Source organism: Dendrobates tinctorius, unplaced genomic scaffold (genome assembly GCF_039654945.1).
Source record: "Dendrobates tinctorius isolate UK_male_01 unplaced genomic scaffold, ASM3965494v1 ptg000049l, whole genome shotgun sequence".
Lineage (NCBI taxonomy): Eukaryota > Metazoa > Chordata > Amphibia > Anura > Dendrobatidae > Dendrobates > Dendrobates tinctorius.
This window is the reverse complement of record NW_027361717.1, coordinates 7,151,034-7,439,391: the sequence shown is the minus strand read 5'-3', so window position 1 is coordinate 7,439,391 and position 288,358 is coordinate 7,151,034. Positions and strand designations below refer to the sequence as shown.

General features: G+C 45.7%; 1 long non-coding RNA gene across 1 annotated transcript; it reads left to right on the top strand.

Annotated features, from left to right (window-relative positions):
- Positions 1-117,877: 117,877 nt before the first annotated feature.
- LOC141091212 (uncharacterized) lies at positions 117,878-259,240 on the top strand. The gene is made up of 3 exons (XR_012232456.1): positions 117,878-117,979; positions 256,472-256,580; positions 258,929-259,240. It is a non-coding gene; the product is annotated as an uncharacterized lncRNA (long non-coding RNA).
- The last annotated feature ends 29,118 nt before the right edge of the window (positions 259,241-288,358 follow it).

Sequence of the window (288,358 nt, the reverse complement as noted above, 5' to 3'; positions counted from 1 at the left end):
GAGATATACTACAGGAGAGGGGGTGAAAGGAGCAACATATTGCAGAAGGGTGCTCAAATTTTTCATGTCGAAATGGACACAGTAATAGTGGCCTCGGAACAGAATGAAACTTTTTTTTATTTCACGCTTTCATTGCAAAGATATTAGAAAAGTATTTGGTACCTAATGAGTTAGCTTTTGTTAAGTCCAAATGGGTGATATCAGGGAGTTATAACTCATACAGGGAGAAGGAGTACACTCCCCCAGTGAAAACACCCACTTGGACTTAACTAAAGTTAACTCCTTGGCTGCAAATATTTGATTGCTAATATTTCCGTAATGGAGAGGCAAAATTCAAAACAAACAAAAATGTTTATTCCACTATACAGCCACTATTACATTGTGTACCCAGTTAAACAAGAAAAACTTGGTGAAAGGTCCTCTTTAACTTCTTCACCAACCGCCAACATAAATAAATTTAGATGGAACCCCAGAAGCAAGTGCTCAGGATAGAGCACAAGATAAATGTGATACAAAATCTATCTATATATATATATATATAAATGAGTGTGTGTGTGTATCAAGCCTCGCCCCACATTATGATGTCATAATGGTTGCCATGGTGATGCTGATGTCATAATAGGTTGCAATGGCGAAGATGATGTCATAATGGTTGCATGGTGACGATGTCATAATAGGTTGCAATGGTGACAGTTATGTCATAATGGTTGCCATGGTGACGATTATGTCACAATACGTAGCCATGGTGACGATGAGGTCATAATGGTTACCATGGCGAAGATGATGTCATAATGGATATATGGGCACGGAACTATGGGATGGAGGATATGTATGATGGGAATATGGGCACTGAACTATGGGATGGAGGATATATATAATGGGTATATGGGCACGGGACTATGGGATGGTGGATAATCATTATAATTTGTTAAAACTAAACACAGTTAGTTACTATGCCCGGGCAGCGCCGGGCTCTTCAGCTAGTATTATATAAAATGTTCCCAATAAAATCATCAACTCAATCCAAACAAAAAATAACACAGCAGCACAAAGGCTCTAGCCCCACACCCCAAAAAAAAATTTTGTCAAGAAAATTCTGCATTTCCAAATCCAAATGATTCCCTCCTTCTGAGCACCACAGTGTGCCTAAACCACATTTTAGTCTACATGTTTGGTATTTCTGTAGTGATGAGACCCCACTTAATTTGCAGAGTGCATGTCTCCAGAAACAAGAGCTGGGCACAATGTATGGACACTACAATGTTACAGGACACAACTGTCCTGTCCTGGCTCCCAGCCCAACTAACTCCAGGAAGCTCCATAACTTAAGGGGGTTTTACACATAGAGATATCGCTAACAATATCGCTAAAGCATCACCGATTTGGTGACGCAGCAGCGATATCGCTATGTGTGATACTTACCTCCGACCGGCTCCCCCGCTGTCCATCGCTGATCGCACGAGATCACGCAGCTCCATTTCTCGTTGGGCGCTTCCTGCTGGCGCCGACGAGCGACGCGTGGACGCGGACGAAGGACGTCAGGATCGCCGCATCTAAAAGGTAAGTATCGTCCGCTGTATCGCTGCTGCATCGCTGTGAGATCTTCCTGTGTGGCAGCTCACTAGCGGTCATTTAGCGATGCACCAGCAATCCTGACTGGGTCATATCGCTGGTCGAGATTGCTGGTGCATTGCTAAATGTAAAGGGGCCTTTACTCTCAGTTGGCCCCTCCTAATTAACTAAATCCTACTTACTCTATTGTCTTACTCTATCGTGCCTAAATCTAGTTGGCTAAATCTATATCCTACGCTTTCCCTACATCTATACAATACAGGAATATATATATATATATATATATATATATGGCATTCCACAATATAGTGACATAATGTACACTATAAGACATATATGAGGTATATCAATTGTACGGAGACATAGGCGAACAGGCCATAAACTAGCCTCTGTACCCCCTTACACACCTCCGTCCTTAAAACATGGTGATTCTTAACTATACTTTGCTGGCAGAATATAACTTTTAATTTAACAGTGGATTTCACAGTTCAAATACAAAGGGTATACGGCAAAATTAAAACGCAAGTTTACCTTCTATAAACTTCTTTCATTTGGAGAAAGTCCTTTGGCTCTACATAAGAGTCCATAAAACACACATTTAATTTTATATAAAACCTATTTATACCCAGGCAAAGTCTTTTGGGCTCCATGTAAGTGTCCGTTTCCTAGAACAGGTGACGGGATACAGTCCTCGAGCTAGCACCACAAGTCTAAATAAGAGTCTCTTTGCTCTACCAGAGTTCATGTTTTTTTTAAAATAAACCTATAATGGTAAGTTCTTCCTCCTCCCTCCTTTGCAGAGCGTATGGTCCTTTATTGCACATGGGATGTGTGGGGAGGAGGACCCCCATATAGTGTTTGGGCCGGAACCAAGGGGACCGCCATCAGAGTTATTGAAGGAAGCACAACAGGGGAATTACAAAGGGAGACATGCGACTGAGGTTGTCAGGGCAACAGGGGGAGGGGCTAGGGTAAAAGGAGCAGGGGACTCGCTGAAGTCGCAGTTGGGGAAGAGAGGGAGTGAAGGCAAGACGCAGGGTGACTTGCAGGGGCACCAAGAGGAGCCTGCGAGGAGAAAGCGATCGATTTACCAACAAGAGAGACGTGAGAGACTGTGCCCAGAGACTGCTCCCCGCTTCCGTTCTGAGAGAATTATCCCCGCTAACCCCCGCCTTGAAGGGAGAGGAACTATACCTCCGGTTGTGGCCGTGACTACCGGTAACCAGGCCTCAGAGACCTGGGCCCTTCCCCCCAGCCTTCCCCCATCACACCGACCCAGCCATCATCGGCCTCAAGATACGCCACATTGTCACAGGCGGGATAAAAGGCTCGCTACCCTGACTTAGGAAGAGACTCCTTGGTAAAGGACGGCTACAGGCCGTGCGCCACCTCCATCATTTACTTCAGGGCCCGTTGAGCCCCAACGGCATTGTTTTCTTCAGGGCCTGTTGCGCCCCAGCGGCAGTGTTTTCTTCAGGGCCTGTTGCGCCTCAGTGGCAGCGTTTTCTTCAGGGCCTGTTGCGCCCCAGCGGCAGCGTTTCCTTCAGGGCCTGTTGCGCCCCAGCGGCAAAGTTACCTACAGGGCCTGTTGCGCCCCAACGTCGCCGTTTCCTTCAGGTCCTGTTGCGCCCCAGTGGCAGTGTTTCCTTCAGGGCCTGTTGCGCCCCAACGGCAGCGTTACCTTCAGGGCCTGTTGCGCCCCAACGCCCCCGTTTCCTTCAGGGCCTGTTGCGCCCCAACATCCTCATTTTCTTCAGGGCTTGTTGCGCCCCAATGGTATTATTTTCTTCAGGGCCTGTTGCCCTCACCGACGTCACTTTCCTCAGGACAGCCACCTCAGCGACCTCAACGCGGCCACGCTACTGAACCTCGCAGTCCCTGGAAGGCTAAGTGAACCTAGATTTGGTTAAGTTTGTTGAGTCCCTGCGTGGACTGTTGGTGCTGTTTCTTTATCCTTGTTTTTTTCAGCCTAGCCCATCGGCTAGAGTTATATAAACGTGATTTCGAAAACCACCATTCGTCTAGTGTCTCGTCACTGCATCCTGCGAACCTGTCAGACCCTACATTTGGCGTAGTCGGCAGGATGCAGTCTCCGAGCATAGACGGTGGTGGCGCAGGTCAGGGGGAAGCTGTAGAATCTGTAAATAATGAGGGCCCCTGTACTAGCATTTCATTGGGGGCCATGCTGAACAACCTGCCTAGATTTTCCGGCTCCAATACTATGCTATGGAGCTGGACAGAACGAATGCGGGGGCTCTTTCGGATGCACCCAATGACCCCTGACCTGGAAGCTGAAGTGGCACTCATGGCCCTAGACGGGGAGATGCGGAGGTCAGTGATGTTGAAACCTCCGGGGCACCGCAACACTTTTGAAAAAGTGTTGCAGATAGTGGAACAGACCCACGGAGATCCCACTGATGTGGGAGAGTTAAGGACCCGTCTGTTTAGTCGGATGCAGGCAGAGGGGAAGACGATTACTCAGTATATGAATGTGCTCCAAGAATTGCATACAGCTATTGAAAGAAAAGATGGGGTCGGGGTAGGACCTGTTGACATTACCCTACGTGACCTACTGGTGACTGGACTGCGAGATCCACTGATAAAACAGACATTACGGGAACAGATCAGAATGAATCCCCAAATAGATTTTTCAGAAGTGGGAAGTCAGGCACGGGTTCGGGAGCAAGAGCAGGGGATGGCGGTCCCCGTGGGGAAGGTCCGAGGTGTGGAGGCCTCCTCGAACACAGTTGAGGAACCCCAGTGGGTGGAGGAGATGAAGCGAGAATTGAAAAATATTAAGAGCGAGTTGGCTGAAGTAAAGAGAAGAACCGAACCAGAGACTGGACGACCCAGTGTTAATCCCGGTCCCTGGGGGGTCACATTCTCCGCGGGGTGGTCAACCTATACCGGCCCGGTGTTATGAGTGTGGAGAACCAGGCCACTTCGCCCGAGAGTGTCCGCGGCGTGGGAGATACCCACCCCGGTGGCCATTAAACTAAAGGGCTCCGGGCTGGGGGGACGCCGCTCGGAGCCGAAAACCACAACTAGGAGTGGTAGAAGTCCCGAAGATTTGATAGCGAAGTGTCCGGTAGTTTGGGCAGAAGTAGAGGGCCAGGCCGTCCGGTGTCTGGTGGACACAGGGTCACAAGTAACCACTATGCCCGCAGCGTACTTTCAACGAAACTTTCCAGAGGCAGCAAGGCCTCAGTGGGGACCCATGATTAGACTAGTAGCTGCTAACCAACTGCCGGTCCCGGTTGCCGGGGTAGTGTGGGTGCAGATGACGTTGTGCGGTAAACCCCTTGGCCGCAGAGGGGTGGTGCTGACTCAAGGAGAAGCTGATCAACGACACCCCGTCACCCTAGGCATGAATATTTTAAAAGAGTTTGGTAAACTGTTGCTTAATGATCCCACACAAAGGACACTGAAGCTGTGGGGTTCTCGCACAGCTCAGGGACAGGTATTCCAGCAGCTGGTGCGAGGTGCGCGGGTGGATCGGGACTGCCAGGAGGGTGAAGCTCTGGGTAAGGTCATCGCGTCAGCGGCACCCCTGCTTGTGCTGCCTCCTGGACAGACAATGGTGGCCCTGCCAATTCGGGCCCCGATACCTTTGGAGGGCGTAGAGGTGCAGGTGGAGCCGTGTTACTCAGAGCACTTACCTCCTGGCATACTCGTGGCTCGTTCCCTCGCTACGGTGCAAAAAGGAACCGTCCTGGTCCGCTGCATTAACCTTGAAGACCGAGATACCATTCTGAAAGCCCGGACTGTACTGGCCAAACTAGTAAAGCCTTTAGAAGAAGTGCTGCCCGCTCCTGCGGTTCAATTACGAGTACACCCCGAGGATCCTTGGGAGGTAACAATATGAACCTTACAGGCCCACGAAGTCTCGACACAAGAGAAGGGCCGAAATATTTTGGAGCAGATGCGGGCCGAGCTTTCTGGACTAACTGCGGCCCAACTTTCACAAGTAAAAGCATTGCTGGGACAGTACCACAAAGTATTTGCTAGCCATGAGGATGACTTTGGGTGTACCACCGCCATCACTCATGAGATCCCCACAGCAGAAGCGGCCCCTATCCGAGAACGATATCGACAGATCCCACCACAACTCTATCAAGAGGTGAAAGCTTTGCTGGCTCAGATGCTGCAAAAAGGGGTGATACGGGAAAGTCAAAGCCCTTGGGCGGCCCCCATCGTGTTGGTCCGGAAGAAAGATGGTACACTACGATTCTGTGTGGATTATCGTAAATTGAATGCTTGCACTATTAAAGACTCACACCCACTGCCCCGCATAGAAGAATCTCTGTCTGCATTGGGCAAAGCAACATATTTTTCGACCCTGGACTTGGCCAGTGGGTACTGGCAGGTGCCCATGTCAGAAGAGGACAGAGCTAAGACGGCGTTCATAATGCCCATGGGACTGTTTGAGTTTAATCGTATGCCATTCAGGCTGGCCAATGCCCCCGGGACCTTTCAGCGATTGATGGAGCGATGTCTAGGAGATCTCAATTTTGAGGCCACGTTGATCTACCTGGACGACATCATTGTCTATGCCGCCTCCTTCGAGGACCACCTGAAGCGGTTGGGACAGGTACTCAGCTGGCTGCAAAAGTACGGGTTGAAGGTGAAGCCTCAGAAATGCCACCTATTTCGCTCTCAGATTGAGTATCTGGGTCATGTCGTTTCGGCAGAGGGTGTGAGGCCGTCCCGGGAGAAGGTTGCTGCTATCCAGGAATGGCCTACCCCCGAGACGGTGAAAGACGTGCGGGCTTTTCTGGGGTTAGCTGGATATTACTGTCGTTTCGTAAAGAATTTTGCATGTCGAGCTCGAGCCCTGCATGACCTGCTGAAGGGGGCTCCCGCTGGGGCCAATGGGTGAAAAATCCAGTGGCAACACCCTCAGGAAGAGGCCTTCCGAGATTTTAAGGCTGCACTCTCGGATGCCCCAGTGTTGGCTTATGCGGATTTCTCTCAGCCGTTCATCTTGCACACTGATGGGAGTCTTCACGGGCTAGGGGCTGTGTTGTCACAGGTTCAGGATGGCCGGGAGAGGGTGATCGCTTATGGAAGCCGTTCACTCCATGAACTCTGAGCGTAACTCTGACAATTACAGCTCTTTTAAGCTAGAGCTCCTCGCAGTGGTGTGGGCTATGACGGAGAGATTCGCAGAGTACCTAGAGGGCTCCGAGGTGGTAGTGCGAACTGACAACAACCCACTGGCTCATTTGGAAAATGCCAAGTTGGGGGCTTTGGAGCAGCGATGGGTGGCCCGAATGGCGAAGTACAATTACAAGATTATTTACAAAAGAGGGGCCGAGAATGTTCATGCAGATGCTCTCTCCAGGATTCGACATACAACTCCCGGACGGACTCGAGATGAAGAATTAGAAGGAGAGGAAATACCGTTCGCTCTTACCGCTGCCGTGCTCACCAATGTGGATGCAAAAGTATCTTCCCCAGAGGCCCACAGGGGCATCCTGGAACAATCTCGGGATAAGTGGATACAACAGCAACAAGAAGATGAAGAAGTTGGACTTCTCCGGACATGGGTCGCCGCTGGTCAATTACCCACTGATACTCAACGACAAACTTTGACCCAAGACCTGTCGCTGATGCTGCGACAATGGGAGAGGCTGATTATCCGAAAGGGACTACTGTACCGTAAAATCACTTCGCAAACAACCTCAACGACTGTTTGGCAGGTGGTTACACCCGGAGCTCAACTACACGAGCTGGCTCAAGAGGCTCACGAAAAAGGGGCCCACTTTGGAGTCAAAAAGACTTTGCAATGGTTACAACAGAAAGTTTATCACCCACGCTTGTCGGCTGTTGTGGAAGAAGTTTGCCGTACCTGCCGCTTATGTGAATTGGCCAAACCGCCTGCTCAGAGGGCCACAACACAGACGATTGTGACTTCAGCACCCTTTGAGCTCCTGACGGTGGATTATCTGCACATTGGGCCCGCATTCCAGGGATACGAACACTGCCTCGTCATGGTGGATCATTTCACCAAGTTCACTGTGGTCACCCCTACTCGAGACCAGACCGCGGAGTCAGCCGCCTCCGCAATTTACAGAAACTTTATACAAGTGTACAGCTGTCCTCAACGTATACATTCCGACCAGGGAGCATGTTTTTTGGGGAAAGTTATGGAGGAACTACATCATCTTTATGGGATTGATAAATCCCGGACCACACCATATCACCCGCAAGGGAATGGGGCTTGTGAGCGATTTAATAGGACATTGATTCAAATGCTACACACTCTGGAGAGTGACAAGAAAGCTCGTTGGCCTGAATATGTTTCTGAATTAGTATGGGTTTATAATAATCGGGTACATCGAGTTACGGGCTATACTCCTTATTTCCTGCTGTTCGGACGAGAGGGTAAAGGGATCACGGAGGTAGAGTTGGACCCCGAAGAGCCTCGGCCCTGGACCTTGAGTGTCATCTTGGGTCCGAAATCATCGCCACAGGCTGCAAACTCTTCACCGAATTGTACATACCAAACTTCAAGACTGGGAACACCCAGGGAAGAATACAAACTCCCCTCCCCATCTCCAAAGCGGGGACCGTGTGCTTGTACTAGATCAGAATAAACTGGAGTCACGTTGGGAAGAGAGTCCTTACCGGGTACTACGCCGTATCCATCCAGAAGGACCTGTGTACGAAATACGGCCCGAGCAGGATGAAGCACTGCCCACCCGCATTGTGCATCGTAATATGCTGCGCCCGTGTATTTCCACCGACCCGAAGCAACTGGAACCTGTCCCGAAGACATCCAAACCGGAGTCCATATGCTGGGACTTGGAAGATGAGGATTTCCCTCCAGTTCCCAAGGGCCCTCCACCCAATAATGAGCCAGTTGACACAATTAACCCACCAGCACCATGCAGCCCACCGACGTCCACCACCCCAGAAGATTCCACCCCAGTCGAACTTAGACGCTCCGAGCGGTCAACAGCCGGCAAACCCCCCGAACGGTATGAACAAGATCAGTTCGTATGGCAACAAATATTAACACCTTTACAGGCCAATCTTAATAGACTAACTCCCTCGCCCGAGGACTGGCGAGCTTACAGGGTGGGGGAATGTGGGGAGGAGGACCCCCATATAGTGTTTGGGCCGGAACCAAGGGGACCGCCATCAGAGTTATTGAAGGAAGCACAACAGGGGAATTACAAAGGGAGACATGCGACTGAGGTTGTCAGGGCAACAGGGGGAGGGGCTAGGGTAAAAGGAGCAGAGGACGCGCTGAAGTCGCAGTTGGGGAAGAGAGGGAGTGAAGGCAAGACGCAGGGTGACTTGCAGGGGCACCGAGAGGAGCCTGCGAGGAGAAAGCGATCGATTTACCGACAAGAGAGACGTGAGAGACTGTGCCCAGAGACTGCTCCCCGCTCCCGTTCTGAGAGAATTATCCCTGCTAACCCCCGCCTTGAAGGGAGAGGAACTATACCTCCGGTTGTGGCCGTGACTACCGGTAACCAGGCCTCAGAGACCTGGGCCCTTCACCCCAGCCTTCCCTCATCACGCCGACCCGGCCATCATCAGCCTCAAGATACGCCACATTGTCACAGGCGGGATAAAAGGCTCGCTACCCTGGCTTAGGAAGAGACTCCTTGGTAAAGGACGGCTACAGGCCTTTCTGGGGAACTGCGTCATCACCGCGTGCCACCTCCATCATTTACTTCAGGGCCCGTTGAGCCCCAATGGCATTGTTTTCTTCAGGGCCTGTTGCGCCCCAGCGGCAGTGTTTTCTTCAGGGCCTGTTGCGCCCCAGCGGCAGTGTTTTCTTCAGGGCCTGTTGCGCCCCAGCGGCAGCGTTTTCTTCAGGGCCTGTTGCGCCCCAGCGGCAGCGTTACCTACAGGGCCTGTTGCGCCCCAACTTCCCCGTTTCCTTCAGGGCCTGTTGCGCCCCAGCGGCAGTGTTTCCTTCAGGGCCTGTTGCGCCCCAGCGGCAGCGTTACCTTCAGGGCCTGTTGCGCCCCAACGCCCCCGTTTCCTTCAGGGCCTGTTGCGCCCCAACATCCTCGTTTTCTTCAGGGCTTGTTGCTCCCCAACGGTATTATTTTCTTCAGGGCCTGTTGCCCCCACCGACGTCACTTTCCTCAGGACAGTCGCCTCAGCGACCTCAACGCGGCCACGCTACTGAACCTCGCAGTCCCTGGAAGGCTAAGTGAACCTATATTTGGTTAAGTTTGTTGAGTCCCTGCGTGGACTGTTGGTGTTGTTTCTTTATCCTTGTTTTGTTCAGCCTAGCCCATCGGCTAGAGTTATATAAACGTGATTTCGAAAACCACCATTCGTCTAGTGTCTCGTCACTGCATCCTGCGAACCTGTCAGACCCTACAGCTGCTCTTACCTAGGGATAAAGTTCAGGTTAACCCCTTAGTGACGGAGCCAATTTGCAGCTTAATGACAGGCCAATTTTTACAATTCTGACCACTGTCACTTTATGAGGTTATAACTCTGGAACGCTTTAACGGATTCCGCTGATTCTGAGAAGGTTTTATCCTGACATATTGTACTTCATGTTAGTGATAAAATTTCTTCGATATGACTTGCATTTATTTATGAAAAAAGGAAATATCGCAAAAATTTTTAAAATTTTGCAATTTTCAAACTTTTAATTTTTATGCCCTTAACTTAGAGAGATATGTCACAAAAAATACTTAATAAATAACATTTCCCACATGTCTGCTTTATATCAGCACAATTTTGGAACCAACATTTTTTTTTGTTAGGAAGTTATAAGGGTTAAAAGTTGACCAGCGATGTCTCATTTTTACAACAAAACAATTTTTTTTAAACAAACAATTTTTTTTAAGGGACCACCTCACATTTGAAGTCACTTTGAAAGGTCAATATCACAGAAAATACCCAAAGTGAAGCGATTCTAAAAACTGCACCCCCTCATGGTGCTCAAAACCACATTCAAGTAGTTTATTAACCCTTTAAGTGCTTCACAGGAACTGAAGCAATGTGGAAGGAAAAAATTAACATTTAACTTTTTTTAAAAACATTTTACTTCAGAACCAATTTTTTTTATTTTCACAAGTGTAGAAAGAGAAAATGAGCCACAACATTTGTTGTGCAATTTCTCATGAATACGCTGATACCCCATATGTGGGGGTAAACCACTGTTTGGGCGCACAGTAGGGCTTGAAACGGAAGGAGCACAGTTTGACTTTTTCAATGCAGAATTGGCTGGAATTGAGATCAGATGCCATGTTGCATTTGGAGAGCCCCTGATGTGCCTAAACAGTGGAAACCCCCAACAAGTGACCACATTTTGGAAACTAGACCCCTTAAGGAACTTATCTCGATGTGTGTGGTGAGCACTTTGAACCGACAAAAATTATCTTTTTGATCCCAAATTTTTATTTTTACAAGGGTAACAGGAGAAATTAACCACCAAAGTTGTTGTGCAATTTGTCCTGAGTATGCACATACCCCATATGTGGGGATAAACCACTGTTTGGGCGCATGGCTGAGCTCAGAAGGGAAGGAGCACCGTTTGACTTTTTCAATGCAGAATTGGCTGGAATTGACATTGGACGCCATGTCACGTTTGGACAGCCCCTGATGTGCCCTTACAGTGAAAAACCCACACAAGTGACACCATTTTGGAAACTCGACCCCTTAAGGAACATTTGTGGTCCAATTTCTCCTGTTAGCCCCGTGAAAATAAAAAATAGCGAGGTAAAAAATCATTTTCGTGGAAAAAAAAATTATGCTACCGACCCCACTGTAAACCACTGCCGAATGAATGACTTTACTGATGCCAGTGAGGCTGCGCAGAGTCTCTGGCTGACCTGAGGTGAACTCAGGAGCGTGGGAAAAAGTTCATAAACTTTCCCACGCTTATTAGTTCATCTCCGGTCAGTCAGGGAGGCCAAAAACAATGGTCCCTCTCTAGGCTATTAATATATGCCCTCACTCACTGGCTTTCCCTCTCTGGTGGGGGAAATTACCGCAGGAACCTACACAATTTTTTTCAACGAATTTACCCGTTAATTTAACACCTACATGTCCAAAATTTTACACACATACCCTAATCTAATTATTAGTCAAAGACATATAAAAAACTCAATGAAATGAAATTGTTTACTGTATGTAAACCACGTGTCATTTCATGTTGGGTTTTGTAATAATTTTACAGAAGCCAGCAATGGGTTTTGCGGTTATTATGCTATGTAGAACTCTTTGAAATATAAATATATATGTGTGTCTCAATGACATGTATATACATATATGTATTCTATGTGTATATCTATTCTTTCTATTCTTTATTAAACATGTCAGTGTGATTTTACTGTATCGCAAAATGAATTGCCGGCTTTTGTTAAAGGACACCGGTGCGTATTTCTCGCAAGTCACACTTGTGGTCCGTGTGTAATCTGATTTTTTTCTCGCATCCATAGACTTGCATTTAAAACGGGGGAGAAAAAATCGGATGATGGGAGCTGCCCCATAGATTAACATTGGGACGAGAGCAATGTGATTTTTTATCGCATAGCACTCTTCCATTTCTCTCACTAGTTTCTCGCCTAATAACGGCAATCGCAAAAGCAGGGTCAGTAAAAACTGACCCGATTCATGTTCTTTGGGGTCTCGGTTCTTTAGTGCTCGGAGATTTAGTTTTCGTCGTCTCATCTGCATGATTTGTGACTGCTAGACAGCTTGAATACATGTGTGGAATGCCTGTTTGTTAGGGAATTCCCACATGTATTCAGCCTGTCTACAAGTCGCAAATCATGCAGATTAGACGACGAAAACTAAATCTCCGAGCACGCCAAAATACACGGAGGACACCCAAGAATGCTTGGGAAAACCCGAGCAACGAGTATACTCACTCATCACTACAGATAACCCCTCAGGGTTAGGATCCTGCAATCCAGCAGGGGAGGCGCAACAAGCTCAACAAAACTTGCAGGGGGAGAAAAACAATGCACAACAGAATTGCTCAATGTTAAACCGTGGCCTGTACCGGTCACTCTGCACCCGACTCCGGTGCTACAGGGCTCCTCTGCCCACAGGGATGCAGAACAGTCCCATTCCTTTTTGCTCTGGTGCAATAAGCACAACTTTTCAAAGGGGACAATATCAGTTATTGTCCTAGCGGCACACGTCCCGTGCCACTCTATCCTACATAAGGCTACGTGCCCGTACTCCAGCTGATGATGGCAGCTCCGCCACCGCAGGTGTCATATTCCCCAGCCGCAGTGACAGGGGATGGGCAGGCCTTGGTCGTTTTGCGACCCGTGAGCAGGGGGCCGACTGTGCCTGCTCCGGGCCCACATACAGCTCTAAATCGTCCTCCTGGAGTAAGTCAACCACCATGGCTAAGTACCCCCAAGGGCCATCCTCTTTGAAGAAAGTGACCAAGTCTCCTTCCCTCAGGGGTCTTTGAAATTTCACCCAACTGGCGTTGACATACACCTTATCATTGGTGTCCAACTCGCGGATGAAGCCGTAACTGTACGTTGGGTTGGTATGCACCAAAGGCCGCTGGTCCGTCATCCAGCCATTGCGCTCCTCCTGGTCAGCACAGCTCCGCCCAGATCTCCTTTTCCTACTGTTTCTTTCTCTCAATCACCAACGTAATCTCATGCCACCTGCCCAGGGGACGGGAAGGGACCCTCTCCTAAGTATCAGTGTGATGGACCAAGTGATGGGGTGCTGTTGAAGATAGGCCTACACTGCGGGGTCTGGGACCAAAGGTCACTCACCGCTCCGTGACCGTCTGGTTCCTCTGCCACAGCTGCTGCGCTCTCCGGCTCAGGTTCCTGCACAGCTGGTTCTTTTGGTTCAGGCTCCAACTCTTCGAGGTCAGGTTCCTCCAACACAGGCTCTTCCTGTTCAGGCCTCCCACTGACAAGCTCCAGCAGGGTGGTCTCTCCATCTGGTTGACCGACCTCCTCCAGCTTGCGATGATGCTTCTCTGGTTCTGGCAGCCACCAGCACTGCTTCTCCGCAAGTACGGGGAACCCGGTGGGCCAATACCTGTCGGTAACTCCCCACAGCCTTCCGGGTCGGGTCTTCTCCTCCGTCTGCTGCCATTTCCATTCAATGCGACTCAACTCGTCCAGTTTAGTCACAGAAACAGAACAAGGTTTTTCACAAAACTTCACCATTCTGTTCCCGCTACTGTCCCTCACTTCTCTAGGAATATCTCAGGGTCGTACCATCATCTTCGGTACCGCAGCTTCTTGTCTGGTCAGCCCAACCTGCTTCAGGATTTCCCTGTTCGTTTCACCCTGGATGTTTAGGGTTGTTCCCACAAAGTTAGCCGCTACCATGTTGATGCTGTCCTGTATTCCTCCACCACCTTGTGACTATCAGCCCATAGGCCCTGGACGGCTGGGTTCCCAGCTTTAACGTTACAAGACACAACTGTCCTGTCCTGGCTCCCAGCCCTATCTAACCAACTCCAGGAAGCTCCCTTATCTTACTCCAAGTTGGCCCCTCCTAACTAACTAAATCCTATTGGCTTGGCCTACTTCTATCTTACTCCATTGTGCCCCCCTAGTGGGCTAAATCTATATCATACACATTCCCTATATCTATACAATACTGAAGTATATATATACAAGGCATTACACAATATAATGGCATACACTCTAAGACATATGAGGTACATCAATTGTACAGAGACATAGGGGCGTGTGCAAGGCAAGCATGTTATAAACTAGCCTCTGTACCCCCTTACACACCCCTAGATAAATTAATTGAGAAGACTAGTTTGCAAAATAGGGTAACTTTTGGGGGTTTCTGCTGTTCTGAAAACTCAGGGGCTCTTGCAATGTGACAAGGCAACCGCAAACCATAACAGCAAAATTCTTCACTCCAATTCATATCACTCCAACGGTGCTCTTTCCCTTCTAAGCTTTACTCTGTGCCTAAAAAGTAGCTTTTGACCACTTATGGGATATTGGCGTACTCAGGAGAAATTGCGGAACAAATTTTACTATCCGTTTTCTCCTATTACTAGTAATGGACGAGCATGCTTGCCACTGCTCGATACTCAATTGAGCATCAGAGTTCTCAGACGTGCTCAACAGCGCCATGCTCTAGTGCCCACACCACATATTTCTCTGCTGTTCGACAGCCAATAAACATGGGGGGATTGTATTCCATACACGGTAATGCTGTAGCCATATTTTGATTGACAGCCACATTGTGTCAAAGAGTTTTATATAATAGGAGGAGAGGAGATGCTTGGCACACTGTCCTCTGAAAGCAGTTCAGGAAGAGTTGATCGAAAAGGAAAGGGAGATTAGAGCAAGCGTATAGGCAGTGTTTACTTGATATAGCATTACTTGTATATCACTATTAAAACAAAAGTCCTTTCAGGGCTATATACTATCCTTTCTCTGGTAAAATTGCTGTTCCACCTCTTGTTCCTGTGGTGGATAGGGATAGTAAAATGGTGCAATACCAAAAGGCCCTAGTTGAACAATTATTACAAATGTTCCCATATGACAATGCTGGCAGTAGAGGTCATAGTTCATTGGGCAAACAAGGAGGAGAGAGGAGACACACACCAGGTCCAACAGAGGCACCGAACACTATCAAAGGTCTGGAACAGTTTCATTAGCAGCTCCCAGTGCCCAGACCCAGAGGTATGCGGTTGCTTGACAAATAAGGAAAAGATTTTGAAGATGGCGAAGGAGTACCTTGCTGATTCTACCAGCGTCCTCCATAATTCCTCTGTGATGTACAACTATTGGGTATCCAAGCGGGACATGTGGCCTAAACTGTCCTTCTATGTCTCGTAGGTTATGGCCTGTCCTGCCACTAGTGTTTTTTGTGGGTTTTTAGTGCCACAAGGGGCAGATAAACTGATAGATGCATCCACCTGTCAACTGAAAATGCTGATAGGCTGACTCTCATCAAAATGAACAAGGCCTGGATTGGCACAGACTCTTCAACCTCAGCAGTGTTACACAAAGCCAATTCAAATGTTCCTTTTTTTCTGTTGTATTTCCATGTACCCCTTCCCATCCAAAAAGGGTATCATAGTTTCTATTTTAAATTGTCCTCCTCTTCCTCCTCCACCATATCAAAAGGGTTATCATGCCTCCTTCTCTCTAAATTTTTAGAGTGTCATCAGGAAGCCCACACTCATAATTTTTGGAAGGTTATCATTCTGCCCTTGCTTCAAATGTTTAGAGGGCTATCATATGGCCCTCGAGCATAATTTTTAGAGGTCATCTTGCGGCCCTTGCTTCAATTTTTAGAGTGTCATCATGCAGCCCTCAGTCATAATTTTTAGAGGGTCATCAGGCGGCCCTCATTCAAAATTTTTAGTTGGTCAACATGCGGCCCTCGTTCCAAATTTTTAGAGGGTCATGATGCAGCTCTTACTCAAAATTTTTAGAGAGTCATCATGCATCACTCACTCCAGATTTTTAGAGGGACATCAGGCAGCCCTCACCCATATTTCTTTAGATAGTCATCAGGCAGATCTCACTAAAACTTTTTAGAGAGTCCTTATGCGGCTCTTGATCCAAATTTTTAGAGGGCTGTCTGGAGGCCCTCGGTCATAATTTTTAGAGGAGAAAAAACACCGTGAGCACAACTAGGGGGTGGTACTAAAGGTTAGGTTCCCAAACCATATAAACAGTAGTTATAAACCTAGCACTCAGCTTAATGTAATCAAAAGGAGATTTATTTGTAGTGCGCAAACAAAAACGTTTCGGTCAGTTGTGACCTTCTTCAGTTACATGCTGTACTAGTTATGTAGCAATAGGTTATATACCTATTGTATAGCTTGGTGTGCTCATAATTAATGCAATCTGTCCAGCACCATGTGTAATTTACTTAATGTAGCAAGTAGAGGGGGCAAAACGTGCCTCCAGACAGCATGTGTAATTAACTCCAGACATGGTATCCACCGCTGGTCTGGATACAGTGTCTGGAGGCACGTTTTGCCCCAACTTCTACATTAAGTAAATTACACATGCTGTCTAGTACCCAGCAACTGTGCGTGAATAGCAGTAAAGTTACTTACTTATAACTAGTCTACCCACACGATGCATAGGAACCTTTTGAACCACTTCCGGCCCCAGAGATCAAGTGCACACGCAACTTTCACATACACTACAATTGCGCCTTTATTTCTATGCTAATTCACTTATTAGTTGAATTACTATGGCATCGACAGACTGGGCGGACATCGGTCATTTTTCAACTACTCATTAAATGATTACTTGATTTAAGATAATAACTGAGATGTAACCGTCAGCTTCCTTATTTTGCGGGTGTAAAAGCTGTTTCCTTGTAAGGTCGCAGTAAGACGGCAGTATAAATTGGACCGCAATGCACAGACAGGTCGGCGGCTCTGTCGATCCGAGTGTGACACCTGCATTGAAATATATGCAGCCCTGACGCTCAGGTCGGGGGACCCAGTGGCCAGTCCGTGCACTGCTGTCTGTTCTTCTGATTTATACGGACTTCTGACTGAGCCCTAAAATCAAGTCAGTGTGTATTGAAAAATTTCACCACTGCACCTATTACCAGATGCTGCAGTTATTAGCCATCACGATGATGCTCAATAGCCAGCTTTCTCCACGTCTTGCCGCCTCGTCTTACCCTTAAGGCATGATCTGGGATTGTCAGTGCCTGACATTTTTAAGGGTAAAACTAAATAACAACGTAGAAAACAAAATAATAACTTATACATGCGCTTCTAAACAGGGTTAAGATTAGTTCTACTCCACATGGTAGAAAGTAATGAAAGGCGGAAGATAATTTGTTCTCTTTTAATTAATCTGGTTGTTAGCACAAGCAGTGACCATGATCCTTCCTTTCTTCATTATATGGCTGTAACGTATCGGACACATGAGCAGATGATTTACACTTTATACCAAACTCTGCCGGCAAATACATAATTCAAAATTTTGCAGTGAGGACGCTTTAATGTGAATTTCATGCTTTAAATAATTATCACATTGCATCTGCTAAAGACTTCTAATTTATCCTGTATTCGCAGTGTAGACACATCCGTAGCCCTCTAGGGATTTTCAAGTCATTCTTTTTATTTTTGTATTGTAAATAGAAGTAAATCATGTCCACATGTCTACAAAGTGCTGCAAAGAATACTAGAAGAATAATAAAAAAATGGTATATTCTGCTGCCATAGTACAAGGTATCGGACAGCCTCATCTTTTACTTGCCACATAGTTAGGCCGGGGTTACTCTTGCAAGAAACTTACACGAGTCTTGCATCTCAATACCCGGGCATTGCCACCGGCCCTTGGATCGGAGCGCTCAGCTGCATAGAAATACATGCAGCGGCACACTCCGGTCCCGAGTGCCGGTGGAAGTGCCGGGGAATTGAGACTCGAGACTCGTGCGAGATTCTTGCAAGTGTGACCCTGGCCTTATACAGAAAAACATGCCAATACCTCCGGGTGACTTGGTTCACAGGGTCAGATGCAGGTTGAGAGTCTTGAGCAAACAATTTGATAGGGGCTCCCATTTATAGGACCAGTGCTGTTTGAAATTAGAAAAGTAGGTTTGCTTTAATTTTTAGAAACAAAGCCACTCTTGTCTCCATTCACATGCTCAGTTACAATTAGGGTTGTGCTTATCTTCCAGAATTCATTTTCATCAGATTTAGTTCGATTTAGTCAGCTGATTTGATTTGGTACCAATATAATCAGCCTTAAGGCTCATGCACACATCAGTGATTTAATTGTATGAAAGAATCGGTCCTGGTTTCATTAGTCTTTTTGACCATAGTTTCATCAGTTTTTCAATGATGAGAAAAAAAAAATATTTTTCACTTTTTTCTATCAATCAAGATGAGTGCTGGCATCCGAATGCATTCCGATTTTTGTTCACAGACCTACAGACTTTCATTGGTGAGTTTGATCTCACTCTCAAATTGACATCAGACATGCCTCTTCAATTTTGTGCAGACCACTCAGTCTGCAAATAATCACAGAAATGTGAACGTTCCCATTGACCATCACAGAGATGAGTGCTATCCATGATAGCAGTGACAGCACTCTTACATAAAACACTGAAATGTGAATTAGCCCTTAATCAAAAGTACTCCATAAAGACCTTTATTATGCTCTGAAGTTTCTCCACACCCCAGAGCTTAATTAAAGATGAGGTGAACAGTTTATAAAATAATAAAAGATTTTTCCCACTTTTCCTAGGACTGCTCTCATTTGTCCTGGCTCTAACTTGTCCTTATGATGCAGCACCTTCCAAGACCTCCTCTACCACTCCGTATCTTTCAGCATGATCCAACTTGTGATTGGCCACACGTGGCACATGACGACTATGATTGACATCAGATATGGCAATTTTGCTGCATGATAGTGAATCAAATCCTAAATTTTTTCAGAATTACTAGTGTTCAAAATACGGAAATTTGTAATGAATTCGATTAGTTACTAATTGATTTTCACCTATTAAGTTAGAATGTCAGACACAATCTACAAACAGTGGTGGCATTATTTCGGTAAACAAAAAAAGCAGAATTACTTTTATCTTTTTTCTACAACCCCTTTAAATCTTACCATGATCTTGGTTTGAAATTCCTTTTAGTTTCTCTATTGCACTTGCTTATGTTTTTGTTATTAAACGGGTCCACCACTCCGGACAGTCCCTACTTGATGGGAAGTTTTCTCCACAATAAACTGTTCATAGTTACCCATCAATCAGCTGTAGTCTGTTAGGAATCCTGGCACAAAGTATTCACTCTCTCCACAGTGTCACCACTAGGGAAATGAGGTTGTCTTTGTATTATCAATGGTATCAGGTATCAGAATCAGGTATCAGTATTTCTGATGTTTGATTTTGATATATGATCATGTCCTAAAATGGACACTGTAATTATAGCATGTGTCAGGTCCTCCAGAGTGAGAGTCGCTCTTTGCAACTACTTTAAACTTTGAAAATCAAAGAAATGAGCATATGTTGGTATAATTGCATTGTAAGTGGTATAATGAGGTACGATTAGGTTCACCTTGTCATGGTGGGATGGCTTTTTTATCAAAACAGTGTCAACTAAGTACCATATGTTATTTATATGTACTATTCTAACTAGTGATGAGCGAGTATGCTCATTACTCGAGTTTTCCCGAGCATGCTCGGGTGTTCTCCGAGTAGTTTTGGCATGCTCAGAGATTTAGTTTCTGTCACCATATCTGCATGATTTGCAGCTGTTGGACAGCCTGAATACATGTGGGGATTTCAAAACAAACAGGCATTCCCCACATGTATTCAGGCTAGCTAGCAGCCACAAATCATGCAGATATGGTGACAGAAACTAAATCTCCGAGCACATCCAAATACACGGAGATCACCCGAGCATGCTCGGAAATCTCGAGTAATGAGCATACTCGCTCATCACTAACTATTACTATTTACTTACTGCGGGGTTTTTGCTCATTTTCATTTTATCTTTGGTTTTGCATTTTAAACTGTTGTCAATATGTGTGGGTCCAAAGCATGGTATCCTCTGTAATAAAGAGGTTGTCCACTACTTTTTCATTGATCACCTATCCCTAGAGTAGGTCACCACCAATATCTGATTGACCAGGGTCTGACACTCATCACCACTGCCGATCAGCTGTTATTGGCGGCGGCCGCGTGATGGAAGTATTCACTTGTGGAGCTGGCCGTCTTCTGATAGAGTACTACACATCCACCTCCTATTGAGGCAGATGTGTAGTACCAAGCCTTGGCCACTACCAGAAGATGGCCAGCTCCACAGGTGAAAATTTCATCACGTGATCGCCGCCGATAACAGCTGATCAGCAGGGATGAGTACTCTTGTCCGGTAGCCACCACCGATGAAACCGGTAACAGCTGATTGGTGGAGGAAACAAGTGTTGGATCCCAGCAGATAAGACATTGATGACCTATCCTAAGGATAGATCATCAATCAAAAATTAGTGGGCAATCTCTTTAGCTTAGTCTTGCAATAGTATATATGCTGATGGGTTTAACAGAAAAAAAAAAGATAAACGGTATAACAAATCATGATATGAAAAAACGGCACCAAACGGATCAATACTTTTTACCGTATTAAAGTGGAATGAAACCTGATATTTCCAATGCGGTTCTAGAATGAGCAAATATTCAAACCAAAGTGGAAAGCAAAAGTGATGGCAGCATGGCCTGAAATATTGGAGGTTACATTCATGTTTTCCACGCCGCGCCTGTCCTGAAATGATTGAGCACTTGTGTGATAATTTGTGGCTAATTCATTGATTTTCCGCAGGTTCATGGGTTTGGTAGTAAAGAATTTAAATGGCTTTACTGATACGTTTTGTGTTTACGCTGAGCTTTTACACAGTCTAATAGCCGGACATTATTTCAAAAGCTGACACCTGGCGCTACATAAACAAGTATTAATGCTGAGATATCTTGCTTGCTGAAAAACATCCATATATTACAGATGCACTTACATAATTCAAAAGAAAGCGCTGCCAGTGTAGGATGAGTCCTAGCTCCAACGAGTATTAGAATGAAAAATTAAATAATGCAGAATGAACAGCAATGCCCAAACCTTTTTAAAAAAAGTCAGACATTTTTTATTGTCTACCAAAACATGAAAATACAGTTGTACTAGTATATTAACATACCTACCAATTGGACATTATAATCATGCTACTGGAAAATGTACTGGAAAACAGAAAAAATGCAATTCTGGCATTGTATTTTGGGTGTTGTTTTTACAGTAATCATTGTGCTGTAAAAAGGACCTGGTAACATTTATGTAAGTGTGGTTACCAGTTATGGAGATTTGAAGTATAGTTTTTTTATTTTAGTAGTGAAAAATAAATTGGTAATTTGTAAAAAGAAAATTGTTCATGGAGCTACTTTAGAATTTGTTTTGACTAGGGAGCTGATACTTTTACTAATACAACTTTTTGGTACATATGATGTTTGGATTACTTTTTATTGCACTTTTTTGTGTCAAATGCCACCAACAAAAATGTCAATTCTGGTGTTTTTACTTTTTTGTGGATTTTTACAGACATCATTATACTGAATATGATTATTATTATTGTTTTATATTGTTATTTTTGGAAGGATATGGGAGTTGATTAAAACTTTTATGTTTTATTTAGCAAAAACTCACTCTCTTTACTTATGTTTTAGTCCTTTTAGAGGACTTGATCCTATGATCATCTGATTTGTTATTCTAAATGTCCCAATATAACAGGATTGCAGCATATACATAAGGTCATGGTCTCCTATTCACAGTAGTACCATCATGGCAGCCGTGGGGACTTTTAGCAGGCCCGTGACTGCCTTAGCAATCCATTCTGTTGCACCTTAAATGTCACTTTCAGAGATTGACAGCAGTAATTAAAAAGTAAAAAACAGCGATTGGTGCCTAACTCTGATCAGCCATTACATACTGATCCCAGTTGTGTAAGGCTGTTGGAATTTAAAGGGTAAGGTGTTGTGTCAGCATCCACCTCATTTACTTGCAGCAGTTGCATTAATGCATTTCCATCCCCCAACATAGATGGCCAGAAGATGAAATCGCAAAGGTGTCAATAAAGACACTCAAGTCTGCTAAGTACAGAGCAACTTGTAATCCCTCTTCTGCCAGATCAGGCTGCCTGTCACTTTATGCTTCACACAGGGGAAAGCCTTTCTAAGCTTTAGTGGGAGTGTGTTCTTTTTCCCCTGAGTGTAGCTGCATGCATATGATTGGTCAATGTCATACAGTGGGAAGAAGTTCATGCCCCCAGTGAAAACTCTCTGAAAAAGCTCACATGAACTTAATGAAAATTAACTTATTAGGTGCCAAATACCTTTATTGCTAATAACTCTGCTGTGTTCTTTAAAAAATAAAACAAAACAAAAAATTCCGAAAAGAGGGAAGAATAGGAAGCATTTAAGGAAACCAGGATGGATGAACACAGAACTTAAGCACATGCTAAAAAGGAAGAAAAAAATGTTTATAAAATGGAAAGAGGGAGGCATAGCTAAAGAAGAATATAATGCTGTCTGCAGAACCTGCAGGGCACAAATCAGATTAGCTAAAGCTGACAATGAATTGAGGCTTGCAAGAGATGTCAAAAGCAATAATAAAGGATTTTGGGGATATGTCAAAAGCAAAAGAAAAGTCAAAGATGCTATAGGATTTTTACAGGATGAAAATGATGAAATGGTAAGACAGGATGTTGAGAAGGCTGAACTTTTAAATTCCTATTTTGCATCTGTTTTCTCTCAGAAAGGAAATGTAACATCAACTGTTCTTCACTGTCCTATTAAGGGAGTAGAAGAATCCAGGATATCTATAAACAGAAAGATAGTGAGGAAACACTTAGCTAACGTAAATGAATTCAAGTCTCCAGGTCCAGATGAATTACACCCCAGAGTACTGAAGGAGATAGCAGAAGAAATTTTTGAACCCCTCTCCATAATCTTTGAAAATTCTTGGAGAACAGGAGAAGTGCCAGAAGACTGGAGAAGAGCAAATGTTATTCCTATCTTCAAAAAGGAGAAGAAGGTGAACCCAGGCAACTATAGGCCGGTGAGTCTGACTTCGATACCAGGAAAGATCTTTGAACAAATTATTAAACAACATGTATTTCAGTACCTGGATAAGAATGAAGTGATTAAACAGAGTCAGCATGGGTTTGTAACTAATTAGTCATGTCAGACTAACTTAATTTCCTTCTATGATGGAATCACTGATTGGGTGGATCAAGGAAATACTGTAGCTATAGTATATCTTGACTTCAGCAAAGCATTTGACAAAGTATCTCATACAATACTTATTGAAAAAATGACTAAGTATGGAATGGACAAGGCAACTGTTAGGTGGATTCATAACTGGCTTAGTGATCGGATCCAAAGAGTGGTCGTAAATGGCTGCACATCCAGTTGGAAGAATGTCTCAAGTGGGGTACCACAGGGCTCTGTCCTGGGCCCTGTATTGTTCAACATCTTTATCAACAATTTAGATTAAGGAATTGAGGGTAAACTGATTAAATTTGCTGATGACACAAAGCTAGGAGGGATAGCTAATACTAGAGAAGAGAGAGAGAGGATTCAAAAAGATATAAATAAACTGGATCAGTGGGCAGCAACTAACGGAATGGTTTTTAACAGGGAAGAATGCAAAGTACTACATCTGGGCAATAAAAATGAAAAAAAGCATATACAGAATGGGAGGAATAGGGCTAAGCAACAGCACATGTGAAAAAGACTTGGGTATACTAATAGATCACAGACTGAATATGAGTCAACAGTGTGATGCAGCAGCAAAAAAGGCAAATGCAATTCTAGGATGTATTAACAGAAGCATACAGTCTAGATCACGTGAAGTCATTATTTCCCTCTACTCCTCTTTGGTCAGACCTCATCTGGAATTTTGTGTCCAGTTTTTGGCACCACAATTTAAAAAAGACATCAACAAACTGGAGCAAGTTCAGAAAAGAGCGACCAGAATGGTGACCGGTCTGCAAACCCTGTCTTATGAGGAAAGGTTGCAGGATTTGGGAATGTTTAGTTTGCAAAAGAGAAGACTGAGAGGAGACTTAATAGCTGTGTACAAATATCTAAAGGGCTGTCACATTGTAGAAGGATCATCTTTATTCTCATTTGCACAAGGAAAGACTAGAAGCAATGGGATGAAAGTGAATGGGAGGAGACAAAGATTAGATATTAGAAAAAAACTTTTTGACAGTTAGAGTGATCAATGAGTGGAACAGGCTGCCACGAGAAGTGGTGAGTTCTCCTTCAATGGAAGTCTTCAAACAGAGGCTGGACAGACATCTGACTGGGATGATTTAGCGAATCCTGCTTTGAGCAGGGGGTTGGACCAGATGCCCCATGAGGTCCCTTCCAACTCTACGATTCTATGAAAAAGTTTCACCCCACTCTGCAGTCAGTATTGTCTAGTTCCTCATCAAAAATGTGGTGAAATTCACTTTTTCTTTGTTTTCTTTTATTCATTTACATTTTTGCACAACATTCTTCAACATAATGCACATTGTTCATCCCTTTTGGGTAAAATAAAGAATGCTCTTGTTTTGAACAAAAAATTCAAACATACTTAAAATCCCTTGGGGGGAGGGAAGGAAATACTGTAGTACATTTTCTCTATCATTCTGCAACTTTTTAGAAAGTCTCAATTGTAAATTCAGCCATATATATCTGGTAAATTCAATCCCTGCCCACAATGGTGAACATAAAAAAAAGCGTGAACACGAATAGAAGAGACTTTAAAACCAGGACAAAGAGAAGACGCAAATAAGAAAAAGCAACAAAAACCAGACAAAAAAGGCTCAAATTCAATAATAAATTGGGCCTATCTGACACTGTAGTGCACTAATCAAAGCAATAAATTGTGGTTTGTCGGCACCTTGAGACTCTGAGGAGGGGTTTCCGAAACAGTGATATACCGTACACAGTTCAGACAATAATCAACCATGAAAAAGAAACCAAAGAGATTTCCAATGTTCAAATTAAGAGAAAATTTATAGTGAATAGAGTTGAGCGATACCAGCCGATACTTGAAAATATCGGATCGGAATGGATCGGCCGATCTTAAAAAAAAGTATCGGTATCGCCGATTCCGATACCGGGAACCAATGCAAGTCAATGGGGCCAAAATATCGGAATTAAAAAAAAACCTTTCTTTCCTTGTAGGTTAATTCTACATGAAGAAAAACAACTAAGAATAATGTAGAATGTATTGTGGGAGGTGGAGGAGACATTAAAGCCATAGAGGTTTAGCCCAATCAAATGGAATAGCAGGAATTAAACTTTTTTTTTTAAAGATGTTAGGAGTTACAAAGATATTGACTATGTTAGCCTCATTTATATTTTGCCAGACATGTATGTCTTCTTCTTCTACTTCCTTTTTTTACATTCTTCTTCTTCTTCTTCTACTTCCTTTTTTTACATTCTTCTTCTTCTTCTTCTACTTCCTTTTTTTACATTCTTCTTCTTATTCCTTTTTTTACATTCTTCTTCTTCTTCTTCTACTTCCTTTTTTTACATTCTTCTTCTTCTTCTTCTTCTTCTTCTTCTTCTTCTTCTTCTTCTTCTTCTTCTTCTTCTTCCTTTTCTTACATTCTTCATATTCTTCTTATTCAACAATTATTATTCTACATATTCAGCTTCTTCATCTTCTTCCTATTCTTCTTCATCATATTCTTGTTTGTGTCAGGCATTCCTGTAGTTGTTATCTAGAAAAGTTAGAAGTTTACACCTTCCGTTCTGCCTGTCACAAAAGATTTACAACAGGATTTGTCCGCGTTCAGTTTGGCCTGCAGAAGCAGGCCTTTTCCAGGGGCACCACGAGGAGGAACGGACTCACCCCCATACACTGCTTAGTCTTCTTCTGCTTATAAATAAGATAATATCATTTGCTCAGAGTATTAGTCTTATGCTTAATGTTCTTCTGCTTTGTTTTTTTTATGCTTCTTTGTCTTCTCTCTCTTGTTGTTCTGCATCTTGGTGGTTGTCTTCCTGTTCTTTGTCCTCTTGAACCAGCTGACGGTACTGGCACCCGGAGGGGCAGCAGAAGGAACAAGAGCCAATGGCACTACCGAGGACCAGCTGACGGTGCTGGAACCCGGTTACTAAGCAGGAGGTACCTGTGCTACAAAGCACTACCAAGGACCAGCAGACGTTGCCGGAACTCGGATACCGAGATGGAGGCACCTAGGCCAAACGCTCTGACGAGAACCAGCTGACGGTGCTGGAACCCGGAGGGGTAGCATAAGCTGCAAGAGCAAATGGAAATAGCGAGGACCAGCTGACAGTGCTGGCACCCGGAGGGGCAGCAGAAGGAATAAGAGCCAATGGCACAACCGAGGACCAGCTGACGGTGCTGGAACCCGGTTACTAAGCAGGAGGTACCTGTGCTACAAAGCACTACCAAGGACCAGCAGACGTTGCCGGAACTCGGATACCGAGATGGAGGCACCTAGGCCAAAGGCTCTGACGAGAACCAGCTGACGGTGCTGGAACCCGGAGGGGTAGCATAAGCTGCAAGAGCAAATGGAAATAGCGAGGACCAGCTGACAGTGCTGGCACCCGGAGGGGCAGCAGAAGGAATAAGAGCCAATGGCACAACCGAGGACCAGCTGACGGTGCTGGAACCCGGTTACTAAGCAGGAGGTACCTGTGCTACAAAGCACTACCAAGGACCAGCAGACGTTGCTGGAACTCGGATACCGAGATGGAGGCACCTAGGCCAAAGGCTCTGATGAGAACCAGCTGACGGTGCTGGAACCCGGAGGGGTATCAGAAGTTACCCCTGAAAAGCAAAGTTGGCATGCCGCAAGCTGGCCGCAGTTACCGAATCACACAGTCCTACAGGGGGTGCTTGTCCTACTGGCACTATGGAACAAACCTTTCTTACCAGAACCCGCAGTCCACATAGGAAGCACCTAAACTGCTGGCACCCTAGCCTCGGCTAACCCAACCGCAACACGACATGGCAACTTGGGGTGGCAAACTGACATTGACACTTCCCGGAAACAGCAGGCAGGGCTGGAACCAAGCTGGGCAGGAGGGAGTACCCGTGCCAAAGTCAGTTATGAGCAGCAACTGGCGATGTTGGAGCCCAGGACAAGCACTTAGCAGGCTGAGGCCTGATGTGCTGTCAATTGGGAGGCAGCAGGACAGATTGCCATCAAAACAGCAGGGGAACAGCTGACGTTACTGAACCCCACAAACACAGGAGCTAGTGTTTTACTCTGTGAAGACGGCACTTCCGAGCAACAACTGGCTGTGTTGAAGCCCAGGGACAAGCACGGAGCAGGCTTAGGCTGCATTGAAGAAATTTTAAGATCGGTTGTAGACTACTAATTTGAACCAAGCTCCACTTAGGCCTGTGGATTCACTGATTTTCGTATTTCCCCTGTCCTCCAACCCCGCCAGTTACAGCTCCGAAGTGGCGTCTGCACAATCCACACTTGTTCCTGTGTTACAGGTGTTCAGTCCGGTCAGTTAATCCCCTGATGTGTGTCCGGCAATGTCGCCTGCTCTGTCCACATTCCGATAATGGGAATGTGGACAGAGCAGGCGACATTGCCGGACACACATCAGGGGATTAACTGATCGGACTGAACACCTGTAACACAGGAACAAGTGTGGATTGTGCAGACGCCACTTCGGAGCTGTAACTGGCAGGGTTGGAGGACAGGGGAAATACGTGAGACAGTGGAGCCACAGGCCTAATTGGAGCACGGTTAAAAATCAGTAGTGGTACGACTGTGTAGGCAGCAGGAGACTTTGCCATCCACACAGCAGGGGATCAGCTGACATTACTGAACCCCACTGAGACACGGGAGCAAGTATCTCTTTCCGTGTGGACGGCACTTCCGAACTACAACTAGCTGTGTTGAAGCCCAGGAAATAGGAGGGTGTAGGCAGAGGCCTACTGTATTTTGAATGAGTTTACAGCAGGAGAGACTGCCATCCACAAAGCAGGGGATCAGCTGACGTTACTGAACCCCACTGAGACACGGGAGCAAGTATCTCTTTCCGTGTGGACGGCACTTCCGAACTACAACTGGCTGTGTTGAAGCCCAGGAAATAGGAGGGTGTAGGCAGAGGCCTACTGTATTTTGAATGAGTTTACAGCAGGAGAGACTGCCATCCACACAGCAGGGGATCAGCTGACGTTACTGAACCCCACTGAGACACGGGAGCAAGTATCTCTTTCCGTGTGGACGGCACTTCCGAACTACAACTGGCTGTGTTGAAGCCCAGGAAATAGGAGGGTGTAGGCAGAGGCCTACTGAATTTTGAATGAGGTGACAGCAGGAGAGACTGCCATCCACACAGCAGGGGATCAGCTGACGTTACTGAACCCCACTGAGACACGGGAGCAAGTGTCTCTTTCCGTGTGGACGGCACTTCCGAACTACAACTGGCTGTGTTGAAGCCCAGGAAATAGGAGGGTGTAGGCAGAGGCCTACTGAATTTTGAATGAGGTGACAGCAGGAGAGACTGCCATCCACACAGCAGGGGATCAGCTGACGTTACTGAACCCCACTGAGACACGGGAGCAAGTATCTCTTTCCGTGTGGACGGCACTTCCGAACTACAACTGGCTGTGTTGAAGCCCAGGAAATAGGAGGGTGTAGGCAGAGGCCTACTGAATTTTGAATGAGGTGACAGCAGGAGAGACTGCCATCCACACAGCAGGGGATCAGCTGACGTTACTGAACCCCACTGAGACACGGGAGCAAGTATCTCTTTCCGTGTGGACGGCACTTCCGAACTACAACTGGCTGTGTTGAAGCCCAGGAAATAGGAGGGTGTAGGCAGAGGCCTACTGTATTTTGAATGAGTTTACAGCAGGAGAGACTGCCATCCACACAGCAGGGGATCAGCTGACGTTACTGAACCCCACTGAGACACGGGAGCAAGTGTCTCTTTCCGTGTGGACGGCACTTCCGAACTACAACTGGCTGTGTTGAAGCCCAGGAAATAGGAGGGTGTAGGCAGAGGCCTACTGTATTTTGAATGAGTTTACAGCAGGAGAGACTGCCATCCACACAGCAGGGGATCAGCTGACGTTACTGAACCCCACTGAGACACGGGAGCAAGTATCTCTTTCCGTGTGGACGGCACTTCCGAACTACAACTGGCTGTGTTGAAGCCCAGGAAATAGGAGGGTGTAGGCAGAGGCCTACTGAATTTTGAATGAGGTGACAGCAGGAGAGACTGCCATCCACACAGCAGGGGATCAGCTGACGTTACTGAACCCCACTGAGACACGGGAGCAAGTATCTCTTTCCGTGTGGACGGCACTTCCGAACTACAACTGGCTGTGTTGAAGCCCAGGAAATAGGAGGGTGTAGGCAGAGGCCTACTGTATTTTGAATGAGTTTACAGCAGGAGAGACTGCCATCCACACAGCAGGGGATCAGCTGACGTTACTGAACCCCACTGAGACACGGGAGCAAGTGTCTCTTTCCGTGTGGACGGCACTTCCGAACTACAACTGGCTGTGTTGAAGCCCAGGAAATAGGAGGGTGTAGGCAGAGGCCTACTGTATTTTGAATGAGTTTACAGCAGGAGAGACTGCCATCCACACAGCAGGGGATCAGCTGACGTTACTGAACCCCACTGAGACACGGGAGCAAGTATCTCTTTCCGTGTGGACGGCACTTCCGAACTACAACTGGCTGTGTTGAAGCCCAGGAAATAGGAGGGTGTAGGCAGAGGCCTACTGAATTTTGAATGAGGTGACAGCAGGAGAGACTGCCATCCACACAGCAGGGGATCAGCTGACGTTACTGAACCCCACTGAGACACGGGAGCAAGTATCTCTTTCCGTGTGGACGGCACTTCCGAACTACAACTGGCTGTGTTGAAGCCCAGGAAATAGGAGGGTGTAGGCAGAGGCCTACTGTATTTTGAATGAGTTTACAGCAGGAGAGACTGCCATCCACACAGCAGGGGATCAGCTGACGTTACTGAACCCCACTGAGACACGGGAGCAAGTATCTCTTTCCGTGTGGACGGCACTTCCGAACTACAACTGGCTGTGTTGAAGCCCAGGAAATAGGAGGGTGTAGGCAGAGGCCTACTGAATTTTGAATGAGGTGACAGCAGGAGAGACTGCCATCCACACAGCAGGGGATCAGCTGACGTTACTGAACCCCACTGAGACACGGGAGCAAGTGTCTCTTTCCGTGTGGACGGCACTTCCGAACTACAACTGGCTGTGTTGAAGCCCAGGAAATAGGAGGGTGTAGGCAGAGGCCTACTGAATTTTGAATGAGGTGACAGCAGGAGAGACTGCCATCCACACAGCAGGGGATCAGCTGACGTTACTGAACCCCACTGAGACACGGGAGCAAGTATCTCTTTCCGTGTGGACGGCACTTCCGAACTACAACTGGCTGTGTTGAAGCCCAGGAAATAGGAGGGTGTAGGCAGAGGCCTACTGAATTTTGAATGAGGTGACAGCAGGAGAGACTGCCATCCACACAGCAGGGGATCAGCTGACGTTACTGAACCCCACTGAGACACGGGAGCAAGTGTCTCTTTCCGTGTGGACGGCACTTCCGAACTACAACTGGCTGTGTTGAAGCCCAGGAAATAGGAGGGTGTAGGCAGAGGCCTACTGTATTTTGAATGAGTTTACAGCAGGAGAGACTGCCATCCACACAGCAGGGGATCAGCTGACGTTACTGAACCCCACTGAGACACGGGAGCAAGTGTCTCTTTCCGTGTGGACGGCACTTCCGAACTACAACTGGCTGTGTTGAAGCCCAGGAAATAGGAGGGTGTAGGCAGAGGCCTACTGTATTTTGAATGAGTTTACAGCAGGAGAGACTGCCATCCACACAGCAGGGGATCAGCTGACGTTACTGAACCCCACTGAGACACGGGAGCAAGTGTCTCTTTCCGTGTGGACGGCACTTCCGAACTACAACTGGCTGTGTTGAAGCCCAGGAAATAGGAGGGTGTAGGCAGAGGCCTACTGTATTTTGAATGAGTTTACAGCAGGAGAGACTGCCATCCACACAGCAGGGGATCAGCTGACGTTACTGAACCCCACTGAGACACGGGAGCAAGTATCTCTTTCCGTGTGGACGGCACTTCCGAACTACAACTGGCTGTGTTGAAGCCCAGGAAATAGGAGGGTGTAGGCAGAGGCCTACTGTCTTTGTAATGCGGAGACAGCAGGAGAGACTGCCATCTCCACAGCAGGGGAACAGCTGGCAGTGCTGAACCCCACTAACACTTGAACGAATGTGTTTGGCTCTGTGGAGACGACACTTCTGAACACCAACTGACGCTGTTGGAGCCCAGGATTAGGCGAGGAGCAGGCTGGGGCCTACTGGATTTTGGCAGGTGAAGGCAGCAGGAGACTTGCCATCTCCACAGCAGGGGAACAGCTGGCAGTGCTGAACCCCACTAACACTTGAACGAATGTGTTTGGTTCTGTGGAGACGACACTTCTGAACACCAACTGACGCTGTTGGAGCCCAGGATTAGGCGAGGAGCAGGCTGGGGCCTACTGGATTTTGGCAGGTGAAGGCAGCAGGAGACTTGCCATCTCCACAGCAGGGGAACAGCTGGCAGTGCTGAACCCCACTAACACTTGAACGAATGTGTTTGGCTCTGTGGAGACGACACTTCTGAACACCAACTGACGCTGTTGGAGCCCAGGATTAGGCGAGGAGCAGGCTGGGGCCTACTGGATTTTGGCAGGTGAATGCAGCAGGAGACTTGCCATCTCCACAGCAGGGGAACAGCTGGCAGTGCTGAACCCCACTAACACTTGAACGAATGTGTTTGGCTCTGTGGAGACGACACTTCTGAACACCAACTGACGCTGTTGGAGCCCAGGATTAGGCGAGGAGCAGGCTGGGGCCTACTGGATTTGGGCAGGTGAAGGCAGCAGGAGACTTGCCATCTCCACAGCAGGGGAACAGCTGGCAGTGCTGAACCCCACTAACACTTGAACGAATGTGTTTGGCTCTGTGGAGACGACACTTCTGAACACCAACTGACGCTGTTGGTGCCCAGGATTACGCATGCCGCATGCAGAGGCCAATGGGCAGCGGTTTTTATGGAGGTTGTGGACTACTACTGATTCTAACCATGCTCCACTTAGGCCTCTGGCTCCACTGTCTCTACTATTTACCCTGGCCTCCAACCCCGCCAGCTACATCTCTGAAGTGGCGTCAGCACAATCTACACTTGTTCCTGTGTTACTGGTGCTCAGTCCCATCAGTTGATCCCCTGATGTTTGTCCGGCAAGTTCGCCAGCTCTGTCCTCATTCCCACTACTGGTTATGGGAATGTGGACAGAGCAGGAGACCTTGCCGGACACACATCAGGGGATAAACTGATGGGACTGAGCCACAGGAACACAGGAACAAGTGTAGATTGTGCTGACGCCACTTCAGAGATGTAGATGGCGGGGTTGGAGGTCAGGGGAAATAGTAGAGACAGTGGAGCCAGAGACCTAAGTTGGGCACGGTTAAAAATCAGTAGTGGTTTGAATGTTGATGGAGCTGGTGACTCTGCCGTCCACACAGCAGGGGATCAGCTGGCATTACTGAACCCCAGTAACACAGGAGCTAGTGTGTTTCTCTGTGCAGACGACACATCTGAGCGACAACTGGCTGTGTTGAAGCACAGGGATTATAGTTCAGGTGGTAGAAAAATGAACACACCAGCAGACCTGGATACAGTTGCCAACCACTAATTTAGTCTGTAAGAGGAATGGCAAAGTCTTTGGAGATCCAGGCCTTGTTCATTTTCAGAAAAGTCAGCCGGTCAACATTATCGGAAGATAGTCGCGTGCGACGGTCTGTTAGTACACCACCTGCGGCACTAAAGACACGTTCCGATAATACACTGGCAGCAGGGCAAGCCAGCACCTCCAATGCATACTGGCTAAGCTCTGGCCATGTATCCAGCTTAGAGACCCAAAACTTGAAGGGGGAAGAGCCATCTGGGAGTACAGCGACAGGGCAAGACATGTAGTCTGACACCATCTGACGGAAGCGTTGCCTCCTGCTGACTCGAGGCGTCGCTGATGGTGTAGACAATTGTGGTGGACACACAAAACTTTGCCACATTTGGGCCATAGTGGTCTTGCCTTGTGCTGCGGCACTGCCTCTGCTCCCTCTTTGTGCAGAGTTTCCTCCACTGCCTCGACGCACAGAGCTGCTTTGTAAAGCACTTGCAACAATGCTGTCGGGTGGAATGGAAAACATTATGGACTGCACCAGTGACTCTTCGTACTCCCGCATTTTACGCTCCCGGTTCAACGTTGGTATGAGCCTTTGTACGCTGTCCCGGTAGCGAGGATCTAGGAGGGTGTACACCCAATAATCAGCCGAGACGAGAATGTGGGCGATGCGGCGGTCGTTTCTCAGGCACTGCAGCATGAAATCAACCATGTGCTGCAGACTCCCAACTGCCAAAGAACCGCTGTCCCCTGTTTGAGGCGTGACCTCGACCTGCTCTGCATCACCCCACCCTCGCTGTACATACTGAGTAGAGGTTTGTGTACCTCCCTCCTCTGGAGAGATGTCTTCCTCCTCCATCGACTCCTCCTCATCCTCCTCACAAAGTGTCCCCTGCCTAGGCCTTTGTGAGGAAACACGTAGCGCAGACTGTCCAGAAGCAGATGGCATTTGGGACTCCTCATCCTCCACCTCTTCTGAAACCTCATCCCTTAGTGCTTGCAGTGTTTGTTGAAGCAGGCAGATAAGGGGGACAGTCATGCTGACTAGTGCATCATCTGCACTCGCCATCCGCGTGGATTCATCGAAGGCACGCAAAACGAGGCAGATGTCCTTCATAGAGGCCCACTCAATGGTGCTGAAGTGTGAACGGCGCACAGTGCGACTTGTTTGCGCCTGATGCAGCTGGTACTCCATGACTGCTGCCTGCTGCTCACACAACCGCTCCAACATATGTAACGTTGAATTCCACCGGGTGGGTAGGTCACATATGATGCGATGTTCTGGAAGGCCAAATCGTCGCTGCAGAGCAGCGAGGCGCGATCTTGCCGTGCTGGAACGTCGCAAGTGAGCGCACTCTATGCGGACCTTGTGCAACAGTGCATCAAGATCCGGATAGTCCCTCAGAAAGCTCTGCACGACCAAGTTAAGAACATGTGCCAGACATGGGATGTGTGTGAGGTTGCCTAGGCCAAGAGCTGCCACCAGATTTCGGCCATTGTCACACACTACCAAGCCCGGCTGGAGATTCGCTGGCCCAAACCACACATCGCTCTCCAGCTTGATAGCATTCCAGAGCTCCTGCGCTGTGTGGCTTCGATTCCCCAAAGAAATTAATTTGAGTACAGCCTGTTGACGTTTGGCCACGGCTGTGCTCATATCGGTCGTAACAGGCTCCTGCTCTGCTGTTTCTGAGGAACTTGAGTAGGAGGAGGAGTCTATGTGTACAGACTGGAGTCCTGCAATCCGTGGCGTTGGAAGAACACGTACAGCGCCACTCTCCAGATCCGTACCCGGCTCCACAACATTGACCCAGTGGGCAGTGAGGGAAAGGTATCGTCCCTGTCCATGGTTACTGGTCCACGCATCGGTGGTCAGGTGGACCTTGCTACTAACGGCGTTTAGTAGCGCATGTTTTATTTTGCCCTCAACATGTTTCTGCAGGGCAGGGACGGCTCGCCTGCTGAAATAAAAGCGGCTGGGCACGTTGTATTGGGGGACTGCCAATGCCATTAAGTCCCGGAAGGTGTCAGTGTCCACCAGCCTGAATGACAGCATTTCAACTGCCAGAAGTTTGGCAATGCCAGCATTCAGAGACTGTGCTCGGGGATGGTTTGCCGAGTAAGGGCGCCTTTTATCCCATGCCTGTGCTACCGATGGCTGTGATGGATGGGAACGTGCTGTTATGGGTGGAATCTGACAGGGTCTCCGGACAACAGTGGCAGAGGTTCTTCCTTGGCGATCCTGTGAGGAAGCCGAACCAGCAGTGTGTGAGCTGGAGGAAGAGGGCCCAACACGAACTGAAGAGGTGGTAGGTGGTGCTGTACGTTGGCCTACGTCTTGAGGGTGTCTATGCAACTCCAACTCGTGCTTGGTGCGCACATGTTTCCACATATTTGTGGTATTGAGGTTGCTGACATTTCTCCCTCTTTTGACTCTCTGATGACACAGCTTGCATTTGACAAAGCAAATGTCATCTGCAACTGTGTCAAAAAAGGACCACGCACTGCAACTCTTGTGAGCGCCCGGTTTGCCTTTGGAAGGAGGAATGCTCCTAACGGGTGCCGAAGTGGAGGGTACAGGCAACCAAGTCTTCCCCCTCCCTCTGCCTCCTGTTTTGGCCGGTAGGGGAATCTCTTCCTCCGAGCTGCTCCCACCACCTTCCTGTTGCTCACGCCATGATGGGTCAAGGACCTCATCATCTTCCCTCCCCTCTTCAAACAGCTGCTTCTCCGGGGTTGTCTCGCCAGCACCGTACGCACCAGAAAGTGGCAACTGAGTCTCGTCATCATCTGATGCGTACTGAGGTGTGCTGACCATAGGCACTGGCCCACTCGCCTCTTCAGATTCAGAGGGACAAAGAAGTTGCGCATCACTGCATACTCCCTCTTCTTCACATTCAGGAATGCTGCTTGGCTGGCCCCTCTTTCCAAGCCAACAGATTCCGAGAACAGAAGTAGAGATTGTGATGGCTCCTGTCCATGTCTCTCTGACTGCCTGGGCACTTTGGCAGGTGGTGAAGAGACAGATGATTGCTCTTCGGTGCTCTGACCCTGAGAGGATGCGGAAGTAATTGAAGTCGATGCGTTAGCTGCCATCCATCCGACAACGGCTTCAATTTGTTCCTCCCGCAGCAGTGGGGTACGTTGAGGTCCTACAAAGCTGCGCATAAAGGACTGTTGCCTGCTAAAACTGGGGGATGCTGATCCACTGGTGCCCGCAGCAGGCCCAGAATCCCCACGTCCTCTACCTGTAGAATCCCCACGTCCTCTCCCTGCAGAATCCCCACGTCCTCTCCCTGCTGAAACTCCACGCCCACGCCCACGCCCCCGCGCCTTACTCCCTGCCTTCTTCATCTTGCAAGACTGCTTAAGATAGGCAAAAAAGGACAAAGGGGGGCCTTAGTGTGCTTATTCCTGAACAGCTGGTTACAGGTACAAGAAACACTAATTTTATGAAGTGTGTGTGTGTGGACTAGACTTTAATAGGAGCTGATGTGGCCTACACAAGTTCAAAATGTAGTGTTTGGTGAACTTTTTATGTGGTTTCTTTGTTTGAAACAAACTCAAAGTATGAGAACAAAGAATTGAAACTGATAGTATCACCAACTTTTTGGAGCTATTACAATGCAGGCAGGTAACCTACAATGCAAAAGATGAGGCTCCAAAAAAATTGGGTAATACTAATCTGGCTGCGCCGGCAGGGCACAAGCCAGAAAAAAAGGCTCCTCTATCTACTCCTATATAGTGTTTGCAACCAACCAATGTTGATGGATACGGATGGATGCACACTAATAGGAGAAGAAAAAATGAGCTGCACTCAGAGACAAATATGTGTGAGGCAGTGACGCACGTTGAGCGTCCTACAACCAGACGTAGCTGCAGGACACTCTACTCAGCGTGAGCTGCACTCACACACAGTCAGAGACCTCTCAGACAGCCGTCAACAGTGCAGCTAAGTGGGCACTGGCACTGACAGGCTGCAGAAAGGCTCCGCTGTGTACTCCTATATAGTGTTTGCAACCACCGTAGATGGAGACGGATGGATGCACACTAATAGAAGAAAAAATGAGCTGCACTCAAATAAAAATATGTGTGAGGCAGTGACGCACGCTGAGCGTCCTACAGCCAGACGTAGCTGCAGGACACACTACTCAGCATGAGCTGCACTCACACACAGTCAGAGACCTCTCAGACAGCCGTGAACAGTGCAGCAAAGTGGACACTAGCACTGAAAGGCTGCAGAAAGGCTCCGCTGTCTACTACTAGTGTTTGCAACCAACGTATATGGATACGGATGGAAGCACACTAGATTGAAATTATTTAAAAAATGCAGCTCAAAAAATAAAAGATGTATGAGGCAGCAGTGATCACACTGGGTGGCCTACAGCCTGACGTGGCTGCAGGACCCACTCCACAGCGTGAGCTGCACTCACACAGCCCTTGCAGACAGCTGTGAAAACAGCGCTGCTAGGGAAAAGCAAGCTACAGTGGTGGTTTATGTAGCCTGGATAAAGCACAATATTGTTTTTAGAATCGCTATTTCTAACTGTCCCTCACAGTCTTCTACAGCAGCCTGTCCCTAACTGAATTCACAGCAGAGTGACCAGAAATGGCGGCTGCGGTGGCTTTTATAGTGCATCATGACATCATTTCGGCAGCCAATCACAGCCATGCCAATAGTTAACATGCCTACATGCCTAACAGGATGTGCCCACACTTCGGAGGATTCCCATTGGCTTAATCAAAGCAAGCAGGCTCATAGCATGATGGGAACTTCCTATTCCGATTCCGATCCCGGAATCCGATATGAAAAAAGTATCGGAATTAAGTATCGGAATTCCGATACCGCTGATATCGGCCGATACCCGATACTTGCGGTATCGGAATGCTCAACACTAATAGTGAACAAAGAAAACCATAAGGAGGGGTGGCAACAAAATACCAAAAAAGGGGCAGCACAGGGGACAACAATTGCACAGATGTTTTACAAGAAAATATAATGTGGCCAAATAGTATTAAAATATAGTATAGTTGCAATTCTTAAAGTACAGTACCAAAAACAAAACAATCAGTATGCCACAAAAATAAAGTGCTAATGTGCAAATATGTATAGGCATATGGTAATTAAGTGTAAAGTGCAAATGCAATATACAATCCAGAGAAGTGGGCTGGAGTAAATAGCAGCACTTATAAAGAAGATAGCAGGACATATACCAATGTCCATAGAAAATATAATAATAAGTCTGCTTAATGGCAAGTAACAAGGTATACAATATTTATGTGTCCATAAGAAAGAATTACACTTCAATAGGTCTGCTCAACAAAATCACTCAGCCATTAGCTTATGCCTGTGTATGAGGTGTCCCCAGATGTGTCCAACCCCGACGCGTGTTTCGGCGTCAGCCTTCGTCAGTCTTATTATTTATTCTGTGGACATTGGTATATGTCCTGCTATCTTCAGATTGTAATATATGTGTCCAATTTCAATCACATGTTATGAAGTAGAAGTGGTGTGTTCGATCACCGTACATTGTATACACTAAGGGCTCACGCAGACCTCCTATTTTTGTGTAGGAGTGCTATCCGTTGTTTTCATGGATAACATTCATACCTGTGATAGTTTATGTGGCAATTCAGATTTTTCAAGGATCATGTGGTCTGTGGACAATCGTGGATAAATGTCCTATTTTGATCCAAAGGTCAGATCAAAATCGGCAATAGAAGTCTATGGGTCTGTGAGAAAATGGGACTCGGATGACATCTAAGTTTTGTCCGATTTTGGACAAGGTGAGAAATCTTTTTTTCCCCTCCACATATGAGAAAAACTGATGACACTCAGACCACACTTTGTTCAAGGTGTCATGATCAAGGATGTAATTTCGCTTTGGCCCGTCCTGGTTAGACTATGGGTTAATTGTGCTGTCTCTCTCTGGCAGAAGGAGGCTATTTAATGCTCACTGGACCTAGGTCCGGTGTCAGTTATACTCCTGCCCTCGGCTGAGTTAAGTGACCTCTTGTATACGTGTGCCTTGTGCCTGATAACTTGTTGCTTGTTTGGTTGTGATCTGGTTCTGTCCCTGTTGCGAGTTCTGCCTGACCCTCTTGTACTGCACTGTCCTCTCGTGTATGACCCTCTGCTTGTGACTCGACTGCTCTCTGCTCGTCCCTTTGGTACCGCACCGCCCTCTTGTGTATGACCTTTGGCTTCGTCTGACCTCCCATCTGCTTGTCCCTCCTGTACCTTGTTCGCCTGTATTGTGTATGATCTCTGGTTTACCCGACTCTGAGTGTTCTTGCATCTCAGTAAGCAGGATGCTAAGCCCCGCCCCCTTGTGGTCACATGACCGTAGGTCCCGTGCCTGCTTGCTAATACTTCAGCGTTCAGGTCCTGTGCGTCTGTACTTTCCAGCTGTTACTGTTCCCGGGACCCCTACAGCACTGGTGAGTCCCTGCTCAGCGAAGGCTGCATGCCGGCGCTGTCAGGAACCTGATATTATAACTGACCCATACCATTTTTTTTTCTCTGCTCCCATTCACCTGTGTGTGTGATGGATCCTATGCACGCTTTTTCTGAGCAGGTTAAGCACCTGATGCAGATGTCTCAGAAACTCCTTGGAGAACAACGAGTCCTGGCTCAGTCTCAGCAGCTGATCGCCGACACTGTGCAGGGGATTTTTCCATCGGGGGCTCGGGATGTTATATTAATTTCCCCGGAGTCTCCGGTTAAATTACTGGATACCTTTTCTGGAGATAAAAATGAATTTCAGACTTTTCAAGGAGGGATGTAAGCTTTTTTTTTCCTTAAGACCCCACTCTTCTGGGGATGAAAGTCAGAGAGTGGGGGTCATTATGTCTCTGTTAAGGGGAGCCCCCCAAGCTTGGGCTTTCTCCCTTCCTACCACGGCCCCTGAGCGTATGACTGTGGCTGCATTTTTTGAGGTCCTGGGGCATATTTATGATGAACCTGATCGGATGCGTATGGCTGAGGACATGCTGATGCGTGTTTGCCAGGGGAAGCACTCAGCCGAGTGGTTTTCTTCCGAGTTCAGACTCTGGGCTGCTGAGGTCTGCTGGAATGATGCCGCCCTCCGGGGGTTGTTCCGTAGAGGCCTGTCTGAGCATCTGAAAGACTTGGCTCTCCACCCCCCGCCTGATTCCCTGGAGGAGGCTATGACACAGGCCGTCCAAATGGATCGCAGGTTATGGGCGAGGGGAGTGATGCAAACAGAGACATCATTATTCTCCCAAGGAAGGGGAGCCAGTCCTACATTGGAAACCATGGAGATGGGAACCATCGACCTCAAAAAGAATGAAATGAGACAACGGTGCATGGGAAAATGCTGTTTTCACAGTGGCGATTCTGGACATTGGAAAAAGGATTGCCCCTCCCGTCCACTAACCAACACGCAACTGAGCCCGGGTGATTATCGTGGAGGTCACCCAGGCTCTCAGGTACCCTTTTCTGCCTTCTCTAAAATGTTGTTGCAAGTGGAACTTTGTTGTGGGAGTGTCTCCACATCCACTTCTGCCTTCGTGGATTGCGGATCGTCATTGAACTTTATTGACTGGGACTTGGTGGCCAGGTGTAAGTTAGGGACAGTTAGGTTGGAGACTCCTATTCACTTTGTTGCCATTGACAAAACACCACTGGTTAAGAATGACATTATGTTTCGTACTGAAGAGTTTCTCCTTAAAGTGAGTTCCTTGCACCAGGAACGTATTTCATGTTTTGTAATGAACAACCTGCCTGTGGGACTGGTGTTGGGGTTCCCCTGGTTACATTTGCATAATCCTGTGATTAATTGGGAATCTCGGGACATTGTTAAATGGGGTCCTTATTGCTCTGAGAAATGTCTTGTTTCTGTGTCTGTGTCATCCGTGGGTCTGGAAGGTATTCCGGAGTGCCTGATAGACTATACGGACGTTTTCTCCGAAAGAGAGGCTGAGGTTTTACCACCACACCGCCCATTTGATTGTGCCATTGACCTAGTTCCTGATGCTAAATTGCCCAAAGCTGACTTGTATAACCTCTCGGGTCCGGAACGGGCTGCGATTAAGGAATATATTTCCGAGAGTCTCCGTAAGGGTCATATTCGTCCTTCTGTTTCTCCTGTGACGGCAGGGTTCTTTTTTGTAAAGAAAAAAGATGGTGGTTTACGCCCATGCCTCGATTTTTGTGAGTTAAATAAAATAACTGTGAGGAATACGTATCCCCTTCCACTTATTCCTGATTTATACAATCAGCTGTCCGGAGCTAAGTGGTTTTCGAAATTAGATCCGGGATGGAGATGAGTGAAAAACCGCTTTTCTCACTACTGAAGGGTTGTTTGAAAATGTGGTCAAGCCTTTTGGCCTGACCAATGCTCCAGCGGTCTTCCAAAATTTCATAAATCATGTGTTCTCTGATTTGATTGGACGTTTTATGGTGGTGTATTTGGATGACATTTTAATCTACTCTCCTGATAAACAGGCTCATATTGGTCATGTTCGGGCAGTTCTCCAAAGGCTCCGGGAGAACTGTCTTTTTGCTAAACTTGAAAAATGTTTATTTTTTGTTCAGGAACTGTCCTTTCTGGGGTTCATCGTGTCTGCTGAAGGGTATCGCATGGATCCTAATAAGGTGCAGGCCATTGTCGAGTGGGTTCAACCTTGTGATTTGAAGGCCCTGCAGCGTTTCCCAGGATTCGCCAATTACTATCGTAAATTTATAAAGGGGTTCTCACAGGTGGTTAAACCCCTCACAGACATGACTCAAAAGGGGGCTGATATCAAGAATTGGTCAACCGCAGCGGTAGCAGCATTTCAGTTTTTGAAAAAAATGTTTCATGTCTGCCCCGGTTCTTATTCAACCGGACCCGTCTGAACCATTTATTGTTGAGGTAGACGCTTCAGAGGTGAGGGTGGGGGCGGTATTGTCCCAGGGTCCCGCCACTTTGACCAATTTAAGACCTTGCGCCTTTTTCTCAAAGAAATTCTCCCCTGCGAAGAGAAACTATGATGTGGGGAATCGGGAACTTCTGGCCGTGAAGTTGGCCTTTGAAGAATGGAGGAATTTTTTGGAGGTGGCTGTCCATCCTATAACTGTATTCACGGACCACAAAAACCTAGCTTACATTGAGTCAGCTAAAAGGTTGACTTCTAGACAGGCTAGATGGTCACTTTTTTTTCCCGATTCAACTTCTCGATCACTTTTCGGCCAGGATCCAAGAATGTCAGAGCGGATGCGTTGTCATAGAATCATAGAATCATAGAATCGTAGAGTTGGAAGGGACCTCCTGGGCCATCTGGTCCAACCCCCTGCTCGAAGCAGGATTCGCTAAATCATCCCAGTCAGATGTCTGTCCAGCCTCTGTTTGAAGACTTCCATTGAAGGAGAACTCACCACTTCTCGTGGCAGCCTGTTCCACTCATTGATCACTCTAACTGTCAAAAAAAATTTTCTAATATCTAATCTGTGTCTCCTCCCATTCAGTTTCATCCCATTGCTTCTAGTCTTTCCTTGTGCAAATGAGAATAAAGTTGATCCTTCTACAATGTGACAGCCCTTTAGATATTTGTAGACAGCTATTAAGTCTCCTCTCAGTCTTCTCTTTTGCAAACTAAACATTCCCAAATCCTGCAACCTTTCCTCATAAGACAGGGTTTGCAGACCGGTCACCATTCTGGTCGCTCTTTTCTGAACTTGCTCCAGTTTGTTGATGTCTTTTTTAAAATGTGGTGCCCAAAACTGGACACAATATTCCAGATGAGGTCTGACCAAAGAGGAGTAGAGGGAAATAATGACTTCACGTGATCTAGACTGTATGCTTCTCTTAATACATCCTAGAATTGCATTTGCCGTTTTTGCTGCTGCATCACACTGTTGACTCATATTCAGTCTGTGATCTATTAGTATACCCAAGTCTTTTTCACATGTGCTGTCACTTAGCCCTATTCCTCCCATTCTGTATATGCTTTTTTCATTTTTATTGCCCAGATGTAGTACTTTGCATTTCTCCCTGTTAAAAACCATTCTGTTAGTTGCTGCCCACTTCTCCACTTTATTTATATCTTTTTGAATCCTCTCTCTCATCTCTAGTATTAGCTATCCCTCCTAGCTTTGTGTCATCAGCAAATTTAATCAGTTTACCCTCAATTCCTTAATCTAAGTCGTTGATAAAGATGTTGAACAATACAGGGCCCAGGACAGAGCCCTGTGGTACCCCACTTGAGACATTCTTCCAACTGGATGTGCAGCCATTTACGACCACTCTTTGGATCCGATCACTAAGCCAGTTATGAATCCACCTAACAGTTGCCTTGTCCATTCCATACTTAGTCATTTTTTCAATAAGAATTGTATGAGAGACTTTGTCAAATGCTTTGCTGAAGTCAAGATATACTATATCTACAGCATTTCCTTGATCCACCCAATCAGTAATTCCGTCATAGAAGGAAATTAAGTTAGTCTGACATGACGTATTAGTTACAAACCCATGCTGACTCTGTTTAATCACTTCATTCGTATCCAGGTACTGACATACATGTTGTTTAATAATTTGTTCAAAGATCTTTCCTGGTATAGAAGTCAGACTCACCGGCCTATAGTTGCCTGGGTCCACCTTCTTCCCCTTTTTGAAGATAGGAACAAAATTTGCTCTTCTCCAGTCTTCTGGCACTTCTCCTGTTCTCCAAGAATTTTCAAAGATTATGGAGAGGGGTTCAAAAATTTCTTCTGCTATCTCCTTCAGTACTCTGGGGTGTAATTCATCTGGACCTGGAGACTTGAATTCATTTACGTTAGCTAAGTGTTTCCTCACTATCTTTCTGTTTATAGATATCCTGGATTCTTCTATTCCCTTAATAGAACAGTGAAGAACAGATGATGTTACATTTCCTTTCTGAGAGAAAACAGATGCAAAATAGGAATTTAAAAGTTCAGCCTTCTCAACATCCTGTCTTACCATTTCATCATATTCATCCTGTAAAAATCCTATAGCATCTTTGACTTTTCTTTTACTTTTGACATATCCCCAAAATCCTTTATTATTGCTTTTGACATCTCCTGCAAGCCTCAATTCATTTTCAGCTTTAGATAATCTGATTTGAGCCCTACAGGTTCTGCAGACAGCATTATATTCTTCTTTAGATATGCCTCCCTCTTTCCATTTTCTAAACATTTTTTCTTCCTTTTTAGCATGTGCTTAAGTTCTGTGTTCATCCATCCTGGTTTCCTTAAATGCTGCCTATTCTTCCCTCTTTTCGGAATTGTTAACAACTGTGCTTTGAGAATTTCATTTTTGAAGATTTCCCATCCTTCCTGGACATTTTTGTCTTTAAGGATATCCAGCCATTGGATCCCTCCAATTCTCTTTCTGAATCCCTTAAAATCTGCCTTTCTGAAATCTAACCTTGACGTCTGAGTCTTCACAGGTCTTCCGCCTCTAGTTATCCAAAATTCTAAAATAGCATGGTCGCTACCTCCTAGGGTCCCAGCCACTTTTACCTCCTCAACCATTTCCTCCCTGTTTAAAAGGATTAGATCCAAGGTAGCAGTTCCCCTTGTTTTCTCTCCTGTCACGCAGTCTAGATCGGTGTCCCCCCCGGAACCTCCATCCTCCATTCTTCAGCCTGGGGTGGTGGTGGCAGGTGTTTATAATGTGTTGGAACGGGAGATTCGGGAAGCCCTGTCTCTTGCACCTCCAGCTAAGCCGGTGGATAAACTTTTTGTGCCAGCTCAGTTTCGTCTCAAGGTCCTCCAGGAGTTCCATGACTTAGTTCTGGGTGGACATCCAGGGATCTCGGCCACCCGGAAGGCCATTGCTAGAATATTCTGGTGGTCTTCTTTAGCCTCTGATGTTGGGGAGTATGTGTCTGCGTGTGAGGTTTGTGCCCATGCTAAAACTCGCCATAACCGGCCGGCCGGGGAATTGGTACCACTGCCAATTCCTGAGAGACCATGGACTCATCTGTCCATGGATTTCATCACCAACCTTCCCCCCTCCAAGGGTAATACCGTTGTCTGGGTTGTAGTGGACAGGTTTAGTAAGCAGGCACATTTTGTACCTTTGGCAGCTGTACCTAATGCGGAAACATTGTCCAGATTGTTTGTTGAGCATGTGGTGCGGTTGCATGGGGTACCCTTGAATGTGGTGTCTGATAGGGGAGTGCAATTTGTTTCCAGATTTTGGAGAGCTTTTTGTAAGAGGTTGGGTATTGATCTGTCCTTTTCATCCGCCTACCATCCAGAAACTAATGGGCAGACCGAGCCGACCAATCAGTCTCTGGTGCGAATTCTGCTTTGCTTGACCTCAGCCCGACAGGATGATTGGTGTTCTGTGTTACCGTTGGCTGAATTTGCATTTAACAATCGCATTAACCAGTCTATGGGTACATCTCCATTTTTCTGCAATTGTGGGTTTCATCCTCATTCTGGAGAATTTTCCCGTTTGAATTCTGGGTGTCCTGAGGCAGATGAGACGATCCAGCAGTTGGGGGAGGTATGGCGGGAGGTCCAGAATAACATTACGAAGGCCAAGGACAAATGTAAATTTTATGCGGACAAAAAACGATCCGTGGGTCCAGTGTTTCAGATCGGGGATAAGGTATGGTTATCCACCAAGAATACAAGGCTCAAGGTCCCCTCTGCGAAGCTTGGACCCAAGTTTATAGGTCCCTATGAAATTACCGAAGCAGTTGACCCGGTGTCTTTTCGGTTGAGTCTCCCGCCATCTCTACGGATCCCTAATGTTTTCCATAAGGCCCTTTTGAAACCTGTGAGGTCCGGTGGGGAGGGATCATCAGCTTCCACGCAACCAGTTTTGGTAGACGGGCAGTCCGAGTACGAGGTGGAACAAATTGTCGACTCCAGGTTGGTCCGTCGTGCCCTTCAATATCTGATACATTGGAAGGGCTATGGTCCTGAAGAACGCTCGTGGGTTCCTGCTCGATCGGTTCATGTGGATCGGTTGATCCCAGCCTTTCACGCCAAGTACCCTGAGAGACCTGGGGGTCCAGTGGCCCCCCATTGAGAGGAGGGTACTGTCATGATCCAGGACGGGATTTCGCTTTGGCCTGTCCTGGTTAGACAATGGGTTAATTGTGCTGTCTCTCTCTGGCAGAAGGAGGCTATTTAATGCTCACTGGACCTAGGTCCGGTGTCAGTTATACTCCTGCCCTCGGCTGAGTTAAGTGACCTCTTGTATACGTGTGCCTTGTGCCTGATAACTTGTTGCTTGTTTGGTTGTGATCTGGTTCTGTCCCTGTTATGAGTTCTGCCTGACCCTCTTGTACCGCACTGTCCTCTCGTGTATGACCTTCTGCTTGTGACTCGACTGCTCTCTGCTCGTCCCTTTGATACCGCACCGCCCTCTTGTGTATGACCTTTGGCTTCGTCTGACCTCCCATCTGCTTGTCCCTCCTGTACCTTGTTCGCCTGTATTGTGTATGATCTCTGGTTTCCCCAACTCTGAGTGTTCTTGCATCTCAGTAAGCAGGATGCTAAGCCCCGCCCCTTGTGGTCACATGACCATAGGTCCCGTGCCTGCTTGCTAATACTTCAGCGTTCAGGTCCTGTGCATCTGTACTTTCCAGCTATTACTGTTCCCGGGACCCCTACAGCACTGGCGAGTCCCTGCTCAGCAGAGGCTGTATGCCGGCACTGTCAGGAACCTGATACAAGGTGTGATCCAAAAACATTGGTCTGTTTTATACGTACCTGGAAAAATCGGATGTTTGAATTTGCCCTAACTCATAAAACAAGTGTAACAATATATGAACCTAACAATCCCATGCAGGGAATATACTATCGTGTCATTTTTCTTCATGTGGAGGGCATAATGCTTAGAGCATCTTTCACGTAAGACAAATAAAATCTCAGTGATTTTTACTACCTGGCATATTGATATTATAATATAACGCTCCACATTAATGGAATAAAACCCATCGCCGTGATTAATCCAAACCGCGGGTGTAGGGCAGGTAGCAGGTATGGTGGTGTTAGACAAATGCCCCAAATAATTTAGCCTTCTTATTAACCCCTTCTCTCCGTCTGTTTACACAATCCTTTGTATTGTCTTCCTTTGTTGTGCCTCTCATCATGTTCCTCATTCTACATAAACAAGTCTCATCCGCCTGCACCTGAGAGACCAGGAGCTACATTTCCAATTAATATTTCATGAGCGGAAAGATTTATTCCCAGTCAATCCGGGGCAGGTTAGGGCATGAGAGAAGTTACGGCTAGAAGTCCTGGCAGTGTAAACATGATGGAAACGTGGATGAGATCAGCGCTAGTTTGGAATGTAAATGTGATGAGTTTCTATGAACGTTATGCCGTTCCCTTACACCTTCCTCCGAGTTGTAAATGACTAATTACTCCTTGACAAAGTGCTACCTTTTTAATTAGATTTAGGCACTGTATTGTAGATTCAGCTCCATTCATTAGGCTCGCTCGCGTATTTTCAACTCTCTTTAAATCTCAGCACCCAGCATACTGAATAGTACAGTAGTCATTATTATACATTCAGCGGCTTATACTATTGCTGAGGTTGCAATTTACGGTATACGGTCCGAACATGCTCACATAGAAAAGGGCATGCATACTTATAGCGACACTTTAATTGCTGCAATATATACATAGCATATAATGCATGCTTATATTTGTTACTCTGGATTTTTTTTCTGGTTAATCTAGTTTATTTGTAAAGGCATGCAGTTTTCCAGTATTGGATAGCCATTTCCCTACTTTCTAAGGCCTCCTTCACATGTCCGTGTTTGTAGTACGTGTGGTATCTGTTTTGTTCCCGGATGCCACACATACCCATTATAACCTACAATGGTGGCCAAAAGTATTGGCACCCCTGCAATTCTGTCACATAATACTCATTTTCTTCCTGAAAATGATTGCAATCACAAATTCTTTGGTATTATTATCTTCATTTAATTTGCTTGCAATGAAAAAACACAAAAGAGAATGAAGTAAAAAATCAAATCATTGAACATTTCACACAAAACTCCAAAAATGGGCCAGACAAAAGTATTGGCACCCTCAGCCTAATACTTGGTTGCACAACCTTTAGCCAAAATAACTGCCAACAACCGCTTCCGGTAACCATCAATGAGTTTCTTACAATGCTCTGCTGGAATTTTAGCCCATCATTCTTTGGCAAACTGCTCCAGGTCCCTGATATTTGAAGGGTGCCTTCTCCAAACTGCCATTTTTAGATCTCTCCACAGGTGTTCTATGGGATTCAGGTCTGGACTCATTGCTGGCCACCTTAGAAGTCTCCAGTGCTTTCTCTCAAACCATTTTCTAGTGTTTTTTGAAGTGTGTTTTGGGTCATTGTCCTGCTGGAAGACCCATGACCTCTGAGGGAGACCCAGCTTTCTCACACTGGGCTCTACATTATGCTGCAAAATTTGTTGGTAGTCTTCAGACTTCATAATGCCATGCATACGGTCAAGCAGTCCAGTGCCAGAGGCAGCAAGGCAACCCCAAAACATCAGGGAACCTCCGCCATGTTTGACTGTAGGGACCGTGCTCTTTTCTTTGAATGTCTCTTTTTTTTCCTGTAAACTCTATGTTGATGCCTTTTCCCAAAAAGCTCTACTTTTGTCTCATCTGACCAGAGAACATTCTTCCAAAACGTTTTAGGCTTTCTCAGGTAAGTTTTGGCAAACTCCAGCCTGGCTTTTTTATGTCTCAGGGTAAGAAGTGAGGTCTTCCTGGATATCCTACCATACAGTCCCTTTTCATTCAGACGCCGATAGATAGTAAGGGTCGACACTGTTGTACCCTCGGACTGCAGGGCAGCTTGAACTTGTTTGGATGTTAGTCGAGGTTCTTTATCCAAGATCTGCACAATCTTGCGTTGAAATCTCTCATCAATTTTTCTTTTCCGTGCACATCTAGCGAGGTTAGCCACAGTGCCATGGGCTTTAAACTTCTTGATGACACTGCGGACGGTAGACACAGGAACATTCTGGTCTTTGGAGATGGACTTGTAGCCTTGAGATTGCTCATGCTTCCTCACAATTTGGTTTCTCAAGTCCTCAGACAGTTCTTTGCTCTTCTTTCTTTTCTCCATGCTCAATGTGGTACACACAAGGACACAGGACAGAGGTTGAGTCAACTTTAATCCATGTCAACTGGCTGCAAGTGTGATTTAGTTATTGCCAACGCCTGTTAGGTGCCACAGGTAAGTTACAGGTGCTGTTAATTACACAAATTAGAGAAGCATCACATGATTTTTCAAACAGTGCCAATACTTTTGTCCACCCCCTTTTTTATGTTTGGTGTGGAATTATATCCAATTTGGCTTTAGGACAATTATTTTTTTGTTTTTTCATTTAAGACAAATTAAATGAAGATAATAATACCAAAGAATTTGTGTTTGCAATCATTTTCAGGAAGAAACTGAGTATTATCTGACAGAATTGCAAGGGTGCCAATACTTTTGGCCACCACTGTATGCCAATGTGCACATGTCGTTACACGAATCATGCGTTCCTGCAGATCACATGGAGACGCGTCAGGTTTTTCCGGCAGCATGGATGACAAAAGCCAATACAAGTCTATGGGTTTGTGCAAGACCTTTTTTTACACATCCTGATGATACCGGTACTGGAAAACCAGTACCAGTGCTATCAGTGTTGCGTGTCCAGATGACATACTTGTGTACGTGTGCGTCATCCGTGTGCCATCCACAAGCACATTAGGGTGATGGTACGTTCTATAGAAAAAAATAAAAATGTGTTTTATTCAAATCCTCACCCCTTATAATTGTTACACAGAATGATCTGTAATATCGTTAGCTTTTAAATTATGATTTGGGTATTTTTAATATAGAGCAATAATAAGGGCCCCACTGAGCCTTGAAACTTTCTCCAATTTACTTCTTTGTAATTTGGAAAGAATATTTAATATTATTAATATTAATTTATATTTCCTGTTTGAAAGTAAACTTGCCAGACTCTGGACAATTTTCATTAATATTCATTGTTTTAGGTAAGTCTAATCTCTAAATATTTACGTAGCAGCCTACACCACTCCAATGTGTCTTTTACTGTCTAATTAAGTTTTTGAATGACATTCACTTACTTTAATTTATAATAATAATTTTAAAGTGTTGATGAGCGATATGTATGTGATTTTCAGTCACTAGGGATGAGTGAATCCCTGTGTGTTCGGCTTTGGCCGCTGTCCAGCACGCAATGGAAGCGAATGGCGCGGAGGGCGAGCATGCGCAGTAGCGTGCACTCACGTTTTATTCACTGTCCCATCTTCTGTCCTGGACAATAATATTTGCTTAAAGGATGAGTGCAAGGAAATCAATCAACAAACGTTGCGGCTGTAGTCCCTCCCTCAATCATTAGCATGATTGTGATGATTAGCATTAGACAATGCATTGAAGCTGATGTTCCTCTCTTCTCTTCTTCACACAGGTATTTCATTCCATCATCCATGTATGCTGTCTGACAAGTGTGAACTGCATCATATATTGCCAGATATTTTTATGGTATTTCATTCCATCATCCATGTGTGCTGTCTGACAAGTGTGAACTGCATCATATAGTGCCAGATATTTTTATGGTATTTCATTCCATCATCCATGTGTGCTGTCTGACAAGTGTGAACTGCATCATATAGTGCCAGATATTTTTATGGTATTTCATTCCATCACTCCTGTGGTATTTCATTCCATCATCCATGTGTGCTGTCTGACAAGTGTGAACTGCATCATATAGTGCCAGATATTTTTATGGTATTTCATTCCATCACTCCTGTGGTATTTCATTCCATCATCCATGTGTGCTGTCTGACAAGTGTGAACTGCATCATATAGTGCCAGATATTTTTATGGTATTTCATTCCATCACTCCTGTGGTGGGTCTTTATTTTTTATCTATTTGGTTTCTGCTTTGAAGTGTAGAAAGGTGTGTTTTTTTTTTTTTTTTTTTCCCTTTCTCAGTTTGATGGCCTTGTCCAGCGTTAGTTATTTACCCTGCATAGTAATGCCTGCTCTGGCCTTGTGCTAATTGGTTAATTACTGATTGTGGCCTTTTGGTGGCTGAAGCTAGCAGACATTTCATATATATTTAGCTCTGGCTGGGATAGCACGCGTGCGGGCTTACGCGTGCAACAGATTAAGTGCAACAGGATAAAGTGTTTTGCAGTTAGACAATGCAGTTGGACAGGGCAGGAGACGGGTAAGGTGCATAAGTTTTTCATGCACGCTTGCTTCTTGGTCAGTTGTACTAAATATGCATTGATCATATCAACCTGCTGCTTATTTGTCTTCACTTCTGCTTTTTAACAACTCGCCTGCCCTTTTACACATTCTGTGCACTCTCTGCATATCCACCCCTCCCTTTTCCCCTCTCCCATGTTTAACTCTGAGGCTCTATTGACATTTCTTACCCACACCAAACCATCCAAAACCTCCATGCAGCACTCAAAACGTTCATACAAATCATCCCACCACCTGCTTTTTCTGTTTTTTCTCCTTTTAATAGTTGCAGGTGACATCTCCCCCAACCCTGGGCCTCCCTCCACCAGCATACATTACTCTCCTCCAGCTGCATATAGAAACCCTGCTAATCTTATTAACATTCAGTGCATGCCTTCTCCTCTCACTTTCCAATGTGCTCTCTGGAATGCACGGTCTGTGTGTAACAAACTGACTTACATTCACGATCTTTTTCTCTCTAATTCCCTTAACCTTTTGGCTATTACAGAAACCTGGATCCAGCATTCAGACACCACCGCTGCTGCCGCTCTCTCGTTTGGTGGGCTGAAATTTTCACATACCCCCAGACCTGAGAACAGACAGGGTGGAGGTGTTGGTTTGCTCCTTTCATCACAATGTGCTTTCCAGGTCATCCCCCCGGTTCCATCACTTACATTTCCTTCCTTTGAAGTCCACGCCGTCAGACTCTTTAAGCCCTTCTCCTTACGAGTGGCGGTCGTTTATCGCCCTCCAGGCTCCTCCCGCCAGTTTCTAGACCACTTCACCACCTAGCTTACTCACTTTCTGTCCTGTGACATCCCCACCCTCATCATGGGAGACTTTAACATCCCCATCAATGATCCGCTCTCCCAGTCTGCCTCTCATCTTCTTTCTCTAACTTCTTCATTCGGCCTCTCACAGTTTACTAATTCTCCTACACATGAGGACGGGAATACTCTGGACCTGGTTTTCTCCCGTCCCGGCTCGCTGCACAACTTTACTAATTCACCTCTCACCGCTCTCGGACCACAACCGTCTTTCCTTCTCTGTCAAGAATTGTCTCCTCACCCGGGACACCCCCACTTACCACACTTATCGGAATACACGTACCATTAATACCCAACAGCTTAGGGACAATCTCCACACATCTTTAGCCCCCATCTCCACCCTCTCCTGTCCAGACATAGCATTGTCACACTTCAATAATACACTGAAGAATGCCCTAGATGAAGCAGCACCTTCTATACGCAGAAAGACCCGACACAGACAAAAGCAGCCCTGGCACACAACACAAACACGCTCTCTTCAGCGCTGCTCGAGGTGTGCAGAGCGGCAGTGGAGAAAATCTCTCTTAGCAGAAGACTTCATCCACTATAAGTTCATGCTCAAAACCTATAACTCTGCCCTTCATCTGGCCAAACAATCCTACTTCACCACCCTCATCACCTCACTATCCAACAACCCAAGACGACTTTTTGAAACCTTAAACTCCCTCCTGAAACCTAAAGTACAGGCCCCCATCACCAACCTCAGCGGTGAGGATCTGGCCACTTATTTCCTAGAAAAAATCAACCACATCCATCAGGATATCTCAGCCTTATCTCCTCAGTGCCTGGATCCCCTTCCCTGCCGCACCTCAAGCTCACTAGACATCTTTGAGCCTGTTTCAGAAGAAGAAGTTTCCAAGCTCCTCGCTTCTGCTCGGCCTACAACCTGCAACAGTGACCCTATTCCTTCACAGCTCCTGCAGTCTCTCTCACCAGTGGTCACCACTCACCTGACTAAAATATTTAACCTCTCTCTTTCTTCAGGTATATTTCCCTCCTCATTTAAACATGCCATCATAACCCCTTTACTTAAAAAGCCATCCCTGGACCAGAACTGCACTGCTAACTACAGACCTGTCTCTAACCTTCCCTTCATCTCTAAACTCCTGGAACGCCTGGTCCACTCCCGTCTAATCCGCTATCTCTCGGATAACTCTCTTCTCGACCCCTTACAATCTGGTTTCCGCTCTTTACACTCTACTGAAACTGCCCTCACTAAAGTCTCTAATGATTTAATAACAGCTAAATCGAAAGGTCATTGCTCCCTGCTGATTCTCCTGGATCTCTCTGCCGCATTTGACACTGTGGATCACCAGCTCCTCCTCACTATGCTCCGCTCTATAGGCCTCAAGGACACAGCCCTCTCCTGGTTCTCCTCCTACCTCTCTGACCGCTCCTTCACTGTATCTTTTTCCGGCTCCTCTTCCTCTTCTCGTCCCCTTACTATCGGGGTCCCGCAGGGCTCAGTCCTAGGCCCCCTCCTCTTCTCTTTATACACTGCCCCTATTGGACAAACAATCAGCAGATTTGGGTTCCAGTATCATCTCTATGCTGATGACACCCAATTATACACTTCTTCCCCTGACATCACCCCTACCCTAATTCAAAATACCAAGGATTGTCTGTCTGCTGTCTCTAGCATCATGTCCTCCCTCTATCTGAAACTAAATCTCTCTAAAACTGAACTTCTTGTGTTTCTCCCCTCTACTAACCTCACTCTACCTAACATCGAAATAACCCTGGAGGGTTCAACCATAACTCCCAAGCAGCATGCCCGCTGTCTTGGGGTCATATTCGACACTGAACTTTCCTTTACTCCGTACATCCGATCACTCAGTCGCTCTTGTCACCTGCATCTTAAAAACATCTCCAGAATCCGACCTTTTCTCACCTTTGAAACTGCTAAGACTCTTACTGTCGCTCTTATTCATTCTCGTCTGGACTACTGCAACTCTCTTCTGATCGGTCTCCCTCTTACCAAACTTTCTCCTCTCCAATCCATCTTGAATGCGGCAGCCAGGGTCATATTTCTGTCCAGCCGCTTCACCGATGCCTCCATCTTGTGCCAGTCATTACACTGGCTACCTATTCGCTACAGGGTCCAGTATAAACTCATCTCTCTCACCCACAAAGCTCTCCACTGTTCTGCACCGCCTTATATCTCCTCTCTCATCTCTGTCTATCGCCCTACACGTGCCCTCCGTTCTACAAATGACCTAAGACTAACATCCCCCGTAATCCGAACCTCGCACCTCCGTCTCCAAGACTTCTCTCGTGCTGCTCCAGCTCTCTGGAATGCACTTCCCCAGACGATCAGACTGATACCTAGCCCTGACCTATTCAAGCGCGCTTTGAAAACCCATCTCTTCAAAGAAGCCTATCACATCAACTACTCAGCAAGCTAACTTTGCCCTGTTCCCTCCTTCCAAATATTATTCTGAATCTGCACCCTACTATTCATCTGTCTCCACACCCTTCATGCACATGATAACTGCACTTGATACTTGTCTATTGCGCTTAAACACACGGGCTGATGACCGGATCATGCAGCTTTATATGAAAATCCCTATTATAATTGCCAGACCTGAATTAACAAGCATTTCTCACCTACTGTGTCCCCCCAATTCCTTGTAGATTGTAAGCTTGCGAGCAGGGACCTCACTCCTAATGTCATTGTTTGAATTGTCTTAACTTGTATTGAATTTATTGTCTGTACATGTCCCCGCTTAATTGTAAAGTGCTGCGGAATATGTTGGCGCTATATAAATAAAAATTATTATTATTATTATTATTATGGGTCCCAGAGATACCTAACAGCACAGGAGCAGAGCAGCACAAGCTAAGGCTGTATTCAAGGTTCTTCAGGATTGGCAGCTCTTGGATAAAGTATACTTTATGTCATTCGACATGACTAGTAGTAACCTGGTGCTTGTGTCCTCTTGAAAAAGAAACTGCAGTAAGAACTACTGAGTTTGCCATGTAGGCACCACTTTCACGAGCTAATTATTGCAAGCGTGTTTGATAAATTGTGCCCGGGCATCTACAGGTCTAAATATAAAGTTGTTGGAGAGATTATCAGCTGCCTGGAATCAACTGGGAAAAACAAAGTTTTCCACTGGAATGGAAGATGCAATATTGTAGTTTCAACTGAGCTAGGTCCACTTAAGGAGTTACTAGTTGAATTTTGCACCAACGAGCTTGCACAATGCCATCCAAGAGATGATTACAAGGAATTAACTCTGGCACTCCTGTTCCTTGGACCACCGGCAAACTCAGATGTACACATCAATACTCCAGGCACCTACCATCGGGCCTTATGGATGGCCAAAGTGATATATGCTCTGAAGACCTTCATGTTTTGTCACCAAATTCATTTACGTTTGACAGGGTTAAAAAAAATCTCAGTAAATTTTGCACATTTAATGTCCACTTATGCTTGAAGGCTTGATATCTCTGTTAGATCCCAGCCACATCACCGCAAAATGACTTGACATTACTGCAATAACTCGTAGACACATGTGGTACCTCAGTGACATTATGGTGGGTCTGGCTTTTCTTGACTATGAGGTTCCAACCGCAGAAAAGCTTGATGGTACTGCTTCCGCTGAAGGAAGGCAGCGATGTCTGCTCAACTCACATGCATCTTACCAAAGACCTTGTGTCACATAAGAAGCTTCATCACGTCATGCCGCCCAACACAAAAAAACTGTTCTTTGCACTGGAAATAAACCAAGATTTTATTCATCAAGATCCAGGTCTGTGTCACACCAATGCTAGTTACGTCGATGCACCATAAAAGTCTCTGGATTGAAAATGAATGAATGATGCCGCCAAATGCTCCATTGCACTCATGAGTACATTCAGTTTGTCACTGAGCATTCAACAAGACCAGAAACAGTTTATTCTCCAGTGTGTGGAGAAGTATCAGCATAACTATCCTGAACCAAATAAAATGTGTTTTGTTAAAAAAAAGATAAACCATGAAACTACTGTAAAATTGTACATTTACTGTACTTAGCTGCAAGACATTTATTACAAATTGATAGTTTTGTGATGACTGTGCCACCAGTAAGCAATGTTGCAATGTTACAAAATTGTGTGTATGCTACAATCTCACCAAAGGGAATAATTGCCAGGGGTGAGACCTAAAAATTTGGACAAACCAGTTTTGACTGTCTTCCTAGTGCACGCGTGCATGATCAATGTGCCAGCTCATGCTGTGCTCTCCGAGACATGGCGACTGTAAAGAACAGTAACCTCACTGATGTCACCGATCATCAGTGTTGCCGTGTTGCCAGGTCACTCTGCATTTGGAGAGACCAAGCGACTGAAGAGCAGTAATGTTACTGACTTCTTAGCGCTTCACAACTGCAAAGTTTCACAAAGCTCAGTGCGAGCCGGGAGTGGCTCTATTGGCTTTGGACAACGGATGCGTAGAACATTGTGGGAAGTGCTGGACTACGTTCCACCTGCGTATGAACTTTTTTTATAATAAATTAATGACAGTGTCTTGTTTGTATTTCTCTCTTTTTGTGATTTTTTAGGTTTCCATTTGTGAACTACATTGAACCTGTTTGGGATTTTTTACATTTATATTTAATAATTGTTGAACCAGGGAAAGAGTTTGGGAGTGTGTTTTTAAATGAAGTATTTTTGTGTGTGTGCTTTTTTCTTTTTAGTGCTGGGTTAGTAATGGGGGTGGGTTAATATCAACGGTGTTTCTCACAGCTGTCTGCTTTACCTTTGCTGGTTACAAAAAATGGGGGGGACCCTACTTCATTTTCTTCTTTGATTTATTTGTTTAATTATTTCTTTTTTAGGTTAATGGCTGTAAAATTAAGCCAACATACATTGCACTACAGGGTGCCTTTTTTATTATGTGTCTAGTATGTGTTTTATATGCGTTTAGTATGGAATGTTGTGAAATTATCTATCTATCTATCTATCTATCTATCTATCATCTTTGCAAAGTTTGCAAACCTTCAACACATAAAAATCTTTAGTTTCTGCAAAGCATTTTACTCCAGTATGTGTCACATGAACGATACATGGACGGCACACGGATGATGCACACATACACATGTCCCACAGACACGCAACACTGATAACAACGGTACTGTTTTTTCCAGTACTGGTATCAACAGGATGTGTGAAGGGTGCCTATAGCTGTTTTCCATATAATGGGAATATCAAATAACGTTATGGCATATTGCTGGGCTGTGACAACACTTTATGATCAGTGAGGGTCTAATTTGTAGGAACCTCACTGATCCTGGGAATGAAGTGCAATCACTTTCACAGCCTTTTTGCTGCATAGTGGTGCTTGTGGACAACTTTCTGTGCAATGAATTGTAGCTGGCCCTACTCACTTCCATTGGACTGTGCTGCAGTTTCCCTACATAGTGGGTGGTTGAGGCAATGATAAGCAGGAAAAAGACTACAAAGTGGACTGCAGCATTGAATCAGTGCTACAACCCCTTAGTTCTAATTATCTGTGAGGGTCCAAGAGATTAGACACTCACAGATCAAAAATTGATGGCATATTCTAGTGATTAAGATAGGAATAAGGCCTCTTTCACACTTTAGTTTTTTGCATCAGTTCAAATCCGCCAAAAAGGCAGACAAGCGGATCCGTTCTCAACTGATGTGAACGGATGGCAAAGGATCCGTTTTCAGACGGATCCTGAAAAATGAGGAAATTTAAAGGGACCGCTGGCCGGGAAGAGGAGAGAGAGAGAGAGAGAGAGAGAATTTTTTTTTTTGTCCGGCACCCAGAAAGAATTTCGGGTTAAATGAGTGTCTGGAGGATCCGCCAGAGAAAACAACGTTGCAAGCTCCGTTTTGAAATCTTTGAGGATGGTGACGGACAGCAGCTTTTGGCGGATCCGCAAAAAAAACGGATGCAACGGACGGCAATCCGTCACAATCCGCCAATAATGGAAGTCAATGGGGAAAAAAAACGGATCCTCAAAGGAAAATTGAGGATCCGTTTTTTTCAAAACCTGGCGGATTGTGACTGATTGTAAAAAACTGAAGTGTGAAAGAAGCCTAGAATCATAGAATCATAGAATCATAGAATCGTAGAGTTGGAAGGGACCTCCTGGGCCATCTGGTCCAACCCCCTGCTCAAAGCAGGATTCGCTAAATCATCCCAGTCAGATGTCTGTCCAGCCTCTGTTTGAAGACTTCCATTGAAGGAGAACTCACCACTTCTCGTGGCAGCCTGTTCCACTCATTGATCACTCTAACTGTCAAAAAGTTTTTTCTAATATCTAATCTGTGTCTCCTCCCATTCAGTTTCATCCCATTGCTTCTAGTCTTTCCTTGTGCAAATGAGAATAAAGTTGATCCTTCTACAATGTGACAGCCCTTTAGATATTTGTAGACAGCTATTAAGTCTCCTCTCAGTCTCCACTTTTGCAAACTAAACATTCCCAAATCCTGCAACCTTTCCTCATAAGACAGGGTTTGCAGACCGGTCACCATTCTGGTCGCTCTTTTCTGAACTTGCTCCAGTTTGTTGATGTCTTTTTTAAAATGTGGTGCCTAACACTCTAAGGCCTCACTCACTGCATCCATGTGCCCTCAGAACTGCATTAAAACCATCATATGGCTACAAGTAGGGATGGGCGAATCCTGAAATATTCGGAATCGCTAGACTCTAACGAGTCCAACTCGGAAACTCGCTACTCGTTGCGAGTCTAGCGAGTCCAATGTTAATGAATGGGGATGCGAGTATTGCAGCGATTCCTGTGCTGCCATTTTTTTTGTTCCGCTTACTTCCCGCATGTGGCTGTGCACACCATGCTGAAAGTAAGCAGAACAATTGCGGATGGTACCCACGGTCCGGAGGAGAGGAGACTGTCCTCCGGGCTTTGGGCACCATATCCCTGTAAAAAATAGAATTTAAAAATAAAAAATATTGTTATTCTTACCCTCCGACGTCCTGCGCAGCCTTCCCGCCTCTCCACGCATCCGTTCCCAGTAGTCCTTTGCGAAAATGCCCGTGATGGCATCCGTTCTCGCGGGATCGCGAAGTCTCGCGGTCATTCGCGCGACGTCATCGTGAATAACCGCGAGACATCGCGATCCCGCGAGAACAGACGTCATCGCGGGCATTTTCGCAAAGGACTACTGGGAACGGATGCGTGGAGAGGCGGGAAGGCTGCGCGGGACGTCGGAGGGTAAGAATAACAATATTTTTTATTTTTTTTTACATTTTATCTTTTACTACTGAGGCTGCGTAGTAAAAAGTTGGTCACACTTGTCAAACACTATGTTTGACGAGTGTGACCAACCTGTCAATCAGTTCTCCAAGCGATCCTACAGATCGCTTGGAAAACGCTAGCATTTGCATTGGACTCGTTACTGTGCGAGTAATCGCTTGGAAACTCGCAGAGTACCGACTCCTGCGAGTCCCCTACTACTCGCAGAGTAACGAGTCCTAACGAGTAGATTCGCCCATCCCTAGCTACAAGAGATTTCCAATTAAGGCCTCTTTCACACATCAGGTTTTCGCCGTCAGGCGCGATCCGGCGCTTTTGACAAAAACCGGATCCGGCGAAATGCAATGCCGGATCCGGTTTCCCCCCCATTGACTTGCATTTGCGCCGGATCGCTACGGATGGCCATGCGTTTCATCCGGTTTTCGCCGGATCCGGCATTGTGTCTCAATCCGGCGTCTGGAAAAAACGGCTACTGTAATGTTTTTTGTCTCTGGCGAAAAAACCGGACACGCCGGATCCGGCGTGTCCGGCTTTTTCACACAATGAAAGCCTATGAGCGCCGCAATGCGCTGGATTCGGCGAAAGCCGGATCCGGCGGCCGGATCCGGTATTTTTGGTCTGAGCATGCTCAGTAGCTCTGCCCACAAGACACATATATAAAAGCAAGACAGTGGGACCCTCAGCCACACCCAACATGGCACCCAAGACAGCAACCAGGCGCAGGACAAGGCAGGAGACATCTGCAGCAGCACCATCAGCACCACCACCACCCCAAATGGAGCAGCATGCTGAGCAACGGGAGGGGAGTCCAGCAGCAGATGAGAGACGGTAATTATCAAATCCCCCATTCCTCCAAATTAGGGCCATGGAATATCAAGATATTCATTGCCCCTTTGTTTCTCTTTATTCAACAGCCGCCCAAGAGATGCAGCAGCAGCAGCAGCAGCAGCACTGGAAGCACTGGCAGCAGCAGTACCACCACCCACAGGCATGGAGTCTGGCCAGCAGGAAGACAGCACATCTTCTTCTGGGAGCCCTCCCTCGCATCGTCAGCGTTTGACGGTAAGTTTTTATTTCCAAAATCCATCATCTCTGTAATATATGTCTATTCATTGCCTTTTATTTCAAAACAGGAATCACAAGATGAAGCGGAGCTCCCAGAAGAAGAAGAAAGGGGTGGACAGACACCTGGAGTGGGCTCACAACTGGTAAGTTTTTGGCATCAAACGCAGAAACACAACATCACACTACACACAACACATAGAAAACAATGTTCTGCAGACCACACACAGCAAACAAATGCCTACATCCAAAGACATAACATTTTTTGTTTTCTTCTCTAGTCTTCCCAATCTGGTGCTCGGCCAAGAGGTCCTCGCAGTGCCTCCCAGGGTCGTCGGCGACAGAAACGCGGCGGTCACCAGCGTGAAAGTATAAATATTTTTGCTTTGACCACCATCTCCTACTCTCTAGGCTCCAGTCACTAGGCATTAAGGACACTGCACTCTCCTGGTTCTCTTCCTATCACTCTGACCGCTCCTTCAGTGTTTTGTTCTCTGGCTCCACGTCATCTCCTCTTCCTCTTGCTGTCGGGGTACCTCAGGGCTCAGTCCTTGGCCCCCTTCTTTTCTCTCTCTACACGGCCCCATTTGGACAGACCATCAGCAGATTTGGCTTTCAGTACCATCTTTATGCTGATGACACACAACTATACACGTCTTCCCCCGACCTTACCCCCGCTGTACTACAGAACGCCAGTGACTGTCTGTCCGCAGTCTCCAATATCATGTCCGCTCTCTATCTGAAACTCAACCTCTCCAAAACTGAACTTCTTCTGCTCCCGCCGTCTACTAACCTCCCTAAATCTGACATTTCCTTCTCCGTGGGTGGTACCACAATAACGCCCCGGCAGCAGGTGCGCTGTCTGGGTGTTATGTTTGACACCAATCTCTCCTTTACATCCCATATACAATCCCTTGCCCGCTCTTGCCGCTTACACCTAAAGAACATCTCTAGAATCCGCCCTTTTCTCACTATGGAAACAACAAAAACCCTCACTGTTGCATTGATCCACTCTCGCCTGGATTACTGCAACGCTCTATTAATTGGCCTCCCCGTCACTCGACTATCCCCTCTCCAGTCCATACTCAATGCAGCAGCCAGGATCGTCCATCTGGGTAATCGGTACTCGGACGCGTCCGCTCTTCGCCAGTCCTTACATTGGCTGCCCATTCATTATAGGATCCAATTCAAAGTACTTGTTCTCACCCACAAAGCTCTCCACAGTGCGGCACCCCCTTACATCTCTTCTCTCATTTCTGTCTATCGGCCTAGCCGATCGCTGCGCTCTGCAAACGACTTTCGACTAACCTCTGCACTAATCTGTACCTCCCACTCCCGACTCCAAGACTTCTCCCGTGCTGCTCCTATCCTCTGGAATGCTCTACCCCAAGAAATCAGGACTATCCACAATTTGCATAGTTTTAGGCGCTCCCTCAAAACACACCTGTTCAGAGCGGCCTATCACATTCACTAATCAAAGTCATTCTCTGTGTAAGTGTGCGTGCGTAGCCCATTCACTATCTCCATCCATCCTTCACTCCTGCAAGATGGCTGGACCTTCATTGTAAATACACCATTGTAAATACACACCTGTACTCTGTATCTCCCTCACCTCATTGTAGATTGTACGCTCTCACGAGCAGGGTCGTCTTATTTCGTCTTATTTTGCTTTAATTATTGTATTGTTAGCGTTGTTACTTATGACTTGTGTTTTGAAACTGTTAAACTGTAAAGCGCTGCGGAATATGTTGGCGCTATATAAATAAAGATTATTATTATTATTATTATTGCTTTGTTTTTTTGCACTTTTTATTTCATTTCTTTTGTGGAGGCTAATTATGTTATTGTTGTCTTTTTCTTTAACAGCCTTCACAGCGTGCTCCCGACTCTGACGGTGAGGATGGAGGAATCGATGTGGACCACCTCATCGATCTCGTCAGAGAAAGGGAGCCGCTCTGGAATATGGCTGACCGCCGCCACGCTGACCTGATTGTTACCCGGCGACTCTGGGAGGAAATCTGTTCGCTCCTTGTGGACCGCTGGGAGGACCTCGATGCTCGGGCCCAGATTAAAGAGCGTAAGTATATACAGTACCGGTTGCTTGATGTAAACCAGTGTTTCCCAAACAACAGTCCTCGTGGTCCCCACGGATCATGTGTTCAGGATTTCTATTTACTATGGAAATCCTGAAAACATGACCCCTGGGGACCATGAGGACTGGAGTTTGGGAAACACTGATGTTGTATACTAACCACTCCTTTCTCGTTTCAGGGAACAGAATTGTGAAGCGGTGGCGGTCTGTGAGGGATCGTTTCAAGAAGGAGTTCAATAAAGAGATGCGGACCCCGAGCGGATCTGGAGGACGCAGGAGCAAGTACAAGTACGCACAAGCCCTGTCGTTCCTCCGGGAAACAATGGTCACTAGAAGGTAAATATTACACACCACATGTGAAAAAAAATGTTAGATGTAACTTTTTTTTTTCAGCCAGGGCCATACCATGTCACTATTTTTATTGTTTTTTTTTCTCTTTATTCCACAGCACGGTGAGCAGCACTCGGGAGCCTGCACGATTGGACCCTTCTGAGGCGATCCCTGAGGAGACCGGCACCGAGGGACACTTCGACCGCCCCGGTACATCTGCACCTTCCCAGCCTTCCCACACATTCGACCCATCTGTCCCATCCACCAGCACAGGAGCATCGTGGCCGCCTACATTACATGAAGCTGCTGGTGAGGAGATCGATTTCCCTTTACCCCACCCTTCTGCCCCTGCCACCTCTAGTACACCAGCGGGTACTGGGCGGCAGCGGCAGAGGGGTCAGGAAAAGACTTATGCGCCAGAGTTCTTGCATCTGAATGCATCTTTCCAGAACTGTCTAAAAGTCTTGTCAGAGCAAATCTCCGCAGGCTTTCAGCAGATCAACTCCAGCATTCTGGAGGTGAAGACACTTCTGCAAACCATGCATTCAGAAGCAAGATCTTCGCCAAACCACACCTTTTTCAGGTCTGTTGTGGAGCGCATGGAAACGCTATCTCCTACCCAGCAGATGCATGTAATGCATTCATGCCACGGTGCTCTCCAGCACGTTACCTCCCAACCTCCTCCTCCCACCACAGTAGTTCCTCCACCTGCACCCCCTCCAGCCACTTTCCATCCTCCCCCTCCTATTACATACCATCCACCTCCCCAGCAACAGCCACCTCCCCAGTACCAGCAACCTCCCCAGTACCAGCAACCTCCCCAGTACCAGACATCTCCCCACTTCCAGCAACCTGCCCCGTATCAAACTCCTTCCCCGTACCAAACTCCTTCCCCATACAACTTGCCATCAACATCATCTGCTCCTACAGTCCCTGCCCAACCCTCCACTCCACCGCCCACCACCTCTTCTGCCTCCCACATGTCCACCCATTCTGTAGCTTTTTCCACACCATCACCTCTAACTGTTCCTTCCCCACCACGATCCCAATCCTCTCTCCACACTCCCAGTGTCGAAGTGTCCCGCAGCCCCTCCAGCAGTATTTCCACCCCACACTACACAGATTTATGATGTGTTTTGTAATAAAAATGCCCTGTTGGTTTCAAACCTTTATTAAAAAAGTTTTTTTAACTTCAAAAACAGTTTACAAAAAAAAAATATTTTAAATAAAAGTTAAATTATTGTTTACACTGGTTGTCTGTCATTTCTTTCTGCGGCGAAATATGTTTAAAAAAAAGGTTAAATACAGGGTATTTAAAAGGTAAAAAGTTATTCAAAACCAGGTATATAACTGTGGGTAAATTTTAGCTTTTTGCCACAGTTGTGTTCCTGGTAGTGTTTGAAGCAAAGTATTTCACCTAAAAAGTTGTGTTTATTGTTGGTGATTTCCTAACAATGTACACAACTTTTGTTAAAAGGTGAAATACTTTGCATAAAACACAACCAGGTACAGACCTGTGGCCTAAAGCTAAAAATAGAGACCATGACAAGATAGCCAACTTTGGTTGGCAAAGGTATATACTGTTGGTACAGAAGGTACACAAGTTTGGTTAGGCACAAATCTTTCACACTCTGTCATCCTGCCAGTGTACTCTGCCTTGAGGTGACATAAAGTATAGTGGAAAATTGTCCCTCATTACTGAAACCGTCACAGAACTTCTAGTGGTAATGTCATGGTAATCTTGCAAGGTGGTTTCTTCAGAGGTGTCCTCAATGGAAATGGGTTCCTTGCAGATAACAAAATTGTGGAGTAGCATGCAAGCTTTGATCACCTCGTTCACAGTTTCTGTCTTGAATTTGATCGCAGTCAATAGGACCCACCATTTGGCTGTCAGAATACCAAAGGTACATTCAACCATTCTTCTTGCTCTTGTGAGGCGGTAATTAAAAATGCGTTTTGTTCTTGTCAATCCTCTGCTAGAGTACGGTTTCAAAAGGTGTTCTGACAGCTGGAAGGCTTCATCCCCTACACAGACAAATGGCATAGGTGGACCAGATGTTTGCGGCAGCGGTCTAGGGGGTGGGAACTGGAAGGTGTTTCCATACAGTTTACGCCCCATGGCAGACAGTTTGAAAACTTGAGAGTCATTGGAGCGGCCATAGGCCCCAATATGAACAGCAATAAATTTGTATTCCGCGTCAGCGATGGCCATGAGGACAATTGAAAAATATTTCTTGTAATTGAAATATTCCGATCCCGATCCGGCTGGCTTTACAATGCGGATATGTTTCCCGTCCACAGCGCCCAAGCAGTTGGGAAACTGACATATCTGTTGAAACATTTCTGAAATTTCAATCCACCTCTCTGTTGTGGGCTCTGGTAAAAACTCTTCAGCTAAGGAGTCCCACAGTGCACGGCATGTGTACTTCACTATTCCAGATATGGTGGAAATCCCGAGTCTGTACTGGAAATGCAGTGATGAAAGGGATTCTCCAGTTGCAAGAAATCTGTGGGGAATTAAAAAACAATCAATTAGTTTTAAATCACAGCATTACATACCAAAACTCAGCTATAACACTTGGAGATACAAACTACCACCAACAAGATTGCAGTGAAAGTGTGCTCTGATGCGAGCACATCCAATAAATGTGGCTTACCTTAAAGTCACCATCAGACGCTCTGCGGGTGAAACAGAGAAGCGGCAATAGGTGTCCGCTTTTCTTATGAGGTGTGCAATGCGCTCCACCAAGTAATCAAAATTCTCCATTTTCATCCGAACATATCCAAAAAATTTATCCGGGTTTTGTCGAAGGTCCATGCAGAGTGTAGAATAGACCCCACGCGTCATTCTCTTGGCTGTGATGGGGTGGATCCACAAACGTCGTCTACGATGCCCGATGCGCTGCTGTCTCGCTCTCTCCTTCTCCAGAACAATCACCCTCAAACGATTCGCCTCCGCTGTAAAATCCGCCAAATTCTTCAAAATATTTCCAATGACAACATCCATCTTCGCCAGTAACTTGCTCTTCTCTCCAACCTGCACTTTCTCCTCTACAACCTGTCAAAGAAGGGCTGTAGGAACACGCTATATATAGTTTTCCAGTAGCCAATCCCGTTCGGAAGGCCACAAGGGGTGTTTTTAAAAACCGGATCCGGTGTAATGCGTCGAAAAACGGATAGAAAAACGAATGAACCGGATGAGACGGATCCGGTTTTGTCTGTCAAGAACAAGACGGATCCGGCAGAAAACCGGATCCGTCACATCCGGTTTTACAAAACATTTGCCGGATCCGGCGTTCCGGCACGACGCCGGATCGCGCCTGACGCCGAAAACCTGATGTGTGAAAGTAGCCTTATTGTGTTCTTGTTTTCTTTACATTTTACATAACGGCCCACCTTTTTGGGAATTGGGATTTTAATATTTATCCCCTATTCTTTGGATGATGTAATCTATTTATTCAGTGAGAAGACCCATTTATACAGGGAAGTGATGCATCCACTGAATACTACACAATATTTTTCATGACTGTAAACAACCAAGCTTTAAGTCATGTCTTTTCCTCATAAACTAGAGATTTATCAGTATTTTTTTTTATTCTTTTACCAGATTATACTTTACAATTTCATTTACGGATGCTACTTTAATGTTAATGAGACTGGAGATGGGGGAATGTTTTGGAAAATGTTAATTAATTCCTCTGTCACATTGACCTTTAAAGGTCAATAGCGTTGTCCCTCTTGTGCAGTAAAGCTAGTTTCTGAAATACTTGTCAATGATAGGTCAATATCACTGAATGAGAGCCTGTCCATTCTCTGTGAGAGCCTGATTTCACAGTGCGAGATCTTCAACTCCCAGCTTAATATCTATCTTCATTGATAATGATGATGATTATGCGTCTCCATTCTTGTTGATGCCTAAGGCTGGTTTCACATTTGCGTTTTTTAGCGCTGGAAAAAAACGCATATGTGCGCATGCGTTTTTTCCCCTATATTTAACATGGGTGCGCATACCTGCGCGCTTGTAAGCGCATGTATGCGATTTTCATGCGCTGCGTTTTTTTGGGGTGTGCGTTGGTATTTTCCAGACGCAGCATGTTGCATTTTTTGGCCCTGCAAAAAAGCGCATGCGCACATATGCGCATGTTTTGCGCTAAAAATGGCCATTATAGCCTATGGATGCGCATATGTGCGCACTGGCATGCTCATGTATGCGTTTTTTTGCATATGCGTTTTTTTTTTTTAACCATGGAATTTAGGGGTTTGGGTTAGAGTTAGGGTTAGTTAAGGGGGTTTAGGGTTAGGGTTAGGGTCAGGGTCAGGGTTAGGGTTGGGGTTTGGGTCAGGGTTAGGGTTAAGTATGGTTTGGTTAAGGGTTAGGGTCAGGGTTAGGGTCAGGATTAGGGTTAAGTATGGTTTGGTTAAGGGTTAGGGTCAGGGTTAGGGTTAGGGTTAGGGTTAGGGTCAGGGTTAGGGTTAGGGTTAGGGTTAGGGTCAGGGTTAGGGTTAAGTATGGTTTTGTTAAGGGTTAGGGTCAGGGTTAGGGTCAGGATTAGGGTTAAGTATGGTTTGGTTAAGGGTTAGGGTCAGGGTTAGGGTTAGGGTTAGGGTTAGGGTCAGGGTTAGGGTTAGGGTTAGGGTTAGGGTCAGGGTTAGGGTTAAGTATGGTTTGGTTAAGGGTTAGGGTCAGGGTTAGGGTTAGGGTTAGGGTTAGGGTCAGGATTAAGGTTAAGTATGGTTTGGTTAAGGGTTAGGGTCAGGGTTAGGGTTAGGGTTAGGGTTAGGGTCAGGGTTAGGGTTAAGTATGGTTTTGTTAAGGGTTAGGGTCAGGGTTAGGGTTAGGGTTAGGGTCAGGGTTAGGGTTAGGGTTAGGGTTAGGGTCAGGGTTAGGGTTAGGGTTAGGGTCAGGGTTAGGGTTAGGGTTAGGGTTAGTTAGGGTTTAGGGTTTGGGTTAGGGTTAAGTATGATTTGGTTAAGGGTTAGGGTCAGGGTTAGGGTTAGGGTTAGGGTCAGGGTTAGGGTTAGGGTTAGGGTCAGGGTTAGGGTTAGTAAAGTCATGGTTTGGGTTAGTGTGAGGGGACATCCAATGTTGGAAAAAAACGCAAACGCGGTAAAAACGCACTAAAAACGCATACAAACGCTTAAAAACGCTGCGTTTTTTTCATGCATGCTCATAAAAATGCTTGAAAAAAACGCAGCAGTTGTATGCTTTTGTATGCGTTTTTTCAATGCGTTTTTTTGCGGGAAAAACGCGCTGCAAAAAAAAGCAAGTGTGAAACTAGCCTAAGACATAAGAATACAAAGTAAATATGAGCAAGACATCAGGCAGGTGGATGATGTAAAATTCACATTACTAACAGTGATAACTTAATAATAATAATAATAATAATAATAATAATAATAATAGTAGTAATCTTTATTTATATAGCACCAACATATTCCGTAGCGCTTTACAGTTTAACAGTTTAAAATCACAAGTCATAAGTAACAGTGGTAACAATACAATAATTACAGCACAATTAGACGACCCTGCTCGTGAGAGCTTGCAATCTACAATGAGGTGGGGGAGATGCAAAGTACAGGTGTGTATTTACAATGGTGTATTTACAATGATGGTCCAGCCATCATGAGGGAGTGAGGGATGGATGGAGATAGTGAATGGGCTATATATCCACATTTACACATAGAATGACTTTGATTAGTGAACGTGATAGGCTGCTCTGAACAAATGTGTTTTGAGGGAGCGCCTGAAACTATGCAAATTGTGGATAGTCCTAATTTCTTGGGGTAGAGCATTCCAGAGGATAGGAGCAGCACGGGAGAAGTCTTGGAGTCAGGAGTGGGAGGTACGGATTTGTGCAGAGGTTAGTCGAAAGTCGTTTGCAGAGCGCAGCGGTCGGTTAGGCCGATAGACAGAAATGAGGGAGGAATGTAGTGTGGTGCTGCACTGTGGAGAGCTTTGAGGGTGAGAACAAGTACTTTGAATTGGATCCTATAATGAATATAACTTCATATGTCAACCAGTCATAGATATTTGCAGCTGACCCATTAGATCAGTGTGTCTGGGCTTCTAATAATTTTAAGCCACTTGCCATCTTATTTAATCTCTATTTCTTTCAATTGTGGAAGCAGAAATGGAGAATAATTTCTACAATTATGGGGGGGGGGGGCTGCAAAAAAGTACCAAAGCTATCTCCAGTGAGAGTTTTGAGCTGATATTTTACCTGAAATGGTGGCTAATGTTTGGTAGTCACATTATGCCACTTTTATGGAGATGACACACATTTATGACACAGAATTATACCTGCTAATTAGTGTTGAGCGATACCGTTTGATACCCAAAAATATCGTATCGGATGGTATCGCCCGATACGAAAAAAATATCGGGTATCGCCGATTCCGATACCGGAAGTCCCATTCAAGTCAATGGGACTTCCGGTATCGGAATTAAAAAAAAGCCCTTTATTTCCTTGTTGGCTAATTCTACATAATTGAAAACAAATAAAAATCATGTAGAATGTATTGTGGGAGGTGGAGGATACATTAAAAGCATAGTGGTTTATTCAAATCACATGGCATAGCATTAATTCCAATTTTTTTTTTCAATACGTTCGGAATTAAAAAGATATTGACTATGTTAACCTTTTTTATATTTTGTCAGATATGTACTGTATGTTTCACAACTTCCATGCTCTTCACCTTCTTTTGTACTTCTCCCACACTTTCTCCTTCATGATCCGCAGCAGTAGCATTTTTTTCATCAACTTTTTCTTCACCTTATTCATCTTCTTCTTCTTCATCTTCTCCCCATTAATTTTTTTTTCCATTCTTCATATTCTTCTTATTCAGCTATTATTAATTTTAATATGCTATTTCTTCATCTTCTTCCTATTCTTCTTTGTCTTCATTTTCTTATGGTGACAGGCATTCCTGTAGTACTTATCTATAAAAGTTATAAGATTACACCTTACGTTCTGCCTGTCACAAAAGATTTACAACAGGATTTGTCCGCGTTCAGTTTGGCCTGCGGCAGCAGGCATTTTCCAGGGGCACCACGAGGAGGAACGGACTCACCCCCATTTACTGCTTAGTCTTCTTCTGCTTATAATTTTGATTTCTTCTATGCTGATTTTTAGTCTTATGCTTAATGTTCTTCTGCTTTCTGTTCTTCTGCTTTAGCTTCTTCTGCTTCTTGTTCTTCTGTCTTTTGTTCTGTATCTTGGTGGTTGTCTTCATGTTCTTTGTCCTCTTGGTCTTATTATTTAGGGTCATATTTCTGGTCTTCTTTGGTGTGGTCTTCAGGGTCGTCATCATCAGGGTCGTCGTCATGGAGATCAATAAGGATTACCAAAGACAATTTCAAAAAGCTTGATCTTGGAAATGTAGCAGAAGGTACAAGAAGGCTGAGAAACTGGCGAGAACCAGCAGACAGTGCTGGCACCCGGATGGGTAGCAGAAGGAACAAGAGCCAATGGCACTACCGAGGACCAACTGACGGTGCTGGACCACGGTTACTAAGCAGAAGGTACCTGTGCTAAAAAGCACTACCAAGGACCAGCTGACGGTGCTGGACCTCGGATACCGAGATGGAGGCACCTAGGCCTAAGGCTGTGGCGAGAACCAGCAGACGGTGCTGGCACCCGGATGGGTAGCAGAAGGAACAAGAGCCAATGGCACTACCGAGGACCAACTGACGGTGCTGGACCACGGTTACTAAGCAGAAGGTTCCTGTGCTAAAAAGCACTACCAAGGACCAGCTGATGGTGCTGGACCTCGGATACCGAGATGGAGGCACCTAGGCCAAAGGCTCTGGCGAGAACCAGCAGACAGTGCTGGCACCCGGATGGGTAGCAGAAGGAACAAGAGCCAATGGCACTACCGAGGACCAACTGACGGTGCTGGATCATGGTTACTAAGCAGAAGGTACCTGTGCTAAAAAGCACTACCAAGGACCAGCTGACGGTGCTGGACCTCGGATACCGAGATGGAGGCACCTAGGCCAAAGGCTCTGGCGAGAACCAGCAGGCAGTGCTGGAACCCAGGTGGGTAGCAGAAGGTACCCATTCAAAGCAAAGTAGCCAGGCCGCAAGACGGCCGCAGTTACCGAAACCCACAGTCCTACAGGGGGTCCATGTCCCATTGGCACTACGGATCCAGCCTTCAGTGCCAGTTCCCTCAGCCCACATAGGAGTCACCTAAACTGCAGGCACCGTAGAGTCGGCTAACCCGGCCGCAAGACGACAGGACAACGGATTGGTGGCATAGTGACCTTGACACTACCCGGAAACAGCAGGCGTGCTGGAACCAGGCTGGGCAACAGGGAGTTCCCGTGCCAAAGACACTGCCGAGAACCAGCTGATGGTGCTGGAACCCAGATGGGTAGCAAAAGCTACAAGAGCCAATGGCACTACCGACGACCAACTGACGGTGCTGGACCACGGTTGCTAAGCAGAAGGTACCTGTGCTAAAAAGCACTACCAAGGACCAGCTGACGGTGCTGGACTTCGGATACCGAGATGGAGGCACCTAGGCCAAAGGCTCTGGCGAGAACCAGAAGGCAGTGCTGGAACCCGGGTGGGTAGCAGAAGGTACCCATTCAAAGCAAAGTAGACAGGCCGCAAGCTGGCCGCAGTTACCGAAACCCACAGTCCTACAGGGGGTCCATGTCCCATTGGCACTATGGATCCAGCCTTCATTGCCAGTTCCCGCAGCCCACATAGGAGTCACCTAAACTGCAGGCACCGTAGAGTCGGCTAACCCGGCCGCAAGACGACAGGACAATGGATTGGTGGCATAGTGACCTTGACACTACCCGGAAACAGCAGGCGTGCTGGAACCAGGCTGGGCAACAGGGAGTCCCCGTGCCAAAGACACTGCCGAGCACCAACTGGCGTTGTTGGAGCCCAGGGACAATCATGGTGTAGGCCGAGGCCTACTTGGTGGTAGTTTTAGATTGTTTGTAGGCTACAACAGACTGTCAACGTGCTCCAATTAGGCATCTGTCTCCACTCTGTTTCCAGGATTTCACGTGACCACCAACACCGCCAGTTTATGCGTACAGTAGCCGTCTGCCCAATCCACACGTGTTCCTGTGTTACTGGTGTTCTGTAATGTCAGCAGATCCCCTGATGTTTGTCTGCCAATGTCTCCTGCTCTGTCCACATTCCCACCACTTGCAGTGGGAAGGTGGACAGCGCAGGAGACAGTGCCGGACACACATTGGGGGATCAGCTCACGTTACAGAACACCAGGAACACAGGAACAAGTGTTGAATGCGTGGACGGCACCTGTGAGCAGGAACTGGCGGTGTTGGAGGTCAGGGGAAATACTAGAGACAGAGTGGAGACAGAGGCCAAATCAGAGAATGTTTAAATCTGAAGTAGTTACAATTTGGAGGCAGCAGCAGTTGGCTCTCCACACAGCAGGGGATCAGCTGACGTTACCGACCCCCACTTTCACATGAACGAGTGTGTTTTTCTGTGTGGACAGCACTTTCGAGCACCACCTAGCGTTGTTGGAACCCAGGGACAATCATGGTGCAGGCCGAAGCGTACTAGGAGCCAGGTGTAAAGCTGAGGTATTTTGACTTTGGAGGGAGCAGGACACTTTGCCCTCCACACAGCAGGGGATCAGCCGACGTTACCTACCCCCACTTTCACATGAACAAGTGTTTTTTTCTGTGTGGACAGCACTTCCGAGCAACAACTGACGATGTTGGAGCCCAGGGATAGTCATTTGGTAGGCTGAGGCCAACTTGGAGGCAGTTTAAGATAAGACGTTGTTTGAATTTGGAGGGAGCAGGACACTTTGCCATACACACAGCAGGGGATCAGCTGACGTTACCGAACCCCACTTACACATGAGCGATTGTTTTGTCTGTGCGGACAGCACTTCTGAGCCCAACTGGCGGTGTCGGAGCCCAGGGAAAATCAGGTAGTAGGCCGAGGCCTACTTGGTGGCAGTTTGCGGTTGTTTCTAGACTACTACTAACTGTCAACGTACTCCAATTAGGCCTCTGTCTTCACTCTGTTTCGAGTATTTCCTCTGGCTTCCAACCACGCCAGTTGCTGCTCTGAAATGCCGTCTGCACAACCCACACTTGTTCCTGTGTTACTGGGGTTCTGTGACACCAGCTTCTCCCAAGAGGTGAGTCAGGCAATGTCTCCTGCTCTGTCCACATTTCCACTACAAGTAGTGGGAATGTAGACAAAGCAGGAGACATTGCCATGCTCACCTCTGGAGATGAGCAGATGTTACAGGACCCAGGTAACACAGGAACAAGTGTGGATTGTGCAGACGGCACTTGAGAGCAGAAACAGGCGGTGTTGTAGGCCGGAGGAAATACTCAAAACAGAGTGGAGACAGGGCAAATCAGAGAACTTATTAAATCAGAGGTAGTCAGAAGTTGTAGGCAGCAGGAGAGTTTGCCGTACACACAGCAGGGGATCAGCTGACGTTACCGAACCCCACTAACACATGAGCGAGTGTTTTGTCTGTGCGCATAGCACTTCTGAGCAACAACTGGCGGTGTCGGAGCCCAGGGAAAATCAGGTAGTAGGCCGAGGCCTAGTTGGAGCCAGGTGTAAATCTGAGGTTGTTTGACTGTGGAGGGAGCAGGACACTTTGCCATACACACAGCAGGGGATCAGCTGACGTTACCGAACCCCACTTACACATGAGCGAGTGTTTTGTCTGTGCGGACAGCACTTCTGAGCCCAACTGGCGGTGTCGGAGCCCAGGGAAAATCAGGTAGTAGGCCGAGGCCTACTTGGTGGCAGTTTGCGATTGTTTCTAGACTACTACTAACTGTCAACGTACTCCAATTAGGCCTCTGTCTTCACTCTGTTTCGAGTATTTCCTCTGGCTTCCAACCACGCCAGTTGCTGCTCTGAAATGCCGTCTGCACAACCCACACTTGTTCCTGTGTTACTGGGGTTCTGTAACACCAGCTTCTCCCTAGAGGTGAGTCAGGCAATGTCTCCTGCTCTGTCCACATTTCCACTACAAGTAGTGGGAATGTAGACAAAGCGAGAGACATTGCCGTGCTCATCTCTGGAGATAAGCAGATGTTACAGGACCCAGGTAACACAGGAACAAGTGTGGATTGTGCAGACGGCACTTGAGAGCAGAAACAGGCGGTGTTGTAGGTGGGAGGAAATACTCAAAACAGAGTGGAGACAGAGGGCAAATCAGGGAACAGATTAAATCAGAGATAGTCAGAAGTTGTAGGCAGCAGGAGAGTTTGCCGTACACACAGCAGGGGATCAGCTGACGTTACCGAACCCCACTTACACATGAGCGAGTGTTTTGTCTGTGCGCACAGCACTTCTGAGCAACAACTGGTGGTGTCGGAGCCCAGGGAAAATCAGGTAGTAGGCCGAGGCCTACTTGGTGGCAGTTTGCGATTGTTTCTAGACTACTACTAACTGTCAACGTACTCCAATTAGGCCTCTGTCTTCACTCTGTTTCGAGTATTTCCTCTGGCTTCCAACCACGCCAGTTGCTGCTCTGAAATGCCGTCTGCACAACCCACACTTGTTCCTGTGTTACTGGGGTTCTGTAACACCAGCTTCTCCCTAGAGGTGAGTCAGGCAATGTCTCCTGCTCTGTCCACATTTCCACTACAAGTAGTGGGAATGTAGACAAAGCAGGAGACATTGCCGTGCTCACCTCTGGAGATGAGCAGATGTTACAGGACCCAGGTAACACAGGAACAAGTGTGGATTGTGCAGACGGCACTTGAGAGCAGAAACAGGCGGTGTTGTAGGCCGGAGGAAATACTCAAAACAGAGTGGAGACAGAGGGCAAATCAGAGAACATATTAAATCAGAGGTAGTCAGAAGTTGTAGGCAGCAGGAGAGTTTGCCGTACACACAGCAGGGGATCAGCTGACGTTACCGAACCCCACTAACACATGAGCGAGTGTTTTGTCTGTGCGCATAGCACTTCTGAGCAACAACTGGCGGTGTCGGAGCCCAGGGAAAATCAGGTAGTAGGCCGAGGCCTAGTTGGAGCCAGGTGTAAATCTGAGGTTGTTTGACTGTGGAGGGAGCAGGACACTTTGCCATACACACAGCAGGGGATCAGCTGACGTTACCGAACCCCACTTACACATGAGCGAGTGTTTTGTCTGTGCGGACAGCACTTCTGAGCCCAACTGGCGGTGTCGGAGCCCAGGGAAAATCAGGTAGTAGGCCGAGGCCTACTTGGTGGCAGTTTGCGATTGTTTCTAGACTACTACTAACTGTCAACGTACTCCAATTAGGCCTCTGTCTTCACTCTGTTTCGAGTATTTCCTCTGGCTTCCAACCACGCCAGTTGCTGCTCTGAAATGCCGTCTGCACAACCCACACTTGTTCCTGTGTTACTGGGGTTCTGTAACACCAGCTTCTCCCTAGAGGTGAGTCAGGCAATGTCTCCTGCTCTGTCCACATTTCCACTACAAGTAGTGGGAATGTAGACAAAGCAAGAGACATTGCCGTGCTCACCTCTGGAGATAAGCAGATGTTACAGGACCCAGGTAACACAGGAACAAGTGTGGATTGTGCAGACGGCACTTGAGAGCAGAAACAGGCGGTGTTGTAGGCGGGAGGAAATACTCAAAACAGAGTGGAGACAGAGGGCAAATCAGGGAACAGATTAAATCAGAGGTAGTCAGAAGTTGTAGGCAGCAGGTGAGTTTGCCGTACACACAGCAGGGGATCAGCTGACGTTACCGAACCCCACTTACACATGAGCGAGTGTTTTGTCTGTGCGCACAGCACTTCTGAGCAACAACTGGTGGTGTCGGAGCCCAGGGAAAATCAGGTAGTAGGCCGAGGCCTACTTGGTGGCAGTTTGCGATTGTTTCTAGACTACTACTAACTGTCAACGTACTCCAATTAGGCCTCTGTCTTCACTCTGTTTCGAGTATTTCCTCTGGCTTCCAACCACGCCAGTTGCTGCTCTGAAATGCCGTCTGCACAACCAACACTTGTTCCTGTGTTACTGGGGTTCTGTAACACCAGCTTCTCCCTAGAGGTGAGTCAGGCAATGTCTCCTGCTCTGTCCACATTTCCACTACAAGTAGTGGGAATGTAGACAAAGCAGGAGACATTGCCGTGCTCACCTCTGGAGATGAGCAGATGTTACAGGACCCAGGTAACACAGGAACAAGTGTGGATTGTGCAGACGGCACTTGAGAGCAGAAACAGGCGGTGTTGTAGGCCGGAGGAAATACTCAAAACAGAGTGGAGACAGAGGGCAAATCAGAGAACATATTAAATCAGAGGTAGTCAGAAGTTGTAGGCAGCAGGAGAGTTTGCCGTACACACAGCAGGGGATCAGCTGGCATTACCGAGCACCACTTACACATGAGCGAGTGTTTTGTCTGTGCGCACAGCACTTCTGAGCAACAACGGGCGTTGCTGTTGCCCAGGAAATAAAGTTCAGGTCATAGAAACATGAACACAACAGGAGACCTGGATCCTGTTGCCAGCCAATTATTTATTCTGGAAGAGGACTGGCAAATTTAGGTGAGATCCAGGCCTTGTTCATTTTCACAAAAGTAAGCCGGTCAACATTATCGGCGGATAGTCGCGTGCGACAGTCTATTACCACACCACCTGCAGCACTAAAGACACGTTCCGATAATACACTGTCAGCAGGGCAAGCCAACACCTCCAATGCATACTGGCTAAGCTCTGGCCATGTATCCAACTTAGAGACCCAATACTTGAATGGGGGAGAGCCGTCTGGGAGTACACTAACAGGGCAAGACAAGTAGTCTGTCACCATCTGACGGAAACGTTGCCTCCTGCTGACTGGAGCCGTCTGTGATGGTGTAGCCGTTTGTGGCAGTCCCACAAAACTTTTCCACATTTGGGCCATACTGGCCTTGCCTTGTCCTGCGGCACTGCCTCTGCTACCTCTTTGTGCAGAGCTTCCTCCACTGCCTCTACCCACATAGCTGCTTTGAAAAGCACTACCAGCAACACTTGCGGGGGGAATGGAGAACATGATGGCCTGCACAAGTGTTTCTTGGTACTCCCGCATTTTTCGCTCCCGGTTCAACTGTGGTATGAGGCTTTGTAAGTTGTCCCGGTAGCGAGGATCTAGGAGGGTGTACACCCAATAATCAGCTGTGTGGAGAATGTTGGCGATGCGGCGGTCATTTAACAAGCGCTGCAGCATGAAATCAACCATGTGCTGCAGACTGCCAACTGGACCGGAAACGCTGTCCCCAGCTTCAGGCAGCATCTCTGCCTGCTCAGCATCACCCCACCCTCGCTGTACACACTGACTACTAGAGCCTTGTGTACCTCCCTCCTCTGGAGAGATGTGTTCCTCCTCCTCCATTGACTCCTCGTCATCCTCCTCACTAAGTGTCCCCTGCCTGGGCCTTTGTGTGGAAGCACGTTGCGCAGATTTGCCAGAAGCAGATGGCATTTCTGACTGCTCATCCTCGACCTCTTCAAAAACCTCCTCACTTAGTGCTTGTAAGGTTTTTTGAAGCAGACAGATGAGGGGGGACAGTCATGCTGATTAGTGCATCATCTGCACTGGCCATCCGCGTGGAGTCATCGAAGGCACGCAAAACTTGGCAGATGTCCCTCATAGTGGCCCACTCAGTGGTGGTGAAGTGTGTCCGGCGCACAGTGCGACTTGTTTGCGCCTGATGCAGCTGGTACTCCATTACTGCTGCCTGCTGCTCACACAACCGCTCCCACATATGTAACGTTGAATTCCACCTGGTGGGGAGGTCACATATGATGCGATGTTCTGGCAGGCGGAATCGTCGTTGCAGAGATGCAATGCGCGATCTTGCCATGCTGGAACGCCGCAAGTGAGCACACTCTAGGCGAACCTTGTGCAGCAGTGCATCAAGATCCGGATAGTCCCTCAGAAAGCTCTGCACGACCAAATTTAGCACGTGTGCCAGACATGGTATGTGAGTGAGGTTGCCTAGGCCCAGAGCTGCCACTAGATTTCGGCCATTGTCACTCACTACCAAACCTGGCTGAAGATTCGCTGGCACAAACCACACATCGCTCTCCTGCTTGATGGCATTCCAGAGCTCCTGTGCTGTGTGGCTCCGATTCCACAAAGAAATTAATTTAAGGACGGCCTGTTGATGTTTGGCCACAACTGTGCTCATATCTGGCCTAACAGGCTCACGCAGTGCTGATTCCGAGGAACTAGAGTAGGAGGAGGACTCAATATGTACAGACTACATTCCTGCAATCCTTGGAGTTGGCAGAATACGTACAGAGCCACTCTCCAGATCTGTACCCGGCTCCACAACATTGACCCAATGGGCAGTGAGGGAAAGGTATCGTCCTTGTCCATGGCTACTAGTCCACGCATCGTTGGTCAGGTGGACCTTGCTACTGACGGCATTTAGTAGCGCATTTTTAATTTTTCTCTCCACATGCTTTTGCAGGGCAGGGACGGCTTGCCTGCTGAAATAAAAGCGGCTGGGCACATTGTATTGTGGAACTGCCAATGACATAAAGTTCCAGAAGGTGTCAGTCTCCACCAGCCTGAATGACAGCATCTCAAGGGCCAGTAGTTTGGCAATGCCGGCATTCAGAGCCAGTGCTCGGGGATGGTTTGCTGAGTATGGCCGCTTTTTCTCACATGCCTGTGCTACCGATTGCTGGTGAGTGGCCTGGGAGTGTGCTGATGACTGCGAACGTGGTTCAGTGGATGGAATTTCACTGGGTCTCTGGACAACAGTGGCAGTGGTTCTTCCATGGCGTTCCAGTGAGGAAGCCGAACAAGCTGTGTGTGAGCTGGAGGAAGAGGCCCCAACACGAGCTGAAGCGGTGGTAGGTGCTGCTGAAGGTTGGCCTACATCTTCAGTGTGTCTGTGTAACTTCACCTCGTGCTTGGTACGCACATGTTTCCACATATTTGTGGTATTGAGGTTGGTCACATTTTTCCCTCGTTTCACTTTCTGATGACACAGCTTGCATTTGACAAAGCAAATGTCATCTGCAACTGTGTCAAAAAAAGACCACGCACTGCAAGTCCTGGGAGCGCCCGTTTTGTGTTTTGGAAGAGGATTGCTCCTCACGGGTGCCAAAGTGGAGGCTACAGGCAACCAAGTCTGCCCCCGCCCTCTCCCTCCTCTTTTGGCCGTTCGGGGAATCTCTTCCTCAGAGCTGCTCCCACCACCTTCCTGTGGCTGACGCCATGATGGGTCAAGGACCTCATCATCTCCACTCCCCTCTTCAAGCACCGGCTGGTCCTGGGTTGTCTCGCCAGCACCGTACGCACCAGAAATTGGCAACTGAGTCTCATCATCATCAGTTGAGCACTGAAGAGTGCTGACAATAGGCACTGGCCCACCCGCCTCTTCAGATTCAGAGGGACAAAGCAGTTGCGCATCACTGCATACTCCCTCTTCTTCACGCTCTAGAATGCTGCTTGGCTGGCCACCTCTTTCCAAGCCAACAGATTCTGAGAACAGAAGTAAAGATTGAGATAGCTCCTGTCCAGGGCTCTCAGACTGCCTGGGCAATTTGGCAGGTGGTGAAGAGACAGATGGTTGCTCTTCAGTGCTCTGGCCTTGGGAGGATGCGGAAGTCATTGAAGTGGATGCGTTAGCTGCCATCCATCCGACAACGGCTTCAATTTGTTCGTCACGCAGCAGTGGGGTACGGCGAGGTCCTACAAAGCTGCGCATGAAGGACTGTTGCCTGGTAAAAGTGGGGGATGCCGGGTCACTGGTGGCCGCAGCAGACACCGAATCCCCACGTCCTCTCCCTGCTGAATCCCCCCGTCCTCTCCCTGCTGAAATTCCACGGCCACGACCACGTGCCTTACTCCCTGCCTTCTTCATCTTGGTAGACTGATAAAGATAGGCAGTAAAGTAAAAAAGGGGTGGCTTAGTGTTCTTATTCCTGAACACCTGCTAACCAGTATAAGAAACACTAATTTGGCTAAGAGTGTGTGTACTACACTTTAATATGATCTAATGTGGCCTAGACAACTGTAAAGTGGAGTGTTTGGTGAACTTTATTTCCTTTTTTTTTGGGGGGGGGAAAGAAAAGGATGTGACCAAAGTTTGAAAGCTATAGTATCACAAACTTTTTGGAGCGATTACAATGCAGGAAGCTAACCTACAATGCAATTGATGAGGCTCCAAAAAATAGGGTGATACTAGTCTGGCTGGCCCTGAAGGGCACAAGCCAGCAAAAAGGCTCCTCTATCTAATCCTATATAGTGTTTGCAACCAACCAATGACAATGGATGCGGTTGGAATCACACTAATATAGGAGCAAAAATCTGGCTAAATTAGCTGCAAAAAAAGGACTATGTATGAGGCAGTGACGCACGCTGAGCGGACTACAGCTAGCGGTGGCTGTAGAACACACTGCAACGTGAGCTGCACTCACACACAGAGAGACCTATCAGACAGCCAAAAACAGTGCAGAGAAATTGGCTATAGCACTGAAAGGCTGCTGAAAGGCTCCGCTGTCCACTCCTTTAGTGTTTGCAACCAACGTATATGGATACGTATGGAAGCACACTATACAGGAGAAAAAAAAAGCAGCAATAAAAGAAAAATGTGTATGAGACAGAGACACACGCTGGCCGGCCTACAAGCAGACGTGCCTGCAGGACACACTACACAGCGTGGGTCTGCACTCACACAGCCCTTGCAGACAGCTGTGAACACTGCTGCTAGGCAAAAGAAAGCTACAGTGGTGGTTTATGTAGCCTGGATAAAGCACAATATTGTTTTTAGAATCGCTATTTCTAACTGTCCCTCACAGTCTTCAACAGCAGCCTGTCCCTAACTGAATTCACAGCAGAGTGACCAGAAATGGCGGCTGCAGCGCTTTTTATAGTGCATCATGACATCATTTCAGCAGCCAATCACAGCCATGCCAGTAGTTAACATGCCTACATGCCTAACAGGATGTGCCCACACTTCTGAGGATCCCCATTGGCTGAATCAAATCGAGCGGGCTCCTAGCATTATGGGAACTTCCGATTCCGGTATTCGATATGAAAAAAGTATCGGAACTAAGTATCGGAATTCCGATACAGCTAATATCGGCCGATACCCGATACTTGCGGTATCGGAATGCTCAACACTAGAGTTGAGCGAAACGGGTCGAAAAAATTCAAAAGTCGCCGACTTTTGGCAAAGTCGGGTTTCATGAAACGAAACCCGACCCTAGGATGAGGTCGGCCACGAGGTCGGCGACTTACGCGCCAAAGTCGCGTTTCAAAAGTTTGTTTTGCGCTCTTTTTCAGCCAATCAGGATCCACTGACACTGTGGGCAACGTGATGACATAGGCACGGGTCACCACCATCTTTCAGAAGGGCATGCAAGTGATTGGCTTGCTTTGGTGGGCGTCACAGGGGGTATAAAAGGGCGTGCACGCCGACCGCCATCTTACTTCTGCCGATCTTAGTATAGGGAGAGGTTGCTGCTGATTCTGTAGGGAGAGCGTTAGGCAGGGAAGAAGACAAAAAAACTGCTTCTGCTGCTAGCGATTTGGCCTGCACAACACACCAGTCACTGTGTGTGCAGTGCAAGGGGAGGCTATATAGTGGTGTATCAGTGGTGTTGGTTGTTGGGCTGCCTTCTAAGGCTTCCTGACATTCCTGCATTGCTGTTTACCCACTGCTCCGCAAACTGCTTTTTTAAAAGCAATCCCAATTTTTTTTTTTTGTCCTGCTGAGAAGAAAAAAAAACTGCTTCTGCTGCTAGCAATTTGGCCTGCACAACACACCAGTCACTGTGTGTGCAGTGCAAGGGGAGGCTATATAGTGGTGTATAAGTGGTGTTGGTTGTTCGGCTGCCTTCTAAGGCTTCCTGACATTCCTGCATTGCTGTTTACCCACTGCTCCGCAAACTGCTTTTTTAAAAGCAATCCAATCTCCCTTATCCTCTAGTCACTTTTGTCACAGCTGTGCCATCGAGCCTGTCACATAGCGCTCAGATATTCATTGGGCCTCACACAATCCAAAAGTGACCAGTGTCCAAAAGTGTGTGCAGAGATTCAAAGTCTCCCTTTTCCTCTAGTCACTTTGGTCACAGCTGTGCCATCGAGCCTGTCACATAGCGCTCAGATATCAGTGGGCCTCACACAATCCAAAAGTGTCCATCCAGTGTCCAAAAGAGTGTGCAGAGATTCAAAATCTCCCTTATCCTCTAGTCACTTTGGTCACAGCTGTGCCATCGAGCCTGTCACATAGCGCTCAGATATCAGTGGGCCTCACACAATCCAAAAGTGTCCAGTGTCCAAAAGTGTGTGCAGAGATTCAAAATCTCCCTTATCCTCTAGTCACTTTGGTCACAGCTGTGCCATCGAGCCTGTCACATAGCGCTCAGATATCAGTGGGCCTCACACAATCCAAAAGTGTCCAGTGTCCAAAAGTGTGTGCAGAGATTCAAAATCTCCCTTATCCTCTAGTCACTTTGGTCACAGCTGTGCCATCGAGCCTGTCACATAGCGCTCAGATATCAGTGGGCCTCACACAATCCAAAAGTGTCCAGTGTCCAAAAGTGTGTGCAGAGATTCAAAATCTCCCTTATCCTTTAGTCACTTTGGTCACAGCTGTGCCATCGAGCCTGTCACATAGCGCTCAGATATCAGTGGGCCTCACACAATCCAAAAGTGTCCATCCAGTGTCCAAAAGTGTGAGCAGAGATTCAAAATCTCCCTTATCCTCTAGTCACTTTGGTCACAGCTGTGCCATCGAGCCTGTCACATAGCGCTCAGATATCAGTGGGCCTCACACAATCCAAAAGTGTCCATCCAGTGTCCAAAAGTGTGTGCAGAGATTCAAAATCTCCCTTATCCTCTAGTCACTTTGGTCACAGCTGTGCCATCGAGCCTGTCACATAGCGCTCAGATATCAGTGGGCCTCACACAATCCAAAAGTGTCCAGTGTCCAAAAGTGTGTGCAGAGATTCAAAATCTCCCTTATCCTCTAGTCACTTTGGTCACAGCTGTGCCATCGAGCCTGTCACATAGCGCTCAGATATCAGTGGGCCTCACACAATCCAAAAGTGTCCATCCAGTGTCCAAAAGTGTGTGCAGAGATTCAAAATCTCCCTTATCCTCTAGTCATTTTGGTCACAGCTGTGCCATCGAGCCTGTCACATAGCGCTCAGATATCAGTGGGCCTCACACAATCCAAAAGTGTCCAGTGTCCAAAAGTGTGTGCAGAGATTCAAAATCTCCCTTATCCTTTAGTCACTTTGGTCACAGCTGTGCCATCAAGCCTGTCACATAGCGCTCAGATATCAGTGGGCCTCACACAATCCAAAAGTGTCCAGTGTCCAAAAGTGTGTGCAGAGATTCAAAATCTCCCTTATCCTCTAGTCACTTTGGTCACAGCTGTGCCATCGAGCCTGTCACATAGCGCTCAGATATCAGTGGGCCTCACACAATCCAAAAGTGTCCATCCAGTGTCAAAAGTGTGTGCAGAGATTCAAAATCTCCCTTATCCTCTAGTCACTTTGGTCACAGCTGTGCCATCGAGCCTGTCACATAGCGCTCAGATATCAGTGGGCCTCACACAATCCAAAAGTGTCCAGTGTCCAAAAGTGTGTGCAGAGATTCAAAATCTCCCTTATCCTCTAGTCACTTTGGTCACAGCTGTGCCATCGAGCCTGTCACATAGCGCTCAGATATCAGTGGGCCTCACACAATCCAAAAGTGTCCATCCAGTGTCCAAAAGTGTGTGCAGAGATTCAAAATCTCCCTTATCCTCTAGTCACTTTGGTCACAGCTGTGCCATCGAGCCTGTCACATAGCACTCAGATATCAGTGGGCCTCACACAATCCAAAAGTGTCCAGTGTCCAAAAGTGTGTGCAGAGATTCAAAATCTCCCTTATCCTCTAGTCACTTTGGTCACAGCTGTGCCATCGAGCCTGTCACATAGCGCTCAGATATCAGTGGGCCTCACACAATCCAAAAGTGTCCAGTGTCCACAAGTGTCTGCAGAAATTCAAAATCTCCCCTGTCCTATAGAAACCTTGTACCTTGTTTTACATTACTATATAGTTTGTTGGATTTTGTCTACATTTCTACCAAAAATGAGGAAGGCTGGTGGAAGAGGCCATGGAATTGGGCGGGGGTTGGCAGCTGGTAATGTTGGTGTTGGTGGTGGATCTGATGGTAGTGGCAAGAGCAAAATAGGACCGAATGCAGGAGCTGCTGACCCTGCGTCATCGTTTGGCTACATAAGGCCTCGAACGCTTAGTTTTCTAGGAGTTGGCAAACCGCTTTTAAAGCCAGAGCATCAGGAAAAAGTTTTGTCTTACATTGCTGACTCAGCCTCCAGCTCTATCGCCTCCTCTTCTTCAGTTGTAAAAAGTAAAAGCACTGAGTCGTCATTGGAGGCTCATGTTCATGAACCACACCTTTCCTTGAGTCCTTCACCCCAACCAAGATTGAAGAATGACGCAGGCCATACTACTGATTACTCCATGGAGCTGTTTTCACATACCATGCCTGGATTATCAAGTGAAATAGTGAATTACCCAGGCCAAGATGAATCTGACATGGAGTGCACTGATGCACAGCCGCTGATGGATGATTCTGCTGGTACATTCACTCAGAGCACTACATTGTCCTCGCAGTGTACAGAGCCAGATTCTGACCCTGATGAGACTCAGGTGCCCCTTCCCGCACACTATACCACCATACACGGTGACACAGAGGAAGGTGCACATGACATAGAAGAGGAGGTGATGGATGACCCAGTTGTTGACCCAGATTGGCATCCATTGGGGGAAGAGGGTGCTGCTTCCAATAGCACAGATGAGGAGCATCCACAGCAGATATCGACATCGCAACAGCTGTTATCTGGCAGGCCCGGAGCACTCCAAAGACAGGTTCCAAACATCAAAAGAGTTGCTGGACAGCTTGTCCAGAGGGTCAAAAGATCACAGTGTGCTAGGCCGCAAAATGTCTGCCAAAGTAGGAAGAGTGCAGTGTGGCACTTTTTTTAACAAAATCCTCATGATCAGGCCAAGGTTATCTGTAAGAAGTGCGCAAAGACCTTTAGCCGAGGGAAAAATCTGAAAAATTTGAATACCAGTTGCAAGCTTAGACATTTAACCAGCATGCACTTGCAAGCGTGGACACAACACCAAACCTCAAGTGCCACATGTGCAACTGATCACAACGAAGGTAGTCAGCAACGCTACATTGTTTCCCCACTGTAAGCCCACCGGTTAGCACAGCAGCAAATGTTGAGGTGTCGTTGCAAGACCACAGCAGTCAGGGAATCCCACTGTTATATTAACGAAAGACTGATTCTAGGCCATCAGAAAGAACACCAACTCCATCACCATCATCAACCCTCTCTCAGTCCGCCCTGTCCACCGCTACTTCCACCATATGCAGCTCTCAAGTCCAGCTCACCCTCCCAGACACTATGAGTAGGTCAAGAAAGTACTCAGTCTCTCATCCGCGTACACTGGGTTTGAACGCCCACATTGCCAAACTAATCTCGTTTGAAATGACGCCCTTTCGGTTGGTGGAAAGCACAGCTTTCCGCGAACTCATGGCCTATGCAGTACCACGCTATGACCTACCCAGTCGCCACTTCTTCTCTCGCAAAGCCATCCCAGCCCTCCACCATCATGTGAAAGACCGCATTGTCCATGCACTCAAGCAGTCAGTGAGCGGAAAGGTGCACCTCACAACTGATGCATGGTCCAGTCGGCATGGCCAGGGCCGTTACGTGTCCATCACTGCGCACTGGGTTAATGTGGTGGATGCAGGGTCCACAGGGGACAGCGGTGGTGGGACAGTGCTGCCTAGCCCACGGTATAGGAAACAGTTGACTGTAGGCGTTCGACCCTCCTCCTCCTCCTCCTCCTCCAGAAGCGAAAGCTCGTCCACAGAGTGCAGTCGTACGAGCACTCCATCTGCAGCTGCCAATGTTGCACACGATGTGTCCCCCTATCGAGCAGCTAGTGGAAAGCGTCAGCAGGCTGTGTTGCAAATGATGTGTTTTTTTGGGCGACAGACACACCGCCGAGGTGCTGGCCGAGTACTTGAAGCGACAAACTGAGTCATGGCTGGGCAGTGTAAATCTTGAGGCAGGCAAGGTAGTTAGTGATAACGGCCGTAATTTTGTGGCAGCCATAGCCCTTTCAAAACTCAGCCACATACCTTGCTTGGCTCACACCTTGAACCTGGTGGTGCAGTGCTTCCTCAAAAATTATCCGGAGTTAACAGCCCTGCTCCAGAAGGTGCGAAGACTGTGCGCGCACATCCGCCGGTCGCCTGTACACTCCGTTCATATGCAGAAGCTGCAGCGATTGCTCCACCTTCCCAACCACCGCCTCATTATCGACATTGCAACAAGGTGGAACTCCACCCTGCACATGGTGGAGCGGCTGTGCGAGCAGAGGCAGGCCATAATGCATTTGTGGGAGGATACACGGCCAGGCACTTTGAGAGCAGACATGGAGTTGACAGGTGTGCAGTGGTCGAAGCTGAAAGACCTTTGTAAAGTCCTTCAGTGTTTTGAGGAATGCACACGGCTGGTAAGCGCAGACGACGCCATCCTAAGCATGAGCATCCCACTTATGCGTCTGCTCATGCAAACTTTGACGCACCTTAAGGAGCAGGCGTCTGCAGCCAATGTTGATGAGGAGGAAGAGGAGGAGGGAATCCTTGATGACATTCAGCCATTGTCTGCTCAGGGACCTCTCCTGGACGAGGTGGAGGAAGAAGAGGAGGAGGAGGATGATGATGGGGATGATTACTTAGGGGAGGAGGATGCATCTCATGGGGCAAGTGAAAATGTTGGCGTGGCAAGGTCTGGTACAGGGTTTGTGCGTGACTGGAGGGATGTGGATTTGCCAGAAAGTGCTCCTCCACCCAGCACTCGCAGTGCATCATTGACACCGGGAACATTGGCCCACATGTCAGATTATGCCTTGCGGATCCTAAAAAGGGACCCCCGCATTGCCAAAATGATGAACGATGACGACTACTGGTTGGCCAGCATCCTGGATCCATGCTATAAAGGCAAATTACAAAACATCATGCCACAGGAGATCCTTGACCAAATATTGGCTAATAAACAAGCAACTCTGGTAAATCGGTTGCTTGAGGCATTCCCAGCACACAGCAGCGGTGATGGTTCTCACACGAGCCGTACGGGCCAGGGGCAGCTTGGCAGAGGTGTTCGTGGTGCACACAGCAGAAGTGGCGTTGGAGACAGGGGTTTCATGACAATGTTGTGGACTCATTTTTCAAATACCGCTCACACAACTGGTAATACTGCATCGATGGAAAGTGACAGGAGACAGCAGTTGTCAACTATGGTTACAAACTACTTTTCCTCCCATATCGATGTTCTCCCACACAGGTCATTCCCCTTTGACTATTGGGCCGCTAAACTGGACACCTGGCCTGAATTGGCCCAATATGCCTTGCAGGAGCTCGCTTGCCCAGCTGCAAGTGTGCTATCGGAAAGAGTCTTCAGTGGAGCTGGATCAATCCTGACAGAAAAAAGGACCCGTCTGTCAACCCAAAATGTGGATGATCTAACCTTCATTAAAATGAACCACGCATGGGTTTCCAAGGATTTTGTCCCACCTTCCCCTGATGACACATAGGGTGAAAGAAAAATGGCTTGCTTTGGTCCACCTCTTCCTGGTACTTCACCTATTTCGCCTTTTGCATCAGCTGAATGTCCAACATCAACATATGCCACTTTCTAAAACTCCCTAACTGTGCTGCCTCCCCCCCCATGGCCGGGGTCACCACCTAGCGCACGACACCGTGCGAGTGCCGTTGCCCTGGACAGGTGGGTAGGCCGACTCTTGGGCGCGGGCACTGGCACAGGGTCCCTCATAGTGCAATCAAGTGTCTCTGACGGTGGTGGTGCACACCCGCCGTCAGACACACCGCTGTACTATGAGGGGCCCAGTGCCAGTACCGACGCCCACGAGTGGGCCCCCCTTGCTTGGGCAGGGCCCCAGCATTTGCAATCTTTACCTCTCCCTGCTCCTCCGCTGTGTAATCTGGGCCGTCAAATCCATACTGTGCCTGACACCGTCTGAGCCTGCCTCCTGATGTATAGACATATATTTTGAATGTGTACGCTATCCATAAGAGAGAAGGAAGATCCGGCACTGGAGACTTGATAAAATCCACGATAAGTTTTATTCACATAATTTCATGATAAAACCATAAAGGGGAAAACAGACCCCCCACGCCTGGCTTGTCCAAACATTTCCTTGAAATACACAAGGGTAATTTATGCAGTCTTAAAGTTAAGGGAATAGAACGGGTATTGAAACCCCCCAGAGGGGGTGACTGGGAACATTTACTACACTGTCGGGAAGCCTTCTGGATACTTGCGCTTGATGCACGATATCCGCAAGGTCTAAATTATAGAAATGATCTTATGTATTTCTATTGAGTGCTGAGATTTTTGGTGTTTTTTATTTATTTATTTTTTTTTTTATTTTTGTTTGTCATTTGATAGTTGCTATGCATTTATGCATTTATACGTGTGTATTGCACATGTTTTTCTTTATTCTATGTCTTGTCCATTGTTGTATAAGTCTTTTCCTTTTTTTTTTCTTTCTTCTTGCAAGGGAGTGACTCCACCAGTGATTTGAGGGCTTAGTTGTCTGCCTCTTTGATTATACACATGTGTGGAGTCCCTCTGCTGATTAGGAATGTTTATAATCATTTTGTGAACTGTTTTGTTTCATGTCTCTGAGGAAGAACCTGGTGTAAGGTTCAAAACGCGTCAGGCGTGGGGGGTCTGTTTTCCCCTTTATGGTTTTATCATGAAATTATGTGAATAAAACTTATCGTGGATTTTATCAAGTCTCCAGTGCCGGATCTTCCTTCTCTCTTCATGTTTGCAACACATGGTGGTCAGCCATTTGATCCCTAGGCACGACCGGCTTACAGGACTATTTTGGTGAGCACAAATTTCCCTTTCCCCTTCCTAATTTTCTAAATTACGCTATCCATACATGTTATGCGGGAAAACGGTACCCTTTCTAACCTTTGTGCAATCACGTGCAATCCATACTGGGCCTAACACCGTCTGAGCCTGCCTCCTGAGACATATATTTTGAATGTGTACGCTATCCATACATGTTATCTGGGGATACGGTACCCTTTCTAACCTTTGTGCAATCACGTGCAATCCATACTGGGCCTAACACCGTCTGAGCCTGCCTCCTGAGACATATATTTTGAATGTGTACGCTATCCATACATGTTATCCGGGGATACGGTACCCTTTCTAACCTTTGTGCAATCACGCGCAATCCATACTGGGCCTAACACCGTCTGAGCCTGCCTCCTGAGACATATATTTTGAATGTGAATGTGTACGCTATCCATACATGTTATCCGGGGATACGGTACCCTTTCTAACCTTTGTGCAATCACGTGCAATCCATACTGGGCCTAACACCGTCTGAGCCTGCCTCCTGAGACATATATTTTGAATGTGTACGCTATCCATACATGTTATCTGGGGATACATTACCCTTTATAACCTTTGTGCAATCACGTGCAATCCATACTGGGCCTAACACCGTCTTAGCCTGCCTCCTGAGACATATATTTTGAATGTGTACGCTATCCATACATGTTATCCAGGGATACGGTACCCTTTCTAAACTTTGTGCGATCACGTGCAATCCATACTGGGCCTAACACCGTCTGAGCCTGCCTCCTGAGACATATATTTTGAATGTGTACGCTATCCATACATGTTATCCGGGGATACGGTACCCTTTCTAACCTTTGTGCAATCACGTGCAATCCATACTGGGCCTAACACCGTCTGAGCCTGCCTCCTGAGACATATATTTTGAATGTGTACGCTATCCATACATGTTATCCGGGGATACGGTACCCTTTCTAACCTTTGTGCAATCACGTGCAATCCATACTGGGCCTAACACCGTCTGAGCCTGCCTCCTGAGACATATATTTTGAATGTGTACGCTATCCATACATGTTATCCGGGGATACGGTACCCTTTCTAACCTTTGTGCAATCACGTGCAATCCATACTGGGCCTAACACCGTCTGAGCCTGCCTCCTGAGACATATATTTTGAATGTGTACGCTATCCATACATGTTATCCGGGGATACGGTACCCTTTCTAACCTTTGTGCAATCACGTGCAATCCATACTGGGCCTAACACCGTCTGAGCCTGCCTCCTGAGACATATATTTTGAATGTGTACGCTATCCATACATGTTATCTGGGGATACGTTACCCTTTCTAACCTTTGTGCAATCACGTGCAATCCATACTGGGCCTAACACCGTCTTAGCCTGCCTCCTGAGACATATATTTTGAATGTGTACGCTATCCATACATGTTATCCAGGGATACGGTACCCTTTCTAAACTTTGTGCGATCACGTGCAATCCATACTAGCTTACACCGTCTGAGCCTGCCTCCTGAGACATATATTTTGAATGTGTACGCTATCCATACATGTTATCTGGGGATACGGTACCCTTTCTAACCTTTGTGCAATCATGTGCAATCCATACTGGGCCTAACACCGTCTGAGCCTGCCTCCTGAGACATATATTTTGAATGTGTACGCTATCCATACATGTTATCTGGGGATACGGTACCCTTTCTAACCTTTGTGCAATCACGTGCAATCCATACTGGGCCTAACACCGTCTGAGCCTGCCTCCTGAGACATATATTTTGAATGTGTACGCTATCCATACATGTTATCTGGGGATACGGTACCCTTTATAACCTTTGTGCAATCACGTGCAATCCATACTGGGCCTAACACCGTCTGAGCCTGCCTCCTGAGACATATATTTTGAATGTGTACGCTATCCATACATGTTATCTGGGGATACGGTACCCTTTCTAACCTTTGTGCAATCACGTGCAATCCATACTGGGCCTAACACCGTCTGAGCCTGCCTCCTGAGACATATATTTTGAATGTGTACGCTATCCATACATGTTATCTGGGGATACGGTACCCTTTCTAACCTTTGTGCAATCACGTGCAATCCATACTGGGCCTAACACTGTCTGAGCCTGCCTCCTGAGACATATATTTTGAATGTGTATGCTATCCATACATGTTATCTGGGGATACGGTACCCTTTCTAACCTTTGTGCAATCACGTGCAATCCATACTGGGCCTAACACCGTCTGAGCCTGCCTCCTGAGACATATATTTTGAATGTGTACGCTATCCATACATGTTATCTGGGGATACGGTACCCTTTCTAACCTTTGTGCAATCACGTGCAATCCATACTGGGCCTAACACCGTCTGAGCCTGCCTCCTGAGACATATATTTTGAATGTGTACGCTATCCATACATGTTATCCGGGTATATGGTAGCCTTTCTAACCTTTGTGCAATCACGTGCAATCCATACTGGGCCTAACACCGTCTGAGCCTGCCTCCTGAGACATATATTTTGAATGTGTATGCTATCCATACATGTTATCCGGGGATACGGTACCCTTTCTAACCTTTGTGCAATCACGTGTAATCCATACTGGGCGTGAGAACGGCTGGCGAGCTGTTAAGCAAGCTACAGCACCTGTGGTTTGCACACGTAAGTTTTTCATTTTTTCAGGAATGACGGTTAGGCCTAATTCCGGAACTGCGGTTGACCTGCACTTACTGGGAAATCATTGTTCGCGGGTAATAATTGTAATCAGTGATCCCCATCACTAACGTTGTTCAGTGGGTTATCTGCACCTGTAAGCGACAAACGCTGGCCTTTTCAGTGTAGCGCACATGCAGCCACGGACATGTAAGGGCATGACACACCAGTTATTGGCCAATCTCATGTGCCAGAGCCTCACGTGTCCCTCTAGTAAGCCGGACTCGGACCGCGGGGCAAGACGGAGTCTTGTTCGTTAACGGAATTAAGCTTGCAATGTGTGCATCTGTTCTGTAGCTGGCATGGTTGAGGTTTCCCAGGTGGAGTCGAATTTAACCGTAGGCTCCACTCCTGGTGGTGCCCTTCTGGACATTCATTCCTTTAAGGTTCAGCTTTGCAACCATACTGCCCACGTAAAACAAACACTTTGCCTTCATGAACACTGTTTGGAGGGTCATGACTCGTGGGAATAACGCAGCCCAATCAGTTAACCTGCTAGAGAGATCCTTCGTTGCTCCCAAGCATGACATCACACTCCCTAGGAAGAAGGTAATGCCACTGTGGCGAACGTACTCCTGGGGGCGACACAAGTGCACTGATGCCCAGCCACTGCTCGATGAATCTGCTGGTACATTGACCCAGACCACTACATTCCCCTCGCACGCTACCCGGCCTGAATCTGACCCTGATGAAACTCAGGTTACCCTTCCCATATACAGTTCCATCTTACACGGTGACAAAGAGGAAGCTGCAGATGAAAGTGCAGGTTCGGCCCACCCGCCATCAGACACACCACCGTACTATCAGGGGCCCTGTGCCAGTGCTGTCGCCAACGAGTGGGCCCCCCCTGCTTGCCCAGGATCACAGCACTTGCAAAGTTGAAATACTGTGCAGTGAGATGGAAGATGGGGACGACGAGGAGTCCAGATAAGTACAGGGATTCCCTAGCAAGGAGACTTATTTGATTGTTTTCAATGTTGGGACAGCAATTTTTGGGGAGCACTATACTCTGGAGAATGATATATGGGGCCCACCATACACTGGAACATTCCAAAGGTGGACATCAGACACTGGAGCAACATTTACAGGGCCCATTATACACTAGAGCATTAGAAATGGGGCCCATTATGTTTGGAGCATTATTTGGGCCCATAAGACAGTGGAGCTTCATCCATGGGGACCAACATATACTGTAGCATTATGTGGAGCTCATCATATACTGTTTCAAACATTATATGGGACCAATGATTCTGTATGGAGAAATAGATGGGCCTCGTCATGAGATGTAAAAAGTGAGGTATTTTTCATTGTACTATACTGCTATTTCTCTGCCGTATCGGAGCATGATGAGTTGTGGTATGTGTTAAAGGGGCGCTCTTTCGCCCAGGGCACATGAAAACCTGGAGCCAGCCCTCCCCACCCACAGTCTGTAGCCAAATAACCCCCATTTTTCAGTGCGTAACTTGTATTATGAAGTTAATTAAGGTTGACAAGCTTAAGTAAGAAGAATTGATGCTTTTGGCATTCAAATGGGCACTGTTGGTGTGTTTCCTGTCCTCTTCTCACTGCCGACTTTTATTCCCCATTGACTTACATTGGGTTTCGTGTTTCGGGACGACCCCGACTTTTCCCTATAATCGGACGATCTTGCTCGACCCGACTTTTGGAAAAGTCGGGTTTCACGAAACGAAACGCGACCCTAAAAACCAAAAGTCGCTCAACTCTACTCAACACTACTGCTAATAGCTTGCATGGACTTGTTCTTATTCCTGAGTAAAGGTGTATGCCTTTTAATGCATTTTACGCAAATTGCTCCAACCACCTCAATTGTTTGTAGAGACATTAAAAAGTCTCAGTAAATGTGGGTCATTAAGTTTACCATGACCAAACAATAAAATTGTGAATTAAATAGAAAAACTGTCTTATTATGATCAGTAGGGTGGATCTATGAATAGTGCAAAGAAGCATGAATTCATTTTACTGTGTTGGATATTAATAGTACTTGTAGACTCTAATTTGGTTAAACTTTTTAGCCATGTTGCAAGGCCTGGTAAAAACTCTGATCTTGATTTCTAGGGTAGCTTACTCCATTTGATGACATTAGATGGTACTTTCTCCCAGAAGAGAGCTAAATAGCATACCTTTTCCCTGAGAGCATTGTTTGACCCATAAGACTCTGTAAGCAGTTCACAGCCTCAAGAAGATTAAGTACCCACCTCAATGCTCATTTGAGATTTAAAATAAAGACAAAGGTCTTGGGACACCTACTAATTACACATACATGTAACATTACACCTTTATGACATCCCATTCTAAAGCCGTAGGTATTAATATGACTTTGTCTCCCTTCTAGAGCTATTATAGCTTCCATGGGAAGGTCTTCTACAAGATTTTGGAGACATTTTTGCCTATTCACCCAGAATTACATTTGCGAGGGCAGATCTTTGATGTTAGATGAGAGGGTCTGGTTCATATCTTCCATTCTGGTTCATCCCAAAGATTTGATGGCATTAAGGTTAGGGATCTGGGTAGGGTTCATCTTCTTCTACACAAAAATCACACAACCATGGCGTTATAGGCCTTGCTTCATGCACTTGGGCACAGTCGTGGGGAACTGAAAAAAAGGCCTTTACCAAGTTGTGTCCAACAAAGTTGTAAGCTACATTTTTTCAAAATGTCTTGTTATGTTGAAGGATTAAGATGTCACTCCTTTTGAACTAAGCAGCCAAAACCAACCCCTGAAAAACAGCCCCATAGTTTTATCCCTCCTCCACCAAACTTTACAGTTGGCAGGTAAGGTTCTCCTGGTATTTGTGAAACCCAGACTTAACAACCATATTTCCAGATAGAGAAATGTGATTTCTTACTGCATGGAACTGGTTTCCACGGCTACACAGTCCGGGGGCTTTATGCCATTCCATCCGACGTTTGACATTGTGTTTGGTGATGAAAAGCTTGAATGCAGTTCCTTGACCATACAAACCAATGCTCTTGACACACACACTTTTTCTGTGCTGATGTTAAAATGTCTTCTCTACTCTTTTTATCTCCTACTTTCATCTCTGGCAGGAACCTTTACAACTGATTCCCAGCTAAAAGATCTGTTTTATACAGTATTAATATTGTAGGATTCTCTTAAAACTGTCTGTAATATAAAATAGTGTTAAAAAATCCCTAAGAGGCAGGAAATAAACTTTACTTGTATATATGTAATAAAGTTTAGCTAAAGGATGGAGGTCTTTGAGAGCATTGTGTTGTGTATTGGATGTGTGAGGCAGTGACCGCTGTTACATGTAGGGGTCACTGTGTGAAACAGACTACAGATAGCAGTGGTGCAGTCCATTTCATTCCCGCCTCGGGTTTTCCATGCGGCCCATGGCCACAGATTCCAGTTAAAAACCCTGCAGTAAAGGGTTTAGGTATGTCAGAGTCAGGGTCAGTGTCAGTTTTGTGTTTGCAAGAGTGCAGAGCAGAAGGGTCTGCAGAGCTCCACCTGTGTGAGGCAACACAGGCAAGTGAAACCAAACAGCCAAGGTAGCTGAAAGGCCTGGCACCCACAGCATACACAGCGGTGCAGTCACTCATGGTAACTGGTCTCGGAGGTGGACTGGCGTGTTTATTGGCTGCAATCTGACAATCTTGTTTCCCGGCTGTGATCCGGAGGATATCCTTTTGCTTTCTACTTTGGGAGTACGCTCAGAAGCGTATCCAGGGGGGCAGTCGGGTCATTTGCCCTGGGCGCAGCCGGCAGGGGGGCGCAGTCAGGCCGCCTAATGTGGCGGTGCCCAGTGTCACCCCCCCGCGGCTGCATTCTGCCGCCCCCCTGCCTGCGAGTCTGTGATTCTCTGTGCCGGCTGTCAAGCTGACAGCAGGCTGTCGAGAAGCTGCTGCACACTGACTCCCAGGGGCAACTGAACTGGCATCTATTTAGATGCCAGTACAATTGAAGCTCTGACCGCCAGGTGCTGCTGCTTTCATCTTGCTGAGCCTTGAGAGATGGCAGCACTGGCAGGAAGTGGGTGTTGTTGTGCTGCTGGAGCAGTGTGCGTTGAGCTGCCGACTGTGATCTGCTCCTCTCCTTCTATCCTCTGCTGATAGTAGATTAATAACCCTGCCTCGAGCCATGGACCCTGCAGCCCCAGGACTGGTTGTCGTTAACCCCTTCCACGCTGTGCGGCTGTGACTCGAGGCTCAATGACACGATTCTGGCACTTTCCTTGAGGCTCTGCTCCAGCTTCTTCATTTAGTCCTGCAGAGTCCGAGATGCTCCAGAGCTCAGTCCATGGAGCCCGTCTCCAGGGTGCAGTGTCTTCTTAGAGGTATGTGCTCTGTGCTCCTCTCTCCTGGTTGTCTGACAGCTCTCCATCTGGGGAGAAACTACAAGTCTCTGGCAGGCTGAGCATGCTGAGGGTTGTAGTTCTTCCAGACAGTGTGAGTGAAAGAGGAACACTGGTGGTAATCATGCTCCACTGTGGAGCTGAAGAAAACACTGAAGATTAAGGGGGGTTTAGAGTAGGGATGGGGGGTACTTTATGTGTGTGGGAGGGGATTTGGAGTGGGGATGAGGGGGTACTTTATGTGTGTGGGAGGGGATTTGGAGTGGGGATGAGGGAGTACTTTATGTGTGTGGGAGGGGATTTGAAGTGGGGATGAGGGAGTACTCTATGTGTGTGGGATTTGGAGTGGGGATGAGGGAGTACTTTATGTGTGTGGGAGGGGATTTGGAGTGGGGATGAGGGAGTACTTTATGTGTGTGGGATTTGGAGTGGGGATGGGGGAGTACTTTATGTGTGTGTGGGATTTGGAGTGGGGATGGGGGGTACTTTATGTGTGGGGGGATTTGGAGTGGGGATGGGGTTACTTTATGTGTGTGGGGATTTGGAGTGGTGATGGGGCGTACTTTATGTGTGTGGGAATTTGGAGTGGGGATGAGGGGGTACTTTGTGTGTGGGGGGATTTGGAGTGGGGATGGGGGATGCTTAATGTGTGTGGGAGATTTGGCATGGGGGTGGGGGGATTTAATGTGTGTGGGGAGGGATTTGGAGTGGGGGTGGGGGGATTTACTGTGTGGGGGGATTTGGAGAGGGGATGGGGGGATTTAATGTGTGGGTAGATTTGAGGACACAATGAAGAGTATGTATGTATGAGGGCATGGGGGATGGGTGCAGACAGTATGGGGAGCGAATGGGTAAATGTATGTGGACACAGTATGAGTAGCGATGGGGAAAAATGTATGTGGACATGGTATGGGGAGTGAGGGTGATGGGATGTGTGCAGACACAGTATGGGGAGTCAGGGGTATGTGTGAGCAGACAGTATAGAGAGTTAATATATGAGGAGACTGTATGGTGAACAGGTGGGATGTTAGAGGAGACAGTATGAGGAGGGAGGGGAATAGTGTGAGGCAACAGTATATTGCAGATATCTTTATTCAGAATCAGGAGCATTATAATGACACTTTAAGGGCATCGTGTGGAGATTTGCTGCAGAAGACCGGAGAAGATGGAAGTCTGCAGAGACGAGATGTGGATGAGAAAACTCATCATGGGGTCTGGACAAGAAGAAGAAAAGAAGAACGACTTCAGAGACGATGTCATCTATAAGGTACATGGATGTAAATATTATTTGTGATACTGACTTATTCTCATGTTTTTATTTATGTTAGGAACATTAAAGGGGTTGTCCAGGTTTGTGCTGAGTCTGCAGACATTCTATGTGACTGCAGACTTCTGAATTCTCACAGTGCTCACTGGACGCTGTGGGGATTCTCTTGTGCTGGTAATTTACATACATGCGGTCACGTGCTGACTAGACATGTGTGGCCTCACTCAACGAAAATGAACAGAGCGAGGCCGGGCACGTCTAGTGGGAATGTTGCCAGAAGAATATAAATCACATGCTTGTGCTGACATGACCGTGTACTCTTGCCACCAGTACGAGAGAATCCTAAAAGTGTGCAGTGCATTCGTTGTGAGAATTCAGAAACCTGCAATGTCAATATTCAGCTCTGCAGGTTCCAGTAGTCGTCATCACATAGACACTTCAATCATATGCGATTTTCATACTTATGGTCCTGTGACATCAAGTTTCTCTTCCTGCTTCTCTCTGTTTTCCACTGAACATTGGGAGCATTTGGAAGAGCAGCTCGTCGGTACATGACTAAGGCCTCTTTCACACATCAGGTTTTCGCCGTCAGGCGCGATCCGGCGCTTTTGACAGAAACCGGATCCGGCGAAATGCAATGCCGGATCCGGTTTCACCCCCATTGACTTGCATTTGCGCCGGATCGCGCCGGATGGCCATGCGTTTCATCCGGTTTTCGCCGGATCCGGCAATGTGTCGCAATGTGTCGCGATCCGGCGTCTGGAAAAAACGTCTACTGTAACGTTTTTTGTCTCCGGCGAAAAAGCCGGACACGCCGGATCCGGCGCGTCCGGCTTTTTCACACAATGAAAGCCTATGAGCGCCGCAATGCGCCGGATCGGCCGGATCCGGTTTTTTGGTCTGAGCATGCTCAGTAGCTCTGCCCACAAGACATATATAAAAGCAAGACAGTGGGACCCACAGCCACACCCAACATGCCACCCAAGAAAGCAACCAAGCGAAGCAGGAGAAGGCAGGAGACCACTGCAGCACCATCAGCACCACCACCACCCCAAATGGAGCAGCAAATAGAACATGCTGAGGAGGGGAGGCCAGCAGCAGATGAGAGACGGTAATTATCAAATCCCCCATTCCTCCAAACTAGGGCCATGGAATATCAAGATATTCATTGGCCCTTTGTTTCTCTTTATTCAACAGCCGCCAAAGAGATGCAGCAGCAGCACCATCAGCACCACCCCAAATGGAGCAGCATGCTGAACGGGAGGGGAGTCCAGAAGCAGATGAGAGATGGTAATTATCAAATCCCCCATTCCTCCAAACTAGGGCCATGGAATATCAAGATATTCATTGGCCCTTTGTTTCTCTTTATTCAACAGCCGCCAAAGAGATGCAGCAGCAGCAGCAGCAGAAATGGCATCACTGGCAGCAGCAATACCCACAGCCATGGAGTCTGGCCATCAACAGGACAGCACATCTTCTTCTGGGAGCCCTCCCTCGCATCGTCAGCGTTTGACGTAAAGTTTTTATTTCCAAAATCCATCATCTCTGTAATATATGTCTATTCATTGCCTTTTATTTCAAAACAGGAATCACAAGATGAAGAGGAGCTCCCAGAAGAAGAAGGAAGGGGTGGACAGACGCTTGGAGTGGGCTCACAATTCGTAAGTTTTTTGCATCAAACGCAGAAACACAACATCACACTACACACAACACATAGAAAACAATGTTCTGCAGACCACACACAGCAAACAAATGCCTACATCCAAACTCATAACATTTTTTGTTTTCTTCTCTAGTCTTCCCAATCTGGTGCTCGGCCAAGAGGTCCTCGCAGTGCCTCCCAGGGTCGTCGGCGACAGCAACGCGGCGGTCACCAGCGTGTAAGTATAAATATTTTTGCTTTGTTTTTTTGCACTTTTTATTTCATTTCTTTTGTGGAGGCTAATTATGTTATTTTTGTCTTTTTCTTTAACAGCCTTCACAGCGTGCTCCCGACTCTGACGGTGAGGATGGAGGGATTGATGTGGACCGCCTCATCGATCTCGTCAGAGAAAGGGAGCCGCTCTGGAATATGGCTGACCGCCGCCACGCTGACCTGATCATTACCCGACGACTCTGGGAGGAAATCTGTTCTCTCCTTGTGGGCCGCTGGGAGGACCTCGAAGCTCGGGACCAGATTAAAGAGCGCAAGTATATACAGTAACGGTTGCTTGATGTAAACCAGTGTTTCCCGAACTCCAGTCCTCGTGGTCCCCACGGATCATGTGTTCAGGATTTCTATTTACTATTGAAATCCTGAAAACATGACCCCTGGGGACCATGAGGACTGGAGTTTGTGAAACACTGATGTTGTATACTAACCACTCCTTTCTCGTTTCAGGGAACAGAATTGTGAATCGGTGGCGGTCTGTGAGGGATCGTTTCAAGAAGGAGTTCAATAAAGAGATGCGGGCCCCGAGTGGATCTGGAGGACGCAGGAGCAAGTACAAGTACGCACAAGCCCTGTCGTTCCTCCGGGAAACAATGCTCACCAAAAGGTAAATATTACACACCACATGTGAAAAAAATGTTAGATGTAACTTTTTTTTTCAGCCAGGGCCATACCATGTCAGTATTTTAATTGTTTTTTTTTCTCTTTATTCCACAGCACGGTGAGCAGCACTCGGGAGCCTGCACGATTGGACCCTTCTGAGGCGATCCCTGAGGAGACCGGCACCGAGCGACACTTCGACCGCCCCGGTACATCTGCACCTTCCCTGCCTTCCCACACATTCGACCCATCTGTCCCATCCACCAGCACAGGAGCATCGTGGCCGCCTACATTACATGAAGCTGCTGGTGAGGAGATCGCTTTCCCTTTACCCCACCCTTCTGCCCCTGCCGCCTCTAGTACACCTGCGGGTACTGGGCGACAGCGGCAGAGGGGTCAGGAAAAGAGTTATGCTCAAGAGATATTGCATCTGAATGCATCTTTCCAGAACTGTCTCACAGTCTTGTCAGAGTAAATCTCCGCAGGCTTTCAGCAGATCAACTCCAGCATTCTGGAGGTGAAGACACTTCTGCAAACCATGCATTCAGAAGCAAGATCTTCGCCAAACCACACCTTTTTCAGGTCTGTTGTGGAGCGCATGGAAACGCTCTCTCCTGCCCAGCAGATGCATGTAATGCATTCGTGCCACGGTGCTCTACAGCAGGTTACCTCCCAACCTCCACCTCCCACCACTGTAGTTCCTCCACCTGCACCCCCTCCAGCCACTTTCCATCCTCCCCCTCCTATTACATCTGCACCCCCTCCAGCCACTTTTCATCCTCCCCCTCCTACTACATACCAGCAACCTGCCCAGTACCAGCAACCTCCCCAGTACCAGCAACCTCCCCAGTACCAGTCATCTCCCCACTTCCAGCAACCTGCCCCGTACCAAACTCCTTCCCCGTACCAAACTCCTTCCCCGTACCAAACTCCTTCCCCATACAACTTTCCATCAACATCATCTGCTCCTACAGTCCCTGCCCAACCCTCCACTCCACCACCCACCACCTCTTCTGCTTCCCACATGTCCACCCATTCTGTAGTTTTTTCCACACCTTCACCTCTAACTGTTCCTTCCCCACCAAGATCCCAGTCCTCTCTCCACACACCCAGTGTCGAAGTGTCCCGCAGCCCCTCCAGCAGTATTTCCACCCCACAGTACACAGAATTGTAATGTGTGTTTTTTGTAATAAAAATGCCCATTGGGTTTAAAACCTTTCTAAAAAAGTTTTTTTGCACTTTAAAAACATTTTACAAAAAAAAAAAAAAATTAAATAAAAGTTAAATTATCGTTTCACAATGGTTGTCTGTCATTTCTTTCTGCGGCGAACTATGTTTTAAAAAAAGGTTAAATACAGGGTATTTCAAAGGTAAAAAGGTATTCAAAACCAGGTATAACTGTGGGTAAATTTTAGCTTTTTGCCACAGTTGTGTTCCTGGTTGTGTTTGAAGCAAAGTATTTCACTTAAAAAGTTGTGTTTATTGTTGGTGATTTCCTACCAATGTACACAACTTTTGTTAAAAGGTGAAATACTTTGCATAAAACACAACCAGGTACACACCTGTGGCCTAAAGGTAAAAATAGTAAGACCATGACAAGATAGCCAACTTTGGTTGGCAAAGGTATATACTGTTGGTCCAGAAGGTACACAAGTTTAGGGCAAAAATCTCTCACACTCTGTCATCCCAGTGTACTCTGCCTTGAGGTGACATAAAGTATAGTGGAAAATTGTCCCTGAAACCGTCACAGAACTTCTAGTGGTAATATTTCCAATGACAACATCCATCTTCGCCAGTAACTTGCTCTTCTCTCCAACCTGCACTTTCTTCTCTACAACCTGTCAAAGAAGGGCTGTAGGAACATGCTATATCTAGTTTTCCAGTAGCCAATCCCGTTCGGAAGGCCACAAGGGTCAATTTTAAAAACCGGATCCGGCGTAATCCGTCGAAAAACGGATAGAAAAACGGATGAACCGGATGAGACGGATCCGGTTTTGTCTGTCAAGAAAAAGACGGATCCGGCAGAAAACCGGATCCGTCACATCCGGTTTTACTAAACATTTGCCGGATCCGGCGTTCCGGCACGACGCCGGATCGCGCCTGACGCCGAAAACCTGATGTGTGAAAGTAGCCTTAGTGTGCAAATCGCATGTGTGCATTGGGGGGGGCACCGAACCGAATTCTTGCCCGGGGTGCCAGAAAGCCTAGATACACCTCTGAGTATGCTGAACAGACTTTTGTTTTGGAACTTTACTGTGGTCACTGCCTGTCTATCACGCTGCATCAAACCCGCTGCACTACAGATGCCAGGTGTAAACTGTTCATTACCAGGCCACTTTACCTTCTGGATTGAGATAAAGGGCTACAGCAATCATACAAGCTTTTTGGGATAATGAGATAATTTATTATTATTTTTAGTAAAAATAGATTAGCAATAGCTTTCAAACATTCAGATGTATCTGACAATGACTTATTACCATCACCATATAGAGAAAGCTTGCTCATTGTGGGTCTGGAGGAATAACTGTCAGACAAATGAGCATTTGGCCAACAGCTAATTAATACATTTGGGTACTATTAAAGGACCTATCCAGGACTGATATTAAATTTGCGCATCTGGCCAAAAACAAACAGGCAGGTAGTTACTAATTACATGCCTGTTCTGCATGGTGACTATCTCTGCCACCACAGCAGATGATTCCCGTGCTTCAGTTCAACTGTCTTCTACAAGGCAACTCTTCCTCGTCTGTTCTGTTCTGCTGATGGGATGTCACTGCATATAACATGCTGATTGACAGCCGGCTCCCTCAGTTAGTTATCAGGGAGCTGGCTGTAAATTAGCATGACATTGACAGAGATGCCCCGCCAATAGAACAGAGCATGCAAAAATATAAGCCGCGGAGACACCATCACATGTTTCTCAACGCAAGCAATGACTAGCCAGGTCTTTCACCGGGAAGGAACAACCACGGGAAGGGCAGTCTCCAATGAAGGAAACCACCTATGCCAAAACATGGTATCCATCCACAGACAGCTGTTTCGGGGTATTGCCCCTCATCAGTGTGGAGTAGGAAACTGGCTAGTAGGAGCAATGCCTAGTAGAAGACTATGAAAAAATGAGGATGATTGACCTCATGGAGATCAACATCCGACACTGCGGAGACACCTAGTCATTGCTTGCGTTGAGAAACATGTGATGGTGTCTCCGCGGCTTATATTTTTGCATGTTTTACATATTTCCCATAAGGGATGGGGGCAGTGCTCTAGAATCACTGCGTTGAGAAACACGTGATGTTGTCTCCGCAGTGTCGGATGTTGATCTCCATGAGGTCAATCATCCTCATTTTTTCTAGCGTTAAAAGACTTACATCTCTTCTCGCGAAAACTCTTGTTGCAAAAACTACATCATAAAAATGAAAATAAAGAGATGATGAGTGAGAGCGAGAGAGAGGCACTTCGCGCCCTTGAGGATCTTCTTGGTGAACAAGAGCCACCCACTCGGGGTAAGTTCCCTTCGAATATTCTGCCCAGATCCACAAGATTTCCGCCCTTATCACTTTGTCCCGCCATTGATATCTTTACTAAATTAGTAACTGAGGATTTTAAAAAACTTTCCTCTCGGCGGAAATTTGACAACTTGACTTACAAGCAACGGCAGGCCAATAAAGAACTACAGTCAATTCCAGGTATACTATTTAAGCCTGCTGATAAGGGCGGAAATATTGTGGTGTGGCCTATAGGTCTTTATGAGCGCGAGGTGTACAGACAACTGAGAAATCCTCATACATATGAGAAGTTGTCATATAACCCTACTACCTCTTTCTCGCTCTCACTCCAGCGTATTTTGGTCCGTGCCTTAGATGAGAATATCATTTCTAAGACAGTTTTCGAGGGATTAATGGTCAAATACCCTAAGACACCAACCTTTTACCTTTTGCCTAAAATCCACAAGAACGCCCTCAACCCTCCGGGCCGTCCGATCGTGTCGGGTATGGAAAGCCTTTGTGATCCAGTATGTAAATTTCTGGACTACTATTTGAAACCATTGGTGGAATCACTACCTTCCTATATCAAAGACACGACGGATGTCCTGACCAGGGTCGATGGCGTTCTTGTGGATTCTCATACTCTTCTCGTCACGGCTGACGTCGAATCCCTTTATACCTGTATTGATCATAGTCTGGGGGTGGATGCAGTCCGCCTGTTCTTGGGAATGTCCGACCTGGACGGCTCCTTGTGCGAGTTGATCCTAGAGCTGTTGCGTTTTGTCCTCACCCACAATTTCTTCGTCTTCAAGGATCAATTCTATCTTCAGCGGTGCGGCACGGCCATGGGCACGGCCTGTGCGCCTTCGTATGCCAATCTTTTCCTCGGTTCGTGGGAAAGATTCATTTTTGGCGACTAGGGCGCAACGGCCGCCTCCCATGTGCTGAGCTGGCACCGCTATATTGATGACATACTATTCTTTTGGGATGGGACGGCGCAGCAGCTCGGGGATTTTATGGCGTGGCTTAATGTGAACAATTTTAACATTAAGCTTACTTATAAATATGATTTGAGGTCTATTGACTTCTTGGACGTCATCCTGGAAGTAGACCATAGACGCTGCATTCAGACCGATGTATATAGAAAGCCTACCTCGGTGAATGCTTTGTTACACGCCACATCCGCACATAATCAGTCTACCATTAGGGCCGTCCCTGTCGGGCAGTTCCTACGAATGAGGCGGATTTGTTCCACAGAAGCCAAATTTGAGGAACAAGCCCGCGACCTGAGAACACGATTTCAGGATCGCGGGTATAGTAACAGATGTATAGGGAGGGGTTACAATCGGGCGAGGAGAACTGCACGAGGGGATTTATTATACCCTCATGGAAAAATCGGCAGAGAGAGGTTTGGGAGGAATGGGACCTCTCGATCCTTTGGCCCTTCTCGCTTTATCTCTACTCATAATCATGAGTGGGGACATATGCGAGACATTCTTATGAAGCACTGGGCCATTCTGAAGTCTGAACCAGTATTGAATCAGGCTGTTGGTGACCATCCCTTGATGACGGCAAGAAGATCTAAGAATTTAAGGGATCTTCTGGTTAAGAGCCATTATGTCCCCAATGCAATCAACCCGTTTGGCACTAGAGGCCCTGTGGCCGCCTCGGTCCCGTGCGGTCACTGTCTTTCTTGCCGCAATGTTTCACGATGCTCAACGTTCTATAACTCGAATAGGTCGAAAGAATTTCAAATTACTGAACGGATATCATGCGGCAGTACTAATGTCGTGTATTATGCCGTGTGCGGATGTTCTCTTATATATGTGGGTTTAACCTCTAGAGAACTCCGTGTGAGGATCCGGGAGCATGTTCGTGACATTCTGGCGGCCAAGACAGTGACCGACCTTTCTACTTTAAAGACGATCCCTCGTCACTTTAAGTTGATGCACAATTGTGACCCACAGACATTTATGGTGAGGGGGATTGATAGGGTTCATCTAGGGATCAGAGCTGGCAATTACAAGAAAATTTTGGCGCAAAGAGAATCTAAGTGGATTGTTATGCTGGATACGATTACCCCGAAAGGTCTTAATGAGTCTCTGAGCTTTGCCTCTTTCCTGTAAAATGAATTACCCTTTTGGGTTGACCATGCCCACTACTGCTCATTATTCTCCCCGTTTGTGTTCTTATTGTTTTTAATTTTTAATTGTTTCTCATTTTTTATTCTTTAGTTTTATTGTTCCTGTTGCTGTTCTGGTATCCATGGATCCACTGCTTCTTTCTTCACCGGTTCCTGCCATTTAGGTGCCATTGATTGGATACTGCATTCGAATCTCCTCCTGTTTTATATATTCAACAACCATTTTGGCTGTCGTCTCCCTACTCTTCTTTTCTGGCCATATTTGTTATTGGAGATGGGAATTTAGAGATTTGTCTGTGCAGTTTATATCTTTGACTCCACTGGCATTTTGTGTGGGGTGGGACTTGTGTGGACATGACTGTTATTTGATTTGTGTTTTGTTGATACCTCTATGTACTGTATATAGCCGCATTAATAGTTGTAATGTTTGTACCGTTATTCTGCGGTTGTGCGCATGCGTTGTTGCCTTCCCGTGCTCCCTTCCATGGGGGCGGTGCCCTTCAAGCCTGTGACGTGAGCGCTGATTTTGAGCGCGCGTCCAGTGCTGGGCGCCTGTCTCTATGTTAGAGGACTGGGTTGTGCCACAGCGCATGCGCCGCTATAACCGCTTTTGATTGGTCCATTTACATCACATGGTTAGACATGTGACGGTTGTTATGGTTACATAAGGTCCTGCGCCAGTATCAGCGGCATCTCCTTGAGAAAGCGCTAGTTGCAAGCGCGAAACGCGCGTTGGAGATTTTCTTTCACTACTGGGGGTTAGCAGGCACCATTTGGTAAGCGTTCGCATGGAATATTTTTTATACCATCTCGGTGTAATTATGTACTGGTGAACTCTTACCGCTATGTCTATCTTTATTATGTCATGCCCGTCGTGGGAGCTTGCTGCCACCTTAGATATACTTTGGTCATGATAGGATTTTTTACATAGGCAGCAGCAAGTTATTTATATCCCATAAGGGCTGTTATATTTGAGGCATTTTAGCTGAATGGTGCTTTCTATTACTTCCACGCATCTCCTTTCCTGTTTTTTTGGCGTCATATTCTATGTATAATTGTACCATGATTATTGTGTTTTTCTATATATATATTAATTATAATAAATTTTCATATTTTTATATTAAAAAAATTGTTGGATTCAGTTACTCCGTTGTCTCCTTGTGTGTATATATATTCTAATGGAGTAGAACCATTTATTATGGCAGACCATATACTCAGGTCACTGCCATTTATGTTCTGTAAAGTATTGGGCTATTGTGTTTTACTGTTGATTCCTATGCCTATTTTTCCTTTCTGGGTTTGTTTCTCTTCAGGTGTTTACCATTGTTCCGTTTTAGTTGTCCTATCACAGTCTGGGTTGGGCTATATATATGATCCCTTCACTGCCCTTCCTTGCTGACTATTCTTCTCAGTGGATTATTGCTCAGTAGCTCCAGCTCATCAGCAAGGGATTTTTTCCTGCTATGCAAACACCGTTTGTTTTGTCTTCCTTCCCAGCACCTTTCCTTTCTTAGGTTGGTGGTAGATTCTTGTCTTTTGAATTATTCTCCTTATTTCACCTTTGTGAACTTGCTTTAAGTTTCCTCACTCTGGTACCTTGTATCCTTCTGCACACTTTCGCTCTCCTTGGTTGATGTGCGCAGTGGCCTCCTCTCTGATTCCTCAGGAGGTATGAGAAACCCCTTGATGGCCTTTTAGGGAGCCAGGTCCGAGGTGGTAGTATTCATTGTGCGGTTAGGGATTGTCTAGTCTGTACAGGGACCAGTAACAAAAGGAGACCCAATGGCATATTAATTGTGAACAAAGAAGCACTACATCAGGTTCCAATATTCACAGGCAAAAAACTCCTCCTACTAAATTAAGAAAAAGGAGAAATTGGAGTATAATTGATTAAAAATAGTACATTTTATTAACACACTCAGTAATTATATTTTAAAATACATGAAAATAGACAAACAGACAGAAAACACACTGATTATCCAAGAAAGTATTTAGAAGATCACCGCAAGTGTCTGTGTACATAGATAAATCAGATTATAGACTTGATTCCATTAACAAAACATGAAGGTATATCATGCCAAATTGGCATAATTGAAGTAAAATGTATCAGGAATCATCTTACCACACAAATAAGAATTCAGATTGTCATCAGAGAATAAATATAAACACAGCCTCAATGTGTATTTGGCCTCACTTTCTCAAGGGGAATCATAGGTCCTGGCAGGTCAACACTATATTCAGAGGCGCGGCTCGGTCATGGGTGCAGCCTGCGTGCCCTCGTATTCTAAACTCTTCCTGGGGTCCTGGGAGAGATTCATTTTTTGCGACAGGGAGAGCGTGAGTCACTTACCATGTGCTTTCCTGGCTCAGATACATTGACGATGTCTTTACGCTGTGGCGTGGGACTATGCCGTAGCTTGAAACATTTATAAACAAACTAAAACTCAAACTATTTAACCAATTTAGTTTGACATATCTTCATGTTGTGTTATTGGAATCTAGTCTGTAATCAGATTTATCAATGCACACAGACTCTAAAGGGCCTGTCACACTAAGCGATATCGCTAGCAATATCGCTATAACTTGTGACGTTATAGCGATATTGCTAGCGATATCGCTGTGTCTGATACTTACCTACGACCGGCTCCCCCGCTGGTTATCGCTGATCGCGCGAGAACGTCCTGGACCGTTTCTCGTCGTCAGCTTCCTGCGGTGCTTCCTGTGGAGAGACGAGCGTGGAGCCGTGCGGGAGGACGTCAGGATCGCCTAGTGTGACAGGTAAGTAGCGACCCCCGTCCCCAGCGATGTCGCTGGTGAGATCTGCCTGTGTGGCAGCTCACTAGCAACCACTTAGCGATGCACCAGCGATCCTGACTGCGTCATATCGCTGGTTGGGATCGCTGGTGCATCGCTAAGTGTGACAGTACCTTTACGGTGATCTTCTAAATACTTTCTTGGATAATTAGTGTGTTATCTGTCTGTCTTTTTTCACTTCATGTTTTGGTCAGAGTTCCTATAAAAAGCTGTACTTTTCTTGCACAATAGAAGAGCCCCCCATATATACCAAATGAAAGTTGGCCAGACCTCCTGATTTGGGCAGGACCAGACGACCATCTGATGTGAAGTAAAGAAAGCTGATCCTTTTGTTTTGATGAAGTCTGGCAGCAACTTTCGCCACTCTGCCCATCGAAAACACATGAACACTCAGATGCCAAGTAAATGTTCAGCCAATAAGGTTTCTCATGTGTATGGCCAGCTTTAGGCACCAGGGCCTTCATCCAATTGCTACTTTTGTACCTCTTAAGACTAAAGAAAAAAGGCAGGTGCCAAAAAAATGCTGTAAGGTAAGAAAGCACAGAAAATATTGACTCAAAATTCTCCTTTATTCATTCACTTTTCATTTTGCTAATTGATAAAAATAAACTGGTACTTCTATTTTTGAAAGCATTTTTACAGCATTTTTTCCACACCTGATTTACATTTTTGCACAGTACTGAATGTCACTTGCCAATAATCACTTGCTTAAGTCTTTTCTGCATTTTCGTATTTCATGGATGAGTCACAGATTCTTATATGAACATATTAACATTGTACTGTAAATAATATAATGGATCATTCATCCCCGAGAATGATTTATCCACATTAGTATGAAACAATCAGCTATTCCATTGTTTAGCAGCGCCCTGACCTGGCGGAGATAACGTCCAATGCCAGGAGCTATTATTGAAATATATGAAATACCTGTTGCAACATGGGATTGAATTGATTTCCTCTCACCGTATAATATATGAAATAACTCGATCTTTCAGCACATTAGGACTTCACATTACTGATAATTTGGTTACTGTTGCAATAATTACTACATTTTCTCCTTTGTGTCTTTGGAATAAGACCTTTTCAGTGGATTTCTATATGGCTCTTATAGAAAAGAAGCCTTGTGCAAGGGTCATTCCCAGAATATCTCATTGTGATGTATACAAATAAGAAAACAGCTCATTGCTATCATTTCATACCATAAAAGCAGGATAGATTTATTGCACATTCTCGTCACTAACATTTTCTATTGATTTTACGAAAAAATAAATGCATTTACCAGAATGAAAAAAGAAACATTTTCAGATTTTCCCTAAAGAGACTGATGCACAGGGAATGTACTCATGTTAATCTAATGGAAGCAACTTTTACAGAAAAACACATCTCTGCAAATAGAGGTTACAATGGTAATAGCAGGCAGTACATTACAAAATTGGATGAGGGATATAAAATGAATATCCTTCTATGAGTTGAATTTCACTTGGATAGATGTGCCTTATTTTCCTGTATTTCAATGCTATGGGATAGATTAACTATTGTGGGTAGAGATGAGCAGATTGATCCATGGAGGATCATGTTCGAGACAAATTTCCTGAAATTCACAGTTTCACATGAATTTAAACATTTAGAGATTCGATTTGCGGTTCACAAAAAAAGAAACTTGCCTGCCACAATTTCCCACATCAGAAAGCAGGCTGTAATTTTTCATTGCCACACTGGCTTCACCCATAGTGTCCTACAGCTAAAACATCTAACAGATTATCATACTTTGTACAGTGGTGGTCAGTACCGGGACCATCACAGATCAGTGGTTTCCAGTGAAGCACAGTTTGTATGGCAGAGTCATTTTCTATTTCTAGAGTCACTGGGTATGTCTCTCTGCTGTAAAGTGTAAATTCTCACGGTTAGTAGGGCGCTCTCTCTTTCTTTCCTGTAGAGTGTAAGCTCCCATGGCTTAAGGGGTCCTCTCTCTCGTTCTCTCTCCTGCAGAGTATAAGCTCTTCTAGTCAGAGTCATGTTTCTGTTCTGTAGATTGTATGATCTTATGGACAGTGGGGTCTTCTCTCTCTCTTTTCTGTAAAGTGTAAGCTCTTCTGGTCAGCAGTGTCCTCTCTGTCTCTCTCCTGTACAGTGTAAGCTCTTGTGGTCAGCAGTGTCCTCTCTGTCTCTCTCCTGTAGAGTGTAAGCTCTTATGGACAGCAGGGTCCACTCTCTCCTGTAGAGTGTAAGCTCCTATGCAGTGGCGTAACTACAAAGTTATGGGCCCCGGTGCGAAGTTTCAAATGGGCCCCCCAATGCCAAAATACACGCACATCTCTGCTCTCTACACCTTGCACACACATGGCTCCACTCTGCACACCTCGTACACATGCGGCTCTGCTCTGTACACCCTGTAACGCCTCACTCCGCTTCGTACACCTAGTACATGTGCAACTTCGCTCCGTACACCTCATACACGCTCCGCGCCGTACACGTCGTATAAACGTGGATCCGCTCCACACACCTAGTACACGCTCCGCTCCATACACCTCGTTCACGCTCTGCTCCATACATATCGTACACTCGCGGCTCCGCTCCGTACACAAACGGCTCCTCTCCGTCCACCTCATACACATGCGGCTCCGCTCCGTACACTTTGTACGCACATGGCTCCGCTCCATACACTTCGTACACACGCGGCTTCTCTACGTACACCTCGTACAAGCGCGTCTCCGCTCCGTACACACACGGCTCCTCTCCGTCCACCTCATACACATGCGGCTCCACTCCGTACACTTCGTACACACACGGCTCAGCTCCGTACACTTCGTACACACATGGCTCTGCTCCGTACGCACGCGGCTTCTCTCCGTACACCTCATACACACGTTTCTCCGCTTCGTACACACACGGCTCCGCTTACCTCATACACACACAGCTGTGCTCCAAACGCTTTTTACACATGGCTCTGCAATGTACACCTCGTACACACATGGCTCTGCTCCGTACACCTCGTGCACACCCGGCTGTGCTCCATACACCTCATACACACACAGCTCCACTCACCTCGTAGACACACGGCTGCACTCCATACACTTCGTAAACACGGCTCTGCTCCATACACCTCATACACGCATGGCCCCGCTCCGTACACCTCGTACACACACGGCTCCGCTCCGTACACCTTGCACACACGGCTCTGCTCCACTCCGTATACCTCGTACACACACAGTTCTGCTACATCCACATTGTAAACCCCTCCTGACCCCACACATAAATTTTACCTCATCCAGCACCTTGACAACCCGTACAGCAGAGTCCAGCAGACTCCCAAGCCCCTGATACTGTGACACCTGACTCCTCCCCTCCTGTGACCTCATCACAGGTCCTGTGAGCACATTGGAGAAAACAGCCTAGCGACAGGCTGCTGTCAGTGAGGTGGGTCTCTGCAGGGGGGGCGAGGATGGGGTGCATGGGGGGGTGGCGGCTCAGTGCAGTGAGGGACGCGAGTGGGGGGGGTCAAAAATGAGACTGTCCCGTGAGAATCGGAACGATTGGGAGATATGCATGCCGGGCCCCTGACTCCCCCCCGGGCCCGGTCGCAGTGGCGACTCCTGCAACCGTGGTAGTTACACCCCTGCTCCTATGTACAGCATGTACAGGTGGGAACTCCTTACCACGCTCCACACCTGCATTCCACACACAGGATATTTCAGTGGGGCCACCTAACAGCTTCATGCTGGGGTTTAGCATGGTTCCCCTCGTGGAACCCTGCTTTGTAACACGAGATGTGCTGGGAGGCGGGTGGAGTGTGATGATACAAAAGAGAGGGAAAGTGTAGGATTTCAGGTCAGTCTGGTGGGAGACCCAGAAGAGGTCAGTCTGACAGGAAGTCAGCAGACGAGGGTCTGAGAGAGAGCAGGCTGACGGCAGGTCAGCCTGAGAGGAGCTCAAGGCGGAGGAAGGCAGTCAGTCAGGAGAGGCTGAGGACTGGTCTTAGTGGAACAAGCTTCTCAGGAAAGGAAGAGAAGGAGAAAGAGATGTAGACTGGAGACTACAGATTACATCAGAGAGAGATAGAACAGATGGGAACGAAGGAGAATATAAGGACGGTAGGAAGCTGGTTGAGAAAGAGAGAGAACCCTTCAAGTCCAGAAAGCGCAAAGGCCGGGCCCGGTCCCCGAGGTTGATTGGATCTTTATATCCGGCAACAGACACCGGAGGAGTATTGAGCCGCTAACGCCTTGCTCCCACCATAGAGTTGGTGTTGTGAGCTCATCTTCGGGTTTGCCTCTGGCTTCTGGTGAGGGTTATGGAGCTGGCTGTGCTGACAGAGGAGTAGTGAGTTCTCTATCTGTACTCCCTCTGTTGGTGATGGGAGGTAATGAAGCTGATCTAAATGGCAGAAACCGGCCACCTGAGGAAGAGGACTGTGATTGGACATCAGGAGTTTCTGAGTGGATATAAGGCAGCCAACGCCCTGTAGGGTTGCTGGTGATTTCTCCTGCTCTGAGGTCTGGCCTCCAGTTCAGTTCCTGTCTTCTAAAGCTAAGTTTTGCTCTGCTATTGTTCCATGAGATTTTATCTGATTTACTTAGTTTTGTGTTCAGCCAGTCCCGGCTGGGGCTGTGCTGAATTTCCATTTTTGTCCCTGATCGGTTTAATCTCTTCTGCTCTGTCCTCAGAAAATATCAGAGTGCTGATACAGCGATTTTGAAGTCTAGTGACATCAGGGCCGTTTTTCCTATCAGACGTGTTTGGACATTTTTGGTAGAGTTTTTGTGGATTGCAGCCAGCATCTTTTCTGTCCTGTCCTGTCCTATCTAGTTAGTTGGGCCCCATCGTTTGCTCTGCCTGTCTTTCTGTCTGTGTTTGTGTTTTCATCTTTTTTCACCGTCAATACATGTTGGGGGCTGTCTATTGCTTTGGGGTCTGCTCTGGGGCAGTTTAGATTTCCCCTTTCTTTCTTTAGGCTTATTTAGCTCTCCGGCTGTGACGAGGCATCTAGGACCACCGTAGGCACGCTCCACGGCTACTGCTAGTTGTTGTGAATAGGATCAGGGGTCTGCAATCCGCTAGTTACCAACCTCTCCGGTTTTCTGGGCTTAGCTTGCCTTTTTGTTTTTTCCTCCTCGGTGACTCATTCATAACACTTGGGACACAACAGCGAAACGGATAGAGTGCCGGGACTCTGGAGCTAGAGTTCCCCGAAGCAGGCTACAGCTGTCTGTCTTACAAGTAGAGACTAGGAACACCTAGAGAGAGGCATTCCAGGGTAACTAAGTACTGGAGTGCTTCGCACCTAAAGGCGCGTTTGAGGAGTCATTCAGTGAAGGTACATATTGGCGGAGTGTGGAAGGGAGAATCCTATCCTGCCTGGAGGTTGGCTGGAGCCCTGACCTGGAGAACACAGTACGGAGGCAGGCAGTTGTGTGAACTGCAAACAGTGAGTAAAGCTTTGGAACCGCATACTCTGGTGTCCTCCAGTTATTCCCACCCCGCTATACCTGGGTAACAACATCTACACCATCCTGCGCCTCTCCTCATCCATTGCACCTACACTGCCCTGGGACTACAGCTCCACCTGTGGGGAGCTATACCATCTCTGCTGCACCACACCATCAGTCCCAGTGGATCTGTATGCAGTGTTGGCCTAACACCATACTTGCCAAATACCATGGGTGGCGTCACGAACTATTCAAATAAACTCTAAACACCATTAACACCACCGCCATTGATATTGGGGCCCAGGGCCACGGACTGGGTCACTGCTGCTGTGACACACCATCCTCCGTGCACCGGCCCGGTACCGAGTACCCCACTGCCCTGGGCGAGCCGCGGGGCGACCCAAATTCTGGCGTCACGAACAGGATGACGAAGCCCGATGCCATCGGGTTCTGTGTGCCTTGGATTTGCAATTTTTGAAAATGTGCAGAAGACCAAATTTAATAGACTGTAAAATGGACATTAGAAATGGCTGCTTGCATGGAGAAGAAGGGCGTGAAGAGATGGGAGGTCCTAAGAAAAGACCGCGAAGAGTCTTGGGCCGTCCCTGCCTAAATTACTATGTGACAGATGCATGGTCCACCCCCCCGAGGGGTTCGTATACTGGCTTGGTATGGAGGTGCGGGAAGAAGATGCCGCCCCCGGAAGGAGGGGCAAAGAAAGCCAGTGGCGAGCAGAAGGGCAGAGCAAGGAGAAGAACGCGAGAACACCATTTTGGAGAGTAAGGGAAGGAGCACGTGGAAGTGCATACCCCCGGCGCCATGGCTGACGGCTCCAACCCGAACTCCGGCATGAACCGCCAGCAACTAGAAGCTGAAATAGCTGAAGAAATAGTCACGCTGACCACCCGGCTGTGGCTGAGGCAGGAGGCCTTGGGAAGACTGAGCCGGCAGCGTGCCCAGGAGAAGCCTACATATGCCGTGCCCGCGACACCGGTACCCACTGCTACCGCACTGGATCTGTTCCTGGCAGACCTTGCGGAGCTGGGAGCTGCTGCCATGCCATCGGCAGTGTATGTTATACCCTCTTTGACGCTGATACCGGAGGAGTTGTATGCAGCCGAGGGAGGTGAAGCAGAGGAAGAGGAACTCCTGCCCGGACCTGGCGCGGCTGCGCAGGTCTCGCCGGCGACTCCCGCGGAACCGGAGTTGTCATGGGCTACACCGCTGTCACCCGCCACCACCACGTCCACACCGGAGCAGAGATCGCACCCCTGGGAACTCCCGGGCATATATTCTGGCCTTCCTAATGGATTGATGAAGAGAAGGACCCTGCTGGTGGGGGTACGGCTGGAGCCAGCGTGCCAGATTCGACATCTACAGACCAGAAGGGGATCTGGATCGTTTTGGTATGGTGATTTCGGGATCCCTTCACTGCTAAATCCCCAGGAAGTTGCTCATCAGCACCAGCACACTGCAGAGGCCCTAGGAACTAGACCACGCACCAGAACTGTGGAACCACCTATTGAGGAGGATACTACATCAGGTAACAGTTCCAGTGCAGCTATCAGAACCCCAGGAGGGGATCAGCACTAAAGAACAATTTACAAAATTTCTCGTTACCCAGGAGGGTTTTGTTTGCACCAGTTGTGCTTTTCTATTTTTGCTATCATGTTTTCCGGTAGCACTTTTGTTGCCCTGTTTTTGCAGCATTTTCTATAATGGAACTGTGGAGATCATGAATGCTGTAAGATCCAAAAACTTTAATTGTAAATAGTTTGCACCTCTTTAGGTGCCCTTTCTTGGTTTTACATTTGTAGCCTCTTTGTGAAGATAATGGTTACACAAAGACTCTTTGCGAAGATAAAGAATGATGTCTACCTCAAGGGACACTGCAAGAAATCCCGGCTGGGAGCAGTGTTCAGCACCTTACAAGAATTTGTGAATGTTTTATTGATAACGTATTTGATAATGTTATGCCTTATGAAAAGTAAATGTCTTTTATAGAATATTTTGATACAGAGAATTAGAAACATTTTGAGATAGAATGTGAGAATTGAATAAAGATTGAAGAATTGCAAGTGACAGGTAACAGGCCAAGAGTAGATGGTCAGTGTCTTGCGTCCAGCAGTAGTAGTGGTAGAGAGAAAGAAACAGAGAATAACTGATAGAAAATGTAATAAAGAAAATGTGTTGAGTATAGCACTTTGAATTGAGAATTGCACTTAAAGTAACATTTTGATATTAAGATAGGAAGTTAGCCTGTTTGTAAAGTTTAAGAAATGTGCATCCTATACTAAAAAGATTAGATAAGTATTGTTGACAGCATTTAAAAATCTTTGTGTGTTCCTGTATTGTACTTTTGTTGTTCTGCAGCCCGCGGACGTGCTGTGTTTAACGGGGGGGGGGGGGGGGTGGCGCCCCTGAGGCTTCAGTCGCCACAGAGGTACTGCACCTTCTCCTAAGGTGTAGTGCCCCACCATCCAGGCAAGGTGGGAACTCCTGACCATGCTCCACACCTGCATTCCACACACAGGATAGTTCAGATGTGCCACCTAACAGCTTCAGGCTGGGGGTTGGCAGAGCACCCCTCGTGGAACCCTGCTTCATAACAAGAGATGTGCAGGGAGGTGGGTGTAGTGTGATGATACAAAAGAGAGGGACAGTGTAGGATTTCAGGTCAGTCTGGTGGGAGACCCAGAAGAGGTCAGTCTGACAGGAAGTCAGCAGACGAGGGTCTGAGAGAGAGCAGGCTGACGGCAGGTCAGCCTGAGAGGAGCTCAAGGCGGAGGAAGGCAGTCAGTCAGGAGAGGCTGAGGACTGGTCTTAGTGGAACGAGCTTCTCAGGAAAGGAAGAGAAGGAGAAAGAGACGTAGACTGGAGACTACAGATTCCATCAGAGAGAGATAGAACAGATCGGAACGAAGGAGAATAGAAGGACGGTGGGAAGCTGGTTGAGAAAGAGAGAGAACCCTTCAAGTCCAGAAAGCGCAAAGGCCGGGGCCCGGTCCCTGAGGTTGATTAGATCTTTATATCCGGCAACAGATACCGGAGGAGTAGTGAGCCGCTAACGCCTTGCTCCCACCATAGACTTGGGACACAACAGCGAAATGGATAGAGAGCCGGAACTCTGGAGCTAGACTTCCCCGAAGCAGGCTACAGCTGTCTGTCATACAAGTAGAGACTAGGAACACCTAGAGAGGCATTCCAGGGTAACTAAGTACTGGAGTGCTTCTCACCTAAAGGCGCATTTGAGGAGTCATTCAGTGAAGGTACATATTGGCGGAGTGTGGAAGGGAGAATCCTATCCTGCCTGGAGGTTGGCTGGAGCCCTGACCTGGAGAACACAGTACGGAGGCAGGCAGTTGTGTGAACTGCAAACAGTGAGTAAAGCTTTGGAACCGCATACTCTGGTGTCCTCCAGTTATTCTCGCACCACTATACCTGGGTAACAACATCTACACCATCCTGTGCCTCTCCTCATCCATTGCACCTACACTGCCCTGGGACTACAGCTCCACCTGTGGGGAGCTATACCATCTCTGCTGCACCACACCATCAGTCCCAGTGGATCTGTATGCAGCGTTGGCCTAACACCATACTTGACAAATACCACGGGTGGCATCACGAACTATTCTAATAAACTCTAAACACCATTAACACCACCGCCATTGAGATTGGGGCCCAGGGCCACGGACCGGGTCACCGCTGCTGTGACACACCATCCCCCACGCACCGGCCCGGTACTGAGTACCCCACTTCCCTGGGCAAGCCGCGGGGCGACCCATAAGCTCCTATGGACAGAAGGGTTCTTTCTTTCCTGTAGAGTGCAAGCTCTTATGTACAGCAGTGCTCTCTCCTGTAGAGTGTAAGCTCTTATGGACAGCAGGGTTCTCTCCTGTAGAGTGTAAGCTCTTTTGGACAGCAGGGTTCTCTCTCTCCTGTAGAGTGCAAGCTCTTATGGACAGCAGAGTCCTCTCTCTCCTGTAGAGTGTAAGCTCTTATGGACAGCATGGCACTCTCTCTCCTGTAGAGTATAAGCTCTTATGGTCAGCAGGGTCCTCTCTCCTGTAGAGTGTAAGCTCCTATGTACAGCAGGGTTCTCTCACTCCTGTAGAATATAAGCTCTTATGGACTGTAGGGTTATCTCTCTCCTGTAGAGTGTAAGCTCCTATATACAGCAGGGTTCTCTCTCTCCTGTAGAGTGTAAGCTCTTATGGACAGCAGGGTTCTCTCCTATAGAGTGTAAGCTCTTTTGGACAGCAGGGTTCTCTCTCTCCTGTAGAGTGCAAGCTCTTATGTAGAGCAGGGTTCTCTCTCTCATGTAGAGTGTAAGCTCTTATGGACAGCAGGGTTCTCTCCTTTAGAGTGTAATCTCTTTTGGACAGCAGGGTTCTCTCTCTCCTGTAGAATGTAAGCTCTTATGGACAACATGGCGCTCTCTCTCCTGTAGAGTATAAGCTCTTATGGTCAGCAGGGTACTCTCTCCTGTAGAGTGTAAGCTCTTATAGTCAGAGGAGTCCTCTTTTGTAGAGTATAAGCTCATATGGTCAGCAGGGTTTTCTGTCTCTAATCTGTGAAGCATAAGCTATTATTGTTTGCTATGTTCTCTCTCTCCTTTCTTCCACGTGTATTTTGCAAGCAATTAGAAGTTTCCTTGTATTGAGATTCACACAAATTTATTAGCTGCAAATTGAATTTTTGTGGAAAATCCTCATCCAGCACCATGACATGCAGCACAGCAGAGTCCTGCAGACTCCCAAGCCGCTGATACTGTGACACCTGACTCCTCCCCTCCTGTGACCTCATCACAGGTCCTGTGCGCACTTTGGAGAAAACAACCTAGCGACAGGCTGCTGTCAGTGAGGTGGGTCTCTGCGGGGGGCGAGGACGGGGTGCATGGGGGTGTGGCGGCTCAGTGCAGTGCAGGACGCGAGTGGGGGGGTCAAAAATGAGACTGTCCCGTGAGAATCGGAACGATTGGGAGATATGCATGCCGGGCCCCTGACTCCCCCCGCGCCCGGTCGCAGTGGCGACTCCTGCAACCGTGGTAGTTACGCCCCTGCTCCTATGTAGAGCAGGGTTCACTCTTCTGTAGAGTGTAAGCTCTTATGGACAGCAGGGTTCTCTCTCCTGTAGAGTGAATGCTCCTATGTACAGCAGGGTCCTCTCTTTCCTGTAGAGAGTAAGCTCCTTTGTACAGCAGGGTTCTCTCTCTCCTGTAGAGTGTAAGCTCTTATGGACAGCAGGGTTCTCTCCTGTAGAGTGTAAGCTCTTTTGGACAGAAGGGTTCTCTCCTGTAGAGTGTAAGCTCTTTTGGACAGCAGGGTTCTCTCTCTCCTGTAGAATGTAAGCTCTTATGTACAGCTGGGTTCTCTCTCTCTCCTGTAGAGTGTAAGCTCCTATGTCCAGCAGGGTTCTCTCTCTCCTGTAGAATGTAAGCTCTTATGGACAGCAGGGTCCACTCTCTCCTGTAGAGTGTAAGCTCCTATGTACAGCAGGTTTATCTCTCTCCTGTAGAGTGTAAGCTCCTATGTCCAGCAGGGTTCTCTCTCTCCTGTAGAGTGTAAGCTCTTATGGACAGCAGGGTTCTCTCTCCTGTAGAGTGAATGCTCCTATGTACAGCAGGGTCCTCTCTTTCCTGTAGAGAGTAAGCTCCTTTGTACAGCAGGGTTCTCTCTCTCCTGTAGAGTGTAAGCTCTAATGTACAGCAGGGTTCTCTCCTGTAGAGTTTAAGTTCTTATGGACAGCAGGGTCCTCTCTCTCCTGTAGAGTGTAAGCTCTTATGGACAGCAGGGTTCTCTCCTGTAGAGTGTAAGCTCTTTTGGACAGAAGGGTTCTCTCCTGTAGAGTGTAAGCTCTTTTGGACAGCAGGGTTCTCTCTCTCCTGTAGAATGTAAGCTCTTATGTACAGCTGGGTTCTCTCTTTCTCCTGTAGAGTGTAAGCTCCTATGTCCAGCAGGGTTCTCTCTCTCCTGTAGAATGTAAGCTCTTATGGACAGCAGGGTCCACTCTCTCCTGTAGAGTGTAAGCTCCTATGTACAGCAGGTTTATCTCTCTCCTGTAGAGTGTAAGCTCCTATGTCCAGCAGGGTTCTCTCTCTCCTGTAGAGTGTAAGCTCTTATGGACAGCAGGGTTCTCTCCTGTAGAGTGTAAGATCTTTTGGACAGCAGGCTTCTCTCTCTCCTGTAGAGTGTAAGCTCTAATGGACAGCAGGGTTCTCTCCTGTAGAGTGTAAGATCTTTTGGACAGCAGGCTTCTCTCTCTCCTGTAGAGTGTAAGCTCTTATGGACAGCAGGGCTCTCTCCTGTAGAGTGTAAGATCTTTTGGACAGCAGGCTTCTCTCTCTCCTGTAGAGTGTAAGCTCTTATGGACAGCAGGGCTCTCTCCTGTAGAGTGTAAGATCTTTTGGACAGCAGGCTTCTCTCTCTCCTGTAGAGTGTAAGCTCTTATGGACAGCAGGGTCCTCTCTCTGTCAAAGTCAGTAAGTGCACAAAGTGGGCAGTGTAAAGTTATGCAAAAGCGATGCTTCTAATTTATCATTCAGCATGCGATAAATTTGGCCGATTTTTAGCCTATTTCTGTTGATCTTTGACAAGATTGGTAAATCATCCCCTACATCTTTACATTTACAGACTGTACCTTCTCATGTTATTATATGTGTTTTGTGTAATGCATGATGTAATTGAGTGGAATGGATAACATAGTGGGATTTTGCATTGCTAATCTACAGGCTAAAGGTGCCATTACACAGAGTAAAGGCCCCTCTTTACATTTAGCGATGCACCAGCGATTCGACCAGCGATCCGACCCGGTCAGGATCGCTGGTGCATCGCTTAATAGTCACTAGTCAGCTGCCAAACAGGCAGATCTCACTAGCGATGCAGCAGCGATCGGCGGTTGTCACTTACCTTTTAGACGCGGCGAGTGTGTCCGTCTTCCGCCTGTGTCCATGGCTCGCTCGTCGGCGCCAGCAGGAAGCCGACAACGAGAAATGGACCAGGACGTTCTCGCGCGATCAGCGATAGCCAGTGGGGAGGCCGGTCGGAGGTGAGTGTCACATGTAGCGATATCGCTAGCAATATCGCTGCTGCGTTACAAAATCGGTGACGCTTTAGCGATATTGCTAGCGATATCGCTATGTGTAAAGCCTCCTTAAAGCTAGCCAATTTCAGCCAACTATCAATCTAATCTTTACAGAGACCTCTGATTATTGTGAATGAATGTTGTTAAAAATGCTTGTTTCACAGTTTTCTTGCCTTCTAAACAGGCTGCCTATCACTGATTGCACAAGCAAAACTCTTGTTCATTGGGTGAAATGATCATTTGCGCAACACAAAAGAAATCATCATTCTTAGCGGTGCATCACCTTGTGTAAATAGGACTAATACTGCAAAACTATGGCACCCTGTGCGCACTGAGTGATTTAGTCTCCTTCACTATGTGTGCATTGTTTACGTTTGTCTGTCTGTGTCAACAGGAATTTAAGTGACTGCTGATTGGTCAAAGTTTATCGATCGATTGTCAAATCGTCCCACTGGTTGGTCCTTTTATCAAATATTGTTAGTGCTGTGTGTACAAACACAAGAGCAGAGATTGCATAAGATTAAATGATGTTCTATATATGAGGGATCTTTGGAATCATTACAAATTTAAACATTCTAAAATGTTTACTTAGCAAAACAGTTTTTAAAAAATTTGAATTCCGCAACACTATTACCAGTTCTTTATAGGACAAGACTTTAGGAGTTAAGTAGGTGGGCACAAGTGACCTCTAATTGACCAGGTCCTCCAGATTCCCTCAGGTGATTTTAGGGTGTAGCTATTCCCTTGATGCAAGCTTATAAGCTTGTATAACTACCACTGACTATCAGTGCCAAGGTTTTCGGATTTAACTGGTAGATAAGGGTGCCCAACAACATTAGTTGAAGTTTGCCCTCCTGGTTTAAACCATCTAATGTGTATACGGGATCCCCATTCAAATGAAAAGGAGGTTGGAGTTCGACATGCATGATCCTTTGTTCTCAATGGAAACAAGTCATTGCCTGAGGTATTCGGCTGAGTATGCTTAAAAACACATGCGCACTCACCTGTTTTCACTGTGTATAACTTTTGTTGGGTCACCATTCTAAGGTATATGACCATCCTCTCCTCCTTTGGCATCAAAGACCTCGCCCTATCATGGATCTCCTCATACCTTTTCAACCGCACATTCAGCGTCTCCCACTCCCACACTACCTCCTCATCCCACCCTCTCTCTGTTGGAGTCCCCCAAGGCTCTGTTCTAGGACCCCTACTTTTCTCAATCTATACACTTGGCCTGGGGCAACTTATAAAGTCCCATGGATTCCAGTACCACCTTTATGCTGATGGTACTCAGATCTACCTCTCTGGCCCAGACGTCACCTCTCTGCTGTCCAGAATCCCGGAGTTTCTATCAGCCATATCCTCCTTCTTCTCCTCTCGCTTCCTCAAACTCAATGTGGACAAATCTGAACTGATCATCTTTCCCCCATCTCATAGATCTTCCTTACCCAACCTATCTATAATAATTGACAACATCACGCTTTCCCCCGTACCAGAGGTCCACTGCCTCGGAGTAACCCTTGACTCTGCCCTGTCCTTAAAAACGCACATCCAAGCTCTCTCCACCTCCTGTCGCCTCCAGTTCAAAAATATTTCCAGAATCCGTCCCTTCCTCAACCCTCATTCTACTAAAATGCTTATACATGTCCTCATCATCTCCCGCCTTGACTATTGCAGCATCCTTTTCTGTGGCCTCCCTGCTAACACCCTCGAACCTCTCCAGTCCATCCTTAACTCTGCCGCCCCACTAATTCATCTCTCCCCTCACTACTCCTCCGCTTCTCCCCTCTGGAAATCTCTTCACTGGCTCCCATTCCCTCAGCGTATCAATTTCAAATTACTAATACTGACCTACAAGGCCATCTATAACCTGTCTCCTCCATATATCTCTGAACTAATCTCCAAATATCTTCCCTCACATGATATCCGGTCCTCTCAAGACCTCCTTCTCTCTTCCACACTTATTCGCTCCTCATCCAACCGCCTCCAAGACTTCTCCCGAATAGCCCCCATCCTCTGGAATTCTTTGCCCCATCACGTCCGACTATCAACCACAATCGGATCCTTCAGACAGAACCTAAAAACCCATCTCTTCAGGAAAGCTTACAGCCTGCAATGATCCCCGCTGCCTCCTCACCACTACTGGAGCTACCGCCTCACCATCACTGGAGCTGCTGCAACCCTCCAACCTACTGTCTCCTTCCCCACCATCCTGTAGCATGTAAGCCCGAAAGGGCAGGGTCCTCTCCCCTCTATATCAGTCTGTGATTGTTAGTTTGCTTACTGTAAGTGATATCTGTACTTTGTATGTTACCCCTTTCCATGTACAGCAACATGGAATCAATGGTGCTCTATAAATAAATAATAATAATCATCTTAACATAAAAAAACTGAGAAGCATAGATTTCTCTCAAATCTTATCCTCTATCTGTTCCAGTAGGATCCCAAATCTGACACCAAATGTAACACATAGTGGTTAATGATCCTAGGCACAAGAGATAGGTAAAAGTTTACTAATAAAGTATAAAAGTGCTAATAAAACAACAAATTACTTAGCTCAGCTGCTTTAATCAGAAATGAGCAACAGGAGAGGGACAGAAAGATAAGTCATCAAAGACTGACTACTGTCAGTAAGTACGACAAGAACTCCTGACTAGATAGGTCTCAGTATACTGTGTGCGTTAAATAAAGTTTGGCTTCGCAAAACATAATGAAACACATTCGAGATACATGCCATATTTTTGACTAAATGTCGGGTTGGGGAAAAAAGGGAAAAAGTTCAACTGGAGAAAAAGGTCCACAAACCTTGAAGTCTGTCAAGTACAAAAATGCTGAAGGAATAGGTACTCCAGCTAAATTTTATTGAAAAGCCATAGGAAATTCAGTGCAACACCATGCAAAGCCGCAGTCGCGTTTCATACACCATCTTTTTTCACTGCATAAAAATTCTTCATGAGGTTTTTGTTATGCAAGCATTAAAGTGTCTGAAATGCGTCTACGATTTTACATCATGTTGAATTGGGATTTCTAATGACTTTTCAATAAAATTTACATTTTTTAAGGATCCATTTTGCTGGACTTCATATTAGTAGTGATGAGCGAGCATGCTCGACACTACTCGGTACTCGCTCAAGCATCTTACTGCTCGAGATGCTCGGAGCTCCCCGAGTATTTCCTGGGTTGCTTGGTGGGAGCTTGGGTCCCCTCCTTGCATGTTTGGTGATCTTTAGAGAGCCAATGAACATGCAGGGATTGTCTGCCACAACCATCCGTGTTGGTTGTGGCAGTACAGTGATTGGCTGGCTGCACAACGTCATCAGGTGTATATCAGACCTGGCACCGCCATGCTCCTTGCAGTCCACTCCGGAATCAGGCAGTGTAGGGAGAGTTGCTGCTGAGCTAGGGAGAGATTTGCTTGTTTCTTAGTTAGGTATACCACAATATATTATACACATATCTAAGTCAAATAACAGTCCTTATGAGGACTAATTCAACTGCATAGATATCAGTGCTAGGCAGGCAGGCTGTGTATGTGGCAGACTGCAGTGCATATAGCAAGAGGGTCCATTCCAGTTCTGTCTGCTGCTGCTTTTACAGATATTTCTAGACATAGCCCCAGGTATCAGGGGCCATGAATAATTTTTTTTTGGATCTTAATCCTGATTGTTTGCTTAAAAAGCAATCCACAGAACACCGTTTTTCTGATCCATTTGCCTGTTGGCATTGCAGAATACAGCCAGATCCTTTCCATATTACAGCGCTACAAATCCTTCTTTTTAAAACTGTGGTTTGTCCATCACATAGATCACATATAAGTGTGCTCAAAATTCTGCCATTTCTGGCCTCCATTTAAATTTTGTTGCAGTGTTTTAGCTAACTTATTGACACCAGTTTGCTGTTAAAGATAGTTACCTACAGGCCAGCTATTTAAAACTGTGGTTTTTCATCACACGGATCACAAATAAGTTCGCTGCAAATTCAGCCATTTGTAGTGAACATGGAAAATATTGTCCTCCATTTAAAATGGGCAAGGCGCGTGGCAAGGAACGGGGAAGTGGACATGATGGTGATGGTGCATGCAGAGACCAAGGCTGTGGGCAAGCTGAAATTGTGCCACAACAAGCACCCACATCTTGCCCGACCTTCCTGTCCCAATTACTAGGGGACCATAGCACATCAGTATTGAACACAGAGCAGTGTCAAAAGGTTGTTGGTTGGATAGCGGATAATGCTTCCAGTCACTTTGCCACCACGACCTCCACCCTGTCTTACACATGGTCAAGTCTCAGTAGCCGTGAGTCTGGACAGCATATTGCACACCCTCTTGTTCTTCAGTATTTTTGTATTCAGTACAAATAGGGTGTGGCCTCCTTTCTACTGAACTGTGTAGTTCACTTATAGTCCCTCTTAAGCTGGGTGTCCGTTTGGGACCCAGAGACTCTCTGCCACTATTCACACTAGGTAGGTTTTACCGTTAGTGTAGTTACTGTCTCAAATGGGTACACCTTGCCGTGGTGGGACAGCTTTATACTTTTTTGATCAAAACAGTGTTTACCAAGTACCCTATGTTAATTATTTAATGCACTTCCTTTTTTACTTATTTATTTTCATTAGGGTATATACACACATTGTTTTTTCCTTTGGTTTTGCTTGCTTTTATGGCCAGTGTGAACATGCTTTTACATCATGCATGTCATTCAAGTCTACTCCAGTTCAGTTTTTTTGTTTTTTGTTTTTTTAAAATGGGGCAGTACCAGAAGGCCCTTGTTGTGGAATAATTAAAAAATTGCCATCTGAAAATGCTGGCGGCAGAGGTCACAGTTCATTTGACAACCAAGGAGTGCAGGCGAGAGAGACACAACTCCAATCCAGCAGAGGCAGGGGATCACTGGCAAAGTTCTAGGAGCATTTTCTCAGACCTTCCCATCGCATAGGCCATGAGGCGTGGGGTACTCTCACAAGGAGTGCAAAGTTTGGGAAGATGTCGAGGGAGTACCTTGCTCACCGTACCAAAATACTCCGTTAAGCCTCTGTGCCTTATAATTATAGGGTATCCATGCTGGACACGTGTCATGAACTGGCTCGATATGCCTTGGAGGTCCTGGCTAGCATTTTGTCAGAGCGGATTTTTAGTGCCGCTGGTGGAATTATAACCGATAAGCACACCCGTGTCATGTCGGACACTGTTCGCACCAGGGTGTCCGGCAGACAGCGGTAATACCCCATCCTACCACATGGTTCTCAGCAACGGTGGTTGGTCTTCTGATCCGGCTTGGATTGGGTTAACCAGGCTGTCATTCTGGCTGAGGGCTTAGCCACGCCCTCTGTCTTTAAATTGCCCTGTGTGACTATGGGCGTCGCCGACTATAGCTCTTGCCTTGTGCTAAGCGATACCAGTCTGGAGTGGTGGTCTAAGGAGCATACGGTTTCTGGTGTAGTATATTCAATTGTTGCCATTTTGCCTCCCTGTGTTGTATTATTTGGTTGCCCTTGCACATTACTGTATTCCCCTGTGTGTACGCGGTGTGGTGCATTTCCATTATCCCTGTCCATACTTATTTGTGGGGTCTGGTGCTTGGTCTCCTCACTGGGTGGAGGGTGGTGGGTTCAGCTTAGGGCTGGACAGGAGACAAGGACAGGGTGGAGGCCCAGGCAGGCACACCTTCAGTGTAAACCCTGGGTTGAGGGACAGACAGGGTTTCCCCTAGTCTGAGGGACACCGCAGGGGCCCCGGGGCTTCAGCCTAAAGTTACCTAGGCTTCCCATGACAACCCATCTGTCAACTGAAAATGCTGACTGGCTGACTGTATAAAAATGAACAAGGGCTGGATTGGGCCAGACTTCTCAACACCAGCAAATGATAGCAGCGTAACATGAACTCAAATCCAATGTCTTTTTTTGGGAGGTTTATTCCCATGCACCCCTTCACACCCACACATGGGTATACGCTTCCTGATTTTGGCTATTTGCTGTTGTCCTCCTCCACCACCATATCACCAGGGTGACCGTGGTCTGTGATGCAACACCCACATAATTTTTTTAAAGGGTGTTTATGATGCCTGTAAAAAAAAATTGTTATATCTTCATGTATACCCCCAGGGGTAAATGTTTGTCAGCCCATACACTTAGTGCATAGGAATTACAAGTATAGGTTACCCGCTCCTTTCTAATGGTAACTTTTTTATGAGGCCCTCCTCTATGTCTCTTCCAAGGGGCATTGGAGTGCCTCCAAATTTTTGGTAGCCCTTGCATTCCTTGCATAGGTAAACACTATGAGAGACCCAATTCCTAATAATGGGAACATTGTTTTCAGGAGGCACTCCTGTACGTCTCTTCAAATGGGTATTGGGGTGCATCCAAATTTTGGGCAGCCCAGCCACTCACTGCATACGCAATAACGGTATAGGAGACCCACTGTTTAATAATGGGAACAACAAAGCATAGCTGGCTGATGGCGCTCTAATAGTGAGGGCCAATTGCTGGCCCTTTAATAATAGTAAAGGCCGCCTGCTGGCTCTATTATAATAGACTTTGTGACTTTCAGAGTCCCTCCTTCATAAATGAAACAGGATGATCATGTGTCTGATGATGTGTCACACACCACATGGCCAGATAAGGTTGTAAATTGTTATAATGACAATTCCCAGTGAATGCATTTGTCTTGGTTGAAAGCAATGCTAAAGTTCAAAAAGACATCAAAAACGCTACGTGTGAACTTAGCCCAATGCGTGGAGAAGCATTTTTGTTTTTGGTTATTTATTTTGCCTTATATACAAGTCATTACACTGGAAAGGATGTTCCTTAACATATTTCCCAGGAAAATCTATTTTCGTTTCATTTTTGTATGTTTTATTGTGAGTCTGTAAAAGTGGGGTAAGACTCTGAAAACATTCAAGTCACTGCTGTGAACAGTCAGAAATGCTTCCAGGGGTCTTCCCCATGCTGTCCCCATGTAATTTGAGCACTGTTCCCACCGATTTCTGCAATTTCTATTCCCTCTGCAGACCGCCAGGGGAACCACTGGAAAAATGCTCGATTTTCCCATAGACTTACATTGGGCTTGTTGCTTGGGTCGAGAACCTGAGCATTCCAATTTGCTCGACCTGAGCAACTAGCACCGGAGCATTTTAGTGCTCGCCCATCACTACATATTAGTTCAATATTTTTTACTACTCTCTAATGCTGGTTTACACTATGGGTATTAAAAAACTGCCAATAGGCTACCTGCAAGACGATCAGCAGTCATTTAATAGCCATGCTATGTGCACTGATTAATCATTAGTGCGGTTGTTCAGTGTCTATGGACTATCATTTTATCGGCAGCACAGAACAATGCCGAGAGTGATGATTTTTAATCAGGGTTAAAAATCATTGCATCCAACTAGAGTTGAGCGAAACGGGTCGAAAAAATTCAAAAGTCGCCGACTTTTAGCAAAGTCGGGTTTCATAAAACGAAACCCGACCCTAGGATGAGGTCGGCCACGAGGTGGGCGACTTACGCGCCAAAGTCGCGTTTCAAAAGTTTGTTTTGCTCTCTTTTTCAGCCAATCAGGATCCACGGACACTGTGGGCAACGTGATGACATAGGCACGGGTCACCACCATCTTTCAGAAGGGCATGCAAGTGATTGGCTTGCTTTGGTGGGCGTCACAGGGGGTATAAAAGGGTGTGCACGCCGACCGCCATCTTACTTCTGCCGATCTTAGCATAGGGAGAGGTTGCTGCTGATTCTGTAGGGAGAGTGTTAGGCAGGGAAGAAGAAAAAAAAACTGCTTCTGCTGCTAGCGATTGTGCCTGTACAACACACCAGTCACTGTGTGTGCAGTGCAAGGGGAGGCTATATTGTGGTGTATCAGTGGTGTTGGTTGTTGGGCTGCCTTCTAAGGCTTCCTGACAGCTGCATTGCTGTTTACCCACTGCTCTGCAAACTGCTTTTTTAAAAGCAATCCCAATTTTTTTTTTTGTCCTGCTGAGGTACTGAGCGTGCATTTTTTCACACCATACAGCGGTGTACGCTCCTCACACAGTACCGTGTAACGGCTGTTATCACAGCCACAGTGAAGCTATCTGTGTCACTCTGTGAGAATAAGTCGAGGACATGTTCCGTTCTTACAGACCTGCACTCTAGGGAGATTCCTACTCTGCCCAATTCTACATACACCTTGTAGTTTGTGATACACTAGCCAATTTCTGCCTGTGACATAGCGCTGTGATATTCAGTGGGCCTCACACAATCCAAAAGTGTCCAGTGTCCACAAGTGTGTGCAGAAATTCAAAATCTCCCTTATCCTCTAGTCACTTTGGTCACAGCTGTGCCATCGAGCCTGTGACATAGCGCTCAGATATTCAGTGGGCCTCACACAATGCAAAAGTGTCCAGTGTCTGCAGAAATTCAAAATCTCACTTATCCTCTAGTCACTTTGGTCACAGCTGTGCCATCGAGCCTGTGACATAGCGCTCAGATATTCAGTGGGCCTCACACAATCCAAAAGTGTCCAGTGTCCACAAGTGTCTGCAGAAATTCAAAATCTCCCTTATCCTCTAGTCACTTTGGTCACAGCTGTGCCATCGAGCCTGTGATATAGCGCTCAGATATTCAGTGGGCCTCACACAATCCAAAAGTGTCCAGTGTCTGCAGAAATTCAAAATCTCACTTATCCTCTAGTCACTTTGGTCACAGCTGTGCCATCGAGCCTGTGACATAGAGCTCAGATATTCAGTGGGCCTCACACAATCCAAAAGTGTCCAGTGTCCACTAGTGTGAGCAGAAATTCAAAATCTCACTTATCCTCTAGTCACTTTGGTCACAGCTGTGCCATCGAGCCTGTGACATAGCGCTCAGATATTCAGTGGGCCTCACACAATCCAAAAGTGTCCAGTGTCCACAAGTGTCTGCAGAAATTCAAAATCTCACTTATCCTCTAGTCACTTTGGTCACAGCTGTGCCATCGAGCCTGTGACATAGCGCTCAGATATTCAGTGGGCCTCACACAATCCAAAAGTGTCCAGTGTCCACAAGTGTCTGCAGAAATTCAAAATCTCACTTATCCTCTAGTCACTTTGGTCACAGCTGTCTCATCGAGCCTGTGACATAGTGCTCAGATATTCAATGGGCCTCACACAATCCAAAAGTGTCCAGTGTCCACTAGTGAGCAGAAATTCAAAATCTCCCCTGTCCTATAGACACCTTGTACCTTGTTTTACATTACTATATAGTTTGTTGGATTTTGTCTACATTTCTACCAAAAATGAGGAAGGCTGGTGGAAGAGGCCGTGGAATTGGGCGGGGGTTGGCAGCTGGTAATGATGGTGTTGGTGGTGGATCTGATGGTAGTGGCAAGAGCAAAATAGGACCGAATGCAGGAGGTGTTGAGCCTGCGTCATCGTCTGGCTCCATAAGGCTTTGAAGGCTTAGTTTTCTAGGAGTTGGCAAACCGCTTTTAAAGCCAGAGCATCAGGAAAAAGTTTTGTCTTACATTGCTGACTCAGCCTCCAGCTCTATCGCCTCCTCTTCTTCAGTTGTAAAAAGTAAAAGCACTGAGTCGTCATTGGAGGCTCATGTTCATGAACCACACCTTTCCTTGTGTCCTTTACCCCAACCAAGATTGAAGGATGACGCAGGCCATACTACTGATTACTCCATGGAGCTGTTTTCACATACCATGCCTGGATTATCAAGTCAAATGGTGAATTACCCAGGCCAAGATGAATCTGACATGGAGTGCACTGATGCACAGCCGCTGATGGATGATTCTGCTGGTACATTCACTCAGAGCACTACATTGTCCTCGCAGTGTACAGAGCCAGATTCTGACCCTGATGAGACTCAGGTGCCCCTTCCCGCACACTATACCACCATACACGGTGACACAGAGGAAGGTGCACATGACATTGAAGAGGACGTGATGGATGACCCAGTTGTTGACCCAGATTGGCATCCATTGGGGGAAGAGGGTGCTGCTTCCAATAGCTCAGATGAGGAGCATCCACAGCAGACATCGACATCGCAACAGCTGTTATCTGGCAGGCCTGGAGCACTCCAAAGACAGGTTCCAAAAATCAAAAGAGTTGCTGGACAGCTTGTCCAGAGGGTCAAAAGATCACAGCGTGCTAGGCCGCAAAATGTCTGCCAAAGTAGGAAGAGTGCAGTGTGGCACTTTTTTGAACAAAATCCTCATGATCAGGCCAAGGTTATCTGTAAGAAGTGCGCAAAGAGCTTTAGCCAAGGGAAAAATCTGAAAAATTTGAATACCAGTTGCAAGCTTAGACATTTAACCAGCATGCACTTGCAAGCGTGGACACAACACCAAACCTCAAGTGCCACATGTGCAACTGATCACAACGAAGGTAGTCAGCAACGCTACATTGTTTCCCCCACTGTAAGCCCACCGGTTAGCACAGCATCAAATGTTGAGGTGTCGTTGCAAGGCCACAGCAGTCAGGGAATCCCACTGTTATATCAACGAAAGACTGATTCTAGGCCATCAGAAAGAACACCAACTCCATCACCATCATCAACCCTCTCTCAGTCCGCCCTGTCCACCGCTACTTCCACCATATGCAGCTCTCAAGTCCAGCTCACCCTCCCAGACACTATGAGTAGGTCAAGAAAGTACTCAGTCTCTCATCCGCGTACACTGGGTTTGAACGCCCACATTGCCAAACTAATCTCGTTTGAGATGATGCCCTTTCGGTTGGACGAAAGCGCAGCTTTCCGCGAACTCATGGCCTATGCAGTACCACGCTATGACCTACCCAGTCGCCACTTCTTCTCTCGCAAAGCCATCCCAGCCCTCCACCATCATGTGAAAGACCGCATTGTCCATGCACTCAAGCAGTCAGTGAGCGGAAAGGTGCACCTCACAACTGATGCATGGCCCAGTCGGCATGGCTAGGGCCGTTACGTGTCCATCACTGCGCACTGGGTTAATGTGGTGGATGCAGGGTCCACAGAGGACAGCGGTGGTGGGACAGTGCTGCCTAGCCCACGGTATAGGAAACAGTTGGCTGTAGGCGTTCGACCCTCCTCCTCCTTCTCCAGAAGCGAAAGCTCATCCACAGAGCGCAGTCGTACGAGCACTCCATCTGCAGCTGAACCTTGACCTAATATTGGCTAATAAACAAGCAACTCTGGTAAATCGGTTGCTTGAGGCATTCCCAGCACACAGCAGCGGTGATGGTTCTCACACGAGCCGTACGGGCCGGGGTCAGCTTGGCAGAGGTGTTCGTGGTGCACACAGCAGAAGTGGCGTTGGAGACAGGGGTTTCATGACAATGTTGTGGACTGATTTTTCAAGTACCGCTCACACAACTGGTAATACTGCATTGATGGAAAGTGACAGGAGACAGCAGTTGTCAACTATGGTTACAAACTACTTTTCCTCCCATATCGATGTTCTCCCACACAGGTCATTCCCCTTTGACTATTGGGCCGCTAAACTGGACACCTGGCCTGAATTGGCACAATATGCCTTACAGGAGCTCGCTTGCCCAGCTGCAAGTGTGCTATCGGAAAGAGTCTTCAGTGCAGCTGGATCAATCCTGACAGAAAAAAGGACCCGTCTGTCAACCCAAAATGTGGATGATCTAACCTTCATTAAAATGAACCACGCATGGGTTTCCAAGGATTTTGTCCCACCTTCCCCTGATGACACATAGGGTGACAGAAAAGTGGCTTGCTTTCGTCCACCTCTTCCTGGGACTTGACTTATTTCACCTTTTGCATCAGCTGAATGTCCAACATCAACATATGCCACTTTATAAAACTCCCTAACTGTGCTGCCTCCCCCCCCCATGGCCAGGGTCACCACCTAGCGCACGACACCGTGCGAGTGCCGTTGCCCTGGACAGGTGGGTAGGCCGACTCTTGGGCACGGGCACTGGCACAGGGTCCCTCATAGTGCAATCAAGTGTCTCTGACGGTGGTGGTGCACACCCGCCGTCAGACACACCGCCGTACTATGAGGGGCCCAGTGCCGGTACCGACGCCCACGAGTGGGCCCCCCTTGCTTGGGCAGGGCCCCAGCATTTGCAATCTTTACCTCTCCCTGCTCCTCCGCTGTGTAGTCTGGGCCGTCAAATCCATACTGTGCCTGACACCATTTGAGCCTGCCTCCTGATGTATAGACATATATTTTGAATGTGTACGCTATCCATACATGTTATCTGGGGATACGGTACCCTTTCTAACCTTTGTGCAAACACGTGCAATCCATACTGGGCCTAACACCGTCTGAGCCTGCCTCCTGATGTATAGACATATCTTTTGAATGTGTACGCTATCCATACATGTTATCTGGGGATACGGTACCTTTTCTAACCTTTGTGCAATCACGTGCAATCCATACTGGGCCTAACACCGTCTGAGCCTGCCTCCTGATGTATAGACATATCTTTTGAATGTGTACGCTATCCATACATGTTATCTGGGGATACGGTACCCTTTCTAACCTTTGTGCAATCACGTGCAATCCATACTGGGCCTAACACCGTCTGAGCCTGCCTCCTGATGTATAGACATATATTTTGAATGTGTACGCTATCCTTACATGTTATCTGGGGATACGGTACCCTTTCTAACCTTTGTGCAAACACGTGCAATCCATACTGGGCCTAACACCGTCTGAGCCTGCCTCCTGATGTATAGACATATCTGTTGAATGTGTATGCTATCCATACATGTTATCTGGGGATACGGTACCTTTTCTAACCTTTGTGCAATCACGTGCAATCCATACTGGGCCTAACACCGTCTGAGCCTGCCTCCTGATGTATAGACATATCTTTTGAATGTGTACGCTATCCATACATGTTATCTGGGGATACGGGACCCTTTCTAACCTTTGTGCAATCACGTGCAATCCATACTGGGCCTAACACCGTCTGAGCCTGCCTCCTGATGTATAGACATATCTTTTGAATGTGTACGCTATCCATACATGTTATCTGGGGATACGGTACCCTTTCTAACCTTTGTGCAATCATGTGCAATCCATACTGGGCCTAACACCGTCTGAGCCTGCCTCCTGATGTATAGACATATATTTTGAATGTGTACGCTATCCATACATGTTATCTGGGGATACGGTACCCTTTCTAACCTTTGTGCAATCACGTGCAATCCATACTGGGCCTAACACCGTCTGAGCCTGCCTCCTGATGTATAGACATATCTTTTGAATGTGTACGCTATCCATACATGTTATCTGGGGATACGGTACCCTTTCTAACCTTTGTGCAATCACGTGCAATCCATACTGGGCCTAACACCGTCTGAGCCTGCCTCCTGATGTATAGACATATCTTTTGAATGTGTACGCTATCCATACATGTTATCTGGGGATACGGTACCCTTTCTAACCTTTGTGCAATCACGTGCAATCCATACTGGGCCTAACACCGTCTGAGCCTGCCTCCTGATGTATAGACATATCTTTTGAATGTGTACGCTATCCATACATGTTATCTGGGGATACGGTACCCTTTCTAACCTTTGTGCAATCACGTGCAATCCATACTGGGCCTAACACCGTCTGAGCCTGCCTCCTGATGTATAGACATATATTTTGAAAGTGTACGCTATCCATACATGTTATCTGGGGATACGGTACCCTTTCTAACCTTTGTGCAATCACGTGCAATCCATACTGGGCCTAACACCGTCTGAGCCTGCCTCCTGATGTATAGACATATATTTTGAATGTGTATGCTATCCATACATGTTATCTGGGGATACGGTACCCTTTCTCACCTTTGTGCAATCACGTGTAATCCATACTGGGCGTGAGAACGGCTGGCGAGCTGTTAAGCAAGCTACAGCACCTGTGGTTTGCACACGTAAGTTTTTCATTTTTTCAGGAATGACGGTTAGGCATAATTCCGGAACTGCGGTTGGCCTACTGGGAAATCATTGTTCGCGGGTTATAATTGTAATCAGTGATCCCCATCACTAACGTTGTTCAGCGGGTTATCTGCACCTGTAAGCGACAAACGCTGACCTTTTCAGTGTAGCGCACATGCAGCCACGGACATGTAAGGGCATGACACACCAGTTATTGGCCAATCTCATGTGCCAGAGCCTCACGTGTCCCTGTAGTAAGCCGGACTCGGACCGCGGGGCATGACGGAGTCTCGTTCGTTAACGGAATTAAGCTTGCAATGTGTGCATCTGTTCTGTAGCTGGCATGGTTGAGGTTGCCCGTGTTGAGTCAAATTACGCCGTAGGCTCCACTCCTGGTGGTGCCCTTCTGGACATACCTTTAAGGTTCAGCTTTGCAACCATACTGCCCACATAAAACAAACACTTTGCCTTCATGAACGCTGTTTGGAGGGTCATGACTCGTGGGAATAACGCCGCCCAATCAGTTAACCTGCTAGAGAGATCCTTCGTTGCTCCCAAGCATGACATCACACTCCCTAGGAGGAAGGTAATGCCACTGTGGCGACCGTACTCCTGGGGGCGACACAAGTGCACTGATGCCCAGCCACTGCTCGATGAATCTGCTGGTACATTGACCCAGACCACTACATTCCCCTCGCACGCTACACGGCCTGAATCTGACCCTGATGAAACTCAGGTTACCCTTCCCATATACAGTTCCATCTTACACGGTGACAAAGAGGAAGCTGCAGATGAAAGTGCAGGTTCGGCCCACCCGCCATCAGACACACCACCGTACTATCAGGGGCCCTGTGCCAGTGCCGTCGCCAACGAGTGGGCCCCCCCTGCTTGCTCAGGATCACAGCACTTGCAAGGTTGAAATACTGTGCAGTGAGATGGAAGATGGGGACGACGAGGAGTCCAGACTAGTACAGGGATTCCCTAGCGAGGAGACTTATTTGATTGTTTTCAATGTTGGGACAGCAACTTTTGGGGAGCACTATACTCTGGAGAATGATAGATGGGGCCCACCATACACTGGAACATTCCAAAGGTGGACATCAGACACTGGAGCAGCATTTACAGGGCCCATTATACACTAGAGCATTAGAAATGGGGCCCATTATGTTTGGAGCATTATTTGGGCCCATAAGACAGTGGAGCTTCATCCATGGGGACCAACATATACTGTAGCATTATGTGGAGCTCATCATATACTGTTTCAAACATTATATGGGACCAATGATTCTGTATGGAGAAATAGATGGGCCTCGTCATGAGATGTAAAAAGTGAAGTATTTTTCATTGTACTATACCGCTATTTCTCTGCCGTATCGGAGCATGATGAGTTGTGGTATGTGTTAAAGGGGCGCTCTTTCGCCCAGGGCACATGAAAACCTGGAGCCAGCCCTCCCCCCCCACAGTCTGTAGCCAAATAACCCCCATTTTTCAGTGCGTAACTTGTATTATGAAGTTAATTAAGGTTGACAAGCTTAAGTAAGAAGAATTGATGCTTTTGGCATTCAAATGGGCACTGTAGGTGTGTTTCCTGTCCTCCTCTCACTGCCGACTTTTATTCTCCATTGACTTACATTGGGTTTCATGTTTCGGGACGACCCCGACTTTTCCCTATAATCGGACGATCTTGCTCGACCCGACTTTTGGAAAAGTCGGGTTTCACGAAACGCGAACCTAAAAAACCAAAAGTCGCTCAACTCTACATCCAACGAATGAGCATTTTACCTGTCCATCGGGTGTTTGCAGACTTGTTTAGCCAGGTTCATTGGTAGGAGTGAGCATTCCGATGAATATTCATTCCCTGATCCTCGTCATATTTAAGTGGGCCCTAAATTGAAAAAGTCACAGCCTTAAAAAAAATCCATTGCTTGACAGGAAGAAGTGGGAAAAAAGTAATGATGAATCTGCTTATGTGTGTGATTGGATGACTAATTACTTAGAAACTTCTTAAACTTTCTGGTTTCTACAACTATACTCAAATTCAGTAAAAAGGGCAGCCTGGGCGCATAAACTGTGACTCCAATAATTAAAATACTGGGGAGATGGAGAGGCCAGAGGCATTTCTCAGTATATAGGCTTTATTACTTGGTCAGAAAGGAACATTTAAAGTACAAACTCTCCACTATACATTGCATAAGCTATAAATTGCCTTGTAGGAAATCTATACTTCATTTTTCCAGCTGGTCAGATTATTGGCTGGGAATTATAGCCCCCAATGTCTTTCTTTTCCAGCCTTTTTGCTGTATTTTGAATCCCCTCTTTGCACAGAATATTATTGTTACATATTTTATAATCTTTTGTCTGACTTGGGTAATAAATCACAGGAACTACAATCTTCACTTCAGTATCAGTAACACAATAACTCTAGAGGGAAATATAAAATAGAAATCAATATAAAAGTCCTGGCAGCCCTTCCTGGCATTTACCTTTCTTATATAATATACTGTAAACTATAGATCTTTTTATTATATAATATGTCTAATATGTCTGTGAGCTGCGTCAGGTCAGTCACACAGGTTTAGGTTTTCCCAATCTGACCATCTGAAGTTCTAAATATTTTAGTAGATTCTTGTTTTAATGGTTGGGTACATTGACTGAGCCAAGGCAACCTTCATATATTGTACTATTGTTCAATGGTTGCCAGTAAACTGAAGTAAACTGCACTGAAGTAAACTATCCTCATCTAGACTATCAGCCAGAAGAAAGTCCCGAGCACTCTCAAGAATCGGGAATCGTGAGACGAAGCTCATGGCAAACAACTATTTTATGTGCATAGCCACATTATGTGGAGTTGGAATCAACACATCAATCTACAATGTGTATATATATAGAGAGAGAGAGATAAAACTTTCATATCGCTTTATCAGGGGATTCGTCTTTATTCCAGTAAAAAAAATACTTGTAAGTGGCTTCCAAACCCCTTCCCCAGTCTATTTGCCTGCCCTTAGCTGCACTGATAACAGAATGTTCTCATTTGGAGTACAGATGATGGCAGTTGATGGTTTATTACCAACTGTTTCTTCCTAAGTGTTCTGCTTAGGCTACAGTCACATGGTCAGTATTTTACCTCAGTATTTGTAAGCCAGAACCAGGAGTGGAACAATCAGAGGAAAAGTATAATAGAAACAAGTCACCACTCCTGCATTTTTCACCCACTCATGGTCTTAGCTTACAAATACTGATAGTGTGACTGCAGCCTTACCAAAACAATCTCCTCCACAAACTTCTCCCTTGAGTTAGTGAGACACAGATGCTGAGCTTTCACTGCCATCATCTGTACCCATAGTATGAGTACTTTCTGATATTAATGCAACTGAACTCTTCTGATATTAATGCAACTGAAAGCAGCAAAATAGACCGGGGAAAAGCAGGGGTTTGGAAGTCAATTACATACAATTTTTTGACAGGAATGAAGTGAATGCAAATTCCCTAATAAAGTAATAAAGTAATTTTTAAAATGTCATAACTTCCCATGCTGGACAAATATATATATATATATATATGGGTTCACATAAATAAAATTGGAATGGTTGGTGATATCAACTTCCTGTTTGTGGCACATTAGTATATGGGAGGGTGGAACTTTTCAGGATGGGTGGTGAGCATGGCGGCCATTTTGAAGGTGGCAATTTCGGATCCAACTCTATTTTTTCTAATGGAAAGAGGGTCATGTGACACATCAAACTTATTGAGAATTTCACAAGAAAAACAATGGTGTGCTTGGCTTTAACGTAACTTTATTCTTTCATGAGTTATTTACAAGTTTATGACCACTTATAAAATGTGTTCAAAGTGCTGCCCATTGTGTTGGATTGTCAATTCAACCCTCTTCTCCCACTCTTGACACACTGATACTGATGACCACTTTTGTGAAATTCTCAATAAGCTTGATGTGTCACATGACCCTCTTCCCATTGGAAAAAAATAATTTTGGATCCAAAATGGCCGACTTCCACATGGCCACCATGGTCACCATCCATCTTGAAAATTTTCCCCCCTCCCATATACTAATGTGCCACAAACAGGAAGTTGATATCACCAAAAATTCACATTTTATTCAGGTGTATCCACATAAATTACCCACCCTGTATATATAGATAAAAGTTTGTCTTTAATGAGCAAAATGCATCAATTTTGGCACTGAATTTTTATTTTATTTTTTCTTTTTATGGCACTCACAGGGTCATTATGAATGCAGACTTAATATACAGGTGTAATAAAGTTGAACTTTACTTGTACCTGGGCTGCATTTGTGGGAATTAAGAAGACTCAGTGGTATAAAATTAAGGTTTTATTCACATCAACCCCTTTTTTGCCAGATCATAGCCTTTTTCAAGGTAGGAGAAAAAAGAATGTGCAAGACATGCTACCATGCTACTGTATCTTTTTTCACTTTATTGACAATCTCATTCCTCTCTTTTCCTCCTTTTCCTCCTCCCTATTAGGGGCATTTCCTCGGTTATTGGTGCTAATAGTAGTTTCTTGCGCTTTTGTGCTTTTAACTTGAAATAGGCACCAGTCCAGCGCCAAAACATCATTATGATTTAAAAAGAGAAAAAACAGTAGTTTGACAATAAATGGCTTCACCCAACCACTATCCATGAATGGAGAAAAAGTTTTGGTGTTATCATTCATATTCTCTGGAAAAACGCCCAACTGTATTTAACACTCCAAAAAAAGTCTTGAAACATATTTCTGTATTCAATTACTCATAAATATACTATTATGTGGTATGTGATACATTTTGATGTTACATAATAGTCCAAAAAAGAGCTGAAAATTGTTTCTGTATTCAATTAATCATCCATATACTATGACATGGTGTGTAGTACATTTTGGTGTTACATAACAGTCCAAAAATTGTTCAAACATTTTTCTGTATTTAATTACTCATCCATATAATACTACGGGCTCTGTGGTATGTATCGGTGCTATATAAAAGTCTAAAAAAAAGTTAAAACATTTTTATGCATTCAATTACTCATCCATATACTATTACACCATCTGTGGTACATTTCGGTGTTACATAACAATCCCAAAAAATGTTGATACATTTTTCTACATTCAATTACTCATCCGTATAATTTTACATGCTCTGTAGTACATTTCAGTGGCATATAACACTCCAAAAAAGGGTTGAAACATTATTCTGGATTCAATTACTCATCCATCGAGTGTTACATGATTTGCAGTATGATTGTTGCAGGCGACCAATTTTTTTTATATTTTTAAGTTTCAAAAGACCTAGCAATTAGAAAATGCGTAAGGCATGCAGTATGGCATGGGGAAGTAGTAATGTTGATAATGATGCATGCAAATGACGAGGACCTGGGGCAGGTGCGACTAGGCCTGTTGCTGGATCACACCAAACCATCCAGGATACATAGGTTCCTCCCACTTTGCAGGAGGCACTGTACTATACTTCTGAAGCCAAAGCAGTGCAAACAGGTGGTTAGTTGGATAGCAGATGCTTCCAGCATGCTTTGCATCACCACCCAGTTTTTCACACGGTCCAGTCTCACCACCCAACAGTCTAGATAACTTAGTCATCACCCTGTTCATCCTTCCTCCCACCATGTTGAGTCCCAGTAGAGTAGTGATCCCACACTAGGACACTCTGGGGAGCTCTTTACAACATTACTTCTTGATTGTGGCCTCTCACTTTGCCTGTTCCAAGAGGGACAGGAGGAGATGCTGCTTAGTGTTGCACAAAACTTAGGGCAGCCACAACCACAAGAAAATAGGGAATGGCAAATTTTCTCTAAAGATGAAAATGATGATGATACACAGTTGCTGATAAGTCAGTTTGTTATGTCACCAAGTCAGAAAGACAAGGGTGCAGCGATGGAAGACAGGGTGGTGGATGACAAACTCACTTACCCAGCCTTGGAATTTGTCATGCTGGGCAAGGCCAACAGCGCTGAGGGGGAGGAATTGGCAGCACCAAATATGTTAGTAAGAGGCAGAGGGGTGACCAGAATGAGAAAGTGGGCAACTGTTCCACAGAGCAAAGACAATCCTTAATTTCTCTGTCAAAGAGTTAGATGTTCCCTGTCTGGCCTTTTTTAAAGAGCGTTCTGAGACAAAAAAGAATGGTCATTTGCAACCTATGCCATGCCAAGATCAGCAGGGGTCTGACCACTAAGAGCCTAACCACCCCCAGCATGATCAGACACATGTCATCTAAGCATCCGAGTCAGTGGTCCAAATGCCTGTAGCGATAATTGCCATCGGGCACTTCCAAATGCTTGGAATCCTTGGTTAAGCTGTCCCTACCCCAGGCCTTGGTACGAAAAATAAAGTTTCCAGGCACCTACCCATATGTCCAAAAGCTTAACAGGCACATCTCCAGGCTGCATGCTGTGGAAATGTTGCCATTTAGGCTTGTTGACATGGAGGATATCTGCCGACTGATGGCGGCAGCCGTCCCTCGGTACTTGGTCCCCAGCCACTACTTTTTCTCCCTGTCTTGTACCAGCACTTGTCCTGGAACATTACCAGTGCTCTTACCAACGTGGTAACTGGGATTGTCCACTTAGCGACCGACATGTGACCAAGCCATTGTGGCCAATGATGCTAGTTTTCCCTGATGGCACACTGGATGAACATTGTGGATGCCGGGACAGAGCCCCATCCTGGCATGACACCTGTGCTGCCGACGTTGAGGATTGCTTGCCCTACTTCTACCATGGTCTTCTACATCAGTTCCTGTACCCCTTCCTGCTATTCCTTATCCTCACTCCATCTCCGATGTGCTATCTCAGAGTACGTTGTCTGCATTGACCAGACGCTGGAAGCTCTGCAGCACTACCTCAGCAAAGCAGTAACAGGCATTTCTGAAATTAATTTGTCCAGGAGACAAACTACACAGACGGCAGAGTTATTGAAAGGATTAACATACCAGAAAGATCTGTGGCTCTCGCTGCTGAACTTACAACCAGTCATAGTCGTGTCTAATAATGGGTGTAACGTGGTGGTTGTGAAGCTTGCCAAGCTCACACATACCATGCTTGGCCTACGTATTCAACTTGGTAGCTCAGCGGTTTCTGAAAACCTACACAGATTTGTCAGAGCTTCTGGTTAATTTAAGCTGTGTTAGTGCCCATTTCCACAAGTCGGCTACAGCTGCCACCAATTTGGTAGTGCTGCAGCAGTGCATGCAAGTGTCAGCTCACTGACTGGTGCGCAATGTGGCCACATATTGGAACTCCACACTGCAGATGCTGGCAAGGCTTTGTGAGCATCAGAGGCTAGTTTTGGAATACCAGCTGCAAAATACCTGTTGGTATTCTGGTCAGCCTCCAAACATAACAATTTTTTGGTTCTCCTAGAATTTGAGGACTCCACAAAGATGGTGAGCGGTGATAAGACCATCATCAGCACAACAATTCCACTTCTGTGCCTACCTGAACAGTCGCTGCTGAGAATTAACATGAAGCTTTGCATATGAACCAGGTGAGGACGGAGGAAGACATGAGGCAAGGAGATACTACCCAGGCCATCCTCATCTCATCTGTTCAGCACAGATTGGGTAACAATGATAAGATGGGTGTTGAGGAAGAGGCTGGCTCCCTTCTCTTCTATGTGCATGGGCTGAGGATGAGAGGAACAGAGAGTAGATATCATGTTAGAGACAGGGAAGTGTTGGCTGTGGGAAACTCGGCACATACTGTATGGACAACTTTATATACCGATGTCTTTCCGGATACCATAGCATTACATTTATCTTGGACAAAAAAAGAATACTGGTTGTTCACACTGCTCGACCTATGCTACAAGCAAGAACTTGGCATCTCTTCTTCCTGAATTGGAGAGGTCTTTTAAAACAGTGCTATACCAGAAGGCAATTGTGAAAAATATGTTGAAAAAAATTCCATTAGACAATGCTAGCGGCATGGGACAAGCTTCCTTGACCAACCAAGGTGGAGCAGCAAGAGAGAAACACAACAGAGGCTGGGGTACACTATGAAAGGTTTGGGCCAATTTCATGACACCAGCCCAGCATCCAGGGCCTGATAACCAGGTATTTTTGACAAGGAGGGAAACGTGTTTTTAGATGCCTGGCCAACAAAACCAGCGTATTCCTTAATTCCTCTGCATTGATTAGATATTGGGTCTCAAACTGGACACCTGGCATGAGCAGTCCCTATATGCCTTGGAGGTGTTGTGCTGCCCTGCTGTTAGAGTCTTGTCTGAGTGGGGTTTTAGTGCCAATTGACCAACTGGGAGGATCATAAGAGACAGGCGCTTTTGCCTGTCAACAGAAAGTGATGACAGGCTCACTCTGATAAAAATGAACAAAGACTGGTTTAGACCTGACTTTTCCACTCCGCCAGAGGATAGTAGCACATAAAGTGTTTTTAATGTTCAGTACTTGAAAGAGGCCAGCCAGTTGTTGCCTTCTAGGGTCTATGGATGACTGGATGACTCTCCATATAAGTACTACAACTACACTTTCTTAATTTTTTTGTAAGTCCAGTAGGAGCCTTCAAATATGTGTGGATGACCCTCTAATATTTGGCAGGATTGGACACTTAGTTCATAGCCTTTGTGAGTCTAGGAGTACTACTACATGGCAATTTGAATAGGATGTGTATGAGACCCTCCTTTATGTCTAATACATATCTGAGTCCCTATTCTTTGGCAATTCTTGCTTCCTTCATAAATTACACTGAAATTTCCTTTTTTTTAATTAAAAAAAAATCAATTTTGGTTTACGTAAATTATTATTTTTTTTAATCCTTTTTGAAAATTTGCCTGATATTAAAAATTATTATGCTGGAAAAAATGTTTCCTAACATTGTTTTTTCCTGTAAACTTCAATTTCTGATCAATTTTGAATGGTTTATAGTGACGTGCGAACGTGCTCAGATAATGTCTGAGTATATTGGGCGTGCTATAATAATACAGTATGTTCGAGTCCCTGCGGCTGCATGTTTTGCAGCTATTAGACAGCCACAACACGTGGGGAGATTGCCTCCTTGTAGAGTCAACCGAAAAAATGGATTTCCCATTGCTTCCCATTATTCTTGTTGTTCAAAACAAGCACCCGAGCATTACAAATTGCTTGGTTTAAGTAATAAACAACTGAGAATTTTAGTGCTCAATTGACATACCAAAATGTAGCAAACTTTAAATTGATATGTCATGTGATGCAGTAAATGAAAAGTATTAGAGATGAGCAAAAAGATTTGGAGGACTCTGTTCTTCATGTTAAGCTGGCCTTGTAAATGCCAAGAGTGCCTAGAAAACCAGCAATCGGGTGCCAGCTGAGGGATTACACAGGTTTCTGGACTGGCCGTGATAGAGTACTGACGTGGACGCTGGAACATGATTCTGCAAATTTTTTTGCACTTCTTTATTGATTATAAGTTAGCTACATCTGTGCAATTTTTTTTGCACTTCTTTATTGATTATAAGTTAGCTACATCTGTGCATAATTTTATTTAATTCTTTATTTTATTTGCAAATACATTTTTTTACAGGTAATAGAGACTTTTTTTTAACCTTTTTTCATAGATTTTGCAATTTTTAACAGATTAGTATACACTTAGGTTTCACTGGTAGTCTGGAAATCTTTCAGCTGCTTATCTCTATGCTGAGATTTCCTGCTTGGAGAAGGAGATAAACTGCAGCTTTGTCTGGAGTTTGAGCACCAAATTGTGCAGTTGGTCACTGCAGAGATCATATGAGACCTATAGACATGTAAGGAGGTGGTAAGGGACCCTCAACTGCCTTCCCCCTCCTTTATTTCGGGCACGTGTATGGTTCACCCCTGTATTAATGTTTTATCAATGTAAAGTGTTGTTTATGCTTGTATATTATATGTTCTTGTATCGTGCAAACTGTACTGAATATACTATGCGTAGCATATGTTGAAATTAGATAGAAGGGATTAAAAAGAGGGGCCGGTCCAGCAGGCTAACTGGACAGGAAGGTCCAGCTTCTGCTGCATAGCCCAGGGAGGCTTGCCCGAGGCAGGACATGTTTCACTGCCAGGGGCATCGGGTTCCCCGGTCCAGGGGGACCTTAGCTGCCAAGGACTGCCGGGCAGTGTGGACAGGACCTGGCTCTGCGGGAGTGACTGCAGATGGACTGATGGCTCCCAAGATCCAGATGGGAGCCGTTGATACTGTATACCCTGTTGAAGAGACAAGAAAAGCACAGGAAGCATTACTTTACTTTCCTCATGTTACCTCATGTTCATTAAAAGTTTCTAACTTTGGGACAGAATCGTGACCTGTGGTGTATCTGAGCACGTGTTTCCAGCGTGGAGAGCAGCAAGGTGATAGAGGTAGCTGACTGTGCTACAGGACTGGGACTTTATCTGTCTTTCTATGTGCAAGGGGCGGGGGTGCTCACTGCATGTGCTTCAGTGAACTCACTCATGACTACCACTCTGTGCCACCTTAGTACACACTCACTGAAGACATTCAAGGTAGATTTTTTTCATAAAGATTTAAATTATTGTGGATCAATCTTAAAAAGAAAATAAAATGGGAAAAACATATTTTGGCATTAAAGAACTAATTACATACATGCCGATATTTTATTTTTTCGCGTGAGCTACATATATATATTTACGACCCCAACATCAATGGTAGATGCTCTAAATGAGGTAGAACACTAGTGATTTTGAGAGCCTTTTTATTGTTATACTACCACTTTTTCTGTTCTTTCTATTATATGACATTGAGCAATGAGATGTCTTAAGAAGAACGGTTGGAAATTTCCACTCTTTAAATCGGTAAGGTACAGCAAGTTCAGCTGTGAAGATTTGTAGTAATGAACTAATTATAATTAATGGAAAATTAGCATAGGAACAAAATAGATGTATTAGCCAAATCCCCTAGCCTCCACTTTTTAAATGATGGTAGCAAAATACTGATACACCTTGTTAGTGCTAGATCTTCCAATACTTATGACATTTGTGTTACCTATTTATTTTATAGCCTTTGCACATGATTCGTTAACCCCTTCACGACCCAGCCTGTTTTCACCTTTCTGACCCGGCCAATTTTTACAATTCTGACCACTGTCCCTTTATGAGGTCATAACTCTGGAACGCTTCGACGGATACCACTGATTCTGAGATTGTTTTCATGTTGTACTTTATGACAGCAGTAAAATTTCTTTGTTATGGCTTGCTTTTTTTGTGAAAAAAAGGAAATTTGGCAAAAATTTTGAAAATTTCACAATTTTCCAACTTTTAATTTTTATGCCCTTAAATCAGAGAGTCATATCGCACAAAATAGTTAATAAATAACATTTCCCACATGTCTACTTTACATCAGCACAATTTTGGAACCAACAATTTTTTTGTTAGAAAGTTATAACAGTTAAAAGTTGACCAGCGATTTCTCATTTTTTCAACTTTTTTACAAAACCATTTTATTTCGAGACCACATCATATTTGAAGTCAGTTTGAGGGGTCAATATGACAGAAAATACCCAAAAGTGAAACCATTCTAAAAACTGCTTCCCTCAAGGCACTCAAAACCACATTCAACAAGTTTATTAACCCTTCAGGTGATCACAGGAATTTTTGGAATGTTTTTTAAAAAATGAACATTTAACTTTTTTTCACAAAAAAATTACTTCAGATCCAATTTGTTTTATTTCACCAATGGTAATAGATTGAACCCCAAAAGTTGTACAATTTGTCCTGAGTACGCTGATACTCCATACAGTCATGGCCAAAAGTATTGACACCCCTGCGATTCTGTCAGATAATACTCAGTTTCTTCCTGAAAATGATTGCAAACACAAATTCTTTGGTATTATTATCTTCATTTAATTTGTCTTAAATGAAAAAACACAAAAAGAATTGTCCTAAAGCCAAATTGGATATAATTCCACACCAAACTTAAAAAAGAGGGTGGACAAAAGTATTGGCACTGTTCGAAAAATCATGTGATGCTTCTCTAATTTGTGTAATTAACAGCACCTGTAACTTACCTGTGGCACCTAACAGGTGTTGGCAATAACTAAATCACACTTGCAGCCAGTTAACATGGATTAAAGTTGACTCAACCTCTGTCCTGTGTCCTTGTGTGTACCACATTGAGCATGGAGAAAAGAAAGAAGACCAAAGAACTGTCTGAGGACTTGAGAAACCAAATTGTGAGGAAGCATGAGCAATCTCAAGGCTACAAGTCCATCTCCAAAGACCTGAATGTTCCTGTGTCTACCGTGCGCAGTGTCATCAAGAAGTTTAAAGCCCATGGCACTGTGGCTAACCTCCCTAGATGTTGCCGGAAAAGAAAAATTGACAAGAGATTTCAGCGCAAGATTGTGCGGATGTTGGATAAAGAACCTCCACTAACATCCAAACAAGTTCAAGCTGCCCTGCAGTCCGAGGGTACAATGGTGTCAACCCGTACTATCCATCGGCATCTGAATGAAAAGGGACTGTATGGTAGGAGACCCAGGAAGACTCCACTTCTTACCCCGAGACATAAAAAAGCCAGGCTGGAGTTTGCCAAAACTTACCTGAAAAAGCCTAAAACATTTTGGAAGAATGTTCTCTGGTCAGATGAGACAAAAGTAGAGCTTTTAGGCAAAAGCATCAACATAGAGTTTACAGGAGAAAAAAGAGGCATTCAAAGAAAAGTACACGGTCCCTACAGTAAAACATGGCGGAGGTTCCCTGATGTTTTGGGGTTGCTTTGCTGCCTCTGGCACTGGACTGCTTGACCGTGTGCATGGCATTATGAAGTCAGAAGACTACCAACAAATTTTGCAGCAAAATTTAGAGCCCAGTGTGAGAAAGCTGGGTCTACCTCAGAGGTCATGGGTCTTCCAGCAGGACAATAACCCAAAACACACTTCAAAAAGCACTAGAAAATGGTTTGAGAGAAAGCACTGGAGACTTCTAAGGTGGCCAGCAATGAGTCCAGACCTGAATCCCATAGAACACCTGTGGAGAGATCTAAAAATGGCAGTTTGGAGAAGGCACCCTTCAAATATCAGGGACCTGGAGTAGTTTGCCAAAGAAGAATGGTCTAAAATTCCAGCAGAGCATTGTAAGAAACTCATTGATGGTTACCGGAAGCGGTTGGTCGCAGTTATTTTGGCTAAAGGTTGTGCAATCAAGTATTAGGCTGAGGGTGCCAATACTTTTGTCCGGCCCATTTTTGGAGTTTTGTGTGAAATGATCAATGTTTTGCTTTTTGCTTCATTCTCTTTTGTGTTTTTTCATTTAAGACAAATTAAATGAAGATAATAATACCAAAGAATTTGTGTTTGAAATCATTTTCAGGAAGAAACTGAATATTATCTGACAGAATTGCAGGGGTGTCAATACTTTTGGCCATGACTGTATGTGAGGGTAAATGTTATGAATTGGTCACCGAGGAGGATGGCAGGAGCAGGCTAAGCCACCAGAAAACCGTAGAGGTTGGTAACTAAGCGGATTGCAGACCCCTGATCCTATCCACACAACTAGCAGTAGCCGTGGAGCATACCTACGATGCCCTAGACGCCTCGGCACAGCTGGAGAGCTAACTAAGCCTAAAGCAAGAAAGGTGAAATCTAAACTGCCCTGGAGCAGACGCCAAAAGGAATAGATAGCCCCCAAACATATATTGTCAGTGAGACAAGATGAAACACAAACGCAGGCAGAAAAATAGACCGAGCAAATGATGGGGCCCAAACTGACTAGACAGGACAGGAAAGGAAAGACACTGTCTGCAATCACACAAAAACCCTGAAAAAATCCAACATGTCTGATGTACAAAAAAAACACTGAAGTCACAAGACTTCGCCCCCACTATATCAGCACTCTGGTATGAACTGGAAGCAAAAGAGACCAATATAACAGGAGACTGAACAAACTGACACAGGCAGTAACATATGGAGCGGTGGTCCAGCACATCCCCCAGAGGAGCAAGCTGAACCCGCACAACAAGCAGAGAGAGACAACACCAAATAAGATGCAAAGGATTAGCAAATGAACCACTTAGCTGAACAATGCAGGATCAGGGCAGGAGACATCAAACCTCAGAATGCACAGGAAAGCAATCACCAGCAGGGATTGCAAGAAGTCTGCAGACTTAAAGAGAAGTGGTGAGTTCTCCTTCAATGGAAGTCTTCAAACAGAGGCTGGACAGACATCTGACTGGGATGATTTAGCGAATCCTGCTTTGAGCAGGGGGTTGGACCAGATGGCCCAGGAGGTCCCTTCCAACTCTACGATTCTATGATTCTATGATTAAATACTCCAATCATTAACCCCAGATCTCCAGTCATCATCATCATCACCAGGTGGCAGACCTCTGTCAATCTGGCCAGCTGCACTACCTCCAGTAACCACCAGAGGGAGCAGGGGGAGCTTTGGCTCAGAAGTCTGAGCCAGGGAATTTACAACAGGTAAACCACTGTTTGGGCGCACGGCAGAGCTCGGAAGGGAAGGAGCGACGTTTGACTTTTCAATTCAAAATTGGCTGGAATTGAGATGGGATGCCATGTCGTGTTTGGAGAAACCCTGATGTGCATAAACAGTGGAAACCCCCCAATTCTAACTCCAACCCTAACCCCAACACACTCCTAACCCTAATCCCAACCCCAACCCTAACTCCAACCCTAACCCTAATGGGAAAATGGAAATAAATACTTTTTTTATTTTATTTTTTTGATAACTGAGGGTGGTTTCACATCAGCGCTTTTTAAGCGCACGCACGGCCGGGGGTAGCTCTGCCCCCGAGCCGGCTCTCTGCCCGGCGTGCCCGCCCCTTGCTTGTAGCGCCGCCTCCTAGCACACAGTGGCGCCTGCGATCGGCGCACCCTATCTTTAGCATAGGGTGCGCAGATCGTGCGCAGGCCGTGCACTAGTTGCGCTTAGACCTGTGCTGCGCACTTTTGATGGTGCACCGTGCGCGCCAAAATCAAACTTTTCGGATTTTGGCGTGCACGGCGCACCGTCAAAAGTGCGCAGCGCAGGTCAAAGCGCAACTAGCGCACGGCCTGTGCACGATCTGCGCACCCTATGCTAAAGATAGGGTGCGCCGATCGCAGGCGCCGCTGTGCGCTAGGAGGTGGCGCTACAAGCAAGGGGCGGGCATGCCGGGCAGAGAGCTGGCTCGGGGGCGGAGCTACCCCCGGCCGTGCGTGCGCTTAAAAAGCGCTAATGTGAAACCACCCTAAGGGGGTGAAAAAGTGGAGTTTGATTTACTATTTATATATTTATTGCTTTTGTAGCGGGTTTTTATCTTTGGCAGCTGTCCCACACTAAAAGACGCTCTTTATTTCAAAAAATAGTTTTTGCATAACCACATTTTGAGAGTTATAATATTTTCAAATTTTGGCCCACAGAGTCATGTGAGGTCTTGTTTTTTGCAGGATGAGTTGACGCTTTTTTTGGTACCATTTTCGGGAACATGACATTTTTTATTTGCTTTCTATTCTGATTTTTGCGAGGCAGAATGAACCAAAACCAGCAATTCATGAATTTCTTTTGGGGGGGTTATAAACCGTTCCGCATGTGGTAAAGATAATAAGGCAGTTTTATTCTTTAGGTCAGTACAATTAAAGAAATACCTCATTTATATCACTTTTTTATGTTTTGGCGCTTTTATACAATAAAAACTATTTTATAGAAAAAATAATTATTTTTGCATCGCTTTATTCTGCGAGCTATAACTTTTTTATTTTTTTGCTGATGATGCTGTATGGCAGCTTGTTTTTTGCACGACAAGATGACATTTTTAGCAGTACCACGTATATTTATATCCGTCTTTTTGATCACGTGTTATTCCACTTTTTGTTCAGCGGTATGATGATAAACCATTGTTTTTTGCCTCCCTTTTTATTTATTTTTTTACGGTGTTCACTACGGGTTAACTAGTGGGACAGTTTTATAGGTCAGGTCATTACGGACGTGGCAGTACCAAATATGTGTACTTTTATTGTTTTTTTATTTACATAAATATATGTATTTATTGCTAAAATATTTAATTTTTTTTTTATTTGGGAATTTTTAAAAAAAAATATTTTTACACATAATTTTTTTTTTAACTTTATGACACTGTCCCAGGTTGGGACATTACTATATAAAGTCAGATTGCTGATCTGACACTTTGCATATCACTGTGTCAGATCAGCGATCTGACATGCAGTGAAGGCAGCTTGCCGGCGCCTTCTCTCAGCAGGCGCTGACAAGCCACCTCAATGCAGGACCCGGAAGGACCCCGCGGCCATCTTGGAGCCGGGGGTTGCCATGGAGACCACAGGAACAACGCGATCGCATCGCATTGTTCCGGTGGGAGAACGGAGGGAACTCCTTCACTCCGCGATTGCTCTGTATGCCGCTGTCACTACTGACAGCGGCATCAGAGGGGTTAATTGCCCACGATCAGTGCTAGCACCGATCATGGGCATTGCTGCGGGGTGACAGCTGTCACATCCAGCTGACACCTTCACCCGATCACCGCGGCGCTCAGCGTGAGGCTGCGGTGATTACACCGCCGTACTAGTACTGCTGTGGGCGAGGGTCGGGCAGGGGTTAAAGAGGTTTTACCAACATACTATTAGGCTACGATAGGTGGATAAACATTTATCATTGAGAACTGACCTCCACATACAGATATGTCTAAAATAAGCCAGATTCAGTCCTTTTCATCAGTGAAGGGATGGTCACAAAAATACTCTCACAGTGATAGCGGGGATCTCATCGAGGTCACGGCAGTTCAGCCCGGCAGGAAACGGAGCCTCAGTGACCAGAGGTAACCTCGATGACATCACCGCCAGTCATTGAAGGCTGTGCTTGCAGCAGTTCAGTCACCAGTGGTTCTTAGCCAGGACGGTCGCATCTTGGCACCGTCCAGGTTGAAAACTGTTTATCCCCCAGACTTGGATTATGGCGTGGGACAGAATGACGAATAGGTGAGGGATATTTTTGTTTTTTATTTTTGTTTTATTAAAGGAGAATGAGGGCTTTGGTGGAATAGGTGTTAGGTGAGTATACAGTGGGGGAAATAAGTATGTGATCCCTTTCTGATTTTGTAAGTTTGCTCACTGACAAAGACATGAACAGTCTATAATTTTAAGGGTAGGTTAATTTTAACATTGAGAGATAGAATGCCAAAATCACAATTCAGAAAACCACATTGTAAAAAGTATATACTGTATAATTACTTGCTTTTTGCAGTTAGAATTAAGTATTTGATCACATATCAGCCATTAAGAGTTCTGACTCCTACAGCTCAGTTAGATGCTCCTAATCAACTCTTTACCTGCATTAAAGACAGATTCTTACATAGTCACCTTTATAAAAGACTCCTGTCCACGGACTCAATCAGTCAGAGTCTAACCTTACAACATGGACAAGACCAAAGAGCTTTATCAGGATGTCAGGGACAAGATCATAGACCTGCACAAAGCTGGAATGGGCTACAAAACCATAAGGAAGACACTGAGTGAGAAGGAGACAACTGTTGGTGCAATAGTAAGAAAATGGAAGAAATTCAAAATGACTGTCATTCGACATCGATCTGGGGCACCATGTAAAATCTCACCTCATATATCCTTGATCATGAGGAAGGTGAGAGATCAGCCTAAAACTACATGGGGGGAACTTGTTAATGATATCAAGGCAGTTGGAACCATAGTCACCAATAAAACCATCAGTAACACATTACGCCATAAAGGTTTAAAATCCTGCAGTGCCTGCAAGGTCCCCCTGCTCAAGAAGGCACATGTGCAGGCTCATCTGAAGTTTGCCATTGAACTGGATGATTCTGTGAGTGATTGGGAGAAGGTGCTGTGGTCAGATGAGACAAAAATTGAGGTCTTTGGCATTAACTCAACTCGCCGTGTTTGGAGTGAGAGAAATGCTGCTTATGACCAAAAGAACACCTTCCCCACTGTCAAGCATGGAGGTGGAAACATTATGTTTTGGGGGTGTTTCTCTGCTAAGGGCACAGGTCTTCTTCACTGCATCAGTGGGAGAATGGATGGAACCATGTACCGTAAAATCCTGAGTGACAACCTCCTTCCCTCCACCAGGACATTAAAAATGGGTTGTGGCTGAGTCTTCCAACAAGATAATGACACATAACATACAGCCAAGGCAAGAAAGGAGTGGCTCAAAAAGAAGCACGTTAAGGTCATGGAGTAGCCCAGCCAGTCTCCAGACCTTAATCCCATAGAAAACTTATGGAGGGAGATGAAGCTCAGAGTTGCCAAGCGACAGCCTCAAAATATTAATGATTTAGAGATGATCTGCAAACAGGATTGGACCACAATTCATCTTGACATGTGCGCAAACCTCATCATCAACTACAAAAAAAGTCTGACTGCTGTGCTTGCCAACAAGGGTTTTGCCAGCAAGTATTAAGACTTGTTTGCCAGAGGAATCAAATACTTATTTCTCACTGCAAAATTCAAATAAATTTATATAATTTATACAATGTGATTTTCTGGATTTTATTTTTGATATTCTATCTCTCTATGTTAAAATTAACTTACCCTTAAAATTATAGACTGTTCATGTCTTTGTCAGTGGGCAAACTTACAAAATCAGCAAGGAATCAAATACTTATTTCCCCCACTATAACTGTGTTTATTGTTTTTAAATAAAAAAGTAAAACTGTGTTTAGTCTTAGTTCTAATAAAGGACTTTATTCTGTGTGTGTCTTTATTTACCTTACCACTGTAGGGCTATGCTAATTATGCAAATTGTCTCTTCAGAGAGGAAGAGAACTAAAACTCTAGTGCCACCTATTGGAAGTAGCAATCCTAAATGTCAGTGTTGATCCTTTAACTGTAGGATTAGTAATGGATAGGTGTCTAATAGACATCTCTCCATTAGTAATCCATGGGCTTGATGTCACCTGACGATATAAAGGTTGACATCAACCCCACAAATAAGAACCCCAGAGGGAAAGTGGGAAGAGCCGGGCAAAGAGCCAGAATTGACGCATCTAATAGAAGTGCATTTTCTGGGCAGATGCGGGCTGCAATTTTTAGGCTGGGGGGCAATATCCATGGCCTCTTACCAGCCTGAGAATACACCAACCCCCAGCTGTCTACTTTAGCAAGGCTGGTTGTCAAAAATGGGGGGACCCAAGACAAATTTTTAAAATTATTTACTTAAATAATTTAAAAAAACAGCGCGGGGACCCCTCTCTTCTTGATAACTAGCCTTTCTGAAGCTGACAACTGAGGGCTGCAGCCCCCAACTTTGATTTTTGCCTGGCTGGTTATCAGAAATCCAGGGGAAGCCACAGTTTTTTTTAAATTATTTATTTACAGAGCAGGAGTCGGCTAATGAATTTACCCATCTGCCGCTCTAGCTCTCGCTGTTATTAGTGGCATCAGGTGTTGAATGATGAGAGCTGTAGTCCCATCAGCTGACATCAGTGACCGGAGGAAAACTTTATACCTCCAATCACAGCTGAGCGCTTACACTGTCTTTGACAGCGTGGGAAATGTAGCTCTCTGACCGGCAGGGATGATTTCACCGCCGATCAGAAGCAGTGTTTGTTGAACAGTAGTTGTTCAGAAAGGATGCCGAACTTTACTGTTCGGGTTCACCCATCTCTACTTGTTAACAATTGTTGAGCATGGATTGCAGTTTGGCAAAGAGTTGTGTTATTGGGTCTTCTTATGATAATTCATTGCTTTATTTCATTCTGTAATGGTTGCCATGTTCTTTCAAAACATTTTTATTGAAAGCTCTAAAATATAACTTCAGTGAAGAGCAAAAGGGTAACAATGTTTTGAACTTTTGATTTTCATGCTCCATATGTCATTACCCACTTCTGCTTTGAACTTGAGTGTAAAATAATGCTTATCCTTGTAAAATACTTAGGACTAGTTACCAGATAAAAATATAGTGGTTTATTTGGATTCTTCCATCAAAGAAAAGATTATTACAGAAAAACATAAAAATAGGTGAAAGAGAGATTGTTCATTAGTTCATAGCTAAGCTTGTCACCTTCTTTCTCTGGGATGGCAAATGGTAAAAATGGCGTCTGGCTCTGTTCAGCTTCTCAAATAGCAAGGTTACATACCAGCTGTTCAGCGATGTCCGTGAAGAGATGACATCTTGCTTCTGTGTCTCATGATGGTGAGGGAAGGAACCAGCGACCTCTACAGTTAGCCATGAATTATATACCTCTCTTAAAGCACGTGATCCAGGTATATATGGAGTTGTCCTGTACCATGAGCCAAGCTTAAAAATAGCCTATGTCGTGTAAGCTAAAGCAATGTACAGAACTGAGTCTTATAAGAAATTAACGGATTATTAATATTTAACAATTCCCCCTTTTGAGGGAGACAGACATTAATTGGAACCCTCAAAATATAACAAGATCTTCTTTCTTCTTTTCTTCTTCTTTGACAAAATAATTTAATATCAATAATAATAATAATATCAGATTACCGTTATAAGTACTCAATGACATAATTGATGTGAATTCATGTTATGGTAAGCTGTGAACAATATTCATATAAAATATGTATAATTATACTTCCCTAAGTCTAAATTGAAGCATCTCAGGTCCAGTCATCATCATCTGATGTCTTCTGGTCTTCATTTTGATGTCTTCTGTCTTCTTCTTGGTTCTTTTAAAAACACAGTTTTTCTCTAGCATATAGATGTTGCAGAAATTGTTTCGTGTGTCAAATCAAAGTCCATAAATTCAAATGTTAATAAGAAACAAAGTCTATAGATGAAATGCAGCTTTAATATCTGTGCAGTGTCACCTTTAAAAACCTGGACTTACATTGGCTCGCCTTGGATATTCTGGAATCCTCCATCGGTACTGGTCTTTGAACAGGTGTGACGTCTTAGGTCAACAAAGCAAGGGTTAAAATGACTCTTCCTTGCTAAACATAGCACCATAACCAGTCCTTGTCCTAATGCACAGGACACATGTCAGGGTTGTAGTTTCCTGACAATTACCTTATTGTTCACCAGCCTTCATCGAAGCTTTACAGGTGATTGGAAACCTCTGGAACTTGATAAGAACGTGATAATACAGTTCATCTCAGCATCATAGGATCATCCTCCTCTAGTTGTCAGGTTAGATACTTTAATTGTGACTGTCAGTGGTGGATACTGCACTTGTAATTAACACAGTCTATTACTCAGAAATCATAGCTCTGCTACCTTCTGGGACTTCTGGATAGCGGCATTCTTCTTCTTGCAACTGATAAGAATCAATAAAGTTTAGAAATATAAAAAGTCTTTATTAACATAATTCCAGTATCTTGCTTGAAGTCTTCATTCCCTATTCTATACCAAATCTGGTAATTTTCCTATCCTATAATATCACAGCGTACCATAGCAATCAGTAATATTATTATCAGAATTTGTACCGTATATGGATTTTAATTATTGAAATAATAAACCAATAATAAGTGATAATAAATTATTATCCATATTCTTCATGTGATAGAACATTTTTTTTTTTTTTTATGTCATAGGTGTAATTACCTTTTTCAACCCATAGGTGTCACTGTGTTTTATGTAACCAGTGTTGTCATCTTTATTAATAAGGAATATATTTATTATACTAATATATGTAGGAATGTATAGCCATGAACCAAAATAAGAATATATGAGTGAGCGAATGAATGAACAAAAGAATTGTTGCATATAACTCAGAAGTGAAACATTTTTCTTTGTAATAGAACCATATCATTGCTATATTTAATGAAGCAATATTCTCAGTAGATATTACTTACTAAATATTGATGAAAGAAAAAATAAAAATTTAAGAATTAAAATAAAAATAGATTAAAAAATTGAAAATTAAAAATAAGAATAAAAATAAAAATAAGGCCTTTATGTTGATGCAGAGTAGTTATGCCTTCAGTAACATATACCCTTTATATTTCCATGATCTGGATTATTTCATAATTGTCATAAACTTGTGTTACCAAAATATTCAAATTATGCAACTTTGCATGTAATACTCCTTTTAGTGTAAAGAAATGACTCTTTATATACTTGTTATTATACCCAATATTATACCATTGTACCTTATTAATATTTCTTTTTTATTAAAATGTGTGAAGAAGAGGTATTAATCAAATGTGATGATGTAGTCGGGATCAAAAACATATTTTCCCCCTTAATACCAAAAAATATTGTTTCATAAAATAATTCATTTATCAAAACCAAAATGAAAAATAATTAATTTATAAATTGTGTGAATTTATACTTGCTTATACCATTATTTGTCTGAAGATGTGTAACCATTAAAATTAATTTGAATATCATAAAATTATCCTTTGGAAAAATTTATTTAAATGTAGATTTTCTTCATAAACCATTTTGATGTGCGATTGCACTTATCCACAATTAACTAAGTCAAGAAATAATAATTACTATAGAAATACAGACATATATGTTGTATAGATAATATTTCATTATATATCCTAATATTCTAATAATTTAACTGATCTGCATATTTCTTCTAAAGATAAGGTTTTGGGGTTTTTTTTTTCTCTCTTGCATTCAGAATCCTGAGGCCTCACATAACCAAACGTATCACATTACTCGCTCAGCAGCTGCTCATACACTCAGTCACTGTCACTCAGACTGTGTCACATATTATCCCACATACGAAGGTGTGATGAATACATGTATTTTAACCCTAATTATCAATGCATTGTAAACTATTTAAATTTAGTCTTAATATTTCTTTGAAAATTCCACAAATACACATGACATAAATATATGTCGTATAGCTATACTTGACATTTAGGCCTGGAAAAAAAATTCCATTGGTTTGCAAAAGTTGAGACCCCCTTAAAATTATTTTCCTAAAGAACAGGGACATGGTATACTGGTATACCTATTATTAGAACAAAGTTCAAATTTCACATGCTGTGGTTGTCATGTCATGCCATCAGTAAAGGCACACACACAGAACACTTTTTAAAATGCAGTTAGTTATTTCCTTTTAAGTGTTAAATATAAAATCATGCAATTATTGCAACTTCCTGTGTAAATAAAGGCATAAATCCTTGTAAGAGAATTTTTCCGATTAAGTCCTGCTTTGAAATAAAAATTCTAAGGAAAAATAAAAGCTAAGGTTAATATCATATTCATAATTCTAAATATTATTACTGAAGTAGATTACTTCTACAAACACTATATACTGTATGAACATGTATACCTATAAAACTATAGAACTACGGAATTATACTCTATATAATAATTACATATAACTGACTAATTGTATAATTCTTTTACACAATATATATAATTACTTTTTCTAGCCAATTCCTACACCCATACTTATTTCTCTGCAAAAAATATCCTGAAAGGTTCTTGCCATTTTGAAGCTGATTGGAGCAGAGTATTCAGTTTACAGGCCATGATGTCACTCACCACCTGCTTCTGTCTGTCACATTCGGCCATCTTTGTTACAGAAAGAAAATCAGAACTCATCATTTTTCTTAATTCAATCTGTGTTTTTTCGGTGATCCTTTGCATCATTCCATATGGCTTATAACAAACATGTGATTTTCTTCGTTCTTCATAGATTTGATTTTGGGGAAAACTCATTTTAGAAGGCTTTGCTAATACCGGCTTCTGATAAGATTTTACTCTGCCTGTCTTCACAAAATTAGCACGATTTACTTTCCTTTCACGATTCTCGTGTTTTCTGGCAAAATCAAGGGATTGCGCACATTCCAATAAATAATCTTTTTGTGACGCAATAACACGAGATGCAGGATTTAAAAACCAAAATTTGCTTGCAAAACTCCTTATGAGGGACTGTGTTTTGACATTCTCACTCAGCATTCTATACAGACGTTCATATATGGACATAAACGTAAAAGTACATTCCTTCCGACCAATCCTTAATTTTTTAAGAATATCAATATCTGGATGATTTTCACTCGATGAACAAAAAATGAGACATTTTAATCTGTCCTTATCAGATAAATTATCATGTTTTTCACCAGATAACTTTAAAGTCAATCTCCTAGCAAAGTTTACAGGGATCCACATTTTGAACAACTGATTCTTCTCCTCGTTAGATAAATCAAATTTGTCAACACAGCTTTCAAAAACCTCAGAGTTTCTACAAACATCGATTTTGTTATCATATGCAGGAATGATTTTGCATATTTTTAGCAAATTTTTTCTTACGTTACTTCGAAGTTGGGCCTGTGAGTCGTCTATTTTTAATGGTACGTCTTTCCCTTGTACGTCCTCTACGTCAGTTCTGAAGTCTCCTCCTACTTCTCCATTTTGTTCCACGTCTGCAAGGTCACCTTCAATAGCTGCTGCTACTATTTGCCTTTCATCTTGTAACTGCTTTTCTACATTACAATGTATCTCGGGAACATCACTATTTTCCTTTACACAATCATTTTTTGATTTCTCTGACACAGATCTATGATATATATCTACCATCTGTAGAATATTTTTTAATCTCTCTCTTTCTCTATTGAAAAACTTACAATCTAACTTCTGATTCTCCAGTTCACACTCGGCATATAAGCTAAGCCATAATAGTTCTGGATTAGACTTGTCTACAGACTTAAATTTCAATTTACTCTGCTTAGCAAGAGAATTAATGACATCCATTTTATTTTTCTTACCTTGAAATATCTCAGCTTGTTCCTTTGATGGACAACGCTGGGCTCTTGTCTTCACACGTCTGGCTTCAGCACGTCTCGCACTTTGGCACTTGTAGTACTTCTCAATCCATCTGGCAATTCTTAGTCCTCACTTCTAGATTCTGTCTCTTTCTTGTGAATAGTGGAGTTCCTGATAACTTGCACATATGACTGACGTTAGCAAAGTTCAATCCCCCTTTTGGGCAAGTTGAGGGAAATCCGCAAAAAAAATACAAAAATTCAGATCTGGCTGGCTCTCCAATGTAAAATAATGCTTATCCTTGTAAAATACTCAGGACTAGTTACCAGATAAAAATATAGTGGTTTATTTGGATTCTTCCATCAAAGAAAAGATTATTACAGAAAAACATAAAAATAGGTGAAAGAGAGATTGTCCATTAGTTCATAGCTAAGCTTGTCACCTTCTTTCTCTGGGATGGCAAATGGTAAAAATGGCGTCTGGCTCTGTTCAGCTTCTCAAATAGCAAGGTTACATACCAGCTGTTCAGCTATGTCCGTGAAGAGATGACATCTTGCGTCTGTGTCTCATGATGGTGAGGGAAGGAGCGACCTCTAGAGTGAGCCATGAATTATATACGTCTCTTAAAGCACGTGATCCAGGTATATATGGAGTTGTCCTGTACCATGAGCCAAGCTTAAAAATAGCCTATGTCGTGTAAGCTAAAGCAATGTACAGAACTGAGTCTTATAAGAAATTAACGGATTATTAATATTTAACATTGAGAATGCCATCATTTTATAGACAATTATCGTGGATATCTCTTACTTAAATTTGACTTACAACTATTGAGCATGTGATTAATTATGCAGATTCTTGCCATGCCACTGCATTGTTACTGTTTTTCTCCTGAAGATCTAAATTTTAATTTGTATTATTCTGTTAGTATTTTATAAATCCACCTTTGGCTTTCAACACTGCCTGAATCTTTCTGGGAATGCTCTCAATCAGATTCAAACATGTGCTGACTAAAATTTGATCTGAGGTATCTTCTACACGTTCCCAAAGTTGATGCATACTGGTCGACTCACTTGGGTATGTATACCGTTTTTTCTTTAATTCTACCAAGTATTTTATTGGGTTGAGGTCTGGGGACTGTGGTGGCCATTCCAGCACCTCTACTTCATTGTTATTGAACCATTTCTTTACCAATCCGGACCCATGTTCTGCATTGCTGTCCTGTTGGGACACTGTCGTCCTTTTCATACCATGTAGTTGAGTGTATGAAGTAACTCATCTTGTAGGCTACTCACATATAGATCAGCAAAAAGACCACCATCGATCCTGGTCAAGTATCCAGTGCATTTGGCTGTGAAACAACCCCAAATCATCAGACTTCCTCCAACAAACTTGACATTTTCTTCAATTTCTCAATCCGTCAGCCCCTATTTTCCTTGTTTCTTTCAGACCCCTTTGTACCTAGACTGTTGACTCTCAAGTCATCGCTCCAAATTACTCACTTCAAATCTTTAAATGTCCATTTTTTGGACTTATTTATAAACTTGCACTAATTGCTTCTTATGATAATATTTAAGTTTAGGCTTTTTCACCTATTTTTGGACCATAATTCCAAATGTGTAATGTGCATCGCATGGTGCTTGCATCAATGTCTGTGATCTCACTATTATGAAGCATGCGCCGCCTCCACTGCAGTGTTTGTCGCATCAGAACTGATAGACCTTGGGATTAGCCGATTTGTTGGTTCTGATATTTTGCCTGAATGTCCATATTTTGGCTTCTGAATGGATGGGCGGACTTCATTTAATACAGTAAACTTCCAACTATCATGGCGCTCACATGATGCAGTTTGGCAATTTTTTTGTCCAAGAGACCAGTCCGCTATCGATGAGTTGGATGATGCTGTTTCTCTTTTCTTGGGAAATCGTCTTCATGGCTGCTCCTCAATTCAAACCAATGACCTTTCCCTTGGAAATCAACCTAATAATACACTCAGCTATTAGGGAATAAGAGAACAGGTTGTATTTTGTAGTATTCAGGAAGAAAAATGTTTTTCCACCATCAGGAGCAAAACAGTAACAATGCAGTGACATGACAAGAATCTATATAACTAATCATTTGATAAAAAATTGCCAGTCAAATTTATGTATGAGATAGCTGAGATGATTGTGCATAAAATGATGGTAGACTCACGATCAAAGCAGCAGTAGTTGGTGAGATATCGAGCCTGAAAGTAAAAAGTTCAAAACACTTTTACCCTTTTGGTCTTCACTGTATAAGTTAATGACAAATCACTATGTAAGCCAGTTATGTGGAGATATGTAAAAGTCTCTGTCTTTGGTGCAAACCCAAACCTTGGCCCATTTTATAGTTCTCTTTAAGATTGTAAAGCTAGTGCTACTATATTACATACTGTTGTACAGAGTCTCTCCATAGAGTATACAAAAGTACAATCTATTAATCCAGGGAACAGACAAAGATGCAATGAATGTGATATCAGCACAGTTCTAGTACATACTATGCAACAAGAAATACTATTCACCCCCAATGGTAGGAAAATATTTGCAGTCTCTGACATTGGTCTTTCTGAATCTGTGTCACGCGTCTTCCAGCCTGTAATGAGAAAACAATGAAGGTGACAGAAGACCGTCGCCTACATTGCATCTATAAGTGTCTCTTCCCATATTACTGATTCTCTGTACCCTTGTATATTACAAGGGAAATAAAATCCTTAATTTACCAATGGAGTGAGAGGTGTAAAAAATCAAGTTATCACATTTCTTAAAAAGATAACTCATTTCAGGGCTGTTAAGAAAGCATACCGTGTTGGAGTATAGGGGTGAAATTCAATTTGTTCAGCTACAAAACCAATTTTCATGCTGTAAGTTTTTCCTTTATTGCTGGATGATATGTGAGCTTCACAGGCAGAATGAAACCTTATCTGGCCATTCATCCATCTTACCCACCTTATAAATGCCATAGTTGAGGAACGTTCCCAAGGTCACAGTAAGGACGTAGTGGTAGACATAGCAGGCGGGTTGGGTAGGCGCTTGTTTTGTTGTTATATTTTAATCAACTTGGCAGATTTATCAGGGCGGACTACCCGGGATAAATTCAGAATGTGGGTGAAGGATAGTTTATACATTTCAATTCTTTCATTTTTATATCCTGGTGCTCACATTGACAAGTGATGGCTAGAAATAGGTAAATCAGGTTTGACAGAGGTTTGAGGGTCATAGAAGTAGTCAAGAAGAATGAATAATATCTTCAATGACAAAGTTTTAGGGATCATAGTGGTCATAATATTTGCTGGACCCATGTGCCAGCTGAGCTGTCAGCATCTCTGTCATAACATATAGTAAAGTTCCTAAATAGGCTGTTTTAGCACGAAGACAAGTTGGGCTTTCAGAGAAGTCCGGCCAATGACATTAAGTGTATTAACAAGAGGTGAGCGGATCAATTAGCAGGGGATTGAGTTTTCCCATTATGTCCCCTCTACATCTGACGTCTCAGCGCAGCAGGCATGATGACATAATTAAAGCATGCCCACTGTACTGAGGTCTGCAGAGGATCTGAAGACACCATGAAGAGACCGGAGCAGCGGGGAAGCAGGCAGAGGTGAGTATTTTTTTTAATGTGAGGCTATTATACCGTATGGAGCACTATGTGAGCACATTATACTGTATGGTGTACTTTGTAGGGTGCATTAAACTGTATGGAACACTATATGGTGCCATTATACTGCATGGAGCACTATATCGGGCCCTTATACTGTATGGAGCATTATGTGTGGCCTTATACTGTATGGAGCCCTATGTGGGGCCATAATACCATATTGATCACTATGTGGGGCCATAATACTGTATGGAGCACTATGTGGGGCTATTATACTGCATGGAGAACTATGTGGGCCATTATACTGTATCGAGCACTATGTGTGGCTAGTATACTGTATGGAGCACTATATGTGGCCATTATACTGTATGGAGCACTTTTTGTGGCCATTATACTGTAGAAAGCACTTTTTGTGGCCATTATATGGTATAGAACAGTATGTGGGGTCATTATACTGTATGAAACACTATATGGGGCCATTATTTTGTGTGGATCACTATGTGGAGCATTTATACTGTATGGACCACAATGTGGGACCATTATACTGTATGGAGCACTCTGTGGGGCCATTATCAGGGCTGCCACTAGGAATTTTGGGGCCCCATACTGGCAAAATTTTCGGGGCCCCCTTGAGACTCCACCCAGGCTCCACCCCAGCACTGCTTCCACTCCTCGAACTGTCCACAGTCCCACCGCCCTCTCTTGGAAAAATTCCACTTCTCATCAATCACACATTAACAGTTCCCATCTCCAGATCACACACATAGCCAGCAGCTCTTATTTTGGCCAAAACATTTTTTAAATCTGCCAGCACGACAAGGTAGACTCTTTTGGCCAGGCCCTACTCTACTCTAACCTATTAAACATTTGTTAAAATATCTAATACAATTTAGGCATATTTTTTATTTGTTTTTCAATTTTTAAAATGACCAATAATAGCACATACAAAGGACAAATACCACCGCACCATGACCAGACACCATATTACCACCACATGGTGACCAATAATACCACATACAAGGAACAAATACAGCCACACCATGACCAGACCAAATATTACAACCACAGTGACAGAATAATAGCACATGCAAAGGACAAATAACACCGAACCATGACCAGACACCATATTACCACCACATGGTGACCAATAATACCACATACAAGGAACAAATACAGTCACACCATGACCAGACCACATATTACCACCACAGTGACAGAATAATAGCACATACAAGGGATAAATACCTCCGCACCATGCCAAGACCACATATTACCACCACATAGTGACTGAATACTACAATACTGTTCATTATTAAAAAAACAAAATACTATCACCATAAGTGCCATTATACACAGGAGACCTGTACTTAGTATGCAGTGTCTGTGTACAGGTAATACAGTGATCACCAGTGACATTATACACAGGAGCTCTGTATATAGTGTCAGTGTACAGGTAATACAGTGATCACCGGTGACATTGTACACAGGAACTCTGTATACAGTGTATAGTGTCAGTGTACAGGTAATACAGTGATCACTGGTGACATTTTACACAGGCACTCTGTATATAGCGTATAGTGTCAGTGTACAGGTAACACACTGACTCACCAGTGACGTCTCTAGGTGAAGTCGTTCAGCTTCGCTTTTCATCTTGCATCCAGCACAGACCGCCATCACGTGTTCCAGCCAGGGCTCATCTCTGCCAGAAATAACAGTTATCTAGAGTTCCACTTGCAGAACACATTACTTAATTTTTTCCCAACTTCTACAATACACCAGATGAAGGAAAAAAAGGTGACATAGTGTTGCTCTGCACAGTAACAGTAAACAGTATCCTCAGAAAAATAAAATAAAGACATCACTGCAGTAATAATATCCCTTAATTAGCCACTATGGTAATAATATCCCCCAACCTGGCCCCTGTGTGTCTCTTTCTTGGCTCCAGCCATATGTTCTCTCATCCTGCCCTTATGAGTATCCATTCTGCCCCCATTTGATCTCCCGATCCTGCCCCATCTGTCTACATTGTATCCATACTGCCCCATGATCCTGCACCATGTGTCTCCCATCCTGCCCCCTGTGTCTCGCATCCTGCCCCCTCCTGTGTCACTGTCACATTCTGCCCCATTTCCATTCTGCCCCCTCCTGTGTCTCACTGTCACATTTGCCCCAGTGTCTCTCATTCTGCCCCCGTGTCTCACATTCTGCCCCCGTTTCTCACATTCTGCCCCTGTGTCTCACATTTATCCTCAGAAAAATAAAATAAAGACATCACTGCAGTAATAATATCCCTTAATTAGCCACTATGGTAATAATATCCCCCAACCTGGCCCCTGTGTGTCTCTTTCTTGGCTCCAGCCATATGTTCTCTCATCCTGCCCTTATGAGTATCCATTCTGCCCCCATTTGATCTCCCGATCCTGCCCCATCTGTCTACATTGTATCCATCCTGCCCCATGATCCTGCACCATGTGTCTCCCATCCTGCCCCCTGTGTCTCGCATCCTGCCCCCTCCTGTGTCACTGTCACATTCTGCCCCCATTTCCATTCTGCCCCCTCCTGTGTCTCACTGTCACATTTGCCCCAGTGTCTCTCATTCTGCCCCCATGTCTCACATTCTGCCCCCGTTTCTCACATTCTGCCCCTGTGTCTCACATTCTGCCCCGCGTCTCACATCCTTCCCCTGTGTCTCACATTCTGCCCCTATGTCCATTCTGCCCCCATGTCTCACATTCTGCCCCTATGTCTCACAATCTGCCCCATGTCTTACATTCTGCCCCCATGTCTTACATTCTGCCCCCATGTCTCACATTCTGCCCCGTGTCCATTCTGCCCCGTGTCTCACATTCTGCCCCATGTCTATTCTGCCCCCGTGTCTCACATTCTGCCCCCCGTCTCTCACATTCTGCCCCCGTGTCTCACATTCTGCCCCGTGTCCATTCTGCCCCCTCCTGTGTCTTACTGTCAAATTCTTCCCCGTGTCCATTCTGTCCCCTCCTGTGTCTCACTGCCACATTCTGCCCCTGTGTCTCACATTCTTCCCCGTGTCTCACATTCTGCCCTCATGTCTCACATTCTGCCTCATGTCTCACATTCTGCCCCATGTCCATTCTGCCCCTATGTCTCACATTCTGCCCCGTGTCTCACATTCTGCCCCATGTTCATTCTGCTCCCGTGTTCATTCTGCCCCAGTGTCTCACATTCTGCCCCCATGTCTCACATTTTGCCCCATGTCCATTCTGCCCCCGGCTTGCTGGCGCCACTTTCAATAAAATTTTTTTAAAAAACACGTTCTCCTTACCTTGCCATGTTCCTATGGCAAAGCTCCCTCCACGCAGCTGAAGCGCGCACTCGCTGGCGAATGACAATGATGTCAGACGCCGGTGACGTGCGCGCTGCAGCTGACGTCAGCTGCCAGCCTCCAATTGGCTGGCAGCTGTTAACTATTGACATGCGGGCCTGGGCCCGTGCGTCAATAGAGTTGAACTGCTGTTAGGGCCCGGTTTAGCCTGCTGGTAGGGCCCGGTGAGCAGATGAGTCGGGGCCCAATGCGGGCTCCCTCTTCCCACCGGGCCCCATATGCCAGTCAAGGCAGTAATGCCCCGATAGCGGCCCTGGCCATTATACTGTATGAAGCACTGTCTGAAACCATTATACTGTATGGAGCACTATGTGGAACTATTATACTGTATCCAAACACACTAAAAAATGGAAAGGGGAAATAAGGAAAGTCAGCTCACTGAAATGCCTTGCACCTTTTTCACAAGTATCATCCGCATGGAGTAGTCCCAGTCTCAGACTCATTCGATGAAAGAAAAAATAAAGGAAAGTTCTCCAGCTATGAAAAAATGGTCACAATGGACGGATAAAAACAACTTTTTATTTAAACCATTTAAAATTGTATGCAACCAATCTGGGTAACTGATGATGCACATATGAGAAACCTACGCGTTTCAGCGATAAGCCTTAGTCATGGTATGACATGGTAGCCTTATGACTAAACACGTAGGTTTCTCATATGTGCATCATCTGTACAGTTACCCAGATTGGTTGCATACAGTTTTAAATGGTTTATATAAAAAGCTGTTTTTCTCCCTCCATTGGCACCATTTTTTCAACGCTGGAGAACTTTATTTTATAGAGCGCTCTGTGGGGCCATTATACTGTATAGACCACTGTGCCACTCTGTGGTGGCCATTATACTGTATGGAGCACTATTTGGATCATTATACTGCATGGAGCACTATGTCGGGCTCTTATACAGTGAGGCCATTGTACTGTATGGAGCACTGCTTGTGCCCATTATACTGTATAGAGCAGTATGTGGGGTCATTATACCATATGAAGCACTATGTGGGGCCATTATACTGTATGGAGCACTATGGGCAGGGCATTATACTGTATGGAGTACTTTCTTCGGTCATTATACAGTATGGAGCAATTTTTGTGGGGTCATTATCCTGTGGAGCCATTTTACTGTATGGAGGGCTGTGTGTGGATAACAGTTGGAGAATTATATTGTGATGGGGTCACCATTCTTTTTTGGGGAGATTGAGGGGGGTCTTGCATCATACTGTGTTTGGAGGCACTTTTGCTTTCATCTTACTTTATCATTAGTGAACTATTCGGATTCGGGAAAATCGGTGCAAATAATTTCTAACATCCATGTATTCGTACAGGATAACTAATCCAATGCAAGTCAAAGGGAAAGCCGAATATTTTTCTGCTGGACTCAAAAAACAGGTCTGGGGGCCTGACAAAAAAGCTTAGATGGATGGGAAAGTGCTAAAACTAAATAGGAAGAGCATGAAGAAGATGCCTGCATACCATTCTGACACATATGGTATCTGGGAATAATGTTTACTATTGTGCCAGTTTTGCATATTTATAAGAAGTCCTACCAAACCAAGCCTAATTTCTTTTAAAGGGAAAAATGATAAGAAACATTTTTTTCCTTCATAATTACATGCAAAGACCACACAAAAAAATAAAAAATAAATGAAATTATAACTCCCCATAAGCATATGTTCACACGGAGCATTTTGGCCTTAGTTTTTCCTTTTACATTTGTGAGAGCTCTCACTCCTATATTTGGTAGGTCTCTCCCTAATACAAAATTGTTTGATAGATAGTAGAATACATATTCCCCATCACTTTACAATGCCAGCTAAAACATGCCCATTTGAATTTTGGGCTTCACCCGCCACTACCACCACGTCCACTGCCATGTAATTATGCGGCCCTCGCTTCACACTTTAAGAGGGTCAGCAGTTGCTGTGAAACCTAAGTTTCGTGAGCTCCAAAGTTCATTTTGGCCACAGGAGACCAATGGAGCCACTGTATAGCGGGTGAAGCCACTGTAAGGTGAATATAATACGGTGACTATAATACAGGAGTTGGGGGAGCTGTATGAGCAATGTCAGTAAATTGGATTCTATCAGACACCAAAGGCATTAGAATTAAATTCTGAATACAGTGTATGCAAGCGAGGACCTGTGTTGTGGTAGGTCTGTTAGGCCTGAAACCTATGTCAGGAACATGTACAAGCCCCATTTCACTTGGAAGCAGCCTATTTAATTGAAAGACCCAGAAGTACCATTGACCAATCTGCACAAGCCTACGCACTTCTTCTGGAAACTACCCAACCAGGCAGAATGTATCCTTTGCATGGTTTTAAGCAACAATGGAGTAATTACATGATATGTCCAAGTGAGTGACGAGGTCTGTGGAGTGTATTACTCAGGTGACAGCCAGTGCTACAAAGCTCAGGTAAAGGTCTTAGCGTGGCATTGACTATGTTCTAATATGTCTAGCAGGATGCAGCAGGCATCAACTCCACTGCATTTTCTGTTGACAAGTGCGAGTGTCTACCATTATGATTGCAGCGGCCGAACTAAAAACCCGCTCAGGCAACACACTTGTGGCAGGGCATGGCAGCACCTCCAAGACATACAAGGAGAGGTTGGGCCAAGAGTGCAGCTTGGACAACCAATATGTCAAGAGCACTGAAGAATCAGGAAGGACACTGGTATTGGCACTTAAGTACTCCTTCACCATCTTGGTCAACTTCTCCCTCCTCGTCAAAGTTACACCCACAGGTAGCCCTTGCTGATGGGACAATTTCATGAAAATGGCCCAATTGGGGGACATATTCCTCCCCCCTGAGTTGTACCTGGTGTGTGTGTTTATCCTCTGTAATCCTTGTGGGTGAAAAGAGCCGGTACTTCTGCCAACGGTGTTGTCTGAGGTTAACCTTTTCAGCAAGTTTCCACAATGTCCCTCTTGCATACATGCACTGAAAATGGCTCGCCTGCCTCCGACATGAGAAAAGGAAATTTCTGCTTGTAGAGTGGGTCAAGAATGGTGCACAGCCAGTATTTCATGGTGGACAAAATGTATTTCATGCAAGGGTCTTGGGAAAGGCATCTGGACATGAACTGTGCCATGTGTGGCAGACTACAAAGATTCAAACATTCAATTTATTATTTATATCACCTTTGTGACACACGCCAACAGCAGACTCAGTCAAATTGTCACGTTTGCATGTCTCAGCAGGCTTTGCGCCAGTCACACAACTGCAAGATAAGGATATGCTATTTATTTAACCAATATACAATTTTTTTGGTTTTTTATATCGCCTTTATTACACATGCCAACAGCACACTCAGGAAAATTACTGGTAAATAGTGACGTTTGCGTAGCTCAGCAGGTTTTGCACCAGTCATACAACTGCTAGATAAATATTAGCTATTTCAGCATTAGGTGAGGAATATTATTTAGCAATTAGCTTTTAAAAAGATGTTTACTATATGCTGGCACTGAGGAATGTTAATTAGCTGTGAAAAAAGTTTTTTATATGCTGGTAATAAGTAATATTATTTGGCTCTAAAAAGAGCTGCTTTGTATATTATGGTAGTAGATGAAACCCTGCCTATATCTCTCTAATACCAAAGTGTGTTCCTACACTATACAACCCAATGCAAACTAGCAGAGATCTGCAGCATGTACTTGCAATGATAACACACAGGTGCCTGCCTTTCCTTCATATTAAATCTCTCCCGACGCTCTCTCCACCTAATAGTGAACTAATCTTCACTCTCAGTAGTTCTTAAAAGAGCTTTTTGTAATCCAAAACTCTCCATATATGCTGCATTCACTCTCCGTATGCTCACAATACGCTGTTTCTGGCTGTAATGTGTGCAAGATGGCGCCGGCAGGGATTAAATATCCCCTATAATGCTGTAAGTTCAGCAAATCAGTGTTATCACTCCAAAGATGGCGCCGGCATTACTGTGATTAGCAAGCAAGCCAAGCATATTCATTGGCTTGTTCAAAAAAAGCGCCAAACATGCTGGGTGGGTCGCTTGAATATACCGAGGCTAATAGCAAATTACTCGCCGAGTATCAAATAGCCCGAATAGCATACTATTCATGTGAGTAGCGAATAGTATTCGGTTATCACTATTTATCATCTGTATTAGTCAAGGGTTTTTTTTTATCCTTTGTTATTACATATTTAGATTAGGCCATTTGGGCTATATGCTTTTACTGCTGTAACATAATATATTACATTAATCCAATATTGTATTTTAAAATTATTTACCTAGAATGTGCTTTGTTTGTGGAACAACTCCTTTAAGGTTGTTTCCATTGTGAGACGGTCACTGGAAAAATATTTTAGGGGAGATATGTGTCACTCAGGATGTTAGCCTTTGTGATGTGAACCTGGAAAAATGGTCCAGCATACCAAGTCCTGAGAGGGGTTAATCGGACATGTTAAGGGCTGGGTTTAGTGAACAGCTGAAAAGTGGGTGGGAGGCTGTTTACCATATTTCCACCCAGGCTGTGGTTCAGAAGCAAAATGTGGTGCCTTTGGACTCATTTAGTGTTCGGTGTCTCAGGAGATAAGGTTTCGGAGCTGTGCTCATATTAAAGAGAGCTAATCCTTGTGTTTTTACTGAGCGGGCGGATCCCCACAGCCACACAGCCTGTATGCTATTTTGTTTTTCCTATTATGCCAGGAGAACCGTGTATTTAATTATAAACTGGTTTATGCAGCACGTTTTTTAATGAACCAGTGGAAGACTTAAATAAAGGGTTTCCTGTGTCTACCTCTGTGAGCAGCTGAGTGAGCCAATCTACCATAGGTGGTAGAGAATGTGAGCAAGATCCCCAGGAAGCAAGTGTGATGGCTGTGAACAAACCATATCTTGGGTAAAGGCAGCTATAATGATGGAACAGCAGTGAGACAAAATGGAGGAGCTGATCAAGCACCTGATCCAAAGTCAGCAGCAGCAGGTCAAGCAGCAGCACCAAGACACAAATACACTTCTGATGCAACAGATTCAATAGGCAGATGGAGCTCCTGGCACAGGAGGCCCACGGCAGAGAAATCGGCCCCATTCACAAGTTCAACTGATGACTCTCACGTCTGGAAGGCGGTAACACTTGCCATGCAAAAGATGAAACATTCTTCTATTTTCGCTATAGCCAGGACTCCTTGCTTTGCATGTGATTCAATTTCCCACTGTAGGGATTCGCTCTGGTAGGCAATGGCAGGGCGGCAGTAACGAGGCAACACACAAGCATAAAGTCCAGTTTCAGTGGTTTTAATGTCACTTAGTAACCAGCCGGTTAACAGAACATAAGGAAAAAACCATACACATACTCCAGCTTGGAGAACCATTGGTCCCAGACTCACCCCTTGCACAGGACGGGCTTAACTAAGCGGCTGCCAGACCCTGCGGCATCCACCAGGTGCCATTCCCGGGGTTCTTCCGAGTCTTGCTGCTATAGTCCTGCAGAATGGGGATCCTGTATACAAGTTTCAGGCTGAGACAGCCAAGTTCCTGTAGCTTCCAGAAACACACTCTCTATGTGGCAATTACCAACCTCCATTACATAGGGCCCAACCCCTCCCACCAGTGAGGTAGACATCACATGGGCTGATCACATGACCCTGACATCATCGCAGATCCTGTCAGTGGTCAAACCTCAGTGGTCAGTATGCTATCCATAAATTTCAATTGTGGCAATGCTCCTTTAACTTGTACATGTATAAGTTGTTGTGCGTGTACATAAAGAATAACAATTTATCTGACCATAACTTCAATTGTGCATTTTGATATCTTCAACATACAGTACATGGAGTTATGAGGGATTCCTGCTCTCCAGAATAATAAAACATAATTTTGAGACACCAAGAGCATAGAAGACATTCTAAATCAATACTGAGCAGTGTAACTGAGAATCCATCTCCTTGGTGTAATAAACACTAGAAAGCAACAGCAATACCTTTTGTGTGTCATTCTGTTTTTTATTCTACTCATCTTTTCTTCTTCTCCCTCCCAATCAACCTCAAGACCGAGCTGTAATTCCTCTTTAGAAACTCAATAGTAAGTATTGTACTTTTCATTGGAATAAAAGCTCATTTTACGCTCTTTCCTTTGATAAAATGACAAGAAATGTAAAAGGAACTTGTAGTGACCCAGTCAGAGTGTGTCTGTTCCTTTAAGTAATACTGAATTGTGAGTAGCTTCTGTACACTACTGCTCACTCTCTAACTGGCCCTCCACATTATTTGTGAGCTGTAATTCGCCATCTCTAGTCACCTCCATTTAGATGCAATACATTTCTCGTTTGCTGTGTTCTGTCGCTATCTAATGGTGAAAGTGTACAATGACTCAATTATTATTTTGTAAGGATCTGAGATGTGAATTTGGTCTCCTATTGGCCAGCTCCTAGTCACATGGTCAATAGGAGGAGCTGTTTTCCAGGCAAGTCTAGAATGTTCTTTAGTCTGAGGGATGCCTTTAGGGAGAGCAGAACACACGTGGAGGAGGTTTTTACCTCAAGATCTCCTGCAGGTCTAAAAGCCTGAGTTCTCTCTAACCTGTACAGACATCATTCTATAGCTGACAGGATTCACCACATGTAAAGTACTGGTGACAGGATTCACCACATTTAAAGTATTGCTGACAGGATTCACCACATCTAAAGTATTGCTGACAGGATTCACCACATCTAAAGTATTGCTGACAGGAATCACCACATCTAAAGTATTGCTGACAGGATTCACCACATCTAAAGTATTTCTGACTGGATTCACCACAGTTTCTGCATTCACGTATAAGTACTTGTGCACGTGCCGTGACACACTGTGCAGATAACCCCAAGTACAGGTCTGTAACCCCTAATTGCTGCATCTATCTCCCTCTGTAAAATACCAAAAGACATGGTCCAGTGCTCTTAAAGCTCCAGACCCCAATCACATCTTAGCATCTAAGTGTGAATTGTAATTTCAGTGGACTACCCATGAGACTGTTCCTTATTTGTTCCAAGTTATAATTCCCGTTCCTGCTGAAGTAAAAGCAACTGTTATCCCAAGACCAGTGTGTGTCATAATTCCTTCAGCTACGGACACCGTGTGGGGGTGAATAGCAGGGAACGTTCGGCCTGGTCAGTACAAACTCAATATTCATAAATATAGTCAATGTGGTCCATTGGGTGCTAGTTGTTTCCATTAAGCGACAGAATGTTATTTTGTTACATCAATAGGACAGAAAAACGGAAATTAAAACGTAGGTGTGAGCCTGGCCTTTGCTGCATTTCTGAGTGACCAATGAGTTCAGGAGGCAGGGGGAAAAAAAGAAATGGCTCATAAGCAGAGAAAGAAGCAGTTACTGTCATATGTTAAAGTTTGGGCACCCCTATTAACCCCTTCACGACCCATGACGCCTATGTAGGCGTCATGAAAAGTCATGCCCAAACGACCTATGACGCCTACGTAGGCATCATGCTATAAATAGCCCCCCTGCGGGTCGGGTGACAGGGGTCACTGAAAGGTCACCCAACCCGCACACAAAGGACCCTTCAGAGTTAACACCAGGGGGTGTGGCTTAGCCCCCACGTGCCTACGATCGGCGGGCGCATGCACAGTGCGCCGAATCGAATCTGCAACGCTGCAGATTCATTCATTTATTTTGATCACTATGATAAACTTTCATAGTGATCAAAATTAAAAAAAAGTAAATCACCCCTTATCACCCCCATAGGTAGGGACAAATAATAAAATAAAAATATTTTTTTTTTATTTTTCCATTAGGGTTAGGTCCAGGGCTAGGGTTAGGGCTAGGGTTAGGGCTAGGGCTAGGGTTAGGGTTAGGGCTAGGGTTAGGGTTAGGGCTAGGGTTAGGGCTAGGGTTAGGGTTAGAAATAGGGTTAGGGTTGGACTAAGGGTTAGGGTAGGACTTAGGGTTAGGGTTGGACTTAGGGATAGGGTTGGACTTAGGGTTAGGGTTGGAATTAGGGTTAGGGTTGGGTTGGGTTTGGGATTATGGTTGGGCTTGTGGTTAGGGTTAGAGTTGGGATTTCGTTAGGGGTGTGTTGGGATTAGGGTTGTGATTAGGGTTCTGATTAGGGTTGGGATTAGGGTTAGGGGTGTGTTGGGGTTAGGGTTGGAGATAGAATTGAGGGGTTTCCACTGTTTAGGCACATCACGGGGTCTCCAAACGCGACATGGAGCCACCATTTATTCCAGCCTATTTTGCGTTCAAAAAGTCAAACGGTGCTCCCTCCATTTCGAGCCCCGACGTGTGCCCAAACAGTGGTGTACCCCCACTTATGGGGTATCAGGGTACTCAGGAAAAATTGCACAACAACTTTGGGGGTCTAATTTCTCCTGTTACCCTTGGGAAAATAAAAAAATGGGGGCTAAATAATTATTTTTGAGGAAATTTTTTTTTTTTATTTTCACGGTTCTGCGTTATAAACTTCTGTGAAGCACTTGGGGGTTCAACGTGCTCACCACACATCTAGATAAGTTCCTTTGGGGGTCTAGTTTCCAAAATGGGGTCACTTGTGGGGGGTTTCCACTGTTTAGGTACATCAGGGGCTCTGCAAACGTAACATGACGCCCACAGACCATTCCATCAAGTCGGCATTTCAAAACGTCATTACTTCCCTTCTGAGCCCCAACGTGTGCCCAAACAGTGGTCCCCCCCACATATGGGGTACCAGCGTACTCAGGACAAGCTGGACAACAACTTTTGGGGTCCAATTTATCCTGTTACCTTTGTGAAAATAAAAAATAGCAGGCTAAAAATTTATTTTTTGAGGAAAAAAAAATATTTTTATTTTAACGGCTCTGCGTTATAAACTTCTGTGTAGCACCTGGGGGTTCAAAGTGCTCACTATGCATCTAGATAAGTTCCTTAGGGGGTCTAGTTTCCAAAATGGGGTCATTTGTGGGGGAGCTCCAAAGTTTACGCACACAGGGGCTTTGCAAACACGACATGGTGTCCGCTAACGATTGGATCTAATTTTCCATTCAAAAAGTCAAATGACGCTCCTTCCCTTCTGAGCCATGCCGTGCGCTCAAACAGTGGTTTCCCCCCACATATGGGGTACCAGAGTACTCAGGACAAACTGGACAACAACTTTTGGGGCCCAATTTATCCTGTTACCCTTGGGAAAATAAAAAATAGCGGGCTAAAAAATCATTTTTGAGGAAAAAAAAATATTTTTTTATTTTCATGACTCTGCATTTATAAACTTCTGTGAAGCACTTGGGGATTCAGAGTGCTCACTACACATCTAGATAACCTCGTTGGGGGTTCTAGTTTCCAAAATGGGGTCACTTGTGGGGGTTTCTACTGTTTAGACACAAAGGGGCTCTGCATACGCAACATGATGCCCGCAGAACATTTCATCAAAGCCTGCATTCCAAAATGGCGCTCCTTCCCTTCTGAGCTCTCCCGTGCTCCCAAACAGTGGTTCCCCTCCACATATGGGGTATCAGTGTACTCAGGACAAATTGCACAACAACTTTTGTGGTTCAATTTCTCCTGTTAGCCTTGTGAAAATAAAAAAATGTGGGCTAAAAAATCATTTTTGAGCAAAAAAATATTATTTTTTATTTTCACTGCTCTGCATTATAAACTTCTGTGAAGCGCTTGGGGGTTCAAAGTGCTCACCACACATCTTGATAAGTTCCTTCGGGGGTCTAGTTTCCAAAATGGGGTCACTTGTGGGGGAGCTCCAATGTTTAGGCACACAGGGGCTCTCCAAATGCGACATGGTGTCCGCTAATGATTGGAGCTAATTTTCCAATCAAAAAGTCACATGTCGCTCCTTCCCTTCCGGGCCCTGCGGTGCGCCCAAACAGTGGTTTATGACCACATATGAGATATTGATGTACTCAGGAGAAATTGCCCAACAAATTTTAGGATCCATTTTATCTGTTGCCCATGTGAAAATGAAAAAACTGAGGCTAAATAAAATTTTTGTGAAAAAAAAAGTACTTTTTTTTTTTTACAGATCAATTTGTGAAGCACCTGGGGGTTCAAAGTGCATACTATGCATCTAGATAAGTTCCTTGGAGGGTCTAGTTTCCAAAATGGGGTCACTTGTGGGGGAGCTCCAATGTTTAGGCACACAAGGGCTCTCCAAACACGACATGGCAACCGCTAAATATTCAAGCATATTTTACATTCAAAAAGTAAAATGGCGCTCCTTGCCTTCTGAGCCCTGCCGTGCGCCCAAACAGTGGTTTATGACCACATATGAGGTATGGGTGTACTCAGGAGAAATTGCCCAACAAATTTTAGGATACATGTTATCCTGTTACCCATGTGAAAATGAAAAAACTGATGCTAAAAGAAAATTTTGGTTGGAAAAATTAAAATGTCCATTTTTTCATTTCATGTTGCTTTAGTTCCTGTGAAGCACCTGAAGGGTTAATAATCTTCTTGAATGTAGTTTTGAGGAGCTTGAGGGGTTGAGTTTTTAGAATGGTGTCACTTTTGGGTATTTTCTGCCATATAGACCCCTCAAAGTGACTTCAAATGTGAGGTGGTCCCTAAAAAAAATGGTTTTGTAAATTTTGTTGTAAAAATGAGAAATTGCTGGTCAACTTTTAACCCTTATAACTTCCTAACAAAAAAAAATGTTGTTTCCAAAATTGTGCTGATGTAAATTTGACATGTGGGAAATGTTATTTATTAACTATTTTGTGTCACATAACTCTCTGGTTTAACAGAATAAAAATTCAAAATTTGAAAATTGCAAAATTTTCAAAATTTTTGCCAAATTTCCATTTTTTTCACAAATAAACGCAAAAATTATCGACCTAAATTTACCACTATCATGAAGCCCAATATGTCACGAAAAAACAATCTCGGAATCGCTAGGATGCGTCGAAGCGTTCCTGAGTTATTACCTCATAAAGGGACATTGGTCAGAATTGCAAAAAATGGCCAGGTCATTAAGGTCAAAATAGGCTGGGTCATGAAGGGGTTAATGTTAACCTTTTTTCTTTATAACAATTTTGTTTTTTGCAACAGCTATTTCAGTTTCATATATCTAATAACTGATGGACTCAGTTATATTTCTGGATTCAAATGAGGTTTATTGTACTAACAGAAAATGTGCAATCTGCATTTAAACAAAATTTGACCGGTGCAAAAGTATGGGCACCCTTATCATTTTCTTGATTTGAACACTCCTAACTACTTTTTACTGACTTCCTGAAGCACTAAATTGGTTTTGTAACTTCATTGAGCTTTGAACTTCATAGCCAGGTGTATCAAATCATGAGAAAAGGTATTTAAGGTGGCCACTTGCAAGTAGTTCTCCTATTTGATTCTCCTATGAAGAGTGGCATCATGGGCTCCTCAAAACAACTCTCAAATGATCTGAAAACAAAGATTATTCAACATAGCTTTTCAGGGGAAGGATACAAAAAGTTGTCTCAGAGATTTAACCTGTCAGTTTCCACTGTGAGGAACATAGTAAGGAAATGGAAGAACACAGGTACAGTTCTTGTTAAGCCCAGAAGTGGCAGGCCAAGAAAAATATCAGAAAGGCAGAGAAGAAGAATGGTGAGAACAGTCAAGGACAATCCACAGACCACCTCCAAAGACCGGCAGCATCATCTTGCTGCAGATGGTGTCACTGTGCATCGGTTAACAATACAGCGCACTTTGCACAAGGAGAAGCTGTATGGGAGAGTGATGCGAAAGAAGCCGTTTCTGCAAGCACGCCACAAACAGAGTTGCCTGAGGTATGTAAAAGCACATTTGGACAAGCCAGTTACATTTTGGAAGAAGGTCCTGTGGACTGATGAAACAAAGATTGAGTTGTTTGGTCATACAAAAAGGCGTTATGCATGGAGGCTAAAAAACACAGCATTCCAAGAAAAACACTTGCTACCCACAGTTAAATTTGGTGGAGGTTCCATTATGCTTTGGGGCTGTGTGGCCAATGCCGGCACCGGGAATCTTGTTAAAGTTGAGGGTCGCATGGATTCAACTCAGTATCAGCAGATTCTTCACAATAATGTGTAACAATCAGTGACAAAGTTGACGTTACGCAGGGGATGGATATTTCAGCAAGACAATGATCCAAAACACCGCTCCAAATCTACTCAGGCATTCATGCAGAGGAACAATTACAATGTTCTGGAATGGCCATCCCAGTCCCCAGACCTGAATATCATTGAACATCTGTGGGATGATTTGAAGCGGGCTGTCCATGCTCGGCGACCATCAAACTTAACTTAACTGGAATTTTGTAAACAGGAATGGTCACAAATACCTTCACCCAGGATCCAGGAACTCATTAATAGCTACAGGAAGTGACTAGAGGCTGTTATTTTTGCAAAAGGAGGATCTACGAAATATTAATGTCACTTTTATGTTGAGGTGCCCATACTTTTGCACCGGTCAAATTTTGTTTAAATGCAGATTGCACATTTTCTGTTAGTACAATAAACCTCATTTGAATCCAGAAATATAACTGAGTCCATCAGTTATTAGATATATGAAACTGAAATAGCTGTTGCAAAAACCAAAATTGTTATAAAGAAAAAAGGTTAACATTAATAGGGGTGCCCAAACTTTAACATATGACTGTATCTATAATAAGATATATGACAAAGATTGTTATATTTACTTATCGCATTGATTTATGCAGTTTACAGCAATGACAGTGACCATTTTAGGAAAAACTGGCAAATGAAAAAAGATATGAAAGAAAGACTTTAAATTCCTTCATGTTATGACTTTCTCACATGCACAATTATCTCTCTTTTATATTGATCACAAGTGTTTCTGACTAGCTATACCTTGTGTACAGAAACAGAAATGGAACAATTTTCTGAGAAACACTTTAAAATGATGTATGAATGTATTTCCCAGGGCTGAATCAGCAGAAAAAGCAGAAGTTATCAGCAGTTACTTTTAGCTAATATTGCTAGACACAATAAATTATACATTAATTTGTGGTCAAGAATGTTTAATACTTAATAGCATGTCATGTAAAGAATGAATATTTAAAGGAGGAGGAGAAGTACCGAGGATAGTTTACATCTAGACTGAATAGTGAATAGATCAACTCTGGTTCCAAAGACTGCCAATCTGACGTATAGTCATAATTAAAGAGCATCGTATTTATATATGGACACTATCAGCTTCCGAGAAGAAATACAGGATTGTAGATATAAACTTTAGATTGATAAATTGTTAGACACAAAGACAGACAGATAGATAATAGATAGATAATAGACAGTTAGATGATAGAAAGATAGATAACTAGATAGATAATAGATAAATAGATAGGTATAGATAGATATAAAATAGATAATTATATAGATAGATGATAGATAGATAATTAGATAGATAGATAGATAATAGATAGATAGATAGATAGATAGATAGATAGATATTTGGAATATTTGTGCTCCTGCTCTCGGTTGGATGGAGCTGAGGATGTTTGGCTCTATTAGCTATGAAATAGCTATTAGACTTATAATTACAGGATCTGTGCTCTGGTATAATGTCTTCCTCTCTGAAGAACACAGGGCATTTTCAAGGTCATTCGTGTTCCTTAGACATTTTCCATTAATAATAACTTTTTATAAGCCTCTATTTATCGCTCAGTACAAGCGAGGCATCTACAGCTGGCGAATGAGCTGCAGTAACTGTGCAGAAAGGAGAATACGATGTAAATGAAATAAAACTACTTAGACCTGTTTAATAATGTTATTAGAATCGGAGCTGTGGATTGGGGGCTGGCAGGGTGGGAAGCTCACAAGCTGGAATGCACAGTATCCTGGGGGAAAATTCTTGGGGTCCCGCTGTCTAGTGAATGAGGGTCAAACATACAGGCGCAGGCTTTTCCTGCCACTTGTAAACCAATGTACAGGCTGACATGTAGTATATTGTTATGTGTTATTTTATTCTACAGAATAAAGAAGATAGATGACCTGATTTCATTATACCTGTTTATTGAAGTCTATTGGGAAAGAAGGGGGGAGGGAGGTGCAGAGTAAGAGAAAAAGAGACATATACTACTGCTTGTACTATATGTTTTAATTCATCCAGTGCTGGATTCACAGCTATACTGCTCAGTACTGATATATAAAGCTCAAGATGCTGCTGCTTCTGACCATGTGTTACTTAAAGACTAATAGACCACATGGCTGTTATGGGGCCCGTGAGTCTGGGGGCCCAATGTATCGCCTGGTGTCTTAATTTCAGTGGTATTTGCATCTTCAGTATGTGAATACAGTTAGATTCACTGGTGGAACTGTTTAACTATTCAGCCTGCAAGTCTCACTGAGTTTCAGTGCAGCAGGCACGACGACATCACTAGATCACACCTGCAGCACAAAGCCTTAGTCCGCACACAGCGCAGATCAGAGAAGCACAATCCCTAATACTTGTGCGTGCAGTCTTTGAAAGACCTCATAGCAGTTCATCTACACCCACTCGTTTAGATACAACTGAAAATTAGAGATTAGGTGAAGGGGAATACTGGTGAAAAAATGCAGGGTACGAGCAGTGTAATAGTCTTATATTGTGTTATTGTGCTTTGCTCCTTGGAGGACTACAAGTTCCAGAAACGATGAGTGAAGCTGCTGAGCGGCACGAAGGCTACATTTTAAGTGAGGCGCTGCAGAGTTAAACACAATATCATAGTTTAACATGAGAGCATAGTTTGGTGTTTTCCCTACTCGTTTTGCATTGTTTTTCTGCTTTTATCTGTACGGTTATCCCCGGGAGCACTGCATACCTGGAGAGCAGTTTAGAGCTCACTGAGCAGCTATGGCTGGTGCCAGTGACTCTCTTGTAACAGGGGTGATGCCACAGGATTGGAGGATGGCTCATGTGTTACCGATATTTAAGAAAGGTAAGAAGGAGGATCCAGGCAACTACCGTCCGGTGAGCCTGACGTCAGTAGTGTGCAAAATTCATAAGAGATAACCTGCAGAAATATATTGTAGATTATAATATAATAACTGACAACCAGCATCGATTCATGAAAGATTGGTAATGTATAACTAACATGTTGGGTTTCTATGAGGAGAAAAGAGCAAGTCTGGATGTTGGTAATGCGGCTGATGTGATTTATCTGGACTTTGCAAAGGCATTTGATCAGGCTCTGTCTGACCTGGTGGGGTACCGGAGAATCCCCCGGTGGGCCCTCCCCTTGGCTGTGGGGACGAGCCAGCCAGAGGACGAGAAGGGGGGGGGAAATGGGTGCGGGCCCTTTAAAAGTGCAGGGGCACGCGCACACAGTGTTCATTACCTGAACCGCTGCAGCGTGCATCCCCATTAACACTGGCATGTGTGCGTCCGACGCATGACGTCAATGTCATGCGACGGGCGCACACATCCACCACTTGCCTCTGCTATGTCGATAGGCCATTTTGCAATGAGCGCGCCGGCCGCTGACCTGCAGAGAAGGAGGAGGACGCCGCCGGGATCGCAGGCAGGTAAAAGATTTTTTTTTCTTCCCTATCTCTCTCTTTCTCTCTCTCTGATAGGGGGGGCCTGGAACAATGCAAATACAGGGGATGGGGGGCCCTGGAACGATGCAAATAGAGGGGATGGGGGTCCCTGGAAGGATGCAAATACAGGAGATGGGGGACCTGAATGGATGCACATACAGGGGAGGGGGGCCCTGAAAGGATGCAAATACAGGGGATGGGGGGCCTGGAAGGATGCAAATACAGGGGATGGGGGGCCTGGAAATATGCAAATACAGGGGACGGGGGGCCTGGAAGGATGTGGGTCACCCTCCCAGGGCCGTGGGGTACTCAGTACCGGGCCAGTGTCAGCGGGATGTGTCACAGCGGCGGTGACCCGGGCCGTGGCGCTGGGCGCCCAAGTAATGGGGGGATCTTTGTATTGTAGTTAGTTTGAATGAATAGTTTGTGACGCCACCTGTGGTGTTCGGCAAGTGAGGTGTTAAGCCGACGCTGCTTGCAGATCCTCTGGGGCTGGTGGTGTGTGGCAGCCAAGATGGTGAAGCTCCCCAAAGGTGGAACTGTAGCCCCAGGGCAGTGTAGGTGTAATGGATGATGAGAAACGCAGGCAGTGTAGGAGCTGGTACCCAGATGTAGTGGTGCTGAGGATGTAGGCGCGATAATGAATGGAGCACACAGAGGCTTGTAGTTCCAAAGCTTTACTCACAGACTGTAGTGCACACAGGTGCCTGCCTCCGGGCCGTGTCCTCCGGGTCAGAGACTCAGTCAACCTCCAGGCAAGAAGGTAGGCACCCCTCCAACACTCCGCCAACATGTACCTTTCTGAACGTCTCCTCTATAGCACCTTAAAGTATGAAGATCTCCTAGTACTGAATTACACTGGAGTTCCTCTCATCAGATGTTCCCAAGAACTCTCCTTGTACGGCAGACAGCTGTAGCCTGCTTCGGGACTCCCTTCTCCTGAGTCCCGGCTCTCTATCCAAATGCTGTTGTGCCCCAAGTCTTAGATGGGAGTAGTGCATTTACAGCCAACTACTCCACCGGTGTCTGCTGCAGAACCATTAGTGTCCATACAAACTCAGGGACCGGGCCCCGGCCTTGTGCTTAGAACCTATAGGCAGGGTGCTTCCTTCCAACCCACGTCCTCTCTGTTCTATTCTCCTTCGTTCCATACTATTCTCTCTTTCTTATGGATGCTTAGGTTACAGATCAGTGTCCTTCTTCCTTCCTTCCTTTCCCATGCCAGCTGGCTCAGGTCACTGAGGCAGCTGCAGCACTCCTTTCACCATCCCTTCTTCCAGGGATCCCCACTCCTCTTCGAGTGGCTTCCTTCTCCTACTTTCCTAGGGGACTGCTCTCGCAGACTGCCCCCCGCAGACTGACCTCTAATTCTAAACCTTCCCAGTCTTTTATATATTCTAACTCTACCCACCTCCCAGCACGTCCAGTGTTCCAAGCAGGGAACTACCAAAGGTGCTCTGCTACTCTCTAAGCACTGAGCCGCAATGTGGTTGTGCAGAACTACCCTGGTATGTGGGGTGCGAGTGTTGGAGCGTGGAAAGGAGTTCCCCCCTTACCTGGATGGTGGGGCACTACACCATAGGAGAAGGTGCAGTACCTCTGTGCCAACTGAGCCTCAGGGGCGCCACATACCCCCCCGATAAGCACAGCACGTCCGCAGGCTGCAAGGTAAAGAAAGAGCACAACACAGGAACATACAAAATTTTTGTAATGCTGAATAACCATTTTTTATACTAAACTTCCCAATATGAGAGGCACTGTTTCTTAAACGTTGCAAACAATTCTTAATTATCTATCTAACATTCTAAGTTCAAAAAGTGCAAAATTTCTTTTTCTCTATCATCTGTTGCTCACTATCACTTCAGTATTCTCTATCAACACATTTTCTTCATTATCTTTCCTTTTTCACATTGTCTACTTTTCTGTCATCAGCTCAAAGTGACGTTCATCACCTACATTTTCAATTCTCTTTTCTTTATTCCAATTTCCTATTTCTCTATCAAAACATTTCTTAATTCTGTATAAAAGCTATTTACCCTCATAAAACACATCATTAAATACTTTACATCATAACATCAATAATTCTTGTAAACGCTGGACACCGCTCCCAGCCGGGATCTCTTGCAGTGTCCTTTGCGGTAGACTTCTAGTCTTTGAAAAGTGTCTTTATGTAAAACACCTTATCTTCACAAAGTGTCTTTATGTAAAACCAAGAGAGGGCACCTAAAGAGGTGCAACTATTTACAATTGCAGTTCTGGATCATACAGCGTCCATGATCTCCTCAGTTCAAATGTAGAAACGCTGCCAATTAAACTGGGCAACACTGGAAAAATAAACAACTAAACCATGATGCAAAAAAACAAAACAAAAAGGCACAACGGTGCAAAATACCATCCTGGGTAACGAGAGTTATTAATTGTTGTTCCCTCCTGGGGTTCTGGAAGCTGGTGAACCGCTACCAGGTGAAATACTCTGGGTGTCTTCATCTTGTTGCTGGTTGCTCGCTAAACGCATGTATTCTGCTTCCCAAAAGGAGACATGAGGGCTGGTCGGGGTAATGGAAAGGGCCATGGAAATGTCTACTGCCTCTGGGGACGGCATATCTGCTACCACCGATGGTACCGCTACTGCTGTCGGTGATTCAGTCTGCGCTCCCACTATTTCCTCGGGATCTGATTCTTCAGTGTCCATCGGGACCTCAGCTAGCAGCACCGCAGTTAAGGGTCGTCGGCGGAGGTCAATTGGGCCATTCCTATCCGTGGGTTCCGCTCCCAAAGCTAGGGTCAGACCTGGAGCGGCAATCATACCTGGCGCTCTCAGCCGCGGTTCCGGCTCCGGTACCTGGTGATGGACGGCGGCTGCCGCAACTCCCGGAGTTGTCGATGGGATGGACTGCAGTTGAATTCGGGCAGAGATAATGTCACGCCGTGCTCACCTGGGGGCGGGACCTCGGTCCCGACGTCATCTCTTCCGGAGCTGCGGTCACTCCGGGGGTCCCGTAGGGTGCGCACGCGCAGCTCTCGTCCCCGGGCCTCCTCCTACATGTCACGTTTGCGCTTGCGCGCTCCTGTCAGTGCTGTATTGGGCTCGGTCCTCTATATGGTAATGGAGGACCTGACCCGGAACCTGTAGTGGTCATGTGCTTTCTGGCTAGGTCCTGACCCGGAACCAGTAGTAGTCATGTGCTATATCTGACGACCTCCCCCTAGGGGAGGTGCCTGATTATTGTTGTGCTTCCTGGCTTGGTCTGCCGTGTCCCTGCCTGGCTGTGCGCTGTACTCAGGTCCTCTGCCTTGCACTCTGTTGTGCCTCTTGGCACACGCTCTGAATCTGCACTCTGCTTTGTACTTGGTTGTGCCTCCTGGCACACGCTCTGACCCGGTGTTCTGTCTCGTACTCGGTTGTGCCTCCTGGCACATGCTCTGACTCTGTACTCTGTCTCATACTCGGTTGTGCCTCCTGGCACACGCTCTTACCCTGTACTCCGTCTTATACTTAGTCGTGCCTCCTGGCACACACTCTGATTCCGTGCTCTGTCTTATACTCAGTTGTGCCTCCGGGCACACACTCTGATCCTGTACTCAGTCTCTTACTCTGTTACACCTCCTGGCACACCTGCTGCCTGACTCAGTGCTCTGACGTGCTCCTTGCACGCTTCCTGCTTCACTCACACCCGGACGAACGAAGTCTCTGTATACCACGTGTTCCCGTGTCCACACTTTGCACGTTCCTGCAGACACTCTCACCCACTCGTGTCTCCTGTGAGCCGGCAGCCTGGTGCCAGCAGTCGTGGTGCCTCACCCCCTGGGGCTTGCCCCTGACACTCCCTGTATAGGGGGTGGTCTTCACTAGGTCAGCTCGCCCTGGGAGGGTTGGTGTCACGACCCAGAGGGTCCACTCCAGGAGTCGTCACAGTATAATCAGGCCATGGACCCCGCTGGTGCCACCACCTCCATCCAAAAGGAACTGGTGTTCCTACGGGAGAGTCAGACCAGGATTATGGTCTTTTTGAAATCCATGGAGTCTCGTTTGTCGGCCATACAATCCGTTTCTGCCCAGTCCTCGGCCCCGCACCCGATGCCGCGCCTCGGCAAGCCACCCCGATATAGCGGGGACCCTAAGTTTTGTCGAGGATTTCTGAACCAATGCCGGTTACATTTTGAGCTTTTGCCGCAGCACTATCCCACTGAGCGCGCCCAAATTGCCTTTATTGTTTCACACTTAGAGGGGGAGGCATTAGCATGGGTGAACCCCCTCTGGGAGCGCAATGACCCACTCGTCTCTCGGCTTTCCACCTTTTTGGACACCTTCCGCAAGGTGTTCGACGAGCCGGGTCGGCTGGCCTCTATCACTGAGTCCCTCTTTAACCTCCGTCAGGGTACGCTACCGGTAGGACAGTATGCCATCCGTTTTCGCACCTTGGCCTCCGAACTCGGTTGGAACAACGAGGCTCTCGTAGGGATCTTTTGGCGTGGCCTGTCCAGTCGGATCAAAGACGTACTGGCAGGTCGGGATACTCCCACCTCTTTAGAGGATTTGATCTCACTGGCGACACGCATCGACCTGCGGTTTCAGGAATGTGCCCGTGAATTAGCCAGAGAGAGGAGCTCCTCTCACCTCCTCCGTTCCTGCTCCAAGAAGCTGGGAAACTTCTCCGCCTAGGGTTGATAGGAGAGGCCTCCCTAGGTGTACGTGATTCCTCTCCTCCCCTGCTCGTGTCCGTATTATTGAATCTCGGTGCCAAGCGTTATTCTGAGGAGGCTTTCCTGGATTCTGGCGCGGAGGGGAATTTTATCACACTCGAGGCGGTTAAAAAATACCGGATTCCTGTCAGATCCCTGGAGACTCCTCGGTCGATTGTTTCGGTCAATGGTACGTCCGTGCTGGAGTCCATTACCCAGGCCACCGAAGAGATTGAGCTGCAGATCGGAGCCCTGCACCTGGAGAAGATCTCCTTCCTCGTCTTGTCCACCATGTCTCACGCACTTCTTCTAGGCCTCCCTTGGCTACGGACTCATGAGCCAACCCTGGACTGGCGGTCGGGTGAGATACTCCGGTGGGGACCGTTCTGTCAGGAGAAGTGCCTGTTGCCCGTCCGTCTGATGAACTCTGCCGGTCCATCCCCGGCACCTACAGGTCTGCCGTCAGCTTACTGGTCCTTTGCAGATGTCTTCGACAAGAAGGAGGCCGAGACTCTGCCCCCCCATCGGCCATATGACTGTCCGATTGACCTCATTCCTGGTTCTACGCCACCCAGGGGTAGGATATACCCGCTATCCCCTGCTGAGACCCAAGCTATGTCTGACTATATCCAGGAGAACCTTGCTAGAGGTTTCATCCGTAAGTCCTCCTCGCCCGCGGGAGCGGGATTTTTCTTTGTAAAAAAGAAGGACGGCTCCCTCCGTCCTTGCATAGACTACCGAGGCCTGAACAATATCACGGTCAAGAACAAGTACCCATTGCCATTGATCCCGGAGCTCTTTGACCGACTTAGAGGAGCTCGAATTTTCACCAAACTGGATCTTCGTGGGGCCTACAACTTGATCCGCATTCGTTCCGGGGATGAGTGGAAGACCGCCTTTAACACCAGAGACGGTCACTACGAGTACTTGGTCATGCCCTTCGGCCTCTGCAATGCCCCAGCGGTTTTCCAGGAGTTCGTGAATGACGTCTTCCGGGATATGCTGTACTCCTGCGTGGTAGTCTATCTGGATGACATCCTCATTTTTTCTCCAGACCTCTCCGCCCACAGAAAGAACGTGCGTCAAGTCCTCCAGCGCCTGAGGGAGAACCGCCTTTATGCCAAGCTCGAGAAATGTGCCTTCGAGCAAACGTCCCTGCCATTCTTGGGGTACATTATCTCAGAATCAGGTCTATGCATGGATCCGGCAAAAGTGTCCGCCGTCCTCGATTGGCCACAGCCCCATGGGGTGAAGGCAATCCAACGCTTCCTTGGTTTTGCGAACTACTACCGACAGTTCGTTCCTCATTTTTCCTCGTTGGTTCGCCCCATCTCGTCCCTTATCTGCAAGGGAGCTAACCCAAAGGCTTGGCCCTCTGAGGCTGAAGAGGCCTTCCAGTCGTTGAAACAAGCCTTCGCCGCTGCTCCGGCGCTTCACCGACCTGAGGTTAGTAGACCTTTCACTCTCGAGGTAGACGCATCCTCTACTGGGGCTGGCGCAGTCCTTCTGCAGAAATCCTCTTCTGGACGTTTTGTCACCTGTGGCTTCTTTTCTAAAGTATTTTCCTCCACTGAGCAGAACTACTCCATCGGCGACAAAGAGCTATTGGCCATTAAGTTGGCCTTGGAGGAGTGGAGGTCCTTACTGGAGGGTGCCATACATCCATTCAAGATCTTCACAGACCATAAGAACCTGGCGTACATCCAGTCCGCACAGAGGCTCAATCCTCGGCAAGCCAGGTGGTCCCTATTCTTCGCCCGCTTTGACTTTGAGCTACATTTTCGGCCCGGCGATAAGAACGTTAGAGCGGATGCGTTGTCAAGATCATTCCTGTCGTCTGATGCAGAGGAAGAACCCTCTCATATCATTGATTTATCCAAAGTAATTACTGTGGCTCCTGTCAAGTTAACCACGTTACCTCCGGGAAGAACCTTTGTGGCTGAGAATAACCGAAAACGAGTGCTAAATTGGGGACATTCGTCCAAGATTGCCGGCCACGTTGGTGTCAAAAAGACTTTGGACTTAATCTCTCGCCATTATTGGAGGCCTTCACTCTCCCAGGATGTTAAAGACTTTGTAGCATCTTGCCCGTCCTGTGCCCAGAACAAGATACCCAGACAACCACCCTCCGGTCTTCTGTTCCCGCTTCCCATTCCGTCGGCTCCATGGCAGCACATAGCCATGGATTTCATTACTGATCTGCCTTGTTCTTCCGGTTGTACTGTGGTCTTGGTGGTTGTAGACCAATTTTCAAAGATGGCTCACTTCATTCCTCTTCCCGGACTACCCTCTGCTCCTGACTTGGCGAAGATCTTCATTTCCCATATCTTCAGGATTCACGGCTTCCCCCAGCACATCGTGTCAGATAGAGGGGTCCATTCACCTCCCGGTTCTGGAGAGCTCTATGCGGACTCATGAAAGTGTCATTGGATTTCTCTTCCGCCTATCACCCCCAAACCAATGGGCAGGTGGAACGTACCAACCAGATCCTTACATCCTATCTCCGGCATTTTTCTAATGCTCATCAGAATGACTGGGTCGGTCTACTTCCTTGGGCTGAGTTCGCCTACAATAATCACTCCAGTGAATCGTCTACCAAGTCTCCTTTCTTCATCGTCTTTGGACAGCATCTCAATGTGCCTCTACCGGTACTTCCTGTCTCGGGGGTACCTGCTGCCGATTCTCAGTCTGTGGAGTTCTCCAGGGTATGGCAGGAGACCAAAACCGCTCTCGAAAAAGCACGGGACAGAATGAAATTACACGCTGACAAGAGGCGCCTGGACGTTCCTCCATTTCTCCCTGGTGACAAGGTGTGGCTCTCCACCAAATACGTCCGCCTTAAGGTACCATCTTACAAACTGGGTCCCCGTTACATTGGTCCTTTTGAGGTCCTCAGGCGGATTAATGATGTTGCTTACAAATTGAAGCTGCCTCCTTCACTCCGTATTCCCAATTCCTTCCATGTGTCTCTCCTAAAACCTGTGGTTCTTAGCCGATTTCATCCTTCTCCAGGCCACACACCCCAGCCTGTTGGCTTGGGGGATGAGTTTGAGGTGAATGACATTTTGGCCATGAAGAAGGTAAGAGGGAGAACCATGTTCCTGGTCGATTGGAAGGGTTTTGGCCCCGAGGAGAGGTCATGGGAACCCAGGGAGAATATCCACGCACCCCAGATTTTGTCTAAGTTCCTCTCCAGTTTTAGAAAGAGGGGGCGTAAAGGGGGGAGTACTGTCACGCCGTGCTCACCTGGGGGCGGGACCTCGGTCCCGACGTCATCTCTTCCGGAGCTGCGGTCACTCCGGGGGTCCCGTAGGGTGCGCACGCGCAGCTCTCGTCCCCGGGCCTCCTCCTACATGTCCCGTTTGCGCTTGCGTGCTCCTGTCAGTGCTGTATAGGGCTCGGTCCTCTATATGGTAATGGAGGACCTGACCCGGAACCTGTAGTGGTCATGTGCTTTCTGGCTAGGTCCTGACCCGGAACCAGTAGTAGTCATGTGCTATATCTGACGACCTCCCCCTAGGGGAGGTGCCTGATTATTGTTGTGCTTCCTGGCTTGGTCTGCCGTGTCCCTGCCTGGCTGTGCGCTGTACTCAGGTCCTCTGCCTTGCACTCTGTTGTGCCTCTTGGCACACGCTCTGAATCTGCACTCTGCTTTGTACTTGGTTGTGCCTCCTGGCACACGCTCTGACCCAGTGTTCTGTCTCGTACTCGGTTGTGCCTCCTGGCACATGCTCTGACTCTGTACTCTGTCTCATACTCGGTTGTGCCTCCTGGCACACGCTCTTACCTTGTACTCCGTCTTATACTCAGTCGTGCCTCCTGGCACACACGCTGATTCCGTGCTCTGTCTTATACTCAGTTGTGCCTCCGGGCACACACTCTGATCCTGTACTCAGTCTCTTACTCTGTTACACCTCCTGGCACACCTGCTGCCTGACTCAGTGCTCTGACGTGCTCCTTGCACGCTTCCTGCTTCACTCACACCCGGACGAACGAAGTCTCTGTATACCACGTGTTCCCGTGTCCACACTTTGCACGTTCCTGCAGACACTCTCACCCACTCGTGTCTCCTGTGAGCCGGCCGCCTGGTGCCAGCAGTCATGGTGCCTCACCCCCTGGGGCTTGCCCCTGACACTCCCTGTATAGGGGGTGGTCTTCACTAGGTCAGCTCGCCCTGGGAGGGTTGGTGTCACGACCCAGAGGGTCCACTCCAGGAGTCGTCACAGATAAGACCGGTCTCGGCCGGGATCGCCAGTGGAGGTCGGTGCAACCGTGCTCGGTCCAAAAGGGGACGCGGTCCCGGCCCTCCGTTCTGCTCCAGAGCCCTCATATACCTCCTCCGAACTGGACTCATCCAATGACAATATCGATTATGAGGTGGTGGCGGCCGCTGCTGAGGGTTTATCAGCGGTCGCAGCCTCCGCAAGGGCGGTCTGGGAGCGAGTGGCTTCTCCTCCCCCCGTTCTTCTGTCTTCTCTTCTCTTTCCATCATGGCGTTCTGGCGTTCTTCCTGCCTCGTCCCCTTTCCCACCACTGGCTTCTTCTGCCCCTCCTTCCGGGGGCGGTGTCTTCTTCCAGCGCCTCCATATCAAGCCAGTATACGAACCCCTCGGGGGGTGAGCCATGTTGCTGTCACATAGTAATTCAAGCAGGGGAGGCCCAAGACTCTTCGCGGTCTTTTCCTAGGACCTCCCATCTCTTCACGCCCTTCTTCTCCACACCAGCAGTCATTTTCAATGTTCATGTCACAGTTTATTAAATTGGGTCTTCTGCACATTTTCAAAAGTTCTAAGTCCAACAAATCTCAGGCACACATAACCCGATGGCATCAGGTCTCATCATCCTGTTCATGATGCCAAGTTGGGTCGCCCTCCCAGGGCCGTGGGGTACTCGGTACCGGGCCAGTGTTAGCGGGATGTGTCACAGCGGTGGTGACCCGGTCCGTGGCCCTGGGCACCCAAGTAATGGGGGGATCTTTGTATTGTAGTTAGTTTGAATGAATAGTTCATGACGCCAACTGTGGTGTTCGGCTAGTGAGGTGTTAAGCCGACACTGCTTGCAGATCCTCTGGGGCTGGTGGTGTGTGGCAGCCAAGATGGTGAAGCTCCCCAAAGGTGGAACTGTAGCCCCAGGGCAGTGTAGGTGTAATGGATGATGAGAAACGCAGGCAGTGTAGGAGCTGGTACCCAGATGTAGTGGTGCTGAGGTTGTAGGCACGATAATGAATGGAGGACACTGGGGCTTGTAGTTCCAAAGCTTTACTCACAGTCTGTAGTGCACACAGGTGCCTGCCTCTGGGCCATGTCCTCCGGGTCAGAGACTCGGTCAACCTCCAGGCAAGATGGTAGGCACCCCTCCAACACTCCGCCAACATGTACCTTTCTAAACGTCTCCTCTATAGCGCCTTAAAGTATGAAGATCTCCTAGTACTGAGTTACACTGGAGTTCCTCTCATCAGATGTTCCCAAGAACTCTCCTTGTACGGCAGACAGCTGTAGCCTGCTTCGGGGACTCCCTCCTCCTGAGTCCCGGCTCTCTATCCAAATGCTGTTGTGCCCCAAGTCTTAGATGGGAGTAGTGCATTTACAGCCAACTACTCCACCGGTGTCTGCTGCAGAACCATTAGTGTCCATACAACCACAGGGACCGGGCCCCGGCCTTGCTCTTAGATCCTATAGGCAGGGTGCTTCCTTCCAACCCACGTCCACTCTGTTCTATTCTCCTTCGTTCTGTACTATTCTCTCTTTCTTATGGATGCTTAGGTTACAGATCAGTGTCCTTCTTCCTTCCTTCCTTTCCCGTGCCAGCTGGCTCAGGTCACTGAGGCAGCTGCAGCACTCCTTTCTCCATCCCTTCTTCCAGGGATCCCCACTCCTCTCCGAGTGGCTTCCTTTTCCTACTTTCCTAGGGGACTGCTCTCGCAGACTGCCCCCACAGACTGACCTCTAATTCTAAACCTTCCCAGTCTTTTATGTATTCTAACTCCACCCACCTCACAGCACGTCCAGTGTTCCAAGCAGGGAACCACCTAAGGTGCTCTGCTACTCTCTAAGCACTGAGCCGCAATGTGGTTGTGCAGAACTACCCTGGTATGTGGGGTGCGAGTGTTGGAGCATGGAAAGGAGTTCTCACCTTACCTGGATGGTGGGGCACTACAACTTAGGAGAGGGTGCAGTACCTCTGTGGCGACTGAGCCTCAGGGGCGCCACAGATGCAAATACAGGGGATGGGAGGCCTGGAAGGATGCAAATACAGGCGATCGGGGGCATGGAAGGATGCAAATACAGGGGATGGGGGCCCTGGAAGGATGCAAATACAGGGGATGGGGGGCCTGGAAGGATGCAAATACAGGGGATGGGGGGCCTGGATGGATGCAAACACATGGGATAGGGGACCAGGAAGGATGCAAATACAGGGGATGGGGGGCCTGGAAGGATGCAAATACAGGGGATGTGGCGCCTGGATGGATGCAAATACAGGGGATAGGGGACCAGGAAGGATGCAAATGCAGGAGATGGGGGGCCTGGAAGGATGCAAATGCAGGGGATGTGGGGCCTGGATGGATGCAAATACAGGGGATGGGGGGCCTGGATGGATGCAAATACAGGGGATGGGGGGCCTGGAAGGATGCAAATACAGGGGATGGGGGGCCCTGGATGGATGCAAATACAGGTGATGGGGGGCCTGAATGGATGCACATACAGGGGATGGGGGCCCTGGAAGGATGCAAATACAGGGGATGGGGGGCCTGGAAGGATGTAAATACAGGGGATGAGGGGCCTGGAAGTATGCAAATACAGGGGATGGGGGGGCTGGAAGGATGCACATACAGGGGAGGGGGGCCCTGGAAGGATGCAAATACGGGGGATGGGGGGGCTGGAAGGGTGCAAATACAGGAGAGGGAGGGGCTGGATGGATGCACATACAGGGGATGGGGGCCCTGGAAGGATGCAAATACAAGGGATGGGGGGCCTGGAAGGATGCAAATACAGGGGATGGGGATCCTGGATGGATGCAAATACAGGGGATGGAGGGCCTGAAAGGATGCACATACAGGGGATGGGGGTCCTGGAAGGGTGCAAATACAGGGGATGGGGGCCTGGAAGTGTGCAAATACAGGGGATGAGGGGCCTGGATGGATGCAAATACAGGGGATGGGGGGCCTGGAAGGATGCAAATTCAGGGGATGGGGGGCCTGGAAGGATGCAAATACAGGGGATGGAGAGCCTGGATGGATGCAAATACAGGTGATGGGGGCCTGGAAGGATGCAAATACAAGGGATGGGCGGCCTGGATTGATGCAAACACAGGGGAAGGGGAGCTTGGATGGATGCAAATGCAGGGGATGGAGGGCCTGAAAAGATGCACATGTGGTGCCCCTGAAGCTTCAGTCGCCACAGAGGTACTGCACCTTCTCCTAAGGTGTAGTGCCCCACCATCCAGGTAGGCTGGGAACTCCTTTCCGCATTCCAACACCTGCACCCCACACACAGGATAGTTCAGCAGGGACCCATCCATGCTTTATGCTGGAAAGGTCTTAGGGTGCCTTTTGTGGTCCCTGGCTTCGTAACACGAGAGGTGCTGGGGAGGCGGGTGGAGTTAGATATAAAAGAGAGGGAAGGTGTAGGATTTGAGGTCAGTCTGGGGTGAGTCCCAGAGAAGGAGGTCAGTCAGACGAGGGTCTGAGAGAGAGAGAGAGAGCAGGCTGACAGCAGGTCAGCCTGAGAGGAGCTCAAGGCGGACGAAGGCAGTCAGTCAGGAGAGGCTGAGGACTGGTCTTAGTGGAACGAGCTCCCTAGGGAAGGAAGAGAAGGAGAAAGAGACGTAGACTGGAGACTACAGACTCCATAAGAGAGATAGAACAGATCGAAACGAAGGAGAATAGAAGGACGGTGGGAAGCTGGTTGAAGAAAGATAGAGAACCCCTCCAGTCCAGAGAGCGCAAAGGCCGGGGCCCGGTCCCCGAGTTTGATTGGATCTTTACGTCCGGCAGCAGACACCGGAGGAATAGTGAGCCGCTAACGCCTTGCTCCCATCATAGACTTGGGACACAACAGCAACTGAATAGAGAGCCGGGACGCAGTGAGGAGTCCCCGAAGCAGGCTACAGCTGTCTGTCATACAAGTAGAGACTAGGAACACCTAGAGAGAGGCATTCCAGGTTAACTAAGTACTGGAGTGCTTCACAGCTAAAGGCGCATTGGAGGAGTCGTTCAGTAAGGTACATGTTGGCGGAGTGTGGAAGGGAGAATCCTATCCTGCCTGGAGGTTGGCTGGAGCCCTGACCTGGAGAACACGGTACGGAGGCAGACAGATGAGTGAACTGCAAACAGTGAGTAAAGCTTTGGAACAGTATACTCGGGTGTCCTCCAGTTATTCCCTCACCACTACACCTGGGTACCAGCATCTATACCATTCTGCTCCTCTCCTCATCCATTGCACCTACACTGCCCTGGAACTACAGCTGCACCTGTGGGGAGCTACACCATCTTTGCTGCACCACACCATCAGTCCCAGTGGATCTGCATGCAGCGTTGGCTCAACATCTTACTTGCCAAACACCACAGGTGGTGTCACAAACTATTCTAGTAGTTCTAATTCTTTAACACCATTAACATCACCGCCATTGATATTGGGCGCCCAGGGCCACAGACCGGGTCACCGCTGCTGTGACACATTCCCACCTTGACACCGGCCTGATACCGAGTACCCCGCTGCCCTGGGTTTGCGAGGGCGACCCACACATACAGGGGATGGGGGCCCTGGAAGGATGCAAATACAGGGGATGCGGGCCTGGAAGCGTGCAAATACAGGGGATGGGGGACCTGGATGGATGCAAATACAGGGGATGGGGGGCCTGGAAAGATGCAAATACAGGAGATGGGGAGCCTGAATGGATGCAAATACAGGAGATGGGGGGCCTGGAAGTATGCAAATACAGGGGATGGGGGAGCTGGAAGGATGCACATACAGGGGAAGGGGGGTCTGGTTGGATGCACATACAGGGGAGGGGGGTCTAGATGGATGCACATACAGGGGATGGGGGGCTTGGAAGGATGCAAATACAGGGGAAGGGGGGCCTGGAAGCATGCAAATACAGGGGATTGGGGGCCTGGATAGATGCAAATACAGGGGATGGGGGGCCTGAATGGATGCACATACAGGGGAAGGGGGCCCTGGAATGATGCAAATACAGGGGATGGGGGCCTGGAAGGATGCAAATACAGGGGATGGGGGGCCTGGGAGGATGCAAATACAGGGGATGGGGGGCCTGGAAGGATGCAAATACAGGGGATGGGGGGCCTGGAAGGATGCAAATACAGGGGATAGGGGGCCAGAAAGAAAGCAAACACAGGGGATGGGGGGCTGGAAGGATGCAAATACAGGGGATGGAGTGGCTGAAAGGATGCACATACAGGGGACAGGGGATGGGGGGCCTGGAAGTATGCAAATACAGGGGATGGGGGGCCTGGATGGATGCAAATACAGGGGATGGGGGGCCTGGAAGGATACAAATACAGGGGATGGGGGGCCTGGAAGGAAGCAAATACAGGGGATGGGGAGCCTGGATGGATGCAAATACAGGAGATGGGGGCCTAGAAGGATGCAAATATAAGGGATGGGGGTCTGGATCGATGCAAATACAGGGGATGGGGGGCCTGGAAGCATGCAAATGCAAGGGATGAGGGGGCCTGAATGGATGCACATACAGGGGAGGGGGGCCCTGGAAGGATGCAAATACAGGGGATGGGGGGCCTGGAAGGATGCAAACACAGGGGATGGGGGGCCAGGAAGAATGCAAATACAAGGGATTGGGGGGCTGGAAGGATGCAAATACAGGGGAATGGGAGCCTGGATGGATGCAAATACAGGGGATGAGGGGCCTGGAAGGATGCAAATGCAGGGGATGGAGGGCCTGGATGGATGCAAATACAGGGGATGAGGGGCCCTGGTAGGATGCACATACAGGGGATGGGGGGCCCTGGAAGGATGCACATACAGGGGATGGGGGCCTGGAAGGATGCACATACAGGGGAGGGGGGCCCTGGAAGGATGCAAATACAGGGGATGGGGGGCCTGGAGGGATGCACATACAGGGGAGGGGGAGCCCTGGAAGGATGCACATACAGGGGATGGGGGCCTGGAAGTATGCAAATACAGGGGATGGGGGGGCTGGAAGGATGCACATACAGAGGAAGGGGGCCCTGGAAGGATGCAAATACAGGGGCTGGGGGCTGGAAGGATGCAAATACAGGGGAGGGGGGGGGGCTGGATGGATGCACATTCAGGGGATCGGGGCCCTGGAAGGATGCAAATACAGGGGATTGGGGGCTGGAAGGATGCACATACAGGGGATGGGGTGGCCTGGATGGATGCACATGTAGGTAAACAGCAGGTACGCAGGATGCAGTGATGAGACGTGAGATTGAATTGCACTTTGGCTATAGAACTTTTATGGTTCCGGCTCGGACACTCTGCAACACATACAGGAGAGGGGGGGTCTGGATGGATGCACATACAGGTGAAGGGGGGTCTGGATGGATGCACATACAGGGGAGGGGGAGTCTGGATGGATACACATACAGGGGAGGGGGGTCTGGATGGATGCACATACAGGGGAGGGGGGCCTGGATGAATGCACATACAGGGGAGGGGGGCCTGGATGCATGCACATACAGGTGAGGGGGGAGCCCTGGATGGATGTACATACAGGGGGGCCCAGGATGGATGATTGTACAGGGGGGCCAGGATGGGTACACGTACGGAAGGGGGCCAGGATGGATACACATGGGGGCCAGGATGGATACACACACGGGGGGCAGGGGCAGGGGCAGGACAAGAGACCTGGATGGATACCCATTCGGGGGGCAAGATGGATACATGTGGGGGGCAGGATAAGAGACAAGGATGGATATATAAGGGAGCCTGGATGCATATATGTGGGGGGCCAGGATGGATTTATGCTGGAGAGGACAAGGGACCAGGATGCATATATATGGTGGGTCAAGATGCATATATGGAGCAGCTAGGATGGATATATGGGGGAGGAGGCCCAGGATGGATATATGGGGGAGAGGCAGGACAAGGGACCAGTATGCATATATATAGGGGGGCCTGGATGCATATAAATGGCAGGCCAGGATGCATTTATGGGGTGGCCAGGATGGATATATGGGGGGGAGGTGGTGGCCAGGATGAATATATGGAGGGGGGCAGGATGGGTATATATGAGTGGGCAAGAATGCATATATGGGGGGCCAGGATGGATATATGGGGGGGAAGGGCAGGACCAGGGACCAGGATGCAGATATATGGGGAGGGTCCAGGGTGGATACGTATGGGGGGGCTGGTTGCATATTTGTGGGGCCAGGATGGCTATATTGGGGGGGCAGGACAAGGGACCAGGAAGGATATTTGCGGGTCCAGGAGAGATATATGGTGAGACAGGACAAGGCACACATGAGGGCCAGTATGCATACCTGGGGAAGCGAGATGGCTATCTGTGGGCCAGTCTGGACAAGGGACGTAGGGGGCCAGGCTGGGGCATATTATACTGTAAAATATAGAGGGTCAGGCTGGGCGAGATTATTAAATAAACGGGGCCAGGATGAGGGACTTTATTACTGTTTGGGGGCCAGAATGAGGAACATGCTATATTAGTTTACGGTGACAATTGGGGAACATAATTTCTTTAGGGTCCATTTAGGGACATTATTACTACTGTAATATAATTTACTTTTTAGGACACGGTTTTCCATGGAGGGAACAAAAGGGGATCCTGTTACTGTGCAGAGCGGTACTACGTTGCTTTTCTTCTTCATCTAACATAGTGTAGAAGTCAGGGAAAAAGTAAGGAAATGCTCTAGAATCGATCAGCTATTGATGACTGTGTTATTTTTTGCAGACACGAGTCCTGGTTGGAAGAAGGGATGGCGGTCTGTGCTGGTTGAAGAAAAGCAAAGATGAAGGACTTCAGCTACAGACGTCACTGGTGAGTCAGTCTATTACATGCACACACACACACTATACACTATATACTGTGTACAGAGCTCTTGTGTATAATGTTAGTGGTGATTACTGTATTACCTGCATACTATATGCTATATACAGAGGTCCTGTGTATAATGTCACTGGTGATCACTGTATTACCTGTATACTGTCACTATATACAGATCTCCTGTGTATAACGTCAGTGGTGATCCCTGTATTACTTGTTATGAATGGGTCACCGAGGAGGAGAGCAAGCCCAAGCTAAGCCACAGAAAACCAGAGCGGTTGATAACTAAGCAGATTGCAGACCCCTGATCCTATCCACACAACTAGCAGTAGCCGTGGAGCGTACCTACGATGATCCTAGACGCCTCGGCACAGTCGGAGAGTTAACTAAGCCTAAAGCATGAAAGGGGAAATCTAAACAGCCCTAGAGCAGACCCCAAAGGAATAGATAGCCCCCAAACATATATTATCGGTGAGACAAGGTGAAAACACAAACACAGGCAGGAAAATAGACTGAGCAAATGATGGGGCCCACACTGACTAAACAGGACAGGAAAGGAAAGACGCTGTCTGCAATCATGCAAAAAACCCTGCAAAAAGTCCAACACGTCTGATGCAAAAAACACTGGAGTCACACGACTTCGCTCACTATATCAGCACTATATAGTCTGAAAGCAGAGCAAAAAGAGGCCAATCTAATAAGGGACAAAAACAAACTGGCACAAGCAGTAACATATGGACGGTGATTCAGCACAGCCCCAGCCGGAGCTGGCTGACTCACACAAAACTGAGATAGACAAAACCAGATCAAATGCAAACAGAATAGCAATTGAATACTTAGCTGAACATGCAGGGACTGAGCTGGAAACATCAGACCTCAGGAGGCAGAAGAAAATCACCAGCAGGGATAGAGGGAGTCGGCTGTCTTAAATCCCAATCTGAAACCCCAGATTTCCAATCGTCCTCATTATCAGGTGGCAAGCCTCTGTTAATCAGACAGCTCCATTACCTCCAGTAACCACCAGAGAGCCCTGAAAGAGAACTCGCAACCCCTCTGTCAATCTGACCAGCTCCACTACCTTCAGTAATAACCATAGGGAGGCCAGAAAGCGAATTCACAACAAATACCTGTACACTGACACCATATACAGAGTTCCTGTGTATAATGTAACTGGTGATCCCTGTATTATCTGTACACTGACACTATATACAGAGCTCCTGTGCATAATGTCACTGGTATTACCTGTACACTGACACCATATACAGAGTTCCTGTGTATAATGTCACTGGTGATCCCTGTATTACCTGTACACTGACACAATATATAGAGTTCCTGTGTTTAATGTCAGCAGTGATTACTGCATTACCTGTACACTGACACTATATGCAGCGTTCCTGTGTATAATGTCACTGGTGATCCCTGTATTACCTGTACACTGACAGTATAGATGGAGCTCCTGTGTATAATGTCACCAGTGATTACTACATTACCTGTACACTGACACTATATACAGAGTTCCTGTGTATGTCACTGGTGATCATTGTATTACCTGTATGTTGACACTTTATACAGAGGTACTGTGTATAATGTCACTGGTGGTAATAACAGTGTTGTTAGTATTGTGGTTTGTATTCATAATCAGTATTGTAGTATTCGGTAACTATGTGGTGGTTATATGTGGTCTGGTCACGGTGTGGCAGTATTTCTCCTTGTATGTGGTATTATTTGGTCCCTATATGCTGGTAATATGTCATATTATTCGGCCACTATGTGGTGGTAATATGTGGTCTGGTCATGGTGTGGCACTATTTGTCCCTTGTATGTAATATTAGTCGCTCTCCATGTGGTCTGATCATGGTGTTTTGGTATTTCTTCCTGTATGTGGTGGTATTGGTCTTGGTATAGTGGATTGTGATGTGTATGGCAGTCATTTGTTCTCTCTGATATTATTTAGGAGAAGATTCTTTATTTCAACTAGAGATTAAATACATTGTACACAATGGCAGAAATGCACTTACAAGGGGTTTCCTGTGGTAAAAAATAATCATCTCTCCACAGGATAAGTGATAACGTATTGATTGGTGGGGCTCTGACTAGAGATGAGCAACTTTGCCTTTTTTTAGGGTCGAGTCGGGTTTCATGAAACCCGACTTTCGCAAAAGTCGGGTCGAATGAAATCGGTCGACTATAGCGAAAAGTCGGAGGCCGACTGAAACATGAAACCCAATGCAAGTCAATGGGGAAGCAAAGTCGTCAGGGAATGGACAGTAAACACACCTACAGTGCCCATTTCAATGCCAAAAACATCAATTCGTATTACTGAAGCTTGTCAACCTTAATTTACTTCATAATAATAGTTATGCATTGAAAACTGGGGGTTATTTGGCTAAAGTTGTGGGGGGGTAGGGCTGGCTCCAGGTTTTCGTGTGCCCTGGGCCAAAGAGTGTCAGTGCGCCCCTTTAACACATACCACAACTCATGATGCTCCAATACGGCACAGAAATATAGGTATAGTACAATGACGAATACTTCAATGCTTATATGACATAACTGATCTATTTTAAATTGTACAATAGCTCAAAAAAGGACAGTATATTACTCCATACAGTATTATGGCCTCTACATTGTGCGCCATACAGAATAATGAGCCCCATATATTTCTCCATACAGACTAATTGGTCACATATAATGTTCCATACAGTATATGATGAGCTCCACATAATGCTACAATTTATGATGGTCCCCATGGACGATGCTCCAGTGTGTTATGGGTCCAAATAATGCTCCATATATAATGGGCCCCATTTGTAATGCTCCAGTGTATAATGTGCCCCATAGATGCTGCTCCAGTGTCTGATCTGCCAGATTTAGAATGCTCCAGTATATGATGGGCCTCATGGATGATGGTCCAGTGTATGATGGGCCCTAATAATGCTCAATATATAATGGGCTCCATTTCTAATGCTCCAGTGTATAATGGGCCCCGTAAATGCCGCTCCAGTGTCTGATGTCCCCCATTTGAAATGCTCCAGTATATGATGGGCCCCATTTTTAATTAACCCAGGCATGGTATGTGAAAAAAGCTCCATGGAGTAATCTGAAGTGTGTGCTGCCGCATCCTTCACTTTTGGTGTGGGTGAAGGACACAAGGAAAGGGGTTGCTCCTGACCAGAAGCCTGCACTGGCGACTCAGTGCTTGCATTTTTTCAAACTTCAGAAGAGGAGGCAATAGAGCTGGAGGCTGTTTCAGCAATGTAAGCCATAAACAGTTCCTGATGCTCCGGCATTAAAAGCAGTCTACCTACTCCCAGAAAAGGAAGCCTTCCAGGCCTTCCAGAGCTACACCATGATACAGGCTCAACACCTCCTGCCTTAGCTGCTATTGCGTTTTTGGCACTACCAGCAGATGCACCAACACCACCATCAGTACCAGGTGGCCCCCCACACCCGCACCCTCTTCCACCATACTTCCTCATGTTTTGGAAAATGGACCCAAAATGCCAGCAGATCTATGGTACTCCATGCAAAGAGAAAAGGTCGCACTCATCGAGATTGAAGTTTCACTGATTTATTGACATATCATGAACATGTCAAGTCGGGGGAGTGACATAAGGAGTGCAAGGAAGGCTGACAGCGGCCGAGCTCGAGGAGCGATCTTGAGTTTTGAGATCTATGGTACTGTATCAGAAGCGTACAGCTCTATACCGTCTAGGGATAACAGTAAATCTCCGTATATATTTCATGAGTCATACACAGACGCTCACAGGCTCAGTATGGAGTACACAATAAAATAAAAAGTTGAAAAAGGGTACAGTATCACCAGATACAAGGTATATATAGTATAACGTAAACATTAGGAATCTCCGTATATATTTCAGGAGTCAGACACAAACGCTCTCAGGCCCAGTATGGATTACACAAGAATATGAAAACTTGTAAATGGGTAATGTAACATAAGCATACAGCTGTATACAGTGTTGGGGTAATCTTAAATCTCCAAATATATTTCCGGAGTAACAGACAGATGTTCACAGGCTCATTATGGATTACACCAGAATCTAAATAGCAAAAAAAAAGGTTACTGTATCAGAAGTGTACAGCTGTATACAGTGTTGGCCAAATCTGAAATATAGGTATATATTTCCGGAGTCACCCTCAGACGCTCACTCATTCTGGGTTTGACCATAATAAAAAATATTATATATATAAGTATATATATTATAGGATACAATTGAAATCTTCGTATACATAGTCCCATAGTCACTCTAAGACACTTACTCAGTATGGATTTGACCATAATACTAAATGTCGAACAAAGGTACTGTATAACAAGATACAAGCTGTATCGAGTAGAGGGTAAAAATTGGTATCTCCGATTCACCATATATATATAGAAGGCATAAACCACACATGCTCACTCCCAATGGATGATATCGTAATAACAAATTTTTAACAAAGGTACTGTATCAGCACATACCAGGTGTATCCAGTCTAGGGGTTATTGTAAATTTCCGTCTATACTTCCGGAGTCAGAAACAGACACTCACAGGCTCACTATGTACACCAGGATTTAAAAAGTAGAAAAAGGAAAGGTATTCGAAGCGTACAACAGTATACAGTGTTGTGGTACTTTTAAATCTTCGTTTATATTTCAATCTCAGTAAGCCAGTCCAGACTCTCCGCTACTGGAAACTACATGGATACAAGTACAGACAGAAAGTTGAGTGTTAGCAGAAATTTGGGAATTACTCATCGTGGGAAAACCTCCCGGTAGATGTTGCAGAGGTGATGCAGACCCTCAATTACTGTGTCTGTGGAGACAGTGAAAACGGTTCTTTGTGAAGAAAGGATTGCTTTATCGCAGTAGCGTGGATCACATCACCGTTACTCGTCTGCATCAAATTGTGATCACAGGGAGAGATGTAGACATGGTCCTCACTGCCTATCATGATGTGTCTGGTCATTTTGGAGTGAAAAAGACAGAAGCCACAGGCCGTAGACGATTCTATTGGATTGGCATGAGAGGAGACATTGAAAAATGCTGGCAGGAATGTCACACGTCTGTGACTGTCACAACTGTGAAAGGTGATCATAAAGCACCACTGCATCCGCTTGTAAGTTGACGTCCATTACAAATGGTAGCCATTGATCATCTGAAGGTAGATGCCAGCAGGACAGGCCATAGCTACATCTTAACCATCATCGATCAATACACCAAATTTCTAGTGGCCATCCCTGTGAAGGATTTAACTGCCCAGACTATACAACGGTGGAGTAGGGAGAGGTAAGTATTGCAATTTGCAAGTGCTGTGGCCATGACCAAGCAGGGGGGGCACACTCGTGGTCGACGGTACTGGCACAGGGCCCCTCATAGTATGCTGGTGTGTCTGACGGCGAGTGGGCCCCCCCACCATTAGAGACACTGTATTGTACTATGAGGGGCCCTGTGCCAGTGCCGTCGGCCATCAATGGGCCAATCCACCTGTTCAGAGCAACGGCACTTGCCCGGGTGTGCCAGGTGTTGACCCCAGCCCTTGGGGGAGGGTGGGCAGCCCAGTTAGGGAGGTTTAAAAAATGGCATATGTTGATGTGTAGGCTGGACATTCAGCTGCTGCAAATGGCGGAATTGGGCAAGTCCGAGGAAGAGGAGGACAAAAGCGAGGCAGTTTTCTGGCAAAATATGTGTCATCAGGGGAAGGTGGGACAAAATCCTTTGAAACCCATGCATGGTTCATTTTAATGAAGGTTAGATCATCAACATTTTGGGTCCACAGACGGGTCCTTTTTTCTGTCAGGATTGATCCAGCAGCACTGAAGACTCTTTCAGATAACACACTAGCAGCAGGGCAAGCGAGCTCCTGTAAGGCATATTGTGCCAATTCAGGCCAGGTGTCCAGTTTAGAGGCCCAATAGTCAAAGGGGAATGACCTGTGAGGGAGAACATCGATATGGGAGGAGAAGTAGTTTGTAACCATAGTTGATAACTGCTGTCTCCTGTCACTTTTAATCGATGCAGTATTAGCAGTCGTGTGAGCGGTACTTGAGAAATCATTCCACAACATGGTCATTAAACCCCTGTCTCCAACAACACTTCGGCTGTGTGCACAAAGAACACCTCTTCCATTGTGCCCACTACGGCTCGTGGGAGAACCAGCACCGCTGCTGTGTGCTGTGAAAGCCTCAAACAAACAGTTTAGCAGAGTTGCTTGTTTGTTAGCCAATATTATCTATAGGTTCTCCTGTGGCATGATGTTGTGTAATTTGCCTTTGTAGCGTGGATCGAGGATGCTGGCCAGCCAGTAGTCGCAGTGGCGTAGCAACTGTTTGTGGCGCCCGGGGCGGTCGAAAAATTTGCCGCCCCTTTGGTCGATGATAATCCGGAAGCATCAGGAGAGCCCACACTACACTCAAAGATCTAATTTTTAGTCTGCTACTAACTCTGCTGTTATTATTTCTACATTTCTAGACTTTCATCTTCTTGCAGTTCTCTCTCTATATATATATGTATGTATTAGCTTGATGATGCTGGATGAAGACCTAATGGCTTTTTTTAATAATAATTTTTAATAATGTGACAGAAAAAAACAGAAAATATATGGGGAGGAGATGTACGAGGACACGTATATGGGGGGATGTACGAGGACACGTATAGGGGGAGATGTACGAGGACACGTATATATGGATATGGGGGATGTACGAGGACACGTATATATGGGGGGGATGTACGAGGACACGTATAGGGGGATGTACGAGGACACGTATATATGGGGGGATGTACGAGAACACTTATATGGGGGATGATTATTGTATTAGGACACCTGTGGTGTGATGTCTATGTGGCATGTGACAGCTGTCTGTGGCTTCTCCCATACAGATGTTGGTGGTGCATTCTCCGGTAATGGCCGCGGTGCACCCAGCAGCCTCTCCCACAAATCGCCCCCATACCATGCTCCCCAGTATCCCACCTCACCCCGTGCAGTACTGTCCTACCCTTTTCCTCTCGCTCCCAGCCGGGGCAGCAGCACCGCCATATTCTTTCCTCCTCCCGGGAGCATCAATAGGGCGGAGCCTCTGCAGCTGCTACGGTGCCAGGACGGGACAGAAAACCTAGGAAAGCAGAGCTGCTGCTGTGCTGACACATGCGCAGAGTGTACACACACAGGTGTATACACACACACAGACACACACACACACAGGCATACACACACACATAGGTGTATATACACACACACACACACAGGTGTATACACACACACACGTGTATACACACACACACAGACACACACACAGGCATACACAAACACAGGCATACACACACTCATAGGTGTATATACACACACAGGTGTATACACACACACAGGCATACACAAACACAGGCATACACACACACATATGTGTATATACACAGACACACACACACAGGCGTACACACACACAGGTGTATACATACACACACACATAGGTGTATATACACAGACACACACACACAGGCGTACACACACACAGGTGTATACACACACACACACACAGACACACACACAGGCGTACACACACACACATAGGTGTATATACACACACACAGACACACACACACACAGGTGTATACACACACACAGACACACACACACAGGCATACACAAACACAGGCATACACACACTCATAGGTGTATATACACACACAGGTGTATACACACACACAGGCATACACAAACACAGGCATACACACACACATATGTGTATATACACAGACACACACACACAGGCGTACACACACAGGTGTATACATACACACACACATAGGTGTATATACACAGACACACACACACAGGCATACACACACACAGGTGTATACACACACACACACAGACACAGACACACACACAGGCGTACACACACACACATAGGTGTATATACACACACACAGACACACACACAAACAGGTGTATACACACACACAGACACACACACACACAGGCATACACAAACACAGGTGTACACACACATAGGTGGATACACACACAGGCGTACACACACACAGGTGTATACACACACACACATAGGTGGATACACACACACAGGTGTACACACACACACATAGGTGTACATACACACACATAGGTGGATACACACAAACAGGTGTACACACACACACATAGGTGTACATACACACACATAGGTGGATACACACAAACAGGTGTACACACACACACATAGGTGTACATACACACACATAGGTGGATACACACACACGGGCGTACACACACACACACAGGTGTATACACACACACACACACAGGCATACACAAACACAGGCATACACACACACATAGGTGTATATACACAGACACACACACAGGCGTACACACACACAGACACACACACACACAGGCATACACAAATACAGGTGTACACACACATAGGTGGATACACACACACAGGTGTACACACACACACACACACAGGTGTACACACACATAGGTGGATACACACACAGGTGTACACACACACAGGTGTACACACACACACACAGGTGTATACATACACACACAGACATACACACACACAGGTGTACATACACACACACACAGGTGTACATACACACACACACACAGGTGTACATACACACACACACACAGGTGTACATACACACACACACACATAAGTGTACATACACACACACACAGTGTGGCTGCATGCACAGATCCTTTCGCTGCTGCACATGGTGAGACACAGGCAGCGGTGTTGGTGGCACATAACTGCACACAATGGAGGCAGACACACACCCAGCGCAGCCTGTGATGAGGATGACAGCTGCCTGCACACAGGGCCGCCGGGGGCAGCCGCAGACCACCTTACCCCAGCCCCGCACTCACCAGCTCACTGCTTGGCTCTTCCTAACATGGCTCCTTGTGTGCATCACATTCCTGGCAGTCGCGACCATCCCACCATGACAGTCCTCCAGTGCAGCGGGGCTGACGTCAGCACTGCCTCTGCCCAGCGCAGCGCTGCTCACTGAGGGTCCAGGTGGAGAGGAGGGAGAAGCTGCTAGGTAGCAGGGGTACAGAGACTCCCGATAGGCGGAGGAGAAGGATGGAGGAAGGGTGGGAAGAGGCTGCATTACATTACCCCCTCACTGCACAGCCCCGCAGGCCGAAATGTACAGTCAGTGAGTCCAGGCTCCGCGCTTCTCCCACAGAGGAGAGGAATTGCTTCTGCTGCCGCGCCGCCCCCACACACGTGCCGCCTGGGGCGGACCGCCCCCCCCGCCCCCCCCACGCTACGCCACTGAGTAGTCGTCATCCTTCATCATTTTGGCAATGTGGGGGTCCCTTTTTAGGATCCACAAGGCATAATCGCACATGTTGGCCCATGTTCCAGGTGTCAATAATGCACTGCCACTGCTGGGTGGAGGAGCAATTCTGGCAAATTCACATCCCCACAGTCACGCACAAACACTGTACCTGACCTTGGAACCCCAACATTTTCTCTTGCCCCCTGAGAAGCATCCTCCTGCCCAAAATAATCATCCCCCTCATCCTCCTCCTCCTCTTCCTCTTCTCCCTCCACCTCGTCCAGGACAGTTCCCTGACCAGACAATGGCTGACTGTCAGCAAGGCTTCCCTCCTGTTCCTCCTCTCCTGCATTTGCCAAATCCTTAATGTGCGTCAAACTTTGCATGAGCAGATGCATAAGTGAGATGCTCATGCTTATGATGGCATCGTCTGAGCTTACCAGCCGTGTGCATTCCTCAAAACACTAAAGGACTTTACAGAGGTCTTTCAGCTTTGACCACTGCACACCCGACAATTCCATGTCTTCCCTCAAACTGCCTGCCCATGTATCCTCCCACAAATGCATTACAGCCTGCCTCTGTTCGCACAGCCTCTCAACCATGTGCAGGGTGGAGTTCCACCTTGTTGCAACGTCTATGATTAGGCGGTGCTTGGAGAGGTGGAGCAATCGCTGCAGCTTCTGCTTACGACTGGAGTGTACGGCCAAGCGACGGATGTGCGAGCACAGTCTTCGCACCTTATGGAGCAGTGATGTTAACTCCGGATAATTATTAAGGAAGCACTGCACCACCAGGTTCAAAGAGTGAGACAGGCATGTGTGTGAGTTTTGCATGGGCTATGGCTGCCACAAAATTACAGCCATTATCACTGACTACCTTGCCTGCCTCAAGATGTAGACTGCCCAGCCATGACTCAGTTTGTTGCTGCAAGTAGTCGGCCAGTACCTCCGCGGTGTGTCTGTTGTCGCCCAAAGACATTATCTTTAACACAGCCTGCTGACGCTTACCACTAGCTGTTCGATAGTGGGACACCTCGTGTGCAACACTGCCGGCTGCAGATGGAGTGCTCGTGCGACTGCGCTCTGTGGACAAGCTTTTGCTTATGGAGGAAGAGGAGGAGGAGGGTCGAAGCCTACAGTCAACTGTTTCCTATACCGTAGGCTAGGCAGCACTGTTCCACCGCCGCTGTCCCCTGTGGAGCCTGCATCCACCACATTAACCCAGTGCGCAGTGATGGATACGTAACGGCCTTGGCCATGCCTACTGGTTCATGCATCTGTTGTGAGGTGCACCTTTCCACTCACTGACTGTTTGAGTGCATGGACAATGCAGCCTTTCACATGCCGGTGGAGGGCAGGGATGGCTTTTCGAGAAAAGAAGTGCCGACTGGGTAGGTCATAGCGTGGGACAGCGTAGGCCATGAGCTCGCGGAAAGCTTCGTTTTCAACCAAACGGTAGGTCATCATCTCTAATGAGATTAGTTTGGCAATGTAGGCGTTCAAACACAGTGTACGCAGATGAGAGGATGAGTACTTTCTTGTCCTACTCAGAGTGTCTGGTAGGGTGAGCTGGACTGGAGAGCTGCATATGGGGGAAGTAGCGATGGACCAGACAGAGTGAGAGGGGGTTGGTGATGGTATTGGTGGTGATGGCCTAGATTCAGTGTTGTGTTGCAAAACCATTGTGATTCCCTGAGTGCTTTGGCCTTGCGACGACACCTCAACATTTAGTGCTGGTGGTGTGCTTAACGGTGGCGGTGGTCTTACAGCGGGGGAAGCGATGGAGCGTTGCTGGCTACCTTCAGTCGCAGCAGGTGCACATGTGGTACCTGAGGTTTTGTAGTCCGTCCACGCTTGCAAGTGCATGTTGATTAAATGTCTAAGCATGCAACTGGTATTCAAATTTCTGAGTTGTTTACCTCGGCTAAAGGTCCTTCCGCACTTCTTACAGGTAACCTTTGCCTTATCAGTAGGATTTTGGACAAAGAAGTGCCACACTGCACTCTTCCTACTATGGTATACATTTTCTGGCCTTGCACGCTGTGCTAAGTTGACCTTCTGGCCAAGCTGTCCTGCAACTCTTTTAGTTTTTGGTCCACGTTTTTGGACAGCTACGGGCCTGCCAGATAACCGCTGCTGCGATGTCAATGCCTGCTGCGGATCCTTCTCCTTATCTTAACTATTGCCATCGCCTCCCTCCTCCCCCAATGGATGCCAATCCAGGTCAAGAACTGGGTCATCCATCACCTCCTCTTCAAAGTCATCTGCACCTTCCTCTTTACCTTCCTCTATGTCACCGTGTAAGGTGGTATAGTATGCGGGAAGGGGCACCTGAGTTTCATCAGGGTCAGATTCTGGCTCAGTAGACTGTGAGGGCAATGTAGTGCTCTGTGTCAATGTACCAGCAGAATCATCTAGCAGTGGCTGTGCATCAGTGCACTCCATGTCAGATTCATCTTGGACTGGGGAATTCAGGATTTGACTGGATGACCCAGGCATGGTATGTGAAAAGAGCTCCATAGAGTAATCTGAAGTGTGGGCTGCCGCATCCTTAACTTTTGGTGGGAATGAAGGACACAAGGAAAGGTGTTTTTCCTGACCAGACCCCTGCACTGACGACTCCGTGCTTACAGGTTTCGAACGTTCAGAAGAGGAGGCAATGGAGCTGGTGGCTGTTTCGGCAATGTACACCAAAACCTGTTGCTGATGCTCCGGCTTTAAAAGCGGTTTTCCTACTCCAAGAAAAGGGAACCTTATAGGCCTTCTTGGGCCAGATGATGACGCAGGCTCAACACCTCTTGCCCTAGCTGCTATTGTGCTTTTGCCAGAACCAGCCAATGCACCACCACCATCAGTACCAGCTGCGCCCCCCTGCCCACGTCCGCGGACTCTTCCACCATACTTCAAATACCAGCAGAGAGATGGTACTGTATGAGGAGCATCCAGCTGTGTAAGGTGTATTAAAAAAATTAAATCTACCTATATATTTTGTTAGTCACAGACGCTCACACAGTATGTATTTGACTGTAATCCAAGAAGCAGATATACGGAACTGTATCAGAAGTGTACAGCTGTATGCGTTTTTTGTGTAACTAACAATCTCCGTATATGTATTTACGGAGTGTCACACACACACGCTGACTCTGTATAGATGTGACTGTAATGCGAATGGCAGATATACCATACTGTTTGAGAATCGGACAGCTCTATACGGTGTCTGTATGGAGAATTGTCAATCTCCGTCTATTTGTAAATGCAGTGACACACGCTGTCTCTGTCTAGTTTTGACCGTATCAAACAGCAGATATACGAAATGGTTTGAAAAGCGGACAGCTCTCTAAGGTGTAGGTCTGAAAAAATGGAAAATCTCCTCGGCTTGTTTTTCCAGAGTCACACCCAGATAGCTTCTATTTGTCCGTGATACCACACGGTAGTGTGTGAGGAGTGTACACCGCTATACGGTGTCTGTATGGAAATTTGTCAATCTCCGTCTATTTGTATACGGACTGACACATGCTGTCTCTGTCTAGTTTTGACCGTAATCAAATAGCAGATATACAAAACTGTTTGAAAGGCGGACAGCTCTATAAGGTAACAAAATCCCGTCCGTCCCATAGGTAGTATGAATTACCCCGAGACAGAAACAGCACTATGCACAAACATAATAAAAACATTTATTTATTGAAACATATTAAAAAAACAAACAAACATGGAAAACCTCTATTATAAGACACGTGAATTGCTATATGAATCCAAAAGATCGATAATGTTGGACAATGGAGAGATCATTAAATGCTAAACAATAGATGAATATAATATGGAAGAAATAATACCAAGAGGTAAGCCAAATAAATAATTGTAAACATTCAGCTCAATTCGCAATCATAGTTATTAATGAATTAGGAAAGGCACCTATTATTTGCATCATATTCATATGAATTATTTGTGAAGTAAATTATATATTTGCACAATGTTTGTAATTTAATTGGTTTAGCATTATTGAATTTTTAATAATGTAATATTAATTGTGTTTATCACATTTGTTAGTTATTTGTATGACTTTTTTGCACATGATTGAGCACAGTTCACTTTATATAGTTTTTTGCACGGGAACGTCTTTTGTCAGCATTGATTGATTTTCCAAGGAGCGCGCCCGTCCTTTTGTCTGCTGCACGACTCTGAATTCTCCGGCAAGATTGTGAGTGCTGGCATGCACGTGTCCATTACTATGGCCACCTGTATGCTTGCGTTTCACAGACCGGGGTTGAAGAGTATTTTGTATAGGCAGCAGCTTTATGACGTTGTGCGCCACAATATGGAGAATCACTCTTGATTGACTTGGGCTGTGTAGCTTAACACTGTCAGAGACACCGCACTGCACTTGCTCATAGAGCCAGTGCTCGTGTCCTGAGTAAAGAAGCAGTGCTAAAAGATACCTGTGGAGCGGGCAGCAGAGGTGACCATGCGTGCTTCAGGCTAATAGTGTCAGGGTCCAGTCAGCGCTGGAAAGTAAAGAGGCATAGGACCTGCGGACACTGAAACTGAATAGTCTGCACGGGACCTATGGTCATGTGACAGCAAGGGGGCGGGGCTTAGCGTCCTGTATTCAGATAGGACAGGACACCACACAACAACTCAGAGTCAGGCAAAACAGAGGTCACAACAGTACGGGCAAACGAGGTACAGAGGGACAAACAGACGGGTAGTCAGACAGAGCCAAAGGTCATACACAAGAGGGAGGTGCGGTACCAAGGGGATGAGCAGAGAGGAGTCGGGTCACAAGCAGAGAGTCATACACGAGAGGTAGTGCAGTACAAGAGGGACAGGCAGAACTCGTAACAGGGACAGAACCAGATCACAACCGAATAAGCAAGCAAGTTATCAGGCACAAGGCACACGTATACAAGAGGTCACTTAACTCAGCCGAGGGCAGGAGTATAACTGACACCGGACCCAGGTCCAGTGAGCACTAAATAGCCTCCTGCTGCCAGAGAGAGGCAGCACAATTAACCCATAGTCTAACCAGGACGGGTCAAAGCGAAATCCCGTCCTGGATCATGACAGTACCCTCCTCTCAATGGGGGGCCACCGGACCCCCAGGTCTCTCAGGGTACTTGGCGTGAAAGGCTCGGATCAACCGATCCGCATGAACTGATCGAGCAGGAACCCACGAGCGTTCCTCAGGACCGTAGCCCTTCCAATGTATCTGATACTGAAGGGCGCGACGGACCAACCTGGAGTCGACAATTCGTTCCACCTCGTACTCAGCCTGCCCATCTACCAGAACCGGTGTCGGGGAAGATGATGATCCCTCCCCACTGGACCTCACACGTTTCAAAAGGGCCTTATGGAAAACATTAGGGATCCTTAGAGATGGCGGAAGACTCAACCGAAAAGCCACCGGGTTAACTGCTTCGGTAATTACATAGGGACCTATAAACTTGGGTCCAAGCTTCGCAGAAGGGATCTTGAGCCTTATATTTTTGGTGGATAACCATACCTTATCTCCGACCTGAAACACTGGACCCACGGATCGTTTTTTGTCCGCAAAAAATTTAAATTTGTCCTGGGCCTTCGTAATGTTATTCTGGACCTCCCGCCATACCTCCCCCAACCGCTGGATCGTCCCAGAATTCAAGCGGGAAAATTCTCCAAAATGAGGATGAAACCCATAATTGCAAAAAAAAGGAGATGTACCCGTAGACTGGTTAGTGCGGTTGTTAAATGCAAACTCAGCCAATGGTAACACAGAACACCAATCATCTTGTCAGGCTGAGGTCAAACAACGCAGAATTTGCTCCAGAGACTGATTGGTCCGCTCAGTCTGCCCATTAGTCTCTGGATGGTAGGCGGATGAAAAGGACAGACCAATACCCAACCTCCTACAAAAAGCTCTCCAAAATCTGGACACAAACTGCACTCCCCTATCAGACACCACATTCAGGGTACCCCATGCAACCGCACCACATGCTCCACAAACAATCTGGACAATGTTTCCGCATTAGGTAGAGCTGCCAAAGGTACAAAATGTGCCTGCTTACTAAACCTGTCCACTACGACCCAGACCACGGTATTACCCTTGGAAGGGGGAAGGTTGGTGATGAAATCCATGGACAGATGAGTCCATGGTCTCTCAGGAATTGGCAGTGGTACCAATTCCCCGGCCGGCCGGTTATGGGGAGTTTTCGCACGGGCACAAACCTCACACGCAGACACATACTCCCCAACATCAGAGGCTAAAGAAGACCACCAGAATATTCTAGCAATGGCCTTCCGGGTCGCTGAGATCCCTGGATGTCCACCCAGAACTGAGTCATGGAACTACTGGAGGACCTTGAGACGAAACTGAGCTAGCACAAAAAGTTTATCCAACAGCTTAGCTGGAGGTGCAAGAGCCTTGGCTTCTCGAATCTCCCGTTCCAACACATTAGAAACCTCTGCCACCACCACCCCAGGCTGAAGAATGGAGGATGGAGGTTCCCGGGGGGACACCGGATCAAGACTGCGTGACAACGCATCCGCTCTGATATTCTTGGATCCTGGTCGAAAAGTGATCGAGAAGTTGAATCGGGAAAAAAAAGTGACCATCTAGCCTGTCTGGGAGTCAACCTTTTAGCCGACTCAATGTAAGCTAGGTTTTTGTGGTCCGTGATTACCGTTATAGGATGAACAGCCCCCTCCAAAAAATGCCTCCATTCTGCAAAAGCCAATTTTACGGCCAGAAGTTCCCGATTCCCCACATCATAGTTTCTCTCCGCAGGGGAGAACTTCTTTGAGAAAAAGGCGCAAGGTCTTAAATTGGTCAAAGTGGCGGGTCCCTGGGACAATACCGCCCCCACACCCACCTTTGAGGCGTCTACCTCAACAATAAATGGTTCAGAGGGGTCCGGTTGGATAAGAACCGGGGCCGACATGAAACATTTTTTCAAAAACTGAAATGCCGCTACCGCTGCGGTTGACCAATTCTTGATATCGGCCCCCTTTTGAGTCATGTCTGTGAGGGGTTTAACCACCTGTGAGAACCCCCTTATAAATTTCCGATAATAATTAGCGAACCCTAGGAAACGTTGCAGACCCTTCAAATCACACGGTTGAACCCACTCGAGAATGGCCTGCACCTTATTAGGATCCATGCGATACCCTTCAGCAGACACGATGAACCCCAGAAAGGACAGTTCCTGAACAAAAAATAAACATTTTTCAAGTTTAGCAAACAGACAGTTCTCCCTGAGCCTTTGGAGAACTGCCCGAACATGACCAATGTGAGTCTGTTTATCAGGCGAGTAGATTAAAATGTCATCCAAATACACCACCATAAAACGTCCAATCAAATCGGAGAACACATGATTTATGAAATATTGGAAGACCGCTGGAGCGTTGGTCAGGCCGAAGGGCATGACCAAATTTTCAAACAACCCTTCAGTAGTGAGAAAAGCGGTCTTCCATTCATCTCCGTCCCGGACTCGGATAAGGTTATACGCTCCCCGTAGATCTAATTTCAAAAACCACTTAGCTCCGGACAACTGATTGTATAAATCAGGAATAAGTGGAAGGGGATAAGTATTCCTCACAGTTATTTTATTTAACTCACGAAAATCGAGGCATGGGCGCAAACCATCGTCTTTTTTTTTACAAAAAAGAACCCTGCCGCACAGGAGAAACAGAAGGACGAATATGTCCCTTACGGAGGCTCTCGGAAATATATTCCTTCATCGCAGCCCGTTCCGGACCCGAGAGGTTATACAGGCGGGCTTTGGGCAATTTAGCACCTGGAACTAGGTCAATGGCACAATCAAATGGGCGGTGTGGTGGTAAATCCTCAGCTTCTTTTTCGGAGAAAACGTCAGTATAATCTATCAGGCACTCCGGAATGCTTCTAGGCCCACGGACGACACAGACACAGAAACAAGACATTTCTCAGAGCAATAGGGACCCCATTTAACAATATCCCGAGATTCCCAATTAATCACAGGATTATGCAGCTGTAACCAGGGGAACCCCAACACCAGTCCCGCAGGCAGGTTGTTCATTACAAAACATGAAATACGTTCCTGGTGTAAGGAACTCACTTTAAGGAGAAACTCTTCAGTACAAAACACAATGTCATTCTTAACCAGTGGTGTTTTGTTAATAGCAACAAGGTGAATCGGAGTTTCCAACCTAACTGTCCCTAACTTACACCTGGCCACCAAGTCAGAGTCAATAAAGTTCAATGATGAACCGCAATCCACGAAGGCAGAAGTGGATGTGGAGACACCCCCACAACAAAGTTCCACTTGAAACGACATTTTAGAAAATGCAGAAAAGGGTACCTGAGAGCCTGGGTGACCTCCACGATAATCACCCGGGCTCAGTCGCTTGTTGGTTAGTGGCCGGGAGGGGCAATCCTTTTTCCAATGTCCAGACTCGCCACTGTGAACACAGCATTTTCTCACGTGCCGTTGTCTCCTTTCTTCCTCCTTAAGGTTGATGGTTCCCATCTCCGTGATTTTCAATGAAGAACTGGCTCCCCTTCCTTGGGAGAATAATGAAGTCTCGGTTTGTATCACTCCCCTTGCCCGTAACCTGCGATCCATTCGGACGGCCTGTATCATAGCTTCCTCCAGGGCATCAGGTGGGGGGTGGAGAGCCAAGGCGTCTTTCAGATGCTCAGACAGGCCTCTACGGAACAACCCCCGGAGAGCGGCGTCTTTTCAGCAGACCTCAGCAGCCCAGCGTCTGAACTCTGAGCAAAACCACTCGGCTGAGTGTTTCCCCTGGCAAACATTCATCAGCATGTCCTCAGCCATACGCACCCGATCAGGCTCATCATAAATATGCCCCAGGGCCTCAAAAAATGCATCCACAGTCATACGCTCAGGGGCCGTGGTAGGAAGGGAGAAAGCCCAAGCTTGGGGGGCTCCCCTTAACAGAGACATAATGACAGCCACTCTCTGACTTTCATCCCCAGAAGAGTGTGGTCTTAAGGAAAAAAAAGCTTACAGCCCTCCTTGAAAACTCTGAAGTCATTTTTATCTCCAGAAAAGGTATCTGTTAACTTAACCGGAGACTCAGGGGAAACTAATGTAACATCCCGAGCCCCCCATGAAAGAACCCCCTGCACAGTGTCGGCGATCACCTGCTGAGACTGAGCAGGACTCTTTGTTCTCCAAAGAGTTTCTGAGACATCTGCGTCAGATGCTTAACCTGCTCAGAAAGAGTGTGCACAGGATCCATCACACACACAGGTGATGGGAGCAGAGAAAAAAAAATGGTATAGGTTAGTTATAATGTCAGAGACACCGCACTGCACTTGCTCATAGAGCCAGTGCTCGTGTCCTGAGTACAGAAGCAGTGCTAAAAGATACCTGTGGAGCGGGCAGCAGAGGTGACCATGCGTGCTTCAGGCTAATAGTGTCAGGGTCCAGTCAGCGCTGGAAAGTAAAGAGGCATAGGACCTGCGGACACTGAAAATGAGTAAGCTTGCACGGGACCTATGGTCATGTGACTGCAAGGGGGCGGGGCTTAGCGTCCTGTATTCAGATAGGACAGGACACCACACAACAACTCAGAGTCAGGCAAAACAGAGGTCACAACAGTACGGGCAAACGAGGTACAGAGGGACAAACAGACGGGTAGTCAGACAAAGCCAAAGGTCATACACAAGAGGGCGGTGCGGTACCAAGGGGACGAGCAGGGAGGAGTCGGGTCACAAGCAGAGTGTCATACACGAGAGGTAGTGCAGTACAAGAGGGACAGGCAGAACTCGTAACAGGGACAGAACCAGATCACAACCGAATAAGCAAGCAAGTTATCAGGCACAAGGCACACGTATACAAGAGGTCACTTAACTCAGCCGAGGGCAGGAGTATAACTGACACCGGACCCAGGTCCAGTGAGCACTAAATAGCCTCCTGCTGCCAGAGAGAGGCAGCACAATTAACCCATAGTCTAACCAGGACGGGTCAAAGTGAAATGCCGTCCTGGTTCATGACAAACACCTATTGGTGCTGCACTGTTTAAAAGACCCGCTTTTTCCTGTCCTTGTTACACGCCCCCTGAGGAAGAGGACGAAACGCGCGTCGGGGAGTGGGACACGCTGTTACTCACATCCATGTAAGTAAGTTGTGCTCTAATTGTTTCTGATCGCAGGTGTAGCATTATCTGCAAACACAGATTTTTATATAGTAGTGCTATTAAGCTACAAATTTGGTTGGGGCACTTATAATTAATTGTGTTGCAAGAATCCCTACCTAGCGGTATCGGACATTTGAAGGGAGAGTGAGTTGTGCTATTTATGGTATGATGTCCATGAGGTGCCTTTCCGAATTCAGTAATAACTGATTGCGATTTGAGCTGAATGTTTACAATTATTTATTTGGCTTACCTCTTGGTATTATTTCTTCCATATTATATTCATTTATTGTTTAGCATTTAATGATCTCTCCATTGTCCAACATAATCGATCTTTTGGATTCATATAGCAATTCACGTGTCTAATAATAGAGGTTTTCCATGTTTGTTTGTTTTTTAATATGTTTCAATAAATAAATGTTTTTATTATGTTTGTGCATAGTGCTGTTTCTGTCTCGGGGTAATTCGTACTACCTATGGGACGGACGGGATTTTGTATTGTTAAAAGGCACTTGATAATTATAGGTTGGATTTCATGTAGCTCTATAAGGTGTAGGTCTGGAAAAATGGAAAATCTCCTCGGTTTGTTTTTCCAGAGTCACACACAGCTTGTATTTGTCCATGATACCAGCCGGTACACGGTAGTATGTGAGGAGCATACATCTCTATACGATGTGTGAAAAAATGAACGCTCGGTAACTCACCAGAGCAAAATAATAAAAGTTGGAGCGCTTTGAAAAAAGCAGTTTGAACAGCAGTGTGCACACAGCAATGCAGCTAGCAGGTAGCCTTAAAAGGCAGCCTAATCACCACCAGCGCTGCTGCACACAACAAAAATCCTCCCCTTTCACTGCACACTAACTGTACAGTGAAAAGCGCTATAAGCAGAAGCTATTTTTTTTTCTTCTTCCCTGCCTAACTCTCTCCTTATTCAGAATCAGCAGCAGCACCTCTCTCTAGTCTAAGATCGGCAGAAGTAAGATGGCGGTCGGCGATCACTGCCTTTTATAGCCACTGTGACGCCACACAAAGCCAGCCAATCACTTCAATGCCCTTCTCTAAGATGCTGGTGGCCGCTGCCCATGTGATCGCGTTGCCCACAGTGTGCGTCCACCTTCATTGGCTGAGAAAAGGCGCTGGAAGCATCATTTGAAACGCAACTTTGGCGCTCGATGACCTCATGGCCGACCTCACGCTATGGTCGGGTTTCGATCGGCGAAACCCGACTTTAGCTAATGTCGTCGTTTTTTTAATTTGACCGACCCGTTTCGCTCAACTCTAGGTCTGACTACTTGGACCCATTCAGCAAAATGTGGATCTTTTCATCCCCATTAGACTGGAGTGGCATGTCCAACTTGACCACTGATCCATTCTTTCCCTCAGTGGCTACACTCCAAAGAGAATGAATGGCGCTGCGGTCAGATATCCCACCTGCCGCTCCATTTCCATATCCATGGGGATAAGTGTCCTATCAACGATAAAACTTCCTCATTCTTCCGATCGGTGCAGTTTCTAATGGTTGGACCTAAGTGATCACCTATCCTGTGGAGCCCATGGATCGATGATAACTTGTTCTAACCAAAGAACCCCATTAATGTAAGCTACTGTAATTATACATCCCTGTTATGGGGCGCACAGTAGATGTGCAGGAGACTGTGTTTTACAGCCGATGCTCCACTATAATGGGGATAACGACTGACAGATATTTGCATACAGCTGTAGGGTGGGCCCATAGAGTCCATTCCCCTGGTGGGCCCCAGACACCCCAGTCCGACCCCACATTTGATACTATACCACATAATAGCCTTATATTGAAGCTACAGAAGCAAGGACTGGGGGAAATGCTTTAAACTTACTTAAATAATGAAGAAATAATTGGTGGACACAGAAAAAAAACATGCCCCTGTGTAAGAACAATATATGAGCTCTTTTCCATCCAATGGCTCATCATAATGTACGATTACACCTGCTTTGGAGGTGCTAGATGAACCCTTAGCACTTTGGTCCCTGAGCAGCTGCACAGGCTGCACATATGTTATGTCCGCCCCTGATTTGACTTTTATTTTATCAGCTCAGTGAAAGATGTTGAAGCAGAAGTCATGTTTGCTTTTTATTAAAATGAATAAAATACTAGTAGTTTGAATGGTTGGTATTGTCATTGTAAGCTGGCGGTAAATGATTTTGGACTTTTAATGCAGACAGTAGGTTTCAGTGTACGAGATATTGAATGCAGAAGTTTTCTTTACCTTATACCAAAATTGCTTCTTTGGAACAGTTTTATTCAGAATTATTGTGACCTCTTGCCATATCTACTTATTTAAAAAGCTATTGAATTTGTTCTTTGTACAAATACATAAAGATGAAAATAATGGAATCGCTTTGGATGTCTGCCTAAAGTCAAATGCATTCAGATTACATTAGCTATTTTTTTTCTACAAATGAAGCAATAATTTGTAGATTGTTCACAAGCTACATTGTGCTTTACGCTTTGTTTAAAGAAGAAAACAATTTTTCAATAAAGTTGTATGTGCATAGAACAACAATAGAAATGCACATGATCGAGTAACTGTGTGATAGATTTGCATCAATTAAAAAATATTATTGAGAAAAAGTAATAATGGCATCACTGGTCCCAGCTTATGAGTGTGCCGAGGGCTTCATAGTAACTATTAGACAGCTGAGAATAGAGTGACCACTTAAACACCTAGAGAAAAAAAATAACACGTACATATGCAATTAGTATTATAATTAATGAAAGGTATGTACTATATATTTCATTGTCCAGTACACTCATCACTAAAGGTATTATTATATAGAGATTCTATTTAGCTTTGAGGTTTTTGGCTTGGGGCCTGATTAGAGATGAGCAGATCTTTTTGAATTTCGAGTTTACCAGATTTGCTGAATTTTCTCTAAAAAATTGATTTGCAGCTAATAAATTTGCATGAATCTGGATACTGGAAATCTTGTGATTGCTCAGAATTTACACTTTAGGGAGAGGAGAGAGAGAGAGGAAGGTAGAACCCAGCTGACCATAAGATCTTACAAGTTACTGGAGGGAGATAGCGAGTGAGAGAGGGAAAACATAAGAGCTTACACTCTACTGGCAAGAGAGAAAGAGGCCCCTGCTGACCATAATAGCTTACACTATACCAGAGGGAGATAGAAAGAACCGCACTGACCTCATGAACTTAGTCTATACGACAGAGAGAGAGAGAGAGGGCCCCACTGATCATAAGAGCTTACACTATACCAGAGGGAAATAGAGAGAGAGAAACCCACTGACCTCAGGAACTCAGTCTATAGCACAGAGAGGGAGAGAGGACCACACTGATCATAAGAGCTTACAGTATACCAGAGGGAGATAGAGAGGACCACACTGACCTCAAGAACTTAGTCTATAGCATAGAGAGAGGACCCCACTGATCATAAGAGCTGATACTTTACAGGAGAGAGGGACTTACCCAGTGTTACTGAAAATGGAAAGCGACTCAAATTGTGCCCCACTGTGAACTGTTGATCTGTGATGTCCCTGATATTGTCCACCACTGTACATTTGATACACTTTATTGATCCCGAGGGAAATCATGGTATGGTATGATAATCCGCTAGATGTCATAGCTTCAGGGCAAAATGAGGTCTCCAGCATGGCTACACAAAAATAAATGTAGTATGTATGTTGTATATATGTTGTATGTATGTAGTATGTATGTATGTATGTTGTATGAATGTAGTATATATGTAGTATGTATGTATTATGTAGTATGTATGTTGTATGAATGTAGTATATATGTAGTATGTATGTATGTTGTATGAATGTAGTTTAAATGTAGTATGTATGTAGTATGTATGTATGTATGTTGTATGAATGTAGTATATATGTAGTATGTATGTATGTTGTATGAATGTAGTATATACGAAGTATGTATGTAGTATGTATGTATGTTGTATATATGTAGCATGTATGTAGTATATATGTAGTATGTTTTTTTTTACATCCAACACATTAGCCGGATGATGGGACTACTACTGTCCCATCATTGGCTAATGTGTCAATCACTGTCATTGTAGCAGGCATCACCCGATGTGACTTGTATTCCCATCGGACGATGCCTGCACACACACACAACCCCCGGCAGGCCCGCACAGACCCCCTGCTGCCCGCACAGACCCCCGGCAGGCCAGCACAGGCCCCTGGCAGCCCGCACAGACCCCTGGTAGACCCGCACAGACCCCCAACAGGCCCGCACAGACCCCTGGTAGGCCCACACAGACCCCCGGCAGCCCACACAGACCCCTGGCAGGCCCGTACAGACCCCCGGCAGGCCCGCACAGACCCCCGGCAGCCCGCGCAGACCCCCGGCAGCCCGCACAGACCCCTGGCAGGCCCGCACAGACCCCCGGCAGTCCGTCCAGACCCCCGGCAGGCCCATACAGACCCCCGGCAGCCCGCACAGACCCCCGGCAGACCCACACAGACCCCCGGCAGCCCGCACAGACCTCCAGCAGGCCCGCACAGACCTCCGGCAGGCCCGCACAGACCGCGCATCATGATGACATCATTTCAGCAGCCAATCACAGCCATGCCATTAGTTAGCATGGCTAACACAACTGGCTCATTGCATTATGGGAACTTCCGATTCCGGTATTTGATATTGTAAAAATATCGGAACTCAGTATCGGAACTCCGATACAGCGAATATCGGCCGATACCTGATATTTGCAGTATCGGAATGCTCATCACCAATAGTAACTCATAGGGTCTTCCACAGGGCAGACCCCTATGACAGACATATTACAAAGGATTTTCCTGAAAAGTTGCTCAATGAACATCAAAAATAATGAACATATGCAAAGCAATGTCAAAACAACTTGGGGCTTATGTTCCTTCTTTTGTAACATCTTTTAAGTACATTATTTCAGGCTTTGAAATCCATGAAGCGGCTAAAAGAAGTGACCTGACCATTCTTCAGTCAGCTTCTGCTCAGAAGCAGCCACTGTCATATATATATAATAATAATAAATTTTATTTCTATAGCGCCAACATATTCCGCAGCACTTTACATTTCAGAGGGGACTTGTACAGACAATAGACATTACAGCATAACAATAATCACATAGATCATAACAGATACCAAGAGGAATGAGGGCCCTGCTCGCAAGCTTACAGTCTATGAGGAAAGAGGTAAACACGAAAGGTGGGTGGCAACAGTTGCCCTGATTGTATGGACCAGCCATAATGTTAAGTGTGTAACAGTACAGATGCAGAGGGCTAATAGATGCATAAAGCATGTGGGAACATGATACGGGGAACCTGGTTATGGTAAAACTTTTGGCTGTGCCACACAGGGATAGATTAGGTTAATGTGTTGAGGCTATAGGCCAGTCTGAATAAATGAGTTTTCAGGGCACGCTTAAAATTGTAGGGATTGGGGACTACTCGTATTGACCTGGGAAGAAGCATTCCAAAGAATTGGCACAGCACGTGTATAGTCTTGGAGACGGGAGTAGGAGGTTCTGATTATTGTGGATGCTAACCTCAGGTCATCAGCAGAACAGAGGGCATGGGTAGGGTGGTATACTGAAACAAGGGAGGAGATGTAGGGTGGTGCTGAGCCATGGAGAGCTTTGTGGGTGAGGGCAATAAGTTTGTACTGGATTCTGGAGTGGATGGGTAGCCAGTGTAAGAACTGGCACAAGGTAGAGGCATCGTTGTAACGATTGGCGAGGAATATGATCCTGGCTGCAGCATTCAAGACAGATTGGAGGGGGGAAAGTTTGGTAAGAGGGAGACCGATTAGAATAGAGTTACAGTAGTCCAGACGAGAATGAATGAAACAGTAAGAATTTTTGCAGAGTCAGATGTAAGAAAAGGTCGATTTCTAGAAATGTTTTTGAGATGCAGATAACAAAAGCGAGCCAGTGATTGGATGTGGGGGGTGAATGAAAGCTCGGAGTCAAGTATGACCCCAAGACAGCGGGCATGTTGCTGGGGAGTAATAGTGGAACCACACAGGGAAATGGCAGTGTCGGGTATAGGTGCATTAGTTGAGGGAGGAAACACAAGGAGTTCAGTCTTTGACAGGTTCAGTTTCAGATATAGTGTGGACATGATGTTAGACACAGCGTTTAGACAATCGCCGGTGTTTTCTAGAAAGGCTGGCTTGATGTCAGGAGAAGAAGCGTATAATTGGGTGTCATCAGCATAGAGATGGTACTGGAAACCAAATCTACTGATTGTTTTACCAATAGGAGCAGTGTATAAGGAGAAGAGGAGGGGGCCTAGTACCGATCCTTGAGGAACCCCAACAGTAAGGGGAAGATGAGAGGAGGAGGAGCCAGCAAAAGATACAGTAAAGGAGCAGTCAGAGAGATAGGAGGAAAACCAGGAGAGAATGGTGTCCTTGATGCCAATGGAGCGGAGCATAGTGAGGAGGAGCTGATGATCCACCGTGTTGAATGCTGCAGATAAATCCAAGAGAATTAGCATGGAGTAGTGACCGTTAGATTTATCTGTTAGTAGATCATTAGAGACTTTAGTGAGGGCAGTTTCAGTAGAGTGTAAAGAGTGGAAACCGGATTGGAGAGGGTCGAGAAGAGAGTTATCAGAGAGATAGCGGATCAGACGGGAGTGGACCAGGCATTCCAGGAGTTTAGAGATGAAGGGAAGATTAGAGACAGGTCTATAGTTAGCGGCACAGTTTTGGTCGAGGGATGGTTTTTTAAGTAGTGGGTGTATGATGGCATGCTTAAATAAGGAGGGAAAGATACCAGAAGAGAAAGAGAGGTTAAATATTTTAGTTAGATGAGGGGTGACAGCAGGGGAAAGGGACTGGAGCAGATGTGACGGAAATGGGTCACTGGTGCAAGTGGTTGGGCGAGAAGATGCAAGGAGCCTGCTTACTTCTTCTTCTGTGACTGGTTCAAACTCAGAGAGTGAGCTAGATGCAGTGGGGGAGGGAGGACAGTGCATGGTATGAGATGATTGGGAGATAATTTCCTGTCCGATATGATCAATTTTTTCTTTGAAGTAATTGGCCAGATCGTCCGATATATACGATTTAAAGAAAAAGACATGACAAAAGTGACCAAAAAAGACACTTCAGGAAAAACACAGCTGGATTTTTCCTGCAGCATCTTCTGTTTGAAAATCTATTTTGGTAAGCCGATGCCTAATGTGCATATAGCGCTATAAATGTGCTGTCCAGCTATTTAGTAGTTCTATCCATATGTTTAACAATAGATTTGTCTCTACTAGAGATGAATGAATCAATTTGACGCAAATCAATTTTGCTTAGAATTTCACATTTCAAATTCTGCAGGAACTCAAATATTTCAGAATTTTTATCTCTCCCTTCTATTATTCTCCAGGGTCTGGAGAGACCTGAGGTCATGATAAACATCTTTTCTGACATTTCTATTTGTACTGAATAAATCTGATGCAAATTGAAGTTCTGGGCAGAACTGAAGCAAATCTGGCAAATTCAAATTTTTCATGACTTGCCTTCATTATTTTTTTTATTTGTATAACTCATTTTCTTCTTGATAGGAATTCTAGTTTATTCTTTTTCTTTGCTGTTATACATTGTGTTCCCGATTCCTCAAAAAGAGTTGAAGAAACGTCATTGTGTATAATGGTCATTACAAGGCACCCGGCACACAATCAACTGCAAAATCCAGCTAAAACACATTCCCTAGGGTGAAGGCCAGTGGCTTTGGAGCGTCTATAGACATCAGAGAATAATAAACATAAGATGTAAAAAATTTTAAAAATACATATACTCACCTCGCCACTCACCTCTCCAACACCTCCGTTACTCATCAAACCCTTTCCAGTCCTCGTCGCATCTTCTGATTGCCGCTGTTAGTGCTGCAATCTCTGACTCTTTCACGCTAAGATGGCAATTCCGGCTCTGATGAAGCCGGGAAGGCACTGCGCAAGTATGCAAAAGATTACAACATCATGACATTGTGGCATGTGCTGTGACATTGAGAGCATACTGCAAACTATCCCAGGCCTTGTTAGGATCGAAAGTTCCAGCCTAGTGTGAGAAGTCTGAGGATTTCACTGCTTTAGGCGACAATCAGAAAATGAGACGAGGACTAGATGGTTGACAGTGAGTAGCGGAGTGAATGGAAAAGTGAGCACTGAAGTGAGTATAAGGATATTTTTATATTTTTTAACCTTTTTGGTGGTCCCTTTATAGTTCACAAAGGGAATTACAAAAAAAAGATATATTTGGGGGAATACGAATTTTTGTAAAATTCAAATAGAAGTCAATTCCTCTAGAATACATTCGCTCATCTCTAGTTTTCATACAGTATATGCACTAGCCATAAAAAGATTCAGCAGCTTCCCTAAGTATCTTTCTGCCTTGGTTTCCCTTTAGATTCTCCTCCCTCCCCTCTTCATAGCCTTCAATAGTTTGCAGGTGTAATTTGCTCCTTCACTGAACATAGATCTGTAGACAGCTTTGAGCAACTTTTGAGAGGAAATGATCAATGAAGGAGTCAAGAAGTGGGAAAAAATGCACTTTTCTCTAATAAGAGATGTAACAAAGTTTCTTAACTTTGCTTGTACTATCGATTTATGATCAAACAAATAAAGAGTAGTCACGTATAAGAAAATATGTTCTAGAATTGTTATTTTATGAGGAATGCAAATAACTAACAGGAGGTTGGGGAATTCTTAACTTTTTGTAAAATATTCAGAATTGAGAGTCCTCAGTGGTTGATACCTTTTAATGGCTAACTGAAAAGATGGTAACACATTGCAAGCTTTCGAGACTACTCAGGTCTCTTCATCAGGCATTGACTAATACAAAATCTGAAGAATCACATATTTATGCACAATACAGCACAGAAAAAATGCAATATTCTTTTTTCTTTTATTGTGTGGCGATGAGAATTCAGCTGCATCACATCTATTGTGGTGTACCTAATTATTTGTACTAAATGTCCAACTGGGGGTCTGTATGTGGGCGAGAACGGGCAAAACTGAGAACAAGGATGAATTCTCATCGCCATACAATAAAAGAAAAAAGAATAGATCGACCTGTGGCAAAACATTTTTGTATGCCTGATCACAGCAACATGGATTTGAAATTACTTGTATTGAAAGGTAACTTCACATCTCAGAGAGACAGAAAAGTTTGGGAGTACAAGCTCATGATGACCTTTGATACTTTCAGTGCAGGAGTGAATGTGTCGCATGGATTTATGTCTTTTTACATCAATTAAGGAATTTGCTCCTAAGACCTTGTGGGGCATCACATCACCAGACCCCAATCAGAGGACAATAAAACCTTCACTGCTTATCTATGAACTGCTCCAATATTTATGGCCATAACTGTCTATTACTCCCCCATAATGATAGCTCTGCTTCACGTCACTTATCTATTGCATTTTTTCTGTGCTGTGTTGTGGATAAATATGTGATTCTTCAGATTTTGTATTAGTCAATGCCTGATGAAGAGACCTGAGTAGTCTTGAAAGCTTGCAATTAGTTACCATCTTTTCAGTTAGCCATTAAAAGGTATCAACCACTGAGGACTCTCAATTCTGAATATTTTTCTATCTACTGGCTAACACGGTACAAAGATATACATCTTTCCTGTAACTTTTTGTAAGCAGATATTAGCATCTATTGTAGCCTCAATCCCGCGTGATAACTATATTCCTATATTTTACTGCTCAGCATCATGTCTAAAAGAAAAGAATAATAGTCCTCCATGGTTTTATACCTATATCTATGCTTTATTACACTATTGTATCATACTATGAAGTCTGAAACACAGTAGAGCGAAAGTCATCTGTAGGACAACCATGCTTACGAAGACTTTCTATGCGCACTTGAGAAGAAAAGGAATATACAGTACAATACCTTCAAAAACTATATATATTCTGATTTATAATACTAATAACGCATTGGTAAGCATGGATATGCACATGGATGCGTTCGATTCACTGCGCACTTCAGACTAAGGAGGTCCAGGAACTGATTAAGCACCTCCCAAATCCCAGGTGTATAAAAGGGGGTGTGGAAACAGGAAGTCCAGAACTCTCAAGACTGTGGATGGGATATCAAGACTCTGTATGTAAGCTTTGAAAATGTCTGTCTCTCCCTGCAGTCTGTACTCTGCACATATATTTTTCTTTCTGTTCCTTGATGACTGTACAGTGTTCCTGTTGTGGATCCTGTCCCGGAATCCTCCTGTTCCAAGATAGTGTCTGGTGGTGTGTTCCAGGCCCTCTCAGCTTCAATCTTATGTAAGTATGAGTCTCTGTGTTGCTCTTTGCCGAGTCTCACACTCTGCCCAGTCTTATGTTTTGCTTTCTGTTCCTTGTAGACTGTGCAGTCGTTGCTCCTGTTGTGGATCCTGTCCCGGATCCTGTCCCGGAATCCTCCTGTTAAAAGATAGTGTCCAGTGGTGTGGACCAGGCGCTCTCAGCTTCAATCTAATGTAAGTATGAGTGTCTGTACTTTTGCTCTGCCCAGTCTCAGCCGTCATCACTTATGTTTTTTCTTTCTGTTCCTTGTAGACATTGCCATGCAACACGTCCTCCAGTGAAGACCAGTATGCTTCCCAGAGTGGACATTACAGTGATTATGTAATCACATTTGATATACTGATTGGTATGTATTGACTGACAATAGACATGTGGTAAATCATGTATTTTCTTTACAGGAACCTTCCAGTGTGGAAGAGCAGGAGCAGTCCAGTGGAAATGAATGTTCCCAGAGTCGTCAGATTCAAGTTCCTGAGGTGGAAAAACGGTGTGTAAGTAGCCTTTTCATTATCAGAGTTGTAATTGAATTTGGTTTCAGTTTTGTATCTTTAAAGCAATAGTATATGACTTGTAATTTTTTTTCTTTTTCTTTTTACTATAGGTTCCACAACGTGAGGAAGGCAAACCAGAGGATTGACAATGACAAGCTCATTCCTCTTATGCAAGAGCGAGCAGCGTTGTGGGACACCCATGATCGTAACCATTCCGACTCAGGATTGATTCGTTAACTCTGGTAATAAGTTGCCAGATCGCTGTTGGATGATTGGGACCATGTCACCTCACAAAACAGAAAAGATTTTCTTAACTATTGCAATGTGGTCTGATGGGTCTGTTTTCCTGTACATGTAGATGTCTAGTTTTACAATTCATTTATTTATTTATTTTTCTTCCCCTTTCACAGTGAAGAGAGTCAAAGTCCGTTGGTGTTCGATGAAGGATCACTTCAACAAGGATTTGAGAGAGGAGATTCATGTTAGAAGTGGTGCTGCTCCAAAGATATCAAAATGCAAATACCATCGCTTGCTGGCTTTCCTGAGGCCTGCAGTTGCTCAGCAAACGTGAGTATCTTTTGTGTTGTGTTACTAATATCTAAACTATTTTATTTTTTTTGTAATGTTTGTAATTTATTTTCCACACAGAACCTGGAGCAGCACCACACAACCTGGATCATCCTCAGTTGGAGCAGTCACTAATCAAACAGCCACCGAACAATCCCAATCATCCACCAACGATGGAGCAACCAGGCAGGCTTCACAGGCTGGGAAACAGGCAGCCGGTCCATCAGGTTTTCCCCTCACCAAGCACTCTGCCACTGGAGGACAGTTGTGGAAAGAGTGGAAAGTGGGTTCACTCATGTGAACACACTTTTCCAGGAAGTCCACACACGCCTTGACCACCTGGAAGCCGACCTTCAGTGACCGGCGATACATTTTTGTCAGCAATCGAACGGGGCGTGTCGGAAAACTTGCCGCCTGACCTCCAGCTGTATGTAATGAAGACCTGTCTGGCTGCTTACGCTGAGGCCATGCAGCAGTCCCAACTGCAGTCAAGATATCAACAGCTGCCACACAGTTCTTTTCCTACACGGCAACAAGGGCCAGCACAGTACCAGTGGCAGAATAAACCAGCACCACAAGGACTTGGATACCAACAAATGAACTATCCTCCACCACCACCGCTGGACAGTTGCTACAGTTCCCAGCTACACCATGCAGCCAAGTACAGCACCCCTCCAGCTTGCAGCACCCACCATGCAGCCGAGTGCAGCACCCCTCCAGCTTGCAGCATCCACCATACATCCGAGTGCAGCACCCCTCCATCTTGCACCTCCTACAGTTCCCAGCTACACCACGCAGCCAAGTGCAGCACCCCTCCATCTTGCAGCACCCACCACGCAGCTGAGAGCAGCACCCCTGCACCATGCAGCACCCACCACTCAGCCAAGTGCAGAACCCCTCCATCTTGCAGCACCCACCACACAGCCGAGTGCAGCACCCCTCCAGCTTGCAGCACCAATCACGCCGCCAATTGTTGCACCTATGGAAAGCAAGAAACGCCAAGGGAACGTAAAAAAGGGCCCATTCAGCACGCAAAACAAAACCCATGGAAAAGGAATTTTTCCCATAAAAATTACCCTCCACCTACACCCTCCCCTCCCAATGTGTCTCTGTTATGCAATCTGCCTACACCTTCCCTTGTGCCTCTCCTTTCCAATGTGTCTATCCCTTCTGCGTTTATCCCTTCCAATTTGTATTCCATGCCTAATGTGTCTTCTTCCCCCAATGACTCAATCCTCCATTTTGTTGCCACTTCCCCTGTAACCACTCTCTCACTAACTCCTACCCAATCATCCCAGCCCGACACTCCCCTGGTCCACAATATCACACCTTCCAATTAACGCTGATCCTAACCCCATTTTAATTTATTGTTTTCAAAATTATTTTTGTTAAATTAAAAATTCTTTTTATTTTTGTTAATAAAAAATCTTTAGTTTTCACAATCACTGTGTTTATCTCTTTATTTGAAAGTGCACACATGTGTGTATTGTATACAGTGGCGGTGTTATTATTATTAAAGTTAGCAAACATTGAAGGTACATTTACAAGCAGATTAAACCATTTCATCTTGCCGTGCCACACGTCCAATATCAGAAACAAAGTAAGCAGCAAAGTGATCCCTCATTTGGATAACTTCCAATGTATTCCTCAGAGGGAGATCTTAGTAATCATGCAATATGCCTACTTCAGGTTCCTCAAGTTCTAAGTGTTGTCGCTCTTTCACCAAGATGTAATTGTGCAGAACAACACACGCTTTCACTACCTCATCAATTGTCTCAGTTTTTAGATTGATGGCTGTTCCCAAAATGCGCCTTTTATATGCCAGCAATCCAGAGGCACATGCCACAGTTCTTTGTGCCCTTGTCAATCGGTAGTTGTAAATCATTATTGTGTGATTCAAGTCCCGACTCGAGCATGGTTTTATGAGGTTGACACACATTTGAAATGCCTCATCCCCAACGACAACAAACAGCACTGGCAGTTCTTCAGTGTTCGCAAGAGGTTGTGGCGTTGGAAAATTGAAATTATTCGCATACAAACGTTGGCCCATGTCCGAGTCTTTGAAAGTCTGAGAGTCATTTGCTCGTCCAAATGAGCCAACATCCACAGCAACAAACCGACAGTCAGCATCTGCAATCACCTTGAGAACTATCAAAAAGTATTTTTTGTAATAGAAATACTCAGATCCACTTCCAGCAGGTTTCAGAATGTGAATGTGTTTGCCATCCACAGCCCCCAAACAGTTTGGAAAATTACAAATGTCCTGAAATTTTGAAGCATTTTCCAGCCAGAGTTCACTTGTGGGTTGGGGAGGAATTCTACATGCAGAATGTCACATAAAGCACAGCAGGTGTCTCCAACAATCCCAGAAAGGGTGGACACTCCAATCTGGAATTAAAAATGTAGAGATCTTAAGGTCTCTCCGGTAGCCAGGAATCTGCCGAACAGAAAAATGGAAAAAACCAATGTTCAGTTCTTTGCTTTTATAACAATAATACTAATGACATGTGTTTCTTTTTCAAAATTACGTACCTCAGGGTCATCAACAGATGTTCCTCAGCAGGAATTGCTCGATGTAGTTGTGTGTCCTGCCTGTTGATGGATCCTCGGACACGTGGTAACAAGTCATTGAAGCTCTGTTCCGACATCCTTGTGTAGTTGAAAAACTTTTGAGGGTTTTCACTCAGCTCATTGTACAACGAGTGGTAGGCTCCACGGCTCTCTTGTAATTCAAGGAAGGGTTCTTGCCAATAGCGACGACGATGTCTTCTCCGTCTTTCTCTTCTTCTTTCTTCTTCACAAGCCACAGCAAATGCAAAAGCTAATTTCAATGACAATTCAAGATTAAAATTGAAGCTCTCCATGCTAAAATCCATCTAGCAGCTGGATACAGCACCAAAAGATGAGGATTGCATCTGTGCAGAGTGCATGTAAAGAAATCCCATGAGACACGCCCATTGTGTGTGGCTTGTTGTGTCAAGGAAATTCTACTGGAAACGCATTGTTCGTTCTCCAGGAAATATCGAACGCATGCACATAAACAACGCAAACGCATGCCAAAATGCATAGAAACGCATGCAGACGCAGCATTTTTTTGGCATCATGCGTAAGCTGATGAGGATAAAAAATGCAGTGTAAACATGCGTTTTAATGCATTTTGGCATGCGTTTGCGCATGCAGACAATACGCTGCACACAGAAATGCTAATGTGTACTTAGCCTAAGTGCAACAGTAAGAGTTTTGTCTTAGTCAAAGAAAAGAAAAGGTTGAATTCTAGAGATGCAGGTGGTTTGAGCGAGCGAGTGATTAGATATAGGGAGTGAAGAAAAGATTTAGGTTAAATATAACCCCAAGAAATTGGGCGTGCTGCTGGGGAGTTGTGGTAGAACCACACATGGAAATGGCAATATTGCGATTGGGAAGGTTAGTAGAGGGAGGAAACACAAGGAGTTCAATTTTTGACTGTTTCTATTTTAGATAAAGGAAGGAGAGACAGCAGAAAGACAATCACTGGTATTTAGTAGTAGTGCATGTGTGATGTCAGGAGAAGATGTATATAGAGTTGAGCAAAACGGGTCGGTCAAATTCAAAAGTCTGCGACTTTCGCTGAAGTCGGGCTTCATGAAACGAAACCCAACCATAGTGTGAGGTCGGCCACGAGGTCAGCGACAAGAGCGCCAAAGTCGCGTTTCAAATGATGGTTCCAGCGCCCTTTTTCAGCCAATGATGGAGGACGCACACTGTGGGCAAAGCGATGACATAGGCATCGGTCACCACCATCTTTGAGTAGGGCATGCAAGTGATTGGCTGGCTTTGTATGGCGTCACAAGGGCTATAAAAGAGCATGCATGCCGACCGCCATCTTACTTCTGCCGATATTAGCATTAGGGAGAGGTTGCTGCTGCTGATACAGAATAAGAGAGAGCGTTAGGCAGGGAAGAAGAACCAAAAAACTGCTTCTGCTGATAGCGATTTCTACTTACAACACAACACTTTGTGTGCAGTGACAGGGGAGGCTCTATTTTTGTGCATCAGCTTTGTTGGTTAATCCAATCCAATTTAAGACTGTTACATTGAGGTGTAATCTCTACTGGCCCTGAGATACTAGTTCAGCGTTCTCAAATCTCTAGTTAGATTCAAATTCTCGACAATACTATATACACCCTCCACCTCGCCATACACCATCCAATTTCAGCCTGTTACATTGAGGTGTAATCTCTACTGGCCCTGAGATACTAGTTCAGCGTCCTCAAATCTTTAGTGAGATTCAAATTCTCACCAATACTATAGACACCCTCCACCTTGTCATACACCATCCAATTTCAGGCTGTTACATTGAGGTGTAATCTCTACTGGCCCTGAGTATACTAATTCAGCGTCCTCAAATCTCTAGTGAGATTCAAATTCTCACCAATACTATATACACCCTCCACATTGTCATACACCATCCAATTTCAGCCTGTTACATTGAGGTGTAATCTCTACTGGCCCTGAGATACTAGTTCAGCGTCCTCAAATCTCTAGTGAGATTCAAATTCTCAACAATACTATATACACCCTCCACCTTGTCATACACCATCCAATTTCAGCCTGTTACATTGAGGTTTAATCTCTACTTGCCCTGAGACAATAGTTCAGCATCCTCAAATCTCTAGTGAGATTCAAATTCTCACCAATAGTATATACACCCTCCACCTTGTCATACACCATCCAATTTCAGCCTGTTACATTGAGGTGTAATCTCTACTGGGCCTGAGATACTAGTTCAGCGTCCTCAAATCTCTAGTGACATTCAAATTCTCACCAATACTATATACACCTTCTACCTTGTTTTACAGTACCATATAGCTGGTGATATTTTGGGTACATTTTCACAAAAATGAGGAAGTATGGTGGAAGAGGCCGTGGAAGCGGGCGAGGGTTGCCAGCTGGTCCTGATGGTGGTGGTGTTGGTGGTGCATCTGTTGGTAGTGGCAAAAGCACAATAGCACCTAAGGCAGGAGGTGTTGAGCCTGCGACATCGTCTGGCTCCACAAGGCCTCGATCGCTCCCTTTTCTGGGAGCAGGTAAACCGCTTTTAAAGCCGGAGCTTCAGGAACAAGGTTTGGCTTACATTGCTGACACAGACTCCAGCTCTCTCGCCTCCTCTTCTGAAGTTTCAAAAAATAAAAGCACTAAGTCGTCAGTGGATTCTCCTGGTCAGGAACAACACCTTTCCTTGTGTCCTTCACCCCTACCAAAAGTGAAGGATGTGGCAGGCCACACTACAGATTACACCATGGAGCTCTTTTCACATACCATGCCTGGGTTATCAAGTCAAATCGTGAATTCCCCTGTCCAAGATGAATCTGACATGGAGTGCACTGATGCACAGCCACTGCTAGATTTTTCTGCTGGTACATTCACTCAGAGCACTATATTGTCCTCGCAGTTTACTGAGGCAGAATCAGACCCTGATGAAACACAGGTGCCCCTTCCCGCATACTATACCACCTACACGGTGACACAGAGGAAGGTGCACATGAAATTGAAGAGGAGGTGATGGATGACCCAGTTGTTGACCCAGATTGGCATCCATTGGGAGAAGAGGGTGCCGCTGCCAATAGCTCAGAAGAGGAGGAGGAGGATCCGCAGCAGGCAACAACATCGCAACAGCTGTTATCTGGCAGGACCATAGCAGTCCAAAAACGTGTTACAAAAACCAAAAGAGTTGCAGGACAGCTTGGCCAGACGGTCAAATTAGCACAGCATGCAAGGCCTCAAAATGTCTTCCATAGTAGGAGAAGTGCAGTGTGGCACTTTTTTGAACAAAATCCTAATGATCAGGCAAAAGTTATCCGTAAGAAGTGCGCACAGATCTCTAGCCGAGAGAAAAATCTGAGAAATTTGAATACCAGTTGCATGCTTAGACATTTAACCACCATGCACTTGCAAGCGTGGACAGAGTACCAAATCTCATGTATCACATGTGCACCTGCTCCGAATGAAGGTAGTCAGCAACACTACATCGCTTCCCCCACTGTAAGCCCACCGGTTAGCAAACCACCAGCAGCAAATGTCGAGGTGTCGTCGCAAGGGCAAAGCAGTCATGGAATCACAATGTTATTGCTACGAAAGACTGAATCTAGGCCATCAGCAACACCACCAACACCATCACCATCACCAACCCTCTCTCAGTCCACCATGGCCACCGCTAGTTCCACCATATGCAGCTCTCAAGTCCAGCTCACCCTACCAGAGACTCTGAGTAGAACAAGAAAGTACTCATCCTCTCATCCACGTACACTGATTTGAACGCCCACATTGCCAAACTAATCTCATTAGAGATGATGCCCTACCGGTTGTTTGAAAGCAAAGCTTTCTACGAGCTCATGGCCTATGCAGTACCCCACTATGACCTACCCAGTCGGCACTTCTTTTTGCGAAAAGCCATCCCAGCCCTCCACGTGCATGTGAAAAGCCGCATTGTTCATGCACTCAAGCAATCAATGAGTGGAAAGGTGCACCTCACAACAGATGCATGGTCCAGTAGGCATGGCCAGGGCCGTTACGTGTCCATCACTGCGCAGTGGGTTAATGTGGTGGATGCAGGGTCCACAGGGGACAGCGGCGTTCGTCCCTCCTCCTCCAGAAGCGAAAGCTCGTCCACAGAGCGCAGTCGCATGAGCACTCCATCCGCAGCTGCCAGTGTTGCACACGAGGTGTCCCACTATCAAGCAGCTAGTGGTAAGCGTCAGCAGGCTATGTTGAAGATGATGTGTTTGGGCGACAACAGACACACCGCGGAGGTACTGACCGACTACTTGCAGCGACAAACTGAGTCATGGCTGGGCAGTCTACATCTTGAGGCAGGCAAGGTAGTTAGTGATATTGGCTGGAATTTTGTGGCAGCCATAGCCCTTTCAAAACTCAGACACATACCTTGCCTGGCTCACACCTTGAACCTAGTGGTGCAGTGCTTCCTCAATAATTATCCGGAGTTAACACCCCTTCTCCATAAGGTGCGAAGACTGTGCTCGCACATCCGCCGGTCGCACGTACACTCCAGTCTTATGCAGAAGTTGCAGCGATTGCTTCACCTTCCCAAGCACTGCCTAATTATCGATGTTGCAGCAAGGTGGAACTCCACCCTGCACATGTTTCAGAGGCTGTGCGAAGAGAGGCAGGCTGTAATTCATTTGTGGGAGGATACACGGGCAGGCAGTTTGCAGGCAGGCATGGAGTTGTCTTGTGTGCAGTGGTCGAAGCTGAAAGACCTCTGTAAAGTCCTTCAGTGTTTTGAGGAATTCACATGGCTGGTAAGCGCAGACGACACCATCATAAGCATGAGCATCCCACTTATGCGTCTGCTCATGCAAACTTTGACTCCCATTAAGGAGCAGGCATCTGCAGCCGAGGAGGAAGAGGAGGAGGGAAGTCTTGATGACAGTCAGCCATTGTCTGCTCAGGGAAGTCTCGTGGACGAGGTGTAGGAAGAAGAGGAGGAGGATGATGGGGATTATTATTTTGGGGAGGAAGATGCTTCTCAGGGGGCAAGAAAAAATGTTGGCATGGCAAGGTTAGGTATAGGGTTTGTGCATGACTGGAGGAATGTTGATTTGCCAGAAAGTGCTCCTCCACCCAGCACACCTGGAACATTTACCCACATGTCAGATTATGCCTTGCAGATCCTAAAAAGGGACCCCTGCATTGCCAAAATGATGAACGATGACGTCTACTGGTTGGCCAGCATCCTGGATCCACGCTATAAAGGCAAATTCCAAAACATCATGCCACAGGAGAACTACAGCTAATATTGGCTAACAAACAAGCAACTCTGGTAAACCGTTTGTTTGAGGCATTCCCAGCACACAGCGGCGGTGATGCTTCTCCCACGAGCCATAGGGGGCAAAATGGAAGAGGTGTTTGTGGTGCACACAGCCTAAGTGGCATTGGACACAGGGGTTTCATGACCATGTTGTGGACTGATTTTTCAAGTATCGCTCACATGACTGGTAATACTGCATCGATTGAAAGTGACAGGAGACAGCAGTTGTCAACTATGGTAACAAACTACTTCTCCTCCCATATCGATGTTCTCCCTCACCGGTCATTCCCCTTTGACTATTGGGCCAGTAAACTGGACACCTGGCCTGAATTGGCACAATATGTCTTACAGGAGCTCGCTTGCCCTGCTGCTAGTGTGTTATCTGAAAGAGTCTTCAGTGCTGCTGGATCAATCCTGACAGAAAAAAGGACCCGTCTGTTGACCCAAAATGTTGATGATCTAACCTTCATTAAAATGAACCTTGCATGGGTTTCAAAGGATTTTGTCCCACCCTCCCCTGCTGACACGTAGGTTGCCAGAAAAATGGCTCACTTTTGTCCTCCTCTTCCGCGGACTTCTCCAGTTACACCATTTGCAGCTGCTGAATGTCCAACATCAACATATGCCATTTTTTCCACCTCCCTAACTGGACATCTCTAGATGTATATAATTGGTGTCATCAGTAGAGATGAGAGACTTTGCCTTTTTTCAGGTCAAGTCGGGTTTCATGAAACCCGACTTTCTCAAAAGTCGGGTCAAACGCAATCGGCCGATTATCATGAAAAGTCGAAGGCCGATTGCGGAAGATGCCTATTGGAACATGCATCTGTTGTGAGGTGCACCTTTCCACTCACTGATTGCTTGATTGCATGGACAATGCGGTCTTTCACATGCACGTGGAGGACTGGGATGGCTTTTCGCCAAAAGAAGTGCCGACTGTGTAGGTCATAGAGTGGTACTGCGTAGGCCATGAGCTCGCGGAAAGCTTTGCTTTCAACCAACCGGTAGGGCATCATCTCTAATGAGATTAGTTTGGCAATGTGGGCGTTCAAAGCCAGTGTACGTGGATGAGAGAATGAGTACTTCTTTGTCCTACTCAGAGTCTCTGGTAGGGTGAGCTGGACTTGAGAGCTGCATATGGTTTAACTAGCGGTGGACATGGCGGACCGAGAGAGGATTGGTGATGGTGATGGTGTTGGTGGTGTTGCTGATGGCCTAGATTCAGTCTTTCGTAGCAATAACATTGTGATTCCATGACTGCTTTGCCCTTGCGATGACACCTCGACATTTGCTGCTGGTGGTTTGCTTACCAGTGGGTTTACAGTGGGGGAAGCGATGTAGTGTTGCTGACTACCTTCATTCGGAGCAGGTGCACATGTGGTACGTGAGGTTTGGTAGTCCGTCCAGTCCACGCTTGCAAGTGCATAGTGGTTAAATGTCTAACCATGCAACTGGTATTCAAATTTCTCAGATTTTTCCCTCGGCTAAAGGTCTTTGCGCACATCTTACAGACAACTTTTGCCTGATCATTAGGATTTTGTTCAAAAAAGTGCCACACTGCACTCCTCCTACTATGGAAGACATTTTGAGGCCTTGCATGCTGTGCTAATTTGACTGTCTGGCCAAGCTGTCCTGCAACTCTTTTGGTTTTTCTAACACGTTTTTGGACTGCTACGGTCCTGCCAGATAACAGCTGTTGCGATGTCGTTGCCTGCTGCGGATCCTCTTCCTCCTCTTCTGAGCTATTGGCAGCGGCACCCTCTTCTCCCAATGGATGCCAATCTGGGTCAACAACTGGGTAATCCATCACCTCCTCTTCAATTTCATGTGCACCTTCCTCTGTGTCACCATGTAGGTGGTATAGTATGCGGGAAGGGGCACCTGAGTTTCATCAGGGTCTGATTCTGCCTCAGTACACTGCGAGGACAATGTAGTGCTCTGAGTGAATGTACCAGCAGAAAAATCTAGCAGTGGCTGTGCATCAGTGCACTCCATGTCAGATTCATCTTGGACAGGGGAATTCACGATTTGACTTGATAACCCAGGCATGGTATGTGAAAAGAGCTCCATGGTGTAATCTGTAGTGTGGCCTGCAGCATCCTTCAATTTTGGTAGGGGTGAAGGACACAAGGAAAGGTGTTGTTCCTGACCAGGAGAATCCACTGACGACTTAGTGCTTTTATTTTTTGAAACTTCAGAAGAGGAGGCGAGAGAGCTGGAGTCTGTGTCAGCAATGTAAGCCAAACCTTGTTCCTGAAGCTCCGGCTTTAAAAGCGGTTTACCTACTCCCAGAAAAGGGAGCGTTCGAGGCCTTGTGGAGCCAGATGATGTCGCAGGCTCAACACCTCCTGCCTTAGGTCCTATTGTGCTTTTGCCACTACCAACAGATGCACCACCAACACCACCACCATCAGGACCAACTGGCATCCCCCGCCCACATCCATGGCCTCTTCCACCATACTTCCTCACTTTTGTGAAAATGTACCCAAAATAAGCTATATAGTACTGTAAAACAAGGTAGAAGGTGCCTCTGCTCCCTATCTAACCTCTCTAACTCACCTCTTCCTCTCTCTGACCACAACCTGCTCACATTCTCTTCCCTCTTCACTCCATGTCTACAATCCCCACCCCACAAACTTTCACACCCTCGCAGGAATCTTAAACACCTTGACCTACACTCATTCTCCGAATCCCTCCTCCCTCTTACAGATATAAGTTCCTTACACAATGCGGATGACGCTGCCGCTCTATATAACACCACAATAGCTGTAGCTTTGGAATCCGCTGCCCCACTTACACATACCAAAACTCGCAAAATCAACAGACAGCCCTGGCACACCAGCCTGACCAAAGAGCTGAGGCGAGCTTCCAGGGCTGCTGAGCGCAGATGGAAAAGATCCCACTCCAACGAGCATTTCATCGCATTCAAACAGTCCCTCACTACTTTCAAGACCACACTCGCCACAGCTAAACAAACCTACTTCTCATCTCTCATATCCTCCCTGTCTCACAACCCTAAACAGTTATTCAACACCTTCAATTCTCTCCTCCGCCCCCCAGCACCTCCTCCCTCCCCACTCATCTCAGCTGAAGACTTTGCCTCATTTTTCAAGCAGAAAATTGATAACATCAGGGACAGTTTTGGTCAACAACCCCCAGAGCCCTTCCTCCCGACTTCCCAGCCCTCCACCTTCAAAACCAACTTCTCCACCATTACAGAAGATCGACTCTCCACTCTACTCTCAAGATCACATCTCACCACCTGTGCACTCGACCCGATCCCATCCCACTTCATCCCAAACCTCACCATAGTCTTCATCCCAACCCTAACCCATCTCTTCAACCTATCACTAACAACTGGTGTTTTCCCCTCAAGCTTTAAACATGCCTCCATCACACCTATCCTCAAAAAGCCCTCTCTTGACCCATCCTCTGTATCTAGCTATCGCCCTATATCACTTCTCCCATACGCCTCCAAGCTACTGGAACAACACGTCTACCTTGAACTGTCCTCCCATCTCTCTTCTTGCTCCCTCTTCGACCGCTTACAATCTGGCTTCCGGTCACACCACTCCACTGAAACTGCCCTTACTAAGGTCACCAATGACCTCTTAACTGCCAAGAGCAAGCGACACTACTCCGTCCTCCTCCTCCTGGACCTGTCGGCTGCCTTTGACACAGTGGACCATTCCCTATTATTACAGACCCTCTCATCCCTCGGCATCACAGACTTGGCCCTCTCCTGGATCTCATCATACCTAACAGACCGGACATTCAGCGTCTCCCACTCACACACCACCTCCTCACCTCGCCCCCTATCTGTCGGAGTCCCACAAGGTTCAGTCCTAGGGCCCCTGCTGTTCTCTATTTACACCTTTGGCCTGGGACAGCTCATAGAATCTCATGGCTTTCAGTATCATCTTTATGCTGATGACACACAGATCTACATCTCTGGACCAGATATCACCTCCCTACTAACCAGAATCCCTCAATGTCTGTCCACTATTTCATCCTTCTTCTCCACTAGATATCTGAAACTCAACATGGACAAAACAGAATTCATCATCTTTCCCCCATCTCACGTGACCCCCCCTACGAACCTATCAATTACAGTAAATGACTGCCCACTCTCCCCAGTCCCACAAGCTCGCTGCCTCGGAGTAATCCTTGATGCTGATCTCTCCTTCAAACCACATATCCAAACCCTTTCCACTTCCTGCCGACTTCAACTCAAAAATATTTCACGCATCCGTTCATTCCTCACCCAAGAATCTGCAAAAACCCTAGTCCATGCCCTCATCATCTCTCGCCTTGACTACTGCAACCTCATGCTCTGTGGCCTCCCCTCAAACACTCTCGCACCCCTCCAATCTATTCTAAACTCTGCTGCCCGACTAATCCACCTGTCCCCCCGCTATTCCCCAGCTTCTCCCCTCTGTCAATCCCTTCACTGGCTCCCAATTGCCCAGAGACCCCATTACAAAACCCTAACCATGACATACAAAGCCATCCACAACTTGTCTCCTCCATACATCTGTGACCTCGTCTCCCGGTACTTTCCTGCACGCAACCTCCGATCCTCACAAGATCTCCTTCTCTACTCCCCTCTTATCTCCTCTTCCCACAATCGCATACAAGATTTCTCTCGCGCATCACCCCTACTCTGGAACTCTCTACCACAACATATCAGACTCTCGCCTACCATCGAAACCTTCAAAAAGAGCCTGAAGACCCACCTCTTCCGACAAGCCTATAACCTGCAGTAACCACTGATCGACCAAACCGCTGCACGACCAGCTCTACCCTCGCCTACTGTATTATCACCCATCCCGCTGTAGATTGTGAGCCTTCGCGGGCAGGGTCCTCTCTCCTCCTGTACCAGTTATGACTTGTATTGTTTAAGATTATTGTACTTGTTTTTATGTATACCCCCCTCACATGTAAAGCGCCATGGAATAAATGGCGCTATAACAATAAATAATAATAATAATAATAATATAGTATTGGTGAGAATTTGAATGTCACTAGAGATTTGAGGATGCTGAACTGGTATCTCAGGCCCAGTAGAGATTACACCTTAATGTAACAGGCTGAAATTGGATGGTGTATGACAAGGTGGAGGGTGTATATAGTATTGGTGAGAATTTGAATCTCACTAGAGATTTGAGGACGCTGAACTGGTATCTCAGGCCCAGTAGGGATTACACCTCAATGAAACAGGCTGAAATTGGATGGTGTATGACAAGGTGGAGGGTGTATATAGTATTGGTGAGAATTTGAATCTCACTAGAGATTTGAGGATGCTGAACTAGTATCTCAGGGTCAGTAGAGATTACACCTCAATGTAACAAGCTGAAATTGGATGGTGTATGACAAGGTTGAGGGTGTATATAGTATTGGTGAGAATTTGGATCTCACTAGAGATTTGAGGATGCTGAACTAGTATCTCAGGGCTAGTAGAGATTACACCTCATTGTATCAGGCTGAAATTGGATGGTGTATGACAAGGTGGAGGGTGTCTATAGGATTGGTGAGAATTTGGATCTCACTAGAGATTTTAGGAGGCTGACAATGATGCTCTCAGTCCAAGTATGGACGCAGGCAGCCTAATAAGCAGGACTGCTGCACACAAAAGGGTGGAAAAATGAACGCTTGGTAACTGTGCAGAAAAGAGGAAGAAAAGTATTTTTGCTTTTTAAAAAGCAGTTTGCACAGCAGTGTGCAAACAGCAATGCAGCTATCAGGGAGCCTTATAAGGCAGCCTAATAATCCACAGAGCTGATGTACAAAAATAGAGTCTCCCCTGTCACTGCACACAAACTGTTTTGTTGTAAGTGGAAATCGCTAACAGCAGAAGCAGTTTTTTGGTTCTTCTTCCCTGCCTAACGCTCACCCTTATTCTGAATCAGCAGCAGCAACCTCACCCTAATGCTAATATCGGCAGAAGTAAGATGTCGGTCGGCGTGCACGCCCTTTTATAGCCCCTGTGACGCCACACAAAGTCAGCCAATCACTTGCATGCCCTTCTCAAAGATGGTAGTGACCGATGCCTATGTCCTCGTGTTGCCCACAGTGTGCGTCCTCCATCATTGGCTGAAAAAGGGCTCTGGAAGCATCATTTGAAACGCGACTTTGGTGCTCTGGTCGCCGACCTCACGCTATGGTCGGGTTTTGTTTCATGAAACCCGACTTCAGCGAAAGTCGCCGACTTTTGAATTTGACCGACCCGTTTCTCTCAACTCTAGTCATCAGCATATAAATGGTGCTGAAAACTGAATCTATTTAATGTTTGTCCAATAGGGGCAGAATACAGGGAGAAGAGGAAAGGACTGTGAACTGATCCCTGAGGGACACCAGCAGTAAGATGAAGAATAGAGGAAGAAGAGCCAGCAAAAGATACAGTGAAGGAGCAGTCAGAGACGTAGGAAAAAAAACAAGAGCAGTATCCTTGAGACCGATAGAGCGGAGCATAGTGAGGAGGAGCTGGGGAGCCACCGTGTCGATTGCCGCAGAGATATGTAGGAGAATCAGTAGGGAATAGTGACCATTAGATTTAGCTGTTTGTAGGTTAATAGAGACTTTAGTAAGTACCGCTTTAGTACAGTGTAAAGAGCGGAAACCAGATTGTAAAGTGTCAAGAAGAGCGTTTTCTGAGATATAGTGGATTCGATGGGAGTGGACCAAATGTTCCAGTAGGCTAAAAATTTTAAGTGCACAGTTTTCATCAAGGTATGTTTTATATGTAATGGGTGTATACTAACCTCTTTGAAGTGGGAGGGAAAGATATCAGATTAGAGAGAGAGGTTAAATATTTTTGTCAGGGGAGTAGTGATAGACAGGAAGTAAGAATGATGTGACGTTAATCTGTTGCACTAAGTTTCTTTGGCCCTTAACGTTGCCCATTTCTTGGTGTCCTCAATGCTGAATAATACTTCTCCATCATGCAATGCTATCACAAAAGCATCTTAGTGACTCCAAATCTATTCTGCAGTGGAGCAACAAGCCCAAGCAAGAACAAGGGGCCCTGAAAGTGTTAATATGGCTTCACCATGCCTTGATCTCAACATCGAGTCTCACTGTGATCACATGAAAAGACAGAAGACTTGTCATTATGTCTCCAAGATGCTTAGAAAAACCTCCTTGTCGAGTCCCTCACAAATCTTTGTGCAAGTGTATCTAGAAGAATTAGGGCTGTTTTGAAGGCAAAATGAGTTCACAACAGATATTGATTTAATATAGATATAGTTAAATATATAGATATTTATGAGTGATTAGCCATACCCTATAATTAATGCATATTCACGCAGTAATGCTATTCTAGAGGGAGAGTCAGTTTGGTGATTGGGACAGAACTTGCTTAATAATGGATGACATTCCGTCTGCTCCTAAGCAAAGTGAAGTCCCTGGAAAGACATCTGCTGCAGCTCAGACATACTACATAGTGATTTATAGCTGTCTTGAAAGACAATGCCAGTTAATGCAAAATTTGCAGATAACATGTAGTGCAGTGGAGCAAGCAGATGAAAATCAGCCAAGAGATAAAGTGAATGTCCCATCTCAGATATTTATGGTATTTCCACAGAATTCACCTCTGGGACCCACACCTACAAAGGTAGCCTTTCTTTAAAGGGTTATCCACTGCTTGAACAACCTCTTTTTACATACCATATTCTTTCATATAAATTAAAAAAGCCATGTGACACTGTGTCTGCTGGTAGTCGCGTAACATTGTCTCACGTGAATGCTACTGACTAATAGCAGCTGCTGATCAATTGCAGTTTTCAGTCTGCCCTCTGACGAAAGAATTCAGAAAGGTAACATTTAAATGGGTAATGTAAAGTTATTAAATTGCTTTCAAGCACCACTCCAGCATAATATTTTGTAATGCAGAGATGGTATGGTGCTACTAATCTAAGGACCCTGCACCTAGTATTATACTCATCACTTGCTGTTTTCAGCTTTGTCCAGTGCCACCATTTTGTCCTCGCAACATCTGTCTGACCCAAAGCCCTCAATGCAAGTGAATGAAAGCTGGAATGAGGCTCTCATAGACTTACATTGAAACAGTGCCCTTCAGCTCGCTACAGCATGAAGATGTGGACAAATAAATGTATGGCTGGAGTCACACACAAGGTAGAAAAATACGGACCGTATTTTACGTCCGTAATAGGCATAAATGGTCCCTAAATAGTGCTCTATATGTCATCCGTTGTCAGGGTGTGGCCGCGTATTTTTCTCATGTAAGCATCCGTATGTAATCCGTATGGCATCCGTATACCGTTTTGTTCTCGCAACCTTGCAAAATGGACATTTAACAGTTTTTAGGCCTGCACATAATTTAAAGCATCAGCACCAACCCTATTTATTGCCTCAACATCAGGTGGCAGCCTCCAATCTGCCCATTTTGGTGCTATGCTTGTGTGGGTGTCTTGCTGGTTGTTAGCAAAGATGTCTGACACACTTCAGTTCACCCCAACTGACCGTGTTCTCTTCAGCTGGGTTTTGTCCAGGCGCTTTTGCCAGCCATACCCAGTGATTGTGGATCCGACGAGGAGGAGACGCATGTGGGTGCATCCGCATTTGAGACAACACCTCCATAAAGGCCATTTTCACAGGCTTTATGCAGCTCTGAGGACACATCCTGACAAGTTTTTCCTCTATTGTCGGATAACCGGTTCTACCTTTGATGCTTTGTTGGAGACAGTGCGCCCTGGGATCACCTTCCAGGACACCCGGATGCGCAAATGTATCTCTGCGGAGGAGCGCCTTCTCGTTATGTTACGGTATGTATTTCTCCGCTATAGAATGTATGTAGATGAATCTTTTCTCAACTAATTCTCTTACTCAGTAACCCCTTTTTGGGCAAGAAACATTAGGTATTGGTACCAAATATATGCTCTGAAACTTAGAACACTTTGATGTGTTATTCCACATTACATAGCCGTGGGACATGTGTATATGTATTGTTTGCCTAGCTTCTTACTTGCATACTGTTCTGGTGATCTATATGTAATGTGTGCATCCTTGAGCATGTATTTTAATGTATATATTTTCTACATTTGTTTAATTGTATGTTCCTCTCAACTGGCCTTTCTTATGCAGCACTCCATCTGGAGTTTTTGATTGGGCGATCGACAATATCCGGCATCGTTCGTGCTACATGTTCGGAAATCTGGTCCAGAGTTCATCAACTGGTCATGCCAGAGCCCAATATGGTAGACTGGTTGAGGATTGCCTGGGGATTTGAGTTGCACTGCCAATTCCCCAATTGTATTGGAGCCCTGGATGGGAAGCACATCCGTGTGCGTAAGCCGCCGAACTCTCAGGGTCCCAATTCTATAATTATAAACAATATTTTTCTGTAGTTTTGTTGGCTCTGGTTAACAGCAACTACAGGTTTATAATTGTAGACATTGGGGCTTAGAAGAACTGGAGACTCTAGAGTCTTCAGTTCTTCCATTATGGGTCGGCAGCTGCGCAATAACCTGTTGGACCTACCACCACCATGTCAGCTGCCAGGCTCAAATCAGGAAGTGGTGCCTTATGTCCTAGTGGGGGATGAAGCCTTCCAATTGACCAGGCATGTCATGAGGCCATACCTGTGCAGAAACCTTGACCACCGGCGCAGGATTTTTAATGTGCGCCTTTCACGTGCCCGAAGTCTGGTGGAGTGCGCCTTCTGCATTCTTTGTGCCAAATGACGTGTCCTCCAGTCTGCCATTCAGCTGAGTGAAGCCAACGTCAATGAGGTCATCAAAGCTTGTGTGGTCCTCCATAACTTCACTAGACTGCATGATTGCTCCTCATCTGATGTGTCTGAAGGTGTGGTGGACAATGGGGCTAGGCCTACGCCACAGGTGCTCCCTTTACGGCGTCCTCTCTCAGGACTCAAAGTACGTGATGTGTTCACCCAGTATTTTGTTCACTCATGGTTCTACTACCTGGCAAGATCAGGCTTTATCTATGTTGTGATGTTCTTATGTGTGTGTATATCATTTTTTTTGCTTGGTCTTCTCTGATTTGTGTTGTCTGTTTATGTGTGATAAAGTTGACTTACTTATTCAAATGGCTAAAATAATTCAGGAAGAAGGCCAAAGATGCATTTTCAAATGTTTTATAAATGCAAAAAATAGCTTACAATACGGTGTACCATATTTTTGTCATATGGCAGATATTGCCCAGGCCATTTAGCCTTTTCTGTATGTAACATTGTCATTTTTTGACACACAAAGAGGTAACAAGAAATTATAAATACCAACAAAAATAATTTACAAAACAATTAGCTATTTTATAACTGCTGGTAGCTTGGCGGAGGTGATGGCAGGAGGCCTTCATCTCTTTGTTGGGGGTTGGGGTGCCCAGCTTGACATCACCCTGTTGGGGTGGATGATCTTGGCCCTGTGGGAAGATGTGGCCATGTTCCTGCAGCTGCGCACCAAAGAGACCATAAGGATACTGTTGATTATAATCCTGTGGCTGATTGTAGCCACGTCCATCATACCCCCCAATATGACCATGTCGTCCAAACCCAGGTTGGGGCCAGCCTCCAACACAAGGTCTGTACAAGTGGCCATATTGGGCAGGTTGGTTATAGGCTGCCATTTGGCCCTGTTGTGGCCAAGGTTGGGTGGAGGTGTAGGCACACGTGCAGGCGGATACTCAGATCCTAATTGAGCATGCACAGCTGGTTGTCGGACAAGATGGAGACGGTTACAGGTTGAGAGCTGCCACCTCTCAAGATACTCAAACAACTCATATGGGTCATTGGGGTATGTGCATGCATCAATTAGGATCTGAATGGATCCGCGCACATGTAGCCTCGCCTCACGGGGTAGGGGACGGAGGTACCGGGCAAGGATTCGGGAATATGCCTCTTCACCCTCATCCTGGGCAGCCCTGGACAGGTAATTTAGGACACCTGTGTCTACATGCCTCCGGGTATCAGAGGCAGTGTTGTCCCTTCTCCATCTCCCATGGTGGCCTATGACTGCAGGCTGGGGGGACCCCTCAACACGGCCAGTAGGGCTGCTGCTGTTGCCAGGGTCTTCTAAGTTGCTGGCTGCTGGTGGCTCTGCTGGGTCTGGACCAGGTGCAGAACCTGATGCTGGGCCTGATGCTGGTGGAGCTTGGGGGTTGCAAAAGCTCTGGTCAGAAGATGGGCCAGCCACCTCTTCACATCTCCCGTCCGGGTCTATAATAGGCTCAGTATCCGACCCTGTCTCCCTCTCTGTGAGGTTGGACTGAGTTCTGTTAGGAAATGTCCAAAAAAACAAATGTAGCTCTGACCCTAAAAAGCATATGTGTCATGTGGTGTGATGTCTGTACTTACGGTCTGAGATCCATACTGGGTGCCAAAAATGCCAAGCGGTCAAAATAGATGTATTTTCGCTTGGCCGGTGATGCTGCCCCACTCCTGGCCCTCTGCTGTCTTTCCCGTCGGTACTGGTCGAGGATGCTGTGCCAGCGTCTCATTACATCCTCAACTGCAATGTGAAGTGAAAAGGGACTGTAACCTTTGGGAATTGTGCCAAGCAATATTCCTAACATTTCACATAGTCACGTGGCCTAGTAGGGGGTGGTTTTGATGTAAACTTTTCTTTAGCAAACAGGGATAGCTACATACACAGTCCAGGATTGTAGGGGCTACATTTCAAAAAGCTCACTTCTGGCCTTTAAGCTGATTGGTAAAAATTACATTTACTTACGAATGTGTTGTTGCTCCTCACGTGGCCGTTGGGCATAGTCTGGGAACATGTGCACACAGATGCGCCTCTATGCCGCCTCTTTGTGGCCCCGGTCAGAATAATGGGCATCCCGATGGTCCCAAAGTTCGGGCCTTTTCAGTACCAACACAAATAGGAGCTCCACATTAATGTAGCCAGACATGATGCTGCAGGACTCCGTGGAGGCGTACTTCATGGATGTCTGGAGCGCTATTTGAGCTAATTTGCATGTCTAAGCTTCCTAATGATGGATTTGCCCATTTCCTGGGACCAGGAAAAGTCTTGCGTATTTCTCGCAAGTCACACGGGTGGTCCGTGTGTAATGCGATTTTTTTGCGCACCCATAGACCTGCATTGGCGTACTACGGTCGTAAGACGCTGACAATCGCAGCATGCTGCGATTGGCATGGACCGTAGAAAATACGCGAGAAAAATACGGCTCATGGGAGCTACCCCATAGAGAATCATTTGTCCGAGGGCAATGCGTTTTTTTATCGCCTCTCACTCGTCCGTATTCCTCTCTAGTGTGACGCCGGCCTAAGACTTACTGGGAAGTGAATGGACCTTACATCAGAAGCACCATTCCAGCACTGCAATAAAGACAAAAACACTGGAGTAGTACTTTAATTGGTTATGCATGATGAAAATAATTTGCTTGCTTTATTTCTATCTGCTGTCTTTCTCCTGCAATTACAGCTTTTATCTTTCATAGTGTTCAGCTAGTTTATATAGAGCTTGGCCACAGGTGCCTGTACAGACCTTGGCCAAGTGTGAGCAGTAATTATATTCCAGGAAAGGAATGATCTCATGACATAACAATCAGCTCTCTCCAGTTCACTGATTTCTATTTAGCAGTTAGCTGCTTACTTTTCACCCCTTCTCTTAACTCCTGACAAGCTGATGTTATAAATCTTGCACAATAATCAGTCTTCACTAGCTGCTGCTTGTAGAGTGGATCACTTAATCACAGATCTTAAGGTACTGTCAAACTTAGCGATGTACCAGCGATCCCGACCAGCGATATGACGCGGTCAGGATCGCTGGTACATTGCTAAGTGGTCGCTAGTGAGCTGCCACACAGGCAGATCTCACCAGCGACATCACTGGGGACGGGGGTCGCTACTTACCTGTCGCACACAGCGATCCTGCGTCCTCCCGCCCGGCTCCACGCGTCGCTCGTCGTCACAGCAGGAAGCGCCGCAGGAAGCTGATGACGAGAAGCGGTCCAGGACGTTCTCGCGCGATCAGCGATAACCAGCGGGGGAGCCGGTCGTAGGTAAGTATCAGACACAGAGATATCGCTAGCAATATTGCTATAACGTCACTAGTTATAGCGATATTGCTAGCGATATCTCTTAGTGTGACATGCCCTTTACTGTCTGGAGCTCTGTGCTTGTTCAACTGCTCTGTTATCTCTGTAGGGTAATGACAGTGTATACTCGAGTAAAAACTATTGATAACTGAATGTGATGTAGCAGAACTTGTGCTGAGCCTTATAGTTCTTCTAATGCTATTGGTCTGTTGTTCACCAAAACTATCACTAAAGGACCAGAGTCTGCCCTGCCTGGAACCAAGAAGTGAGAAATGGCAGAGTTGTGAGCTGCTCAAGAGACAACTTGAGAATAACTCTTTAACACAATACAACAAAGCCATTTAAGTTGTATAGTTAGGTGTTGAGTTACATGGCCAGTGTTCCAATTGCTAATGTCTAATTAGATCAGCTACGTTCTCTTGATAGTACATCTCTCCTTACAAATTGTCCAGCACCTCTGTACATACAATGGCTGTTCAGAGAGCTCCATGTAACAAGACATGTCCATCAGCTTCCTCCAACAGAAAAGCAGCTTTCCCATGTGAGGTGTAAGAATAGGTCATCAAAGTAAAAGTAGAGGACAACCTCTTTAACCTTTTCACAACCTATGACTTATACAGTTGTGTGAAAAAGTGTTTGCTTCCTTCCTCATTTTTCTTTTGGATGTTTGTCACCCTTAAATGTTTCAGATCAACAAAGTTAGATATTAGACAACGATAACACAAGTAAACACATAATAATAAAGATCTTCTTAAGAAAACTGCATTAACCCCTTCACCCCCAAGAGTGGTTTGCACGTTCATGACCGGGCCAATTTTTAGAATTCTGACCACTGTACATTTATGATATCATAACTCTGGAATGCTTCCATGGATCCTGGTGATTCTGACATTGTTTTCTCGTGACATATTGTACTTCATGTTAGTGGTAAAATTTCATTCAAATAACTTGCGTTTATTTGTAAAAAAAATGGAAATTTGGCAAAAATTTTGAAAATTTTGCAATTTTCCAACTTTGAATTTTTATGCCCTTAAATCACAGAGATACGGCACACAAAAAACTTGATAACTAACATTTCCCACATGTTTACTTTACATCAGCACAATTTTGGAACCAAAATTTTTTTTTGTTAGGAAGTTATAAGGGTTAAAAGTTGACCAGCGATTTCTCATTTTTACAACACCATTTTATTTTTAGGACCACATCACATTTGAAGCCACTTTGAGGGGTCTATATGATAGAAAATACCCAAAAGTGACACCATTCTAAAAACTGCACCCCTTAAGGTGCTCAAAACCACATTCAAGAAGTTTATTAACCCATTAGGTGCGTCACAGGAATTTTTTGGAATATTTAAAAAGAAATGAACATCTAACTTTTTTTCACAAAAAAAATACTTCAGGTTCAATTTTTTTATTTTACCAAGGGTAACAGGAGAAATTGGATTGCAAAAGTTATTGTGCAATTTGTCCTGAGTACGCTGATACCTGATTTGTGGGGGGAATGACTGTTTCGGTGCATGGCAGAGCTCAGAATGGAAGGAGCGCCGTTTGACTTTTTCAATGCAAAATTGGCTGGAATTCAGATCGGACGCCATGTCACGTTTGGAGAGTCCCTGATGTACCTAAACAGTGGAAACCCCCTACAAGTGACCCCATTTTGGAAACTAGACCCCCCAAGGAACTTATCTAGATATATGGTGAGAACTTTGAACCCACAAGGGCTTTACAGAAGTTTATAACGTACAGCGGTACAATTAAAAAATCATATTTTTTCCACAAAAATGATCTTTTCACCCCAATTTTTATTTTCCCAAGGGTAACAGGACCCTAAAAGTTATTGTGCAATTTGTCCTGAGTATGCTGATACCCCACATGTGGGGGTAAACCACTATTTGGGCGCATGGCAGAGCTCGGAAGGGAAGCAGCGCCATTTGACGTTTTTGGCTGGAATTGAGATCGGACATTATGTCGCGATTGGAAAACCCCTGATGTACCAAAACAGTGGAAACCCCCCACAAATGACACCATTTTGGAAACTAGACCCCCTAAGGAACTTATCTAGATGTGTGGTGAGAACTTTGAACCCCCAAGGGCTTCACAGAAGTTTATAACATAAAGCCGTACAATTAAAAAATCATATTTTTTCCACAAAAATGATCTTTTCACCCTCAATTCTTATTTTTCCAAGGGTAACAGCACCCTAAAAGTTATTGTGCAATTTGTCCTGAGTATGCTGATACCCCACATGTGGGGGTAAACCACTATTTGGGCGCATGGCAGAGCTCGGAAGGGAAGCAGCGCCATTTGACGTTTTTGGCTGGAAATGAGATCGGACACCATGTCGCGATTGGAAAACCCCTGATGTACCTAAACAGTGGAAACCCCCCACAAATGACACCATTTTGTAAACTAGACCCCCCAAGGAACTTATCTAGATGTGTGGTGAGCACTTTGAACCCCCCAGTGCTTCACAGAAGTTTATAATGCCAGGGCATAAAAATAAAAAAATCGTATTTTTTCCACAAACATGATCAATTAGTCCCCAATTTTTTTATTTTCCCAAGGGTAACAGGAGAAATTGAACCCCAAAACTTGTTGTCCAATTTGTCCTGAGTACGCTGACACCCCATATGTGGGAGAAAACTACTGTATGGACACACGTCAGGGCTCGGAAGGGAAGTAGTGACGTTTTGGAATGCAGACATTGATGGAATGGTCTGCAGGTGTCATGTTGCCTTTGGAGAGCCCCTAATGTACCTAAACAGTGGAAACACCCACAAATGACCCCATTTTGGAAACGAGAACCCCTAAGGAACTTATCTAGATGTGTGGTGAGCACTTTGAACCCCCAAGGGCTTCACAGAAGTTTATAATGCCCGGGCATGAAAATAAAAAAATCGTATTTTTTCCACAAACATGATCAATTAGTCCCCAATTTTTTCATTTTCCCAAGGGTAACAGGAGAAATTGGACCCCAAAAGTTGTTGTCCAATTTGTCATGAGTACGCTGACACCCCATATGTGGGAGAAAACTACTGTATGGACACACGTCGGGGCTCGGAAGGGAAGCAGTGACGTTTTGGAATGCAGACTTTGATGGAATGGTCTGCGGGTGTCATGTGCGTTTGGAGAGCCCCTGATGTACCTAAACTATTGAAACTCCCCACAAGTGACCCCATTTTGGACACTAGACCCCCCCACGGAACTTATCTAGATGTGTGGTGAGCACTTTGAACCCCCAAGTGCTTCACAGAAGTTTATAACGCTCGGACGTGAACATAAAAAAATCATTTTTTTCCACAAAAATGATATTTTTGCCCCCAATTTTTTATTTTCCTAAGGGTAACAGGAGAAATTGGACCCCAAAAATTGTTTTGCAATTTGTCCTGAGTAGGCTGATACCCTACATGTGGGGGTAAAACACTGTTTGGGCGCATGGCAGAGCTTGGAAGGGAAGGAGCACCATATGACTTTTTCAACTCAGAATTGGCTGGAATTGAGATCAGACGCAATGTTGCATTTGGAGAGCCCCTGATGTGCCCAAACAGTGGAAACCCCCAATTCTAACTCCAACCCGAACCCCAACACACCCTTAACCCTAATCTCAGCCCTAACCCTAGCCCTAACCCAAGCCCTAACCCTAGCCCTAACCCTAACCCTAGCCCTAACCCTAACCCTAGCCCTAACCCTAGCCCTAACCCTAACCCTAATGGAAAAATGGAAATAAATACATTTTTTTTATTTTATTATTTTTCCCTAACTAAGGGGGTGATAACGGGGGGTTTGATTTACTATTTATGGCGGTTTTTATGTTTGGCAGCTGTCGCAAGCTAAAAGACGCTTTTTATTGTAAAAATAGTTTTTGCATCACCACATATTGAGAGCTATAATTTTTCCCTATTTTGATCCACCACGTGGGCGCCGCTGATCGCTGAGACTTACTATCCCGTCCATGGGCATAGGGGCCCAGGTCCCATGGACGGGATAGTACGTCGGATGGCAGGAAGGGGTTAAAAGACAAAGAACATAATACATAATAACTGGTTCGGCAATCCTTAGCAGCAAGAACTGCAATCAAACGTTTGCGATACCCAGAAATGAGTGTTTTACAATGCTCTGGATGAATTTTGGCCCACTTATCTTTGCAGAATTGTTGTAATTGAGCCACATTGGAGGGTTTCCAAGCATGAACCCTATTTTTAAGGTCATGCCACAGCATCTCAATTAGATTATGGTCAGGACTTCGACTATGCCACTCCAAAGTGTGTTTTGGATCATTGTCCTGCTGCATAACCCAAGTCTGTTTCAGCTCGAGGTCACAAACATATGGCCTGACATTCTCCTTCAGGATTTTTTGGTAGACAGCAGAATTTGTGGTTCCATTTACCACAGCAAGTCTTCCAGGTCCTGAAGTGGCAAAACAGCCCCAGATCATCACATTACCACCATCTTACTTTACTGTTGGTATGATGTTCCTTTTCTGAAATGCTGTGTTACTTCTACGCCAGATGTAATAGGACATACACTTTCCAAAAAGTTCAACTTGTGTCTCATCAGTCCACAGAGTACTCTCCCAAAAGTCTTGGGTATCATCAAGATGTTTTCTGGCAAAGCTGAGACAAGCCTTTATGCTCTAGTTGCTGAGCAGTGGGTTTTCATCTTGGAACTCTGCCATGCACACCATTTTTTCCCAGTCTTTTTCTTGTTTTGCAGTTATAAATACTGACCTTAACTGAAGCAAGTGAGGCCTACAATTATTAGGATGAAGAAACAGGATCTTCTGGAAATGGCACCCAATACCCTTATACTGTATTTTATATAGTCAGCAACTTTTTGGTGCCAGATCAGAACTATTACAGTAAAGAGGTGGTTGTTACCTGTAGATAGTGAGTGTTTTCTTGCTTTTTGAAGCATACCCAAAAAAGCTTTTTTTTGGAGACAACTAACACACTCAAACTGACTGTCAAAGTTTCATAATTTAGTGAGCTACCCAGATTGTGTGACTTGGTTTCAAAAGTAGTCAGACGCTTAACTTCATGACTGAAGTGCAAAAAAAAATCTCCATTTAAACAATAAAATATGATTTTTTTTGAGGAAGAAAAACAAAAACATTTTTGGTATCGCCGCATCTGTAATGACACCCACTATTAACTGGTACATTATTTTAATAAGATGTGAATGCTGCAAAAGAAAATTTGAAAAACACTGTTAGAATCGCTTTTTATGTTTATCCCACCTTGCAAGCCCTCATACAAATCTGCAAACAAAAACATGAAGTAGTTAGAGTCCTCAGAATATGACAGCTGCTTAAAAAAAAAATTGTTGTAAAAAGAGATTTTATACTGCAAAAGTAGTAAAGGATAAACGTGTAATTTAAATCGCAAATATATGAAACTGCAGAATAAAAGTAAGTACTAAAATGTTAATTACACCGCATGGTGAAAACATGAAAAAATATCAATAAAGAACAATTCCAGATTTTTTTTTTTTTTTATTCTTCTTTGGTACAAAATGATGAAGTAAAAAGGGATCAATACGATGTTTGTACTAAAATCTGTACCAGTGGAAACTACAGTTTGTCCCGCAAAAAACAAGGACTAAAATAGCTCTGTGTAAAGAAAAATGGAAAAGTTCTGGCTCTAAGGATATGGCAATAGAGAAGAGTGAGACGGTTACCCAATGACTTTGGGAATTGAAAACAAATATTCCATAAAGACTGTGCTCCACGGGAAACCGCTGATCTGTGATGTCCCAGGTATTCACCACCATTGTACTAGATGTGATAATCTGCTAGATGTCATAGCAGCTGTACAGTATGGGGAAGCCTGCGGGGCAATTGCAAAATGACATTAGTCCGCTTTCTAATGCTTATGAATACAAGCCTCAGTTGCATGCTCTATGCAGGGTGGTAGCACTAAATAGTAACCCACCCTAAATAAAGATATACACCAACTCCAAGAAAACCATGTGAGGAAAGGAGGAAAAGGATTACTCAGGTGGATAAGATAAAAAATCAATTTTTATTAGAAAATAGTAAAACGTTTAGAGAATCATTTAAAGTGACACATTCCAGGAATCAGACAGAAACCCAAGGATCACTACTCACAATTACAACAGTATTGCACATATCTCATGTATCTGAAAACCATGCCTAAAGTGCTAATATAATAAGTTGACCGTGACAAGTACCATTCAGATAAGTAACAACATATGATACAAATAGTAATGATTATAAATTCCATATAGGGATGGTGCTTACCAGAGTGAGAGTAGGAACCTGGGCCAGGTGGCAGTACCCCGACGCGTGTTTTGCATGCTAAGAGCATCGCTTTCTTAAGGGCATGCGTTATATGATTCTCTAAACCTTTTACTATTTTCTAATAAAAATTGATTTTTTTTTATCTTATCCACCTGAGTACTCCTTGTCCTCCTTTCCTTACATTTCTACTGCTTCAGCAGTGTTGGAAATGATGCAGGGCAATTTTTTTTTGTGAACCACAAATGAAATCGCAAAATGTTTGCATTCACTTGAAGCTGCGAATTTCTAGAAATTCGACTGGAACTCTATCCTCGATGATCAATTCAATAATTTCTAGCCATTACATTTATATTTTTCCATCGTCATGAACATATGAATAGTATTTTTGTGAAGCAAATTATAGTTTTGCACGACACTTTCCATTTTACCATTAAATGTACTGAAAAAAAGGTGGAAAATTTCAAAGTAGGATGAAATTGTGAAAAAGAAACGTAATTTTACTGGGAAGGACCTTGGGGTTTTGTTTAAAGTATTCATTTTGCAGTAAAAATGATGACATAACATGATTCTTCAGTTCTCTACTATTACAGTACATGCAGAGATTATTACATTATATCAGTAAAATTCTGAAGTTTGTAAAAAACAATTAGTTTATGTCACCAGTTTCTGAGACCCACAATGTTTATAGTTTTTCATTGGTAGAGCTGTGTGAGGTTTTATTTTTTGCCTGGCGAGGTTGAGGTTTTATTAATACCAATATGGTCTACATACAATGATTTGACTGCATCAATTAAAAAACTCCAGTCAGCAGTTTTATTTTTTTTTCTCTATAAGGCATTTTGCATGTGCTTTATTTAATTTTATATATTCATAGATCAAATTTTTCTGGATGCAGAAATACCAAAGAAAGCGGCCCTGCCCTGCAGCGAAACGCACGTCGGGGTGCACAACATCTCCCGCTGCTTCCCTGCCTTTTCTCCCTGGTAAGCTTGGGCACTTTATTATTCTTAACAGGCATTGCTGCTATTTTTGATATAATGGGACACTGTGCAATAAGGCTCTATGTATGGAGCCTAAACTACTATGGCAGCTGCTATGTATGTTGATTGTTTCTCTGTATGAGCCCATATGCTTGCCACAATACCGACCATCATGGGTATTAATGAAGGTATGGGTAATCAGGGTTAGGTTTTCTGAATTTTCACTGGTTTTGCATTTTTTGATATTGTTGTTAGTACTTACTAAATAAAAATTAATTTTATTAACCTACTATTGAGGACACTATTTGGCTCTCTTTTCTTCTCCTGTTCTCAATCTATTATTGGAGCTAGTGCTTGTTTGTTTGGATTTGGGATGTGACCTCACCCTGCCCTTCCAGTCATTAATGATGTATTTGGGATTTTGCATTTTAGAAATACCAAATATGTTTACTTTTCTAAATTTCTAATTCTGTATTTTTAATAATAAAGAGTGGGAGTAAAGTTTTTTACTTTTAAGTCTTTTTAAATTTTGTTTTGTTTTATGAAACTCTTTTTTATCTACTTTGCTATTAGTCACTTTAGAGGAGGGGAGAGGACGAATCCAAAAAACAACCAAAAGGTCAAAGTGAAAAATATATGCTTTATTAAGTGGAATTGCAAGGAGCAAAATGCGATTAAAACATGCAGCAGTGCTAGTTGGTCATTGGTAAAGCATGATCAGGGCCCGGGGAACCCTATTGCCAATGGTATATAGGTATTATCATATACGACTTAGAGAAAGATTTATACATCAGGATGAAAAGCGGCAAAAAGATATGGACAACAATTCACATGTATATATATGCCGCTTTATATAAAAATAGCTCATAGAACTGTCCCTGAATGAGAACAGGTATATATCATGTGCAATACAAATCACAGTTATATCGGTATATTGTGAATTACCTGAAAAACGGCAAGTGCAGGCAAGTCAAGGTCCCCGTGCCGGCCCAACGCGCGTTTCGAAAGCACCTTCTTCAGGGAGTGCACTATTATCATGAACGCTCAGCTTAAAAAGGGCTCAGACCGGAAAGAGCGCAGGATGTAAAACCGGAAGTCGTCATACGTTGTTATAACAACTGTTATGGACCCGGTACATTGATGATATCCTCTTGATCTGGCAGGGCCCCCATGGTGATTTTGTTTACTTTTTGACCGGTCTGAACAACAATGATCAGAACATTCGGCTGACATATGTATGCAGCAGTGAGAAAGTGGAATTTCTTGACACTGTTGTCAGGAAAGATGGCACTGGTATGGTACAAACAGATATATTCCGTAAACCTACAGCCACGAACTCACTGCTGCATGCTTCCTCTTGCCACCCTACACATATTATTAGGGCGGTACCTGTGGGACAGTTTCTCCGATTGCGGCGGATCTGTTGCACAGACTCTGATTTTGAAAAACAGGCAGAGGATTTAAAAAAACGTTTTTTGGATCGGGGTTATAGCCGCCGTTTGGTGAAAAAGGCGTATAACAGGGCAAGATCTAGCTCTCGTTCATCCCTTATTTATGGTAATATGCGGAGAACATCCACTTCTAAGGACCACCAGATTAGGTTTATAACTAATTACAATTTTCAAGCAACCAGACTTCGCGAGACTCTCCAGAAGTCTTGGCCTATTTTGCGGATTGATCCCATATTGTCCAAAATATTGCCTGAGAAACCTTCCATGTCATTCAGACGTGCCAGAAATCTAAAAGACCATTTGACACGTAGTCTTTATGTAGGGGAGCCTAGGACTACGTTCCTCAATGATGCAACCCCCCGGTGTGGATGCTATCCTTGTGGCCACTGCGTCGCTTGCCCGAACATGGATCACGCAACCACCTTCTCTGACTCTAGTGGTAAGATCTATAAAATCAAGAAGTCCATTTCTTGCGATACACGCTACGTTATTTACCATGCTACATGCCCGTGTAACCTTATCTGCGTAGGATTGACAACACATCAATTGAAGGTGCGTGTGCGCGAACATGTTTTGGGTATTGAGGCGTCTGTTGGTCATGAGGATGCATCCACACTGAAGACCATTCCACGTCACTTTAAGCTCTGCCACGGCAGTGATTGTAGCTTGATACATTTTAAGGACATTGACACGATTGATATTAATATAAAGGGAGGCATATTATCTACTAGACTGGCACGTCTTGAATCTAGATGGATCTGGACATTGAGAACTGTGCATCCTCACGGGTTAAATGAGAATCTCTCATTTTCCCCCTTCCTCTAATGGCTGTCAATTGGCGTTCCCCATGCAGGCTGTTGTAATTTTTGCTTTTAACACTTGTTTTAAAAACTTTTTTAGATATCTGTACAATTTCGTGGCCCTACCGATTGATCTGCTGGACTATAGAAGACATGAAGATACTTCTACTGTATGATCCTTTGGATGGACATATGACAGATGAAGAGGAGGTCACACATTATTTTCCTTTTCATTACTTATGTGGAGGAATGATCATATATTCTCATTAGGATATGCTTGGTATATATAATCATGACGTTGATAATTTTCTGTATACCTCCTTTGCACCTTGCTTGTAAAAAATTGGGATTATAGTCCTGTTTATAGTCTTTACTTGGTTGCCTCTGTATTAAATCTTGCAATTTATGCTGAGTTATTGTAGCATCAAAATTAATTAGCCTAAACTAGAAAGTAGAAATTGGATCCTGGAAAGACGGTAGACGTTGTAGGTGGAATGGAACAAAGTCTGCACAAAGATAAACATACTGTACTAAGATGTTGTACTTTCCTGCATACTCAGGCAACTCATTGCTGCCTGAGCAAGCCTGATAAGGACTTGGATGATAACACCATTGATGTTTGCCTGGCAACAGAAGAAGAAAACAGGGCTCAGGATTGGAGCTGGGACAGGTGAGAAAAAACAAAAAGCAAAATACTTCTTATGAAAATGCTCTATGTTATCAAGAGTGGAAGGATTTTTAATTTGATAGCTTACTGATCACTGCTTACATTAGTAGCCACCTCTGCAACCTATCATCGATGACTGCTCTCCGAGGCGAGGAACCAAGTATTCACAATCTTGTAAGGGCTGCTCTGAATCTGACCAGATTGCTGTTTCCAGCCAACCTCAGTGCTCTTGTGCTCCTCAGATCTTGTCAGGATTCCTTTTGTCCTTCTACTGTTTGACCACTAACAGCTGCAATTGTTCACCTTGATAATTGAAGTGCAATTACACTTCTTACCACTGGAGGATGCTGGTGTGTTTTGCAATTGCCTTTTCTGAACCAGTAGAATCCATCTTGTTTCCAATTTGGGCCTACTTGAAGCCACATGGATCCCTCACTCATTGCTTCAGTATTGATTCTAGCTGTTAGTTTAGTTCCAATCTCCAGCTACTGAACTTTTTTATCCAGACAATTCTCATTTACCTCTGGATTGTTTCTTACAACTTCTTTGTTATCTCCAAGGACTTCTATTACATCTTGCTCTTCTTTGCTTGTGCTCCACTGGCCACTAGATTTCAGCAGTGCTACACAAGAATCGTTTGCTGCTAGAATAGTCATTTACCACATTAACAATGTATAGAGCTCTGCAAAAGCTAACTCATATAACAGTACTTCAGGCCAGTGGTATGACAATGACTCTATTCCAAACTCAATCAATCACAAGCTCACATTCCTTAGGAAGCAAATAGCGGGAGGCTGTGAAGTGTTGAGCTCCTGAAAATATATCGTGAGATAAACCCTTTAAGATGGCTTTAAAAAAATAAAAAGTAAACTTTAATAATATGCATATCTACAGGTAAAGGGAGGATACATAACTGCACACAAGATATTTTATACTTACACTACCGTTCAAAAGTTTAGGGTCACTTAGAAATTTCCTTATTTTTGAAAGAAAAGCACAGTTTTTTTCTAATGAAGCTAACATTAAATGATTCAGAAATACACTCTATACATTGTTAATGTGGTAAATGACTATTCTAGCAGCAAACGTCTGGTTTCTAATGCAATATCTTCATAGATGTGTAGAGGCCCATTTCCAACAACCATCACTCCAGTGTTCTTATGGTACTTTGTGTTTGCTAACTGTGTAAGAAGGCTAATGTATGGTTAGAATACCCTTGAAAACCCTTGTGCAAGGATTTTAGCACAGCCGAAAACAGTTTGGCTGATTAGAGAAGCTATAAACCTGACCCTCCTTTGAGCTAGTTGAGAATCTGGAGCATTACATTTGTTGGTTCCATTAAACTCTCAAAATGGCCAGAAAAAAAGAACTTTCATGTGAAACTTGACAGTCTATTCTTGTTCTTAGAAATGAAGGCTATTCCACGCGAGAAATTGCCAAGAAACTGAAGATTTCCTACAATGGTGTGTACTGCTCCCTTCAGAGAAGAGCACAAACAGGCTCTAACCAGAATAGAAAGAGAAGTGGAAAGCCCCGCTGCACAACTGAGCAACAAGACAAGTACATTAGAGTCTGTAGTTTGAGAAATCGACGCCTCACAGGTCCTCAACCGGTAGCTTCATTAAATAGTACACGCAAAATGCCAGTATCAACATCTACAGTGAAGAGGCGACTCCGGGATGCTGGCCTTGAAGGCAGAGTGACAAAGAAAAAGCCATACCTGAGACTGGCTAATAAAAGGAAAAGATTAATATGGGCAAACGAACACAGACATTGGACAGAGGAAGATTGGAAAAAAGTGTTATGGACAGACGAATCCAAGTTTGAGGTGTTTGGATCACACAGAACAATATTTGTGAGATGCAGAACAACTGAAAAGATGCTGGAAAAGTGCCTGACACCATCTGTCAAGCATGGTGGAGGTAATGTGATGGACTGTGGTTGCTTTGGTGCTGGTAAAGTGGGAGATTTGTGAAAGGTAAAAGGTATTTTGAACAAGGAAGGTTATCGCTCCATTTTGCAACGCCATGCCATACCCTGTGGACAGCGCTTGATTGGAGCCAATTTCATCTTACAATAGGACAATGACCAAAAGCACACCTCCAAATTATGCAAGAACTATTTAGGGAAGAAGCAGGCAGCTGGTATTCTATCAGTAATGGAGTGGCCAGTGCAGTCACCAGATCTCAACCCCATTGAGCTATTGTGAGAGCAGCTTTACCGTATGGTACGCAAAAAGTGCCCATCAAGCCAAACCAACTTGTGGGAGGGGCTTCTGGAAGCATAGAGTGAAATTTCTCCAGATTACCTCAGCAAATTAACTGCTAGAATGCCAAAGGTCTGCAATGTTGTATTTGCTGCAAAGGGAGCATTCTTTGACAAAAGCAAAGTTTGAAGGAGAAAATTATTATTTCAAATAAAAATCTTTTTTTCGAACCTTGTGAATGTCTGGACTAGATTTTAAATTCATTTGGCAACTCATTTGATTAATAAAAGTATGAGTTTTCATGGAAAACACAAAATTGTCTGTGTGACTCCGAACTTTTGAACGGTAGTGGATGCTAAAAGATCTCTTTGAAACAGTAGAGAGTGTCAACAATAATGATCCCACAAGATATTCAAGAGTATTCTTAACCTGGCTCTTCAAATGTAGATGTAGTTACATAGATCATGTAGGCTCCTCTATATTTAGTATCACAGAACAACAGTATTATAACTGAACACTTGAGGTCGCCGTTAAAAGTCGTATCGGTAGTCGTTAAGGGGTTAATAATATGTTAAAAAAAAAATTTGCTTCAACAAAATGGCGCCAGTTAAAAAAATACAGTCAATACTTGGGTAATCATTTAGTTAATTTGTGTTGCAAATCTGTAGTGTTGAATATATGATGTGAAATGTTTTTATGTGCAATATAATCATTATAATTTGTTATATCTAACCACAGTTGGTTACTATGCCCAGGCAACGCCGGGCTCTTCAGCTAGTTTAAGGAATATTATTGTTTGAGCTTTTTGGACAACTATATCAGGTAAATTCTGCAGAGGTCAGAGGAGATGGGGCTTCCTGAATTGGATTCTGACTGACCCGACTTCCTTAGCCTTTTCCCACAACATGACATAGTATTGCATCATGCAGCAGGTGCGGGTGAACAGAGGAGCTGAGCCGGCATCAATCTTGGCAGCTGTCATCTGTGTTAAACAGCCAGCATTTATATAGAACAGCAGCATTCAGATCTAAGCTCTGATTGCTTCTGTTAGCCCTTAAAGCACCATTAAATTCTACAGTTGTAAAGTACATACAAAATGCCTAATGTTGTAGACAGCGAGACACAAGCATAGACATCCCTGCTCATCAGAGAGTGCCATGTTTTGAATGCCTCTATCAATCTTTGGCCTGACCATCACATCTAGAAAAATAATCCCAGATCACTGACACATCTCCAGCAGTTAGGGTCATAGGGGTGGTGTACCATTTAATAAGGACCTTATAGCCCCTTTCTTGCATTCTGACATATTTGGAGCATTATTAAGGTGCCAATCGTCATCCAAAGAGTTTAACTGATTTGAAGTCTGCACTACCGGCCACCAAGTTTTTTAAAGGGTTATTGTCAAGTTGCTTCTTGAGCAGCTCAGAACTATGCAGTCTCCTTACAGTCTGCTCACTTCCTATTTTCTGCCAGGGTGGGCTGTCCTTCTTGAGTGACAGTTTGCTTGAGTATCCACACCATATGGGCTAATATAGTCTATTTGTTCACTATTTATTGGAGTGCTGCCTTCTTTTTTTCTTTTATATTATTTTTACAAATGGATATTTGTTTGGAGTGCCCTACACCTTAAATTTGCTTTTACGGTGCTGTTCCATTTTTTCTTCTCAATAGATAGACAGATAGGACTGGCAAAGACTACTTAAAATTAACTTATTTAAAGCTAAGTTTCATTATTAAAGACCTAGAAACTAATATTATTTTGAAACATAAACGCAATAGTATTAGACACCAGATTGTCAATTAGTCACGAATATTAAAGTGTCGTATTCCAGTGCTCTCCAAGACTGTCCTTTCGTAACCTTGTTTTGTCAATTTCCTCCTTCTATTAAATTGACTGTGAACTCCAATTTATAGGATGTAATTAAAATGAGATTGATGGAAAGTAGACTTCCAGACCCTTGGTGTGTTAGTCACCCTGAACTGCTACGCATGTGTGATCATTTCACTGCTAAAAAGTCATTATTATATTGCATGAATGACCCCAGTAAGAAACGTTACTAATCCTCAGTGTGCACTGGAACATTGAATATATATGACCTTACACGATGCCTAGATCGCATGTCATTTCTAGCGAGGTCAACCAAATATGTCATTTTCTTTTACTGAAGATTGAATATATTTGCATAAGCCATAAAGATACTGCCATGTGGTCATTGTGCAGAATATTGGAAAAGTATATATTCTCCTACAATAAGTGAAGAAGAGTGCTCTTTGAGGTCAATTTACTGATTATAGAAGGTAACTGTATAACTAGCAATTTCCTGATAATTATTACAGCTTGCTTTCCTTGGATTACCTGTAAGCAGAGTAGAAGCTTCTAGTCTTTCAAGTCAGATACGACTTGGGATGAGACTATGAAGAGCTTTGCAACTATAAATTGTTCCAAGGCATCTAAAATGGGGAAAAATAAAAAAAATTCTCAAATGGTCTTGATAAAAAAAAAAAAAATGCTGTGGCTTTACTTTTAAATTAGTTTTGCAGACCTACTCTTCTCCATGGTGACACACAACAAGCTGTTGGAATAACTGTAAAAGACAGACAGGAAATTGATGAAGAAGTAGACTACACAGGGTTTGTTTGTAGTCTGTTGTCATGGAAACAAATATATAGAGTCAACCATTAAGGTACTGTCACACTTAGCGATGCACCAGCGATCCCGACCAGCGATATGACGCGGTCAGGATCGCTGGTACATCGCTAAGTGGTCGCTAGTGAGCTGCCACACAGGCAGATCTCACCAGCGACATCGCTGGGGACGGGGGTCTCTACTTACCTGTCACACTAGGCGATCCTGACATCCTCCCGCCTGACTCCACGCTCGTCTCTCCACAGGAAGCGCCGCAGGAAGCTGACGACGAGAAACAGTCCTGGACGATCTCGCGTGATCAGCGATAACCAGTGGGGGAGCGGTCATAGGTAAGTATCAGACATAGCGATATCGCTTAGTGTGACAGTACCTTTAGGCACAGTCAGGGCCGGACAGGAACTAAACTCAGCTCTGGTATTTGAGAGCCCACCAGCCCACTCGGTGCTGGGTAAATGTGAAATATTTTCGTGCACTTGGTGGGTTATGTCAGGTTGGGTATATGTCACATTTTTTAAATAAAAATTGCTGTAAACTGTACTTCATCATTGACATACAAAACTGAATTGATATAATGTAGAATATAAATTTGCCTCCGGGAAAATGTTAATTTCTTTCAATTGGAAGGACGGACATATTTGCAATAAAGAGCTCCATGATCCCAAAAATGCTATGTTCGATAGTACCAGAAAAGTGAATGAGATATCTGAAATCTCATGGAAAAGCAGATTATTTTTTCCTTGCAGATTTGAAGCAGTTTCATGTCTTCAGCGTCTATTCTTCAAGCATTTTTGCAGCGTTTTTCACCAAAAATCTCATAAAAATGCAGCAATATGAAGGCAAATTTCCTGCCAAAGGTTTTTCCTGCCACAAAACACATTTCTGTTATCTTTACTAGATACTGACTTCAACAATTATCTTAGACAGGAGAAAGTTGCATGTACACTGGCCAGCTGCAGTCGTTGATGTGAAAGGGTTATGCAAAAAATGTTTCTTGTATTTATTACTCTTTGCTAACTGGTACTGCTGCATGTTTACATGTATTACCACACGTATGACATGGTATTGCTACCCCTTCTGGGTATTACCATCATTTTGTCTTTACGTTTTACTGTATTATTGCGTTTACTTGCGCATAATTGTGATAATGATTACTGCATTTCATGGTTTGTCATTTACAGTATAAGGAAAGCGTAGTGCTCTGTGGTGGACACTAGAGGTGGGCATTCTAGTGTATAGAATTCATAGCAGGATAGGGTTAAGTGTAGGAGGGGCTGCTGGGAGTAGGATAGAGAAGGGAAGTTAGTTCAGATTGGGCCAGGGTGCCCGAAGTGTCCACATGGGCCATAGGCTCAGGATGGCTCAGCAGCCACGCAACGTTGAGCAGCGACAGCCCACGCTATCCACAGCCAGTGAGCCAGTACAGTAGAGAGAAGATGTGGTGACTCATATCCTGGGCAGACACCTTTAGGGCGGGAGTCGGTTGGAGTGAGGAACAAGGATGCTGAAGCTTCGCAGGGAGCGGTACAGATGAGTCGGATGCTTTTCCAGGGGTAGCCAAGCCAGGTGGTGGATGATTTCAAGTCAGGGGCAAAAGAGGCAGAAAGAATTGTCATCATGGCGAGGTTAGGCCAGGAAGAAGCTGGGAAGCAGTGTAAGATGGTCCGGTCCGGACGTGTACCATATAGAAGCATCAGCAAAGTAGCGAAAGCTGAGGAAGCAAGTAAAGTTGAATATGTATCTCATGATGTGCCGACTGTGGATATAATGTGTGACGTTATCAGTAAAGCATTACTTGAGGTCTGAAAGCACTGTTGTTTTTTTGTTTTTTTTTTAATTTTGACCATTTTTCTGTGAGAGAAAATAATCCAAAATTTATTGCTTGGAAATTCAGAGACATGTTGTCAGAAGTTTATAGACTAAAAGAACAATTTACATTTTACTCAAAAATATACCTATAAAGAGAAAAATCAGACAAACTGAACATTTGAAAGTGGTCTTAGAATGTATATAGCTCTGTGAAAAATTAAGAGACCACTGCACATTTTTATAAAAATCAGCTTCTTTACATGTCTGACTTCCATTCCAGTGTAGTTGAATTCCAGCCAGAGTACACCTCGTTCTACTTAATGTGCTTCTGATTAGGTGATCACCAGAACCAAATCTTATATAACGAATGAAAGTATAAAGAAAAACCCTGTTGTGGTGTTCACAATCCTTTTGCAACAGGACAAGCTGGATGGCAAAACAAGTGATAGTAATATCCCAAAAGTAATAGGAATTAAAAAAATAACTTTTAGCTATGCCAAAGGAGTTAAAGAGAAGTCTTGAGAGAGGAAAATAAGGGCTCAATTCTGGCTTTACTAGCAGAGGGATACAATGATGATCATATTGCCTCCGTCATTAAAATTTCTAAGACGACATTCCATTACAACAAGGTCAAGCAGCAGACACTGGGGACAGCAAAGCCACAGACTGGCAGAGGGCAAAAATGACTCTCCACTGACCGGGATGACCATCATCTTATTTGAATGTCACTCACAACAACCGCAGGATGACATCAAGTGACCTACACAAGGAACGGCAAAAGGCAGCTGGGGTGAAGTGCACAGCAAGAACAGTTCATAACAGGCTCCTAGAGGCAGGGCTCAAGTCAAGTAAAGCTAGAAAAAGCCTTTCATCAATGAGAATCAAAGGAGAGCCAGGCTGAAGTTTGCCAAAGACCATAAGGATTGAACCATAAATGACTGGAGTAAGCTAATCTTCTCTGATGTGTCTAATTTTCAGCTTTGCCCAACACCTGGTTGTCTAATGGTTAGATGGAGACCTCGAGAGGCGTACAAGCCACAGTGTCTTGCACCCGCTGTGAAATTGGTGGAGGATCGGTGATGATCTGGGGATGCTTCAGCAAGGCTGGAATTGGGCAGGTTAATCTTTGCGTAGGATGTATGAATCAAGCTGCATACGAGGTTATCCTGGAAAAACAGTTGATTCCTTCTGCTCAGGCAATGTTCCTCAACTCTGAGGACTGTTTTTTCCAGCAGGACAATGCGCCAAGCCACACAGCTAGGTCAATCAATATGTGGATGAAGGACTACCACATCAAATCCCTGTCATAGCCAGCCCAATCTCCAGACCTGAACCCCATTGAAAACCTCTGGAACGTAATCAAGAGGAAGATGGATAGTCACAAGCCATCAAACAAAGAACTGCTTACATTTTTGTACTAGGAGTGGCATAAGGTCACCCAAAAGGAGTGTAAAAAACTGGTGGAAAGCATGCCAAGATGCATGAAAGCTGTGATTAAAAATCATGGTCATTCCACAAAATATTGATTTCTGAACTCTTCCTGAGTTAAAACATTAGTATTGTTGTTTCTAAATGATTATGAACTTGTTTTCTTAGCATTATTTGAGGTCTGCAAGCACTGCATTTTTTTGTTATTTTGACCATTTCTAATTTTCTGAGAATAAACACAAACTTAAGAGCTTGGAAATTCAAAGATATGTTGTCAGTAGTCTATAGAATAAAAGAGCAATTTACATTTTACTCAAAAATATAACTATAAAGGGAAAAATCTGATAATCTGATAAATTTGCAGTGGTCTCTGAATTTTTGCAGAGCTGTATGTATATATATATATTTAAGTATATATATATAAATACACACAAATATATATACATATATATCTAGTGGTACAGTAAGGGGTGTTTTACTGGATGGGAGATACATTTCTCCCAGCAGATTAATGTTTGGCCGGGTTTTTCCCTAAAGACAGGACCTGTGATGATGCCATGGTCACGTGATCAGCCCATGTGATGTCTACCTCACCGGTGGGAGGGGTTATTGGCTATGTAACGGAGGTTGGTATTTGGCACAGGGTGAGTGTGTGTCTGGAAGTTACAGGAACTTGGCTAGACTTAGCCTGAACTGATATTCAGGATCCCGGTGCTGCAGGACTATAGCAGCAAGACTCTCAACAACCCTGGGAATGGCACCTGGCGGATGCCACTGGACCTTGCAGCCGCATAGTTAAGCCCGTCCCGTGCAAGGGGTGAGTCTGGGACAAGTGGGTCTCCAAGATGAAGTACATTTATGTTTTTCCCTTATTTTCTGTTAACCTGCTGTTTGCAAAGTGACATTAACTGAAATTAGACTTTAAGCCTGTGTATTGCCTCATTACTGCAGCCCTGCCATTACCTACCAGAGCGAATCCCTACAATTGGTGGACTGAATGCGGGCAAATGCAGTGAGGCCAGTCTGTTTTTGCTTATTTTTGATCTGTACCCCAGCCTACGTCCTGGGTGAAACAAGTGGCACAGACCCAGGTGGGGAACTTTCCAGAAATGGAGACCACGGTCAAAACGCTCAAAGAGGCCATGCGACAGCAGCAGCAGGCTATGCAGCAGCAGCAGGAGGCCAAGCGGCAGCAGCAGCAGGAGGCCATGCGACAGCAGGCTATGCAGCAGGCTATGCAGCAGCAGGAAACCAATCAGCTGTTGATACAGCATATCACGACAGCACAGACGAAAGGAACTAACCGGGGAATCTATGATGTCCGGAAAGCGGTTCATACAGCGGTTCCCAAAATGGAGAAGTCGGACGATGTGGAGGCGTACCTGGAGATGTTCGAAGGAGTCGCTGAGAGAGAGAAGCTACCCCGGGACCAGTGGGCAGAAATCATCGCTCCGTTTCTAGCCCCAGGACCTTTGAAAGCATATCAGGACCTACCACGGAGCAAAGGGCGGACTACACGGTCGTCAAGGGTGAGATACTGGCACGTCTTGGGGTAAATGTGTTAGTTCAGGCCCAGCGAGTACACCAGTGGGAGTTTACCCCCTCCAAGCCGGCTCGGTTCTAGTACTACGAACTTTGGGTACCACCAGTCTCACTATGCCGAATCGATGTGTGCAATGGGCACTCTGTAAGGTCCCAATATGGAACATTTGTGTCAGGTTGAAGTGGAGGGCACCCCGGCTGTGGCCCTATTGAACTCAGGGAGTCTTGTGACCCTGGTACGAGCCAGCTGGATACAAACCAGTGAGTATAACGGTCGGAAAATTGGGGTGTTGTGTATACATGGGGACTTAAAAAACTATCCCACCGCACTTGTGATCAGCACGCCAGTGGGGAGGCGATGCCATGAGGTGGGGGTTGTGACTAATTTGCATTATGAGGTGATAATTCAAAGAGACTTTCCTTTATTTTCTATGCTGTGGCCATCTGTTGTCTCACCCACGGAGCAACTGCCGGCACCAAAGGCAACCAGGTTACATTCTCTAGAAGTAGGGCATGAACCTGGGGGCCTGGAGGAAGAAGTGCTGGCAGTAGGGGTAACCTTCCCTTCGGTGGACGAGGAGAAGAGTTCTCTCATAGAAGTATTGGCTGGACCCGAGTTGTCAGACTTGAATGTGTCAGGTGACAATTTTGGTACGGTGCAACTCCGAGACCCTACTTTGGCCCGGGTCAGAAAAAATGTACTGTTTGTCAATGGGGAACTCCAACAACCTGGGGCAGCTGCAGTGCTGCCACACTTTGAGCTACACCAAGATTTGTTGTACCGAGTGGAGAAAATACATGGGGAACTGGTAGAACAGTTACTCGTACCTCAGAAATATTGTAGGCCGGTAATGGACTTAGCACATGCGCATGTACTTGGTGGGCATTTGGGCCAAAAGAATACCCTAGACCGAATTCTGCAGCGGTTCTACTGGCTAGGGGTCCATGAAGAAGTTAAACGGTACTGTAGTTCCTGTCCAGTGTGCCAGGTAACCAGTCCCCAGCCTCACTTTCAGAGTCCTTTGGTGCCTTTGCCAATTATAGAGGTACCCTTCGAGAGAGTGGCAATGGATTTGATGGGGCCTCTCAATAAGTCAGCAAGGGACACCAACACATCCTTGTACTTCTAGATTATGCTACCCGATATCCTGAGGCCATTCCTCTGCACCACAGATCAGCTAAGCTTATAGCAAAGGAACTCATGGGTATGTTTTCGCGGGTGGGAAATTCCTCAAGAGATTTTAACAGACCAGGGAACCCCCTTTATGTGAAAAATTATGAAGGAACTCTGCCATTTACTAAATGTTAAGCAGTTGCGCACATCAGTCTATCATCCCCAAACAGACGGTCTGGTAGAAAGGTTCAATTAGACGCTGAAAAGCATGTTAAAAAGGGCAGTTTCCAAAGATGGGAAGGACTGGGATCTCTTATTGCCATATTTGTTGTTTGCAGTGTGGGAGGTGCCTCAGGCATCTACGGGGTTCTCGCCCTTTGAACTATTGTACAGCAGACAATATCGGGGCTTACTCGATATAGCCAGAGGCCGGGGAGAACCAACCTACCCCCCATAAAAGTGTGATAGAACATGTTGCAAAAATGCAAGAAATAATGGAGACAGTCCTACCCTTAGTCCTGGAACATATGGAGGAAGCACAACAATCACAGAGGCGGGTCTATAACCGGAGGCTCAGGTAAGAACCTTTAGCCCTGGGGATTAGGTGTGGGTACTTGTGCCTACCGTAGATGGCAAATTCCTTGCAATGTGGCAGGGACCCTACGAGATCATGGAAAAGGTGGAGCCAGTAGACTACAAGGTACACCAGCCAGGACGGAGAAAGACAGAACAGGTTTACCATGTTAATTTGCTTAAACCATGGAAAGATAGAGAAAACCTTGGTGGGGATAGTCCGCTGCCTGCTTTTCAGATGGAGAAGGCTCCATTACCCCGGGGCGAGGCAGGAGAAGCCCAACCCACAGTCAAAATTGCAGATACTTTGTCTCCTAGACAGGTTCAGGAGGTCCGGGAGTTCATTAGCTGAAATACAGATGTTTTTTCGGAGCTACCCGGGCGCACCTCCCTAATCCAACATGACATTGTCACGCAGCCACAGACCAAAGTCCAACTAAAGCCATATTGGGTGCCTGAGGCCCGGCGACAAGCCATCTCGGAAGAGGTGAAGATTATGCTACAGTTAGGAGTCATAGAAGAGTCGCAAAGTGAGTGGGCCAGCCCAATAGTCCTAATACCCAAGCCTGATGGGTCTCTAAGATTCTGTAATGAGTTTAGAAAGCTTAATGATATTTTAAAGTTTGATGCCTACCCCATGCCCCGGGTTGACGAGTTGATAGAGCGATTTGGGCAGGCACGGTATTTTACAACTCTGGACCTCACAAAAGGCTATTGGCAGGTACCCCTAAGAGAGTCAGCAAAGGAAAAAATGGCTTTTGTAACGCCCGAGGGGCTGTTCCAGTATAAGGTGTTACCCTTTGGTTTGCATGGCGCACCAGCAACGGTCCAGCGATTAATGGATATTGTTCTCCGCCCCCATCGCCACTATTCCTCAGCCTATCTAGACGATATTATTGCGTACAGCACCGACTGGGAAAGTCACTTAGCAAAAGTACAGGCAGTGATAGACTCTCTGCGACAAGCAGGGCTAACTGCCAACCCAAAGAAGTGTTCCATAGAGTTGAAGGTAGCTCGGTACTTGGGTTACGTCTTTGGGAGAGGAGCTCTTAAGCCTCAAGTAAACAAAGTGGAAGCAATTCAGAACTGGCCCCGTCCTCTCACAACAAAACAGGTAAAAGCCTTTTTAGGTTTGGTGGGATATTACAGGCGGTTCATTCCCAACTTTGCAACCCTGTCTGTGCCTTTAACAGACTGCTTGAAAGGAAGGAAATCTGTGATAGTCCACTGGAATGATCAGTTAGAGGAGGCCTTTGCAAAGTTAAAAGGGGTACTGTGTGGTACACCAGTCCTGATCACTCAAAATTTCAAAAGAGAGTTCGTTGTGCAGACTAATGCCTCTGAAATAGGGTTCAGTGCTGTGCTGTCTCAGGAGGTTAACAGGGACGAGCATCCCGTTAGTTTCCTAAGCCGGAAGCTTACCCCAGCTGAAACCAGGTACAGTATTGTGGAGAGAGAGTGCCTGGCCATCAAGAGGGCACTGGAGTCATTGCGCTACTATTTGCTGGGGAGAACATTTCGGTTGGTGACAGCTCTTTCCCCTCTTACGTGGATGAGTCAAGCTAAGGAGAGGAATGCCCGAGTCAACAGGTGGTTCCTGTCCCTGCAAAATTTTAAGTAGAGCATCGGGCAGGCAGACTACAGGGGAATGCAGATGCCCTGTCCAGAGTTCATTGTATGTCATGTGTCCACCCCTCTAGGGCTGAACATAGGAGGGAGGAATGTGGTACAGTAAAGGGTGTTTTACTGGATGGGAGATACATTTCTCCCAGCAGATTAATGTTTGGCCGGGCTTTTCAGACAAACTGAAAAATTTGCAGTGGTCTCTGAATTTTTGCCAGAGCTGTATATATATATATATATAATATAAAGCTCAAGTGTGCGCATGTATGTATGTATGTAAGTGTGTGTGTGTATATGTCCGGGATTGGCATCCGCACCGTCGCAGCTACAGCCACAAAATTTGGCACAGTCACATGTCTGGACCCCGAGAGTGTTCTAAGCTATGCTGTGAGGAGAAATTTTAACCCCGCGCGTTCCAATTCACCAAACAATTTTGCCCCTATCTACATAATGGGGAAAAAGTGTGTGTATGAAGCCCCTCCCCTCATTATGATGTCATAATGGTTGCCATGGCGACGCTAATGTATTCATAGGTTGCAAGCCCCGCCGCTCATTATGATGTCATAATGGTTGACTATGGGATGGAGGATGTGTGATGGGTATATGGGCACTGGACTATGGGATGGAGGATATGTATGATGAGTATATGGGCACGGGACTATGGGATGGAGGATGTGTGATGGGTATATGGGCACTGGACTATGGGATTGAGGATATGTATGATGGGTATATGGGCACGGGACTATGGGATGGCGGATATGTATGATGGGTATATGGGCACGGGACTATGGGATGGAGGATATGTATGATGGGTATATGGGCATGGGACTATGGGATGGAGGATATGTATGATGGGTATATGGGCATGGGACTATGAGATGGCGAATATGTATGATGGGTATATGGGCATGGGACTATGGGATGGAGGATGTGTGATGGGTATATGGGCATGGGACTATGGGATGGAGGATGTGTGATGGGTATATGGGCACTGGACTATGGGATTGAGGATATGTATGACGGGTATATGGGCACGGGACTATGGGATGGCGGATATGTATGATGGGTATATGGGCACGGGACTATGAGATGGCGAATATGTATGATGGGTATATGGGCATGGGACTATGGGATGGAGGATGTGTGATGGGTATATGGGCACGGGACTATGGGATGGAGGATAATTATAATTTGCTATAACTAACCACAGTTAATTACTATGCCCGGGCAGCGTCGGGCTCTTCAGCTAGTATATATATATATATATATATATATAAACACTGTGTATATCTATATGTATATATATAAATATGCATATATATGTATTGTGGTACAGTAAGGGGTGTTTTACTGGGTGGGAGATACATTTCTCCCAGCAGATTAATGTTTGGCCGGGTTTTTCCCTAAAGACAGGACCTGTGATGTCATGGTCACGTGATCAGCCCATGTGATGTCTACCTCACCGGTGGGAGGGGTTATGGGCTATGTAATGAAGGTTGGTATTTGGCACAGGGTGAGTGTGTGTCTGGAAGTTACAGGGACTTGGCTGGACTTAGCCTGAACTGATATACAGGATCCCTGTGCTGCAGGACTATAGCAGCAAGACTCTCAGCAACCCTGGGAATGGCACCTGGCGGATGCCGTAGGACCTTGCAGCCACTTAGTTAAGCCCGTCCCGTGCAAGGGGTGAGTCAGGGACCAGTGGTTCTCCAAGCTGGAGTACATTTATGTTTTTCCCTTATTTTCTGTAAACAAAGTGACATTAAACCACTGAAATTAGACTTTAAGCCTGTGTGTTGCCTCGTTACTGGAGCCCTGCCATTACCTACTAGAGCAAATACCTACTATATATATATATATATATATATATATATATATATATATATATTGTAGAGATCTACCAAATGAGTGGCCGGGGATTAACTTGCTTGGCTGTGATACTGAGCCACACAGGAACACTTTTGCTTAAAGTAACAGTCTGTGTGGTTTATTTCCTTCATAAACCAATGTCACAGGAACACAAGGCAAACAGTCTTATATCAGACAGACAAGTTCTTAATGTCCGTAGTAGAGCTTCGCTCTCTCAGGCCTGTGGGCTGTGGAGCAGTAACCTCTGTTTAAAGCTAGGGGGTGCTGTATATGCAACTCAGAATATGCATGTGGGCGTATGTCTGAACGTCCATGATAAAGCCTGTATGTGTCTGGCTGTGTGGAATAGGACCTGTAGTGAATTCATCACCATGTGATCCATACCTCACTTGTGGGTGTGGTCATGTACCATATAGTGTGACTGAGGTCTGGTCACATGGGTAGTGTGTTTGATCCTGAGTACTCAGAGTGCAAAGTTCCGGAAGGCCTGTGTGTGTTGGAAGTGTCTGGGACTGAACTTCCTGGGGCTATACTAAGCAACCAAAGCAAAATAACAACAGTTGTCCTCGCAGGGACTCAGTACAACCAAACACTATTAAAGAGAACACGAATAACCCTGCAAAGGCCGGTTACTATAGGGCCGCGGTATGGCCGACTACGGGTCCTTATTTCCTATAGTGTCACTTATCCGACCTGACGTCCCTCGGCTTCTCTGATGAAGCTGCTTTGGCATCGCAGCCGCTGGGCCCAGCTGCTGAAGATCTGGCTTAGTCTTCAGGTGCCCCGGCGCCCAGGAGGGGTTGGGGCACAACAGGCCCTGGGTGAGTCCTTTGATGAGGTAAACCCCTGTAAAGACAGCGAGGTTCAGGGGGACTCCAGTCCCCAAGCAGGGGTGTGTCGCAGTTACCAGGAGTGGTGGTTGGTAAGCCACGTGCACGCCCTGAGGCTGGGCAAAGAGTCTCTCTGTTGGCGAGGAGGAGGCTCCAACTGCCGACTGCAGCGAGGTGATGGCAGCTGTGGGCGGTGATGGACAGGCCGCAGCCACGGGCTGAAGCGGGGCGGCAGTGGGCAGGCCGCAACTGCGGGCAGGCCGCAACCGCGGGCTGGAGTGAAGCGGCAGCAGCCATGAGAGGCAGCGGACAGGCCGCAACGGGCTGGAGCACAGCGGTAACGGCCGCGGACGACCGTGGGCAGTTTGTGATCCCGGATTGGAGTGAAGCGACAGTCTCTTGTCGGTAAGCTCGGCACCTCCTCCCCGAAGGCCACTGTAAATCTCCCCTCTGTAGCTGGTCTTCTCTCTGGTCACTGTTTGTCGCTCTGGCTCTCTCACGCTCCCACAGTTTCTTGCTCCGTGTCTGCCATTCTGCTGACTCCCTTGCGCGCTCCCTGCCACTTTTATACTCGCCCCTCCCCTTGCTGTCCTGTCACTCTCAGCCGTCCACATTCCTCCTCCGTTCCCCGGGTACAGTTCCCTTAGGAACCTAGATGGCGGTTCCCTTGGTTCCGGCCCGGACACTCTGCGGGGGCCCTCCTCCCTACATGCCCACAGGCCTGAGAGAGTGAAGCTCTACTATGGACAGTAAGAACTCATCTGTCTGATGTAAGACTGTTTGCCTTGTGTTCCTGTGACATTGGTTTATAAAGGAAATAAACCACAGACTGTTACTTTAAGCAAAAGTGTTCTTGTGTGCCTCAATATTGCAGCCAAGCGAGTTAATCCCCGTCCACTCATATGGTGGATCTCTACAATATATATTAGAAAAAAAGTTGTTTGGCATAGCCAGCTCCCCACTTTCAGGAAACCAGGAATACGTCCAGCCTGTGGTTACAGTTTGCACGGAAAATGGATTGGGATAAATCCATCCACACACAAAAATGAAATGGCTTTTGTTTCTCCAGTGATCAGTGCAATGGTAGGGTAAAATATAACTTTTATTTATCCATTAAAAAGTTCCAGGCTTCTTCAATAACAATTTTGCATACAATCAGTCCCTTTTGGACGACATAATTCGACACTACATATGTCTTCCTCCAGGTCCAAGTGAGGAATGAATCAAGACTGCATATATAGTATAATGACAGGGAAAACCCAGCTTAGTTTCTGGGTATCACCCTTTATAGAAAGTAAATGGTGTGTATAAAAGATTCCAAATGGATTTAATTTAACCAGGTTAACCTGATAACCAACAGTAACCCTTTGCGATGTTGATCCATCCCTAAGGACTTCACCAACATGAATAAAAATAATAATTAAATTCGACATTAAATACGAAAAAAATCAATCAATACCTATAGGATACAAAATTCATATAAAATACTCAGATATTCCACAGCATAAGAATCGTTAATAGTGGAATTATTTAATACTGAATCAATTACTGTTGCTATGAAACCACTATTATAACGTCACCATTTGGATTTAATATTACGTTATCAAGTCCATGCGGCTATTTAAACCGCATGGCACTCTAGTTTCCAGTAAAAAAAAATCCACTTACTTTCTCTTGCCAGGATTTTTTCATGTAAATTGCCCCCCTCCCCCCAACGGGCTTGGACACTTTCTCTATTCCTTTGAAGGAAAAAGATTTTAGATCTCCATCATGCTTATTGGCGAAATGTCGTGAAACTGCAGAGTAACCTGCCAGCGGTAAATTAACCGCTTCGGACAAGTGTTTACGGCTGCGTTTTTTCAGAGGGTTCATAGTACAACCCACATATTGAAGATGACAAATATTGCATTGAATTAGATAAATAACATTGTCCATATTACAATTTATAAAACTGCGTATTGGAAACTCTTTTTTAGTTGTAAAGGAGACACATTTTTTGTCCTTTGAAACATACTGGCAACATTTGCACACATTAGCTCCACATTTGTGGAAACCAACGGCACTGAGCCAGTTTTTCTTTTGATCTCATTCTAAGTCCACAAATATGTTGGGAGGCAAATGGGATTTTAATGTAGTCAAGTCACTCTATTTGGCACAAATCGGACCATGTGATTATCCAAGATGTTTCTGAGAATTATATCTTGTCGTAAAATAGGTAAATAATAGAAAACATTGATATTGGCCTCCTGACACCAGACTTATAATGATAACGCTTTTCCAGCTCCAGAAGTCCATGTAAGAACTTCCAGGCTTTATTTACAAGTAGCTCATCCAACTTAAGTTCAAAATAGGAAAACACATGCATTGGTGACATGATTGGGGCGCTCTACTATAGCATAAGCCCTAACTCTAAGCCCTAACTCCTATCACCAGGCGCTTCCTTTCTCAGACCTACCTTCAGGATGCTGAGTGAAGTGATGCCTGGGTGCAAAAATGACGGTACGACCCAATCAAAAGGAGATGTAACTAAGCGGGTTGTCTGGTATAAGGGCTGTAAGACACTTTGGGGTATGATAAAGAATTGTATTTAATTTTGGTGCGTGATGCACTACTTAGGTTGGAGATGTAACCTTTAAAAAAAGGACATGCTGTATATTAATAATGTAGTAGCGGGGCAACCAGGACACTAAACTTCAGGAAAGCAAATTTCCATCTGTAAATAGTTGATCTGGATAATGGGCTTTAAAATAATAATACACATAGCAAATGGGACACTTTTATAAGCATCGTGAATAGGACCTGTGTACAATGTATACCTTATAGGAATGAACATGCTAGAAATAGGAGGCAACCACTAAGGCTAAACAGAACTCTAAGGGGCGCAATAAAGGACAAAAAGAAAATGTTTAGGGAATTAAAACAAGTTGGGATGAGGCGTTTAACAAAGAAAAATAAATAAATTATGTAGAAAGAAAATCAAGGCAGCAAAGACTTAGTCAGAGAGACTCATTGCCTAGGAATGTAAAAATAATCCAAAATCATTCTTCAATTACATAAACAAAATTCAAAAATGATAGTGTTGGTCACCTCAGATTAATCTGGGAGTAATGAGGGAAGAGGATGAGGTAAAAGCAAATCTATTAAACGCCTTCTTCTCTACAGTACGTATACAAGAAAACCCCATGACAGATGACAAGATCAGGGATAACATATATTTTCCATGAAATGTCACCTGCTTAACCCCGCAGGAAGTACAATGCAGCCACAAAATCACTAAAGTAGACAAATTAAACGACATGGATGACATACACGCCCGAGCACTGTAGGAATTAAAGATGCACTCCTAGGTAAGTTCTAGATTGGACCAGAGGAACACAATGGACATTATCTATCTGGACTTTTCAATAAGTTGAGATAAAAATAAAGATAATAAGATAATAAAATGAGAACTATTGGGCCAGGGGAAAATATGTGTAACTGGGTTAAGAACTGGCTCAGTGATAGGAGAAAGAAATTGGCTATTAATGGAAGACACTCAGATTGAGTCACAATTAAAAGTGGGGTGCCACAGGGATTAGTAATGGCAGTGGTGGACATATCGCAGGTGCAGCTGCACCGAGGCCCACAGTTGGAGGGGTCACACGCTGCCATATACTCGCTAGCTAATCAAAGGCTGGCAGCTGATGTCGGTGTGCCCCTGATTGAGGGGACATGGCAGTGATATCATGCACCATGGCTGGCACGCCAAAGATCATGTGTAGCAAGATGGGAGCAGCAGATCAGAGGCAGGAGCTTCTGGACAGAGGACAAGCATTTCACCTAACACATCCTCCCACACACCGGGAAAAAGTCCTTCTCATGAGTTGGACTGGGAGACTGTTCCTACACTAAGGTGCTGCTGCACTTCAGTGTGTGGAAGCTGGGTACCTCAGCTTGCTCCTGACTGCCATAGGCAATCACGCTGACTGGCTGAGTAATCATTGGCTCTTTCATCCTTCACATGCATAACATGAATGTGTTGAAAAGGAGGTCACGTGGGACTCGTGGGAGAAGGGGTGCGGCGTTGACCCTGAGCAGCGAAAGGTTCCTTGGAGACAACAAGTGACAGAGCGGCTCAGTGCAAATGCCAGATTTGCCAGATGGCCAGTCCGGCTTTGCCGCACAGTGAACTCTTTTTACTAGAGATGATCCAATGAATTTTATGCAAATTAATTGTAAGTCGAATTTCCTGGGATCTGCAGGTCCTGGACAATTAAAATAATGAATGTTAAATCACCAGACCCTTGTCTGGTTGTTTCATGGCAGCATGAACTCACTAATGGGATGATTTTAATAGATTTAACTAGAAATAGGCCCGATGCTATCGCATCGGGAGTGCGGTGAAATTAACATCTGTCCCCATGCAGGCGCAGTAACAGCCGCGTTGTTACCGCGCATGCTCTGGTAGAGCGCGCAGTTGTGGCTGTTACTGCGCATATGCAGGAATAGCAGTGACGCGAATGACACTTGCGCAGGTGCAGTTCATGGCCTTGCGATCATGAACTGTGCCTGCGCACGCGACATATACACATCACCGCTGTTCCCATGCATGCATAGTAATGATGCTGCTGTGACTGCGACTGCATGGGAATAGCAGAGACGTGTTTGTCACTTGCGCAGGTGCAGCTCGTGGCCCTGCGGCCACAAACTGTGCCTGCGCAAGTTACACTGCCACGGTGCCTTATGGGATTCGGGGACAGCGGCCGGAAGTATCAAACTGGCGATTATATATATAGATATGTAGCACTGTATATACTGTCCCTGTAAACATTGAAACTTGACAGCTGTGGCCCCCGAAAAGGAGCCTGGTGCTGGGTGAGGCTAAGCTGCCCGTGGGTCTCCATGAGGTAACCACCTCCGCAAGCAGCCATGTTGGGCACACGCTTTCTCTCCAGCACTGTCGCCTCTCCTCGCCCTCCCTTGGAGAGCCGCCCATACACAGTAGGAGCAGTAGGAGGCGGCTCCTCAGCGCTCACACCAACCATTGCCGGCAGCTGCCACCCTGTGCTGTATTGAACTTCACCACCCCTGCAGCCAGTCCTCATTGATGTCCTCTGTCTCTCCACCTTCTCCCTGCCCCCTGGACTGTTGGGAGGGTGGGAGAAATCACAGGACCGGACCCTGGATGTGTCAGCCTGCTGGAGGTGGGGAGAGAACAAAGTGCACAGCCCAGGGCTGCATTACATACATGGAGTGATTACCGCCGGACCTCCGCTGACCATGACCGCCGTGTCCCTCAGAGAGTGAGGCAGACGTGTACCAGCATTAGCCCTCTGAGGAGCAAGTAACTTGCGTGAGGCCGGGGCTCGGAGGACACCCAGGTAAGAGCAGCTCAGAGCTGGCAGCTGTCCCTGGCCGCCTCCCACCAGCACCCCGCGGCCGTCTCCAGACCGTATAGAGCATGTTATCGTGCTAGTGTAGGGTCGGTGGGCCGGGCTGGGGGGTGGCCCCTCTGGATACCGTGCAGACACAAGCTGGAGGCAAGTTTCAGGTGCAACAGGTCCAAGTTTATTCTTTCTCTCGCCGTCTGCCAGACGGCCTCACAGCACACCGCACTTTCCTTCACAGTTCTCAGGGTGACACATTTTCTCCAGGGACGTATATTTACGTACCGTCCCATTTTACACTCAGTGATGCTCTGACAGCTCCGTCACTGTGGCTGCCTTAGGCCTATACACCAACAGTAATGTTACTGGTCAAGCGTTGTTCCAATATGGTGTCCCACACCTGGAGCCTCGTCTAGCAACGCTGGTACGCCACAGCACTCCCAATTTGTAATCCACAGGTTGGTAATTTGTAATCCACAGGTGTTTGTAATCCACCCAGTGCAGTCCAAGTCCGTTCCCACTCCTCAGAGGCAGGCCTGCCACAGAGGATATTGTATTAGCGGCATTGATCCTGCCGACTATGCCAAGTGTATGGTCGGTGGGCCGGGCTGGGGGGTGGCCCCTCTGGATACCGCGCAGTAACGTACAGACACAAGCTGGAGGCAAGTTTCGGGTGCAACAGGTCCAAGTTTATTCTTTCTCTCGCTGTCCGCCAGACGGCCTCACAGCACACCGCACTTTCCTTCACAGTTCTCCGGTTACAGAACACAGGGTGACAACACTTTCTCCGGGGACATATATTTATGTACCGTCCCCTTTTACACTCTGACAGCTCCATCACTGTGGCTGCCTTAGGCCTATACACCAACAGTAATGTTACTGGTCAAGCGTCGTTCCAATACGGTGTCCCACACCCGGAGCCTCGTCTATACTGTGGTACTTCGTGTCAGGACCACCCCCCTGACTTCCTTTCTCCTCAGTCCCCCTGGTTGGGTTTTGTTCACAGTGCAGCCACTGACACAGTCTCCTCGTCACTTGAGCTCCCCCTGGGAACTGGAACTTTCTGGAACTCTCCTGTCAAATTTATAGCTTTCCTGGTTCCCTATAACTCCGCCCCCCATGACCAACGGTTTCTTAGCCCTAAGCTGATGTCAAGTCCTATGCTCACACTCCTCCCTGCCCTCTAATGTCAGTTCAAGGTACTGCACGTCACCTACACTTTCCTAGCTGTTTTCCCTTTTGAAATCTGACCAGTCAGTCCGTCTGTCAGATCACCTTCCCTACACTGGGAAAGCCCGCCTCTAGGCCCTGCACCCCGCTCTCCTCCCTGCTCCAGCTGTCAGGATGCAGCCTCCCCGGACAGCGCGGTGGCCGAGGGCTCCCAGGAGGGCTGCTGGCAGGAGTCAGAACTTCTCCACATTTGCGCCCTGTCCGGAGGCAGGCTGATGTGCTGGAGACCCTGCCGCCTGTACCAGGCCGCCGCACGCTGTATTCAGGATGCCCGCTTCTGGGAGACCGGCTTATCCATAACATCCACGAACTGCACCTGCGCAAGTGACACTGCCGCGATGCCTTATGGGATTCGGGGACAACAGCCGTAAGTTTCAGACTGGTCATTATATATAGAGATGTGCTGTCTAAGTTTATTCTTTCAGGAATCCTAATACTGAGTTACAACAACAACAACAGCAGCTCATTTTGGCTGTGTGTGGAGATGAGGACAACATACTACCATGGTTATGGAGCAGGCTGATGATTTCTCCCTGCTGCTGTGGCTTAGCAACTGCATGTGACTATTCAGCTGGAAAGTGCGGGAAAAAGCAAATATATAAAGACTGGTCTCACTGGGAGTGGTCAGTACCTGCCCTGTCAGGAGAAGATGCCCACCCGCCCGTCCCAGTTTTTTATTCATGTTTCCTTCTTGTATTCTATCTTTTTCCTGTCATGAAGCTTTATTAGCGTGGGCAAGATTGCTCTTGTCATGAGTGAATCAAGGGTTTTATGCTATATTAGATTGGTTGGTATTTACTAGTTACTTATTAAAGAAATGTTATTATATGGTATTTACGTATATATGAATGGAAGTAAATAAAGTAACCCTTAATAAAGCTCCATGGCCATTTGCTTCCACAAACGTCTGATTGTTTTATTTACTTAATACATATAGTAGTTTGTTGGGTTCTATGTTGCCATGATTTAATTTATGTGAATCGCCAAAATATGCCAGTCACCATTTTACGCATAGTAGAAGACTGCATGAGTCACAGATCTCACCAGCTTCCTAGAAACACCTTTCAGCTACCACATCACATGGTATAGCGCCAACAACCAGGATGGACTTACCGGGCATTTAGCATCATTTGCTGAATTAGCACCTGAAAATTATATGCAATGCTTGCTGTGCAATGTAGCACACACTCTATTTCCTTCTTTCCTTTTTTTTCCTCCCTTCCTTCCTAACTTCCAGATTACCACCATCTATTTCTTAACTCAGCTTATTTTCCAATTACTGAAAGTGTATTTGTGTCAAAGATATCAAAAGTTGCAATTAAAGGATTTATCCAGAACTATTTTTATTTTTTTACAACGTGCCTAAGAATTAACAGGCAGGTAGTTCTAACTAACTGCCTATTGTGCCCAGCGCCGATCTCTGCCAGCTCAGAGTGCTCACAGTCACTTCTGACAGCATTTCAGCAGGTTTCAATTATGTCATGTTGATAAAGTATCGGCTTCGCTTCCGCTCTGCTCTGTTGATGAGACATGACAGTCAATGTCATGCTGATTGACAGCCGGCTCCCCTCTGCCTAACTGCATGAAGGTCGCTGTTAAATAGTGTGATGTGGGAAGTCAGTCGCTGTGGACAGAGCAGCCCGGAAGAAGAAGAGGTGCTGTGTTGACGTGGAGCAGCTGAATTGCCAGCCGGTGTAATCAGTGACCGTTCTGATTCAGTCCTGGGTAGAACAGGCAGGTAGTTAGCAACTACCTGCCTGTAAGTTTTTAGGACAAAAGTGGAAAAAAAGTCATGGCCAACCTCTTAAAAAGGAGTTCCATGCACTCCTTGATGACATCGGAGTGTTAAACATATGTTTTTAAAAAACATCGCTATTGCTGTCTAGTTTTTTTTGAGATGAGCTACAGTTTTTTAGTGTTTGATTTTTTTTTTGCCACACACTTACATAAGCATTAAATTTATATTAACTGTTAGTAGGGGTTAAATGCATTGATCCCATGGTGCTGTACATAAAAAGGGATTTCATACGAAATATGAATATATATTACAGTGAACAAACCAACAATGATAGACAGGTAGAGAAAGAAGAGTGCCCTGCCCTTGTAGGCTTATATGCTACAGGATAATGGGAAAATAGTAGGTTGGGGGGTTGTGGCATTTTCGGTGGTGGTGAGGTGGCAGCAGGGTCGTTGTAGGCTGAAAGCTTTCTTGAAGAGATGAGTTTTCAAGTTCTATCTGAGTGTGGCAAATCAGATGTGTTGGATAGAGTTGAGCGAAACGGGTCGAAAAAATTCAAAAGTCGCCGACTTTTGGCAAAGTCGGGTTTCATGAAACGAAACCCGACCCTAGGATGAGGTCGGCCACGAGGTCGGCGACTTACGCGCCAAAGTCGCGTTTCAAAAGTTTGTTTTGCGCTCTTTTTCAGCCAATCAGGATCCACGGACACTGTGGGCAAAGTGATGACATAGGCACGGGTCACCACCATCTTTCAGAAGGGCATGCAAGTGATTGGCTTGCTTTGGTGGGCGTCACAGGGGGTATAAAAGGGCGTGCACGCCGACCGCCATCTTACTTCTGCCGATCTTAGTATAGGGAGAGGTTGCTGCTGATTCTGTAGGGAGAGCGTTAGGCAGGGAAGAAGACAAAAAAACTGCTTCTGCTGCTAGCGATTTGGCCTGCACAAGACACAAGTCACTGTGTGTGCAGTGCAAGGGGAGGCTATATTGTGGTGTATCAGTGGTGTTGGTTGTTGGGCTGCCTTCTAAGGCTTCCTGACACGCTGGCATTGCTGTTTACCCACTGCTCCGCAAACTGCTTTTTTAAAAGCAATCCAATCTCCCTTATCCTCTCGTCACTTTGGTCACAGGCAGCTGTGCCATCGAGCGTGTCACATAGCGCTCAGATATCAGTGGGCCGCATACAATCCACAAGTGTCCAGTGTCCAAAAGTGTACGCAGAGATTCAAAATCTCCATTATCCTCTCGTCACTTTGGTCACAGGCAGCTGTGCCATCAAGCGTGTCACATAGCGCTCAGATATCAGTGGGCCGCACACAATCCACAAGTGTCCAGTGTCCAAAAGTGTACGCAGAGATTCAAAATCTCCATTATCCTCTCGTCACTTTGGTCACAGGCAGCTGTGCCATCGAGCGTGTCACATAGCGCTCAGATATCAGTGGGCCGCACACAATCCACAAGTGTCCAAAAGTGTACGCAGAGATTCAAAATCTCCATTATCCTCTCGTCACTTTGGTCACAGGCAGCTGTGCCATCGAGCGTGTCACATAGCGCTCAGATATCAGTGGGCCGCACACAATCCACAAGTGTCCAGTGTCCAAAAGTGTACGCAGAGATTCAAAATCTCCATTATCCTCTCGTCACTTTGGTCACAGGCAGCTGTGCCATCGAGCGTGTCACATAGCGCTCAGATATCAGTGGGCCGCACACAATCCACAAGTGTCCAATGTCCACAAGTGTACGCAGAGATTCAAAATTTCCATTATCCTCTCGTCACTTTGGTCACAGGCAGCTATGCCATCGAGCGTGTCACATAGCGCTCAGATATCAGTGGGCCGCACACAATCCACAAGTGTCCAGTGTCCAAAAGTGTACGCAGAGATTCAAAATCTCCATTATCCTCTCGTCACTTTGGTCACAGGCAGCTGTGCCATCGAGCGTGTCACATAGCGCTCAGATATCAGTGGGCCGCACACAATCCACAAGTGTCCACTGTCCACAAGTGTACGCAGAGATTCAAAATCTCCATTATCCTCTCGTCACTTTGGTCACAGGCAGCTGTGCCATCGAGCGTGTCACATAGCGCTCAGATATCAGTGGGCCGCACACAATCCACAAGTGTCCACTGTCCACAAGTGTACGCAGAGATTCAAAATCTCCATTATCCTCTCGTCACTTTGGTCACAGGCAGCTGTGCCATCGAGCGTGTCACATAGCGCTCAGATATCAGTGGGCCGCACACAATCCACAAGTGTCCAGTGTCCAAAAGTGTACGCAGAGATTCAAAATCTCCATTATCCTCTCGTCACTTTGGTCACAGGCAGCTGTGCCATCGAGCGTGTCACATAGCGCTCAGATATCAGTGGGCCTCACACAATCCACAAGTGTCCACTGTCCACAAGTGTACGCAGAGATTCAAAATCTCCATTATCCTCTCGTCACTTTGGTCACAGGCAGCTGTGCCATCGAGCGTGTCACATAGCGCTCAGATATCAGTGGGCCGCACACAATCCACAAGTGTCCAGTGTCCAAAAGTGTACGCAGAGATTCAAAATCTCCATTATCCTCTCGTCACTTTGGTCACAGGCAGCTGTGCCATCGAGCGTGTCACATAGCGCTCAGATATCAGTGGGCCGCACACAATCCACAAGTGTCCAGTGTCCAAAAGTGTACGCAGAGATTCAAAATCTCCATTATCCTCTCGTCACTTTGGTCACAGGCAGCTGTGCCATCGAGCGTGTCACATAGCGCTCAGATATCAGTGGGCCGCACACAATCCACAAGTGTCCACTGTCCACAAGTGTACGCAGAGATTCAAAATCTCCATTATCCTCTCGTCACTTTGGTCACAGGCAGCTGTGCCATCGAGCGTGTCACATAGCGCTCAGATATCAGTGGGCCGCACACAATCCACAAGTGTCCACTGTCCACAAGTGTACGCAGAGATTCAAAATCTCCATTATCCTCTCATCACTTTGGTCACAGGCAGCTGTGCCATCGAGCGTGTCACATAGCGCTCAGATATCAGTGGGCCGCACACAATCCACAAGTGTCCAGTGTCCAAAAGTGTACGCAGAGATTCAAAATCTCCATTATCCTCTCGTCACTTTGGTCACAGGCAGCTGTGCCATCGAGCGTGTCACATAGCGCTCAGATATCAGTGGGCCGCACACAATCCACAAGTGTCCAGTGTCCAAAAGTGTACGCATAGATTCAAAATCTCCATTATCCTCTCGTCACTTTGGTCACAGGCAGCTGTGCCATCGAGCGTGTCACATAGCGCTCAGATATCAGTGGGCCGCACACAATCCACAAGTGTCCAGTGTCCAAAAGTGTACGCAGAGATTCAAAATCTCCATTATCCTCTCGTCACTTTGGTCACAGGCAGCTGTGCCATCGAGCGTGTCACATAGCGCTCAGATATCAGTGGGCCGCACACAATCCACAAGTGTCCAGTGTCCAAAAGTGTACGCAGAGATTCAAAATCTCCATTATCCTCTCGTCACTTTGGTCACAGGCAGCTGTGCCATCGAGCGTGTAACATAGCGCTCAGATATCAGTGGGCCGCACACAATCCACAAGTGTCCACTGTCCACAAGTGTACGCAGAGATTCAAAATCTCCATTATCCTCTCGTCACTTTGGTCACAGGCAGCTGTGCCATCGAGCGTGTCACATAGCGCTCAGATATCAGTGGGCCGCACACAATCCACAAGTGTCCAGTGTCCAAAAGTGTAAGCAGAGATTCAAAATCTCCATTATCCTCTCGTCACTTTGGTCACAGGCAGCTGTGCCATCGAGCGTGTCACATAGCACTCAGATATCAGTGGGCCGCACACAATCCACAAGTGTCCAGTGTCCAAAAGTGTACGCAGAGATTCAAAATCTCCATTATCCTCTCGTCACTTTGGTCACAGGCAGCTGTGCCATCGAGCGTGTCACATAGCGCTCAGATATCAGTGGGCCGCACACAATCCACAAGTGTCCACTGTCCACAAGTGTGTGCAGAAATTCTAAATCTCCCCTGTCCTATAGACACCTTGTACCTTGTTTTACATTACTATATAGTTTGTTGGATTTTGTCTACATTTCTACCAAAAATGAGGAAGGCTGGTGGAAGAGGCCGTGGAATTGGGCGGGGGTTGGCAGCTGGTAATGATGGTGTTGGTGGTGGATCTGATGGTAGTGGCAAGAGCAAAATGGGACCAAATGCAGGAGGTGCTGACCCTGCGTCATCGTCTGTCTACATAAGGCCTCGAACGCTTAGTTTTCTAGGAGTTGGCAAACCGCTTTTAAAGGCAGAGCATCAGGAAAAAGTTTTGTCTTACATTGCTGACTCAGCCTCCAGCTTTATCGCCTCCTCTTCTTCAGTTGTAAAAAGTAAAAGCACTGAGTCGTCATTGGAGGCTCATGTTCATGAACCACACCTTTCCTTGTGTCCTTCACCCCAACCAAGATTGAAGGATGACGCAGGCCATACTACTGATTACTCCATGGAGCTGTTTTCACATACCATGCCTGGATTATCAAGTCAAATGGTGAGGCCAAGATGAATCTGACATGGAGTGCACTGATGCACAGCCGCTGATGGATGATTCTGCTGGTACATTCACTCAGAGCACTACATTGTCCTCGCAGTGTACAGAGCCAGATTTTGACCCTGATGAGACTCAGGTGCCCCTTCCCGCACACTATACCACCATACACGGTGACACAGAGAAAGGTGCACATGACATAGAAGAGGAGGTGATGGATGACCCAGCTGTTGACCCAGATTGGCATCCAATGGGGGAAGAGGGTGCTGCTTCCAATAGCTCAGATGAGGAGCATCCACAGCAGACATCGACATCGCAACAGCTGTTATCTGGCAGGCCCGGAGCACTCCAAAGACAG